This window comes from Tenrec ecaudatus, chromosome 3 (genome assembly GCF_050624435.1).
Source record: "Tenrec ecaudatus isolate mTenEca1 chromosome 3, mTenEca1.hap1, whole genome shotgun sequence".
Lineage (NCBI taxonomy): Eukaryota > Metazoa > Chordata > Mammalia > Afrosoricida > Tenrecidae > Tenrec > Tenrec ecaudatus.
In genome coordinates, this window is record NC_134532.1 from 181,434,694 (window position 1) to 181,723,051 (window position 288,358).

At 48.1% G+C, this 288,358-nt stretch overlaps 1 protein-coding gene and 1 pseudogene across 2 annotated transcripts; one reads left to right on the forward strand and one right to left on the reverse strand.

The window, feature by feature from the left end:
- The first annotated feature begins 57,558 nt into the window (after window positions 1-57,558).
- On the forward strand, window positions 57,559-220,885 carry RBM47 (RNA binding motif protein 47). Of its 2 annotated transcripts, XM_075544406.1 has the most exons (7): window positions 57,559-57,826; window positions 125,728-125,811; window positions 187,984-188,107; window positions 211,274-212,430; window positions 213,350-213,556; window positions 216,622-216,824; window positions 220,434-220,885. In XM_075544406.1, the coding sequence occupies exons 4-7, from the start codon at window positions 211,305-211,307 to the stop codon at window positions 220,674-220,676; spliced, it is 1,779 nt and encodes a 592-aa protein (XP_075400521.1). In that variant the 5' UTR covers window positions 57,559-57,826; window positions 125,728-125,811; window positions 187,984-188,107; window positions 211,274-211,304; the 3' UTR covers window positions 220,677-220,885. The 2 variants fall into 2 exon arrangements, with proteins under 2 accessions (XP_075400521.1, XP_075400522.1); XM_075544407.1 differs by lacking the exons at window positions 57,559-57,826; window positions 125,728-125,811 and adding an exon at window positions 146,090-146,219.
- Window positions 220,886-246,774: 25,889 nt separating this feature from the next.
- On the reverse strand, window positions 246,775-247,436 carry LOC142443701 (cofilin-1 pseudogene; annotated as a pseudogene).
- Window positions 247,437-288,358: the final 40,922 nt, after the last annotated feature.

The following is a 288,358-nucleotide window of genomic DNA, read 5'->3' on the forward strand; positions in this document are numbered from 1 at the left end:
TGACAGTCCCAGAATCCCACATGGGGCCATTCTCCCCTGTCCTCTAGGGTCCCCTGGAGTCAGATCAGACTCATGGTAGCGAGTTTGGTTCTGCTGTGATAAGCACCGTAGCATGTGAAATGGGTCACAGGGGCAACATTTCACATGCAACACCTGAGGTTACTCCGACTGTGAGCAATCCCGGGGTCTATTAGAGTAGACTTGTGCTCCAGGGGGTTTCCAACAGCTGCTCTTTCAGAAACACCTGCCCAGACTTTTCTTTTGAGGGGCCTCCGCATGGACTTGGACTTCCAACCCTTCAATTACTACCTGGACATCCGGTGCTTTGCATCCTCCAGGACGCCTGCTAAAACAATGCCTCTGTTCTTGCGCTGCTACGCTCCTGAACAGCTGTGAGAACCGCGCAGGGCCAGGGAGGGATGGTGCACAGGGTCGCTATGAGCCGCAACCCACTCGACGGCATCTGACAACAACCCCCTGAAGGTCTGCAGTTTGAAACCACCAGCCGCTCCGAGGGGGAAAGAGGAGGCTTTCTGCTCCCCCTGACAATGTGCAGCCACAGAAACCCAAAAGGGCGGCACTGCTCAGTCCTCTCGGGTGGTGATGAGTGAGAATCGACTCAACAGGTTCATGTTTGTTGTTATCAAGGGTCTCTTGTCGTGGCTGACATGAAAGTGAACGAGGACAGCGGGACTGCAGGAACAGAGTCACTAGGTAAGCGCCCCAAAGAGGGCCTTGCAGTGGTGTGCACGTACAACAGGAAGTACATTGTGGAGATTATGAATATATACAGACTGCACAGAACTGGCCAGGAATGTGCATTAGGGCTAAGCTGAATCTCGGCAGGAAAAAGTTCATGGGACCTCCTGTTTTCGAATGTTTTCTGAATTGGTCCAGTGAGGTCTTTCCAACTCCTTTCGTTTCCTGGAGTTTCCTTCCGCCGCAAGGTTGTAACTGTCTCTTCTCTGCATGTTCAGTGGGCCAGGTCCGGTCAGAACCAGTACTCACTTTTCAAGGAGGAAAAGGGTTTCAAAAGAGGCAGGTGACCGGGGAGGACGGTACAGGGTAACAATTGGCAATCGATGAGGAATATACTGTGATACCTCGGCCGGCGAAGGGCTCCAAGCTCCAACTTTCCAGCTCAAACAGCAGTTAAACAAAAAATCTGCACCGTGTTCGTAACTTTGCTCCACAGTCAAACCCAAAATCTGACTTGAAAAAAACCTGGATGGGCTGAGAGTGAGTCACATGTGTCTCTTCTTGGACGCAATGGGGTGACGTGACACTTCAGTCTAGCTATAGGCTTTGTAGTTTACACCAAATGACTTAACGCATATACTCGCGTATAAGTCCGCCCAAATATCAGCCAAGGCAACTAATGCACAAAAACTGCATTAAAAATGTGCTGAAAAAACTCAGCTTATACACAAGTATATAAGCTAGAGCTGGTGGAAATTCAGTTGGCAGAGATAAAAATAATCTGTAAGATTTTACTCAAGCAGGGCAGAGGCCAAGCGGGAAAGGGATTGAAAGAGATCAAGGACCAGAGACAGGGCTGCCTACAGGCATGGCTGAGAAGCGACTGGTCCGATTGAAGAACTGTATCCTTAGTCATTTCAGACCTGAGCTGTAACCTACACAACTCCATAACCTCCGGAAAGGTCTGTGAGCTCTGTGTGGCCACTGCAATGGCTTACTGCAGCCAGCAGAGAAGTAGAGAGTTCAGTGGGAGGGACTGTTGGCATCAGACTAGAGGTGCTGGCATGCCTGAACTTCACCTTGTAGGGATTAGCCCAATGTGGCTGATTCTCCTCCTTCCCTCTTGTGAAGTCAGAGGAGGTCAGATGGCCCCCCCCCATGCTATTTTTATAGCTCCTGTGATGTTTTCTACCAAACACATCAATATATGTAAAAAGCAGATTAAGATTACTATGTCTATCCATATCTACCTTATCTCTCACTGCCTAGCAAGCCACCCTTGGACTAAACATCCTAAAACCCTTTTTGAGCAAGGATTTGGGGCAAAGTTCCTCAGGTTTGGCTCTCCCCTGCCCAGTGTGAGGTTTCCTGGAGTGGTCTGACCGGGGCTGGAGGATCCAAGATACAGATACTACTCGGGTGCTGTTTTTTAACTGGTTCTCCACTCCATGACTCCTCAACCCCCAAGGTTTCAGCAGCAGGGAGAGCCTGGAAATCCATGAGGCATTGAGTTCTGAGAGAGAAAGCAGATGCACAGGCCTCTTGCTTGTACCTGACCTCTTCAGAGTGTTCAAAAGCAGAACGTCACTTTGGTGACACGGGTGTACCTGCCTAAGCCCTGCATGTGAAAGTTGGACGGTACATTCAATGTACCACAGGCAGTCAGAAGAATGAAGCCAGCCATGGTGAGGAAAGTACCACTAGGATGCTCCTGGGGGAGGCATGGCCTCCATGCTAAGGTGTTATCTCTTCCCCAGGCTCTGCCCTATCTTGAATTCTGTTTAGCTTGATGTGATACTGACCGATTAGCAGGATAAGGTTCAGAGGGTGGACTTCAAGGTGAGGCTTGAATTCCTGGCTCTAACATCTGTTGTCGGTGACCTTTGGTGAATTTTCACCCACTTTGTAGCTCAGTTTTCTTATCTGCAAAATGGGGACGGCAATAACATCTACGCCGTAGTGTTATGATTATTAAGGATTCGTGGTGGCACAGTGGGTTACAGTGGGCTATTAACCATGAGGTTAGCAGTTTGAAACCAGCCTCCACGCCTCATGAGGAAGATGAGGCTCTTTCTACACTCACACGGATTTAGTCCTGGGAATCCACTGGGGCAGTTCTACTATCTCCTATGAGTCAGTATTGACTCGGGGCAGTGAGGTTGGTTTTAGTTTGGTTCTGATTCTTGAAGGAGTACATGTGAGGGAGAGTAGCACCCAGGACCAGGGGCCTCCGTGCCTGTTCTTGTTGTTCAGTAAACAGGAAGGGGTGACTGGTAGGGAAGGGAATGTGGTCGTTGCTGTCCTTGTCATTGTTAGGGGCCATTGAGTCACTTCCAACTCCTAGCGAGCCTCTCTCTGTGAACCAGAACAAAACACCGCCTGCTCTGCACCGTGCTCACAGCGGTGGCTGTTTGAGCCCATGCTTGCGGCCAGCGTGTCAGTGCACCACGTTAAGGACCTTCCTCTTTTTCACCCATCTTCTTCCAGGCAGGATGTCCTTTTCCGGGGCCTCCAAGGGGGGATTGAGCCCTAAATAAGACATCACAGGTGCGTGCCCTTGCTTGCATTCACAGGTCAATTCTCACCTACATCTAAATCCCCGCTGACATGTAAGCCTCTTTCCTATTGTTCTGCCCACAGGAGACATGGAGGACGTCTCCCCAGAATAATCCTTTGAACCCCTGAAGACAGTGAGGAGGGTTTAGAGGTTTGCTGAGGCTAATCTGCACGTAGGTAGTCGAGTTGGTGATCTGTTCAGAGGAGGGCAAATCTGTGCTTGGGTCCGACGCGGATTGTATGGTGACCATACTCGCTTCTCTTCACCCGCTTAGGAAGCAGCGAGGCAGGTCTTGTCTTCTCTGAATGGCTTAAGGAAAGGCTCTTCCTTTCTGAGCAGAAGCCTGGAGAAGGCTTCCCAGGAAGAGAACAATGCAAACTGCGTGTTTGCCACTTGGCAGCCACCACGGGCATAATGAAGCCCAGGGACTCATTAGCACCTACCTACCGTAGATTAGACTTCTTTGTGCGTGTGTTTTTTTATTAATTAATCTTTTTATTTATTTAAATAAATCTTTTTATTGGGCTCATACAACTCTTATCACAATCCATACATACATCAATTGAGCAAAGCACCCTTATACATTCGTTGCCCTCGTCATTCTCAAAATTCGCCTTCCACTTGGGTTCCTGGAATCAGCTCGGTTTCCTTTTTTTTCCCCCCCCCTCCCTCCCCGCTCCCCCCTTCCCCCTGCACCCTTAATATTTTATAAATAATTATTTTATCTTATCTTACACTGCCCGGCATCTCCCCTCACCCACCTTCCCATTGCCCATCTCCCAGAGAGGAGGTTACACATAGATCTCCAAGATCGGTTCTCCCTTTCTACACCCCCTTCCCTCCGGGTGTCACCACTCTCACCGCTGGTCCTGAGGGGTTCGTCCGTCCTAGATTCCCTGTGTTTCCAGATCCCTACTGCACAGCTGTATATCCTCTGGTCTAACCAGGTCCGCCAGGTAGAATTGAGGTCATGATAATTGGGAGGGGAGGAAGTGTTCAAGAACTAGAGGAAGGTTTTGAGTTTCTTCAAGGGTTAGACAGCAAAGGTGTCACTTTGAGGACTCAGGTGTGCCTAATTCAAGTCCTGGTCTTTTCTTTCCAAAACATCTCACTGAGGGTCCACACAGACATCACCTCACTGCCCAGTTGAATCATAGGGAGCAGTCCTGCCTGGCTGCTATCCCGGTCCATTTCAAAAGGCTCCTGTCCTTGAACTCCTCCACCTCAGCTCCCTTCTGTTCAGCCACTTCAGAGGCAGGACGATGGAGAAGAATCGATGCCTTTCAACGGTGGTGTTGCCAAAGAAGGCGCCATGGGCTTTCTGACGAATGATCGCAGCTGTCTCAGAGGAAGGCAGGCTTCTAGAAGTGAGGATGACACGCCTTCCTCTCACCTCCTTCGGACATGCCATCCTGAGGGACCAGGCGCTGGAGAGCGACATGACGCTTGGTGAGGCGGGAGCCAACAGAAGGAAGAGAGGCCCTCGTGAGAGAAGCTGACACAGAGGCTCCAACAGAGGAATGATTTGGAGGACGGCCCAGGGCTGTGCGACACCTTATTCTGTGTATGACGTGTGGAAGGCCGCACTGCCCGTTATCCAGGTAGCTAGGCAAGCACAGGCTGACTGTGCTACCTTTCTTTTTCATTCTATTGTATTGGGGGCTCTTACAGCTCTTATCACAATCCATGCATATACCCCTTGTGTCAAACACATCTGTACATATGTTGTCATCATCTTTTACAAAATATTTTCTTTCTACTTGAGCCCCTGGGATCAGCTCCTCGGTTTTGTTTTTTCTTTCTTATCTCTAGGGAACAATTTTACATTTTTTTCACCACGTCAAAGATTCTGCTTCTGGGTGTGGCTCGCATCTGGTTCTAGGGGAGAAAACAAAACAACTAAATTCACTGCCATCAAATCAATGCTGACTCAGCGACCCTAGAGGGCAGGGCAGAGTTTCCAAGACTAGACTAACTTCACAGAAGTAGAAGGCCCTGCCGTTCTGAGGAGCAGCTGGTGGCCTTGCACTGCTAACCTTGCAGACCACAGCCCAACACTTAACCACTATACCCCCAGGGGCCCTTAAGCACCTAAATTCCAATGTAATTTATGGAGAGACATTTCTTAAATCTTAAACAGGTGAGACTAAAATTGGGAAAGAGACCTTGGTTGGGATAAGTGTAGACTATGCTAGATAGAACACCTGTCAGGGTCCCAGGGGCCTCCCGCCCTGGCAATCAGATATGACTCAGGCCTACACCAACGCAGTTCCACAATGTCCGTGCAGCACACGGCCAGGCAGGTCCCTCCCTGGGCGTGCTAGGGGAGTGGAAGTAAGCCGTTTCCAAACACACTGCCCTCAGGCAGCTCTTATCACCTGGTGTGTCAATGGTTAGAAAGAAACTATGTGGAGACTCAAGAAGGGCTGTGGGGCCCCAAGTTTACCATCTCTGATAGCAAGGAAGGACCCAGGAAGTAAGGCTACCACGTACTAAGCCCACACACGTGCGTGTGTTTACCTTACAGACTGACTAATTTGCCCCGTCATGGTTGCTGGGAAAGGGCCCTGGCTGGGCCTGGAAAGGTCAGCAGTTCCCATCTGGCAGCTGCTCCAAGGTTAAACAATGAGGTTCTCTCTTTCCAGAAAGAGCTACAGTCTCACTCATTCCATGATAAAAATGCCTTCCCTGGCTTTAATATTGATGGCGGTCTTTTCTTTCCTACTCACTATGTGTATTTTCATCTTTATATTATTATTATTTAATCCTTACCACTTGTGTTTTTTATTGTGTCTTTGGGTTTCTCCCAGTTGGTGAAGCACAGAAAAGGATGTCTCGTGCAAATAACTAATGCAAGGGTTGACAGGGGGTTTAAGGGTGACGGGATGGGAGATAGGGACAGTGAGGGGATTTGGGGAGCAACCAATAAATGCGAGAGTGGGGAGGAAGAACTAGAACTGATTGGAACTACACAACTCATTTTAAAGGAGATGTCACCCCAAAAAGGGCTGTACAATTATTTGTGGTAATGATCGTATTGCTCTTCTGAATATGATTTAACTATTGAGTTGCATGATTTGCGAATTAGATGCCAATAAAACTGTTTGTTTGTTTGTTTTTAAAAAAGAGTTACGGTCTTGGAAACCCACAGGGGTAGGCCTACCCTGTCCCGTGGGATCACCATGAGTCAGCATTGATAAGATAGCCATGAGAGGATTGCTAGGAATTCCTGTGGACTGAGCACGAACCAACAATAATGCTGTGTGTGCCTGGGTTTCTGCCACGTTCATCTGCTGCCGGCCGACTCCAGCAGGCACTGTCGAACCTCACCTTCTTGGGTCGCACGGAGCACTTGGCAGTCTTTCCTTCGTTGAAGTGGCACAGTTGTGGGGTTTTCGAGTTGAGGAGCCGGACTGCCTGGATCCAAGGACTGGCTCTTCCACCTCTTAGCCTCGTGGCTGGAGCATGGCCCATTGCTCAGCACTGCTTGTTCTCAGACTCGGGCTTAAGGTTAAGTGTGAGCTCAAAGCCCATGCATATATCTAACGTTGAGCTATCACCTCGCCTCAGACCTTGAGCAAGTGACTCTCAGTTACTTCATTTCCATCTGTAAAAGTGGAGTTCATTATAGTACTTTGTGTGTGCTGTTCAATTTTTTAAAATCATTTTATTAAGGGCCCATACAACTCCTGTCACAATCCATGCATACATCAATTGTGTAAAGCACATTTGTTCATTCATTGCCCTCATCATTCTCAAAACATTTGCTCTCCACCCAAGCCCCTGGCATCAGGTCCTCATTTTTTCCCTCCCTCCCTGCTCCCCACTACCTTATGAACTCTTGATAATTTATAAATTATTATTTTGTCATATTTTGCCCTGTCTGATGTCTCCCTTCACCCACTTTTCTGTTGTCCATCCACCAAGGAGGAAATCACATGTAGATCCTTGTAATTGTTGGGTCCCCCTTTCCAACCTACCCTCCCTCTACATTCCCAGTATCGTCACTCACACCACTGGTCCTGAAGGGATCATCAGCCCTGGATTCCCTGTTTCCAGTTCCTATCTGGTCTTGAAGGATCATCAGCCCTGGATTCCCTGTGTTTCCAGTTCCTATCGGTACCAGTGTACATCCCCTGGTCTAGCCAGACTTGAGAGGTAGAATTGGGATCATGATAGTGGGGGAGGAGGAAGCATTTAGGAACTAGAGGAAAGCTGTATTTTTCATTGTTGCTGCATCGCACCCTGTCTGGCTCGTCTCCTCCCCGAGACCCCTCTTTGAGGGGATCTCCAGTGGCCTACAAATGGGCTTTGGGTCTCCACTCCGCACTCCCCCACTCATTCACTATGGTAAGATTTTTTTGTTTTGATGATGCCTAATACCCGATCTCTTCAACACCTCGTGATCGCATAGGCTGGTGTGCTTCTTCCATGTGGGCTTTGTTGCTTCTGAGCTAGATGGCCACTAGTTTATCTTCAAGCCTTTAAGACCCCAGGTGCTATATCTTTTGATAGCCGGGCACCATCAGCTTTCTTCATTCACATTTGCTTATTTACCCACTTTGTCTTCAGCAGTTGTGTCGGGAGGGTGAGCATCATAGAATGCCAATTTAATAGAAGAAAATATTCTTGCATTAAGTGAGTACTTGAGTGGAGGCCCAATGTCCTTCTGCTATCTTAATACTAAACCTATAAATATATGCACATAGATCTATTTCCCCATCCTCATAAATAAATATATTTGCATATGTACATGTCTCTAGGCCTCTATAAATGCCCTTTGCCTCCCAGCTCTTTCCTCTATTTCCCTTGACTTTCCTCCTGTCCCACTATCATGCTCAGTACCCACCAGGGTTTCAGCAATTCTTCTTTGTTACATTACACTTGATCATGCCCTACCAGGCCTCCCACACCCTCCTCACCACCAATTTAGATAACTTGTTCCCTTGTCCCTGGGTTTGTTAACACCACTTCCTTCCCCCCCCCACTCCCCTTCTCCCATGTCCCCCCGGAACTGTCAGTCCCATTGTTTTCTCCTCCAGATCCAGCCTATCTTATTTAGACAGAACTGCGGAGATAATAACATGCACAAAAACAAGACAGAGCAAAACCAAGCAAACCAATGGCAAAAAAAGCTGTTCAATTTTTTTAATACTTGTCTTGGAGGGTGGGTGAATCCCTGAAATGATTGTCCCAAGAGAATTTTAAAACATACACACCCAAAACATCTTAGAGCAGTAGATGCACTCGTGAAAACAGAAGTCGGCCTTGAGCATCATGCTACGTTAAGATCTATATGTGATCAGAAGAGACCTGGTTGCACGTTGGGCTGCTAACTGCGAGGTTAGCGGTTCAAAACCACCAGCTGCTCCCAGGGAGAACAATGGGGCTTTTCAGTCAAGTAGAGCGTTGTGGTCTTGGAAACTCAGAGGAGCCGTTCTTCTCCGTGCTATCGGGCCACGATGAGTCAGAACTGACTTGATGGCAGTGAGGCTGGGTTTGTTGTGTTTGGTACATGGGATCAGGTGAGGTCGGAGCCTCATGATGGTGAAGGAGAGAGAACTCAGAAAGGAGGATGAACTTAGGATGCGGTCAGTGTCACTGGACTGATAGCTGAAGAAATGGTTGAATTGATGTATGCTTTGCTGGGTATATTCTCAACAACACCAAAAATAAAAGAAAATAATTTAAGGGGGAACAAACTGAGGGGAAGAAAAACTAAAAAGAATGTAGCTACTGGTTAAGGAAAAGCATGACTCAGCATTTGAAAGCCTTAGCCACACACACACACACACACACACACACACACACACGCACACAAGCTGTGATACATTCATATGGGCTAGTTCCCACCCCTGGGCCGGTAGAGGGAAGGGAAGAGAGGGTTCTGGGAAGGCAAAAAGAAACCTTCCAAGACAAGTATCTCCTCAAAACCATGCAGTGACTGAAGGCTGGGTTGGGGGATTGGGGTGTCTCTTTGCTGTGTTTTGTTTCTGGCCTCCAAAAATCAGAAATGTCTTTAGCAAGCTGCCAGTGACTTCAGAGAAGTCTCACCTCTGACACCAAGTTGATGCCAGCTCATAGGACACGCTAGAGACCAGGGTAGAACTTCCCTGGGTTACCGAGCTGGTAACTCTTTACAGGTGTAGAGAGCATCGTCATGCTCCCGGGAACCACTGGCTGTTTTGAACTGCTGACCTTGTGGTTAGCAGCCCAAGGTGTAACCATGAGTTACCTGGCTTCAGAAAGGATCTTGAACATTTCCTCACAGCGAAGAGTCTGAGCAACATGCTGATTTGGGTTGGCACAGCATATTCTGCAGCATGGTGATTGATGGTGTGTGGGCCTGAGAATTAAATACATTCTCAAGCGGCACCTGGGGGGTGCTTCTGCAAGAAATCACACTCCCAGCAGAAAATGCACCTGGAATGCAGCCTGAGTTTTAATGGTGGCACCTTGTGGTCAAGTTGCCACTTCCTACCTGTGTTCAATGGCTCCTGCAGAGTCTGGCCAGAGCATTGAATAGTCACAGAAGAGACACTAAGGTTTGTTTTTGTTTGTCTGTTTTTCTTTTGGAAAGAGAGGAACTGAATAGATAAGAAGGAAAGACAAACGGATGGACCTTTCTCAGGCTAGGACTCCATCCGACTGGGCATTGATTGGGCATCGATTGGGCATTCCAGCTAGATGGATCATTTCCACCTTTAGCCATGAAGTGCATACTTTAATATCATGTCAGAAAATAAAATCTTATTAGCAGAGATGTCTCTAGACTTAATCAGTTCAGATGGTTGGCCTTACATTTCTAAACTGGTTTCAGGTAGCAGTGACCTTTCAATGTTAGGGTCTCAGAGGGTGGGCTGTGTCCCGTCAGCACTTAGCAGAGTCTGTGGACTGTGGTAGCCTGAGGAGCATGTGACCTTGGTTAAGAAATATACTTCCTCAACCACTGGGTCTTCATATTTTCAAGTTCTAACTGAAAGAACTCTCTCCAATCCTAGAAGGCGATGAAAGGCTATCTGTTTTGGGGGCACTATTACCTGAAAAAAGCCATTTCCCCCAGTGGCCAAGAATCCTTCAATTGTTGGGATAGTTTGTCTGTTTGCTTTTTGAGAATTCAGACACCGCATGCTGGACTCGGGAGTTCTCCGTGCGGAGAGCTAGGCCCCCGGAAAACTTTGAGGAAGGAAAACCAGAGGCGAGAGAAGTTCTTCTTCAAAACAGACTTGGAAACTTTTCTGCCTTCGGAGCATGCCAACGCAAGGAGTCAGCCAGTTGGTGAGCGAGGACTAGTGTGGAATGAGGATGGCTTCTGCCTCCTATGAGTGGTTCGTAATGCTTCTGAGCCCAGGGAGTGTGTTTCTCTGACTCAGCCTGGGTCATGCTGCGGGCAGCTGAGGGGCGGGGAGTGGTGATGGTGGGGGTGGCATGGAGCTGGCTAGATCACAGGCTGAAAGCCTGGCTTGATCTGCTTCTGTGGAACCCTGGTGGTGTAGAGCAGCGAGCGGTTCTCAACCTGTGGGTCGCGACCCCTGGGGGGGGCGTGAAACGACCCTAACAGTAGCAACATGACAGTGATGAAGTAGCAACGAAAATAATCTTATGGTCGGGGATCACCACAATGTGAGGGACTGTGTGAGAGGGTCACGGCATCAGGAAGGTTGAGAACCACTGGCGTAGAGGGCTATGGGTTGGGCTGCTGACTGCAGTGGCTGCCTGGGAGGAAGAAGATGCTGTCTGCTCCCAGTGTCAGGAGAGACCCGCTCCTGGAGAAGGACATCCTGCTTGGTGAAGAGGAGGGGCAGTGAGAAGGAGGAAGGTCTTCAGGGAGACGGGCTGACACAGTGGCTGCGTCAATGGGCTCAGGCACGGGGACAACGGTGAAGATGGCGCAGGACCAGGCAGCGTTTCATTTTTAACTCGGGAACGAAACTGCTTGCATTTTAATTCTAGCTCTGGCCGTTCCTACCCGCTGCCGCCCACTTGGTTCCAATTCATAGCAACCCCCCCACAGGGTTTCTGAAGCGGAAATTCTTGGTGGGAGCAAATAGCCCCAACTCCCTCCCTTGAGGCAGCCGACCTTGCGGATAGCTTAGCAGTCTATGCTTACCTCACCACCCCACCAGGGATGTTTATTACACCCTGTGTCACTCTGGGTAGACTAGAGAGAGAAATTCATAGAGGCACTCGTATGTGTATAAGAAAGAGCTTGAATATTGGGGAAACATCCCAGCCCAATCCAGATCAAGTCCATGAGTTTGATATTAGCCCATGTGTCTGATACCGAGCTATAAATCCCTCTTTAGACTCATGCAGCACATGCACGGATGCCGAATGCAGGAAGCTCACAGGCCAGTGGGTGGAAGGTCATGTGGATCCAGTGGTGGTGGAAGCATCTCGGCGCTGGCAGGGGTCTCCACGTGGCTCCCCTGGCTCCAGAGCTCTGGTGTAACTCTATGTGTCTTGTCAATGGAAATGTCTCACAGGGAGTGAGCATGTGTCCTGCCTCCAGTGACTTATTTAACTCCTTAGTGCCTCCAAATGAGGTCATCAAGCTGCGACCTGATTGACAGGCTAACCTCCACCCCTTCACTCTTACTCCTCTCAAATTGACACCAGATCCTGTGACTACCACACCCTGGGGCACCAAGAGCAGTAGTCGGCTCTGAGGAAGAAGGCTGAGGCTCTCTGCGCCCATATTTGCCACCCTGGAAGCCCCAAAGGGCAGTTACACTCTGCCCTGTAGGGTTGGTTGTAGAGTCAGGCTCACCTCCACCACAGGTGAGTTTGAGTTGAGTGAGGAACACCTGAAGCAGCCCTGGAGAGTTTCCATCTCTTTTCTGTTTGTCCCAATCTTAACTACTAGGGCGGCCATGAGGATCCGGGTTTTCTTTCACTGCGTTGTGGGTGAACCTTAGGGGGTTCGTGTGAGCAGCGAGAGCAAGGGCCGCATTGCTTGTAGTCGGAAGATCTTCTTGCTCTTTGATGCATGTTTGTCCTGTCTCTGTCTTCAGAAAGCCTTGTCCATCTCGCATCGGCACCTAGCCTGTTAGAGCATGGGCCTGGCTCAGGATCATTGAGCCTTTTTCTTAGACCAGTGGTTCTCAACCTTCCTAATGCTGCGACCCTTTAATACAGTTCCTCATGTTGTGGTGACCCCCAAACCATAAAATAATTTTTGTTGCTATTTCATAACTGTCATTTTGCTACCGTTACGAATCGGGTGACCCCTGTGAAAGGGTGATTCGATCCCCAAAGGGGTCGCGACCCACAGGTTGAGAACCGCTGCCTTAGAAGAACCTGGTGTCTTCAGTGGCTGACTCCCCGGCATGATCATGAGTGATGTTATTAGGGGCCATCGGGGCGAATCCGACGCTTGGTGACCTTCTGTACCACAGAACGACACATGACTTTGACTATGAATAGGAACACCCGCCGTGATTTCTGTGCGTACATGTGCTAGTGTATGCGTCGTCTTTTTTGTTTAATCATTTTATTTGGGGGCTCATACAACTCTCATCACAATCCACTCATCTATCTGTTTATTGTATCAAGCACAATTGCACATACGTTGCCATCATCATTTTCAAAACATTTTCTTTCTACTTGAGCCCTTGGTATCAGCTCCTCATTTCACCCCCTCTGTGCCCCACCCTCATCAACACTTAATAATTTATAAATTATTATTATTTTTTCATGTCTTATACTGTCCAATGTCTCCCTTCACCCACTTTTCTGTTGTCCAATATGTAGATCATTGTGATCAATTTCTCCTTTCTCCCCCACCTTCCCCTTCCCTTCCTGGCATCACTACTCTCAGTATTGGTCCTGAGGGGTTTATCTGTCCTGGATTCCTTATGTTTCCAGCTCTGATCTGTACCCGAGTACATGCTCTGGTCTAGCTGGAGTTAGAAGGTAGAATTTTTTTTTTTAAATTGTTCTGTTGGCATATAATGAACATATAATGAAATGTCATCGTCCAATCTTATTTAAGAAGCATGGTCTTATGGGAAAGACCATCGGTGCTAGAACTGTAAGGGTTGGGATTCGAGGACCAAGAGCAAGGAGCTTCGAGGAGGATGTGGTACTGCAGACACACATGACACCAAGCAGCATTCTGATTTCAACCTTGTAAGACTGAGCAGAGGGCCCGCTTTACCCCCTCTGGGACTTCTGCACCGTGCAGCTGTGAGAGGGTAAGTGGGAGTTGGTTCCATCGCCCTGATGTGGGGTCCTTTGGTAGTCAGCGGCAGGGCACATCCACAGAGGAGGACACTGAGCCTCCAGGGAGCCATGTGAAAGGCACCCTGTGAGCTGGGAAGCGGGGGCAGCAGGTTCTGCGGGGCCATCGGCCTCACCAACCCCGAGGAGAGCAGAGCCACAGAGCGAAACCGGAATCAAGCCCTCGCGGACTCGGGACACGATGACTCGGTCTCTTAAGTATTTTTAGAAACCAACATGAAACTCTTGGCTGAACAATCGCTGGGCTTTCTGCTCTCGGGGAGTGCCCGCCCCCGCCTGCGCTTGGAGGAGAGGTGCTCCGGACTTCCTCCTTTCCCGTGAGCAGAGCTGAGTGGATGCAGCCAGGCGAGGTGCCAGCAGCAGCAGCAGGCAGCCAGGGGGCGGGCACCCAGTCTGCGGACTCGTCTTCACGGGTGGGACACGCTCCTCCCCGCACCGCCTTGCCCACCCCTGTTGCTAGCGTGGGGAGGCGCTGTCCGGCGCGTCTCCACTCGCAGCTGGCTCCGGCGACTTCAAGACGAGCCAGGTCAAGGGGAGGCGGTTTGCAGAGCAAGACGTGTCCTCATCCCGGGCTGACCTTTCTTCCTCTTTCCGCCTCCAGCCCCGCTGGCCCGGCCAAACCCACCCCGCCTCGGGCTGTCTCGCTCCGGGCTCCTGGCACAGAAGGTTCTTCCTCCACCTCCTGCCCTAATTCTCTCAGGTGGCACCTCACTAGGGTGCCTCACGGGGCCCTTCTTCCTTAAAGCCACACCGCTCTGTTTTCTTCTTGTCGCTAAAGGTATCTGTGCTTGTACCACCTGACACGCCTTGTCTAGGAAGAACCTATGCAGTTCTTCATCTGTTTATTGCCCATTTCCCACCCTACAAGGAAAACCTTTTTTTTTAACTTAAATCATTTTATTGGGGGCTCTTCCAGCTCTTATCACAATCCATACATCAGCCATGTGTCAAGCACATTTGTACATATTTCGCCAACATCCTTCTCAAAACATTTTTTTCTACTTGTCTTTGGTATCAGCTCATATTTCCCACTCCCCTCCCCTCCCTCCCTCATAAACCCTTGATAATTTATAAACTATTATTTTTTCTTGTCTTACACTGACTGCTGTCTCCCTTCACCTACTTTTCTGTTGTCTGTCCCCTGGGAGGGGGTTATGAGATCTGGTATCAGGCATCAAAGACCCAAAACAAAAAATCATATCGATATGAAGGGGGGGGTGGAGTGGAGACCCAAAGCCCATCTGTAGACAATTGGACACCCCTTACAGAAGGGTCACTGGAATGAAAACTTCATGAGAGCAGAGAGTGGGTCTGTTTTATTCACCTGCGTCCCCAGTATCCAGAACCCTCCACAACACATTGTAGGAGCTTGGTGCAGTGGGGGCGGGTGTGGGAGAGGGTAGTTTGTTCAGTGGTAGAATTCTTGGTTTCCAGGCAGAAGACCCAGGTTCAATTCCAGCTGATGCACCAGACCCACAGTCACCTCCTCGTCTGTCAGGGGAAGCTGTGTGATGCTGTGATACTCAACAGCCGAGCATCTAGACTACGACAGACGAGGAAGATAGGTGAAAACAGAAGACCTCCCCATAGGGAACAGAAAAAGAGAGCTTAAAGCTCAGAGGCTAGCAGGTGATCATTTAATATTGTCACTGTTTTGGGTGACATCGAGTCAGTTCCAACCCCGGCACAGACAGCCTAGCACAACCCTAGCCAACACTGACTGCATGGTCCCGAGCCTCCTCGCGATGATTCCTGTGCCTGAGCCCGTTATCGCTGCCGCTGTGTCAATCATCAATCCATCTCGGTGAGGGCCTTCCTCTCTTTGCTGCCCCCCACCCCCCAACCTTTACAAAGCATGTGTGCTTCTCCAGGAACTGGCCTCTCCTGAGAACATGCTCAAAGTATGTAAGATGGAATCTCACCATCCTTGCCTCTTAGGAGCAAGTTAGTATTTTTTCCTAGAAGTATTTGCTAGCATTTTTTCCAAAACAGGTTTGTCCTTTTTGCAGTCCACGGGCCTTTGAGTATTCCTCACCGGCACCCCCACGTTAATCTCACCTGCATGTGACGTAGCACGTCAGCGAGAACGTTGGCTCTTGTTGGAATGGCAATCATGATAGTGTAAAATAGGCTCGGGTATCTACATCCACTCCCACTGTAATATATGGAACCAGGGAGCCCAACGGATGTTATAGCTCAAACCATTCCTATCTGACCAAAGAGTTCTTTATCCCTGAATAATAGGTAACAATGTGAGAAAGAATCCCAAATCCTGGAAGAATAAGAATATAAACTTCAAGGTGACCATGGCATCAAAATAAGTGTAGATCAAGAATAGAGTCAGCGGCCACTGCTGGGTCAAAGACAGTGGTGCTGAGGGTTCAGTCGGCAGATAGAGAATCTTGTGATTCCTGTTGCTAGTCTGGTAAAGAGAGAAGTAATACTGCCCACCAGAACCAATCACCCAGAGAAGGGTCATTGGGATTGCAATATAACAAAGGGCTTCATGTTGATAAGGATCCCTGGTAGGATCATGGTTTTGAGTTGGACTGCTAACCACAAGGTCAGCAGTTTGAAGCCACCAGCCGATCCTAAGAAGAAAGATGAGGCTTTCTAGTCCCATAAAGAGTTACAGTCTCAGAAACTCAGAGGGGCAGTTCTACCCTGTCCTCTAGTGTCGCTGTGAATCAGAATCGACTCGATGGCTGTGAGTTTCACAACAATAGCATAAGCTCTCTGTCCCTGTGGGCAGAGAGGGGTCAGCCTGCGGTCCGGTGGGGAGGAGGGCCAAGTTTAAAGAGTGGACTCAGAAACTGAACTGTCTTCTGGGCTCCTGCTCCGAGCTCTGCACTGGAGACTCCACAAGAGCGTGACAAGCTAGGCCCCCGGCCTCTCAGAGTCTAGTGGTAGGAACAGATGAGAAACAAGTGAGTAGAACACAAATTTGATCTCCTTTTTGCTCCATTTTAAAGTTCTTGCAGTTTTTAATATTTTCTGCTTTCTCTTTGATTGAGAGTTTTCTGAAGTTTTGTCTAGCCACTGTTGTTGTTGTTAAATTTGTTTGTGTGTTTCGTGGATATTCTGTACAGAAACTCCAGGAGAGGTAGCTCGAGAGAGACAGTCACTGGATAGGGGCACTGCAGGGGAGGACGGGTGGAGACGGGGAGCTGACGGCTTGTGCTGGAGAGAAAATCTTCTGAAACTGACTGTGGGGATGGTTGTGCAAATCTCCTTAATATGATTGAACGATTAAATTGCATGACACGTGAAGTATATGCCAATAAAACTAAGTTATTTTTAAAAGAATATAAATGCAGACACTGGTTAAGTACTAGGAGGGAAACCACCTGAACACAGCCTTAATAGCAAAGTTTAAAAACAACAACAACAACAGAAAATAGCAAGTGCTGGAGGGAATTTGGAGAAATTGGAAGCCTCACACACTGCTGGCTGAAGCGTAAAACTGAATAACCCCCGAGGAGCAAAGCGGCCAGGCGCGTCCTCAAACAATGGGACTAGCAATCCCATCTGACCCAGTAATCCCATGGTTGGCATAGATCCTGTGTTAGTCTGGGGACTTTAGAGAAACAAATCCACAGAAACTCATGTATGAGAGAGAGTTTTATATAAAGGTTAAGTGTGCATCAAGAAAACATCCCAACCCAGTGCTGCCCAAGCCCACAAGTCCAACATTAACCCATATGTCCAACACCAGTCCACAAAGTCCTCTTCCATCTCACAAAACAGAGGCAACGATGCCCACTGCAGGAGGAAAGCTGAGTCAGTGAGTGTGTAAGCATCTCAGCGCTGGCAGGGGTCTCCACATGGCTGCTCTAGCACCCAGGGCTGCATCGGGGTAGGTCCATGTGGCTTCTCCTTGAGGATATCTGGCAGGAAGTCAGCCTTGCAAGCTGAAGCAGGGAACTGCTAAGGCAGTTGCACCCTGGTGCGACCATCACAAAGCAAGAGACCCGAGAACTAAAAAGGCGAGGCTCTTGAGTCATCTATCCCTCCACCCTTCAGGTAACCCCACATGTGGTTATCGGCCAGGTTGGCACAATAAACTCCCTCAGGCCCCAAGGAAACAAGAGACACAGCATGAGCAAATACCTGCCTGCCTCTGGTCAGCTCAGCGCTCTTCACAGCTGCAGAGAGACAGAAGCCACCCAAATGCTCGTAGGTGAAAGGACAGATCCATAAACTTGGGTGCATGCCCACAAAACGGAAGACCACACGTCAAAGAACAACACAGACCCTGCGAGACACGCCCTGTGATGGACGGGATTGGAGGACATCATGCGGAATGAAGTGCTCAAACTCACTGCCTTCCAGTCGATGCCGGCTCGTCGCGGCTCTTTCTCCCTGGGAGCTGCTGGGGCCTTGAACTGCTGACACTGTGGCTCACAGCCCAATTTAGTCCATCACAAACGGGCAAGTATTGTATGAGGTCACTTTGAGTTTTAAAAATCAAGAAGTACTCACACTCTAAGAAACTGACTTAAGGTTACATGGGGTTGGTGAGGAAGGGAGGGAAGGGGACGTCACAGGTTACTGACTGGTGAAAATGCCAACTCTGCCATTGAGTCCATTCCAACTCGTTGTGACCCTGTAGGATAGGGTGACACTGCCCCTGTGGGTTTCTCAGACTGTTTCGCGGGAGTAGAAAGTCTCATCTTTCTCCTGCGGAGCAGCTGGTGGTTTCAAACTGCTGACTTTGTCATTAGCAGCCCAATGGGTAACCCACTATGCCACCAGGGCTCCCTGAACTTGGGTGCAAGGGAAGACAATATCTAACAAGAGGGAGTTGGGCAAACAATGCTGGAAACAGGGCAAGCCCTTGGGAAGTTGTTGAATAAAAAAAAAAATGACCTGCTCAGTCTAAAAAAAAAAAAAGTGCTAGGAGACAAAGATTGTGGCAGGAGGTTGTAATACAGAACAGCAGAGAGCAGCTAAGGAGTTAACAAGTCGGGCCTCTCTGAAGCACTGACGTTGAGCCTGAAAGGTTGGGCAAATCCAGCCGGAAGAAGGGCGCTGGAGGAAAGGGACCGGCAAGGACTGCCAGCAAAGCCTTCGTGTCCTTGAGGACCAGTCGGCGGCCAGTGGGCTCGAGGGGTCAGGGCGTGCGGTGGCCTACTCGGTGTCCCTAGAACCGACCGGGTTTCCCCGGGATGTGGGACTTTCTGGGCTCCAATCAGGACTGCTCTGGGGAAAGAGATGGGGTGGCCCCTCCAGGTTTGGGAAGGAGCTGCTGGCTTTTTCTCTGGCTGCGGTCCAAGGGCACAGGTGAATGTCAAGCCAAGGAATGCTATGTGGTGACTTCTGTTTCCAAAGTCACCTAGGGCTTCCTGTGGCGAGGAGCAGGCTGGAAAGGGGGAAGGTGGATGGGCACACGCCTGCAAGCCCCCCCAGGGGGGCATGGAGAACCTTTTGCAGGCAGCGTGGATGAGGCATGGGTATGGGTGCCCTGACGGGAGTGGAGCAGGGAACAGGCGACCCCCAGGTTTCTGGCTTTAATCGATGGGTATGGTCATTGCTTTGGGCAATGGAGGGCATCCGAGAAGGACGGCGTGTGGAAGTCAGGAAGGTGGGGGCAGGCGCACCTAGAATGTCCTTTTAATGGTGCCCAGTCTCTTCCTAGCGAGAATTCCGGGAGACTGGCTACGCCACCGGGCCCCTGGAAATGGGGAGGAAAAATGCGACACTCTCGTTAAACATATTTTGTAAGCAACAACTAATTAGTCCTCATAACAGTTGTTCTGAGTTGTTAATTACCTGAACCCCATTTTACAGGTGCTGGGAAAGAGCATGTATCCGTAATTTGCCTTCGGCTGGAGAGTAAATTATAGAACTAACAGCGCTCCCATTCACTCCTTGTCCTTCTCAACGCTGCCTAGCTTTTCAGAGGCCGCTCTTCCAGTTACGATGAGGGAATCTCATGGATGTGCGAGTGAGCGAGGCATGGGCCGGGGGTCATCTGGCTTTGCCCCGGACTGTCGATGTCACAAAATGGAATGTTCCTGAGCCTCAGTTTCCTTGTGTGCAGATGAGCATCTCTCTCAGAGGGCTCAGTGCTGAGGCCGATCCTTCTCCACGCCACAGGCTCGCCCTGGACCTGCCCTTCCCCTAGATTGCCACTGTGGGCCAAGCAGAGAGGGTTGTTCTGACCCCCTCACTGAATGAACAGCATCCTGTCCAAAGCCATTCTTCGCCCCTCCCCACCTTTGTCCAGGTTTGCTTTCTATTTAGAATACTTTAGCACCCACCCAAAGGACCCTGGTTACACATCGGGCTGCTCCCTGAAAGGTCAGCAGTTCAAACCCACCGGCTGGCCCTCAGGAGAATGATGGGGAGTTCTATTTCTATAAAGAGTCAGCCTTGGACACTCCCAGAGGCGGTGCACGCCTATCCTATGGGGTCCACGCGAATTGGCATTAACTTGATGGCAGTGAGTTTGTTCGGTTTTCCTGGTGTCCCTCACCTGACTTATCATTTGTCCATTTTCCTAGGATCAGAGACTGCCTTTCTGTGTGCTTTCTTGGTTCTTCAAGATCGCCGTGCGTTAGGCAGTGGACTGCTAATCTCAAAGTCAGTGGTTCCAACCTGCGAGCAGCTCCCAGGGAGAAAAATGAGGTCATCTGGTCCTGGAAACCGTGTATAGGGTCTCTGTGGGTCAGAATGGCAAGGTGCCAGGTCTGGCAAGTACCATGCACTGTCCAAGACACCGACAGATCTGCATTGGAAGAAGTACCACCTGAATAACCCTTTGAGGCCAGGATGTCAGGACTTGCTCTCATGTACTTTGGACATGTTATCCGGAGAAGACAAGTCCCAGGGGAAAGACAGCATGCAGGTACAGTAGTGGGACAGCGCAAAAGACCCCTGACAAGATGGGTTGGCATGGTGGCTGCCATACAGGCTGGAACAAGGAACAGCTGGGAGGATGATGCGGGGATCAGCAGTGTTTCATTCTGTTTTTGGTAATGTATACTGGGATGAGTGAATAAAGAAATTAAATTATATAAATAAAATACCGCGCATAGTCTCAATACTGGTTCAACAAAAATAACAAACGCAGGCAATGACAAACCAGTTGCCATCGAGCTATTCTAGCTTGCGGTGACTCCAGGTGTGCAGAATAGAACTGGGCTCCGTAGAGCGTTCAAAGGTGTGACCTTTCGGAAGCAAGCCACCAGGCCATTAGACAAAGGGGTGGCTGGGCGGGTTTGAATGCTTAACTGCATCACGCAAACCAAATTCAGCTAAACTCACTGCCACTGAGTCGATTCCGACCCAAAATGACAGGTAGATCTGTTCTTGTCAGGTTCCAAGACTGTTAGTCTGGGTGGACTAGAGAAACAAATTCATAGACACTCAAATGTGTGTAAGAGAGAACTTTATATCAAAGAGCAATTGTACATTCCGAAAACATCTCAGCCCCATTCACAGCAAGTCCATAAGTCTGATATTACCCCATATGTCCACACTAGTCCATAAATTCCTCTTCAGACTCATGCAGCACATGCAATAATGCCAATGCAGGAAACTCTCAGGCCGGTGGGTGGCAAGTCTTGTGGATCCAGTGGCGGTGGAAGCATCTCTGTGCTGGCGTGGGTCTCCACGTGGCTCCTCCAGCTTCAGGGCTCTGGCTGCATCGGTGTAGCTCCATCAGTTTTGTCATCAGGAATGTCTCCCAGGGAAAGTGTCTGTATCCTGCCTCCACTGAGCTACTTATCTCGTTAGCGCCCCCCCAAATGAGGTCATCAAGCTGCAACCTGATTGACAGGCTAAACTCCACCCCTCCACTCTTTTAAGAGTCTCAAAATTGACACCAGATAATATAACTACCACAGAGACGAGAATATTTTTTTTCAGATTATCACTCTTATATGAGAGTAGAAACCCTCGTCTTTTCCCCCAAGAACTGGCTGGTGTTTTTGAACTGCTGACCTTGAGATTATTAGTCCACTCATAACCCACTATGTACGTCTCAAGGATTCAAGAATTTTTTTTTCTTTGATTCAAGAATTCTTAAGAACCAACCAACCAACCAACCAACCAACCAACCAACCAACCAAATAAATCCTTTGTCATCGAGCTGATTTCAATGCACAGGGCCTGTAGGATGGAGTCGGCTGCACCGAGGCTTTCCAAGGTGGTGCTTGTTATGGAAACAGACTGTCGCCTCTTTGTCTCAGAGAGAGGCTGGTGCGTAAGAACTGCTGACTTTTCCGTGAGATGCCCAGCGCTTTAACCGCGGCACCACCACGGTTCCTTCAATAAGCGTTTCCATTACTATAGTAGAATAAAGATAGGAGCACGTATTTAATTTTACATATGCCCTTGCCAAAGAAGCTATGTAGGCAGCTCTGTTGCTGAGCGCCATCCAGTTGGACACACTGCGTGCAACAAAATGAAACGCTGCTGGTCCGGCACCATCCTCACCGTGGTTGTGATGCCTGAGTCCATTGTTGGAGCCACTGTGCCCATCCACCATGCTAAAGGCCCTCCTCTTTTGCTACCCCCCATCCCCGACGACTGTACCCAGCACGATGGCTTTCTCCGGCCTCTAAAGAACATTCTGGTTGCACTTCTTCCAAGACAGATTGGTTTGTTCGTTAGGCCGCCCAGGACACTTTTAATATTCTTGGCCAGCATCATAATTCAAATGCATGGATTCTTCTTCAGTCTTCCTTATTCAATGTCCAACTTGCACATGCATAGGAGATGATTAAAAATACCATGCCACATGACAAAATAATAATAATTTATAAATTATCAAGGGGTCATGAGGGAAGGGGGAGCAGGGAGGGAGGGGAAAAATGAGGAGCTGATACCAAGGGCTCAAGTAGAAAGCAAAGGCTTTGAGAATGATGATGGTAACAAATGTACAAATGTGCTTGACCCAATGGATGGATGTATGGATTATGATAAGAGTTGTACGAGACCCCAATAAAATGATTTTTTAAAAATACCAGGGCTTGGGTCCAGCCTAGCTTAGTCCTTAAAGTAGCAGTTTTGCTTTTCAGCACTCGCAGGAGGTCGTTGGCAGTAGATTTACCCAATGCAATGCGCCATTCCATCTCTTGACTGACTGCTGCTTCCCTGAGCATTGCTTGTGGGTCCAAGCAAGACAAAATCCTTGACACCTTCCATCTTTTCTGTGCGTGTCAGGATGCTATCTCTTGGTCCAGTTGTGATTCTGGTTTTCTTTCCATTGAGTTGCCATCCATACTGAAGGCTGCCATTCTTGACCTTCAGCAACATGCGCTTCAAGTCTTCACTTTTCAGCAAGCAAGGTGTGTCAGCTGCATACCTGAGACTGTTAATAGGCCTTCCTCCAGTCCTGATGCCACATTCTTCTTCATCTGAGCCGGTTTCTCTGATGATTGGCTCAGCGTACAGACTAAGTGTGGTGAGAGGGTACAACCCTGACACACTCCTTTTCTGATTTTAACTCGCGTGCTGTATCAGTATACACGAGTTGTGTGCTCACAACTCGTGTAGAGGTTCTGTATTTAGCAGCTCTACTTTGTATATTTGTGCTAAAACACATCTTTTTGTTAGCCTTGAAAAAGGACATCCTAGGTTTGTACTGCCATTGATTCACAAACGGAAAGGCAAACTTGGCTATTCCTTGGTCATTCTCATTATGTAGATTATAGTTATGCGGCTGCTCTGGGATTGTTATAGAATTGTATCTCCAAAAATATGCATTGTAGATATCAATTTCTGTGCCGGTGGGTTGCGATGAGTTGGCATAGACTTGGTGACAGCAAATGAGTGAGTGAGTGAGGGAAGGAGGTAGCGTATACAATCCCACTTGGGAATGTGAGGTTGTTGTTGTGAGGCGAAGACAGAATGACTGTAGGGTGTGTTTCAAGAAGCTGTTGTTCAGTATCATCTATTCCGTTCTGACCCAAAGCAACGCTGTGCAGCTGATGGAGACGCTGCCTGGTGTCGCACCATCCTCACGATTGGTCTCATCTTTGGATCCCTTGTTGCAGCCACGGTGCCAATGTACCTTGTCGAGGGCAGTGACAGAATCTGTCAACTGGAGTGAAGCGGGGCAGTTTAGCCTGTCAATCAGGTCACAGGGTAACACCCACCAAGAGGATTCTGGGAACTTCCTCTTTTTCTCCTGGGAGAGGCTCACACACTCTCTCTGTGAGACATTCCTGTTGACAAGGCACATGGAGCCATGCTGATGAGAGCCAGAACCCTGGAGCTGAGGGGGCCACGTGGAGACCTGCATGATTACATGATGATGAGATGCTTCCACTGCCACAGGATCCACCACTGGCCTGTGATCTTCCTGCATTCAGCAACATTGCATGTGCTGGGTGAGTCTAAAGAGGAATTTATGGACTAGTATTGGACATATGGGAAATTGTATATTAAGAAACATCCCAGCTGAGTTAGCTTATTGCACCAATGCTTAACTTTTATATAAAACTCTCTCTTATACATGAGTTTCTGTGGATTTGTTTCTCTAAAGTACCCAGACTAACACACCAGCCCAATCCAGATCAAGCTCATAAGTCTGATATTAGTCCATAAATTCCTCTTTAGTATCATGCAGCCATGCAATAATGATGAAGGCAGGAAGATTATAAGCCAGTGGTTGGAAAGTCTTGTGGATCCAGTGGTGGTGGAAACATCTCAGCGCTGGCGTAGGTTTCCACCTGGCTCCTCCAGCTCTAGGGCTCTGGCTCCATCAGTGTGTCTCCATGTGGCTTGTCAACAGGAATGTGTAGCAGAGAGAGTGTGTGTCCCGCCTTCAGGGAGGAAGACAGGAGTTCCCAGAATCCTCAGAAGAAGGCCATGCCCACAGAGGCCTCATTTCCTGTGACCTGATTGGCAGGATCCATCTCTTCACAAGTTGACAGATTATGAATTGCCACACGTTCTGTCACTGAGAACACGCTCCTGCAGAGCAGAGGAGAGGACAGAGGGACCACAGCATCCAGCGAAGGAGTCAGAACCGGAATCCGCACTTGCACACTTCTCCCACAGACTTCTCTCTATGTCTTCTGCTCTGTTCAGAGTTTCCTCTCCTCCACCCTTTTACAAAAGCTAACCTGACTGATCTTCAAAATCCATGTGATGGATTTGAGGGCCATTTTTCATGATTGATGTGGCAGTTACATAATCACCTGTCAACCTGAGCGTCGGGTGGAGTCTAGCCTGTCAATCATGTCATAGCCAATGATGCCTCAGTGTGGGTGTGGCCTTGGCATAAGGATTCTGGGAGTTTTCCTCTTTTCCTCCCTGGAGGTGCGACAGTCTCTCTCTGCTTTACATTCTGTTGACAAGCCACATGAAGCTATGTGATGGCAGCCAGAGCCCTGGAGCTGAAGCTGGAGGAGCCATGTGGAGACCGACGCCAGCGCTGAGATGCTTCCACTGCCGCTGGATCCACAAGACTTTTCACCCACCGATGGGGATCCTCTTCCATTCAACATCATTACATGTGCTATGTGAGTCTGAAGAGGAACTTATGGACCAGTATCGGATTTATGGGCTAATATCAGACGTATGGACTTGATCTGAACTGGGCTGATTTCTTAATATACTATTGCTCTTTGATATCAAGCTCTCTCACACACACACGAGCGCTCCTGGATTTGTTTCTCTGGTCAACCTGGACTATCACAACCAGGTTGCACAATGCTGACACTTGAGACATCCCAGTCATAAGACTAATAAGGCTTTTTTGGTAATCACAGCTGCCAAGATGGGCGAGGTCTCGTCCGTGTTTTTGTTCTGGTCTTAGGGTGGTAACAGGAGGCTTCCTGGTGACATAGCTAAGCCTTCCTGTTTGAGGCTCATTGAAGAAGGGTAGCACTTGCCGGTCCTCTGGCATTTCAGTATCACCCTCTGGACTTAATCATTACTCAAAAAAAAAACAACAAACACAAAACCAAAACCAAACTCACTGCCATCAAGTTGACGCTGACTCATAGCAACCCTATGAGATAGTACAACTGCCCCCATGGATTTCCAAGTCTTTATGGGACTAGAAAGCCTCATCTTTCCCCCATGGAGCAGCTGGTGGTTTTTAACTGCTGACCTTGTGGTTGACAGCTCAACATGAAACACCAAAGCTCCTTTAACCATTTCTAAGAAGTGTGAAAAGTCACCTCTTCCAGGGATCCTCCCATGAGTCCCTTTCTTCCTTCCTCCTCCCCCTTCCTTCCTTCTTTCTTCCTTCTTTCCAAGCAAAGTGCTGCCCACCCTCATCTGGAGATTTTCCGAGGTCAGTTCTCTTTACACTTGAGCCTCTCACAGAGGCTTGCGCCTTCATTTCTCACGTAGCCCTGTGCCCCCGGGCACTCACAGTGCCCCACGGCCCTCAATGCCATCCTGTACCCAGGAGGAAGCTGCAATTGAGAGCACAGAATTTCTGGCTCGTGGAGAGAATCCTGGCGACTCTGAGCACATGCCCCTGATGCCCATCTTGGGTTTTGAGTTGTTTGGTGAGTTCTTTCAAAACTGTTCGCATAATTTGGACCCGTATTTCACTCCTAATGTGCTCCTTGCCAGTGGGGGGAGCCCTGGGCAAGTCATGTAATCACCCCGCACTTCTATTTCTCCGTATGCAAAATGGAAATAATAATAGCTGAAAGGACTAACAAATAAATGCCTGTCATGGAGCAAGAAACACACACACACACACTCTCTCTCTCTCTCTCTCTCTCTCTCTCTCTCTCTCTCTCTCTCTCTCTCTCTCTCCCTCTCTCTCTCTACTTGCCATTAGATAGATTCTGATCCATGGCCACTCCGTGTGTGTCAGAGTAGACTGCACTCCAGAGCCGTCTCAGTGGCTGACTTCTGGGAAACACATCACCAGACCTTTCTTCTGAGTGCCTGTGGGTGGACTTGAACGGCTAGCCTCTCAGTTAGCAGCCAAGGATCTTAAGCATTTGCCCCACCCAGGGAATCCCCAAGCCCCAAAGGAACAAAGCTGTGGTCTAGCAGGCTATGCACTGAGCTGGTTACCACAATGGCAGTGGTTCGAACCCGCCAGCTGCTCCCTGGGAGGAAGACAGGAATCGCAGTGTGGATGTGAGCATGCGATGTTCAGAAAGTGTGGTGGGAGGGCCAAAAATAAATTAGCATTGTGTTTTAGCTTTGTAGGGACATTGATAGATCTAAGTTGGGCTTATGAAATATGTTTGTGTTGTTCTGGGCAAGGTAGGACCCAACCTAATGCTGTGGAGTTGATTATGACGTCCCTGGGGGTTTCTGACAGTGTAACTGCTGCTTATGGGAGTAGAAAGCCAGTCCTTCTCCCTCGGAGCTACTGGTGGTGTCAAACTGCCCACCACGCCGATGGCAGTCCCACACGTAGCCCCTGCGCCATCAGGACAGAGTCAGCCTGATCCTTGGAGTTTCTGAGCCCGGGACTCCTTACAGGAGGGCAGCTGGGGGTTTTGAGCGGCTGACCTTGTCCTTAGCAGGACAATTCCTGAGCCACTGTGCCGTCAGGAGCCCTAGCTAACTGGTGGTCCATGCTGGGAAGGGGGTAGGTCCGCAGACCTGGCGGGGAGGGAAGGGAAGGCCGGGGGGCACCTGAGTTACCACATGAACTACAGGGATGTTTTTACTACAAAGCATCCGTTTATGCCACAACACTGTAAAAAAAAATTACAGATAGACATTTTTGGGGCCACGCCCACTGACGGTGTCACCTGGTGGGCTCCATCCCCTCCACCCCCCACTGCCACTGGACAGGTTTGCCTCCTGGTGCTCCTCAAGTCCCCCTTTGTCCTGTCCTGTTTCCTGCTACCGCCACGGGGGGACACGAGGTCAGGTTCTCTGCCAGCTCCCCGTCTCTCGCTCCAGGCTGTTGAATTCATTTCCATTTCTCCCCGCCAGGGAAAACCAACCCTCCTTCTCAAGGCCCTGGACTCGTGTTTGTGTTCATTTGTTTGAAGTCAAGCATTGCACGGGAGGCGGGGAGTGGTCTGAGCCTGCTCCTTAATTCCCATCAGTCCTGGGTCTTCCAAGGGAAACAGGCCCTTCCTGGGCTGCGAGATGTTGAAGCAACATGGCAGGCGGGGCAGAGTCAGCTGACACCAGCCTTCCGGCTCACCCAACAGATTTCCATGAATTGCATTTCCTTTGGCCTAATTATCCTCTGAGGAGCTGCCTTTCTCTGTCACTCTGTAATAATTATTATTAATAATAACAACCAGAAACCCGAGGAGTCAGCTAGGTGCACATGGAAGAAGCGCACCAGCCTGTGTGACCCAAGGAGGGAACTGGTACCAGAGCTCAGATTCTAAACACTGGGTTTTACATGATAGTGGAAGCCGAAAACCCATTTGCAGGATCCCAGAAAGAACACACACACACACACACACACACACACACACACACCACAAGGATAGCAGCTTTCTTTTCTTTTTTAAAATTATTTTATTAGGGGCTCATACAACTCTTATCATAATCCATACATACATCCATCCTTCGTACAATCATTGCCCTCATCTGCGGCTTTCTGGTGGGCCGGTGGCTGCTTCTCTATCTGTGGCTCTTCTCGTGCGGGCATTTAGCTGGTTTTACAACCCTTGGCACCAGCCTGCAGGCCTTGGCCATTCAGCTTCACACCCTTGGGTTGTGGTCCCTGGATTCATGATGGCCTGGACACCTAGGTTTGGATCCCTGTCCTGCGTTCAAAGGGAACCCCCCCTCTCCAGGGCGAGGCCCCTGGGAGGGCCAGGGAGAGGTTTCCTCACCTCCGTTCAAGGCTCCAGAAGAATTCCCCTTGCTGGGTCAAGAACATGGCTGCCAAGGTCTTGCTGTGTACACAAGGGTTCTATCTGGGAAACCACATTATTCATTCATCAGATAATTTTTGGACACCTCCTCTGTAGGAGGGAGACATTGAACCATGGCATTGGAGAGCAACTCTGAGCACATCGTGCCTTGCCAGCCCCTTCCCTTCCTCCCTTGGCCTCCTCTTCATGCCCACTACCAAGGGCTCTGCTCTCCCTCCAGCCAAGTGCCTGCCAGTCTCTTTCCCTCTCCATAGTTCGTGCTTCCTCCTGCCCCTACCTGGCACGGCCAGGAAACCGTGGCCCTTAAACTTGCTGCACTTGGGGGTCTGCACTCTCCTGTTGGGGTCATCGGAGGTTTGTCCTGAGAGCCTGGGTGCAGTGTCCAACACACAGGGTGCTCGCATCAATTCACTGTTTGTAAGGAGGGTACAAAGCAATTAGAATGTTCCTGGGAAGGGAAAATGATGAGAGACATCTTGCTTATCTGGACACATCACCAGGAACGACCTACTCATGGATAGCCAAGTGGAAGGTCAGTAAAAACTAGGGATGCTTTCTGTGAGATGGACTGACACAAGAACTGCAACAGTGGGCTTCAGCATACTAGGGAGCGTGAAGATGGCCCAAGAGCAGGCAGGGTTTCATTCTGGTGCATATACGGCTGCCGTGAGTCAGAGCCAACTCGATAGCACATAACAACGATGGCAACCCCTGTGAAGGCACTCTCCTAGGCCTCAGTTTCCAAAGTCAGCAACCCATAGATCCTAGTGGTCCAAGTCAACCAGGTCCACACATATGACGGGGTATGCCCCCAAAACAGGGAATTTTTTCTCCAAAACTATGTATTTAATTAAACAACAACATATCCCTATCAAAGTACTCTCCATCACACATAACACTTTTGTGAAATCTACGATTTCATGCTTTGAAGCAATTTTCAAAACTCGTCTGTTTGGAAGGCTGACAGCACCTCCCTCATTTTTTCCTTCACCTCTTCTAGATCATCAAATCACTGTCCTCTCATGCCCCTCTGCCCTCAGGAAACAAAAAGAAGTCTCATGGAGCAAGGTCAGGTAGTGTGAGGTGTGTGGGGCAAGAGAGGCATGCTGTTTTTTGCCTGAAACTAGTGCGTGAGCAGGTGCATGGTCGTGGTGGCAAAACCAGTCCCTTGTCTGCCACACATCAGGCCTTTTTAGTTGCACACTTTTACTGAACTGAGCTCCAAGACAGTCCAGGTAACTCCCCATCTCTTCACGGGTCCATCATCAGTCTTCAAGCACAAGTGTATGAACTTTGTCGACATTTTAATCCATTTGGGAAGCTGATGAATGTCCAGAATGAGGCTAGTCATCAATAGACATATCACCTTTTTTTGAAATGAAAAAAACACTCATACACTTGAGTTTTCCCTATAGCGCTGTCCATGTAACCGCTGTGAAACATCACAGCAGTTTCTGCGGCATGTTTTCCCGAGCAGGAAACAAAATTTCACAGCTGCATGCTGTGCTCTTAAATTGGCCATCACAAAAGAAAGGTTTGAGTGAAACGGCTTTTATGAAAAAATTCACGGTGACCACAGAGAACCTTCCCAGGCAATGCCACTGTGTGCACTAACTCCAAGCTAGTTGCTCGATGCTCCCCTAGTGGGGAAAATGTGTTCTACGAAAGCTCCACCCAGGGGAGCTTTTCCCTGCCTTTTTCCCCTTTTTTGCAGGGATACCCCTTGTCATTTCAACGGGTCACCAGAGTGGTCTGTGTAAAGTGCTGAGGAGCTTAGGGGAGGGAGGCCTTCACATTGGTGGCGGTGGTACACAACGGAGCTGGAGGAAGGAGGAGATCAACAAGCTGGAGGGTCACGGGGCGTGGGGGGGTGTTGGCGGGGAAGCTGAGGCTGAGGAAGGGGAGACTTTTGAAAGGCTACTTGTTTTGGACGCCTCCAGAAGTAGACCCAGAGCCAGAATTTTTTTTTTCCCCTTCAGAGCCAAGAATTTGAGTGCAAGTAGTTAATTTGGGAGACAACCCTGAGCAACAGTGGTGGTGGTTGTTAGGTGTCTGGGTCTGTTCCAACCCACAGCGACCTTAGGCACAACAGAAGGAATCCATCCTATAAAGGGTCAATCCATCTTGTAAAAGGTCTTCCTCTTTTTGTTGCCCAGAAATAGTGGTAGAGGGAGGGGTGGGAGGTGGGTGCAAAATACAACAGGGAAGGGAAGCAGAGTGGTTATCAAAACAGTGGCCATTGTGGGCAACTAGAACTCAGTCCTGCTGGGCAGCTCTGGGAATCTGTGTAGAGCTTGTTTATGGTTATCCCAACAGAAGAGCCAAGAAACTGAGTGTGGTGAAGTGAACGTCTTGGTTTGGCCCTTCTTTCATAGTCTTTGTAACGGCCGTCCAATGAATGGGCAGAAGCATGTATGGACGGTATAGAGGATGCTTCACTCTGGGACTGGCCAGTGTTTCCATTTTTCTGGGTGGAAGAGGGACCCAGCTCAGAAACAGGAAGAGAGAGGATTCTGTGATCATCATGAAGGAAGAGCCACCAGCAAAGCACGTGCCACATCCCTGTCTGAAGTGGCTCAGACACCAGAGGCCACAGCACCAGGATCACAAGACAAAGGAAGAGGGGGCAGTGCCAAGATCATGCGGTAGAACAGCAGGTGGGCTTCCTGGCCCATGGAATGAAGTCAAGGCCAAGGGACCACGTGGCTGTGAGTCTGAGGACCAGAGAAACGTGTCTGCCGGCATGGCTGAGAAGAGGTGTTGGACAATCAGAAGGCAGGGCCACAACCAGACAGTGCAAGACAATAGGTGGGTGAATTGGCAGCACTCACAGTGGCTCCCTCTTCTGTCCTCCCGGGGCCCTTGTGCCAGCATGCGGATCCTGGGTATGCAAGCAATGAACATCCTCAAGCTGCTCACCTAAACGTCGGAGGTTCAACCTCACCCAGAGGCACCTCAGAAGAAAAGTTTGGCCATGTACTTAAAAAAAAAAAATCAGCCATGGAAAACCATGTGAAGCACAGATCTCCTCTGACATATCCATCCACGGTCAGTGAAAGCCACTTGGTAGGGACCAGGGATGCTAGATGACGAGCCCTGGTAGCATAGTGGGTTACAAGTTGGGCTCCTAACCACAAGGTAGGCGGTTCAAATCCACCAGCGCTCCTGAGGTGGAGGTGGGGGTGGGAGGAAATGAAGCTTTCTACTTCCGTAAAGAGTCTCAGAAACTCACAGGGGCATTTCTACCATGTCCTGTAGGCTCACTGAGGGGCATCCACCTCCATGGAGTGAAGGTGGGAAACAGAAGGATTTCTCCCAAGTTGTCTACCCCAAATATATGCCAAACTTAGCTGCTTGCTACACGTGGCGAATGACTACACTTGGAGGTCAACAGAAGTAGGTCAGGGGTTATTCTCCCTAAGGGTTATCAGCCATCCAGGGCAAGCAGACACCACTGTTTATCCCACAACAAGTAGGGCCCACTCCCTTCTGATAAGGATAGTAGTAAATTGTTTCCCTGAAGGAGGGCCCAGGGAGGTCAAGCCCACTCAAGGGTGACCAAGGTTGGGCTGCCATCATGACTCTAGGGTCTGCCCATCTTGTCACATGTATACCCCTAGTCCCTCCCCTTCCTATCATGCATACACCCCTAGCTGATCCCCTTCTGTTACGCTTATACCCATTGTCTATCCCCGTCCTATTGCTTGTATTGCCTATTGTGCAACCCCTTCCTGTGATGTGTGTGGTTACCTGTAATCACGCCCCCGAAAGAGATAGATAAGCCTTGGTTAGCAATAAATCTCTCTCTCCTGCTCTCTCCCCTGCCCTATAGGCCCACGCTGTGCGCAGACCTGGCTGGTAAGATTGTGGCCATCCAGGAGGTGAGCATGCTACCATGAAATGGGTCTGACTTCTTTATTTCTTTTTTTTTTAAATTTTTTTTTATTTTTATTTTTTTTAAATTTTAACAATTTATTAGGGGCTCATACAATTCTTATCACAGTTCATACATATACATACATCAATTGTATAAAGCACATCTGTACAGTCTTTGCCCTAATCATTTTTTTCTCCTCTTTTCTTTTTTTACATTTTATTAGGGACCCATACAACTCTTATCACCATCCATACATATACATACATCAATTGTATAAAGCACATCCATACATTCCCTGCCCCAATCATTCTCAAGGCATTTGCTCTCCACTTAAGCCCCTTGCATCAGGTCCTCTTTTTTTTCCCTCTCCCTCCCCTTTCCCCCCTCCTGACTTCTTTATTTCACTCTCTCTCCTATCTCTCATGCTCTATGGCTTTATTGTAATCTTTATATATCTCAGCCATACTATTGTGCCTATCGAACCCGCTATTAGTTGTGGGGCTGGCCTTCCCCCCACAAGTGAGCTCGGTGTTGGGTTTGGGGAGTTCGTATCATCGTAAGCATGCCGCTATAATGAAGTAAGCGTGCACATCTATGCTTCCCAGAGTGAGCATTTGTGCTCTGATGGCTTGGATGTTGATTGACCTTCCTGAGCTCTGCACCTGGTGACGTGCCTGTCGTGAGGTGCCATTGAGTCAGTTCCACCCCGAGCAAGCCCACGCATGACAGACTGAAGCACTGCCCGGTCCGGCACTATCTCACAATTGATACTACTCTTGAGTCCCTGGCTGCAGTCGCCGGTGTCCACCCATCCCTGGAGGACCCTTCTCTTTCTCACTGCCCCCTCCTTTACCATCGTGCAGTCCTTCTCCAGGGACCGGTCTCTCCTAACCACATTCTTTTCTCGAAGAACCCTCTGGCAGTACTACCAAGACAAATTGGTGTGTCCTTGTAGCAGTCTATGGTACTTTCAATAGTCTTCTCCGGCACTGCAATTCAAATGCATCCATTCTCCTTCCATCTCCTTTAGCCAATGTCCGCCTTTCCCATGCATAGGAGGCAGTGGAAAATCCCATCGCTTGGGTCAGGGGCAGCTCAGTCCTTAAAGTAATATCCTTGCTTTTCAACACTCTAAGGAGGTCTCCTGAAGATTTACCCAATGCCACTTGTCTTTTCTATCTCTTGATTGGTGTTTCCATAAGCATTCATTGTGTATCCAAGCGGGTCAAAATCCTTGACAACTTCAGCCTTTTCTCCATTTATCGTGATGTTACCTACTGGTCCAGTTGTGAGGATTGTGGTCTTTACATTGAGTTGTCAGCCACACCGAAGGCTGCAACCCTTGATCTTCATCAGCAAGAGCCTCACATCCTTCCCACTTTCAGCAAGCAAGGTTGCTTCATCTGCATATTGGAGGCTATTAATAAGCCTTCCTCCAAATCTGATACCACATTCTTCTTCATCCAAGCCAGCTTTACTGATGATTTGCTCAGCATACAGACTGAACAAGTATGGTGAGAGGATCCAACCCTGATGCACACCGTTCCTGATGTGAAGCCACACACTATGTCCTTTGTTCTAATCCCGCAACTGCCCCTTGATCCAGGCTCAAGTTCAGCCCGGGCACAATGAAGTGCTTGGAATCCCATTCTTCGAAAGTGCCTGCTGTGGACTCAGGAAGTATTTAATGAATGGTGAATTACGAGGCTGGCTTAAAGCTTTGACTACTAGCCACAAGGTGGGTTGCTTGAACCCACTGGCAGAGGTGCTTGGGGCAAGAAGCTGGGCTACAGTCTTGACAGCCCTAGGGAGCCATTTTCTCTGACTCCATGGGGCCACCCTGAGTTAGAAGTGACCAGATGATCATCAATCACAATAACCAAGCTCTGCTCACACGGAGTCACTGTGCTTGTGGGGGAATTGTCACTGACCCGAAAGGATGAGAAATTACGGAAAGTATTGATGCGTTTTGGAGGTAGACCAGAAAGTCCCTGCTGACAAGAATGCTCAGAAGTCTTTGGAAATCCTTCCCTCTCCTTCAATAACGGGTCACAAGAAGATTCTATTCTCCTGCTGTCTTTGCTGCTTCTGTAAGCCCTCCATGGGGCTCTGGCCACGTCTCCACATTTGCTGCTGTCCTGATGGGATCAGGGCGCCTGGACTTTCCCTCTGGCCTTTGCCAAGACACAGCCTCCCTCCCGCCTCTGCCTAGTGGCTTCCTGCTGCCAACCAGAGAAAGAGGCCATCACTGTCCTTCAACAAGGGGACAGCTCTCTGAAGTGGCTGTGTGACCTTTTCAGAAAATCCCCATGGAGAAAGGAAATATCCTTATAGTAAACAAGAGAAAAATTTAGTGGCCCAAACCGTTTCTGGGCTGGGATTCCAGCCCCAGTGGTTCTGACACAGACAGAAATCAAGGTCACGTGTTGCCATGATGTCAGTTTTAACTGATAGCAACCCTACGGGACAAGGTAAAACTGCACACACACACACACACACACACATCCACAAAGGCTTCCAAGTCTGTAAGTCTATCTGGACGCAGACTGCCAATTCTGTCTGCTGTGGAGCAGCAGGTGGATTTGAACCTCTGATCTTTCAGTTGGCAGCCAAGCACTTAAGGCTCCATAGACATCAAGGTTGTTATTGTTGTTAGGTGCTGTCGAGTCAGTTTTGACTCACAGAGACCCTATGTTCAGCATAAGAACACACTGCCCAGGCCTGTGCTGTGTTAGGCCGGGTTGTCTAGACAAGCAAATCCAGGGGCACTGATCTATGTCCAAGAAAGAACTTTACATCAAGAAGGCATCCCAGTCAAGTCCAACTCAAGTTCATAAATCTGATGGTAATCCCTAGATCCTTCTCCAGACTCACGTAGGCACTTGCTGGTGAAGCAGAAAGGTGACGCAGAATGCACGGAGATCACAGGCTGGTGGGGCAGAGTCCTGTGGTCCTAAGGCCGGTGGAAACATAAGGGCATCAGAGCTCTCAAGGTGGGCGGTGGAGTCCCAGCAACCAGGAAGGTCAAGTGGCAGACAGAGAGGGAGGTTCCAGGTTTGTCCCCCAAGGAGGTCACACCCTCAGGAGGCATCAGCAGGCTTTGACCTGATTGACAGGTTGGATTCCACCCCTACACTTTCCTACATCTTCAAGTTGGCATAAAATCATCTAACGACACATGCGCCTTCCTCCCAATTGTTCTTCTGTTTCAGCCCATCGCTGCGGCCACTGTGCAACCATTGTGTGGACATTCTCCCTCCTTTTTGTAGCTCCACTACTTTCCTTAGCATGATGTCCTTCTCCAGGGACTGGTTTCTCCTCACAACATGTGCAGAGTATGTGAGACGAATGAAGTCTTGCCACCCTGGCCTTTGCAGAGCATTCTGGCTCTACTTCTTACACCCTGGTGAACCAAACCCAGCAGTTCACTGCTATGAAGTCGATTCTGACGCATCACAACCCTATAGGACAGCGTAGAACTGTCCCTGTGGATTTCCAAGAGCGTAAATTTTTATGGAACTACAAAACCTCACCTTTCTCCGGTGGAGTGCCTCGTGGTTTGGAACTGCAAACTGCGTGGTGAGCAACACTATGCATAAGCCACTGTGCCACCAGGTCCCTTTTCCATCCAAGTCGATAAAGCTTAATAGGCTCCTAGGGTGGCAATAATTTATTTTAGAAGAATCAATACCAGACTAGTCCCAAGGAGGTGGAGATTAAGGAGATCCCATATGTCCAACTTTTCCAAGATGTTATACCCCCTCCTCCACTTACTACATTCCTTCACATCCCAGGTAGAATAGTTACATAATCCAGTGTGAAGTTGAAGGCATAAAGAGTGAAGGTCACAGCCTGATGATGCCTCCTTGTGGGCATGGTCTTCTCATGAGGATTCTGGGAACTTCCTCTCTCTCTCTGCCTTCCACTTCCTGTTGACAAGCCATAGAACACTTGCTGAGACCTGCAAGAGCTCGCTCTCTGCATCACCTTCCAGTTGCAAAGCCATGTAGCTAAGACCGGCCAGGGCCTTGTGATGCTTGCTTGCATCACCAGTGGATCAGCAAGAAGCCACCAGCCTGTGATCTTCCTGCATTCTACATCATTGTCTAAGGCTGTGGGAGTGTGAAGAGGAACTTACAGGCTAGTACCAGGCTTATGGACTTGATCTGGATTGGGCTGGATGTTCTCTTGATATCAAGCTTTCTCTTGCATGTATATGCGTGTCTCTGGGTTTCTTTCTCTAGTCAATCTGGCCTGCCACACTTGGGTTCTGCAATTCACCACACATCTCACAGGAACTCTCCACCCTCGAAGGAAATGTCTCATGTGGTCGTGGTTGCTGTCAAGTTCCGAATATGAAGGTGAAGCAGAAGGGAGTCAAATGCACAATCTGAAGTCAGAAGCCAGCTATGTCCAAAAGTCTTGCTTCTACCAACACTTAGTCAGGAAACAGAGGTCACAAAAATAGGAAGGCTTTGATGGAGGTGTGGCTTTAATCTTTCAGCAGGCCACACCCCCAAGGAAAATCGAAGTCACACACCTTCTAGTGGGATAGAGACCAGGGATACACCCCACCTTCATCCTAAAACAGAACTCCCTTCAAATGGGATTATAATCAGAGGCATGTTATTGCTGTTGTCAGTTCCAGCCCATAGCGACCCTGAGCACACAGAATGAAGCACCGCCCCGGCCTCACCATTCTTCTTTCTTGCCTTCCTTGTTAAACAACTATTCTCACATTCGAGCCCATCGATGCAGCCGCAGCCACTTGCGTTTTGGAAGTCGTAGGCAGAGCTACTTGTCTGGCAGTTTGCCAGACTACGGTGGCCGTGTGTTGCCGTGATGCTTAGCAGCTATGTCACCGATACCTGAAATATTCGCAGGGTGACCCAGAGGGGACAGGTTTCAGCTGAGCTTCCAGACTAAGAACAGACTACCAAGAAGGAATAGACCATTTCTGAGGCGCTAGCCACTGAAAACCGCTGGGTAGGATCAAGATATTGTCAGACACTGAAAACCAAAAAATCTCTAAGAGCTCCCAATAAAATGATTAAAAAAAGAAGTAGCAACTATACATCAAGAAGGTGCCAGCCTCGTCCCGCGCAAGGCAACTAGCACACATATCTGCCTGATAAAGTTGATGGTCAGCAAAAGGAGGTCGACCCTCGATAAGCTAGACCGACACAGCAGCTGCAAGAACGGGCTGTCATAACAACAGTCGTGAGACTGACACAAGTCCAGGCAGTGTTTCGTTCTAGAGGGTCACTACAAGTCAGAGCCAACTGGGCAACCCCTAACGACATCGCCTGGTAGCCATGTGTACTACCAAGGCACCCCGACGGAAAACACCTAACACTTCGCTTTGCTACTGACTAAAAATCCTTTGCGGGCTGCCCTCTGCAGAACGCTGCATTGAGAGCCTCTCAGGCCTGTGTTTCTCAGGTCTCGAATGGTCTTCTCCCTCAATTAAGCTCTTCTTGCTTTCCCTTTAAGTAGACTATGTGGTAACCTCTATGACATGAGCCTCTCATATGCAGCTGTCCAGCAGGATAAATGCAAGTGTGGACATAGAGCTCTCGATTGATATGTATACCTCAGTTTGTCATCCCACAGTGGTTAGCTGGTTGCTGTACTCGTTATGCAGGAAGATATGTATCCATATTTGGAACCGCACAAGTACCAGCAGGATCACCCAAGCTTCCTTCCAGACTGGGGGGAAAAGGCCCAAGGACTTATTTCTGAAAATTCGATGTTTTTCTATAATGATCTCAAATCACATATGTCTACATCACTATTAAGCTTTCAAAATGCATATGTAGAGCACTCGTAATAGTAACTTAGAAATATGCCCTTTGGCAGTCTCTCTAACATTAAGTATATCATTCTTCAGGATCCCGTGTAAGTCATGAGAAGGCGATTTAGAAACTTTCCAAAGTTGGACACGGAAACGCAGAATTTCATGGCGAATGTGATCAACAGTCTTGAAGACATGCTGTGGTAAAGAACCCTAACAAAGCCAGTCTTGACACACACCTCTCGACAATAGCTGAGATCTTGAAGAAAATAATATTCCATTCGACCAGGGACCAGGGCTGGGGGAAGGCATAGGGTACAAGGTTTTGGTGTTATACCTCGGCATCTTTGGTCCTTGTCATGTGACCGAGGTGACACAGTCAGATATAAACCTTCAGTTTCCGCTGACTCACTGAGAGAAGGCAGAGCAAACACAAGGGACCCACTGAGACTCTGTCCACGGGCGCCAGCCTCAGCCCCTGGCTATGAAGAGACCTCCTTAGCATTTGAGCTATGGCTAAGCCTTCTTTCTGAGACCTGTCATCAAAGATGAAAGGCTGCCATTGGAAGATGTGGACTTTAACCATTGAACTAACCTTGTCATTGTCAATTCTGACTCCCTGGGTGGGAATGCATGTTGTGAAGCCTTACCTGTGGGCCTGCCATGACTCTCTGACGCTACACGAAATGAGTCCATTCATGACAAATCTTTTATTTTTTTTAATCATTTCATTGGTGGCTCATACAACTCTTATCACAGTCCATCCATCCATCCATTGTGTCAAGCACATTTGTACATTTGTTGCCATCATCATTCTCAAAACATTTGCTTTCTACTTGAGCCCTTGGTATCAGCTCATTTTCCCCTCCTTCCTCGCTCCCCCCTCACTCATGAACTCTTGATAATTAATACATTATTATTATTTTGTCATATCTTACACCGTCCGACATCTCCCTTCACCCACTTTTCTGTTGTCTGTCTCCCAGGGAGGAGGTTATATGTAGATCCTTGTAATCTGTTCCCCCTTTCTACTCCACCCTCTCAGTATTGCCACTCTCATCACTGGTCCTGAGGGGTTCACCCGCCCTGGATTCACTGTGTTTCTAGTTCCTATCTGTACCAGTGTACATCCTCTGGTCTAGCCAGATATGTAAGGTAGAATTGGGATCATGATGTGGTGGGGGAGGAAGCATTTAAGAACCAGAGGAAAGTGGTATGTTTCATCATTGCTACACTGCACCTTGATTGGCTCATTCCCTCCCCACGACCCTTCTGTAAGGGGATGTCCAGTTGCCTACAAATGGGCTTTGGGTCCCCACTCCGCACTGCAGACCATTCTCAATGATATGATTTTTTGTTCTTTGATGCCTGATACCTGAGTCCATCGACGCCTCGTGATCACGCAGCCTGGTGTGCTTCTTCCGTGTGGGTTTTGTTGCCTCGGCAAATCTTTTAAAGATAAAATCCTATCCAATAATTAGCTGATGCGAACTTAATGGCTCACAACAGAACACTGCCTGACCCGCTGGCCTTGGACTTGGCATGAGGAAGGACTTGCTGAAGGAGGACGTCCTGTTTGATACAGTCGAGGCCAGAAGACAGGCTGGGCAAGGTAGTTGTTGGCTTTCCCAGCCTCTGCAGGCTAAAATGGCACAGTGGGGGCTGAGTGGGCAGGTGAAATCCATAGGGATTGACTGACATAAGAGCCACAATGATGGCCTTGGTGATGCTGTTGGCCAAGAGGAGCGCACTGAGACCAGGGCGCTCCGACCTCTTTCAGACCTGGAGCTGAACCCCGCCCACAGCCTCACTCTTGGATCTAACTCCTGGCTGCACTGATACTTTCGACTTAGCTTTCGTAGGCTCCCCTCCTTTGTCAGACAGAGGTCAGGTTCTCAGGCCCCTTCTTCTGTCCCCGCACCAGGCTCAGTGACATCATGGCGTCCAGCCCCATCCTCTTGCTCCCAAGACCCTGAAGCTGTCTCTGCGTGTGGCGTTCTCCAACCTTCCATCCGCACTTGATGAACCAAGCACAAGCCTGTCGGCATGGATGTCCTCCAGGTGTCCCCTATTCCGCATGCTCAAAGCTTAACTCAGGTATAAACTTAACACTGGTCACCTGACTAGTCACCGTCTACAGTGTTCTGACCCCCTGAAGCCTTTCCCTAACAGCACTCAGGTGACCCCGTTCAAAGACAGTCTGGCTCAGTCTCCCCTTCCATCAGCGTGAAAGGCATGTGTTACACGGGCTGGAAGGCTGGTCACGGTCTGTCCCTGCTAGTGTCCCGCCTCATCGCCTGTCACTCTCTCCCCGTGTTCCTCCACTCCCGCCACATCCACCTTCTCGCTGTTCCCCCACATGTCATGCGCACTCTTGCTCTGCCTGAAGGACACTTCTGCCAGAGTCTGCATCGTCTGGCCCTCCCCTCCTGGAGTCCCTTGCAGTGACCTCTTGGAGAGGTCTTCTCTGACCACTTTGAAATCCTGCAACCCATGCCAGCACTTTCTATTTCCTCCCTGGCTTTATTTTCCTTCTTGCTACTTATCATCAAAATTCTCTACACCAGAGTAAGTCCCAACCCCTCGCTTCTAGGGTTCCAGTTCCTACATGCACAGCTTTATTCCAAACAAAACATGTTGAAACATATTTCTGTGATCAGTGAAAGTTCTCTCGGTAATTTCCTTGTCTTAGTCTTCTTAGGGTGCCTTTGAAAGACAGAAAACAGAACCAAAAGCCAACACATTACATGGCTATCAGGGCGCTCCAAGCGCTGACCTTTCCAACAGTCCCTTAGTCATCAAGGTGAAAGCTATGAAGATGGTTTCATGAAGGTGATTGTAACTGGGAATGAGCCTTGCATTGACCAATATGATCCAGAAAGCAAGCTCCAATCAAAACAGTGGCTTCTGGCAGGATCCGCTGGGCTAGCTCTTCTTCTTTTAATTAAATCATTTTATTGGGGGGCTCATACACAACCCATCCATGCATCCATCGAGTCAAGCACATTTGTACATATGTTGTCATCATCATTGTCAAAACATTTTCTTTCTACTTGAGCCCTTGGTATCGGCTCCTTTCCCACCCTCACCACACCCTCTCCCTCTCCCACCACACCCTCTCCCTCTGGGCTAGTTCTTTTTGGGGCTGAGAAGGTGACTGGTTTGGGGGATTCCAAAAGATCTGTCATCATCAACTTTCTCAGTGGACACAGGGCAATCACAGGTTTTTTTTTTAAGAAATGAAGAACTTTTAAGAAAATTGAAAACTGCATAAGTGAAAACAAATCACCAACTTTATACGGAAGAGAAAGAGATGCTGGATAAGCAAAAAACCAAAAACCAAACTCACTACCATCGAGTAGCTTCTGACTCAGGGTGCCCCTGGACTACAAAGTAGAAGTGGCCCCGAGGGTTTCCAAGACGGTAGCTCTTTCTGGAAAGCCACTGCTGATCTGGTGGTTAACAGCCTGGCGCATAATCACCACCCCGTCCGGGCTCTCAAGCAGGACTAGAGAACACGTTGGAAGCTCACACTAGCCAATCCCGAAACCTCCCCGACAGCCGCCTGGGATTGGCACAAGGACAGACACGAGGACCAGTGGCACAGGATTGAGAGCCCAGAAGTCAATCCACCGATGGACCACTGATCTTTGACAAAGGCCACAACCCTTCGATGGGGAAGGGGTCAGCTCTTCAACAAAGGGTGCGGGCAAATGAGATATCCTTTTGCCGAAGAATGAACGAAGACCCAGATCTCACACCACATGCAAAAACAAACTCACGGTGATTAGCAGAACAATTTCCTAAAGATCACCCATAAAAAAATAGGGGTGGGGGTCGAGGGGTTGGGAAAGGGGAGCTGATTTTAGGAGTTCAGGAAGGAAGAGAATGCTTTGAAACTGATGGTGGTAGCAACTGTATACTACTGCTTGATGTAATTGAACTACAGAATGACATGATCTCTGCACGAGCTCGTAATAAACTGGTTTTGGAAAAAAGCCAGGGACAAACTTAGGGGCTTAGTAAATGGCATAAATAGAGCGGCAAGGGTAGCTCTCAACACACAATCAGTAGAAGACAGACTAGGTGAGTAGGACCTCTTAGGAATTAGATGCTGGGGGAGGGAGAGGGGGTAAAAGGGGAGCCGATACCAAGGACTCAAGTAGAAAGAAGATGTTTTGAGGATGATGATGGCAACAAATGTACAAATACGTTTGATACAATGAATGCATGGAATGCTATAAGAGCTGTAGGAGCCCCAGTAAGATGACTTAAAAATAAACAAGAAGAAATTAGGTGCTTAGGTATATGAAGAGATTTCACCAAAAGAGTAAAAAGAGAACCCAAAGACTGGGGGGAAAAATGTCGGCAGTGACATGTACAAAAAGGGGCTAATCTTTTTTTCTTCTTTTAATCATTTTACTGGGGCTCTTACAGCTCTTATAACATTCCATACATCAATTGTATCAAGCATATTTGTACATATGTTGCCATCATCATTTCCAAAACATTTTCTACTTGAGCCCTTGATATAAACTTTTTTTTTTCAAAATCATTTTATAAAGGGACTAATCTTTAACATTTATAAAAACAATCACTTCCAAAAGAAAAATAGTTATGATCCTATTTAAAAATGGGCAGAGGACATGAATTGTCACTTCACCAAAAAGGACATTCAGGTACTGTGGTGGCTGGATGTTTGTCAGCTCCTGCCTAGGGGTGGAGTCAACCCTGTCAATCAAGGGGTAGCTGGATGACACCCTCTTGGGGGTGTGGCCTTGTGTTCAAGAGTGAGGGGACTCTGGGAACTGCCCCTCTCCCACTGCCTTCAGTTTCTTCCTCACTGGGACTTCACTGGGACTGTGTCTGCCTCCGAAGCTGCCGACCCTGAGAGTGGTGGGCGCCCTGCCATGCTTCCATCAACCTTGGATGCATGAGGCTCTGCACCCACCGGCCGGTGACCTCCCTGCTTCTCATTTCTTCTTTCTGCATCATCGGCCTACAGCTCCGAGAGTCTAGCATCGGCTCTAAGGACTTGAGTTGGACTGGGCTGGAATGCCTTCATGATAGACTGTTGCTTCTGATACAAAAGTCTGTCCTGTACATGGTTAAGTGTCACTGGTTTGTTTCTCTAGGGCAGTGGTTCTCAGTCTTCCTCATGCCATGACTCCTTCAAACAGTTCCGCATGTTGTGATGACACACACACCCCCAGTCATAAAATTATTTCCGTTGCTACTTCATCACTGTAATTTTGCTAATGTTATGAATCGGGAGACCCCTGTGAAAGGGTCAGTTTGACCCCCAAAGAGGTCGTGACCCACAGGTTGAGAACCGCTGCTCTAGAGGCAGCCAACAAGTATATGAAGAAATACTTGTAATCATTAGTCAAGTGAGAGATGAAAATCTAAACAATGAGACAGCATCACAGCATTATTCGTCCTGTTAAAACAAACAAACAGAAAACAAAAATGCTGTGAGGCTGGGACCCTCAGACACTGTTGGTGGGACTGAAATGGTGCGACCACAGGGACAGCAGTCTGGTGCCTCCTTAAAGAGCTCAACATCGAAATCCAATGGGATCTGGTCATCCTTCTACTTTATATATCCTAGAGACAGAGCCACAGCACGAGTGGGAAGATGAACGTCTGTGTTCATCACAGCCAGATAAACAACAGTGCAGAGAGGGAAACAACCTAATTGCCCATCAAGGGCAGAATGGAGGAGCAAACTCTGGTACACACACAACTTAATGCTCTGCAGTGTTGGAGAGTAACGCTCAGTCAGGGAAACACCTCCTACCACCAGCGAACCTGGAGGATATCAGCGGGAGTGAAATTAGTCCACCACAGAAGGACAAATGTGATGAGATCACTATGGTAAAAAGTCAAGGCCAGGTTTTCATTCTAAAGTACCATTCTCTGATGTTGCCAGGGGTGATAGAGAAACAGAAGGTAAATGACTGGCTGCAGGGTTGACCTGTATTAACCTGAGGAAAAGGGAAGGCGATATGCACTAACAGGGAGGTCAGCCACAAACGAGGGAGAGGCTGGGAGATCAGTGTTAAAGGCAGCAGAGGTCAATACCCCAGAGAGGTTAACATACACAATCTGTAATAATGTGGGTCTCAGGGTGGGTGCCTGACAGCTCACAGGCTGGATGGACATGGGTGGGGGGGAGAATGAGTACACCCACAGATATACACAGGCTTTATACACAGATAAAACACAGGCTTTCCAGAGGCGTTTGTGTACGGCATTTACATTTGTGTTTGGTGGCATATAACCAGGAATGTAGGGGAGAAAGTGGTTCAAACCTCTTCCACGTGAGCAAGCGGCCGGAGGGAATGAGCCCCTGGGTCTAGGTCAGAGGTTCTCAACCTTCCTAGTGCTGCAGTCCTTTCATACAGTTCCTCATGTGGTGGTGACCCCTCCCCCAACCATAGCATTATTTTCGTTGCTACTTCATAACTGTAATTTTGCTAGTTATGAATCATCATGTAAACATCTGATATGCAGGATGTATTTTCATTGTTACAAATTGAACATAATTAAAGCATAGTGATTAATCACAAAACAATATGTAATTATAGATTGTGAAATATTTATTTCTAATTACATATAAATGAAATGTCTTGAAGCATGGTGTAACATGGGTAATCGTTTTCACGCCGGGTACTCGTAGGTGGGCGTATCTGCATGTGGGTGGACCCGCCTGGAGACAGATAGAAGAGCAGTGTCTGGGTTTTTAAGACCTTCAGAAATATGTGTTTTCCGAGGTCTTAGGTGACCCCTGTGAAAGTGCTGTCCCACCCCCAAAGGGGTCAAGACCCACAGGTTGAGAACCCTGGGTTAGTAGGCTCCATACCTCCTACCCCCTCAACACATCCTCAATCCTCTCTTCTCTATCTTCTTTGACAGGACTCTGGATTCTAGCAGATATGCCGATTGGATCTTACCACTCCTTATTTAAAATTCCCTAAACTCCCAAGTGAGAAAGTTCCTGGTGGGAAACTCCTGGTGGGAGTTTAGTGGTTGGTTACACCTTGGGCTATGTGGCAGCTCTATCGTTTCATGTCAACTTGAGGATATATCAAATGTAGTGGTGTTATTCAAATTGTCAATCAGGCCACAGCCTGATGGTGACTCATTGTGGGCATGGCCTTCTCATAAGAAGGGCCCTGGGAATCTCCTTCTCTCTCTCTCTGCCTTCACCTCTGCTGGTGTGGCAGTTACATAATCTCCTGTCCACTTGTGGAGGGGTGGAGTCTAGCCTGTCAATCAGGTCGCAGCTTGATGATCTCCTTGGGAAGCGCTAAGGAGATCAATAGCTCACTGGAGGCGTTGCACACGCTCTCTGCTACACATTCCTCTTGACAAGCCACACGGAGCTACGCCGATGAAGCCAGAGCCCTGGAGCTGGAGGAGCCATGCGGAGACCCATACCAGCGCTGAGATACTTCCACCGTCACAGGATCCACAAGACTTTCCACCCACTGGCCTGTGATCTCTTGCATACAGCATCACTGCATGTGTTGCGTAAGTCTGAAGAGGAATTTATAGACTGGTATCCAATATATGGGCTTATATTGGACTTATGGATTTGATCTGGATTGGGCTGGATGTTTTCTTAATATACAATTGCTCTTTATATGAAGCTCCTTCTTATAAACATGAGTGTCTCTGGATTGGTTTCTCTAGTCAGCCCAGACTAACACAGCTGGCAAGTCACTCTGAGAGCTGCCAGAGCCACTGCCATTGGGCCTACATGACTGTACCCACCAACCGGTGACCTTCCTGCACTCTGCATCATTGCATGTGCCTGTGTGAATCGCAAGAGGGACTTATGGACTTGAGGTGGACTTTGAGATAGGTTTTCTGTGCCAACATGGCTCCCATGGGAACGTGTGGGCAGAGTTTAGCCTGACAGTCAGGTCACAGCTTGATTGGCAGTCAACGGAGATAAATGGCTCACTGGAGGTAGGCCACACTCTTTCTGCTTCACCTTCCTGTTGAAGAGCCACCTGGAGTCACTCTGATGGCAGCCAGAGCCCTAGAGATACGTCCACCGCCATTGGATCTACAAGACTTGGCACCCACTGGCCTGTGTTCTTCCTGCATTCTGCATCATTACATGTGGCTGCGTGAGTCTGAAGGGGAATTTATGGGCTAGTATCAGACTTGCGTAGTAATATCGGACTTGTGGACTTGATAAGGTCTCGGCTGGGATGTTTTCTTGATATATAATTATGTCTTGCTATAAAGTCCTTTCTTATACATATGTGAGTGATTCTGGATTGGTTTCTCTGGTCAACCTGGCCTAACACAGGCTGCTAATTGCAAAGTCAACAGTTTGGAAGTACCAGTTGCCCCATGGGAGAAAAACGGGCTTTCGACTCCTGTACAGACTTAGTTTTGGAAACCCACAGGGGCAATTCTACCCCGACTTACAGGGTGGCCATGAGTGAGAAGGGATGCCGTGGCAGGGAACCCACGCTCAGTTCCATTTCTCCACCGCTGTTTAACAACCCTCCAGCCACAGGGAACCCCGGGCTTCCTTGCTCCTTGGTAGTTTTCACCCACCTGAAATCCACTCTCTTCCTTAGCTGGCTAACTACCGGACACCCTCCATGCCTCCCCATCTGACGTCCTCTTCCACAGACTAAGGCCTTTCCTTGTGCACTCCCACCGCATCCTGGCCTTGCACAGCTGCGGCCAGTGGCCGACTGCTTCTCTGTCTCCATGAAAGGACGGGCTCCCAGAGGATGGGGACCATAGTGCGTCAGGTTGCCCATCTTCAGAACTTGACACATAGTAAGGGCTTTGTTAATGTTCCTTGGATGGGAGACTGGATGAATAATGGAACCACTCAACACTGAGAAGGGACCTAGGCTTGGTTTGGCGCTATTCTCGGTACCTTCTTGGGGTGAAGGTGACACATGGAATCTCCATACGCCCCTGTGAGGTGAGAGCTGCTGAGCTCCTCAACCCTCTGGTCATTTGTCCCCACTCACACTGTTAGTCAGTGGCACAGAGGCAGGTTCAGACATCGGGCTTCAATCTCTAGGACAAATAGATTTCTAGCCGAGAAATGATAGAAGCAAAGGTGAGACACTTTGTATTTATTTTTATGTGGCTTTCATGATCAGTAAATGTAACTATAAAATTACCTCTGCTGTGTTAATCACCTGCCTGCAAACCCCATGTCCCCTAGTTGATTCCGACTCATAGCAACCCAACGAGACAGAGGAGGCTGCAAATTGTTATAGAAGCAGAGACATCTTTCTACTGCAGAACAGCTGGTGGGATCGAACCACTCACCTTTCAGTTAGTAGCCGAGTGATTTAACCACTGTTTCACGAGGATGCCTACTCTCTCACTATAAACAAACAAAACCCTCACGCCTACTGTCATCAAGTTGACCCAGACTCATCAGGGCCGAGATGAGATGCTCCTGGGGGGTTTTGAGGCTGTATATCTTTACAGGGGCGTAGAAACGGGACTGTCCCCCACAGAGCAGCTGGGGCTGTCAAACTGCTGACTTAACAGCCCCACATGTAACCATGCTCCTTTACGAGTATGAAATTAAAACCTTACCCCTATGTTTGAAAAGACACTATTTATTCTCAAATGATCCTTCCTCATGCCCACGAGTCCCCTCACTGCCACTGAAACCAGCAGCTGCTGTTCAGGTTCCCCTTCAGCCAGGACGGAATCTGAATCAGAAAGTGTTCAGTTGATCTGGGCTAAACCTCCCCCCCCCCAGAAAGATCAAAGATCAAAGAAGCTTGTTGTCCCGAGGTCAGAAAACAAAAGGGTTTCAGCATCCTTCACTGCACTGTGCATTGCCTATTAGCACCTACATACCGATTTGGAGAATTCTGTTTTCTTAAGGGTGACCATGACAGCTTTCCAATTTAACAGAAGCTGAGGAGTTCTGGCGGTGCTGTGGTTATGTGTTGGGCTGCTAACCACAAGGTCAGCAGTTCGAAACCACCTGTGCAGGCTTTCTACTCCTGTTAAGAATTAGTCTTGAAAAACCCACCGAGGCAGTTCTATCTTCTCCTATGGGGTCACTATGAGTCGGCATCGACTCGAGGGTGGAGAGTGTGAAGACACTTTCATGTCTTCATCTGTAAAATGGGAATTAAAATACTGTGAGATGCCTTCGCAAGACAGAAAGACCTCACTAATAAGGGATGGTGACTTCCTTCTTCAAGAGCCGCATTGAATGGAGAGAAAAAGGCGAGGCCCTGATCAGTGACTGTTCTGGAGGAGCCGCGGTGGTGTCAGCCTTAGTGCTCAGCTGCTAACCTCAAGTTGAAAGCCACCAGCCATGCCTCTGAAGAAAGAGGTGCAGTCCAGGGCCATCAACATCACAGACTTGGGTTCCCGTCTTGTAGGGCCCTCTCAGGCAGAATCCATTCCACGGTGAATGGGACGTCCTCTTTAGTATCTCTGAGCTTTAAAGTGCTTCCCCCCCGCACTATTTCACAGTCTGTTATTTGTCCCGTCTTGGTCAACTCCAGTTCCTAGAAGAGCTAGAGCCCACTCCCTCGGCACCATCTCTAGACCAGGAAGACCACCATGTTTAAAGGCAGAGCCGCATCCACTCACCCATTCACCAGACATGTCTTGGATGCCTGCCATGGCTGCTATGCCTTCTTGACACTGGCAAGGCTGGACCTAGAATGCACAGATGCGTCTATGGTACAGCCAGAGACCCACCCTGAAACTGCCATGGGTTTCCTCTTGCTGGTATACACAGTCAGTGTTCACGGGAGCACTAATCAAGAGCTCAAGTGAAGCATTGCATTGGGTGAGTCTGCCGCACGAGACCTCTTTTTAAAGAGTGTGGAAAAGCACGTTTTCCTTGAGGACTCAGGTATGTCTGACCCAAGCCATAGTACTGTCATATGTATGCGAAAGCTGGACACCTGGCAAAGAATCTCCACAGCACCACACACTGCCAAAAGAAAAACAAAACAAACACCTGTCTTGGAAGAAGTACAACCAGAGTGGTCCTTAGAGTCAAGGATGGTGAGACGTGATCTCACGAACTCGCCGTGAAGGACATCATGCTTGGTAGTGTCGTTGGCCGTGAGACCAAGGAAGACCTTCGACAAGATGGATTGACACCGTGGCTGCGTTGCTGGGCTCAAACATCAGCACAGCGGTGAGCCAGGCACAGCACTGGGCAGTGTTTTGCTCTGTTGTGCATGGGGTTGGTTGCTCTGAGTCGACGGGACCATGGAGGGCACAGGCTCTGCCTGGGTTAAACCCCGACTCACTGCTGGCTAGTATCATTCCCAAAGGGCGTTCAAAAAGGTGGTGGAAAAATCCCCTCTTTTCACCTCATTTTCCCAGGAACATTTGGAGACCCCTCCTCCTTTCTCTGTGCCTTGGTCTCTTCATCCAGGCAGTGAGGGTCCCAACAGGATGCAACAGTTGAGACTCCTAAGGTGCTCCAGGGTCTTGGCTCCAGAAGGCACTTAATAAAACTTAGCAATTTTATGTTGGCAATCTTTTTTTGATAAGTTATTTCTGACTGAGCTTACTGATGCAAGGCGGCTTTCCATTATAAAAATTTTTAAATGTGCAAGTCTTCTCTGGTGGGGAATAAGTCTTAAAGGGATATAAAGGAATTAACAGCATTTGTTGCCATAACAAAACCATTCCTGGGTCTCTCGTGGGCCTTTAATTTACAGGGAGCGCGCCCTGCCTCTCTGCGGGTGGGTAGGGGCGGCTGCTGGGAGGCCGTCAGGGTAAGCAGGCGGGCTTTGAACACAGGTGCAAGAAGAACACAGGTCAAGGGATTCTGGGATTGAAGGGCTTTCTCAAAAGGAAGGATTTGGCTCCTGGAATTAATGTCCGACGCGAACCCCTGCTAGCCTTAATTCCCTTTTCTGTAAACTCAGTACATTTTTGAACTTCAGCGAGGGCCCTCCTATGGCGCGTACGGGGCTGGGTAAGCCCACAGCCACACACAGAGTTCTGAATGGGCCCCATCCTTCCACGCAAGACAGTGTTCTCAACCTTCCTCATGCTGACACCCCTTCATACAGTTCCTTATGTGGTGGTGACCCCCTCCCCAAACCATAAAATTATTTTCGTTGCTACTTTATAACTGTCATGTTGCTACTGTTATGAATGGGGTGACCCCTGTGACAGGGCGGCCCACAGGTTGAGAACCGCTGACGTAGCAGCTGGTGACTAGACTCTCAGTTGATGTGCTAAATAATGTGGAAGAGAGAGTGCCCTGGAGTGACACGTCTTCAATGTTGCCTCAGCATTCGGGGGCGGCAGTGGGCAGGGGTTCAGCAATACTTGTCTGGGCAGTTGTGCTTGTTAGTCATCGTCGTCGTCTGGTGGACACCAACTCACGGCGACCTTTGGTAGAGCAGATCCGGTACCATCTTTGTGATCTTGGTCAGGTTGGAACCCATGGTGGTGGTTCTGATGTTCATTTATCTCACGGAGGATTTAGCGGGTTTTCGCCCCCCCTGGACTTTACCAAACATGGCAGTCTTTGGAATGCCACTGGCCCAAGACCAGGGAGGAGTTGAAGTCTTGTCGTCCTCACTTCCAAAGGAGCCTTCAGGTTTGGATTTCTTCTAAGATGGACTCGCTCACTCTTCTGACAGACAGGCCATGATCTCTTCAGTATCCTTGGCCACAGGATGAGGGAGGGTCGGTCTCTGGAGATATGTGCTACAGATTAAAATATGGTGCTACCCCACGGTGAGCCTGAGAGGTGCTCAGAATCACGAACCTGGAGGGGGAGAATTAAGGCTGGGAGGCAAACAGGCTACTTGGGGAGGGAGACAGTGGATCATGGCTTCTCTTTCCCTCGCCTTAATCCCGGGGTAGAAGATACGTCCCATCCAGCAGTTGGAGAAGCCCCCCGGAGGCACCTGGCCCTCCCTGGCTCTCCCTCCAGTTGGGCTGGGTTGGGCTCCTGTCCTTTTCTCTGCTTCTCCGGCTTCCACTTCCCATGGGAAAGCTCACACTTAAGGTTTGGCTCCAAACCCTGCTCCCTGGAAAAACTCTTATTCCAAAGGAGCGGTGTGCTCACTAGGGAAGCTCCAGCCCACCAGTGCCTGAGTTCCCGGACCACCATCCTCCGGCTGCCAGTGCATTGCTTCCCACAATAACACCTGTTCTCAGGCGGTCACATCTGTGAGGATAACTCCTCTTGAATCCTTTGACCTGAGGTCTCTGTCTCTGAGGAGCTCTTGAGATCCAGAGATCTCTAGAAGATCCAGAGACTTCTAGAAGAGGCAGGTATTGGAGGGTTCAACAGAGAACCAAGTCTCAAACATCGCTTAAGGAGAACACGAGACAAAGAGAGCACCAAGCCACAGCATCTAGGTGAGGCAGACCATTAGCATGAAGCCATAATGGTGCCTGCGGATCCATCAGGCACGGAACAAAGGCGATTATCACAAATTCCCTATTGCATCACAGTGACAGGTGGGCCAACAGCAGGTGGCACAGGGCCATGACTGGGACACGTACATTATGTCAGAGAGAAGAGTTTACAAGAATAGTCCAGGGCCTTCCGACCAAGGCAGTCAGGGCATGACTCATGACAGTGTGATCCTCAGTATATAGATCTCTATCAAGGACACACCCCGGCAAGCCCTTATGAGAGACTGCCCCTCCCTGGGCTGGAGAAGGTAATCTACTTCTAGGGGGGGGAAAAATCCCTGAAAATCAAGCTCACTGCCATTGAGTCAATTCTGACTCACAGCGACTCCATGGGGCATAGTAAACTTGCCTTGTGGATTTCCAAGACTGTAACTCTTCATGGGAGGAGAAAGCCTCATCTTTCTCCCATGGAGTGGCTGGTGGTTTCAAACTGCTGGCCTTGTGTTAGCAGCCCAATGTGTCACTCAGACTAAAGCAAAGCTGGGAGTTTGAGGTTGTGGAGTCTTCTGCGTGGAGGTGGACTTCTGGCCCGTGAGCCCAGGGGCTCCTCCTACTTCGTGTGCACTTTGCTTTGGCTTTTGTGGAGCCAAGGAGTCAACCTGAAATCAGAAACTGTTTAGAACTGATCTGTGTTCAGTCTTTCAAATTTGATTATTTTTTGTTGTTGCCACACAGGAAAGGTAAAGAAGCAAAGAAGTTTCCTGTTTGGAGGACAGAAAGCTCAAGGGTTTTAAAAGAGGTCCTGGCTGCACGTCTTTCTAAGGACTAAGGGGTGCCAGACCCAAAGTGGGGTATTTTCACCCACCTAATCAGCAACCAAAAGGTGACAAAAATTCCCTGCCATGAGTCCTTTCTGACTTATAGAGAGGAGCCCGGGTGGGCCAGGGGTTAAGCACTGGTCTGTGATCTGCATGGTCGGCAGTTCAAAACCACCAGCAGCTCCTCGGAAGAAAGACTGGACTTTCCATTCCCATTAACTCTTCCAGTCTCAGTTTGTTCAAAGGGGTTTCTGACACACTAACTCTTTAGGGGAGCAGGAAGCCTCATCTTTCTCCCTTGGAACGGCCGGTGGTTTCAAACTGTTGACCTTGTGTCAGCCTAATGTGTAACGAACTATACCAGGGCTCCAAACAAAACGATGAAGCCTGAAAACGAACTCATTGAATTAGGGTGTGCGTGAAGAATACTGACTGACCCCGGACTCTGCCGGCAGCCACTATTCCAGGGCAGAGTTACCATCCAGGAAACTCACAGGGGCAGTGCTACCCTGTCCTGTAGGGTTGTTATGAGGTCAGCGTTGACTTGATGGCAATGAGTTTGAGTTTTTTTGGTGGTCAGAAGTAAAATCAATCTGTCTTGGAAGAAGCACAGGTCGAAGGCTCCTTAGAAGCAAAGACAGTGAGACCGCAGCTCCTTTGCCTTGGACATGCTATCAGGAGAGATCAGCTCCTGGAGAAAGGACATCATGATTGGTAAAGCAGGTCTGCAAACAAAGAGGAAGACCCCCAGGGAGACAGACTGACACTGTGGCTGCAACACTGAGCTTGAGGATCGCGTAGGACGAGGACTGGGGAGTGCTTTATTCAGTTCTACATAAACCCACTCCAATCCCAGTGCCTTCACACAGAGGGCCCCAATACAGGATACCTACTTAAAGGCACCTAACAATAAGGGCAAAAAGTGGCAAAGACTATTTGGGTTTCCCAGAAGCTGGAGCTAATCCTGTCCTCACCACTCACTCGCCTAGGAAACCTTGGAGAAATTGCTTAGCCATTGTGGGCCTCAGCTTCTTCATCTGTAAAATGGGAATAAAAGACCTCATAGGATCCAGTTGTTAAAGGCCTCATTAATGCGCGTGAATATGCCATCTTTCTTTAAAAGCTCAACCCACTGCCATCTAAACAGTTCTGATGGGACTCATGTTGTTAGGTGCTATCGAGTTGGCTCTGACCCATAGCGACCCAATGCACAGCAGAAGGAAACACTGCCCAGTCCTGCGCCCTCCTCACGATTGTTTCTATGCCTGAGACCATTGTTACAGCCACTGTGTCCATCCCTCTCATAGATGGCATTTCCTCTCTTTCATTGCCCCTCTGCTCTCCCAAGCATGATGTCCTTTCTCCCGGGAATGGTCTCTCCTGACAACATGTCCAAAGTATCTATGACGAAGCCTTGCCATCCTTGCCTCGAAGGAGCGTCCTGTTCCTACTTCTTCCAAGACAGATCAGTTTGTCCTCTTGGCAGTCATGTACTTTCAATACGCTTCTCCAGCACTACAATTCAAACGCATGGAATCTTTTCCAGTCTTCTTTATTCAATGCCCAACTTTCACTTTTTTTTAAAAATCTTTTTATTGGGGCTCATAAGGCTCTTATCACAATCTGTACATACATCAAATGAGCAAAGCACCCTTATACATTCGTTGCACTCGTCACTCTCATAATTCACCTTCCACTTGGGTTCCTGGAATCAGCTCGGTTTCCCTTTTTTTCCCCCATCCCCCTCCCTCCCCGATCCCACCCCTGGTCCCTTGATAGTTTATAAATAATTATTATATCTTATCTTACACTCCCCGGCGTCTCCCCTCACCCGCCTCCCCCTTGACAATCTCCCAGAGAGGAGGTTACACATAGATCTCCAAGATCGGTTCTCCCTTTCTACACCCCCTTCCCTCCTGGTGTCGCCACTCCCACCGCTGGGTTGAAGGGTTCGTCTGTCCTAGATTCCCTGTGCCTCCAGATCCCCACTGCACTGCTGTACATCCTCTGGTACAACCAGGTCCGCAAGGCAAGGTAGGATTGGGGTCATGATGGTTGGGAGGGGAGGAAGCGTTCAGGAACTAGAGGAAGGTTTTGAGTTTCATTGTTGTTACACTGAACCCTGTGTGGCCCATCTCCTCCTCACTACCCCTCTGGAAGGGGTGTTCAGCTCTCTACAGGTGGGCATTGGGCATTGGGTCCCCATCATGCACTCCCCCTCTTTCACGGTGACGTGATTCTCACCACCACCCCATCTTTGATGTTGGAGACCTGGTCTCCTCTGTCCTTCATGGTCACCTATGTTGGTGTGCTGCTTCCGTGTGGGCTCGGTTGCTTCTGGGCTAGATGGCCGCTTGTTTGCTTTCAAGCCTTTAAGTCCCCAGACGCTATATCTCTCAGTAGCCGGGCACCATCTGCCTTCTTCACCACACTTGCTTATGCACACTTTCGTCTTCAGCCATTATGTGAGGAAGGTGATCACACAATGATTGTTTTTGTTCCTTTGTATCTGCTACATGGTCCATTCAACACCTTGTGTTCGCTTAGGCCGTGTGCTTCTTCTCTGTGGGCTTTGTTGCATCTGAGCTAGATGGCCGCTTATTTGCCTTCAAGCCTTTAAGACCCCAGACGCTATATCATTTTTTGATAGCCGGGCACCATCAGCTTTCTTCACCACATTTGCTTACATACACGGCTGTCTTCAGTGATCATGTCGGGAAGATGGGTATCCTGCAATGGCTGTTTAGCAGGGCGAGGTGCTATTGTATTGGGGGATTATGCATGAGGAGGCCCAATGTCCATCTGCTACCCTACTACAACTTTCACTTTTATACGAGGCCATTGAAAATATCATGGGTTGGGTCATGCCCATCTTAATCCTTAGTAACCTCCTTGCTTTGGGGACTCATGGCAACCCCCTACAGGGTTTCTGAAGCCGTAAATCTTTAAGGCAGCAATAGCCTCGACTTCCCCCCTTAGGCCTGTGGTGGGTCTTGAAGTGAGCAGTCCAGTGATTGGCTGACAGCACTACCAGGGCCCTACTCTTTCTTTGAAAGTGAAGTTCCGTAGAAGAAAAAGAGCCCAGGCACTGACCACGTGTTAATATTCAACAGCCGTCTTTAATATTTATGAGTTTCAAATGATTTCCCCTTATTTCACACTGTTTTTCAAGTGGTGATGACCATGATTCACCCAGGCTTGACTTCTGACTGAACAGTCTAAGTAACTCTTTCAGGGCCAAGCTCCTAAACCCAACTCAGAATGGAGCATACGTGAACAGTTGACTGCTGAGCCCCCAATTTCTTTTGCATCAGCGACTAAGTCTTGGAATGTCCAGGCTTGTCAGTCCTGTCACTTTCAAGGGACACGAACATCGGTTGGACACTGCTTCAGTCACAAGGACTTTATTTCTCCATTATGAGTTGGCCTCGACTTGATGAAATTGAGTTCATTAAAAAATTTTTATTTCCCCAAGGAATGTAAATGGCAAAAAGTCACCATTTGAATCTTGCAGAAACTAAGGCCCTGGAGGGTGAAATGACATGTTCTTAGTTCTCCAGTTGTCGTTGTTCATTCAGACACCTAACTCCAACTCACAGGGACTCTGTGCTTTGTACAGCAAGACAAGATACAGCCGGTGTCCTGAGCCATCCTCACAAATATTGGTGTAGCTGAGCCCATAATCTTGGCCTCTGTGTGTCAATCCATCTCCTAGAGGGTCTTCCTGTCTAGCTCACACACTGGCATGGAGTTGGTTCTGACACTTGGTGACCTATAGGGCAGAGTAGAACTAGTCCTGGGTTTCTGAGACTGCAGCTCTTTCTGGTTGTAGAAAGTGGGCTTCATCTTTCACCAGCAGAGCACTGAGTGGTGCCACTATTGACCTTGAAGTAAGCAACCCAAGCTTAACCACTATGCCCTGGGGCTCCTCCATGCCTCTCCTAACTCTGACCACACCTTCTCATTTTCAGAGAAAAGAAGAAAGCAAAAGAAACGTCAACACCATAAATACAAACATAAGCTCCAACAGCAGCCGCAAACCCACCAGACTGCTCTCCGCTCTTTGCATCAGCTCCTTCAACCACCCAAACCCACGTTTCTGCATGAAAGTAGTTTAATGAGATGCAGTTTTTTTTGGTTTTCCGTTGAATGATATTGCAACCCGAAATCACAACTCCGTTTTGGGTTCCTGGTGGTGCCTGCTTCCTCTTCGAGTTTGTTTCGTCACCGAACGCGATTGCCAGGGACCGGTCGCGCGCCCACAAACAGGCTGAGCGCCCTACTGAAATGCGTGGGGCTTCGTAACCCACGTACAAACAGGTAAGGCGCGCGGGGAAGCGGGGTAGCGGGGTGGCGGTGGGCCCCTGGGTTCGGGCTAGGGTGGGGGTTTTCGCGGCAACTCCTCGGAGATCCGCCAAGGTTAAGGGAGGGCAGGGCTGCTGAGTCTGAACGCGGTGTTTTTCGTTCCCTTTCTAGAAACCAGCTGTAACCTCAGGTCAGTGCGCATAGAAAGGAGCCCCTTCGGAGAGCAGCGCCCAGGCCCCAGGCGCTGCCGCGGCCGCGAAGGCCCCGGGAAAGGTCAGGGCTTGGCCGCGGGACGCTCGCCCCTTCCTGCGCTGGCCCCCCGCAATGCTGGGCTTCAGGTGAGGGAGGGCGCGCTGGGAGGTGCCCCCTGCGCCCGGCCCGCGCCGGCCGCCTACCTGCTCCCACCGCTTCTTTCCCAGGAGGGCAGGGGGGTGGGGGTGGGGGGCTGATCGGCTTGTAGTTCAACACCAAGTTCCTTATTCCTCAAACTGGGGCCGGGATGCGGGGTGGGGGAGGGGAGAGAGCTGCGGCCTCGGTGGGACAGGTGCCGCCGCTGGGGTCTGAGATGGGGCTTTTTTAATCGCGGTGGGGGCGTGGGGGCGCGGGGGGGAGGCGTCTATCTGCTAAAGCCCCCCATCGAGCCCGACCTCTTTGGAGCCTTCAGCAAAGGTATCCGCGCTCCGAAAACAACAGGAATAGTGCACTGGCCTGCAGCCAGCGGAGGCTCAGCGAGCTGGATAAGATTTCAGGGCCGCTGTACGGGAAGTTGCCGGGGTTGGGAGTAAAAATCTGGTTTGGTGAGTTTCAGGGAAGGGAGTGCGCCAGAGACAACCTTGCTACTGTGAGGCGGACGGCCTCGGCGGGGGCAGGGCGCGGGAGGAGGGAGGGAGGAACCGGGAAGAGCTCGGGCAGCAGACGCCCGGCGCTCCGGGTGCGCAGCGCCGCTCCAGCCGGGCTCCCGAGCGCTCCGTCCGCGCGCGCGTGGACGCGGCGCCCCTCGGCCCGGGCCCCGCCGCGCTCCGTGGGCAGGGGCTCAGCCCCCCGCCCCGCCCCCCGAGAGCCGCCCTCTGGGGATCGCTCTCCGGGGAGAGGCCAGGGCTTGGGGAGTTCTCCCGGCGGGGAGCGTCTCTGCAGGTCTCCAAGGTTAAGGAATCCCGACGCACTGGAATTCCCAGAGGCCGAGAGCTGGCCCCGCAGCGATCTGTTGCTTTAAGCGGCGCGGTGGGGGAGTAGTTGGACACTCCCTAGTCTTTGGTTTTACATTAAAAAGAGGGAGGCTGGAGGCCAAGTTGTAGGTTACCTTCTGGCGGAGTCGGTGGCCAACTGGGCTGTGAATGGTGTTGATTTCCCAGGTGGGCGACTGCATGCAAATACCTAACGAAGGTAGGTGGCTTTCTCTAATCTACTTGTGGAAAACAACCACCCCGAACGGCCGTGCTGGAAATCGACCTTTACATTTGGGTCCCGATTTTAAAATCAGGTTGATCCCCTGCCACCTTTAATCATCCCCCCCCCCCGCCCCGTCCCCCCACCCCTTTCCTTCCTTCCTTCAGCGCTTTTCTTCCCGATTCACTGGCCCTCTTTCCGATTCTGGTATATTTCATGTGAAATAAATAGTTTATGAAAGTCTTTCTGAAACGTCAGTCTCTGGAAACTGCAGAAAATAAGACACCCAGACCCACGGTGTTTCCTGTGGCGATGGGTCCTTGTCCAGAAAGGGACCGACTTCGTCCCGCCCCTGGAAATCCCTGGATGGCCCGTCCAGCCGCCACCGTGACTTCAGGGACTGAGGTTGTGGAAGCCGGGTTGGGGAGACATTCCTGACGGGCTCCTCATTGAAATGCTCTCCGGGACTGGAGGGGGGTCTTCCTGTCGGCCTCCAGGCTGAGTGGAGGGCTTTAGTCGGTTAAAGTGAAAACTTCCATCTGGCTCCGGGGATAGGCCTGACCAGTTATGACAGCTGACAAGTCACCGGTACGTAAGTGGGCAGTTAACAAGTAAAATGGAAGTGGAAATTTTAAAATAAATGACTCAGTTCTTAATTAGGTAAAAGTTCATCTCCTCTCCTGGGTACTGCCCCAAGGCATTTGGGGATGTGGCTTCTTCGGCTTGGGAGGAAACGACTGTTTTTAAGGGTCCTTACCAATAGGCCATTACTGATGGGAGCTGAAGGTGATTTTAAAAATGCTTTTTTTCTAGTGGTCTTTTCCGGATTCAGCTTGCTTTAGTAGGGATGCAGATTAGAAGATACGCTTTAAAGGCACCAGTTGTGAAGGGGAGAAGGGAAGGGGTCCTATTGTTGGAGGACGCCACTCCACGTCGGGTGGCCATTTACACCCAAAGTGCTTGAGCCCCGCAGGTGCCTGCTCTGAAAGGGGAGAGGGTGTCCGCGCAGAAGCCGCCACACCCAGCGCACAGAACAAAGATAGCACTTGGTGGGAGTTGGTGTTGCTAATAGTTTGAGCCTTCATCTTTGTTAGATTGACAGTCTGAAATCTCGGGGCGGGGGCGGAAGGAGGGGGGGCGGCAAGACCCAGTTAAAAGAACAGAGAAGGGGGAGGTGGGCCAGTTTGCATTTTTTGGAATGCCTTGCTCCTTGCCTATCTAGACCCGCCACTGGCCTCTTTAACTTCCTGACTGCATCTTGGGGGAGCGGCAAGCACAACTTCCACAACTCATTAGTCGCTTTTTAGAATTTGTCAAATGAAGAAAGAAACTGACAAAAACAAAGCTGCTCTGCCGGCCTTTTACTGGACCCGGCTTTGTTACTGTGTTGAGTTCAACAGATCAGTGGGTTTCCTTGCTCTCTCCCTCTCTCCTTAATGTATTCTGAAGGAGAATCACCGTCTCAAGGTTATGTTCCTCGGGTTTTCAGACGCTCGTGGGAGTGAGACTTTAGCAGCACCAGTTTACTCTGATCTTTTTGAGCCCCCCTCCCCTTGGTTGGTGCTCTACTCGCCTGCTCAAGGCTGCATGTTGCTGAAATTCTGCAGTTGAGCGATACTGAGAGTGACATCAAGATAGAAAGCAAGGTAGCCTTGTGCTTTGGGACACGTGTCCTATCTACTGGCGTCCCCCCGCCCCTTCTACTGGCTTTAACTAGTGTTTGTGACTGCTCCTTTCCCTCACACGTGACACGAACTCTCAGACTGCTACGTCTCTTTTTTGGTGTGCGAGCAATGCAGCCCAACCTAGGCAATGGCTTTCTTTCCCGTTCTCTTCTTTAAAAGGCTCAGCACTTAAAAGTGGGCGAAATTATTTTCTCACAAAACAACTGAATTTGCTTTTTCTAAATTCTGCTCTTGAGCTGAAGATTGAAAGTAGATTGTGTCCCAGATGCCTGTGCTTTCGCGGCTGTAGAAAAGGATTTGCTTATTTCAGAGGAGTGTCTAGTTCCTTTTAAGTTCTTAACTTTTAGGAAAGGGGAGGGGCGGGGAGGGGAGTGCAAAGGGGCTATGTAAGTCTAAGGGGGAGGTTGCTTCTAGATTGGACCCTGGTTAGTTAGGTAAACCCAGGGGATATTTAATCCGAGAAAACATTCCTTGTGAACAAGGCTTAAGTTGGGGGTTCAGAAGACACTAGAAAGGGGCACGTACTGTCTGAATGTAAAGTTTGCTGGCCACACTGTTACCCGGTAACCATGAAGACATACATCAATGCGACTTGATGTTGTCAGGTTGATTCCAAGTTAAAGATGCTGTTGGCAGCTTTCACTTGCTGGACTGAAGAGAAAAGTTTTTCCTCTTGGGAGAAGTCTGCGTCTTAACGATGATGTTACTTCTAGAAGGTTTAATAGCGTAAGGTGTGTGTTAATCCTCACAACCACCTATTCAAAGTAATGGTTTCCAAAAAGAAATCTGAAGAAAGGTTTCCAACAGTTGGCAAATCAGGGACAACTTGGAATGTTCTGAAAAGAACTGCCTTAGAAATGATAAAGGACTAACCTTCAAGGTCAGTGGTTCGAACTCACCAGCTTGCTCCTTGGGAGAAAGATGAGGCAGTCCAATTCTGCAAAGGGTTGTAGCATTGGAAACTCAAAAGATGGTTCTTGCTCCACCTTATAAGGTTACAGTGATGGCAGTGGGCTTGATTTTGGTTCTGGGTAATTGTTAAATTGCTACCTGAGGTTGATAAAAAACATTTCACTCTGGAGGGAGCCAAGGGGCTTGCGGAGGTGGGAGCGGGGAGGCAATGGCATCAGCCAGTTTGGGTGCTTGGTCCTGATTCCAGAAACCCCCCAAGAGAGAGGATCTGAGCTTGATGCCTGGTTGTTTATGTTTCTTGGGGGTCTTCCCCATATATGGCAGGAGGGATGAGGAGATGGAGATGTGGGGTGGGTGCTTTCTTCTTTTAGATGATGCGCACCTGCTTTTAAGGATCTCTTCTGTTTTCTCTTACAAAGAGTGCAGGGAAGGAATTTTCCAGTGAAAGTAGACTGGAGAGAAGAGGGGATGTGGGGAGGCCAGTCAGAGCTTGCTTATTGGCCCACTTACTCCAGGTGACCACTCCCTCCCTCCCTGTTATCAAGTCCATTCAACTCATAGAGACTGTGGGACAGTAGAACTGCCCCTGTGGGTTTCTAAGGCTATAAATCTTTACAAGATTAGAAAACAAAACAAAAGTCCACATCAGTTGGTGAGATCTGCACGAATAGAAATCTTTAAGGTACACATATTCAACAGACTTTACCATTATACTCAATTAAGTTTTGTAAAACAAAACCCCAAACTGAAAAACCCAAACTCACTGCCATTGAGGCGATGTTAACGTCTAGCTACAACCCTGTAGGGCAGGGTGAATTTACTGCCCCTGTGAGCTTTCCAGACTGCAGCTCTTGACGGTAGAAAGCCATTCTGTCCAGCCTGTTGGCAGTGGCATTTAGTGTGGAGGCTAGCAGTGCCCTCAAGACTATTCGAGGCGAACTGGCCAAGCGTGGGCATTTTTGACACCCCTCCCCACCCCCATTTTGTAATTGAGATGCTCCCAGTGCTGGCTTGGATGAGTTGAAAATACCATCCCGGTGCAACCCCAAATCAATTCAGTACAATCGGCCCAGCCCTTCAGCCTTGGCTCCTACTTCTCCATGCCTTTGCCTTCTGTATTTGTTTAAGGTTTTCTGAGGGGGCGGGGGCAGGGGCGTCACAGCGTAGTTTATGTAATGTACATAAATGCTATGAGCATGTTTTGGGTTTTTTTTTTTTTGAGGGATGGGGGTGATGGAGTTCTGAATCCTTAGTTTTTATAATCCTGAGACCTTAATTTATGCCAAAGTGATTTTGTGGGTATGCTTAGGTAATGTTTACAATTCATACTTAATGAAACACAAACTAACAATATAGTAGAAAGGTGACCTACTGCCTCCATTCCAACATATGGCATCCCTATATCTAGGTCAGAGGATTCCCAAGACTGCAAATCTCTACAAGAGCAACTCCAAGCACCCCCTCCCCCCAAAACCCCCCAAATGCACTGCCATCGAGTAGATGCCAACTCATAGCTACCTTATAGGACGGGGTAGAACTGCCCCTGTGAGCTCCCGAGACTAATCCAGGAGCAAGACAGCCTCATCTACATCCCATGGGGACGACACCTAGTAGGCTCGAACTGCTGACCTTGTGGGTAACAAGCCCAGCGCTTAACGCCCTACCCCACCAGGAGTCGCGAGTATAATCTCTACCTTTCCGGAGGGCCATTTGACAGGTGACGTCCAGAGAAGATAAAGTGCTAGAGTCACCCTGAAAGCGCTTTGTGATTTTGGGGGTGGACAGCAATCTTGGTCTGAGATCATGCAAAATGGACGCATTCATATGTTCCAGCGGAGCAGGAACATCGTCCTGGCCTCCTCAAAGCGCCGTCTTTGTCTTTGGGGCTGGCCTGTGTTTGCGCTCTTGTGTTTCTCTCTGAACACTGGGTGCCCTCTAGGTAGCTTGGCCTCCGGTGGTGATGTCTTCCGCCAATGATAGGATGGTGCCCACAGCTACGGGCAGTCCCCACCTGGCTGAGCGCAGTCAGCTACCTATGGGCAGCGAGGTGTGTGCGATGAATACAGGGCATTGTGCAGCTGAAATGAACTGGCCGCCGCCTGTACCCGACCAAGGAAATGCCAACCTACAAAAATTATCATCAAAAGCAACTACCTTCCAGAGACCTGGCTCAACCGCTTTTCTGAAGAAAGCAGAGAGAGAGAGAGAGGAGAGAGAGAACGAACGAGAACAAGCACTTTCACAAAATGAAGAGGATATTTTTTTCAGGTGTTTTAATTTTCTCAGATTAGTTTGGTTCAGACGTGTCCCTCAGCCTTTAAACAATTTTTTTTAGCTCAGATAAATGCATCATGCTTCCAACAGGGGGCGGCCAAATGAATGGTGATAAGGGAGTGGGACTTTTGAAAAAAAAAAAAAAAGATGGCTTCAATCACTTTCTTTTTTGTCTGTTGTCATTTTCTTTTATTAAAAAAAATAATGACATGGTTCTCGGTACACCAAGCCCTTGCCAAGATTAGGCCCCATCTTCTCAGTAGCCTTCTCATGACAAAGTCGCCTTTGTGTGCGACGTCTGGGAGGATTGGTGACACAGAAAGCTCAACGGGACACAGCAACTTATTATTTTTTTTAATGTTGCTGCTTGTATTTTATTGGCTAATATCTGCAAGCACTTTCTCCACGTGGCTGAGCTTAACAGTCTTAGATTGTCCTGGGAGGAGCCGGGAATGTTCCTCTGGGTTTGATTAGCCTTTGAAAGGTAAAAGCTGCCGCTTGCTGTGGAGGAGAAGATGGTCCATGGCCTCCTTTGTTTTCATGGTCGGCCTCAAAATTTGGCCACCTGTGGAGAGAAAGGAAAAGGGTTTAGCTAGAGTAAAAGTCGTGATTTGGAAGTGGGGGGGCCGGACTGTCCTTGTAAATACAGTGCGGAGCCTCAGCACATAAAACTGGTTCAGCGCAGTCCTGGGAGCTGCACTGTGACTTCACCGCCCTCCCCTCGCCCCACCAATCCCCGTTGTCAGCCGCCTGCCACACCACAAATAGCACCTCCAAACGCACAAACCAACCACACCAGTGCCCGCGGAGTTGGTTCCGACCCAAAGCGACCCCACGAGTTGCAGAAAAGAACAAAGGGTCTCCTGGTTGTGGCCTTTCCGGAAGCAGATCACCAGGCCTCGGGATGGATTTGAACCATCCAACTTCTGGCTGCTCGCTTATCTGTTGCTGCCACCCAGATTGGCCTACCTGCTACCGGGTTGGTTCTAAGGGTGAAAGGGCTTAATCTGAGTTGTAAAGATTTTAGAGCAGTGCCTGGCTCAGATCCACCAGCTCCATAGGGGCATGCTGGAGAGCACCTTTTCTCTGAGTTCTTGTTCGGCCTCCCCATGCCGTTTTGAGGTGGGTTTTTGGGTGTGTGTGGCCACTTCTGCTGGGAAAGAAGCGCTGGGTTGCAGATGCCATGAGCTGCTCCGCTTCTGTAAAGATGGACGGCCTCAGAAAACCCCGTAGGAGGCAGTTCTAGTCTGCCCTGTGGAGTCTCCACAGCTGGGCTTGACGGCACAGCAGTGAGTAAGGAGGTCTTGGGGTACAACGATCCAGGACCCTCATCCTGACGTCATTCCAGGCCATTGAGCAAATGATCCTAGCTGTGGTAAGCAGACCCTATTTTACTAAAACTTCTTTTTGACTTCTGTTTCTTCATGGTATTGCTTAGATGAAAAATCACCCTAAATGTCTTCCCGCCCACCCTCCTCCAGGAAACTCCCAAGGTGTTGATTAGAAATAACAAGAAAGGTTCACTGTACCCAGGGACACGCTGGCAGGGTCCTGCTGAAATGGGACACAGATTGTCCAAGTGAACTATGGGTAGGCATTGCTGACATCACACCAAGGCACTTCTTATGATGACTCTACTGGTTGATATAAACTAGTTCGTCAAGCATCCTGGGGGGGTGCAAGCAGTTAACCTACTTGACTGTTAACCAAACGTGCTGGAAAGTTCCTTATGCAGTAGAACCCCGGTACTCGACCACCTCAGTACTTGACATAATGAGATTTCGACACAAAATGTTGAGAAAACTTTGCATCAGAACTCGAACAAACATTGGGATCCAACCCGATGCATGTGATTTTTGTCAAGAGCAGTTCGTGTTTCGGTCACTCAGTGTTAGATGGCGTTGTTAGTATGCATTGTCTTAGTCTGAGTAGACTAGAGAAACATTCTTAGACACGTGTACAAGAAAGAGCTTTATATAAAAGAGCAGTTGAATATTGAGGTAACAGCCCAGGTCAGATCAAGTCCATAGGTCTGGTATTAGCCCATATGCCCCATACCAACCTATAAATTCCTCTTCAGACTCATGAAACACATGCAATGATGCAGGATGATCAGAGGCTAGTGGGTGGAAAGTCTTGTGGATCAAGTGGCGTAAGCATCTCAGTGCTGGCAGGGTTCTTCCAGCTCCGAGTCTTTGGCTGCCATCAGCCATTCTCCAAATGACTTGTCAACTGCAATGTCTCCCATAGAGTGAGAATGTGGTCTGCCTCCATGAAGCTATTTAGCTCCTTAGTGCCTCCAAACAAGATCATCAAGATGCCACCTGATTGACAGGCTAATCTCCACCCCTTTACTCTTAATCCTCAAATTGACAGATTATGTAACCACCACATGTTTAAACCTCTTGTGGCTGTGTTCCAAGTGTTTTGCTATAATTTTCTTAGTTTTTGTGGCTCTTTGTACAGTTTGATATTTTAAAAATGTGTCTTAAAGAGTTTTTGGAAAGAATCATGATAAGGAACTGGTTAACCATGTTATTGATATTGCTGATTATAATTTTGGTAACCCTTTTAGTAAACAGCTAAGGAAACACCAACAGTAGACTACATTAGACAGATTTTTTTTTTTTTTTTTTAGAAAGCCAGCCAGGTCCTAGTGGAAACAGGCTAAGAAGGGGGAAAAATACTCCTGAAAAGCGCTACCAGTTGATTTTTATGGAAGGGGATTCGCCTTCCAAACTGACTCTCCACATCCTTGCCCAGAGATTCAGATCCTCATCCATCTCGAAGTAGGGGCCATATGGTAGTTGTTAAAAACTTTTTGAATGTTGTGTTTCCTATTTAACTTATATTACTTAACTCTGAAATTATTTACTTTGAAATTTCTGTGTAATGTTTTGTATGAAAAGGCAAGGTAAGGCAATAACTTGGTGGTCACAGACGGATTAATGCTCTGGAGAGCAGCTGTGGGTGTTTTACTAGCTTATTAGCCATCATTAGAATGTGGGACTTTCTCAGAATCGCTACAGTGCTTTTGTTGTGTGCATCTCCTTTATATCTTATTTCTGTACACGGGCTTTTTGTTGTTGTTCCCCCACCAAACAGAAACTGTTTCTTGGAGGCAGCATTGCCTTTTTAAAAAAAGATCATTTTATGGGGGCTCTTAGAACAATCCGTACATCAATTGTGTCAAGCATATTTGTACATATGTTGCCAACATCATTTTCTAAACATTCCAGTTCCCCCTTCCTCCCCTACTTCCCCCTAGACCCACTGGTATCCCTACTCCCATTTCTGTTCCTGAGGGCTTTATCTGACCTGGATTCCGTGTGTTGTGAGCTCTTATCTGTACCAGTGCACATGCTCTAGTCCAGCCAGAACTGAAAGGCAGGATTGGGGTCATGATAGTGGGGGGTGAGAAACCTTTAAAGAACCAGAGGAATATTGTGTGTCTCATCAATGCTATACTGTTCATCCCTTCCTTGTGACCCTTCTGTGAGGGGATGTCCCATTGCCTACAGATGGGTTTGGGGTCTCTGCTCTGACTGCCCTCATTCTCAACAATAGGTTCTTTTTGTTCTGGGTCTTTTGGTGCCTGTTACTTGATCCCATCAACACCTCATGATCGCTCAGGGTGGTGTGCTTCTTCCATGTGGGATTTGTTGCTTCTCTGCTAGATGTCCGCTTATTTACCTTCAAGCCTTTAAGACCCCAGATGCTATATTTTTTGATAGCAGGGCACCATCAGCTTTCTTCACCACATTTGCTTATGCACCCGTTTTGTCTTGAGCGATTGTGCCGTGAGCATCACGGAATGCCAGGTTGTTAGAACAAAGTGTTCTTGCATTGAGGGAGGGCATGAGCAGAGGCCCGAAGTCTGTCCACTACCTCAGTGTATTGCCTTATTAGGTCAATAACTCTGTTTTTATGAATTAATATATTTACACATGTACACACCTCTGTTTATTATACCTCTATCCTTAGCTTTGCTTCCTTTTACCTTCCTCGTAGGCAGCCTTTTTGCCTGGCTCATATTTTCATCCTCCAGGCGCCTCCTATGTGCCTGGCTTTGAGTGATGCTTAATAAGTAAACGAAGACACACAGATACTTGACCCTCTAAAACAGGGCTGGGGAGCATCTAACCCATAGGACTTCTACCAAACCAAGTCACAGTTCCTGCCATGGGGTGAATTCCTGCTCACAGTACCCCTGGAGACAGGGTAGACCAGCCTCTGTGGGTATCTGAGGCTCGCACTTGCTCTTTCTCCCAAGGAGTGGCCGGTGGGTTCAAACCGCCGACTTTGCGGTTAGCAGCTTAACCCCCTCCGCCACCAGGACTCCCTGTGACTAGAAGAAGGCAGCGCGTTATTGTTGCTTGTTTTTGAAAAAAGCTTTGTGACAGTAAGAAGGCGGGAAAAAAAAAAGCTTTTCCTCTGGATCAGAAGGAAATGAGTGGATAATGATTAGAAGGGAGAGGGCTTTCCCTGAAAATGAGGGTGCAGGAACCAAGAAAGCGGGGTGAGCAGAGAGCAATGGCCTTTCCCCGGGAGGGAGTGAGGACAGGTGGCCCGAGAGGGGCAGGTTGCAGAATGGCCTGCAGCGAGAGCCTATTTGCAGAGCTGAGGAGGGAGTTAGCTCTTCCCTTTTGGTGCAAACAATAGTTTGGCTCAGAGATCTCTTGTTACTGGTGAGGTAGAACCAGGATCCACCTGGCGCTGCGGGTGGATTTGCCAATGAGTAAACAGAAGTGGCCAGTGGGGGTATAGGATGAATGAGCCCTGGGGTTGGTGCCTTTCATCACCAGCGACTCCCAGCCCCCAGCCCAAGTCTGGGAAAGCAGGGCACTCAAAGTCTCCCACGGCCATTAACAGAGAGGGACCCAGGAGCCCTGTCCTGGGGCCGGTGAAGGGTGGGGTGGGGGAGGGACTGTAAGAGGCACCCAGGAGCCAAAAGCCCACGGCATCACCTGTCTTCTCTCAGGCATGCCAGTGTGGTGTGGAGGGTGGCCCCTCCGATCAGGGTGAGATGCCTCACCCCGCTCCCTTTGGCCACACGTAGATTATTGGTCCACGAAGCTGCCTACCCGCCTGCTGATCTCCCTGGGCCAGCTCTCCTCCTGCCTGCTGCTCTGCCCCCTCTGTTGTCCACACCATGCCATCCTGTCAAGCTTTAGCTGAAAAGCTCTCAATGGCTCATCCATCGAGTTGCTACTGAAAGGGTGTCAAGTGTGGGTGCTCTGTACCCACCCTCCCCCCTTCCCCCTTCCGCTGCAGGCAGCTGCTTCCTTGTGTTTCTGCAGCCCTGCCAGGCGTGCTCCTGCCCTGGGGCCTTAGCACTGAGCTGTTTTCTTTCCCCAGCCACCATCCCCAAGTGACCCCACTCCTAGCCTTAGTGCAGCGGCTCTCAACCTGTGGGGGTCGAACGACCCTTTCACGGGGTCGCCGGGTCCATAATAGCAGCAAGGAAAATGATTTTATGGTTGGGGGAATCACCACCACATGAGGAACTGTATGAAAGGGTCTCGGCATGAGGAAGGTTGAGCACCACTGCCTTAGTGGTTCCACATTGGGCTGCCAACTGCGAGGCCAGCAGTTTGAGACCACCAGCCGCTCCGGGGGAGAAAGCAGCCTTTTCCGCCTGAAAGTTACAGCCTCAGACTCAAGGGGCAAGTCTACCCTGTCCTGTAGTAGTCGGCACTGACTCGATGGGTTTGTGTCCACTTCCAGTCTCTTTTCTGCCCTCCCCACCTCCCCCCCCCCAAGACTTTCTGTTTGACGTGTGCGCTGGCTCTCCCTGCTGCGCTGTTTTCAGATGCCATCTGGTTGACTTTGATTCACTGTGACCCAACAGGACTGAGTGAGGGGCCCCCAGAGGGCTGCCTTGCCTGGAGTCTTGATGGAAACAGATAGTTTGCCAGGTCTTTCTCCTGCAAAGCTGCTGCGTAGGTCCCCGACTCACTGCCATTGAGTCGATGCCCACACTAGGGACCCTGTAGGACAGGGTAGAACTGCCCCTGCGGGTTTCCCAGGCTGAAGCCTTTACTGGAGCAGAAAACCTCATCTTTGTCCTGTAGATTGGCTGTTGGTTTCGTACTGTCAACCTTGCTGTTAGCAGCCCAATTATCTGTTACACCACCGTTCTCCTTTACAATCCCCCCCCCAAAAAAAAGCCCCACCAAACTCACTTGCCACCAAGTTGAGTTTGACTTACAATGACCTCGTAGGACAGGGTAGAACTGCCCCAGACTGTAACTCTTTACGTGAGTAGAAAGCCTCATTTTTCTCCCATGGAATGGCTGGTGGTTTTGAACTGCTGGCTTTGGGGTTAGCAGCCCAATAGGTAACCACTGTGCCACCGGGGCTCCTCCGGGGCCTCTTTAAGTCGGTTCTACGTGCCAGCCTCTGACTGGCATGTGCTTAACTGCTTGTGCCCCTGGGGCTCCTCTCCTCACCCTGCTGTGTTTTTCCATGGAGTACTTCTGCTTTCTTGGAGGCCCTGCCTAGCACGGACAGCTAAGTGCTTGACGACCTAATTGAAAGGCTGCTGATTCAGATCCGTCCAGAGGCACCTTGAAGGGAAGGCTGGCATCCTGTTTCATAACCCATGAAGCCCTGCAGGTGGGGTGACGCTGCTCAGATATTTGTAGGGTCACCAGGAGTCAGTTGATTTGAAGACGCGTCAATCACTGCTTTTTGGCATAGTTTATAACCGCATGGCTTCTGTCTGTCCGAGCCCCACCCCTCTATAATGGCGATCACTTCTTAGGCCTCTCAAATGCTAAGAGACATGCCAGCCACAGAGCTGGTGTTCAATATATATTTGCCGAAGGAATGAATGAAGTCTGCAAGTTTTGATGGTCTAGGACGATTGGACACATGGTATGGCTTACGTGGGTTTCTGAAAGACAAACATCTCTTGTCTTTTTAGGTCATTTATTTTACTTTTTTTATGTGGGTGAGAATCTCACGGCAGAGCATACCATACACTGACCAGCAGTTTCTGTTTTGATAACTTGCCTGCATTGATTAAATCCTGTAAGCAGCCTTCCTCTCTTTTTTAAAAATCATTTTATTGGGGCTCATACAACTCTTAATCACACTACATCCATCCATCCATTGTGTCAAGCACATTTGTATATTTGTTGCCCTTATCATTCTTAAAACATTTGCTTTCTACTTCAGCCCTTGGTATCAGCTCCTCATTTCCCACCTCCCTCTCTGTGCCCCCTTCTCTCACGAACCCTTGATACTTTATAAATTATTATTATTTTGTCATGTCTTACACTGTCCAATGTCTCCCTCCACCAACTTTTCTGTTGTCCGTCCCCCAGGGAGGAGGTTATATGTAGATCCTTATAATCGGTTCCCCCTTTCTACCCCACCTTCCCCCTACCCTCCAGGCAATGGGACAGCCCCTCCCTCCTTTTCTGTACCCACAGGTGCATCTTGCCCAGTGCCAGTGTGCAGGGCACTTTCTCTCCTTAACTCTTGGCTATCATAGGTCCTTGATGGAGGCCATATGACTGGGGGGTGTCCCAATCCCTTTAGCATTTCCCTGTTCCAAATCAAAGCCTTATCTTTGGCAATCTTTGTGTGATCTGCATCTCAGCCTGCCAGCGCTCTGTTCTTATCCAGTCTTGTGAATTGTATGCCTTACTTTATTTCTTACCTTTCCCCTCTTGTCATTGAATGATAGTGAATGATTGTTGGGAAGCAACTGTCAAGACATGATTTCTTCATCCCTTTTGACTCCTTGAGGTTTGTCCAAGAGCCAGCTGGAGCAACAGGCTTCTGCCTAGATTTTTCTCTCTGGTAGAGCTCAGTGGGGTCTGTTTGCCTGACCTGGCATGAAATAGGAATACAGGTGTCCTTGAGGCTTTTAAACATTGTCCCAGAAGCTTGGTACACAACCTGAGAGCCGAGTGGAGAAGCTGTGTTCTGCCAGGGACCATTTAGATATTGATGACAGCGTCCGCAGAGTTCTCAGTTCACAAATTAGCCAGCTGTGTTGGGTCTAACATTTAATTAACCACGGATGGCCGGTGCCCTGATGGCATCGTGGGAGAAAGAGGAGGCTGTCTAATCCTGTCAAGTGATCAAGGCTTTCTTGCGCCGAGGGGCTGGTGGTTTCAAACTGCTGACCTTGTGGTTAGCACCCCAAGTCATCATCCAGTGAAGAAGGCCTTTCCCAAGACGGGTGACGCAGTGGCTGCCCCAATGGGCTCAAACACAAGAAGTGTTTCCTCCTTAGGTTTGCTCTGGCCTGGAACTGACTCGGCGGCCCCTAACAGCATTTCTTGTGTCTTCTGCTGCACTTTGGCATCTAGCTTGTTGTCAGCTGCCTTTGAGGTACTGCGGCTCTTAGCGGCCCTTTGCACGACAGAACGAGACCCTGCTGGCTCCCGTGCCACCCTCACAGCGACCTGTGAGCCCACTGTTGCAGCTGCTTGGGTAGCCATCACCTTGAGTGTCTATTAGATGGAAGGGACTGGCGTTTGCTTAGACACACTGAAACCACTCTTTGAAAGACTAGTTTATATTTCTAGGAAACCCCCGCCCTTTTTTTTAGCTTCTGAAGAAAGCACTGAGACTCATGGCCGAGGACTCATCTGCCCGGGCTTACTGTAGCGTTTATTTCTAAGACCACTCCTGTCCCCCGACTGCTGCCTCCCCCATGTTTATCCTAACATACGCATGTACATATATATTCAAATTCTTAGGCACAAAATACCTTTTTTGACCTGAAGCCATGGAAGACTTCAGTTCAAAGAAGCGTTGTTATAAAAACGTCAGGACCCATGAGGAGAGCTTACCATGGATAATGGTTTACAGCTGTCCACAGCTGCAGCGCTTTATTCTGCTGCGTCATCGTAGTGGGGTCCCCGTGAGATTTAATCAATCAAATTATTATTGCTTAATTGGGCCAAATGGCCTGGTTGGGGTTTTGCATACTAGCCTCCATTTCCAAGGGGATATGTGGTCCCTGAAGCTTTCCTGTTTATTGAAATTCCATGTTGAGTAAGAAAACCTCATCAGCCAGGAGCCTGGAAACACAGCCCACCATGGTCCCCGGAGAAAGGGGAGGGTGAGAAAGCGAATACTCCTTGGGAATCCCCTGCTGCCGCAAATGGCGGAGCACTTGCCTCCTAGTAGGAAGATTCGGCAGCTTGGCAGTTCCTAGTCTGCTCAGGTACGTCGCAAGCAAGGCCTGGCTGTCCACACCTGAAAGATCACCGCTGTTTGAAAGCCCTCAGGAGCGAGCTAGAACGGAGGTGCTGTCAACTCCTTTCGTTTTGCTTCCTAACATTTCTCGAACACCTCTTGCATGCCAGGCCTTGCTTCACCAGCCAAATGACCCATAGAAGGAGGCCCTTCCACAGCCCTCCCTCGACCGATGTATACAGTGAGACCCGGGGGGGGGGGGCTAGCAACCTGCCCAGGGTCCGTGGTGAAGTCAGGATTCGAATTTAGTCAGTGAAGGCAGGTTTGGAAAGACGAAAGCCCAAGCGCATCACCTAGATTCAGTGAACTTGTGTCCCCTCAGACAGATGGCCGCGGGCATGGTACTTCACTGGCTTTCTGTTTCCTTTCCTGTAAGATAGGGTCAAAGGGCAGTGCAGTTGGGGACTAATCTTTGGGTGGTAGGTGCACTAGCGGGCGCTGATGCCTCGTGACCCTGTGGATTGTTCTGTTTGAGCCCATGGTTACGCCCTCTGTGAGCCTGCCTAGCTGAGCGCCCTCCGTGTTTCTCACTGTCCCACTGCCTGCATTACCACGGATGCTGTCCTTCCCCAGCCACACGTGGCTCCCCTCACAGGAGCCTGGTGGGGTAGTGGGTATGCTTTGGGCTGCTCATGGTAAGACTAGCTGGCAGTTCAAAGTCACAGGTTGATCTCTCCTCCCTTCATCCCAAGAAGAAGCTCTTTGTTCCTGAACGATTCACAGTCTCTGAGACGCACAGGGCAGTTCTACGCTGTCCCATGGGCTCACCGTGAATCAATCGACTTAGTGGCGGTGGGTTTGGTTTTGTGCGTTTTTCATCCCTCCTCCTGTCAGGTTCAGAGTATCTGAACCTTCTCAGTCAGTTTCTAAGGAGCGCGCTTGCCGGGCTTCGTCCAAGATAGCTTTGCTCGTTCTTCAGGCAATCCTTGGCCCTTAGAGTTATTTCTACACCAACACTTTTAATTCAGATGCATCTCTAAAACCTAGACTCATTGCCATTGAGCCACTTCTGACCTGTGGTGACCCCACAGGCCGGGTAGAACTGTCCCTGTGGGTCTGCAAGGCTGGGAGTCCTTAGCCTTTACAGAGTTGAAAGCCTCATCTTTCTCCCTTGGAACAGCTAGTGGTTTCAAACGGCTGGCTTTGGTTAAAAACGCTCCCAGGCACAGCCCTGCAACCCTGACTTGCTTTACTTGGTTGCTGGTCCTAGGGAACATTGCTGTGGGGTCGGGGGGACACTCGCTTTGTAATTGTCATCAGAAGAGAATGCTAGGTTAGAGCTACACGATTGTAGTCCTGATCCCCAAATCCCATCGGACAGGGAATGTCACTTGTGGATTTGGCCTCCCAGGGGGCATTGGGCAAAGTTGGGGGCCACATTTGGCTGTCACAACTTGAGACTGGTGGTGGGGGGCACTGGCCTTGAGTGAATGGAAGCCAGGAATGCTGTTAAACATGCTACAATGTACAGGCACCCCCACATACAGGGAATTAGCTCTAGGCCCCGGATGTCGGACGAAGGTGGGGTGATCCCACTGTGCCGAAGCTTGGCTCTCGGCGACCCGGCTGTCAGGTGTAACGTAAACCGTGCCCCTTCCCTTGGTTTCTGGTGCAGACCTCTCTCCTGAAGACTGAGGGTTAAGGAGGGGCGGGGAGAGATGGGGCCATCAGGAGGGTGTGTGGTGAGACAGTTGAGCTGAACGCCTCCCTTCTGCCCAGCAGCAGCCTGGTGTGAAAGCCCCCATTCACAGGGTATTTTCGCCTTTGCAGCAGAGTCAGGACTTCTGAACTGCTTTTCACCTGCTACCAACGGCAGTGACCTCACTTGTCTTCCCAGCTTCTGAGAAACTTTCCTTGGCCCAGCGAGCTACCGATGCACGTGAACTTTAGGTTAGGTTAGCAAGAAGTGGTCCCAAGCTTTCCCAGACTCGCCACACAGAGTCCACTCTTACTCAGTGACCCGATGGGGCAGAGAACTGTCCCCTTTTGGTTTCTGAGGCTGTAACTCTTCTCGGGAATAGACACCCTCATCTTTCTCTGTCAGAGAGGCTGGTGGGTTTGAACTGCCAGCTCTGCAGTCAGCCCCCAATACATCACCTACTGTGCTACCAGGACTCCTTGATGCCAGTGAAACACTTCCAGAGTGGATCTCTACTTTTTCTTTTTAAAGGGGCATTTTGTATTTACACTTTCTGACCACTGGACGATGAGAAGTCCGCCAGTAGACTGTCTTCACACCTCAGGTTGTCTTAGGTTGTGAGCTTCAGGTTAAAAGAACTCAGCTCCCTGCCATCGAGTCAGTGCTGACTCACAGCAAGCCTATGGGTTTCCGTGACAGCAACTGTTGACGGGAGTAGAAAGCCCAGCCGGTTTCCACGGAGCTGCTGGTGGTTTTGAACTGCCGACCCTGAGGATCTCAGTCCGATACGTAACCACCACTCCACCAGTGCCCCTCTGGAGCTTTGGGTCAGGTCCCAAACATTGGTCCCATGCTTTACTAAGTCTGGGTCTTGAACTTCTTTTGAAGGAGAAAGTCTTTGAACAGTGCTTTGAAGCAAAAGGAAGACAAGTACTCAGTGCCATCTAGCTGACTCTGACCGACTGCAGAGGAGAATTGCCCTCTGGGCTTCTCACCTGGAACTGGGAGGAGAAAGCTTCCTCTTACTCCTGCAGAAGGGTTTTTGGTTTCGAACGGCTGACCTTCGGGTTAGCAGCTCGATGTGTAATCCACCGCACGGCCAGGTCTCCAGAAAGAAGGAAGATCGATGGCACCGGGAAAATTTCTGGTTCACAGCTGCTCTGTTGTCAGTCAGCCACAAAACAGTCAACATGCAAGTGTGGCTTAGCAGTGATCCCTGGACTAAGCTGACGTTTTCCTCTGAAGGAATTGTTTGGCCAATAGTGGATGTTCTGTAGATTTGGGGAAGAAAGATCAATGCATTTGGGTTTGCAGAGGTTCCTGGCTGGGGGCAGGTGAACCGCAATAAAAGTCCAGGGCCTAGAGATCACAGGTGAATGAGGCTCCCTCTCCAAACGGACACGGGTCTCTGTGTGACTGACATTTAGTGGAAGTACGGTGCAGCTGAATGAGAGTTCAGCTTTGTTATTTTGGGACAAACTGCCCTCTGCTGTGCTGAGTGAGTGGGTGGTGAAGTGGTACACACTGGGAAGTTCTCTGATGACTTCCTGTGTGATGCCAGAGCCTTGTGGTGGAGTGCGTTACGAGGTGGACGGCCATCTGACGGTCAGCATTTCGAAGCCACCAGCTGCTCCGAGGGAGGGAGCCTGAGCTCTCTGCTCCTGTAAAGATTTCCAGTCTCGGAAATTCATAAGGGCAGTTCTACTCTTGTCTTACAGAGCCTCAGGAGTCAGTATTGACTAGCCTGCAGCAAGTTTGGTTGTGGTGTGTGCGTGCGCGCGCGCGCACGCTTGGTAAAGCAAAGATGTAAGAACTGTTTTAAAGGAACCAGTGATCGAGACCACATTAAAATGGAAAAACTGCATACCATAAAATGTTCTTGATGCTGTGATAAGAGATAGAAAACACAAAAAATCTCAGTGCCATTGAGTCAATGCTGACTGATGGAGATCCTATGGGACAGGGTGGAACTGGCCCGTGTATAACTGCCTACAGCAGTGGTTCTCAACCTTCCTCATGCCGAAACCCTTTTATACAGTTCATGTTGTGGTGACCCCCAATCATGACATTATTTTTGTTGCTGTAATTTTGCTACTGTTATGAATCGGCGACACCTAGGAAACGGTCGTTCATCCCCAAAGGAGTTGCAACCTACAGGTTGAGAACCACTGGCTTGCAGGAATTGAAAGCCTTATCTTTCTCCTGAGAACAACTGGTGGTTTTGAACTGCTGACCTTGAGATTAACAGCCCAATGGGCAACTACTACGCCAGGAAATGGAAGGGGCTAAGAAATGGAAGGATCACTTTATCCGGAGGAGACATGGTAGAGATGATGAGAGAACTCTTCCTAAGGATCAGACGTGATGTAAGGTTTCCATAGCAAGCTATCTATTTAACACGGGGACTAGGGAACTCTGCCCTTGGAAGAAGCACAGTCAGAATGCTCCTTTAGAAGCAAGGGTGGTGAGCCTTCGGCCCTGTACTTGAGCCATGTTTTGGGGAGGCCTCAGTGCTTGGAGAAGGTGGGCATCAGCTTGGGTAAGTAGAAAGGACCGCCCCAAAGTAGAAGGCTCACACGAGATGCACCGACACAGTGTCTGCAACAAGGGGCTCCCACATGAGAACAAGGTGGACCATCTGCCCTCAAAGCAAAGTGGCCTCAAGAGAACTTTCTAAAAGTGGGGTCTACCTGTACATTGAGGCTCTGCAAGGTCATTCATTGACTTCGTGGAATTTACATTCTAACCCTTGGCACCAAGGGTGAAGTGCGCAGGCCGAGACATTGTGAAGGTTGGCAGTGCACACCTACCCAGAGGCCCCTGGGGAGAAAGGCTTGGAGATCTAATTTTAAAAATACCCCCCAAAACAAAACGGTTTTGCAAGGAGTTGAAATAGACTCTACAACAGTTGGTTTGCTGGTTCAGAATTGGAGTCCTGTTCTCCTTCACTTCCCACCTGTCTCCCCAGCCGCAGGGGATCTTAAAGGGGGCCTTTATGGAAATACAGCAAACACTGCAGCTCGCCCCCCTGTCTCCTGATTCTTCCCAAATCTGCGAAGACTGCTGGATGAGGGAACCCACTCTAAGGAAAGCGCCTGTAAGACATTCGGAGAAGCGATGCCATGTTTCTGGGATTTTGCTGCACGTATTTATTTACCTCTTTACGCACGCGTGCTCTCCTGAATGTGGCTTCCAGGCCAGGGTCTGGGAAGTTCACCAGCCTTCCTGGTAGCACAATGATGTCAGCGTGAGACTGCCTTGGTCCCAGCCGTCTCTGCATTTGGGAGCTGCAGGTTTGCTCGGTACAAACAAGCATAGTTTACAGGAAAGAGAAAGAAATCCAAGTCTACACTGGTTTTGGTCCCAATAGCAAAGAAAGAGCTCTCGATGCTGTTTTGTGCACAGGTCTCAATGCTCAACAGGGCCTGGCCTCTGTGAAGGGCCATGGGAGACCGTTTAGCGCTGCCTTGAGAGTTTAAGGAGCCATGGTGGTGCAGTGGGTTAAGCAGGGCTTTATCGACTGGAAGGCTGGCAGTTCAAACCTACCAGCCCCTCCAAGGGAGACAGAGGTGGCATTCGGCTTCAGTGATGACTTACAGCTTCAGAAGCCTGAGGGTGCAGCCCTACTCTGCCCTAAAGGGTTGCTACGAATGGGAATCAATTCAGAGCAACGCTTTTCCGATGGTAGAGCGCTTGCACGTTTGAAATAGCTTAGTCTCTCTACCTGCTCTTCCTTAAAAGGTGGATGCTTACTTTGTTAGAGCGACAAGTAGTTACGGAAACAACTAGGAGCTGGCCTTCCACGGCTGCTGCTGTTAATTGCTAGGTGCCCTCTAGTCAGGACGACAGAAGGATACACTGCAGAGTCCTGTGCCACGCTCCCAGTGGCTCCTGTGCCTGAGCCCACTGTCGCAGCCACTGTGTCCAGCCCGTCGCATCGAGGGCCTTCCTCTTTTTCCCCATCCGTCCACTTTACCGAACACGATGTCCCTCAATGAAATCTTGCCATTCTTGCTTCTCAGGAGCACTCTGACCTTACTTCTTCCGACACGGATCGGTTTGTCCTTTTACCAGTCCGTGGACTTTCAACATTCTCCCCCAGCGCCCCAATTCAAATGTACCTGTTCATCCACAGTCTTCATGATGCACTGTTTAAGCCAACCAAAGGCTAGTCGTTGGTCCTCAAGTCTCCCTCACATTCAGCGAGCACGGTCGTGTCATCTGCATACTGAAGGTCGTTACTCTGCCTTCCTCCTAGCTGGTGCCATACTCTTCTTCACATAATCCAGCTTCTCTGATGATTTGCTCCACATATCGATTGAACAAGTGATGGTGAGAGGATACAACCCTAATACACACTTTCCTGATTTCAAACCTTGCCGTTTTCCCTTGTTCGCACAGTTGCCTCGGTCCGTGTACAAGTTTAGAACGAGCACCATGAAGTGTGTGCATTTCTCATCCTCAAGATCATCCCTAGTTTATTGGGCCCACCCGTCAAATGCCTTGGCATAGCCAATGAAACACAGGTACACATCCTTCTGGTGGTCTCTGTGCAGAATCCAGCCCCAACCTATGGTTGTCCCTAGTGCCCTGTCAATGTACTGCTGTCTTTGGTTGATCTTAAGCAAAATTTTACTTGCATTCGGTGTCAATGATGATTGTTCTGTAGTTTGAGCATTTTGTTCGGTCACCTTTCTTTGGGATGGGCACGAATATGTAGCCAGGTAGCTGTTTAGCTTTTTTCTAAATTCCCTGCTATAGATGAGTGAGTTCTTCCAGTGCTTCTTTAGCATCCTGAAACATTACACTGTGTCCTCTGTCAATTCCTGGAGCCTTGTTTTGGGCGAATGCATTCAGTGCAGTTTGAACTTCTTCCCCGTCTGTACTATTTGTTCTTGCTCGTGTGTTGCTACCTTTTGAAATGGTAGGACTGTCGCCTGGTTCTTTCTGGTACAGTGACTGTACTTTTTCCATCTTCTCGATACTTTCTGCATCATTTCATATTTTGCCTCTAGAATCATTCAGAATGGCAACTCGAGGCTTGGCTCTGTGCTTGTTCTTTCAGGTTCAGATGTGCTGAGTAGGCTCTTCCCTTGTTCCTAATTCTGGGTCCTTGCACCTTTCCTTATAATCCGTGGCTTTGTCTTCTCAAGCTGCCCTCTGAGCATTTGTGTCCAGTTCTTTGAGGTCGTCCCTTCTCCCATTTGCTTCAGTTATTCTACTCTTAAGAAAGAGCAGGTTTCCGTCTCTTCTGACATCATCAACGTTGATCTTTTTCTTTGTCTTTTTAATGACCTGTTGCTTTCTTCATGAACGATGGTCTTGGTGTCCTCCCACAGCTCACCAGGGCCTCTGTCATTAGCATTCATTGCATCAAATCTGTTTTGAAATTCGCCCGGGATAGACTCAAGGTCATATACTGGCTCCTGTGGACGTGCTTCATTTTTCTTCAGCGTTATCCTAAACTCACATACGAGCAGTTGATGAGCTGCTCCACAGCCGGTCCCTGGTCTGTTTTCAGTTGCTGACACGGAGCTGCTCCAGCCTTCCATCCCACAGATGTGGTCAATTTGATTTTGGGTGAAATGGCTCATCGGCAATGACTTTGGGTTTTTGGTTTGATGCTTTACCAAGAGGAGCCCTGACGGTGTAGTGGTTTTTCTTCGGGCTGTTAACAGAAAGGTCAGCAGTTTGAAACCACCAGTCAACTCTGAGGGAGAAAGATGGGGGCTTTTTACTCCCTTAAAGAGTTATATTGTCTGAAACGTATAGGACCAGTTCTGACTTGTCCTATAGGGTCGCTGTGGGTTGGCATCAATTTGATGGCAGAGTTTGGTTTTTGATTTGGTGCGTTACCAAGCAGGATGCCCTTCTCCCAGGTTTGGTCTCTTCTGATACCATGTTCTAAGTACACGAGACCAAGTCTCACCATCCTTGCTTCTAAGGAGCATTCTGGCTGTACCTCTTCCCAGACCAATGTGTTTGTCTTCTGGCAGACCATGGGACTTTCAGTGTTCTTTGCCTCCACCACCATTCAGATGCATTCATTTTTCTGTTGCCTTTCTTATTCACTGTCCAATTTCCACATGCACATGAAGCAACTCGATGTCTTCAAAGCGATATCTTTGGTTTTGAACTCTGTGAAGAGTTCTTCAAAGGCAGATTTACCTGATGATTTCTTGACTGCCGCTTCTATGAATATTGATCAAGATCTAAGACTATACCCTTCAGTGTGGATGATAACTCCACGTAATGAAAACAAAACTCTTCACAACTGGAATAAACCAGTACTGAGGAGACCTCTTGGTGCTGTGGGTTATGTCTTGTGTTGCTAACTACGAGGTCAGCAGTTCAAAGCCATGAGCCACTCCATGAGCGAAGTAGGAGGCTGCCTGCGCCTGTAAAGATTGATAGCCCGGAAACCCACAGGCAGTGGTCCTCTGGGTGATACTTGGTGCTGTGAGTTGAGGTGGAATCGATGGCAGTGGGGTTGGCTTTTAATACACTGAAATCTGCTCACAGCTCACAACAGTTTCTCAGCAAGAGAAGCCAGGCCCATCCGAATGGATATTGTGCGACTGTTTAAAGTTTTCCAACAGACCAAGTGATAGGTAGCAGGTCGGCGGCCAGCCTTGGGTGGGAGGTGACCAGAAGTGGAATGAGCAGGGCCAGGGCGACTGCTGGTTACACAGGTGTGCTCAGCGTGTGAAAACGTCACAAGACTACTCTTGTAAACATGTGTTTTTCTTTGGACAAGTGTTTCATTTCAATGAAATGTTTCGATAGGAAAACCAGAGCCATTAGCCCAAGGAAAATGAAAAATAATAATGCCAGGCAGAATTAAACAGCTGACTTAGTGAACAGTAGACAGAGAAACTATGGATAGTCTAAGATCTCATCTCAGTTGCTGTTTGCCCCAATTATCTGGGGATTGAAAATTTGGCATATTTTTGCTATAAAACAGAACTAACAGTTACCTGTTGTTTCATATCATTCAAAACGTAGTCATTTCATTTTTTCTCTAGCACATCCCTGGGAGAATTCCAGATTTTCCCCCTTCTCCAGACAAAGCAACTGAGGCACCAAGGGATTTCTTCCTTTGCACTCAGCACTTCCCTTGCGTTGAGTTCAGTCACTGGGGCTCATTTCCTCATATACCAAGTTGTTGCTTCTTTTAAAGATGACTTCATGGGATACAAGTTCTTTCCAGGCAATAGATTTGGGAAGTTGTCCTTCTAATAGTACTGTGATCATCAGTAAGTCTGATTTCCAGTAAGAATGTGGAACTCTGTTTTGCAATTTTCCTCCTTTTGATCAAATACATGGGTTCCTAGAATAGACTAAAACGATCAAAATTCAAAAATGGTAGCTGTGAGCCATTTCTTCTGATCGCATCTCCCTCCCTCACGCACTCACTGACATCAAGTCAAAGTTGACTCATAGCGACCCTTGTGGGTTTTCAAGACTGTCATTGTCTACAGGAGAGGCTAGTCCTCCCGAGTAGATGCCCGTGGATTTAGGTTTTAATGAAAAGATCATTTTTATGGGGGCTCTTAGATCTCTTAGAACAATCCGTACATCCTTTGTATCAAGCAGGTTGGCACATACGCTGGTCTAGAAGCATGTTTGTTAGCGTGCTGGTGGTGTTTGAACTGTCGACGACGCAGCTCGCAGCCCAACGCTTAACCATCTCACCACCAGGGCTCCATTCGGATCTTCTCGCAGGTCTCAATTATGTCTTGCTGTACAACACATTAAGACGAATCTTAGCGGATCAAATATCCACATTTTTATTATATTTTATCATTTGGTTGGACAATTATCTGGACAGGGCTCAGCTGGGAGAGTTTTCTGCCTTAGTGCTAATTTAGCTCAGGGGCCCAAGATTTCACTCGCATGGCAGGTACCTTTGCAGGAGCAACTGGAAAGTTATCCATGCTGTATCAGGGCCTATGCATAATGTGTTTCTAGTTTGATAGTTGGACTTATCCTGATATGTTGGCTAAGCATTACAAGAGATAGACTTTTGAAGGTGCCAGTTTCTTCCATCTTGGGCTTGGAAGCTGTAAGAGTGGTACTTCCACCCTTTTGATCAAAGCAGGAATGGAATAAACCACTGTTTCCCAAAGTGGTGATGTCACTCTCTGGAGGGTGCTGAGATGACCTAGGGGGCTGCTAAAGCAGATACCTATACTTTATCTTGGATTTGGGGCTACAGTACCAAAGATTTTCATCGCCAGGGGGTGCTGAGTATTAGTATCCTTTTTCTGACAAGGGGGTGGAAGGCCAGTACATTTGGGAACTGGTGACATAAGCCCAAAATCATGGGGAAGAGACAGACCCAATCTGAATGGGAAGAGTGAGAGATTTTGTAGTCATTTTTAATTTGCCTCAGCACGGATCAGCCTAAATGAATATATTTTTTTCTTTTGACCTGAAGGGGGTAAAAATCTATCTGAATTTCAGTGTTCTTCTGCCGATTCCATTTCTCTTGTCTGTGGCCGTTTGCGCGATGAGATTTCCTTTTCTAACGATTACTTTCACCATAGAGCCAATCTTAAAAAAAAGAAAAAGAAAACACTTTTACCAGGATATAATTCATTCCCCACACAGTCCACCTATTAAAGTGCACAACTCACTGAGTTCTAGTATGTTCACACGTGCACACCATCACTGCAGCCAACACAGGGCAGTTTGATAACCCGAGGAGCCCTGGGTAGTGAGCCCTCGTGGCATCGTGGTTACATGTTGGGCTGCTAACCATACAGTCAGCAGTTCGAACCGCCAGTCAGCTCTTTTGTAGAAAGATGGAGCTTTTTACTTCTGCATAGAGTTACAGTCTCAGAAACCCACAGGTGCAGTTCTTCCTGTCCCGTAGGGTCGCTCTGAGTCAGAACTGACTTGATGACAGTGTGTTTGGTTTTATGTACGACATGCTTGTTAGAGTTGTGTAAGGACAGATTCTACTTTTGACTGAAGGACACAGAGCTTTCTGATATTTCTCTTTAGGTGAAGCCCAGAGGGACAGAGAGATTGAGCCGGGGTGGGATGGGGTGGGGCAGGGGGCGGGGGATGGAACCCCAGATCACAGGGTTTTTATAAGGAGCTTAATTTGTACTCCGCATACGGTGTGATCATGAATTTTTCCAGTACATGGGGCAAAGCAACTGTGTCATTTTGTTCCTTTAAAACGACACTCACATTTGGGCAGTCATGTCTCCAGTGTGCGCGCTTTAATTGCTAGTAGGAACAGGTGGCAAAACCCAGTGGTCGTCTCTCTACCGATATTAGTAGAAGGAGCTGAGTGGAATGGTTTCTAATCTTCTGATCCATGTCACATTGCTATGCAATAATACACTAAAGAATTTTCAGGAAGCAAATGTCGGGGACTTTGTGTAGCTCCTTGCCTTACAAAGAGTCCATTCTGGGAGTTATGCTGGCGGCCAGCGTGCAAACTTAACCACAAGGTGGTTTGGACAGGGGAGACGGATGTCCTGCTGCCCAGAGGTGCCGGGCGCCTCATTACTTGAGATCCTGCTGAAACTCTTCTGCTGAGATCCAACAGTTGAAATAGGTTTTTCATGGAGGGTGTTGTTGCTTGTTTATTATTACTAATTAGCTGGCGTCATCCTACCAGCAACGATCTTGTACTTTTCCCTTGGATTGAAGTGTTTCCCATCCACTGAACGCGGAAAAGTGCAGGGAGTCTGGCTCAACACACAGCCCTGTAGACATGACCTGGAATAGAAATACAAAGATAGAGTCGAAAAGACTCTCACTGGCCAGAGCTGATTCCCATTCACAACGACCCTGTTAGGACAGGGGGGAACTGCTTCAGTGGTGTTTCAAGATTGTAACTCGTTATGGGAATAGAAAGCCTCTTCTTTCTCCTGATGGTTTCCAACTGCTGATGTGGTGGTGCCCACAATCCACTGCTCCACCGGAGAGCGAGATCATGGATGTCTGGTAGGAACCCTGCGGGACAGGGTGGAACTGCCCTGTGAGTGTCTGAGGCTGTTGACATGGTGAGTTGGAAGCCTCATCTTTCAACAGCATAGCAGCTGGTGGTTCCGAACTGCTGACCTTGGAGTTAGCAGCCCAACCTGTAACCACTCCTGTGCCTTGGCCAGAAGAGGCTAAGATGGACAAAGGTCTCTAGGGGAACTTTTTACCTCTTTAACCTCAGGAATGTTCCTTTCCCTTTTTCTGTCTTCAGGGGACCAGTCACAGCTGGCATCCCAGTGCGTACCCCCTGGAATGGGCATTCCTTGACTCGGAGCCTCTACATCTCTGCCTCTCTGTAACCACGAGGGTGGTTAAAGAGTGGGTGCCCACGAGCCCAGCAAATGCCATCTGTCCTGTGGCGGAAAGAGTGGCTCCAAAGGGAACTAGCTCCCTCCTCTCTCCCAGAGGTCTCGGCGTACCCGTGCGCTGAACCTGGGTCTGACTTGATGTGCTCCGATCATTCCCGTGCGCATCCTCCTTGTCCTCCGCTCCAGTCCCCACTGGCCGTCAGGAGACCTAAGGTCATCCCAGAGCAAATGATGTTCTTAACATAAGCTCTAGAAAGAGCTGGTAGTCTAGTGGGTTATGGCTGAGCTGCTAGCCACAAGGTCGGCAGCTTGAAACCACCAGCTGCTCCATGGAGAAAGAGGAGGCTTTCTACTCCCATAAAGAGTTAGACTCTTGGAACCTCAGAGGAGTAGTCCTAAAGGGCTGCTAGGAATTGAAATAAACTCAACAGCAGTGAATATAAAGAATTGATGTGGGCACTTCAAACTCCTTAAAAAAAAATACTGAGCCCTGATGGTGCTTTGGGCCAATCTAAGCTCAAGGCTGTATTTCAAAGCCACCCGTCATTCTGACTCAAAGCAGCATTCCAGGGCGCCCAAGGCTGTCTCTCTGTATGGGAGCAGACAGCCTCGATGTCCCGAAGCTGCTGCTGACAGTCCAGTACTTAACTGACACTGCTCCAATGGGCGCCCTCGAAGACCCTGTGTAGGCTCACTGAGCCTGAGTGGACCCCTTACTAGCAAGGCCTTATTTTCCCCCTTTTTCTTTAAGAAGCATAGTGAGGCTGTGGACTAGGCATTGGGCTGTGAACTGCAAGGTCACTTGTTCAAACCCACTAGTTGCTCTGCAGGAGAAAGATGACGTTCCCATAAAGATTTACCATCTCAGATATGAGTTGGCATTGATTCGATAGCAGTCCCCCTGGTCCCCCTCCCGGCCCCCTTATTTCTTTAATGTTGGATCCTAATGCTAAAGGTTCAGGGGTGAGGTTCATGGTCTCTGAGTCCAGGCTGTGAGCGATGAGACCTTTGGCAAAGAAGTGGAGAGGGCTCTGGCAAAGGCCACCTACAGTGTCTGCCCAGGAGATTAACAGCACTCCTTTGACCTTGGCGATTTCAAGTGAGTAAGTGAGCCAGAACAATCCAGCACAGAAAATGACAAATTCAGGATCAAAAACAACATTAGCGAGAGATAACAAGGCCACCAGAGGGGCACAGGAAGGGTTTGGGTAGAAAGGAGAACAGCGAGCAAGCTGGGAGCCCTGCTGAAGGCAGCAACAGGGAAAGAGAACACAGACTTGAGCCAATGCAAGTTAGAGCAAGAACATTCTGGGCTCAGATGAAGCAGTAGGCTGGAGGGTTGACAGGCCTTCACTAGGGAGAAAGGAAGATCATAATCTACAAGCAGAAATCAAAGTCAAAGTTGTTGGAGTTTTGATAAATAGTTAAAACCGTTGAATACAAAATGGATGCTCTGCATTGTAAAGAACTCCACGCCAAACTCACTGCCATTGAGTCGATTCTGACTCAGGGGACCTTAAAAGACCGGGTAGAACGGCCCTGGTGGGTTTCCAAGACTGTAACTATTGACCAGAGTAGAAAGCCCCATCTTTCTCTAGAGGAGCTGGCTCTTTTCGAATTGCTGACCTTGCATTAGCAGCCCGACTTGTCACCTACCATGTGTCCCTGCCCCTCGTCCCACCCCGTGCCCCAGGAATAACTAACTGCACCAACTGGGCTGACCCCAGGGCTCCCGAGGAGTGGCTGGTGGGTTTGGTGGATTTGAACTGCTGACCTTGTGGATAGCAGCCCACGTAACCCACTAAAGTGCCCCCCACCTAATTCATAATTAAACATTTTTTTTAAAGATCTAGGCTACCAGGACAGCGTGACCGTGGGTACAGGAGAGCGCTGTCTCAGCTTGCATAGATGGAGTCTCCTTCAGGCACCATCAAGCTCAATTTGGCTCCTGGCGACCCCGAGCGTGTGAGTGTCACTGCAGGATGATTTTATGAAGGGGTGAAAGGATACACAATGTCCCTCCACCCGTTTTTACACGGACAAATGTCCCTCCACCCGTTTTTACACGGACAAATGTCCCTCCACCCGTTTTTACACGGACAAATGTCCCTCCACCCGTTTTTACACGGACAAATGTCCCTCCACCCGTTTTTACACGGACAAATGTCCCTCCACCCGTTTTTACACGGACAAATGTCCCTCCACCCGTTTTTACACGGACAAATGTCCCTCCACCCGTTTTTACATGGACAGCTCCGTCGTGTCGATTCCATTCTTCAAGTTGCACAGCCCTTCTCTGATGCTGCCTCCCCCCAACCTGTACCTCTTAAGCCAAAGCTCCCCTGGAGCCCCTCCCTCTGACCCTTGGCAACCACTCTGGTTTCTTGTGAGTTCGTACTGTATCGGCCTCTTGGGACGGCCTCACTGTCCTCAGCATGTTGCCTCGGGGGGTGGCATGTGCCAAAACTTTGTCTCTCTGGACCTGGGTGCAGTCGGAAGGTGTTTGCTCATCTCGTCAATGGTTGAAGGGCGGTTGGGCTGTTCAGACAGGTATTGCAATGCCTATAGGGGGTCAGTGGTTGAGTTTGTATTTGGGAAGTTGATGATCAAGTCTGTCTTCTGAGTCACCTGAATGCACTTGAACTTCCAACTCTCCAGTTAGTAGCCAGGTGTGTTACCGCGGGAAATAACCCCCCCCTTCCAGGGACCCCAGATTGCACAAATGGAGATACAGAGCCCTCAGACCACACAGAGAATAGAGTGTAGAAGGGTTGGGGTGCTCCGCAGAGGGGTTTGGTAGTTAGGGTAGTTTAAATAGTCCTACCGCCTACCCACCCACCCACCTACTGCCTATCGAGTCAGTCAACCCCATGACCAGATAGGGCTGAGTAGAACTGGCCTTTGGGTTTCCGAGTCTGTACCTCTTTATGGGGGCAGTGGAGCAGGCTGGTGGGTTTGAACTGCTGGCCCTGAGGTTAGCAGTCCATCTGGTAACCTGCGCCACCAGGGTACCTTCCTGTCAGCCCGTCACACGTGGAACCATTGAACTGCAGCTTTAGCGTGTGCACTCAGCCTCGGGGCTAGGAAAGGCTGCAGGCCGAGGCTCGGGCTTCTCCTGTGTGGGCGCAGTCTCTCCATGTCGAATCCAGTACAAGAGACGTGAATGACACAGGAACCTGCTGCTTTTTCACAAAACAGCGCCGAAAGAAGCGATCCGGGACGCGTCATCCTCAGCCCTCATCTGTCCACTATCACCGTCCATCAGGAGTGGAATCCCTGACCCCAGCAGATTGCACTGTCTGTGTTGTGCCCCTTACCCGTATGCAGTTCTGGCCAGAGAAAGAGGCCAGAGTGGAAATTTTCACATTGGAAGCAAGCAGGGGATCGGAGAAGTAAGGGCGGTCAGGGAGGGGGCTATTATTTTCTTTTAAAATCATTTTATTGGGGGCTCATATAACTCTCACCACAATCCATACATCCATCCATTGTATAAAGCACATATGTGCATTCGTTACCCTCATCGTTCTCAAAGCATTTGCTCTCCACGTAAGCCCCTGGAGTCGGTTGCTGTTGGCTTGGCATTGCCTGGAGGCGGTGGGTGCCCTTAGGTTTAACGGGTCTTTGCAGGGTCCTGGCCCTGCCACACGGTGGTCTGAGTCCATTGTTTGAGCTATGGTGTTGGTCGTTCTTGAGGCTTGCCCTCCTGGGTTGGTGGTGATTGCTGGGCTCCGCGCGTCGATGCCATGGACTGTAGGAGTAGAACTGCCCTGGGCTGCCTCTTTATGGGAGCAGATCCAGTCTGGTGAGTTCAAGCCCACCAGAACGGCTGGTGGGGCCAAACCGCTAACTTCAGTTCATAGCGGAGCACTGAACCATCGTCCCACCAGGGCAATGGGCTCCTTTGAAGGGGCTTAAAAAACAGTCAAGGCATCAAGTCGACTTTGAGAGGTGCCTGTTGGACAAGGTAGAATTGAACTGCCCATGGGGTTTCCAAGGCTGCAAATCTTTCTGAAAGTGACAGCCTCCTCTTTCCCCCCTGGAGCAGCTAGTAGGTTCCATCTGCTGCAAAGAGTTCACAGTTGCTGAAGAAACCATCAGAAAAAAGACATCCAGGTGGCAGTCTGACTGTGCATTGCCAGGTCGTTACTCAAACGTACGTGTCGTCCAGAGCAGAAGCGAATAAGAGGAAGTTACCCCTTTGCCTGTGCTCTACGACTGTGCTTTCTTTCTTTCTTTCTTTCGTAGTGCTTGTAACTGAAATCTACTCAGTCCTAGGGGGACAGCAAGAAAAAGATGAAAGGTGAAGGGCAGCAGGGAGAAGTCGAAGATTCTGCATGTGACATCTGGACAGGAAATCGTGGAATTGTGGAAAGTGTTAGAATTCTGGACACCAGGAAGCTGTGCGCGTTGGGGAGACCTGGTGTATGTAGGAATGGACTGAGCATAGGACTGGACTCAATGGCTGTGGTTTCTGGTACAGGTCGCAGACCAGAGCCTTCAGTACGCAGTATACCTCAATGTAAAGAAAACAAGCCTCACTGTCGGGCCAGTAAGCCACATCACGATAAAAGATAGAAGCTGTGTCCATGGAAGCCGCAGCAGGAAATCCATTAATGCATTGCATTGGCAAACTTACTGTAAAAGATCTTTTTTAGTGTTAAAGGCTTAGGTGCCACTTTAAAGACCAACGTGGACCTGACCTCATCTTGGTGCCTTTTCAATCTGCTGATAGGCACGCTGGAGAAGGGACGAGCGAGACCCAGAGTTAGCTCTCTTTGAGTTACGGTGTCGGTGAGAAGGTGGAAAGTACCTTGTACTGCCAGCAGAACAAACAGATCCGTCATGAAAACAGAATGAACAGGTAGAATGCTTCTTAGAAGCGATCATGGTAAAACTTCACCAGTCTTCTCACTCACATTTACTTTGGACGTGTTATTTATCAGGAGAGACCCGCCAGGCTTGGTAGAGTCGAGGAAGAGGAAGACCCACAGTGACAGCAACAATGGGCTCAACTACAGCAAGGATTGTGAGCAAGGCACAGGGTCAGGCAGTGTTTCGGGCTACCGCACGTGGGGTCACCTTGAGCCGGGAACTAGCTAACCACAGTCACACGCCCCAACGAACCGCCACGAGCGTGGCACCATTTAATGTGTGAGCATGCAGTGGACTCGTGAATATGCAGAGCTCCAAAACCTACATTTGGGAGTGAATCACTCTGGGACCACTTTGGTGGATCCCTCCCGACATCTGAAATATCTTTAAAGTGTGGAAGGTTCCGTTTCCATACAGGTTTACCTCTGACCCTCATTCCTACCGGTTTCTGAATGTTCCCCACACATTAAGGTGTAACCCAAATCTCGGTGTTTCCTGTGTCCTCTTTTCCAGCTGGAGAACCCCACTCCTGGGCCTGCGCCCCTCTCTGGGAGGCCCTTCTCTGGTGCCTCAGTAGCGACCTCAGGTAAGCACTGGGCTGCTAACCGTAAGATCGTTAGTTCAAACCCACCAGCCACTCCATGGGAGATAGATGAGGCTGTGTGGTGCTGTAAAGGAAACCTTATGTTGGGTCACTAGGAATCAGAACATTTATGTTCTTGCTCCCACATGCTTTTGCTTTCTTAGTCACAGCAAAGCACGGATCTCTCTGGTCGACAAAGAAAGCCTTTCACCGTGTGAGGCAGTGGGGCTAAGGTTGGAGACCAGCACCCTTGCACAGGGCAGAGGAATGCTACATGATGTGCTTGGAGACCCCAGGTTAGAGGTCGCCCCCCAGCAGCTCCCAAGCAGGACAAAGCCACACCCAACCATTCCAAGTGGAACCAGTTAGCCACATTGAAAATCTAAGACACACACACACACACACACACACCCCCTATATTTCTGTGTTGTCAGTACCTGGCCACAGCAGCCTGTGCTGGGGGGAGGGGGCTGCTTCTGCGGCTGGGGTTAGTCCTTTCCATCCCTTCGCAGGGTTTGGCTCAGTGAGGACAAGGGCCTGGAGCCAGCTGGCGATAATACAGCTCAGAGGAGGAGGCGAGGCTTCGTGGGTGCATGTCTCTATCATAAGCAAGAAAAGAGATCTCTCAGAGTGGTTGCTTCTCTCCTGCCCACTCCCTCCCCTGCCCCAGTTGACAAGATTCCTCAGTGTCTCTGGGCTCCTCCTCAGCCAGGAACAAACCCCAAAACTTTTTAGACAGCGAGCATTACGGAGATCCGACTCCCATCCCATTTATGGGCTCTAATTCAATAGGCACAGGCGTGTGACCATCACCACCTCCACCTTAGAACATGCTGACCACTGCAGAAAGAGCCAGCACCCGTTAGCTCCATGCCCGAGAAGTGCCAGCGTTGGATGTTACACCAGAAGAGAGAGAAACCAAACCGCCACGCAAAAGTGCCAGCCAACATCCTGAAGTCCTCATTAATGGGTGATGCTGCCCCCACTGAGAGATTGTGCACCGAGTCTAATTCTTCTCCGGTCGCCCTTTAGCCGACTTTCAGCCCTTCCCACTCTCTCAAAAGCCCCGTGACGAAATCCCCTCCTGGGAGCTGAGAAGGAAGTGCAGGAGATTTCTTTGGAGTGTAACTGTTGCAAAATGATGGATCGAAGCAAGGAGCTTGTTGCTACATCCTGAGGGAGATGATGGGCAGCAGAGAGAATGGAGACAGTGAGCTGTGGCAGAAACCTATTTACTCCTTAATTGAAGTCTAGCTTCCACCACACCTGGGAAACTTCTAGGCTCCTGTCTCTGATGGGAGCTCCACCATCTCTCTTCCTTGGTGTTATTAAGGGAGTGCCCCTGGCTTCCTTCCCTCTAACACTTCCTGTGGACAAGAGTAAGGCCATTCTTTGAGAAGCCTCTGTGGTTCAAGCCCGCCAGGAGGCCAGTGGGAGAAAGACGAGGCTGTCTGCTTCCGTCAAGGTGCCAGCCCACTGTACACACTGAAAGACATGGACAAACCCTGAGAATGTTACTTAGCAAATTAGTCAATCTTTGGTGTAAGATAAGACAAAATAATAATTTATAAAATTATAAGGGTTCATGGGGAGCAGAGAAGGAGGGGAAGAAACGAGGATCACATACCAGGGGCTCAAGTGGAAAGCAGATGCTTTGAGAATCTTGAGGGACACAAATGTATAGGAGTGCTTGACACAATGGATGTATGTGTGGATTGTGATTAAAGTTGTACAGTCCCCAATAAAATAATTTAATAAAGAAAAAGTCAATCTTATAAAAACATTTAATGATAACATTTTTTAAAAAGGAAAAATAGTTTTCACACCAAACAATAAGACTTTGTAGACTACAAGAAGGCCAGGGACAGGTGGTTTGGGGCTGGGGGTGTAGCGGAGCAATTATGGAGGGAGGGAGGAAGGGAGTTGGGGGTAAGATTCCAATCCAAAAATCTAACCAAATCCACTGGCATTGAGTAGATTCCAACTGAGTACACAAGGCCGGAAGCCTGTATGGGAATGAGAGCACCATCTTTTCGCCATGGAGCAGCTGATGGTGGGTTTGACTCTCCAACCTTGTGGAAGTTCTTCTCCATTCTGTAGGTGTGCTCAGAGTTGGCATTGAGAGAGAAAGACAGGCTTTCTAGCAAAGAGCTATAGTCTCGGGAACCCATGGACAGTTCTCCCTTGCACTGTAGGGTCACAGTGAGTTGGAATTGACTATCTGGCAATGGGTTTTGGTTTTAAGAACCTGACTCACTGCCATTGAGTTGATTCTAACTCGAAGTGACAGGAGCCCTGGTAGCATAGTGGTGATGCACTGGGCTGCTAACCTCAAGGTCAGCAGTTCGATACCATCAGCCCCATCTTGGGAGAAAGATGAGACTTTCCTCTCCCATGAAGAGTTACAGCCTCAAAAACTCACAAGGCAGTTTTACCCTGTCCTAGTGTCTGTGATTTACAAGCCTGGTCCCTTGGTCTTCAGACTGTTAAGGCTCTTGCCTGGTAACCAAATGTTTGGCCGGGGGGGAAAAGGGGGGGACGGGACGTTCAAGGCCATCCAAAGGCTCCTGCAAATGTAGCCATTGGAAGCCCCGTGGAGCAGTCTTCCCAGACACAGGGTCGCCCTGAGTCCAAATCCATGGCACCTGGGACCAAAGACCTTCCAGGTTTTGTCTTATTCCTGGTATTCAACTGTAACACTTTGAGACTGAAAAATTAATTGCTCCAAGAAAAAATGTGTGTGTGTGTGTGTAACTTTTAAATGAGAAAGCTTCTGGGAAGGTGCGTTCCCCCCATGGTGTCATTGGGCAACACTACACTGACAGCCCAGAGTTCTCCTCTGGTCTCATTCAAGCCAAACTAGCTGCATCGATTCTGACTCGCACTGGCCCCACAAGACCTAGTACAACGATTCCTGTGGGTTTCCAAGACTGTCACTCTTTACGAGAGTAGAAAGCCTGTCTTTGGGGGTTTTGAACTGCCGACCTTGCGGTTAGCAGCCCAGCTTGTCACCACGCTGCCACCGGGGTGCTTTTTGTCGCCTCCACACATTTTAGTGGAGTGGAGCTTGGGTTTGGTCATAGAACTGTTCACGAGCGGGTTCTCTCAGTAAATTGCCAATTCTTCCTTGCGACCGCCTTTGGAGAAAGAACAGCATGCTTGGTAAGGTAGAGGGGTGTAGAGGAAGAACTCACCAACCAGATGGGTTGACACAGTGGCTGCAAACACACCAAATGACTGAGGATGGGACAGCCTGGTGGTGGTCTATTCCGCTTTCAGAGTCCTCATGAGTTAGGACCGGCCCGATGGCACGTCACAGCCGCAAGTAGGGCCACGATGGGTCAGAACCGACTCAAGAAAACCAAGTCACAAGCAACAACACGCACAGTGCAGTCTCTCAAAACGGACAACTCACTGCCACGGAGTCGATTCTGACTCGGGGCTACCCCTCATGGGCAGAGTAGAACCGGTTTCAAAGGGTGTGAATCTTTAGGGGAGCAGGAAGCCTCGTCTTTATCCTGCAGTGTGGCTGGTAGGGTCGAACTGCTGACCTGGTGGTGAGCAGCTTGATGTGTAAGCTCAGATAACACTGGGGCTCCTTATCACTTCTCCAACTTGTGTAATATCCTTGGCTGTCCAGTAGACTCGACTCCGGGCCTGTTCTCCGTGGGATTTTCGATGGCTGATGACAGCCTCTCTGCTTGCCAGGAGCCACGAGGGCCAAGCACTCAGCTGCTAACTGAAACGTTGGGGAAAAGATATTGCCGTCTGCTTTCATAAAGATAAACTCACTGCCATCGAGTCTGCTAGCCGCCTTATAGGGCAGGGTAGAAGTGCCCTGAGTTTCTGAGACTTAACTGTTTACGGCAGTAGAAAGCCCCGTCTTTCTCCCGTGGTTTCGAACTGCTGACCTTTCGGATGGTAGCCCAATGGGTAACCGCCACGGCACCAGCACCCCTCATAATAAAGACAGCGGTCCAGGAAACCTAGTCTGGTAGCTCTATGCTGTCACACCAGGCCATGATGAGTTGAAATCAAAGCTTGGTGTCCCACAACTTGGTGCTTCACGGGGATCCCCACCATGTAGTCTTCAGCAACGTGCCGGCCACTGGGGGAACGAGTTGGATACTGAGTGGATCTGACACTGTACATGTACTCCGGCAGGGAGCTTGGGCTGGGCAGAAGAAGCCATGGGACCTGGAGGCCCATGCCGTCTAGTGCCTCTCCACAATCCATCCCTTTGCTCCGTCGACTAGTATTTCGAGAGCACCGCTTCTTGAGCAGGGATCACCAGTGGGGTTGGGGGTTGGTAACACACGGAACAGATCCTGTGTCTGCGCTGTGAGGCTTACACCCTCTGTGCCGCCCAGGGTGGCTGACTTACCTGGGTCTCATTAGGAACAGTCGGGGTGTACACAAAGAGGCGCGGAGACACCTAGCTTTGTGGTGCTGCCATATGGGTATTTGCTCTTGCCCAGTGTGGGTGCAGGGAGGGGTTCTGTCCTGCAAAGTGCCCCCACCTCCTCCCACCACTGTGATGACTCTGCTTAACCCAGATCGCGAGGCCGAGGCAAGATGATACCAGACCGTTGTGTCGTAGGTGTGCTTTTTCTTTACTTAAGACTTTAAAAAGTTGGTTTTTTAGAGCCTAATGTCACAACAAGAAACACACACGGGTGGACTTAGCTGCTTTCTTACCTGCACAATAAAAGCATTCATTCTTGTTGGTCGCACTCTTGACTGGTGCTTGGAAATGGAGAGATTATACCAGAGGTTCTCAGTAGAAACCCTGCCCCCACTTCATTCTCATTTGGTGCATGAATTTTTTTTCTTCCCCTCTCTTCTGGTGTACAGCAGAGTTTAGACACGAACAGCGGAGTCTCTGTTCTCCTACTTTAACTAACATGGAAACATCTAATCCTCTTAGTTTTCTTCATTTTGCAAACAAGGATTTGTTGTGGGTGGAATCTGTACTGTAATCAGTCACGTGGACTAGGCATTCAGGTAGGACACCCCCTTCCTGTCCCTCTAACCCCCCCATTAAACCTGCTAGTGGAAACAGAGCCAAGTGGATTAAGAGTGCCCCACCAATCATTTTCTCTGCCTTAGTTTTCAACCACAAGATTGTGCCTCTGTCATGGCAGGGACGGACGCAGAGCCAATTCCCACCGTGTTAGGGAGAATTCAGTCCGGTCTGGCCTTTCCATTGTGTGTGTTGGCCACAAACTATCCATAACAGCCACGAACCACTTGTGGCTTAGAAATGTGACTCAAAACCAGACCCACTGATCAAGTCAGTACACACTCAAAGGGACCCCAGAGGACAGGGTAGAACTGTCCCTGTGGGTTTCCGAGGCTGCAGAGAGCCTCATCTTTGTGCCGCAGAGCATCTGGTGACCGTGCAGTTAGCAGCCCAAAGTGTAGCTGACCGTGCAGTTAGCAGCCCAAAGTGTAGCTCGCTGCACTGCCAGGGCTCCTTAGAAATAGGCCTAGTGGCACAGGCCTGATTGGAAACAAGGGAAAACTGCCTTTTGGGGCTTGTAATGAACCAAACTCACTGCCATCCAGTCAATCCTGACTCACAGTGACCCTGGAGGACAAGGAAGAACTGTCTCTGTGGGTTTCTGACAGTGTGACTCTTTCCGGGAGTAGAAAGCCCCATTTTTCCCGAGGAGCGGCTGGTGGTTTTGAACTGTGGGCCTTGTGGGTTGCAGCCCAAGCGTGACCACAACTCCACCAGCGCTCCTTTTGGTTGTAAGAAGTACCTTTATTTTCCACACCACAAAGGTTGTGTGTGTGTGTGTGTGTGTGTGTGTGTGAAAAATACAAGCGCCATTGATTGTAATATCTCAGTTAAATGAACAAGGTGTGAGGGGAGAAAAAATGTGATTCTTGGATCATTGGTAAACTCTGAACCTCTGGCCAGGCCCAGCCAGTCTTGGCAGGAGTCCTGGTGGGCTTCCGGGAAGCCGGAGTTCACATGAGCACACCCTGACACAGCTTCCTCCAACCCTTTTCTCAGTGACCCAGTGCCTTGTCTCAGTGACCCAGTGCCACAGGCACAGAAGGGACCGCACGTGTGTGGTTTTGACAAACGAGACTTAGGTTCTCACTGTTCAGGAGGATGGGAATCCAAATTCAGCGTCTGCCTCTAGGGGAAAGCTTTCTTTCCGTGTGGGCCCAGGGGAAGGTTGTTTCCAGCTTCTGCATCTTGGCTCCTTGGGCATTTCCATTGGCATTGGTACCTCCATTCCCCATTCTTGCTTCTCTGCTGTTTGCTCTTTCATGTCTCCAAGAAGATGGTGCGAAGACATGCCCTGCATTTGTATGGTGCTGTCAGGGAGCCTTGGTGGCGTCATGGTGAAATGGTGGGCTATGAACAGCAAGATCAAGAGTTCAAAACCACCAGCCGCTCCGTGGGAGAAAGGCGTTCCACTCCCACAAGTCACCGTCTCAGAAACCCACAGGGACAGAATGCTCTGCCCGACGGGGCTGCTGTGAGTGCGTGTTGACTTGATGGCAGGGAGTTGGGTTGGGTTGGGTATGGAGACTGGGGAATGCATATCTGGACTTTGTCTCCTCCTGCCGCCTTCTCATCTCAGGAGAAACTAGGCTCTCTGCTCCCATAAAGATTCAATGTCTCAGGAATCCAAAGAGGAAATCTCGAGTGTCATGACTTGGACTCGACTCAGTAGTAATGTGTTTCCATGTGGTCCTCTCTCCCCTTCTGGGCGCACACCCCCCATTGGCAGAGGCCGACCATCGGTGCTCAGGCCTCGGCCGCCTGCAGGGGGCGCCACGTGGCGGCGAGGAACAAGTGGTTGACAAATGTGGGAACATGGCACCTGGTTGAATGATACGTGAAGCCTTGCTGTGCGATCGTCTTTTGGTGAATCCTCAGTCATTCTAAGGACCATGACAGTTGACCCTGCGTAACAGCACTCACATCGTAAGCCCAGTGCCTGGTGTGCAAGAACTAATACAGTTGTGCGCCCCTTCTTTGCCTTTGTGTGTGTTGATTTGGTTGTTTTTAATGGGTCATTTAATGGCCACAATCACGCAACTTTTATTTTCTTCTCACGTGAGACAACGTTCTGTGTACGGAAGCCGAGATTTGATCAATCTTAGATGGTAGGCATCTCAGATATTTTTCTTCTATAAGACTGATTATGACTAAAAAGCTTAGTAATTAATTGACTGTCTTGTCAAGTAATGTATTTTATGAGCGGAAAAAAAGAGCTATTTAATTTGGTGCTTAGAGAGTGATGTGGAATTCTCACTCTGCCCCCTCTCACTTGTGGGACGGTCATGATGTAAAGTCACCAAGTCATTGACAACTCATAGCGACCCTCTAGGGCAGGATCGAACTGTGGATTTCTATGGATTTTTGAGTCGAAAGCCTCCTCTTTCTCCCGTGGAGCTCCTGCCTGGTGGTTTTCAGCTAATGACCTTGCAGTGAGCAGCCTAGCGGCGGGTAAGCACTATGTCACCAGGACGCCTGGTGTCGACCAGAAGTTCCAAAATGTCATGAAACGGAATAGCTGTCTCTTTTGTCTTCCTACTGTGTACCAAGTACTGGAGCTACCCAGTGCTTGGCGACTTCATGTGTTGGATGCTGCTGTTCTTGTTCCGACTCATAACAGCTCTCTCCCCACAGCCGAAGGAAACGGTGCCTGGTCCTCACGATTGTTCTTAGGGTTGAGCCCCTTGTTGCAGCCACCGCGCATTATTGTCCCAGCGTGATGGTGGAGGTAATCGCGGATTCAGTCCCACCTCTGCTTGCCATGCCACCCCTGGCAGGGACTCCCGTTTGAAGCCTGCAGTGGGTGAGCGAGGGTTTGTGGAGCCGGCAGTCCAGGTGGGCAGGACCAAGGACAGTTAGGGATCACTCCTGCTTTGTGTGCCCTGGGAAGCAAGCTATTTATGAGGAGACAAGAGGAGATCACCACCAGTCAACTTGTTGGGGACCCTGGCAACCGCAATTTTGGGTCTTTCCTTCCCTCCAACCTCATAGATGCCCTGTAGCCATGTTCATGGTCATAGGACAAACAAACCCACCATCAACAACCAAACTCACTGCCATCGAGTTGGTTCCGACTCAGAGTGACCCTGTCGGGCAGGGTAGAACTGTCCCTATGAGTTCCTGAGATTAGCGCTTTATGACAGCAGAGAGCCTCATCTTTCTCCTGAGTAGCAGCTGGTGGTTTTGAACTGCTGACCCTCTACCGCTTCCCTCCAGTTATCTACATTTCGAGTGTGCCTGAGATACCTTGATTTGAGGTCCACAAGATTATCCTTCTAGAGTTCGGGGGAATTCTGTCAGCCTGGAAACACGAGGTGCTTACAGTCACCCATTGTTCCCTGTGAGCAGGGGGAGGATTTCTCCACACAAAGAGGGTTTTCGAAACCCAGAGGCGGAAAATGAGGAAGAGGGAAGCTTCCAAGCACAGAGGGAAGTCATTTGGAAGGCTTAAGGGGGGTGAGGGCGATTTAGAAGATGTTCATAAATTGGACTCATTTGATTTTGCTACCAACACAAGGTCTCCCCAGAGGCAAGGGTCCCTGGACCCAGAGGCCTCCGGTGTTTGGGGTGCTGGAGCGGAGATTGAGTTGGGATCGGGAAATACACAGTACTACTGCGTTCAGAAGATTCTTAGCGTTTGCATGGGGTTTTCTGTCTAAGATTGGCCAGCTCTGGACAAAACGCTCTGTGCTTTTGCTGGTCTGCTTTCACCTCTTCCTGCATATTGTAGTTCCGAGGGCAGAATCCTGGCCGGGCCGTGGGCTTAAAGAGCTGGGTGGCTAACTGGGGGTTGGGGCTTTGGGTGTGCCCGCCGCTCCTCAGGAGAAAGATGGCACTGTCTTCCCGGTATACAGTCTGGGAACCCCAAAGGGGTAGTTCCACTCGGCCCCCGTGGGGTTTCTCCTTGTTGGAATCATTGCCAGGGCCACGGGTAACGTGCGTGGAGACCATGAAGCACAGAATGGTTTCCAGGGACGTGGACTTCAGCGGTGTCGCCACAAGCCCTTAAATCTGAATAGCTACCACGGACCCAAACAACAACAACAACCCCAAACTCACTGCCACCCAGCCAATTCCTAGTGCCCCTGTAGAGCAGGGAGAACTGCCCCTGTGGGTTTTCGAGACTAAAACTCTTCAGAGGAGCAGAAAGCCGCCTCTTTCTCCAGCTACAGACAGGGCCCAGTGAATTCTCGTCAGGGCAATTCCATAAAGTCACCCAGATCTAAAAAAAACCTTGTTGATTGTGGTGGGTATATGAGGGGCTTCAAAAAGTTCATGGGAAAATTCCATTATCTTTAAATTCAGATTTCCATGAGTGTTTTTTAGGCTTGCTCTCATGTAACAGACATGTGAGTCTTTTAACATTTTCCTCATGGACAACTCACTGGTCTCATGTTTACCAGGTTGTGTAACCGTCACCACGCTATTAGCCCCAAATTTCCATCAGCGATCGCAGAGGCTCCCTGCCTTGCTCACTCCCTGCCCCCTCTAGCCCACCTCCAGCAACAACTCCCTCTGGGCCTCTCTTCCTTCGTCATGAACAGTAAGTAGGCTCTGGTAATCTGTTCACAAAAAAGGCATCTAAGTGGAAATCTTATTTCTTATGATCACTTTTAAAAGTTGTAAAAAGAATTCTACCTGTGTTAGATGCTGTCGAGCCCACCATGTACAAGGGAGGGAAACATTGCCCAGCCCGCCCCATCCTCAAAACCTTTGTTATGTTGCTGGAAGACCTTCCTCTTTGTGGCTTTACCAGCTTTACCAAGCATGACGTTCTTCTCCAGGGACTGGTCTCCTGTGGGAGTTTGTTCACTGATGTTAGCCATTGTGTTTGGAGCTATTATGTTAACTATTGTGTTTCGAGAGCACTTACTAAGCACTGGGCTTTGTTCCAGGCTTTTTGAATGCATTTTCTTGGTCAATCAATCCTGATAGGGGGTCCTATTACAATGCCATTTCAGATGGAGGAATTGAGGCCTACAGAAGTTATGTCTTGCTCTTTTGACTCCCCAAGTCCTATTGTAACTCAGAAAGTTCCACTGAAAGAGCAGACCCAACGAGACAAATTCTCATATAGAAAAACCAAAGCCAGACTCCCTGCCTTCAAATCCATGCCAACTCGTAGCAACCTTAGAGAACAGAGTGGAGCTGCCCGGCAGTCTTCCAAGACTGTCAATGTTTGCAGGGGTAGAAAGTCTCATTTTTCTCCTCAAGCAATAGGACAAGTGGGGTTTAAATAGGTTCTGCTCTGGATATGATTGGCTACAGAAGACCAGTAAGAAAACAGGGATAGCGAATCAGAGAAGGAAAATGAAGCCAGATCGAGACTGTACATTCACCAGACAGCTCTGGTGGCATCGAAACCACCAGCTGCTCTGCGGAAGGATGAAGCTTTCTACTCCCATGAAGACTTACAGTCTCAGAAATCCAAAGGGGCTGTCCAACCCTGTTCTAAAGGGTCTCTGAGCCGGAATCGACTTGATGGCAACGAGTTTTGTTTTGTTTGGGGGGTTAGGTGGCAAAGTCTTCCCTAATCTTGAGCTTTGTGCCCAAGTAGGAAAAGGTATCCCCAAGTTAGAAACTGTCTGATGTGGCAACAATATAGCTTTTGGTTTCAGCTTTGGCTGGCATGCCTGTGCCTTTGTGACGGTAACATTGTTCTTTGGAGTGTGACAAGCTGTCAGGCCAGGGAAGGGAAAATAAGATATTTTTTGGGGGGTGGGAGGGTGGGGAGAAGGAGGGAATAGAAAAATCCAGGTGGAAGGAGGTAGGAATTGTAGAAGAAAGAACACGGTTATTTTCCCACAATGCTACTGGGTTTGCTTGGGTTGCCACCGGAGCCGTTTCCGGACTGTCTTGGTGTAACTCTGGACTCCCTGATCTTTCTGGGGCTGCCTCCTGCGCAGGCATTTCCCGCAGCATTGACGAGATGGGGCTTAGCCTCTTTCTCAGAACTGAAACTGGTCCCAGTCTTTCTGTTGGCTCAGCGCTGGAAGGCTGTTTCAGCAAGCCCCCGGGGACCGGAGGGCACAGTCATGTGTCCACTGGTGACTCACCCAGGGCTTCTCCAGCACGGGACCCTGAGGGTAGGTGGAAAGTTGACCATTCCCCTTTCTCCTGGAAAGACTTGGCTAACCCGGGAGCCAGTCTGCTTAAGGCTGTTCTCTACCCCACTAGACGCGGAAGCTTCACTTTCTCCATCTACAAAACGGGCACAATCACACTCAATCCCCCCCACCCCCCTCCTCCATAGGATCCTCACCGGGGTGACACGGGACCAACACAGACAAAGCAGTGCCCGCCACATGGCGATCAGGGTTAGCAAGAAAACGGAACAGCTACCAGTTGCTCAAAGACCGGAATTGTTTCCCATGGTCAGGTTCATGACGCAGCACGTGGGCGGGGCATTTTACAGGCTGTGGGCTGCTGCTTTCTGTAAACCCCCACGCTGAACGCACTGCCACCCAGTTGGTTCCAATTCCTGGCCACCCTGTAGCACAGAGTAGACTTGCCTCTGTGAGTTTCCAGGCTGCGATTCTTGATCTTTCTTTACTCTCTCCTTCGGAGCGGCTGGGAGGTTCGAACCGCTAACAGCCCCGTGCACAGCCCACTTCGCCATTGTATACTCTGTGTGCTGTGCGTCCTATCAGTAAGTCAGAGGACACAGTCAGAATGCTTCACTTGGTAGGAAATCGACTAATTAGGGAGTATCAGCCGGGGCAGATAAGAGGGAAAAACAGAAAGTCCTTCTCAGGCAAACATACGTGGACGCAACCGCCTGGGGTGTGGCCTGGAAGGGGGTTACGGCAGGTGAGCTGCTGAAGTGGTAGGACCGCTCTTCCTAGGAGCCTGCAGGTCAGTGCCGTTCACCCCCCCCCCCCCCCAGCGCTGTCAGGAGAACAGTGACCCCTGTCCTGGGTGAGGGTTGAACAGTAGACAAGCCAGGGGCACCGCCAGCCCCTCCCCTGGCCTCCCCTCCCGCCTCACCTTTCCCCTCAACGCTCAGACACCTGGAAGAAACCTTTCACATCCAGGAGGCTGCCTGCTGGAGGCTCTGGGCTTTAAAGCCCTTTCACGAGGAGTGGGGTAAAGGTTTTCAGAGGCAGAGCAAACCCGCCAAGAAACCAGACTTTCTCTTCTCATGAGCACAGGCTGCCGGTGCCCACGTGGTCGCCCCTTCTGTGCTGTGAGGTCTCTGCGGACAATGTGGACCCGCTTGTCCTTTCAGCACTCGAACCAGGTCGGAGCCCCCACTGCCAGCCCAGAAAGCCCTTTCAAAGTGCTCGAGGGGGATTAAGAACAAAGCCATTTCAACAGTCAAATCTAAGCCCACTAACTTGGTGGCATTTTCTTTCGTGGCCACTCTAATTAATACTAGTTGGCCCTGGTGGTGCAGAGCGCTAAAGCAAGTCATTGAAGTCCACGCAGAGGTCTTAAGAAAAACAAAACATGGAAGATATGTTTACTAAATTGAGTTTCTTTTGTAATTCCCCCCCCCAAACCAACCAACCAACCAACCACCCACCAACTGTAACAGCCACTGAGAACGCTGTAGCTCTCTGACATGCACCTGATTTTCTTTTAAAAAGCCGTTCTCTCAGGACTCAGCATTCCTTCCGTATAGGTGGCTGTGGTACCGACTAGTGAATTACCATCTTTGTTTCTGTTGGGACCCTGGGGCATAGTAGTTTATGTGTTGGGCTGCTAACCACAAGGTCAGCAGTTCAAACCCTTCAGCCACTCCATGGGAAAATAACGAGGCATTCTACTCCCGTACACAGTTAGAGCCTTGGAAATCATAGGAGCACGTCTACCCTGCCCTATGGGGTCACTGTGAGTCGGAATCAACTCCATGGCAGTGAGTTCCGTTTTGGTTTGGGATGACATCATGGGCTGTCTACCGTTGGGCTGCTATGTGAAGTGCTGGCAGGTCAAACCCACAAGCCATTCGGTCCCGGGGGAGATGTGGAGCCTTGGGAACCCAGAGGGCCAGTTCTGTTCTGTTCTGCAGGGCTGCCAGGAGTTGGAACCGACTGCAGGAGGGTGAGTTCGGTTTTGAGCATTCCTGGCCTCTACCCAGAAGACGCCAGCCACATCCTTTCCCCCCTTTTTCTGAAAACCAAGAACATCCTCTGGGGTGGAGCTGAGCAGAAGTGCCTCCAATTAAGAAGAATGGCACAGCTCTGAAGTCCACAGCAGCTTCCTGACAGTAGATTTTTTTTTTTTATGACACAATGTACCTCACAAGTCTGAAAAAAACCAAAAAAAACCTTGCAGTGCTTTTTTTTTTTTTTTTTGTTAAGTCTGTGGAAATTCTTGTCTCAGTCAGGTGTCCCTGAAGGTTCACTGTCATCAAGCAAATAAAAACTCTCAAGATTTCTTAGAAAAACCAAAATCAGACTTAACCCACTGAACTAGAAACCCGTTTCCCCTCACACAGTGAGGAGGAGCTTTGCCCAGACGATGCTGAAGGAAGGCAACCTTGAACGGACGCGAGGCTGTGTGCACAGCTTCCTCTGACTTTCTGTGGGAAAAACATTTTTTTAACCTCAAAAGTTCAGCAACCCTAGGCAAAGGCTGCAACATCTAAGATGACACTTTCGAGGGGGTGCCTCCAAAAACAACCCCCCCCTCATAAAGGCTTGCCGGCAGAGCATTCATACTACACATTCTTTCCCCCAGGGCGAGCATCGAGCACCTCACTCTGAGTTAGTGCACCCAGTGGCGTCACCTGGGAAGGTTCTCAGGTCACAGCGAATTTTTTTGTGAAAGCTTTTTCACTCAAACCTCGTTTTCTGTGACGGCCATTTACTAGAACGGTGTGTGGCTGTGAAATTCTGTTTCCTGCTCTAGAAAAATCGCCAAGAAGCTGTTGTGATGTTGACCCTGCTTACAGGGACAGCGCTGTGGGGGAAACGCAAGTGTGCCAGCGGTTTTCTCTTTTCAAAGGTGACATGTCGATTGATGACAGAGCTCGTTCTGGACGTCAGTCAACTTGGAAAAATCGACTTAAACAGTGCATTTGAAAATATCGACCAGTGCATTTGAAAATATTGACCCGTAGTGCGTTTGGTGTTTGTTCCACTGGGTCAGACTGTTAATTAGGCTTTCTATTTAGAGGTTCTGAAACAATGTGTGACATAAAAAGGCCTGATTTGTGGCAGGCAGAGCTCTGGTTTTGCCGCCACAACAGTGCACCTGCTTATGCAGCCACCTCAGTGAGCCAGTTTTGGGCAAAAACAGCATGCCCCTCTTGTCCCATGCACCTGGCTAACCTGACCTCTCTCCTCATCACTTCTTTTTGCTACTGTGAATGAAGAGGGACATGAAAGGATAGCAACTTGACGATGTAGAAGAGGTGAAGAAAAAAAAAAAACAAAACCAAGGGAGGTATCAGGCATCCAAACAGATGAGTTTGAAAAATGTTTTCAAGGATGGAATCTCAGATTAGACAAATGTATTAGGTGTACTGGAGAGTGCTTTGAGTCAATAAGGTGGTTTTTTTGGGGAAAATTTTTCTTTCTTTTTTTTTTTTTTTTGTGGGGAGGTGAACTCCCCCATACTCTGGTGACACAGCGGGTTAAGGATTGGGCTGCTCACTGCCCGGTTGACAGCTCAAACCCCACCACGTTCTGAGGGTCCTCGGAGGAGACCGGCTGCACCTGTTAACAAGTGCAGACTCAGAGACTCCCGGGAGCAGCTCCCCTTTGTCAGAATTGACTCGATGGCAGTGGGGTTTGTCCACCCCGAGTCCCAGTCCCGGGGCAGTCAGGGACCCATCCTTCACAGTCACTTGAATGAGAAGCAGGTGCCAAGGCAGCTTGGGGGTCAAGGGCCATCTGAGCCACGTCTTAAATTTCGGACAGGTGAATATTTAAATCAGATGTACCATGCTATTTTGATAAGGTTTGGCAGAAAGGGAAATTACAGTCACCTTTCTCAGTAACCCTGGTTCCAGAATTTAATGACCCATAGCCTCCTCTGGTGTCTCCCCTTTCCTGCACCACAGAAAGCCGTTTCCTTTTGCACTGGCTTGTTTTATTAGCAACACATCTTCCTCTAATGATGCAAAAGAAGATGGGTTGCTCGAGAAACACTGGAGGGCATTAACGAGAAAGAGAACTTTATCTCCCCCAGGAAGGGCTGCCTGACCGGCGGGTCTTTGAGAGCCACATGGAAGACGAGGTTTGTCACGTTACGGTCTTGTCAGTTCACTTCTGGGGAGGTTGGGGCAGGACAGTTGTGAGGTATTTGCACTTGTAAACCATGAAGCAAGGAGTCTCAGGAGAATGCCAGCAAACAGAAGGATGAAGACACTTCTTTGTTAACTGTTGGTGGTCTGATTCAAATCAGCTAGCCTTGGCTACCAATTCTTATGTCTTACACATCTTTAAAAAGAAAATCACTGTATGGGGACTCTCACAGCCCTTACCACAATCCATCCATCACTGGTATCAACCACATTCGTGCATATGTTGTCGTCATCATTTTCAAAGCATTTTCTTTCTACTTGAGCCCTTGGTATCAGCTCCTCATTTTTTTCTCTCCCTCTCTCACCCTTCCACCCTCGTGAACCCTTGATAAATTATACATTATTGTCATTTTCCTATCTTACACCGTCCACATTCTCCCTTCAACAGAAACCCCTCAGGGGTGTGTGTGTGTGTGTGTGTGTGTGTGTGTGTGTGTGTGGTCTTATACATTGATCATTGCAATCAGTTCCCCCCTTCTCTCCCACCTTCCTCCTACCCCCATGGTATTGCTACTCCCGCTCCTGTTCCCGCGGAATTTCTCTGTCTTACACATCTTTTGAGAGTTTATGCTTCTGTTAAACAAGCAAATGTAGAGGAACTCTGGTGGTCCAGTGGCTTATGCATTGGGTTGCTAACCACAAGGCCAGAAGTTTGACTCTACCAGCTGTTCCATGGGAGAAAGATGAAGTGGCCTGCGCCCATATGGTTGCAGCCTATGAAACAGTTCTGGTTTGCTCTGTAGGGCAGCTGTGAGTCCGATGTGACTTGACGGCAGTGGGTTTGGTTTGAGATTGGCCTATTCCCCACTCTTTCCCAACAAAATAGAAGGAGATTACATGAATTATTTTGCAACTTGTTATTCTTCACTTAATAATATATCTTGGAAATCTCTTCAGATCAGTACATGGGGAACTCTGCTTATTTTTTTTAAATAACACAGTGTTCCATTGTATAGATGTACCATAATTTATGTAAGAGGTCCCTTGTTGATAGACACTTGGTTGGTTTCCAATGTTGCTATGATAGGCAATGCTGTAATTAATTACCCTGTAATTTCGAAAGCACAAAATATATCTGTAGGATAAATTACCCAAAACAGATGGTTAGGTCAAAGCATATATATTAGTACTTAGATTAGATATTGCCAAAGTGCTGGAGTTGGAGCAATGTATTTTCCCATAAGAAATGTGTGACACCAGTTTCTCCATAACCTTGCCAACATCGTATGTTATCAACTTTTGGATTTTTTCCAATCTGATAGTTTTGAAATATTTCAGTGCAATTTCATTTATATATTTTCATAAAGTTAGAGGTCATTGCCTTTCTTTTTATAGCAACCATTTATTTCTTCTGGCCATTTTTCTGTTGATCTATTACTGCTATTTCCTTAAGGATCTGTGTAGACTTTTTATATACTTTAGGGATTGGCTTCTTGTGATTTGAAGAGGCTTTTCTGTTTATTGCTCTTCTTGAATTTGTTTGTAGCATGCCTTGAACCTTGGCTTTTCAAAAGTTTGTGTGTGGCTGAATTAATCAAGCTTTTATTATGGCGTTGAGAATATGAGTTTTGGGAGAAAAGTCTTTCTCATTTCAGATTTATAAAAGAATTCTCCCATGTACACATTTTTGCATACCTAGGCATCTGCTTCATATGGGCTTTATCCTGGCATGAGAAATTTTTGTAGGTGAATATTTAGATGCCTGGGCACCGTGTATTGAAGAGTCCATTTCTCGACTAGCATGAGGTGCTTTCTTCATCGTCTTCAAAAGTTTCACAGGCACTGGGCTCTCCTAGATTTTCCCCTCCGTGCATCGCTCTGAATATTGTTTTTTGCTTGGGTGCATTTTTTCATCCCATTTTTCCTCCGGCAGTTTTAAAGTCTGTCTTTTAGAAGAAATACTTTTAATATCTACCCTAAAATTGACATTCTTCTGAAACCCTGCATCTCTCTTGTTTTCACGAAAACTGTATTGCAGCCAGCCCTTCCTTCTGATCCATTTGTGCTGTCACCGTTTTCTGTGACCCCCAACCAGCAGGCTTGCAAGGTCTTGATGGAATTGTAGGGTTAGAGACAGCCCGTGTCTGACTGAACTGCCTGGTGGATCCCACCCTCGATTTGTGATCTAGAGGTAGATTAAAGGACACAGTCTCCACCCCCGGTTAATGGACACAATCCTGGAATCGTGCAGAAATATCCAGTGGAAGTACTACTTCTAAACTATTGTGAAATGGCTGCCTATTAAATGAAGGAATGCACAGTGCGCACACCATTGGGCTCGTAGACGTGTTCAGTGAATACGAGGTGTAGTCCCACCCCTTCACCTTGTCCATAACTCGAGGTTCACTCCTTCAATAGCTTTCCGAACATCTCGAACTTGTCAGGAAATCACTTAGACTCCAAGGCTCATTGCATGAAGCCACCGATCAGTAATGTAATCTAGAATATTACATTATTCTAGACCAGCGCTTCTTAGCCTGTGAGTCAGGACCCCTTTCCCTCTCACAGGGGTCACCCAACTCATAGCAGTAGCAAAATGACAGTTATGAAGTAGCAATGAAGGTAATGTTATGGTTGCGGGGGAGGAACTGTATGAAAGGGTTGTGGCATCAGGAAGGTTAAGAACCGCTGTTCTAGACTATTCTAGACTGGATGGTGCAGGGGATAAGACAGTGGGCTATGGACTTAAAGATGTGATGTTGGAATCTCTTCAGAGGCACCTGGAAAGAGGTCTGGAAATCTATTTCTGAAAAAAAAAAACAAAAAACCAACCAGCCAGTGAACCCCCCCTTCTCCCATCATGACACACACATCTCTTCGGACACTCTGGGATCACTACAGGTCCAGACCGACCTGATGCCAACTTGTTTAGTCTGTGTGTGGTCCGTGCTAGGCAAGGCATTCTACCTACAATCCCTCAGCCGATCCGTAGGCCCTAGGAGGCAGGAGGCACCCAGAAGTTAGAGGGCTCACCGGCTAGGCCCAGCTAGAACTCAACAGAACTGGGATTTGATGGTTGGGCTTGTACGTAGTACACCCACCGCCTTTCTCATCCTGAGAATCAGTGGATGATCTTGGCCTCAGAACTGGCTCCCTCAGTCCAGTTTCCAACAGAGCTTCTGGCAGGTAACTGGTGGCAACAGGCGGCCTCAAACAGAAAAATCAAATCAATGTGAATAGTGGGGAGCATGGAGTGGAGACCCAAAACCCATCTGTAGACAACTGGACATCCCCTTACAGAAGGGTCACGGGGAGGAGAAGAGTCAGTCAAAGGATTCAATATAGTACCGAGGAAACATATAATTTTCCTCTAGTTCTTAATGCTTCCTCCCCCAACTATTATGATCTCAATTTTACCTTGAAAATCCGGGTAGACCAGAGGATGTACACTGGTACAGATAAACCCCTTGGGACAATAATAAGAGTAGCGATACTAGGAGAGGAAGGGGAAGGTGGGGGAGAAAGGGGGAACCGATCACAATGAGCTACATATAACCCCCATCCTGGGAGACAGACAACAGAAAAATGGGTGAAGGGAGACATCTGTCAGTGTAAGACATGAAAAAATAATAATTTATAAGTTATCAAGGGTTGATCAGGGAGGGAGGGAAAAGAGCTGATACCAAGGGCTCAAGTAGAAAGAAAATGTTTTTGAAAACGATGATGGCAACAAGTGTGCTTGACACAGTGGATGGATGGATTGTTAAGAGCAGAATGAGCCCCCAGTAAAATGATTTTAAAATTCGAAAAACAGTGAGCACCCACCCAGCTAGACGGAAACCCCAAGGTCTATCTTCCCAGGGTGGGTCCTGCCACCCGGGCTGCTGGCTTCCTCCGAAGGAATTCTCCAGACTGGGGAGGGGGGTGTGGCACTTTGTTTGTTGTGTTCTCCTGCTGCCCCTTCCTGGGCTACTCGCATCACTCCACGCCCTGATCATTTCTTCTTTGCCCTGCTGCCTTTGGGTTCCCGCTCCAGGGCAGTGAGTTTGTTCTTTTTCCGTTTGGTGGCCTGAGTTGGCTCTGAGTTTACTGTCTGGAGACCAGCACTGGCTAAGCCCTGACGACACGGGGGGCAGTCCAGCAGGTGCTTCCCAGGTGAAGAAACTGAGGCTCAGAGAATTGAAGTGATACATTCCTGAAGCTGGTGCAGGCGAGTAGTCACAGAATGAAGATTGATGGCAACTCTGTTTCCAAAGCTTTCATCATGAGCTCAGCAAACCAAACCTACTGCCATCGAGTCAATTGTGACTCTCAGCCACCCTAGAAGACAAGGCGGAAGTTGCCCTTTGGGCTTCTGAGGCTGTAACTTTTAGACTCATCATTCTCCCTTGGAGCAGCTGGTGGTTTTGAACTGCTGACCTTGCGGTTAGCAGCGTAGCCCTATTCCACTCGGGCTCCTTTGGTGGATAGTAGCAGCCATAAATCTCCCAGGTGACCCCAACACTACCAGTCTGGCTTCTTCCCACGACAGTACTTACCCAGGATCTTCTGAACCTGCCCAGCAATGAAAGAGTTACTGTTCTTCCCAGAGGGGGCACCTCTGGGGCCCCTGTTCCTGGTCACGTTTTTGTGTCAGTGCCTTCCGGTAGCCCTGTAGACCCAGCCGCGGCATGCTGAGGACGGCTTAGCATCAGTGAGGGAGCTCAGGATGAATGAGAACACGGCCTTACCGCTCATTAATGAAAATGCCATCTGGGATCAGGTCAAGCACAGCAGAAGGATACGGAACTCGTTGCCTGACTTAGAAACTAGGGAACGAAGAGTCCACTTCTAATGGGCGAATAGAGGATTTCGCGTTCTCACCAAATGGTTGCTGCTGGAGCGTCTCTTGCCCCAGCCTATTTAGCCCTTCTGTCACTTCATGCCTGGCGATAAGCCAACAGATGGCTTACCTGTGTTGTTTGTGTGGCCTATGCGAAAGTCACACTCCTCCTTCACGGTGACTTATGATGGAAGAAATGGCCCTCACATTGCTGTTGTGAGGTGTCACCAAGTCGGTTCCTTATTTATGTACAACCAGACAAAACACTGCCCTGTCCTGTGCCGTCTTCATAGCCGCTAAGTGTCAATCGATCACTTGGAGAATCTTCCTCATTTCCACCGACCTTCTATTTTGCTGGGCACGATGTCCTTTTCCAAGGACGAGTCTCTCCTGATACGTCCAAAGTACGTCAGACAAAGTCTTACCATCCTTGATTCTAAGAAGCATTCTGGCTTGACTTCTTCCCAAACAAATGTTTGTTCTGGCAGACCATGCTACTTGGAATATTATTTGACCGGCACCGTCACTTGAATGCACCGATTGTTCTCTGGTGTCCCTCCTTTATTGTCCAGCTCCCGGACATACGAGTACAGTCACACAGAGAGCTCCGGAGTTCATTCAGGTCAGTAACGTACCCAGTAGAGTTGTATTTCTCCATTAGGTAGAGGTGTAGAGCGTATCTGCTGATAGATGTCTGTTTGGTCTATAATTCCAATTTACAGCAATCTTGTACAACAGAGTAGAACTGCCCTGTAGGAGTTCCTCGGCTGTAAACTGTATGCCCATGGGTGAGTTTGAACCACCAACCCTTTGGTTCCCAGCCTGTTGCACCAGAGAGCATCTTGTATGCAGATGGGCGGGTATCTTTGCGAGATCTAGACCGACTTCATCTGACGATTCAGAGTGCAGCTTTGCCATTTCCTACGAAGGACATCTAGGGTTACTTGGGAGCAGGACCCCAGCCAGCCTTGTGGGGAAACAGTCCAGAGCGTATTGGGTGAGACGTTTTTGTGGGCCAGGCCCATCAAAGTCCTCTCCATCCACCGGCCAGGCCTCAACTCAAGTGACCGCCCTTCCCCAAACTCTTCAACCAAACCAGACTTACTGCCAAAGTGTGATCCAACTCCTAGAGACCCCATGGAGAGGGGAACTGCCCCTTGGGTTTCCAAGGCAGTAAACCTTTACAGGAGCCAAAAGCCAAAGTCGCTGGAATGTAACTTGGTAGTTAGCAAGACCAGCGCTTAATTCACTGTGCCACCAGGGCCTCGTCATCCAGAACGACAACGTGAAAAATGCCCTTAGAAGGGACATATTCTTTAAAAAATTTTTTGACAGCTTCATTAGTACATAATTTACAATAGCATACACACAGAGGGGACATTCCTCCTGTGGACCTCTTCCAGGACAAGAGGCAGTGTAGTGACAGCAGTAAATGTGCCCCCTGGTGGATATACGAGGGGATATTTGAGAAGCAATTTTCTTAACAGTCTCCGAAAGGCAAGCCCAGGGAGTGAACCAGCTGGGACCTCAGTGTGACTGCCTTCCCCCTGCCCGCCCCCAAACCCCCCGCCCTGCTTGGTGGGAGAGGCCTCCGCTATGGCCACCGTTGGCCACTGACTAGGCAAGTCACAGTGGGTCTTCTTATCCAAAGGGGACGAACAGAACTCTTAGGTGACTTCACGGCTCTCAAACGTCACAATCGTAGGATGTCGGCCCATGGGAAATCTTGCGGGGAGCCCTGCACACGCTCTCAAAGTCTTCGGCCATTGGCCTTTCCTGTCCTGGTGGTGTGGTGGGTTACGTATTGGGCTGCTAGCCAGAAGATCAGCAGTTCGGACTCACGAGATGCTCTGGGGGAGAAGGCTGTTGCTGTGAGTTTTCACAGCCTCGCCAACCCACAGTGGCAGCTCCACTCGGTCCGGGGGGGGGGGGGGGGACAGAGGAGGAGTCCGAATGGACTCCATGAAAGCAGATATTTTGTTTTACTGCATTTCATAATCGATTTATTGTTAAGGCCACTGCAGTGCATGTCTGAATGCCTTTGGAGAAGCCAGCAGACTAACTTGATTCCAGCTCCACAGAGGGGCACAGAGCTCAGAGGTCAGGCATCAGATGGCTCTGTGCTTTTGACATTAGCAAGGGGGGGGGGGCTCAGTCGGATCTCACACGTGGATCCATTCATTTTGAGTAATTTTCAACTGTGTATTCTGCCTTGCCAGTGGACTTGACCTTGGGGCTAGGGCACTTGGGACGTCATCAAGCTCCACTGAATACAACTCTCCCCTTGCTGATGACGCAACTACAGAGAAGCACTGCCTCTGGGCAGCCTGTGCCTGGAAACCATTAATCAGGGGTCCTCAAACTTTTTAAACAGGGGCCAGTTCACTGTCCCTCAGGCCTGTTGGAGGGCCCCGGACTATAATTAAAAAACAAAACAAAACTATGAACAAATTCCTATGCACACTGCACATACCTTATTTTGAAGTAAAAAATAAACGGAGCAAAAACACCCGGCGGGCCGGATAAATGTCCTCGGCGGGCTGCATGTGGCCCGCGGGCCGCAGTTTGAGGGCCCCTGCCATTAATGCTCAATATTGAAAAATGTATTGTCAGTGAAAAGGCACATTTGCTCCTAGTGAGTGGCCATTGATGGGCTGGGGTGTGTGTGAGTGTGTGTGTGTGTGGGGTGTGTGTGTGGGGGTGTGTGTGTGTGGGGGTGGGGTGTGTGTGTGGGGGTGTGTGTGGTGTGTGTGTATGTGTGTGTGGGGGTGTGTGTATGTGGTGTGTGTGTGTGGTGTATGTACATACTGTCTCCCATAAGCAGTGATGCAGTGTAACCATAAAGATGTTTCTCAAGCTTTGGCCTGCAAAGAGCCAGGGCAGCCTTCCCAATGGAGCATTGAATGCCAACCACTCACAGCGCTGGGCTAAAAGTTGTGTCAACATTTCAGTATGTTTGTGCTTGTTGGGTTGGCTAGCATTCGCTTAGCTTCTGCGCACCATGCCCCGCTAGAGGTTCTTGTGAATTTACTTTGACAGAATAAAGTCATGCTAGCCTTTCTCCAAAACCTCAAAACAAACAAACATACAAACTCCCCCTAGTGTATCATGTTGCATTTACCATATTGTCTCTAATTGGGCCCTCACTCAAAGCCAAACTGGACCCACTGCCATCGAGTGGATTCTGACCCTTCGCTACAAACACAACAGACTAGGACGGTGCCCTTGGGGTTCCGAGGTGCTAAATCTTTACTGGGGCAGACAGCCCCATCTTTCTACCACGGAGTGGCTGGTGGGTTTTCACCCCGACCTTGCGGTTAGCTTAGCAGGCCGATGCTTAGCGCGCGCGCGCGCACACACACACATGCACACACACACATACACACACACACACACACAGTGTCCTTACCCCCAAGGGGATAGGAAAATCCCTGATGATAAGAATCACTGGTGCTGTTCAAAAAGATCCCTTCTTTGGCAGTCCAGGTGAGGCCCAGGGATCGGGTGTTTCTCACTCTCAGGCTCAGCTGAGAAACACTGCTGTCATGTCCTGGTCAGGAGGGGTGCTTTGCTGCCACGGCGGGGTGCTGCAGGGGGTGGGTGGGGGTGGTCAGTGATAGGTTGCCTTCTACGGGGTTGGAAGGAGTCTTGGTTACAAGTTGGACTCCTACAAGGTCAGCAGTTTGAAACTACCAGCTGCTCCCCGGGAGAAAGATGGGGACGTTTTCCTCCTGTAAAGAGTTATAGTCTCGGGAACTCACTGAGGTCGCTCTCCCGTCCTGCAGGGCCTCTGTGAGTCGCACTGACTCAGTGGCCATGGGCTGAGTTACAGGGCTTGATTCCTTGCCAGGGCACCGCAGACAGTCACTGGAGGCTTGTGTGGAGCTATGAGGCTGAGCAGGTTTCAGCAGAGCTTCCGGACAAAGGTGGGGTCGGGAGAAAGGCCTGGCAGTGGACTTCCAACGCCAGCCACTGAAAACGGAGTGACTCACACCTGTCTTGATGGGCAGGCATTATGGGGTTGAGGTCGCCCTGGTGGTTGGAGGCCTGTGTGATAAGGGCAGCTAATGGCCACTGGGAGAGGCAGCGGGAGGAAGGGGGGGGGGTGTCATGTCACTAGGGAACAGAAGACGAACCAGGGGAATGGTTAGCACACAGCTGGCCCTCAATTAATAGGAGGCGCTTCTTTAAAAAGTGCGTGGAAAAATAGAAATGAAAAGGTAGTGACATTTTTCCGTGAACTTTCTGAAATTCCCTCTTAGTTGGCCACAGTGGTTGGCCGTTAACTACAAGGAGAGTAGTTCACATGCACCTTGTGGGGTTTGGGTCATGTGTTGGGCCGCTCACTGCAAAGGCCACGGTTTGAGCCCCCCAGCTGCTCCGAGGAAGAAAAATGAGGCTGTCCGTTCCTGGAAGATTAAGAGCCTTGGGAACCCTAGGGGCAGTTCTGTTCCACCTGAGAGGGCCGAGATGGGCTGGCATGGCCTCTGTAGCGGCGAGCCTGGTTTGGTTTTTGACTGGTTCCCCAGGAGAAAGACCTGGAAAACCCAGCAGCCCATGGAATTCCGTCTCTCCGAGGTTTCACTCCCCAGAAACTCAGCGGGGCTGCCTTGTATTTCCAGGTCTGTAAAAGCTCATCATGGGTGAGGATGGCATAGGACCCTGAGTATTGTATCATCCTGTGTTGCTATGGGTCAAAACTGACTGGGTGACACCTAATACCACCACCACCACCACCCTACCCCCACCCCCACCCTCCCACCCCCACCCCCACCCCCACTGTGCTGTGCCAACACACAACCTGCCACTGTGTCAATACTTGTCTTTAAGGTGACCCCTCGTGCCCATTGGTTTGAGAAAGGTTAAGAATGGATCATTGAGTGCATTATAGATGGGAGGAGCAGGTTTCCAGGTCCCCAAGGGTGCAGTGCGTTAACCAGGCTGGTTAGGTGTCACTGGCTGGGTGCCAGATTCCTTGCCTTCACAAAGATTCCTTAACTCCAGGACAGTGGGCTTAAGGCCCAGCAGCATCCTTTAATCAGATGACCAGTCTCCATTTCCTTGAAGCCAGGGCGTGAGTTTTACAGTTTGGACTTTGCTTGTTTATTGGGAGGGCTTGAACCGGGCAGGGTTATCACCACGTCTGGCACGTACTACCAGCCAACCAGCCCACAGCAGGCGCCCTTGCACCTGTGCTAACTGGGACACCGCGAGGAGTGTTGTCCAGTAGAACTCCCACTCCGTAGGGTTCTGATGGCTGTGACTCGCCAGAGGGGCTGGCCAAGCCTTGGTGCTGAGGCATCTCTGGGGGGTCTGACCGCTCGTAGTAGTGAGTCTTTAATCAGTTTTACCACTCAGGGACTCCCATCTGACACATCCACCTGCCACCCACCCTCTGTCTATTTTAACTCATTGCAACACATTCACAGTTTGGAGTCCCAGCTCTGTAGTGCTACCCATTAGGCTGCGAAGCTCAGAGCCAGCAGTTTGGAAACTCCGAGGTTTTCTACTGCTGTAAGCAGTTCCGTCTTGGAAACTCACAGGGACCTTCCGCACTGTCCTGTAGAGTGGTCACTACGAGTCGGGATGGTACTGAATTTGGTTCGGTTTGGAAATCTTTACTGGACCAGACAGCCTCCTTTTCTCCCTCCGAGCAGCTGGTGGTTTTGAGCCTCTGGTCTGGCCGTTAGAAGTGCAGCGCTTTCCCTCCAGCCCATAGCCAGTGCTCGCAACTTGGCAAATAATAAAAGAAAAAGGGGCCAGGATTTAGGTGTAAGTTGGTGTGGTCCGCAATGAGGACACAGACAGATGGTCACTGCGTGGAGTTGATAATGATTAGCAGCGACCCTGCACGACAGGGCATAACCGTTCCACAGGGCTTCCAAAACTGTGAGTCTGTTTGGGAGCAGATGGCCTCATCCTTGTTCCACAGAGTGGCGGGTGGATTTGAACCACTGACTTTTTGAGGTAAGCTGGTCTGATGCTTACCTGACACCAGGGCTCCTTAGAGAAACAGCCAAAAAAGAACAGCAGAAAGAAACAAACAACAGAACATTGGAAGTCATCCAATTTTACATGGAGGGGCACCTGAGAGTCTGGCTGAACGGTGCAGGCCTATGGCGGCCACACGGAAAGGAGCAGGGAGGAGGTGGTGGCACTTTTAAGTTCCAATCCATCTGAGTATTTTGTTTGCTTGCTTTTTACTTTAGCTTGGCAAGCACCCTCTGTGCTCGGTTGGTTATTTGAGAGCCGGAAGAAAGTCCTGGCCATCTGAAACCACACTCCTGACTCACCTAGACTTGGGAAAGGGCTGGCGGCTTGAGACAGAATCCCCTGGCCAGCTCTCTCTGCATCTCATCTTCAGTCAGCTCTAGGACTTGTCTGCCCATTTTCCATCGCTGCGTTCCAATTCCACAGGAGGCACAGTGGGGAAACGAATCCCTGGCCCTGTTAGGAAAATGGCTGAAACTTGTGGAAACTCTGAGTGGTTCGGGTGTGTTTTGACAACAGTGTTCTTCTGTGGGGCCCTCAGTGAACTGCTAACCATCGAGCCAGCAGTTCAAATCCACCAGCCGCTCTATGGGAGAAAGATGAGGTTTTCAGCTCCCAGAAAGATTTACAGCCTCGGAAACCCACAGTAGTTCTGCTCTGTCCTGATGGGCCAATAGGAGTCTGAGTAAGGTCTGGTTTTTACTGTGAGGCTGGCAACTTGACAAGAGGTAGGGGCAGGGGTGGGGGTGGCGGTGGCAGCGGGAATGAGACCAGTGAATGTGGAGTTAGGAGTGAATGATTCACAGACCTCCATGCTAATCAGCCTGACTGTCCTAAGGAATTTGATCTTCTCCCCAAATGAGATCAAACAAAGGAGACCACCGTAGGTATCAGTCTCACAGGGATCACGAACAGTTTGACTACCTCCCCGCAACAACACAGAGTAAGTGGAATCATTAAAACCGCTTTAGATCCTGCTTTGCGGGAACACGGTGCTCTTTCTTAATGGGGTGCTTGTGTGCCGGGAGTCAGGCGGACGGTCTGCCTTGTGCCACCGGCAGGAAAGAGGAATTGAGAAATCAGGAAGGAGTGTGCTTGCTACCCTCAACTAAAGGGCCTGACTCAGCAAGACAACAGCCCCCCCACTTGCGCTAACTAGTCTTCCCGACTCGGGCGGGGCCTTGAGGGCAGTGGAGGGTGGGCTCCGTAAAACGGAAAAGAACTGTGCTGCACCAGGACATGCTCCGAGAGCTGGCTGGCTGCCCGTCTGTCTGTGCAGGCTGAAACACCCCTCAGCCTGCCTGCCTGGATGCTGGTCCCGCGTCAACATTCTGAAGCCCTCCTGTAGGCCAGGTGCTCTGGGGGGCGGTGGGTCAGCCGTGGGCACGCCCAACTGCAAGGTTGGCACGCACAGTCCTGCTCGGCGCGAGGAGGAGGCTGGCTGCTTCTAGGAAAGACGGACAGGCTCAGACACCCTCTGTGGGGTCGCTCTGAGGGTTTGGACTCAGTGGGGTTTTTCTTTTTTTCTTAATCTGTTTTTTTCTCCAGTGTTGGCTTCCGATCTGCTTATTCGTCACTGCCCGCTCTTCAGGGCTTTGGGCAGAAATGCAGTTGATTTGCATAGTTAGTGAAGTGATGACTCACCAACTCACATCCTGGGAGGCTTGGTTGGGTTCTCATAGAAGGAATAGCGGCCTTGTGTTAGTCTGGGTAGACTAGAGAAACAAATTCACAGACACTCGTGTGTGTATAGGAAAGAGCTTTATTTTTAAGAGCAATTGAATGTTGAGAAAACACCCCAGCCCAGATCAAGTCCATAAGTCCAATGTTAGCCCATATGTTCAAGACCAATCTATAAAGTCCTCTTCAGATTCAAGAAACACATGCGATGATGCTGAATGTAGGAAGATCACAGGCCAGTGGGTGGGAAGTCTTGGAGCTCCAGTGGCATTGTAAGCATCTCAGCACTGGCAGGGGTCTCCATGTGGCTTTTCCAGGACCAGGGTTCTGGCTGCATCAGGGTAGGTCCATGTGGCTTCTCCTCAAGGATGTCTTGCAGGGAGTCAGCTTTGTCTACTAGTAGAGAGTCTCCAAGGACCTGAGCAGAGAGAGAGGTGTCTCCTACCTCCAAGGAGGAAATGCAGCAAGTCCCAGAATTCTGAGGAGAAAGCTACGCCCACACAGAGGCCTCATAGGCTGTGACCCGATTGACAGAGTAGACTCCATCCCTTCACTCAGAATCCTCTCAAGTTGACACCAGATGATGTAACTACCATGGGCCTCAAGAGCTCATCCTGTGCTACTGTTGGCCTTAGGGGCCACGGAGCAGGCTCAGCCCCATAGCAGCCCTACACATGACAGAAGGGAACAATGCCCAGTCCGGCGCCATGTTCACAGTCCTTCCGGTACGTGAGCCCACTGCTGCAGCCACCACGTCCATCGATGGATGGCGCTCGAGGGCCTTCCTCTTTTTCGCCACCCCTCTCCTGTACCAAGTATGGTCCTTCTCCAGCCACTGGGCTCTCCAGACAACATGTCTCAAGTATGTGACGGTCTCCCTGCCCTTGCCTCTGAGGAGCACTCTGGCCGTGCTTCTTCCAAGGACAACCTGGTTAACTGCTACCTTGAGTTGAGTACCTGCTAACTGGAAGATGGGACAACTGGCACCGAACTAGAGGTGCCTCAGAAGAAAGTGCTGGTGATCTGCTTCTGAGAAGAACCAGCCATCGCAGGCTCCACGGAGGCCAGTCTACTCTGACACGTGGACCCCATGAGAATCAGAATTGGCTCTGCAGCGGCTGCTTCCTGCTTATAAGCCAGGCCCATGAACGAGGCAGGCAAAGACCCTACCTTCTCCTAGTGTCTAGTCTAGCTTGGCCTGGTAAGGCTCTGAAGAAACAGCCAGCAGTCAGAGTGAGACACAATCAATGTAATGAAAATAAATAAAACAAAGTAGCTTTATTTTTGGGGTGGGGGTTGGGTGAGGATTGTAAAACATGTTCAACATGTTCATGTAGGCAAATGACATTTAGATACTTAAATGATTATGTTGAAGTAACAACGGTTATTTATTAAGACTAATATAAAATAAAAGGTATCAGAAAAATTTTTCTGTCATGGTAACCTATTAAATTCATGTAATATGCTTGACAGTATGTTATACTCTTTTAACATGGGTACAACAGAGTCCTGGTTTGTGTCTGGGTTGGACTGAAGTGCAAGGTTGGTGGTTAAACCCAGCAGCTGCTCCAGTGGAGCAAGATGAGGCTGTCTGCTTTCATAAAGATTTACAACTCCCGGGACTCTTATCTAGGTCACAATGAATCAGAATTGACTTGATGGTAATGGGTTTCTTTTTTTTAACGGTTTAACCTAGTCAAAGCCAAGTCAAAGTCAGCCCTATTATCCAATGAGTCTAGCAGGGAGTCGGGCACTCACCCAACTGCCTGACTAAATGTGGACCGGTCAGGGTAGAGCCAAATGAAATGGAAGAACCGTTGGACATGGTTGCTGAACCTGTTTCAATGCGGCGGCGCCATCCGCAGGGGAGAATGGCAGACTCGGGGGTCAGGAGAGTCAGGGGTCTGATCCGAGCCTCAGTCTTACCAAGGGGAGGGAAAAAAACCCAAACCTGGATGGAGAACGAACTGAAGCCACAGAGTCAACAGATAGGCCCCGAACAGCACCAGTGCAAACTCCAGGCAGTTTCATTTACTGCATTTGTAGTCTGGAGAGGAAGGAAAGAAACTTATCCCACAGGTTAAAAGTCAGCAGATGCCACGTCCCTGAGCAGCGTGTGATGAAATGCCCGGCGGCGGAGGAGCTCAGGTAATGAGCGGCTTTCACAAGCCAGAGGCAGAAGGCTCTGTGTCTGAGGGCCAAGCCCTGGCTCTCTTGAGAAATTCAAGACTCACTCATTCGTGGCACACAGGCACTGAAGTATAAGTACAAACACACCAGACAAAGCACCTGCCACGATGAAAGTAACTAGGGAACTCACTTAGGGAGGTGTGGCTACGTCAAGGGGGATAGGCCTTCACTCACTCACTCACTGCTGTGGAGTCTGTAGTGGTTACTGTAAGGTCAGCAGTTTGAACCCGCTGGCCACTTTGCAGGAGCAATTTGAGGCTTTTCACTGCTGTAGAGTTAGTCTTGGAAACCCAGAGGCAGGTCTACTCTGTCCTATAGGGTGGCTGTGAGAGAATACACCAGGAGAGGCATAGGCGGAGGAGGAGGTTTGTTTTGGGGGGCTTGGAGGAAGGCTTCCCTAAGGAAGTGATGATGGGACTTAGAGCTCGAAATGAAGTCAACCTCCAGCATACTTGGTGAGATTAGAACGCTGATGGCCAAATGGAGCGGTGTCTAGTAATCTGTTTAGAACATAGAAACAAAAGTGCTGACACACTTTAAAACGCCTTTGGACCTTCTCACCCCAACTCATGGCCATTGAGTTGATTCTGACTCATAGAGACCCTACAGGACAGAGCAGAACTGCTTCTTTGAGTTTCTGAAGTTGTAAATCTTTACGGGAACCCAAATCATTTTTCTCCTACAGAGTGGCTGGTGGGTTTGAACTGCTGACTTTGTGGTTCGCATCCCAAGTCTTAATCCATTATGCCACAAGGACTCTATTTTTTAAACTTTTTTTGGGTAAATTGGGAGTTAATACACGCATCATATTCCATATAGTTCAGTCACATCAAGCAGCTTTGTACAATTGCTACCATGAGCATCTTCAAACGTTTCTTTTCTGCCCTGGACTGTGCTTTCCTACACGTATCTAGACACACACTGGCCCACCCAGCTCTAGACTCGGCACACCCCAGGCCTCCCAGCCTGCCTCGCTGCGGGCGGCTGGTGTGTCCGATCGTTTTTTCTGCAATGCCCTTCCAGGGCGTCTCCAACCAGCTCATTCACTGATGGCCCCGCCCAGGGGCTTGCACCTCCTGTGAATCTGAGGAAAAGGTTCTGCTTTGACCGTGGTGCCGGGGAAGACTGCTTGGAGCAGGGACCAGTGAGCAGAGAGAGCCACCCGAGGAGGGCTGGGAAAGAAAAACCCAGGCACACCGAGTGCTAAAACCAGGAGAGGTTCCGTTCAGGGTGAGCATTGGGTGCCCACTGCAAGGTCAGCGGTTCAAATCCACTGACTGCTACATGGGAGAAAGATCAGGCTGTCAGTCCCCATAGGATGTAGTAGCACTGGTTCTCAACCTTCCTAAAGCCCTGATACTTTAATAGTTCCTCATGTTGTGGTGACCCCCCAACCATAAAATTATTTTCATTGCTTCCTCATTACTGTCATTTTGCTATATTTTATGAATCAGTCGACCCCTGTGAAAGCGTCACTTGATCCCCCAAAGGGGTCGCGACCCATAGGTTGAGAACCACTGTTCTATAGGGTGGCTGTGAGTGGGGAGGACCTTGCTGGCAGTGGGTGTGGTGAAAGGGCCTGACAGAGGTTTGGGGGTGGGGGAGAGGTGGGTAACGAAATCAGAGAGGAAACCCAAGCCAAGTCATGAGTGTGAGACCCGAGAGGCGCCGTGGGGAAGACGCTAGATTTTACTTCAGTTGTGAGGAGAAACCACCAGAGACTTAAAAAATGACAAAATTCGCTCTTCTAGATGACGGCTCAGAGGCCATTTGTGAGGCGGTGGGGGGTGTTCGCCCAGCCTGGTACTGCAGGGTCCGAGCAACATGAATTGAAACGAAAGGCAACGATCCATCTCCACAGCAGAAACACAGCTTTTAAAAAGGTGTGTCCTATGGTTTAGAGCCGCCCCCTCTTGTGTAAGGACCGGTGGCCACGGGGAGACTTGCCGGTGCGCTGTGCCACTGCTTCGTTGCGTAATCGTCTTATCTTCTCTTTCTGGTGCAACTTCTGAAAGATGTGCAATCTGAACCTTGTAGGCAGGCACCTCGTCCCTCCCGCCCGCCCCCAAGTGCTCCCTGACCCGCCCCTCCTCTTCTGTGTGGCCTGTCGGCACTAAAACCCGAGGGAAGGGCCGTCTTTGCTCGTGTGTGTGTGTGTGTGTGTGTGTGTGTGTGTGTCTCTTTCGTTGAGTCCTATTCTGAGATGGTGGCGTTGGCACCGTCATTTGCACAGATCTGATTTGATACATCGTGGGGGTGGGGATGGGGGTGAGGGGGTGTTGCGCCCCAGAAAACTTGTGGAACAATGGAGGCCATGGATAATGGAGTGTTGTCCCATCCAAACTTCCTGAAGCTCCCTCGGACTAGCTGCTAATGGACGCTGGTCCTGTGGGCAGCAGGAGTCCCTTCACATCGAGCCAGCCATGGAAACCATCCCATCAGACATCCTTATTTCGTGACAACTCAAGTTTCTCAAATCCTGCAAACCCAGCTTGTGGCCGGGTTTACAGTGTGCCGCCCTCCCCCGTCCGTGGAGACCGGCTGGCACTCCCACGCATCCCGACTTTGGGAAATCTGGGCGACCTTGGGAAATCCGGGCGCACAGGCGTGAGGTGCCTGCCGTCTGACTTGGAGCGTGGATAAAATATCTCCGCAGCCCACCAGAGGGCGGCTGTCCAGTCACCTGCAGCAGGACAGTGTTTGTCCTGCACATGTGTCCTGAGGGCCCAGGCTGCTGCATTACCAACAAAATTTTTTTTCCCTGCATTCCTAGCCTGCTTTTTCCCATTTAAAGAGGATATTTTGGAAAGAAAGGTTTTAAGGCACGTTCTTTCAGGAAAATGAATTTTTTCCCTTGGAGTAGTTGGAATAGAAAGCTCTAGTTTCCCTTCAGATTCCTCTCCACACAGCCCTTCCTGTCTTCATTTGGCTTTTATTGAGGTCAAATTTAAATGTACTGGGTGTGTTTAAAGTGATGATTTTTAATGAATGTATGAGGCATTCAACTCCCCATGAACACACTCAACTCACTCGATGCTGACTCCTAGCGACCCTATAGGCTAGGTTAGAACTGCCCCTGTGGGTTTCTGAGACCCAACACTTTACGGGAAGAGAAAGCTTCCTCTTTCTTCTGAGGAGCAGCTGGTGGTTTCGAACCACTGATCTTGTGGTTAGCAGCCCAATTGAGTAGCCACTGTGCCACACAACCCTAGTCAAAATACCCACCTCCCACCTGTTTAACCACTCTCTTCCGAGCTCCCTTTGCAGAAGAGTACTGGACTAGGGAAAGGGGGTGGGCGAGGTTAAAGGTGTCGTTACAGGTTAGGTGTTGGGGTGTTAACCACAGGACAGTGGTTCATACACACTAGCTGTTCCACGGGGGTGTGGGAGCTGTTTGCTCCCGTAAAGATTTACCATCTTCAAAGCCCTTTGTAGGATCAATGTGAGTGTAAGTTGACTTGGGTCTTTGCGACAGACCCAGAGGTGCGGCACGGACCGAGGCGATTGAAGGGCTACGCTGATTCCTGAGAGAGGGAGGGTAGGAAGGAAAGCCCACAAACCATTTCAGTCTCTCATGTCCACATCTACAGCATCTGATTTCCTCGTCAGCATGGCTGCCTGGACTTTGTTTCATGGTGTGGCGACGGTTCACGTGTCAAAGGGACAGAGGATCATGATTGGTGACAAAGAACAAGTAAATGTCTTTAGATAATCCCTTAGGCTAAATGAGAAAAAAAGAATGTATGGATCTAAAGATGGCAAATAACAAGATCCAAACCCAGAAAAAGGAATGGTATCAGTGCCCAAATCCTCAACTCCCAAATTGTGGAAAACTAACCCAGGTGGTGTCGTGGTTTCGAGTTGGGCTGCGATGCCTGTCGTCAGCAGTTTAACGCCGCCTGCTGCTCTTCCATTTCCAAGGGCAGAGAAAGACGGGGCTTTCCATTCCTGGAAAGACTTACAGTCTTGGAAACGCACAGGGGCAGCTCAATCCTGCCCTTACACAGTTTCTGTGAGTCAGTATAGACTCGGTGGCAGTGGTTTTTGGGTTATGGATGACAGTGTTGGCCTAAAATAGCTTTTTAGGGTCATTGCATGGAATGAGCCTCCCCCATTAGAAATGACGGCCCCCAAATCCGATGGTGAGCAGAATAAGGGGGATTATAACTACTGGCCAGGAGTCAGAATCCACCCAACGGACTAGTCAAAAGAACTTTAAAAGCAGAAGACTGAGACAGGAGTTTAGACATAAGGTAGGGGGTTTGGAGTGGGGAAGAGATCAGAACTTTCAAGTACTGGGGCTTCCTCCTGTGGCGGGTCCTATGGTGAGTCACTACAACACTCAAAAACTCACTAAATCATCACTACCCACAGGCCAGGGCAGAGCTGCCCCTGTGGCTTTCTGTGACTGTAATTCTTTACTGGAGCAAAAAGCCCCGTCGGTCCTCTTGTGGAGCTCCTGGTGTTTTCAAACTGCTGACCTTGTGGGTCGTAGCCACTGCGCCACCTGGGCTCCTCTCTAAGCCAATACAGGGACAGCTGAAGCCCATGTGACAGAGCCAGTGGCTCACCAGGCAGGATCTGGACGGATCTGTGCATGCACCCGCTGCACACGTGATCTGCACTTCGCTCTGGGGGCGACATTCACCTTTAACAACAAACGCCAGGTAGGGTGGAGGTGAAATGGATACCCTTTGATTCTTGTCCAGTCCTCAAACGGACTTGTGGGCTGCAGACGTTTTTGCCCAGACGCTGGAGGACAGCAGGTCCCAGCCGGCAGAATGACACAGCACTGCCTCCGTTTGCTGTAAGCAAACAGGCCCAGGCCTTTATTACCCTTGAAACCGACCCTCGTGACACAGGTTAGAATTAAGAGGCAAGTATGATGCCAAGTTGCTGTGGGTCGAAGTTCCCTCAAGCACTGTGCATGTTAATCAGCAGCTCAGCCTGAGTAACTAGGCCAGTGAGCTGAGGGGAACTTTGGAACTAGCGATTGCCGCGTTGGGTTGTGGGAGTTAGCAGAGTTCCCAGCACCTGTCTGTGCTTGAAAGTCGGGCTTTTCTTACCTGGTGTGAGATTGAGTGCTTGGTGTGGTCCTTCTTGGGAGGGGCAGAGAGCAAGGGTCTTACATATGACCTGTCATCTGTAGATGGGAAGCAACAGAGGGCCACTAATAGCATGTGCTTAATCTGCTTTTGTAAAAAAAAAAAAAATGTCCTTCTTAGTTGCGCTTGGGTTGGCCCTATCTCATGGCGACCCCAGAGGGGCAGGAAACAGCTGTGTGGCTTTCAGACGCGGCGTGCCATTCTTGTCTTCCGGGGAGCCTGGGTGTGGGTATGCAGAACCACCAACTTTACGCAAGTAGTTGAGCGCGTCACCACTTCTGCTCTGTACCACGAGGGATCGTTATAAGTCAGAAGCGACTTGACCTCCAGCAGGCTCGGCTGGTGTTTCTTTTGGGGAAGAAAAGCCAACCAGGCAGGGGAGAACAGAGCAAACATTTAAAACGAAAATCACACACTGCTTTAAACCATTTTGTGCTGCTTTAAACTCTTTAATGTGCCTCTTTAGAAAGATTCTCAAATGAACGCAGGGCTCACCCGTCCTGCAGTGAGTATCTTCTCTGTGTGAGGCCCCCAGGCCTCCATATCTGTCATCTTGGTTTGTTGTCACACTGCCCTTCACGGCCATTGAGTCAATTCCAGCTTTTAGTGACTATAGGACTGAGCAGAACTGTCCCCAGGAGCCGAAAGCCTCATCTCCACTCAGAGCAATTCTGTAAGACAAAACAGAACTGTCCTTGTGGACTAATGAGACTGTAACTCTTCATGGGAGTTGAAAGCACTATTTTTCTCTGTTGGGAGCGACTGGTGGTTTTGAACTGCTGACCTTGCATTTAGCAGCCCAATGTGTAGCCCACTATGCCACCAGGGCTCCTTCCATCCCTAAGACGCAAGTAATGTTAGGCCCATATCAGATAAGGAAGAGGAGGCTCAGAGAGGTTGATCAACATCCCCCAGGTAGCAAGTGAGAGAACTGAGCCCGTAGCACCTGTCCAAACCTGGACTGTAGACTCATCCACCTTCTGCCCCTTGTCAGTGAGACCGCTCACCCCATTCCCCCACCCCATCCTAAATGTGCTCAAGCTAATGTAAAAGGGAGCACGGCTGCTCCCCCAAAGTGTCTCACAGGGACAGTTCTATCCTGTCCTATAGGGTCCCTATGAGTCAATCGACTCCATGGTCCATTTTGAAAATTTTCAGTCCTGCAGAATAGACTGCAGGAAGTGGCCGGCTGTCTCTGTGTATATGCAGGCCAGTGGGAATGTCACATCCCGTCCGGTTATCTAGCTTTCCCGTGCCCCTGAGCACGAATGGTGGGTGATGAGAGCCACGCGCTGTGTATGCCTCCGGCTCCTCCATTCCATTGAGTGCCGTTGAGTACATGCTCCTCCTGTGCTCTCTCAGAGCCTCAACCGTGTTATCTTTGCTGTTTCACAGTCCAGGGAGCAGAGGTCTTAGCAGGACGCCGAGCCCCAGCTCACCCCACGGACCAGCGGTTCCTCGACTCCCTGCGGAGGCCTGGTAAGTGGAGCTGCTTCAGCGTCACCGTGCCTGAAGGATCGCAGTCTAGGGGTGGATCACCACCTGGAGGGTAGCCCACAGCCGATTCTAACTCATGGGGACACTATGGGACAGACTAGAACGGCCTCTCCTGGGTTGTGCATTGGGCAGCTAGTCAGAGGCCAGCCGTTTGAGAACCACCAGCCACGCTTCAGGAGAAGTGCAAACGCTTTCTAAACCCGTAAAATGCCACCGATTTGGAACCCCCATCGGGGTTCCCTGCCCTTCAGGGTCACTGTGAGTCAGAAACGACTTGAGCATGCTGGTTGACAAATGCTAACCACCACCTCCACACACTGCGCTCCCCCCACCTCCCCCTTCATATCAACATATATTGTATTCGCTTCTGAGTGTTTGATTAATTTGGGGGACCGGATAGCTAGGTGTATCTGTAGCCGTGAATGTACCCTGAAAAGTCTGATGGTGAAGTGATTGGCAAAAGCTGTATTTGGATGATTTCGTGTAGATTCTTTTACTGTGAATTGTTTTTTCCCCCCACAGTGTTTGTATCACCCAGGGACCCTGACAGAGTTAAACCAAAAGCAAACCAAACTCCTTGCCATCGAGTTGCTGCTGACCCACAGGGACTCTGTAGGACAGGGTCGAACTGCCCCTGTGACTTTTATGGGAGTAGAAAGCTTTATCTTTCTCCTGGGAGCAGCTTGTGGTTCCAAACTGCTGGCCTTGCAGTTGGCAGCCCCGTTGGGTAACCACTATGCCACCAGGGCTCCTACCTGAAAGGAGCCAGGAGAGGTTAAAACCAAGGTGCCTAACCTAATCTCAGGCAAGGGAATTTCATGCTGTGAGTCTTGAAGGAGGAGGGATGGTTTATTAGACAACGGAATTGGAGGTGTGTTTAAACCAGCGGTTCTCAACCTGTGAGTCGAGACCCCTTTGGGGGTCGAATGAACCAGGGGTCGTCCCAATCGTAACAGTAGCAAAATTGCAGTTACGAAGTAGCAACAAAAATAGCTTTATGGTTGGGGGTCCCCACAACATGAGGAACTGTATGAAAGGGTTGTGGCCTTAGGAAGGTGGAGAACCACTGGTTTAAAGGAAGAGCAGCCTATGGGAGGGTCTCAGGCTGAAAGAAAGTACCACGTTCACGGAACCTAAGGGAGAAGAGGGAGTCACTCAGATGAACAAGCGCCTTCAGTAAAGAAAGGGTCTCATCGCATTTCTAGAAGGATCTGTAAAACCATGTCAAACTAAACCCACTGCCATCAAGTTGCTTCAGATCATGGCAACCTTCTGTAGGGTTTTCTAAGCCTGTCAAGTTTGACGGGAACAGACAGCCTCATTTTTTCCGTCGCACTGACTGCTGGCTTTGAACCACTGACCTCCCTGTTAGCAGCCCAACGCTTACGCGGCAGCACCACCGGGTGCTTGATGGGAGAGACGTCGCTTCTCGATCAGTGTTACTTTCCAGAGCAGGGTCCCAAGTCCTGTTTTCCTGCTGGTTATTTCAAGGTCCCTCAAATCTAGATTCCATTTCCCCACGGTGACGCTTCACCCCCCCCCCCCTACAGACCCTGAAATTGCTGCTGCACATCTAAAACACAATCTAGACAACTTCAAAATGAGCGTTAGTTTCCACTCTCTAATGTGTCCATTGTGGGTTGTATTGTGTCCTTCTAGAAAAGGCTGCATTGGGGGAGGGGAGGTTGCGGTGTAGCCGAAGTGGAAGGGACAGAGGCCAGGTAATTGAATCAGCTACTTGACCCTGCGGCCCTGCTGCCACCTTTAGATTCATCTGAGAGTCTCAGATGTCAAGCCGTAGCGCCCTGTGTTGACGTTTTCTCTCCGGGAACCCGCCGAGCTGAAGCACTCCACCAGCTGCCTGAGCAATGTGCACACGCTCGGTTACGGGTACGTGCACTGTGCACACGCACGGCCCGATTCCACGGAATTGGCCATTTCCAGCTTGCCAGTTTTTATTCTTGAATGGATCTCTTATGCTTATTGCATGATGGGTTAGGTATTAGACTACTAACCACAAGGCCAGCAGTTCTAAACCACTAGCCAGGCCACGAGAGAGACACAAGGCTTTCTACTCCCGTAAAGAATCACTGTCTCAGAAACGCTCAGGGCAGCTCCACCCTGGGCAGTAGGATCTCTAGGAAGCCGAATCGATGGGCTCTTAACTCCATGACACTGAATTTGGTGTTGTTTTGAGGATTCTATCCCAAATCAGTCAGTACGTTAATACATTGTTTAACCCTCGGGCTAAAAATGCAAGTTGCATTTGAAAAGGTGGGAAAATGGGCTGGTTGAGACGGCTTCTTGGGGTAAAACGGCTCTTGGTATTTTGGAATTACAGCTCCCATGTGAAATAAGGAGCCCTGGTGGCGTAGTGGTTATGCATTTGGCTGTGACTCAGAAGGCCAGCGGTTCAAAACCACTAGTGGCTCGAAGAGACTAAAAAGGGTTTTTTTAGGCCTGTAAAGAATTACAGTTTCTAAAACTCCCAAGGGGCAGTTTGTTTTGTGGTGAAATCACAGGTTTCTTAGTCACGGACTAAGAAACCAGCAAGGTAGGGATGGCCGGGGCTCTTAGATGGATGATACTCCCCCTTCCCCAGTGCTCTACAATCTACCAGGAAGAACTCCTTTTATAAGGTGACCAGATTTTAACATTGGTAAAGCGAGACACCATTGATAAAACTCATATCCTGGCGAAATAGCCACATGGCAGCTGAAAACCGTATACCCTAGCTTGTCGTGCATTCTTTCCCAAAATTGGAACTTTTTAAAAAACGCTGCAGGATGCGGGAAAAATTGTTAAAAATTGGGACGTCTGGTCACCTTACTTTAGGAACAAGATCTTCCTTATTGTTTTGTTGTACAAAGATGCATTGCAACCCAGGTGGGACGTAAGGTGAGCTCAGGAGAGCTGCATAACTCAGGTGGCCCCCTGAAGCACCCGTGCTCAAGAACCGATCAACAAACACGGGGGTCAAACGCCCGATTGGAACGGACGCTCTGTGGTTTAGTCCAAGACGACTAGGGACCCATCACAGTAAGGCCTCAGGCAGCTCAAGACAGTCTTTGCTGGCAGATTCTGGGCTCCTTCTTCACTTGGAAAAGGAGGACATGTTACCCCTTTAGCCTCTCACTCAAATGTACTGCCCTCCAGTCAGTTCTGCCTCATAGGGACCCCGTGGACAGGCTAGATAAGCTGCTGTGGGCTTCTGAGACTATAACCCTCTATGAAGATAGAAAGCCTCATCTTTCTCCGGAGTGGCTGCTAATTTCCAATTGTTGACCTTAGGGTTAGGAACCTAACTGGTAATCCACCATGGTACCAAGGGCCCTTCCTTTATTACCTCTCATTAGTTACTCCATATGGTGTAACTTAATGACTACATATAATGATTCCATTTGAGCCCCATAAACAAACCCACCTGGCGACTGTTGAACTGGCTCTGACTCTTGGGGACCTCACACACTATACCTTAGAGAGAGACATTTCACAGTCCTATGGGTTCCCAATGTACTAGCGGCTTTTGTGGGCATTGTGCCAGCCCATCTCACCCACCCCAGACGCGATGTCCTCCTTCAGCCAGGCATCGTCCCTCCTGATGATACATCTGAAACAAGTGAGCTGGCCCATGTCGTGCTTAGACCCACAAGGAGTTCATTGGCTAATTTTCAGATGTAGAGGGCCAAGCCTTTCTTCCTAGTCTGTCTTAGTCTGGAAGCGCCACTAAAACCTGTCCACAGTAGGAGAACCTATTGTCATTTGAAATACCGGCGACATAACATCTTAAAATCATAGCAACAGGCAAGCCAACACAGTGTGCTGAGCTGACAGAGAGATGATATGGTAGGATACAGCTACACCCCGCCAAGAATCAACCTCAGTCATTGCTATTGAGTCAGTGCTGACTCATAGTGACCCTACAGCACATGGTAGAACTGCTCCTGTGAGTTTCTGAGACTGTAACTTCTCCTAAGAGTAGAAAACCTCATCTTTCTCCATTGAGTGGCTGCTGGTTTCAAACTGCTGACGCTGTGGTTAGTAGCCCAACTTACAACCCACAATGCCACCAGGGCTTCTATGAAGCTACATTGGGCCCCCAGTTGAAAGATACATGTTCGTGAGGGGTGCAGAGAGGACTCAGGCATGGTCTTTGGTCCAGAAGCGTTAAAGGATGAGAACATAACTATTTAAATAAGAAGTAGTAAGCATTCACTTAAGAAACACAGGACAAGCAATAAAAAAACTAAAGTCACTGCCATCGAGTCAGTGCCGACTCATAGTGACCCTGTAGGACAGGAGTTCCGTGACTGAACTGTCTGTCAGCACCTGTAATGCTGTATGCACACCAGTCCAGGGGGATTTGCGTGGTAGGACTGACATCATAATAGTGGTTGGAGGAAGAGTTAAAGAGCTAGAGGAGTGTTGTGTGTGTTCTTGGTGTTAAACTTAGGAACAGATAGCCACAAGTTTTCTCCGGAGGAGTGGCTGGTGGGTTTGAACTGCCGTCCTTTGGTTAGATGTACAACCTTTACCTGAGAGCACGGCCAGGGCTCCTTCCTCAGAAGAAAGGCCTGCCTAGTCACGTCCCCCAAAACCAACCATTGGGAACCTTATCGGGAAAAAACAAACTAAACAACCGATGGAGACAGAGTTTTACATGGGCGCATCTGGGGTCTCCACAGTCACAGTCTGCTCCTGGGCGGCTGGTGTGGTCCTTATGCGAGAAGAGGCAGTGAAGGCCTGGATTCGCCATTGCCCTTTGAGTTAAGGTTACACCGTATCGAAATGGTGTGTCTCAATCCAAAGCCTGGGTTCCAAGTCATGAACTCACATTCATGGCCGTTGAGTGGATGCCGACTCATAGTGGCCTTGTTCTGACTCATATCAACCCTGTTGGGTTTCTGAAAGGCTGTACATCTTGACAAGAGCAAATAACTTCATCTTCTCCTGAGGACTGGCGGTGGGTTTGAACCATTGACTTGGAGGTTAGCGGTCTAGCTCTAATGGTGTTGTGAGTCACTAGTTGGGCTGCTAATGGCAAGGCCAGCTGTTCAAACCCACCAGATGCGCCTCGGGAGACAGACCAGGCTGCCTGCTCCCACACGGAGATACAGCCTCGGGGAAACCCACAGTGGCAATTCTACCCCATCCTAAGGGATCGACTAGATGGCTGTGCATTTGTTTTTTTGGTTTAAAGAGGTTGATCTAGATTGTTGCTTGAGCCATATGCGACTTTTCCAGGACGTACATGTGGCTCTGAAGTAAACCTGAACATAAAATGATCATAATTACATTTATACAGATTGTAAAAGATATTATGCAGAAAATGATTTCATTTGTTTGCAAAAATATATATTTATGGTTCTCTAATAACTTTTAAATTGCGAGGGACAGGATTGGCTCCTCTGTCTCAATTTCCTGGCCCCTGACCTAGACAAATGCCTTGATTCTGAGATGAGGAAACCCGCCTGAAGGGTGAGAGGGGGAAGGACCCACGAAACAGCTACGTCGCAAACACAGGTCTCTTTATTTATTTATTTTTTTTCTTCTTTTACATTTTATTAGGGACTCATACAACTCTTACCACAATCCATACATATACATACATCAATTGTATAAAGCACATCCATACATTCCCTGCCCCAATCATTCTCAAGGCATTTGCTCTCCACTTAAGCCCCTTGCATCAGGTCCTCTTTTTTTTCCCCTCTTCCCTCCCCATTCCCCCCTCCCTCATATGCCCTTGGTAATTTATACATCGTTGTTTTGTCATATCTTGCCCTATCCGGAGTCTCCCTTCCCCCCTTCTCTGCTGTCCCTCTCCCAGGGAAGAGGTCACATGTGGATCCTTGTAATCAGTTCCCCCTTTCCAACCCACTCACCCTCCACTCTCCCAGCATCGTCCCTCACACCCTTGGTCCTGAAGGTATCATCCACCCTGGATTCCCTGTACCTCCAACCCTCATATGCACCAGTGTACAGCCTCTGTCCTATCCAGCCCTGCAAGGTAGAATTCAGATCATGGTAGTTGGGGGGAGGAAGCATCCAGGATCCGGGGGAAAGCTGTGTTCTTCATCGATACTACCTCACACCCTAATTAACCCATCTCCTCTCCTAAACCCCTCTATGAGGGGATCTCCATTGGTCGACACTTGGGCCTTGGGTCTCCACTCTGCACTTCCCCCTTCATTTAATGTGATATATATATACATATATATACATACATATATACATATACACATATATACACATACATACACACACTTATATCTTTTTTTTTTTTTGCATGATGCCTTATACCTGGTCCCTTGGGCACCTCGTGATCGCACTGGCCGGTGTGCTTCTTCCATGTGGGCTTATTTGCTTCTGAGCTAGATGGCCGCTTGTTCACCTTCAAGCCTTTAAGACCCCAGACACTATCTCTTTTGATAGCCGGGCACCATCAGCTTTCTTCACCACATTTGCTTATGCACCCATTTGTCTTCAGCGATCCTATCATGGAGGTGTGCAGTCAATGATATGATTTTTTGTTCTTTGATGCCTGGTAACTGATCCCTTTGGGACCACTCGCTCACTCAGGCTGGTGTGTTCTTCCATGTGGACTTTGTTGCTTCTGAGCTAGATGGCCGCTTGTTTATCTTCAAGCCTTTAAGACCCCAGTCATTATCTCTTTTGATAGCCGGGCACCATCAGCTTTCTTCACCACATTTACTTGTTCACACACTTTGGCTCCAGCCGTTGTGTCGGGAGAGTGAGCATCATAGAGTTCCAATTTAATAAAAGAAGGTATTCATGCATTGAGGGAGTGTTTGAGTAGAGGCCCAAGGTCCTTCTGCCACCTTAATACTTGACCTATAAATATAGACACATAGATCTATTTCCCCATCCTCCTATATATATTTGCATGTACATGTCTTTGTCTAGACCTCCATGAATGCCCACACAGGTCTCTTTATTTTCTAGTTTTTTAAAAGTTATTGGTTTACAAATCACATATCAAACAATTCATTCAAAGCCAGGTCTGTTGAATCTTAATCTTTTTTTTTTTGACTCAACAATCTTTCCTCGGCTTTAGAGATTTCTTTAGTACCTTCCCTGCGTGTCCACAGCCCCACCTCCCAGTCCAAGTCCCAAGTTCAATTTTGAATCACTGCAACAGCCATGGGGGGTGGGGCCGGGAGAGGGAAGGCAAAGAAATGACTTTAAAAGCCAACCATGACTGGGTTTGGATGGTTCACTGCTGATCCGAATTTTCCCCCTATATCTGCTGATTTATGATTTCGAGGCTTTAAAAAATATTTAATTGGATTTTTGGTGAAAATACACACAGCCAAGCAGGTTTCCATTTTACCAATCTCTATACCTCCTGTTGAGTGGCGTGGGTGACATTTTCCGCAGTCTGTCAACATCCTCGTTACTTCTGCTCCAGCTCTTCCACCCCATTTATTTAGATGCAGCCCCCCTAACCGTGGCATCTACGCTAAAGCGTGACTGCTGTCATTTTGGGATCCTAAACTCACTGCCTTAAGTCAATGCTGGGACCTGGGCGGCGTAGTGGTTACCCACCGGGCTGTGGCACTTTGAAACCGCCAGCTGCTCCTCAGGAGAAAGATGGGGCTTCTTACTCCTGTAAAACTCGCAGGGGCAGCTCTACTCTGTCCTATAGGCTCTCCCTTAGAGGGCATCCAAGATCGCTTACAGGGGTGAGTGAGGCGCACACGCAGGGCAGGGCAGTACTTACGGAGGACATTCTTTCCTTTTTGAGCTAAAACAGGTTTTTGTTAGTTTGTTTAGAGATGGCTTCCAGGCTCTCTACTCCCCCTAAAGAGGTACAGTCTCAGAAACTCACAGCGACTGTTCTACCCTGTCTTACAGGGTCGCCATGAGTTGGCATTGACTCAACGTCAGTGAGTTCTTTTTCTTGCAGGGGGTGGGTGGGGCGTGGTTGGGGGATAGTTTCATTCCAAGGTTCTTTCTTTATATTTTTTTTATTTTGGCTTCAAGAAACAAGTCTCACTTTCCTACAGCGAAAATAAACACCATTGCTACCAGAGCCTTCTCACTGAGACCAGTGCATGTCCTCTTAGCAACCCATTCTAGCCATCAGACTCACCTTCCTAAAACTTGCTTTCAGTTTGGCCCTTACTCAGCTCAAAGTCTTCAGGGGCACCTCTTGCACCAGGGCAAAGTCCAAGCACCTGCACCTCAAAGATCTTAATCTAGCCCCACCCCTTGCCTACCTGTCCTGTTCCCTTTATCACCCCGTCCTTCCGGACCAGTGTCTCTGCCCAGAACCAGGTGAGCTTCATCAGTTCCGGGCTTGGAGAGCCCCATATGATGGCTGGCCTTTCCTCGTGAGCTGCCCAGCTCCTCCCCTCTAAGCTCAGCCCAAGTACTTCCTTCCACCTTCTGCTCCCCTGAGTCGGCTTTACCACTACGTGTCTCAAAGCTGGGAGCTAGGTGTCGTCACAGACTCCAAGTGCAGGCAATTGAAAGGGACTGCAATTTTCCAACTAGGCAAGATGACTCTTTGCGAGTTCAATTCCCTACCAGGTTTGCTGCTAACTCTCTTTAGAAGACAATCACAGTGCCACAGATTAGATCACATGTTGAAGAAGGCCATGATTGGGTGCCTGTCAGACTTTATAAGGACAGGCAGCGGGCCAGTTGGCCATGGTTTGCCAAACCCCGTTCTAAATGACAACGTTCTTGAGTATAGACATAACTTCTTAACTGTTTATGTATTTCCTGAAAAGTCTCTTGTATATTTTCTGAGCTGGATATATGATCAATGAAAGTATATTGTATAAGACATTACCTAACTAAAACAGACTATTATTCCATTCTCCCTCAGAAAGGACCCCGGGTTGTGCAGTTTGCACTCTACTGTTAACTTATAGGTTGGTGGTTCAGACCCATCCAGTGGCACCTCGAAAGCAAGGTCTGGCTACTTGCTTCTGTGAAGATTGCAGCATGGAAACCCTACAGGTCCCTGAACAATTTCTCCGTGGCTGCTGTTGTGGCCAGGTGCTCACCCGATCACGGCCATGGCCACCTGTGTACAAGAGAACGAAACACTGTGGGCCTGCGCCAGTCTTATGCTCATTGCTATTTTGAGGCCATGGACGCCACCAGAATGCCATTCCATCCCCTTGAGGGCCCTCTCTCTTTCACGGACCCCTCCTTTGCCCAGCATGACGGGTGGCATGCTAATTGGCAGACCCTTCAGTGACTGGTCCCTCCTCATAACATGTCCAAAGTACTTGAATCTTGCGACCCCAACTTCTAAAGAGCATTCTGGGTGGACTTCATCTAAGATTTGTTTGTGTGGTTGGAAGTCCCTGGTATATTTCGTATTGGGTGTGATATTCATGTTGGACCTTATGTTAGGCAGGGTTCTCTAGAGAAACAAAACCAGGATGCCAATAATTTTATATATATTTATACAGATAGATGGATGGATAACATAAGATATAAGCAGTTAATCTATAAAGTAGTGTAAATGGCTCAGTGCAACTCACTTCCATGACATAGCTAATACACTGGCAGTCCTTCAAGTCTTGAGGGCCGCCAGGAAGTCCTCTGTAGAGCAATTTAGGCTCGCCAGCCACAGGCAGCTAACAGCAAGGCAGGTCACCAACAGTCAGCCAGATGGCAGGGTCTGACAGTCCCCAGCTCAAGAGATGTATATTCCAGTAACCTGGTGAAGCAGGCCTTGAAGGAACCTCAAGTTACAGCGACACAGTCCACGGGTTAGGTGTCCCACAGGTAGTGTAGCTAGCAAACGGAGGCACAGAACAAGCAAGGCAGCCGCACATTGATCCAATGATCCAAATGAGCAAGAGAGAGAAAGGCGAGGCTCGCGGAGCCATTGATCCCTCCGCCCTTCAATTAATCTCACATGTGTTCATTGGCCATATTGACAGAACAAACCTACCTATCACAAATCTTCTCTGCTTTCTGTGGGGCCACCTTTTCTTTGGAATGAGCACAAGTACCACTCTCTTTCAGGTGGTTGATCAGGTAGCTTTCTTCTAAATTTCTTAGCATAGATGAGCGAGCGGCTTCAGTATTGCAGCAGTTTGTGGAAACATTTCAATTGGTGTCCTGGCAATCCCTGGAGCCTTGTTTTTAACCAGTGTCTTCAATGAAGCGTGGGCTTTCTTCCATAGCATTGGTTCTCGATCAGATACTACCTCTCGAAATGGGTAAATGTCATTTTTTTTTTACATAGCAACTCTTTCTACCTTCACTTGATGTTTCCTGCACTATTCAACATTTTCCCAATATAATCCTTCAGTCTTTCAACTTGGATTTTTCCATCAGTTTAAAATTTTTCAGCTTCAACTTGAACTTGCATGTGAGCACTTGGTGGTCTGTTCCACAGCCAACTCTGGCCTTCCTTTGGACGATGATCTTGAGCTTCTCTGCCATCTCTTTCTACAGATTTGATCCCTGTATATGTCCATCAGACAGGTCCACAATTATAGTTGCTGTTTATGATGCTGGAAAACGTATTTTCTACAAATACCGGTAAATCAAATAGGAACCTAATTTACTATGTAAACGTTTACTCACAAGGCCATAAAATAGAACTACTGTTTTTTAAAAACATGACAAGAAGATCATGGAACCAATGAGGTGACTCCCAAGTGTAGAGTATGTCAGTCAAGGGGCCCTTTGGAGAGTCTGTTCATCTGAAGCTGATGCTCACCTCACAAGTTGATGCTCCTCGTACTTTGTCTTTGTTCTAAGTCAGGGATCAGCCAGCAACTAGTAGGCACTATTCAGTCGATGGTCCACTCGTGGCCACCCGACCAGGTTTTCTAAGCTGTGCTCACTTAAACAGAAGCCGCTCTAGCTGAGTGACTGGGAGGTTCACCCCCCCCCCCCTCGAAGGTTTAATTAGCAGACCATTCTTTAACCATTCCTCCGCCAGGGTGCCGGGAGGGGAAGAGGGAGGCACAGCCAGAGCGATACCTGCTTCCGTGTGATCTGCTGACTTCAGAATGATTTTTACCTTTCTAGAAGGTTGTCCCTGCCCCCCTGCTCCCCCTTCTCCAAACCACAACAAAAAAAGCAAACTTAGAATATTTACTATCTTGCCCTTGACGGACCAGCCCCCTGTTTGCCTCAAAAAAAAAAAAAAAAAAACCACCTGGGCCGGATATGAAGGTCACTTATATTTGTGGAAGATAATGACGCGAATGGTCCAAGCCTCGTGGCAGAAAGCTCGCCTGCTCTGTGTGCTTTAAAGGCTGGTGGGCAGTGGGCCAGCACTTGGCTTTCATCAATAATCATCCCTGTATCTGAAGAAGGTAGGACTGGACCTTCCTCTGTATACTGCAGGTGCCAACCTTGTCCTTGGAGTCAGCTTTGGTCACGAGAAGGTGATGCATCACTATTTCTGTCCATCCAGTCCCCCCCCCACCCACCCCCACACACACCTGCAACAGTTAGCAGGCACAAGAGTAAGTCCTAAAGGAATGCTTTGGGATCCTTGGTCTTCTAAGGAAGGCACATGTGCTTTTATTAGCAATTTGTCCTTTCCCCTTTCCCTCCTGCTGCCACTCCTTTCGGTGCCGGAGGGGTTGAGATGCAGTGGGCAGATAAAGGGCCCGGAATGGAGAGGCAAGACCAGGCCTTCAGAGCCTAAGGCAGAGCTGGTGACTATCTCAGCTAGAACATCACGCTGCTAGGGCGGCCCTGAGGCGTGATCACTCTGCCCTTTCCTTCTGATTCCGCAGCCCCAGGTGTCCAGGGCCCTCTGGCTTTGGCACACCCTCATTCTAGCTAGGCCCTTTCTGCAGGCTTCCACGCAGTCTTGGTTTCTAAAGATCACCTCTTCTTCATTCCCCATTGACATCTTTCCTTTTTCTGAGCTACCCTCCTTTCTCTTCACTCACTTCTTTCCTCTCGATTAATTCCCGAGCTCTGGCTGCTGTCGCTCTGTTCGCAACGGTTGGTGTCAAGCCAGCAGAATCCTGGTGGCCCCGGGTCGAGCAGAACTGAATGTTGCCCCGCATCATCCTCATGCTTGGGGGGAATCAGACACTGTTGTTCTTTGTGACTCGAAGGGTTTTCATTGGGATCTTTTTAGAAGGAGATTTGCATGCCTCCCTCATAGGTTGGAGCCCTGGTGGCATAGTGTGGGCTATGTACACCTTAAGCTGCTAATTGAAAGGTCAGCAGTTCCAACCCACCAGCTACTCCGAGGGAGAAAGATGAGGCTTTCTGTTCCCAAAAAGATTTACAGCCTTGGAAACCAAAGTGGGAGTACCAATCTGCTCTACAAGGTTGCTATATAGCAGAATTGACTCAATAATAGTGGAGTTTTGTTCTATACACAGGGAGAAAGACGGGCATTATACTTTCTCTCTCTCTCTCTTTCTGTGTGTAAGAGAGAACTTTATATGAAAGAGCAATTGTACATTAAGGAAACATCCCAGCCCAGTCCAGATGAAGTTCATAAGTCCGATATTAGCCCATATTTCCTTAAATTCCTCGTTGGACTCATACATCCATGCAATGACCCTGGATGCAGGAAGCTCACAGGCTGGGAAGTAGAAAGTGTGGTCCAGTGGCGGCGGAAGCATCTCGGTGCTGGTGTACGTCTCCACTTAGCTCTACCAGCTCCTGGGCTTTGGCTTCCATCAGGCATTGGCTGCACTTTCATAATCAGTCAGTCTTGGAAACTTGCAGGGACAGTTCTACCCAGCCCCACAGGGCCGCGATGAGTCAGCATTCACTCATGGAGTTTGGAATTTTTTTAGATAGATATACCACTACCCTGAGTATAATACAGTGTAGCTTATGTATAATAAAAATCCAAATGTACAAATTCTAAAGACTTGGGAGGTCAATCTTCGCTTCTGTAATCTTTCCATAGGGAAAGACCAGCATATCTCTTGCAGTTAATAATGCTTATCACATTTTATACAGCATCATAACAATTTGGAAATTGAGGGGTGGGGGACCTCCCTCCCCCTGTGGCTGTGTGTCGATTAATAGTGATATCTGAAGCTCCTTGCACAGTGCTGTGCATATCCTTGTCCCCAAACTGGATCCGAAAAGGCAGAGCCCTCCCGGTATACTTTGCTTATTGCTGAGACTGAGCTCATTAAATCTGCCCATTGACCTGAGTAGTGTTATGGAAAACACAGGGGCTTGGCTGATTTATGCAGTGGTTGCATCTGCTTCAGTGGGTACGGATTCATTTGGAGAAATTCCCAACTTGTTCTCAAGGATGATTCTAACCCAGCACTAGGCTCCCGGTGGCTTCCAATTAACAATAACGAGAAGGGCCTGGCACTGATGCCCGTTCTCGAATTCCCATTGGGATTTTCTGCTCCAAGTCTAAATGCCGAAGGCCAGTTCTGGATCGGCTCCCCCACCCCGTCACCCACTCTCCTTCCAGCCTTGGCTTGTAACCGTGGTGCAGCTGTGAGAGGAGAAAAGGAAGGATCCGTAGTGGGAACTGATTTGCTAAACTTTGAGGTGAGAAAACCAATCATCCCCTTGGGAAGCTGCCACCATGGGAAGCTAAGAGTTGTAAGCTGGGACTTGGGAGGCAGGGTAAGTGGATTCTGGTCTTTTTCTCCACTAATACTTAGCTTCATCCAACTACTTTGAGCTTGTAGTTTATCATTTGTAAGATTGTTCGGTGCTGGCAAGTCGGTTCCGACTCCTGGCGACTTCCCGTCCAGTGGACGGGAACTGACCAGCCCTGCCCTGGCCTCACAGTCATAGCTGGGTTTGACCCCATCAGTGCGTCCATTGGTGGCGTAGGCATAGCACATAGGATCGAGGGAGCGATTGGAAAGGTTCAAATGCAAAAAAATCACTCCACCGCGGAGTCGGTGTTGACTCACAGCCACCCTGTGAGGCAGAGCAGAACTGCTTCTTTGGGCTTCTGAGGCTGTCAATCTTGGTGGGAGCAGAAAGCTTGATCTGCTTCGGAGTGGCTGGTGGGTTGCATCCCAACATGTAATCCAAGATGCCGGCTGGGCTCCCCCGAAGACTTACTCTATGTCTGAATCAGCATTGTGTCTGATCAGTGCATGCTCTAGTGCACTATTTCCCTGACGTTTCAGTCTCAGAAACAATTAACAAGATTTTCGAATAACATGCAAAACACCCAGTTGACATATGAACTTCAGCTAATCAGCACATAAGATTTATATGTATATAAGTATGTCTCAAATGCTGTGTGGAACATGCTTATACTAAAATAATCATTATTTTTGAAACTCAAATTTAAAGGGGTATTTGGTCATTTTTATTTTTGAAATCTTTACCTTTATGTTTTTTAGCTTAGTTTTTTAGGAACACAGGAGTTTTGTTTATGTGGGTTATCTATTAATATTTACTGCACTGGAAATGAAAACAAGAAAGTTAAAACGAAGTCTTTATTAGAGGAGCAATAGTAAACATCTATGTTGGCATAGTTAACTGGTAAACACAAATAATATGCTATGTTGACAAAATAGCACTTTAATGAAAAATAACTCTTCGAAATATAGAAGAGCACACTGTTTACATTTTTGCATTTCTCTGTAATGACAGCCTTGACCAGCTATATTCGTACATCTGCCCCTGTCATTTGTTGAGATGCATGGTTTGGGGGTGAAGTTTGTTTTAAAAATAAAAATCAGCTTCAAAATGTTATGTAGTTTGAAAATGGAGGAGCATTGTTGTAGCCTTTTCAGACAATTGTCACTATTCTTTGATACGATAACCAAAGTCAATAGGTGTTAGTTCTTAAAACTTGGCTGCACTGTAGAACCTGAAACCACATCAGTGAATATTTCATACTCTTAAATTAAAACTCATTCTTCTATATGGTACTTTGAGTGGATCTTGCACTGCTGAGTGATTTCATAGCATCCTGTATTGGTTATTTGGAAAATATTGGCACGCTGAGTTATGCTGATGTTCTGAATGTTGACAGATTTCATTGTACTATGTCAAGAAATCACATTTGGCAAATGTCACAACTTATCCCATCATAAAAGTCCTTATTTATTGGCAAGGTGTTAAGCCCATAGTGTCTGCGGTTGGTGCCCTTGGCTGCTAACTGAAGTCGGGAGGTTTGAGTCGACCCACAGGCACCTGCAAAGAAAGGCCTGGCAATTTGGTGGAACTGAGCCTTCGGAACTCCAGTGGATCATGGGGTCGCAACAAGTCTGAAATGACTTGGCAGTAATTAGCTTAGGGAAAACTCATGGTGTTGTTAGATGCGAGCTTTTGAAAATTGTAAAGTTTGCTTGAACGCTACATTTTCTGTCAGAAAAGAAAAAACTATCAATTGCTCTAAGTGACAGGCTCCTGGCATTCATTTTTTAGAAATGTGTCTGCCAAATAAGAAGTCTGGTTAACCACGGTTTGTTTTTCAAGTGACAGCATATTCTGTGACTAAGGTGGCTAGTTTAGCTTGTAACCCAGCCACACAAGCACTTTTTCTTTAAACAGCCACAGCAATTCGATTTGCAACAGAAGTTCTTACTGTGCAGTTCTCACTTCATCGCCCTGAAGATTGAAAAGATGCATACCCAGGAGCTGAGCTTTAATGAAATGATTTTTTACTGCTCCATCAAAGACAACCTTAACAAAATAGTCTTAAATTTTTTTTGAGTGACTGCGCTCCCCCCTTTGATATGAGTGCTTACTGATGGTCAATATGTGATCACTAAGTACACTTTAGTACCACTGTTAATTTGTAATTTGTACTAACTCAGTGCCACTGCGTCTATGCGGACTCTTAACGACCCTCTAGGACTGGTTAGAACTGCCTGTGTGAGTTACCAGACTAACTCTTACAGGAGTAGGAAGAAACATCTTTCAGCCTCAGAGTGGATGGTGGTTTCACACTGTCAACCATGTGGATCGCACCCCAGTGCATAACTACTACACCACAAGGGCTCCTTGTTGCCTTTTCATTATGAGTGAGTTCAAATGTCAATACAGTGAAACAGACAGCTAATACTATTGTGATGGTCGTCTTCCCCCCTTCTCCCCAAGCTATTTTATTGGGAGTTGATATCATATTCTGTAGTTCAATCACATCAAGCTTATTGTACAATTGCTACCACAGTCATTTTCAAAACACACTTTTCCTTCTTGATCTCCTTGATATCAGCTCCCCTTTACACACACACCCCATCACTGTACCCCCCCCTCAAAGAAAACCCCCACAAACCCTTATTCTACTTGGCTGCCCTTATAGATTCATCAATCCTGGATTTCATGTACTGAAAAACAGACAGACATATAACACAGATTCAAGAGGGCCGGCCCCAATGAAGAACACATCGGACCCAGTATGAACAAACAAGAAAACAAATAGCAGAAGAGATGGGAAACCAGAGAGGGCCTAATGTGGATCAGGGGGGAGGGAATCCACTGACAAGGTTTTGTAACCATTCAAGTCAAGTGTATCGTTTTGATCTTCTATAGTCATCTCTCCTATGCACTCTGGTAACCAGCTGCTATGGGAAGGTAGTCTTGACCTTGCCATGTTCTGAAAGAGTCCTCCAAGGGTCTGAAGACGTCCCTTTGGGTAACCCTGAACTAGTTGATGGTGTCCCAGTCACTGACGGTGCTGGCAGGTGTAGAGCCTGCACTTGCTCCCCTTGTTTGTTCAGCCTTCCCTTCCTTGGGCTACTGGGAACTGGGAAGCATCACTGGGTTTAGAGTCAGCCAATGATGAGTGAAGAGCCGTTTCTGAGGTACCACTTGGAGCATTCTGAGGCCTTCCCCAGGCAACAAAAGAGTAATTGAATGGAATTCCCACGTCTGTCAGAGACCTTGTCTCTCCTGCTCGGGTTCTTCCTTTCCCATTGTGCCTCTGAAGAAAGTTGAGGATTTCCACTAACTGTCGTTGAGTCCCTGTCACTTGGTAACCACCCTGGATATGCCAGTATGAAATGCTGCTCAGCCCTGTGCTGTCCTCATAACTACCAATTGCTCAAGTCCACCCTTGCAGTGATTGTCTTAGTCTGTTTCACCCAGGGAGCTCCCTTGCTAAACATGGTGTCCTCTTCCAGAGATTGACCCCTCCCTGTGTCCCACAAGGTGTTAATTGACTAATTTTATAAATAGGTCACTAGGCTGTCCCCTGCTATTCTGCCTTAGTCGCATTTGTGGGTTTCACCCACTATGCCCGCAAGGTCAGCAGTTTGAAACCACCAGCCGCTCTGAGGGAGAAACATGAGGCTTTCTACTCCTGTAAAGGGTTGCGGTCTCAGAAACTCACTAGGGACAGTTCCAACCCCATCCTCTCGGGTCGCTTAGGGTCGGAAGGAACTGGATGGCAGTGCATTTTGTCTTACTCTGGAAGCTCATGCTGCTTGGTAATTGTTTTCAGCGCGTTAGTTTCTGGGTGAATGCTGCTGCTATTTGAACTACTGGTGGCTTAACTTTCAGCATCCCAGCAACATGCAAGGGACCAGAGGATGACAAGCTGACAGCTAGGTGGGAGATTGTATAACCGAAGGTGGCGAGATGCAATTAAGAAACATTTATATTGTACCAAACCAGAAGCAAACTCACTGCTATCGAGTTAATTCATGGGGATCAGAATTTTGTGAGCAGAATGAGATTTCCCCGCCCCCCTCCCCCTCCCCCTCCCACTCCTCCCCAATACACTATTGGCTGGCTGCGTGTTGTCCAGGAAGTTTGCCTATGGAGCTTAACACCAACTATCAAATTTGTGATCACGGGGAAAATGAACACTCTCAAAGAGCTCGTGGGAAAGTGGCTCTCAAAGTGAGTGGGATTTTCCCACAAACTTCTTGCAACCTCCTTATACCAGGCTTACATGGAGTGGGAGAAGCCATAGAATCTGTTTGGGTTGGTGGTCAAACAGCATGCTGGTAGATTTCCAAAGGAACAGGACAGATTGTTTTAGGGATAAGAGAAGGAAAGGACGTGGAGTAGAGACCAAGGCGGACTGGCTCGGAGAGTACAGCGGCAGAAAAACTACACAGGTGGTCGTTGGTTCAGGCAACACACTCTCTTCTTTTGGATAAGGTTATTGAGCGGGTTAGCCTGGCCTGGGCCAGAGCAATCTCAGGGCTGAGGCACGATCCTGCTCGGGGCCCTTGGGCAGCCCCTCGGAATTTGCGCTCTCACCTCCCCAATGACATCCAACAAGACCCCAGATATCAAGGACCTGGCAATTGTAGGCTCTCTTATCTGTAGTTCTTGTTGCATGATGGCAGTTGATGGTCAGCTTATTTTCTGCCGTACCTTGATAATCCACTTTTCTCATCCTCGTTCAGATCAATAAATTTAGCACCCAAACCCTGACCCCGGGCCTCCCCTTAAACCTGGAATTCACTCCAGTCAGGCTCAGCTTTGGGTTCAGTAATTCAGAGCGTTTACCTCACCCATCACCTAGACTCGGTGCTGAGGGATGCAGAGTGCACAGCACCTGCGGTCCGGAAAGTCTGCCGGAGTGTGTGTGTGTGTGTGTGTGTGTGTGTGTGCGTGCCCGCGCGCGCGCGTGCGCACCCGCGTGCGCACCCTCAACCGTCCATACACGTGGAAAGAGATGCCTGGCTGATAAACAGAAGTGAACAAAGCCCCCACCCCCACTCCCACCCCTGGCCTATCAGGCTTGTTGATCTGGGTTTTGTTCCTTTGGGGTTTGCCTACAGGTGGACACACAAGGGGTGTGGGAATTGAGTGCAACAAGCTTGAACCCCACTGCTGTCAAGGTGGTGGAGACTCCCAGAGGCCTACAGGACTGAGTTGGCAGGCTTGGAAATATCCTGCCTCCCTGTTTGATTCATAGTGGGTGACTCCAGGGCGCCCTCACCACACCCTGAACAGGCTGATAATGGGGGCCATTTACTGCAAGTAGATTAGACTGCCAGGGAGGCGAAGGCGATTGCCTTTAGTGACAGAACTAACCCGGGCATCTGTAACGTGACGAATTGAAAGTAAGAGAGAGGGTGGGGTGCCGCCATGTTCTAGTCTTCCAGAGAACCGGGAGTGGCATTATCAGACTAAAAGAAAAGTCCCAAACACTGTCCTCAAGTCGGACAGGGTAGAACTGGGCCCTTTGAATTTAGGAGACCTTCCTGTGAAAGCCCCGTCTGTGTGCGCACCCCCACTCCCACCCCGGCGGCTGGTGGTTTCGAACCCCCGACTCTACGATGCAGATCGCAGTCCGACTAGTAACCACTCTGTGCGCTACCAGGGCTCCAGGCAGTGGCCTTGGCTCTGGGAAGATCAGGAACCTGCCCAAGGTCACACTACTGGTTCTCAGTTCAAGCCACCAGACAGACGCGCCAGCGGAAAGGGCACAGAGTGCCGGACTCTGGGTACTCCTGGGCACCGGGGTGTGGGAGAAGTGGGCGTATGACAATGGGCCGGCCTGGCCCACAGACGCGATTCCAAAACCCGAGCCGGAACCAGAAGTGAGTGGGATGAGAGAGCTTGATCTTGCTTCCTCTCTGGACAGCCTGGGTCTCCTGGGAGTCTGAGCTGGCTGGACGGTGCTAAATTCACCGTCTGCCTTCATCCCGCCGACCTACCAGGAGCAGCCCGAGCTGGGGGGGGGGGTGGGTGTGTGCCTGCATCTAACCCAGCAGGTGGTCTCCAGGTACCCTCCTTTTGATCTTGTGAATCCCTGAGAGCCCCCACGACCATCTTGCTTACGCGAGTCGTTGGGTGCCTGCCAGGCTCTGCTCTCCTCTGGCCCGGATCGGTCAGTCGAATGGAATGCAACACGTCTGGTTTGCAGCGGAGCCGGCTTGTCACTGGGGTTGCTTTGCGGGTATGGGACGCGGGGAGTACATTTCTGGGTGGAAGCCTGGCTTCTGCAGAGCCTTTCGGGTCCCGGAAATGCGTCCGCTAGAGGCAGCGGGTTCCGCGCCCTCACCTCCCCTATGGCTCCCGGGCCAGCTCGGCCCCCCTGCGCCCTTGCCTTTGACACCTTTTCAGTGCTGCAAGCCGAGGCTTGCCTGCGGATTAGAACAATGCGTTTATCATCGCTCTGCCTGTCTGAAAAAAGGGGAGAGGGGGAAAAAAGAAAGGAAAAGAAACCCCAAACTCCAACACGTCGCCTCTCCGGTTTTGTTTTCTGGGAATCCTTCTTGCTAGACCCAGCACATTTAGGATTTTTCAGTTCCCTAAGGTGGAGGAAGTGTGGAAATGGAGCCCTGCGCGTCCATTTACATTACTGTACACGACACGGTATCGTTGGGGCCATTCGATTGTGCTCTCTCAGTGGTGTTTGCTCTGAGGGTGGGACGCGAGGCTGTTCAGCGTCTCGTAAAACATTGACCAAAAGCACTGAGCCGTGGTTCTGAAGGGCATTCCGCTGCCGGGCTGGGAGGAGAGCCGGCTGGCTGCGGGAGCGCGCACCAGGTGCCTGGCAGGTACTGGCTTCGGACTTGGGTATTTGGAAAGGCTTAACTGTTCTGCTGTCCCCAGGGGGTCCCGCCGAGGGGGTGGGGTGCGGGGGGGGGAGCGTGAGGAGGAAGGAGGGGAAAAAGTCACTTCTGGGCAAACTGGACTCTTCCGCGTCTCCCCGAGCCTTCAGGGGGTTGTGGGCGCCTGGTGTGGAGCCCGCGATTGTGTGCGGCCGCCCCAGGGGGGCTACGACGGAGATCCAGGTACGCCCCACCTGCGGCGGGAGGGCTTGCTGCGGGCGGGCTGCTTGGAGGGCAGCGCCGCGGAGCCGGGGACCAGGGCCAGCTTGCCCCAGTTCTGGGAGACGACGTGTAGCCTTGTGATTTGCACCCGGGCTGAGCGCGCCGGGTGACTCACGCTCCCTGACAAGGTTTCGCCGGATCGTGGCCGCTCTGGTTTCATGAAAAGCCTGCAAACTTTCCGTAACCCCGCACTGCGGCCGGGATCACCCCGGAATCTGAAAGGTCAGCTTGAACCAGTGCTGTTTTCGCCTTTCGTCCCTAGAAGCCCAAGGGCTTTTTTTTTTTTTTTTTTTTTCATTTAAGAAGGCTCAGGACTTCTGCCTGGGCAGACCAACTTCAGGAATAAAGGTTTCCGAAGTATATTCTAGGAGCTATTTCTTGTTGCTGGCTTTTGTTTGCTTTAGGTTCGGGCTTAGTGAAAACACGAGAAGGCTATGTTCGTTAAATGTTTATATTTGATCAGCTCTAACGTTGGCATGCCGGACACAGACATCCGCCTGCCAATGGTTAAGACCCAAACGGTAAATAAGACAAATCTAGAAGCAAAAGAACAGCCAGTCCACAGGGGAAGGACTCCAGGTGTCCCGCAGCGGATAGATGCGGCCCCTGGCCTGGGTGTTGTCCATCCCGTGGGAGAAGATAACCAGGTGCAAAGATGGCGCTGCGGTTTTAAGACCCCACCAGTTGGGGAAGAAGGCGATTTGAGTTCATTTTCACCCTGTGATCCTGGTTGTGAGAAGTCAGAGGCTTGTCTTCTGGGAGATTCTTCTAGTCCTTGCAAAATGGCTGGGAGAAGCCATTGTTTGCAGAATGAGAGAAGACTTCCTCCAGGTGGGGAGGCGTCCCCGGGGTTGGTGTATTTAGCCAAATAGCCCTGCACCTGACCTCTGTGGCGGGTCAGTGACGCAGGCTCTCCAGGGAAGGCAGGCTCGGTTGGGTTTTGTGTCTGTAGGAAAACTGGGCTCACTAGCCTGTCACAGTCGCACTCCGTCCTGTACCGCTTCACGCAGCCTTGGGCGAGCGGGGCTCACGTTTGCTTCCCTCCCTATTCGGATGTTGGAACTGCAGGAAGGACTCATGTGCTTTACTCGCCGGCTGTCTACGCACCTTAATAGCCTAAGCAGCTGGCCAGCTTTAGCTCTTCTGGAATGGCACTCCAAAAACACGACCCAACTCACAGCCAGCGAGTCCATGCCAACTCAGTGAACCTATAGGACAGGGTAGAACTGCGCCTTTGGGTTTCCGGGACTAACTCTGTATGGTAGTAGAAAGCCTCATCTTTTTTTTTTTTTTTTGAGGAGGGCTGGTGGTTTAGAACCGCTGACGTTACAGTTAGCACCCCAACGGGTAACCACTATGCCACCAAGGCTCCACTGGATTCCCCATGAACCCCCAATACAGACCCTGGCTAGTGAGGGAGGCCAGGTAGTTAATAGTCTCTGAAGTCGCCAGAAGCCGTTTCAAAGCCTATATTTTATCAGGAACAGGAAGACCAGGAAACGATTCCAGATAGCCATCATTCCTTGTGTTCTTTTATTCCACCGGAAAGTCCTCTTGTTTAGCTCTCTCCCAAAACCTCCAAGAGCCATCTATCTAGAAACCTTACCAAGAAGGCGGCTTTCCGGTTTATGCACTGGATTGCTAACTGCAAGGTCAGCAGTTTGGAACCCACCAGCCTCGCCCTGGGAGAACGATGAAACTTTCTGTTCTCTTAAAACTTTATGGCCCCGGAAACTCAAAGGGCCAGTTCTCCTCGGTTCTGCAGGGCGGCTGTCAGTAGAAAGAGGAGCCCCGGTGGTGGTGTGGGTTACACGTTGGACTGCTAACAGCAGTTCAAAACCACCAGCAGTTCTTTGGGACAAAGATGAGGCTTTATGCTCTGGTAGAGATTTACAGTCTCGGAAATCTACACAGGCAGTGCTACCCTGCTCCATAGGGTCACTCTGAATTAGAATTGACTCGGTGGTAGTGAGTTCGCTTCCATATCAGTAGAAATTAACACGATGGCAGTGAGGTTTTTATCCTTCCTTTTTTCAGTAAGATTACCAAATATTATATTTATACCTCTTTTAAGGTGTCATTACAATTACATAAAGGGCACCCAGGTGGTCCATACTCTGAGCTGCTAACCACAAGGTCAGTGGTTTGAACTCACCAGATGCTCCTAAGGAGGAAGATGAGGCTGTCTACTCCTGTAAAGATTGAAAATCTAGGAAAACCTTAAGGGGCAGTTCTCGGTCCTCTGGGATTACTGTGAGTTGGAATCGACTGGACGGCACTGAGTTACAGTGACATCATAGCTGGTTGATGGATCAAGTTGTGCATCCAATTAAGCCCTGAATAGCCTAGCCTGGCTGCTATTAAACGCAGTATGACAACAATGCGCCCATGCCAGCTTGGCATCTATCAGGCACAATTGAGTAAAGTGTCTGTGCAAAGGGTTCTTATCTACTCCTTTGGTCCATGAGACTGCAAGTTCTTGATCTGTCAGGGCCAATCATGCCCTCTGAATCAGAGGGCAGTTTTCAACATGGGGTAAGGCCCACGGAATCAAGGTGGTCTGAGCTTTCTTGGACAGTGCTGCCATACAGAGGCATGTGTGGGCGACAAACTTTCAAGGTGATGCTGGTTCCCTTCCTGAAGTTACTTTCATGGGAGCTTGGTGGGTGGATGAGTAGGGGCGTACGCAGGCAACCTGCGTACTGTCAGAGACCTGGGCCACTTGTGACCAGCTTTGTTTTAGTTTGGGAAATGAGGTTTAAATAAGCCAACCGAGTAGACTAAAGATCCTTCTCCTAACCAGCTTCAAGCTCGTAAATAAAATCGGCAGTCTTCATGACAGGTAACATTAGTGCCGTAAAGCCCACCAGGCCTTCATTCAGTGCCTCGTGACTTGTCCCATTGAGAGATCATCCATACCAATTCATCATGAAGCCCCCAATCAATCGGAAGTGTTTCTTCTCTGCTTTGTACTGTTGGGTAAGAAGTGTTGGTTCAAGCTCACCAGCCACTTGCGGGGAGTAAGGGGGGGCCCCTATCTACTTGTCTAAGGTTTACAATGCTCCCAAAACGCAATGCAGTGGCCCTTGTGAGTATGGACTGACTCGATGGCAGTCAGTTTGGAGTCATGGCTGCTCATTCATTCATTCATTCACTCATTCAATAAAAACTCATTAAGGGCGCACTCTAGACCAGCTTTTATTTTCAGTTCTTAAGTGTCACCTCAGGGACCTCCCCATTCGAGATGTTCATTTTGCACATTTGACAATTGCCCCACCACTAAAGCATATGTTCCCTTAGGTCATGGGCCCTGAGTGTTTTATTCACACTGTGTCTCCAGCACCTAGCGCACATTGTGGTCACTAGGTGCCAGCCAGTCCATTTTTGAATGGTCATGACCCGCACCCCGCCCCTTGCCAATCAGGTTTTCTAGGCTGGTTGTGAAAGCAAATGCGAATGAAAATGAAAGCAAATTGTGAAGCCAGGCATGGACGCAGGCGTGCAGGGGTAAGGAGTGTTTGTGGGAGCGGTGGCCCCCGAGGTTCTCGTATCTCAGCCCCGTACAGCCATGAAGCTCCTAAGGATTGCCTGTTTCACCAAAAAAATGTGTCTATGTCCAATGATTGTAAAAAGTAGAAGTCATTCTTGAAAGGTTCTCCCCCCCCCCCAGTTTTATTGGCATATGACTCACAGCATGCCATTTAATAGTTGAGTCACATCCAGAAGAGCTAGGCAATCACCACAGCCCATTGTGGAGTATTTTCTTCATCCTTGTGCTCACTGTCTTTAGTTCCCCATGTCTCCCCAGCCCTGGCCATCCCCACGGAACCATCAATCCAGTTACCCTCTATAGATGACATAGACTAGACTCCACATACAGAACACGCTACCAAACAACAAAAGCAAAACCAGCGACAAGAATAAAGTAAACCAGATAAAAGCCTCAGTCCAAACGAACATTTTGGAAAGAATTTCATGTGGGAAGATGATTGTTTCCTTGCTTTAAATGAGCAAAGGCAATGATTTGCAAAATTTCATAGATGAGCCACATTTTGTGCCTGCAGTTATCACCATTGAATACATCTGTCAGTCATATAAATATGTCAGTGCAAAAGAAGTCTGGAATAGAACACCTCGTCAGAGGAAATCAAGGGCTTTGGAAGACAATGTTTTAAAAGCATTATTTTTTGAGGTGTAATATAAAGGAGGCATAAGATATACAACTCCTCACTGTCTAGCACGAGGGGTTTTAATATAAACGCACGAGGGGAAAAGTTGGTGGAAAAATGGAATAAAGAAATTATATAGACTTTCCACCAGGTCTTGGAAGCACCTCTCATCTATGCACCTATGCAGTCATCACCCAAGGAGCCCTGGTGACATTGGGAGCTTCGCGTTGGGCAGTTCGAAACCACCAGCCGCGTCAAGGGGAAGACCTGAGGCTTTCTATTCCTGTGAAGAGTAGAGCTCTCCAGGAGCAGTTCTGTTGTTGCCGGGTGCAGTCAGGTCAATCACGACCCCACACAACACAATAGAACAGAACGCCGCTGTTACCGCTTGAAGCCACTGTTGCAGACACTGTCAGCCCATGTCATCCAGGGCGGCCTGAAGGTCTTCTCGCGGCCTTTCTTCCTCTTTTACCAAGCAGCATGCCCTTTCCCGGGGCCTGGTCTCTGCTGACAGCACGTCCAAGGTATGTGAGACCAAGGCTTGCCACAACCGGCTGCCCGTCTTCCCAGACAGATCTGCTTGATCTTTTCACAGCCCACAGTTCGTTTCATTTCTTTCGCTAGCAACCTAATTGAAATGCCATCAATCTCTCTGTTCTACACTGCCTTAAATAGGGTAGAGTTGGAGAGCCACCACCTAGCTTAAGAGGAAGGCCATTTTCAGCATCCCAGGTGCTCCCTTAGGCCTCTTCTCCCTCTCAAGCTCTGCTCCCGTAGAAAGGTCGCCTACATTCAAAGTCTAGCACCCTCCACAGCAGTGGATGTTCTTGAACTTGGTAAGAATATAGTCGTACCGTATGCGTTTTTTTGGTCTGGCTTCTCCCCTGAAAGACTCCCCATCTTTCCTTTAGACATTGTGTTACTGCCAAGGACTGCTAATGTCTAATGGGTCTATCCACAGCTGAATTGCATTCTGTGGTGTGAATGGACCACACCTTGGCGGGAGGGGCATATTGTCTCCTGTATACGTCAGCTTTAGAGTGGAGTGACCTCCTAGTGGAAATGGTGTCTTTGAAAGGATGGAAGGACAAGACCCTGCCTGAAGCGGGGGTGGTGGTGATGGCAGTGATGAGGGGTCTGGGTACCTGGACTCTTGTCTCTTGCTGCCCCTGTTTATGGGTGAAGAAACTGAATCAGCATCCTCTCAAGGAGGAGGCCACGCTACCACCTCTTTCGAAGACTTGTTTTTTATAGGCTCCTGTTCCACCATTGCCGTAGGGTTGACTCCCTCCCACCGAGACCCCGTAGATCAGAGCGAACTGCCCAGCAGGGTGTGCAAGGCCTGCCACACTCTTCTCCCAAGCAATCTTCAGGTTAGCAGCCGAGCCTTAGCCACTGGGCACCGGGTCTCTCAGCTTGTGCAGACGTGTCTATTTCCTGTTGGAAGCCAGCATCCACCTGACCTTTCCGAGGCTTTTTCTTGTCCTCATCTCGTCTTCGTTTGTTTTGCTTTGTAAGTAAGTTTCCTGATTTTTTTTTAATTTTAACAATTTATTAGGGGCTCATACAATTCTTATCACAGTTCATACATATACATACATCAATTGTATAAAACACATCTGTACAGTCTTTGCCCTAATCATTTTTTTCTCCTCTTTTCTTTTTTTACATTTTATTAGGGACCCATACAACTCTTATCACCATCCATACATATACATACATCAATTGTATAAAGCACATCCATACATTCCCTGCCCCAATCATTCTCAAGGCATTTGCTCTCCACTTAAGCCCCTTGCATCAGGTCCTCTTTTTTTTCCCTCCCTCCCCTTTCCCCCCTCCCTCATCCTGATTTTTTTTTTTAAGGAGCCCTGGTGGCACTGTGGGTTAGGTGTTGGGCTAACCAACAACAAGGTCAGTGGTTCAAATCCACCAGGTTGCTTCCTGGGAGAAAGATGAAGCTGCCTGCCCCCGGATAGATTTATAGTCTCAAATCCTATTACGGTGGGAGCTTTTAAAAGTCGTCTTTTTACGATAATCCTCATCTTGGCTTATGCCTGTTTTTCATTTTCAGGTATACATGGCGGGTGTGTATTCTAACATCTGCAGGTTTGCTTTATTGACAGTGAACAGCTTTTGAGGAGTTTTGTTTGCTGGTTTGTTTGTTAGAAAGCTAGGTGATTCAAGGCCGATCAAGCTTAGAAATGTTTCATGGGAATCAGAGGCCTTGTGCTTTAATAGAATTTCCAGGCGGCTCTGCAGATTGACCATCAGCTGGCAAAGTTTGGTCACATTGCTCGGACATGCGGCCACCGTTCTCTCCAACATCCCTGTGTGTCAGAAAGTAACTTCAATCCTTTGAGGCCATGTGTTTTAACTGTGTGTTGGTACTATACCGAGTGCTAAGCCTCCAGTGCTTGCTGACGGGACCAGAGGCCAGCCTTTGCAGCTTCCTGACTCCCCCATGTTTTGGGAGCCCCTCTTTCCCTTCTGGACTGCAGCTCACCCTTTCTGGGGTGGCGCCGGGACCTTAGCAGCAGTTGGTGTAGGGGAGGGGACACAGCTAAGGCTTTACATCCCCGTGTCCTCATGTAAACCTGTTGCCTTTGACTTTGATTCATGGTGGTCACATTGGTGTTGGAGTAGAACTGTAGCCCCTAGGCTTTCCCATGGTGGCTGGTTTGCAGGGTAGGAAGAAGGGGAAATAGCCAGGCCTTTCTTCAAGATACCTTTGGGTGGATTTGAGCCTCCAGCTGTTTGGTGCACAGCTAAACACAGCCACAAAGATTTCATGCTCTCTGACGAAAAGTTGGCAGAGATTTGTTCAGGACGTCCTTCTTTCGGAAGAGCCAAAGGTAGCTTATACACGGTAGTTGTCCCCCCCCTTCCCCCAGTTGTGAAGAGGTCATGTTTTTAACTAGGCTAGTACTATAAAGAATGTATGTTGTGTGGGTGGTCAGGTTGATTCTGACTCAGCAACCCCATAGGACAGGGTAGAACTGCCCTATAGGAGTTCCCAAGCTCCAGTCTATGGGCAGACTTCCGTGTTTTCCCCCTGTGAAGTTTCAGGTGGGTTTGAACTGCCATCCTTTTGGTTAGCAGCCAGGTGTTTTAACCATTGCACCACCAGCGTGCCCCATAAAGTACGCATAATCTATTTCATCAAGGCTACGGATGAACAGATTAGCCTATCGGGAAACACACCAATGGATTGTGAAGTAAACATTTTAAAGTCACTTCTAGAAAGAGCAAGCAAAGCCCAGATGGTTGACTTCAAAGGCTTTGTTAGTAGACAGCCCCCTTCCGAGCAGATGCTTAAAAGAGGTCGCCAACAGCTGTTTTTTTTAATCATTCATCATTTAATTTGGAGTGCTTACAGATAAATCAATCCATAATTCAATTAGAACAAACATAATTGTACAAATACTGTGACCATCAGTTTCAAAATATATTTTTTCTTCTTGAACTCTCTGCTATCAGCTCCTCTTTATTCCCCCTCCCCCCAGGAATCATTATATATAATATATATTTCCTTTGCTATATCTTACGTGATCCAATGAATCCGCTCACCTACATTTCTATTACCCCTACCCCGCCCTGCTCTTCAGGGAGCTGCTACTCCCGACACTGTCTCCAAGGGGCCAGCCATCCTGGCTCTGATGGGTTTAACAATCCCAATTAGACACATGAACACACGCAAGTCCAACAAGATTCATGGCGTAAAACTAAGACCATGATAGTAAGGGGAGGAAATACTAAAGAATCAGAGGATAGTTATGTGTTTAATCAGTGCTATATCATCCCATCTGTGTGGCCCTTCCTTGAGGGACTGTCCATTTATCTTACAGGTGGATATTGGGTCTCCACTTTGTCCAGGCCTCTTCACACCAATTTGATTGCTTGGTTTTGAACTTGGGATACCCATTCCCATTGATACCTCATGATCACACAGGCTGGTGTGCTTCTTCCATGTGGACTTCGTTGCTTCTCAGCTAAATGGCTGCTTGTTTAACTTCAGGCTTTTAAGGCTCCAGATGCTATATCTTTTAATAGTCAGGCACCGTCAGCTTTCTTCACATTAACTTATGCACCCATTTTGTTTTCAGTGATCATGTCGGGAAGGTGTGTATCACAGTCCCACACTATTAGAACAGACTGTTCTTGTACTGAGGTAAGAATTAAGTAGAGGCCCAAAGTCCATCTGTTTCCTTGATGTGTTATGTATATACATGTAATATATATATATATATATACATACACCCACTTAGTCAAATACGCAAATCTTTTTTTCTTCTTCTTTCCTCTATTTCATCAAAGGCTATTTTGATTGAATTCTTTTTTTCCCAACAGATTTATTTCTTTTATGTATTTTTAACAAATACAGATTTATTTTGTTGTTGACAGTCCAAAAATAAAAATCGACCCCAACTCAGCAATCCTAAACGACAGTGTAGAACTCCCCCTGTGGAAGTCCTTCTCCTGTGAAGAGGTGGAAGGGTTTGAACCAACAGCTTCGACATTTGAAGACATTGGTTACATTCCTTGGGATGTATAACCATTCTTATTCCCGATTTCTAAGTTGTTCCTACCTCATTAACATAAATTCAGTGTTCTCCAAGTTCTTCTCTTTTGGATTACTGTTACCAATTTTATCTTTTGATATTCTTGCAGGCAAGGGAAATTACTTTAGCCATAGTCTTTGTGACTCCCACTCATTGATTGACTGGGTGAGAACATAAAAATTAGGTGTCAAGAACGCTGAGGGGATTGGCCAGTCTGGTCACTCCTCTGGGCATGAGTGAGCCGCCATCAGGAAAGTAGAGTGTGCCGGTGGGGACAGAGTGGGAAAAGAAGGGTGGAGAGTGGAGGCATGAAGTGTGCTGGGCAGATGTGGAGTTGCAGTCTCCTACTCTCGTGTGGCAGGAGGTGGTCAGATGTGGCTCTCATGTTATTTCCTCATGTGTGTTTTGTTACATATATGTATATATGTAAATTTAATATAAATTGTGATATATAGGTAACAAGGAACCTTGTTAGCCCTGTTAGCTGGTGTTAAGCTGCTAACTGCAAGTTTGGCGATTCAAATCTAATATCCACTCCATGGGAGAAAAAAAACGAAGAAGTCAATTTGATGGCAGTAGGTGGTGATTTTTTAATGGGTAACAAGACATTTGCTTCAATAACATTAAAATTGTCTCAGTTCTCTTTATACTTTCTAAAATTATTTTCATGGTTGTCAAGATTTAAATTTAAAATTAAAAAACAACAGGGCTCATATTTGTATGAGAAAGCTGAACTAGAGAAGCTAGGGCACACATTCCTTGCCTACAGACCCAGGGTGCCCAGCTGTGCTCACCTACCCACCCTGTTACTCCCTCACATTTCTCAAATCACACCCCCTTTTCGGCATTACTGGGGGTCAAGCACTGCCCCAGGCGCTTTAAGTAAAAGATCCCTGAATTCCCACAATAATTCTACCAGCTGGGAATCATTAACCCCCTCTTTTGACAAACAGGGAAACGGAGGCCCTGGGCAGTCAAGGGCCCACGCTGGTTAATGAATACTGGAACCCAAACTTTCCCCAGGTAAGTTAGTTTGACCTCCAAGTTGGCTGAGGTGCCACCATGCCATCTGCCTCCCTTCAGAAAATACCTTTTAATTATTTTCTAAATTCTAACTGAGATAGGCGCCGGAGCACGAGGGCAAACCGCTGACGCACCCTGACTTTGCTCAGCACACCCTCCTGATAAATGACCTTTTGTTCAGAACAGGACCAGAGACGTGCTTGGGGTTGAGTTCACTTAAAAAGTCAGGAGTGTTCAGAAAAACAGGTGCGGTGCTCACAGGGTCATGTGTGTATCCAGAGGGTCCCCCAGTCACCAACCGGGGTGATCACCCCTTGAGGTTGTTGGGCAGGGATTGGTCCAGGTCGACCCCCAGGTCCCATACTTCCAACATGATTGTGATTCGAAATAAATAATCCCACAGGAGACTTGGAAGGGAGAGTTGAAGGTATTGCTTCTTTGATTCCATGTAAGCCCTGTCCCTTCGCCCATGTCTTCAGGTAGCAGAAAAGGGGGCGGGGAGACCAACCGAGTGGTTTTCCAACCCCCAAGATTCACTACAAAGACGACTGGCAGCTAGCGTGGTCTCAAATACCCTGAGTAAGTCCCGCCAGCAAGGCGCGTTGGTGGCCAGTTTGCGCAAACCACATCATCATGGGGTTGCCCTGAAATAGAACGAACCAGCACCTGGGCCTTTTGCCTGAGCTGCGGCTTTCCCTGCCCGGCACTGGAATATCCCCACTGTGAGTGGTTTTTACTGGGATTAAACGGGATAACGTGCAGGGCGTGAAAGGACCTGGCACATCCTGCGTGGGTGTCTGACAATTGTGGGTTTGTCTTCCCTGCAAACTCGGATTGCCTAGAGGGAAGATTGCACAGGAACGGAACTCTTACTTCATAGTGGAGGCGATAGACTGAAGGTTATCACATGCAACGCCCTACACCTGAGGCTTATGGCCATTTACATTCGTGTCACCTGTGTGCCAATCACAGGCGCAAACTCAGGCTCTTGGATACAAGTGGCTTCTGATTGGGAGCCCTTGGGGAAGGCCCATGATTTCAGTGTACAATCTGAACAACAGTTCATGTGCACTCTCGCGGTGGTGGTTTGACAACAGTGTGTCAGAGAGCGAAGATGCTGAACCTGCGTGCCCCTGGCCTCCCACCAGTGACTGAGCGTTACCCTTCTCTCTCCTCACACCAGCACGTAGTCAACTAGAATTTTCAGCTTGAACCTATCAGTAATTACATATGGAAAGGTAGCAGTCTCTGAGCAAACGAGGAGGAACTAGCTCACGTGGTGGTGGATGCTCTTCCGTCCGAAATCCAAGGATCAAGCAGAGCTGAGCCAAGTGCAGGGTCCACAGCTAGAAGCCAGAGGTGTCCCCAGGCCCAAGTCTTGCTACTCCTGAAGCTCAGTCAGGAAAATAGAGGTCCAGTTTTCCAGGAGAGGTGGCGTGTGTAGAACGGTCAGGTGGTCTCACTGAACACTCAAAAATACAGGGTCACACCTGGTACTAAGGAAGGGGGTGTCTAAAGGATGCCCCAGTATGTGGCTTCACCCACGCCCATGCCTGCCCATCAGCATAGGAGACCGTGGTGTTGTTTGGTGCCCGTCCTGGCTCAGAGCGAGCCTGGGTGCCACAGAGCAAACACTGCCCAGTCCTGCCCCATCCTCACAGCGGCTCTTCGGTGTGAGCCCACCGCTGCAGCACGGGGGCAGTCCATCTTTGGGGGCTCAGCCTCTCTTTTGCTGCCCCGATTGCTTTATAGGACGTTCTTCTCCAGGGACTGGTCTCTCGACAACATGTGCCAATTACATGCGATGGTCTTGCCATCCATGCTTCTGTGGCGCGTTGTGGCTGTACTTCTTCTAAGAAGAATCTGTTTGTTTCGCCAGGCCGTGGGATTTTCGGTAGAAGCGTGGGGTATTTTCATGATTCTTGGCCAGCCCCACAATTCAAATGCATCGATTTGTATTTTGTCTTTGCTGCTCAATGTCCAGCGTTCACATGCACACGGGGGATTTGGACATACTCTGGTACAGGTCAGGCCACGTTAGTCCTCAAACATCTTGCTTTTCAACAATTTAAAGAGGTCTTGTGCAACAGATTTACCCAGTTCCATGTGTCCTTTGAAATGGCCCCGTAAACACAGGTGGATAAGTTTAGAGCCTCCATACATAGGAAACCATGGCTCGACGGGCCACATTAATGACCGTGACTCAGACATTTGTTTTTATTCAGAAGAACAAAAATGAAAACCAAACACCAACCTTATTTATTTTTTACAATTTTCATTCCCACCAAGCACTCCCTTGATAAAGGAATCTGCGATTGGCAATTATTTCACAAATGTTCTCTTGCTGGCCTATTTGAAAGTTGTGAACATAACAAGGAATTTTGAATAGAGAATCAGAAACGTATCTCCCATCCCTGATGGAAGGGTTTAGACTTTCCAGACTCACAGTTCCTTGTCGCCACAGCCTGCATCGTGACCCCCCCCCACACACACACACACTATGCCCTGGAGCACTCATCTCAAGGTTGGTGATTGGAAACCGTGCAGAGACCTGAAGCCAACAGATGAGGAAGTTTCCCACCCAGAGGGACAGGCCTGGCGATCTGCTTCTAGAAGGTGCACATAAGAGTATTCCTCGAAGTGACCCGAAACAATTCCAGGTGTCCTGCTGGCACATCTATAAGACGGTGGCAACACAGACGTCCCAGGCGAAGGGCGGCAGGGAGCAGTGACCCTGGGAACACTTGACTTTGCAATTGCGGCCTCCGGGTTATTGGTTGGACGGCACTGATTCAGTCCCAACTCCTCGCCGCGCATTAGGGCAGAGTCTCACTGCCCGGAGGGGTTCTTAGCCTGTCATCTCGGGGATCAGATGGCCAGGTTGTCACTTCTGGGGGAGTGACTGCTGGGTGTGAACTGCCCACTTTATAGTTAGCAGGGACACCCTGAACCATTGGTTCACCAGACTTTACTCCCAAACAAACAAAACCCCCAATTCCCCAGCCTACCTCTATCAAGTTGATTCTGACTCAGCAGCTTGCACAGGGTTTCAACACGGCACTTCGTCACGGATGTAGACTCTACATCCTCACAGCTGGCTGCCCGACGCCTAACCCAAAGCGCCACCAGATCTTAAGTACTAAGCGTCTTAGGAATGCCCAGGAATTGGGGTGCCTGGGATCACTGCCACCTCCCCTAGCCCCACTCCCCAAATCAAGTTGGAAAAAGTAGTTCTCCTCGATTTGAAGTTCACCGCCTCCAAATTCCTGTCCCTCTTACCCCAGCCACTGTGGTGCAAACCGATTGGGATTGGCTGCTAATTGGCCTGCGGAGGCAGCTACGAGAACTACGGGGGATCCATTTCATGTAGATTCTCACCGAGAGAACTCTGGAGCTTCCCTACTCTGTCACACACAAGGCTGCCATGCGCCCGAGACTCTCCAAGACAGCCAGCAACAGCAACTCTGGCAGGGGGTCCCACCAAAAGATCCCCCCACATCTCGCCTCCTCCCTGTTTCCTTCTGCCTTGAACGCACCTTTCAGGAGGCTGCCCTTGGCCAGGGCAGATCAGGGTGCTGCTGTTATTACCTTGGCCAGGGCAGATCAGGGTGCTGCTGTTATTACCTTTGTCCTGCCCGTCCGACTGACTGAATCTTGAAGAGGGAAGCACAGAAATGGGAAAGACACTGCCTTCATAGGGGCAGACAGTTCCCAACTGCTCTGGGGCCCAGCCTCACTTCCCCTCCGTGCAGAGTTCATGGAAGGACTCGCCCTTCGCGCCCTTTTCTGAGCTCAGCCACGGGGACTCGCAAACAAAGCTGCAGGCATGACGACAGCCCGGCAGGTGATGTGCCCACATGGCGGGCCCACCCATGTAACCCACGACGCAGGGTCCTCAGACCCGCTTTAAGCCCCTGTCAAAAGCTGGTCCACGCGGCCAGCTGAGCTGGGTGGGATTCGTGGGGCCGAGTTGGCTGGACCGAACTCCGGCGTTTGCCGTCCATCGGGCTGTCGGTGTTTGAGGCTAAGCGTTTCTGAGCTAGGTGAAGCATAAGAGAACAGGTGCTTGGGCGGGTTAAGGACTGGCTGGTGGGAGGTTTGGGCGCGGGGCGTGTCTGTAGTTGTTGGGCAATCCGTGTTGGTGTCAGGAAGGGAATTGTGCCCCAGGGAGGGGGAAGAACTCAAAAGTCCAACAAGAGGTCACTTGAATTCTCAAGCGTCACCTGACTCCCCGGAGTTGACGTTGATGCTGATCAAAATAGACACAGCAGCACATACACCACCTCAGCCATCCCTCCCTCCTTGTACACTTCAGTGAGGTTGGCGGTATTCTGTAAAGTCGTACAACCATTAGGAGAATAGACAACAAGCGTTGAGTGACACGGTCATGCCATTATAAAATAAAACACCTGTAAAACATTCTTATAAAGGCTATTTGTAGATAAAAGGTTTTATTCCTCATGGATAAATCCCTGGTAGTAAAAGTGCTTTTTCCCCCTCTTGGTGGGGGTAGACTAAAAGAACTAGGGTTTTCTAATTAGGATATTATTATTATTATTATTTTATATTTAGGATATTATTTTACAGAACAGTTCATTACCAGTCCTCATTATTACGGTGTTTCAGGACTTCGCTGAACTGGAAACACTAAACAACCATCAGCTACCTACAAACAGGACACCCCTCTCCCCCCGGAAAACGTAGTACTAACCACTATATTAGAGCGTGGCAGTTGCTCCCAAGACATCTGTGGATGGTGACGCTAAAAGGACATAACTGCCGTAGTACTCACTTGAGTGTGGCGTGATTGGGAGTCACTCAAAAAAGGAATTTTAGATAAGTGTTGGGCAGTGATAAAGGGAATCCAGCCATTTCCCGAGCCCTGCTACGAGTTAGTGGTTCCAGCACCAGAGAAATAGCCACCTTTCCTCAGGGAAATGAGGGGTGGAGTTGGATGATCTCTAAGGTGAATTTAAAAAAAAATCATTTTATTGGGGCTCATGCAACTCTTAGCACAATCCATACATCCATCCATTGTGTCAGACACATTTGTACATTTGTTGCCCTCATCATTCTCAAAACATTTGCTTTCTACTTGAGCCCTTGGTATCAGCTCCTTATTTTTCCCCACACCCCCTCCCTCCCTCCCTCCCTCACAAACCCTTGATAATTTATAAATTATTATTATTTTTTCATGTCTTACACTGTCCGACGTTTCCCTTCACCCACTTTTCTGTTGTTCGTCTCCCAGGGAGCGGGTTCTATATAGATCCTTGTAATCGGTTCCCCCTTTTTACCTCACCTTCCCTCCACCTTCCTGGTATCCCAAGGTGCATTTTAATCCATGAAACATTTCTCAAAGATTGTGGAGGCCACAGGCAGGCATAAGGTATTTCTTGATCTTCAAGATGTCCTCAGGTGAGGATCCTAGTTGGTAGGCCCCAGCTGTGAGAGCGTGTTATATCGTTAGATTCGTTTGCATTTCTAACTGAGCGAGGAACAAGATAGTCGTTGAGTGAACTGAACTTGTGAAGGGTGGGACACTGCAGCTGTGGTTTCCGACAGGTCTGGAAGAGGCTGTAATGTACGCATCAGAGGCTACCTGCTGCCATAAAAGTTCAGCTGGGATGTTAATCTGAAGCTGTAACTGCTCCACTTTACCTCTCCAGGAAGAAATGCGCCAGAATAACCAGCCAAGTCACTTTCTGATGGAGGAAAGCGACATCTCTTCTTTTTCTTTCCCCAAGAGCTTCCTTGTTATTGTGTCAGATCCAGTGTGCTTTGCATCTTAAATCTCAGTTTGTTTGAAATTTTCTCAAAATGACTCTTGGAAGTGGCTTTTCAGCCCCAACCTCTGAATAGTCTTTTCTGATCCCCAGCAAGTAGTTATTGTCCCTTCTAGGAATGGATCCTGACCTCCCGGTTATGGTCAAGAGCAAAAATGAAGGCCTATGCAAAGCAGCGATAAGGTTTAAGAGGCTAAATTCCAGAGAGCTGTCGATGCCACGTGGATGAGACTTACCTGAGGCAGGCAGATTTTCTTAGTGGATAACAGAACTCAGTTGCAGTTTCATGGCCACAGAACAGTCTACATTTTCAGACTGGGGTGGGGTGTGTGGTTGCCATTGAGCCGCTCCCAGTTCATGACTGCCTCATGTATGTCGGAGTGGAGCTGTGCAGATCATCACCTGGTCTTCCTCTTAGGCGTCTCTCTCTGAGTGTTGCTGCTGGGTAAGCACCAAACCGCCCACCGCCAGGTCAGTGGGTCAAGACCACCAGAACTTTTTCGAAAGTTCCAGTTAACTGCTTCCACAACGATGCACAGCTTTGGAACCCCCACCCCCCCGCCCCCCCATAGGGTCGCTGTGATTTGAAATTGACTCGAGGACAATTGGTTTTGGTAGTGTTTTGACTGGTGGCTTTGACCCTCCAGTTGTTCAGTCAGCAGCTGCCCACATTAACCCATTGCACCCCCAGGCCCTCCTGTCTGTGTACACATGGACTTGGCTACTGGCTGAAAGACCAGCAGCTTGAACCCCTTACTCTGCAGGGGAGAAAATCTTCCACAACAGATCGACAGTTTCGGAAACCCTGTGGGCCAGCTCTACTCTGTCCTATAAAGTCACCGTGAGTTGGAATAGACTGGATGGAACACAATAACAAAATACATATATGTGTGCTCACACATGCACAAACATGTATGTATATTTGTATCAGACAACAAACGCCCCACACACAGTTTATGTTCTTTCCCAAGTACTTACATGGTATTATGCCAACTATCTTTCATAATCTTTAATAGAATGCTTATATGATAGTTTGCTTTTGGGGGTTTCTACAGGGAATTCCTAGATTTACCAGTGATAGCAATATCTTCACGAAAGAGATTAAGTACATGGCTCGCTGAGCTATAACCTAGAAAGTTCACCACAGATTATATGGCCCAAACATTTGAGGTGTACCACACTGTGGACAACCAGCTTGTTGAATGAATGACATAAAGTTTTCATATAAATGGATGCTTCCGTTCTGAAGGTCGGCTGGCACAGCTCCTGGCATTTCTCTTTGCTTTCCAGAATTAAAACAAAAACAGATTCTACACTTTTGGTTTGCATGTAAATGGAGGGACATGTGTTGTGAATGTGTTGTGTATTTTCTGAATTGTCACTAATCATTAAGTAAACAGTCTTGCACGCTTTATGAAAGTACATTTTTTCGTGGTGTTGTCAGGTAAGTGTTGGGCTGCTAACCACAAGGTCAGTGGTTCAAACCCACCAGCTGCTCTGTGGGAGAAAGCTGAGACTCTCTGCTCCTGTAAAGATGTATAGTCTCTGCAACCCCATGGAGGGTCGATGAGTCACCATCTACTTGATGGCAGTGGGGTTGGATCAACTAAAAACACTTAGGATTATGTAAAAAATCAGGCCTGGAGTAAAGGTCTCAGAAGTGCAGAGAGCCCTTTTAGATTTGAATCCTGCTGTGCTATGGGAGTCCTGGTGTGCCTGGAAGTAACTATTGGGTTACTAACCTCATGGTTCAAAACCACCAGCTGCTGCAAAGGAAAACGATGAGGTTTTCTAGAAATCCTGTGAAGATTTACAGCCTCATTTAGTGGCAGTGAGCTTTGAGCTGAGCCTTGCTAGCTGTCTCCCACCACCGACTGCCATTGATTCTTATGTGGACCCCACAGTATAGAGTGGAACTGCTTGCTCTTTGGGTTTCTGAGACTACACAAACTTTGTGTGCGGATCATTTGAACCACGGACCTTCAGGATAACAGCTTACCCCTTAATCCACTCCACCACCAAGGGCTCCTTTGGTAGTTGGATATGCTTGAGCAAATTATGTAACCTCTTTTAACGATTTCTAACACTGAAATTGGAAATGGTACCGACTGGTGTTTAGAATCATCCCGGTGTGGGGCAAACAGTGGAACATTTATCTACTCGCCCAAAGCTTGGTGATTCGGAGTCCACCCAGAGACGTATAAAGACTAAATGCCATTTTCAGTCAGGTTCCATTTGAGGCCTGGAAATGAGGTTGGATCATGACACTTTCATGGGAAAGCAGGAGGGAGGGAGTCAGGGAAAGTTCTCTTACTCTGTCCTCTCATCCCATGCTTTACAGTGAGACCCTTTTTAATTAGCGATGTTTTTGTTCCATCTGTCAGAAAACCAATCCCAAGCAGTCTAAGGAGCAAGCACATACCTAAGGCAACATAGAAACAAATATATTTTCCCAACTTGGAATTCCAAAGGATGGAACACGGTTACATCCAAGGATTCAGGATAGGTCAGTTTCCCTCCGGCCTCCAAAGTCTCTTGTCATCTGACCTCTGAAAATCCCAAAGGTGGAAATGTGGTTGGAATCAAGGCCTCAAAAGAGGTCTGTACTCCCCACCCAATTGACTGACTCTCTCTCTCTCTCTCTCTCTCTCTCATCATCTGACCTCTGGAAATTCCAAAGGGTGGAATATGGTTAAATCCAAGAATTCCAAAGAGGTCAAACCCCATCCCACCCCCACCCCCAAGTTCTCATATCATCTGACTTCTTACTGATTGTAATTTTAGGCACCTACAGGCTTACATTGTCCTTTCAACTAGTATTCTCATCTCAAGAAAAGCCTCATAGCTTTTTCATCCTCCTACAGGATAGGTAGGTAGATAGATAGATAGATAGATAGATAGATAGATAGATAGATAGATAGATAGATAGATAGATGAGAGAGAGAGAGCTGCTGACAAGTCAACTCCAGCTCATGGCAACCATGTGCACAACATTGCTGCCAGCCCACCCGCCCAACGGTTGGCATGTTTGAGTCCACACAGCACGGGGTCAGTAGGTCTGTGCTGAGTCACTGAAGGAAGATGCAAGGTATTTATGGCCATTCGACTGGTGGTTCTGATTTGGCCAAGTAAGAATGACACCTTGAAAGTCACAATACCAGTGCCAAGGCACCCCGCATTTCTTATTGTGAGATACGCTCAGTCAGACGCCTGCCTTTCTAGCCTCTTTACTGGATTCAGTCCTTAATGATGCTCTGGCCCACGGCTGTGAACAGCCTTTTCCAGTTTCCTCACCTCTCACACCAAAACAGAGAAGACTTTTTTTCCTCCTCTACATTCCTAGGGCCCTTGGTGTGGGGGGGGGGCAGGGGGGGAGGAGGGGGGAGAACTCTTCACACTCTTGTGGACAGTCTTAGTTCAGTCCGTCGGTGTACTCTAGAGCCTTCTTCCTCTCCCCTCCTCCGACGGCAGGCTTTATGCTACTGGGCTATACTGCTGTGCTTCCTTTCTGTGCCCCAGCCTTGACGATGAATGAATTTCTCATCTGCACAGCCTGTGTCTTCGTCATTCACGCCTCCCGAGTGCCTGGTGCCTAGTGGCACTCAGTCAACATTTCCTAACAAATTAGGTATTGCAGACTTCATTTCTCAGCTTTGGTAATCTGAGGTTGACTCAAGGTTTCTACGTGGGAACGTCAAAGGGTTAGAATCTGAGCTTCGACCCCCTACACCCCAAAGCCTCTTTTCTTTTTGAGAAACCGTCCTCCCTTCTTGATATTCGTTTAGATTGCTTGTGGTTCATTGCTCAGCTGCTAACCGCAAGGTTTGAGGTTCAAACCCACCCCGCGGCACCCAGGGAGAAAAGCTCTGGTGAATCCGCTCCCATAGTTTATATCCTAGGAAACCCTGTGAGATAATTCGATGCCATCATTAGCATGAATCCAAGTCAATGAAGAGACCTGTAGCAACATCCTGTGCTGTGCAGCTGTGCTTTTTGCAACGCAGTGGGGCCTGAGGCCACGAGGGTGTCTGGGAAAGAGGTGGAAGGGGAAGAAGGAGAGAACCTTTTGCTATGGGGCTAATGCAGAGACCTGGAACACTTGGTCACCGGGCCATTGTCACAGTGGGACCTTCTGAATGAGGTTTTCACCGCAACAATGTAAACGAGGAGAGTTTGTAACTCGAACATCATCGCTCTTCCAGCTGTGTATCTAAGTTCGACTCCTTGGAAGCAGTGGTTGGACTAGGAAAGATTTACAACCAGCCTTTGAACTTTATCCTTCTGAAATAAACTCTTCTCAGACCTCACGTGCTGGGTCTTCTCCCTCCCCCAGGGGCCCCATAAGTTTTATCGGGATGTTATTCATATGCCATACGATAGAGGTTTCAGTGTATACATACATTCTCAGAATTTTGTGAGCAGCACATTCAGAACATTCCCCCCGCTCCGTCCTCGTCCCAAATCATGCCCCTTAGTAGTTACTCTTTCCTCAACATCTTCCCAACCCCCCTGCCCCCCCCCCGCCAACCCCTCTACCCCCAAATTCCCTGGCAATAACCAATCTACTTTCTATTGTCCCTACATATTTGCTTCTTCTGGAGATTTCATAGAAGTAACACCACATTCTCGCCCTCCCCGCTACACCTCCCCCAACACACTCACCCACCCCAGTGACTGATTTTTTTCACTTAAATCACATTGTAGCATCTGCCAGCCCTACTTTCCTGCCCCTACCCCCTTTGGGCCTCATTTTTCTGTGTGTGTGTGTGTGTGTGTGTTCACATTTATTCATCAGTTGCCAGACATTCGAACGTTGCGTGCTTTTTAGCTGTTGACATTTGTGTACACGTCTTTAAGGGGCTATGCGTTTTCCCCTCTTGGGAGCGAGTCTCTGTCTAGGAGAAATGCCGAGTCAATGGCCTTCTATCTTTAAACCTTTTGAGGAGCTGCCAGGAAGATCTGCATTTTACATCCTTATCGGCAGTGTAGGCATTGCATCAGGGTTCCAGTCTCTCCATATCCTCACCTTTTTATTACAGCCCACCTTAGTGATTGTGACTTGGTTTTGACTTGTATTTTCCTAATTGCGAATGATAGCGAATACCTTCTTGTGCTTATTGACCATTTGTGTACCTCCTGTGGAGAGATGTCTTATTTGCCCATTTTAAGACTTGAGTCGTTACATTGTATATGCGCTTTCTTAAATGCGTTCTTGATACATAATAGCTCACATGTGTAATTTACAAGTGCTACCTTCCACACGGGGTGCCCTTGGTCGCACACATGTTTTAAAATATGATGGTATATGGTGTGAGGCAAGGATCCACCTTGATCTCTAGCGTCTGGATTCCTAGCTGCCCTGTTGTTGGAGTGCTATTTTTTGAATAAACTGTTCCTTCTTGGTGTAATTTTCAGGACATCTTTGTTGAAAATCAATTGATGATAAGCATAAAGGTTTTCTTGTAGACTTGGTTCTTTCTACATCTGTCTCTCAAGTCTGTGTGTCTCTCTTTAAGCCAGTTTGTGAATTTCATCGTTGTTTCTTTCCCCCAAATGACCAGCTTTCATTTTTGTTGATCTCTGTTTCACTCATTTCCTCTGCACTCTTTATTATTTTCTTCCTCAACATGTTTTAGGGTAAGTTTGTTCTTGTCCTAGTTTTCTTAGAGTAAACGAGTACAACCAGCCATTCTGAGAGCGAAAGAAAGATAGAGCTTTCTACTCCTGTAAAGAGTAGCAAACCTACAGGAATACTTCTTCCCTGCCGGATGGGGTCGCTGTGAGTCGGCATCAACGTACTACTTTCAGTGAGTTGGACTCATTGAAAGTTAACTCACGTAACTCAGTAGAGTATCTGGTTTTCGCCATCCCTTTAATGCTGAGGACGTTGATAATTACAAATTGGTCATGCTGAAACGGAATCGGCATGGGATACCTTTCTCCTTTGGGAACAGAGTGGCAGGGTAGCCGAGTCCATCCAGTGGGAACCGGCAAACACGTGCCCCGGCACCGCTGCTCCCTGTGGTGGAGTTCATGACATGGTGGATCTGGCTGCCTGGTGTGGGTCCCGGACAAGTAGCTTCAGGTCTATAAACCTTGGTTTCCCCATCTGTAACCAGAAATACAGTTACTGCCTCACTGGCTTACAGGGAGGATCAACTAGCAAGTGCGGTGCTTGTCTTTGAGCTGGTATATGGAAAAGTGCAATCGGGCTTAGCTATTTGATACAAAGATCCTAACCACCTATGTGGGAGGCGTGGCTTTGACTCACAGCCAAGGCACTTCCATGCACAACCCCCCTGTCTGTCAGTACAGGCTTGTGTGTTGCTGTGATGGTGAACAGGTTTCCGCAGAGCTTCTGGACTAAGATGGAATCAGCATGTAAGCCCTATAGATCAGTCACACTGGTAAGAACCACAGAACCATGAGTTGGGGTCAACTTGAAGGCAACCGACAACAAATATGTTGCTGTTTTATGGGCGATGGGCCTGAGCAAACTCCACAAAAGCTTCCATTAATTAGTTCTTTGCTGGGCAGCGTTTGCTGCTAGGTGCTAAGACACATTTTCTATGTGGCTTGGATATAACTTTTGAAGAAGAGGCCTCCCTTTGCACACCTCCCTTATTTGGCCATCCAGCCGTATTGTAATGGTGACAGGAGACCAAAGACCGGGGATGTATTTTCCTACTCAAATTTGACACGGGCTCAAGGTAGGCGTGCCAGAAATTATGAAAATGGCACTCACCAAAAATTCTAATTAACCTTTCGCCATACCTCAGCTCTGCTCTTGGGAGGCATCAAAATGCCCTTCTGTGAACTCAGCCAAAGGAGCCAAGTGCCTATTGGGTCACAAGATCATTAGATCAAATCTTCCTGTTGCCCTCAGGCGGAAGATGAGGCTCTCTGCCTCTGTAAAGATTTATAGCCTTGGAAACTCACAGGGGCAATTTTGCCCTGCCCTGTAAAGTCTGTATGCATTAGAACGGATCGATGGCAGTGCATGGTGGTGTGGTGAGCTCAGCCGAGGAGCTAACATTAATAATCTTGCGATCTGAGGTGGCATGGTTGAAACCTGTTCTCCTATTACAGCTTGAAGGAACTCGGTGCCTTCTTCGGTGCCTCACTGCCATTTATAGGGAATGAAATGCATGTATGCTGTTGTCATATTTTAGCCAAAAATCAGTATTCATTTTAAAAGCAGGAAAAAATAGTATGGGCCCCTCCTCCTTCTGAAAATTCCAGTTAACTCAGTCGGTGCCTCTGAGCCCATTCTAATTCACCGAATCCCTATGTAGAATTTCCAAGACTGTACGTCTTTACAGAAGCAGACAGGCGCATTTTCTCCCTCGGGGAAGCTGGTGGGTTTGAACTGCCAACGTTGGGGTTAGTGACCCAAATCTTAACCCACAGTGCTACTTTAGAAAATTTCGTAGCCCGCCTTAAGATGAAAACATAGCCAACCTCAGTTACTCATCAATGATATTACCTAAGTAGAGAGGCAACGACAAAGTGGGAGATCCTGAACAACATGGATTGACCTAGTAGCTGCAACCATGCGCTCAAACACGAGAAGCAGTGAGGATGGCGCAGACCAGGGGGTGTTAACTTCTTTTGGATAGAGGCCCAAGGACGATCCCCAAACCTTCAAGCAGAGTAGTAATTTAATCAGAAAACAACTTTAAGGACCATCGCTAGAGAAGTGTATTGTCAGTGACTCTACCAATAGTGGCCATTGTAATGGTGATGATGTTGCTGCCAGTTGACATCCAGTCAGCTCTGCTCAGACTCCAGACGACCTTGTGCATCAGAGAACGAAGCCTTGCCTGCTTCTGTGCATCCTCCGCAATTATCCGCATGGGTAGAGCCCCATCGTCTTCGCTCTGGTGTCTGCCTATTCTGTGGAGAGTTTTCAACTTGTGTTTGTTAATTGTTTACCAACAAGGTACCTTGTTTTAGTGCCTGGCCTTCCCTGAGGATGTTGTCCAGAGAAAGCAGGGGGGAGTCGGGAGTAGTCCATCCCCAGAGCATTTTGACTGTTCTTCCTGCACCAGGTTTGCCAGTCTCCTGTACCTTCGGTGTGCTCTCACCACCACCACCACCACAGCTCAGTGTGTCCGTTCTTCTTTGAACCTCCCTTTTTATTTTCCAGGAGCCCTGGTGGCATAGTGGTTAAGCCTTGGGCTGCTAACTAAAAGGGTAGTTGTTCGAAACCATCCACTCGGAGGGAGGAAGATGAGGCTTTATACTCGAACGAGTGACAGCCGCAGAAACCCAGTTCTGTAGTCTCTGTGAGTGAGAAATGGCTCCAGGGCAGTGAGTTTCTGATTGTATCGAATACACCTGTAAATTTTGATGGACTGTTAATTATTCTGTAATCGGACCTAAGGCGTGGAACAAAGTGGACTTTCTGAATTCTACAAACACATGTCGGAACATACTTCTCTTTGAATGAAACTGAAACTAAAATTGGTCTTTCATGGAAAGTAGATAATACTTTGTTTCACAAAATTTTGAGCCTTTTTAGTGTGTGTTCATTGTTACAAAGCTAGGCATTTCTAAGGATGCGGGCAGAAAAGCTTTTGATCTGCATCTTTGGGCAGATGAGAGCACTTTACCTGTTCTCATCACAAGTACCCATCCTCCAGCCTTCAGCAACACTGAGTACCAGGAAATGTTAAAATTCTCACTATTCCAAGGGAATTCTTGTTTCGATTTCTACTTACCATATATATTCAAGTATAAGCTGACCTGAATATCAGCCAAGGTTCCTAATTTTACCACAAAAACAGAATTAAAAATGTGCTGGAAAACTCGGCTTATAATGGGTATATACGGTATTTAATTGATCCAAGTCCACCTTAACTAGAGTTGCGAAGATTTTCATGTTTATAGGACATGGGTATTTCTATTTCTACGAACTATCTTTTATGCGCCCTGGCTCCATCCACTGGCTTGTGCGTTTCTTATTGATTTGTCAGCACTCTGGCCTTTTAAGGGAATTCAACTCTGTTGTATGTATTACAACTCCCCTCCACTTGTCGTTTGTCTCTGGGTTAGTTTTAATAAGTATTTCTAAATATCATTTCATGCTCATATTTTTGTTAAAAAAAGAAAAGTAATGATTGGGACCAATTTCTAGTTCAGTGAAAAGTTTTGGTGGAATTTCTTAGCTGTATATTTAGCTGTTTAATTCTCTATGCTAAGTGCTTGTAGTCTTTTGTACAGTTTTGTTTTTCTTAAGTTCACAGATTGTGAACCTTTACTTGTGACATTACAATTCTTTTTTTTTGACATTATAATTCTCAATAGAATTTTTTTCTGGCTGTACTATGAATGTAATTTTAACAGCCAATGCTCCACCATTTATTAGTTCTCCTAAAGTTGAGCATCTGGTCTCTTTCTAGATTGGCTTACATGTTGGACTGCTAACTGCAAGATCAGCAGTTCAAAACCACCAGCCGCTCCTAAGGAGAAAGAGTTACAGCGGTATAGTGCTTACGCTTTGGGCTGTGATGGGCAAGGTCAGGCGTTTGCAAGCATCTCTTTGAGTCAGCATCGACTCGATGACAGTGACATTGAGCTTGGGCTTGATAGAGTCTCCAGGAGTCCGACTGACACCCCCCCCTCCCCGGGCAGAGAGTTGGAGCTTGATAGGTCCTCTAATATCAGAACTGACTCAATGCCAGTGGGTGAGCGTGGCAGAGTGTTCCGCTGAGATCTGGCAGCGTTTTCTGAGTGTGGTTCTTCCTGTACTTGCCATGTGTCTGTCTTTCAAGTGTATGTCTTAGGGGTTTTTTAACAACGTAGGTCAGTCACTGTGACTACATTTTGTTTCTTTGTGGGCATTGCTTCTTGGTTCTGAAGTCGGTTTCCCATGGGGTAAATATTCCCCGTGAAGCAAATGAAACCGCAGGCTCATTGCTACTGAGTCGAGTCTGACTCACAGCGACTCATGGTGACCCTACAGGACAGGGCACAACTGTCCTTTTGGTTTTCAGAAGCTATAACTCTTTCTGGGAAGCAGACCGTTGCTTCGTTCTCTGTGGAGAGTGGCTGGTGGGCTTGAACCGCCAGTCTTGGGGTTAGCGGCCCAGTGGCAATTCCTGATGCCACTGGGGCTCCTGTGTGAAATGCAGGTACCTTAAAAGCACCAGAGAACACCAGAAACAGAGTATGGAGCGCCCACGCCAAGATGCTGATTGGCTAAAACCGCGATTTTAATAAACATACCATTCCGACTGTAGTCATTGTCCCGGGGTTGTACATGTAGGAATGGTTGGATTGGTGTTCTGCTGTGTATGTTGTCAGTGTTAACAAAAGTCAGTTTACAATTTTCCCCAATAACATCCCAGTTTGGGGCCCAGTGGCCGACAGCCCTCACATTATACATTTGTGTTTTAATGCTGCCGACTGCGATGCCATCGGATCGATTCCAACTCGCAGCAGTCCTGTGCGCAATACAACCAAACGCTGCCCTGTCCTGCACGGTCCTCGCCATTGTTCTTAGGTCTGGGCCCATTGTTGCAGCCACCGTGTCAGCACATCGTTGAGCGCCTGCCTCTTTTTCTCTGCCCCTTGACTTTACCAAGCGCAATGTCCCTCTCGGGGACTGGTCTTTCCTGATACCGTGCCCGAAGTAGGTGCGTCTGAAGTATGAAGTCTGGCCGTCCTTGCCTCTAAGGAGCACTCTGGCTGCACTTCTTCCAAGACAGTTTTGTTTGCTCTTTTGGCAGCCCATGGTATTTTCCATACTCTTTGTGAGCAACACAATGTAAAAGCATCGACTTCCGCAGCCTGCCTTTCCCTGTGCCCGTCGTTCACACGCCTATGAGGCCTCTGAGATGCCATGGCTTGGGTCAGGCGTGCCTTAGTTTTCAAATAACCTCCTTGCTTCTGTGTTACTGTCCCTCTTAACCATCCCAGCAGTACCACTCCACTGCAGGCCACTGCCGGGTCCCCCGCTTTCTCTCGTCTGTGTCTTGTTCTTTGTGCTTTACAACACCCAGCTCTTAAAAACAAGCAAACGAACCAGAGGCGGCTGTGGTTGAGTGGACTCCACCTGGAGTGACCACAGAGTGACAGAGGAGAGGAGCGCCATCGGACTTTCTTAGCTGATCGCTGGGTCTGCCTCTCCCAGCACTGTTGAGTGGAGTCGAACTGCCAACCTTCAAGTTAGTAGCCAAGGTCAACTCTCATAAGAAGAATATCAAATCAGATCATTGCTCAACAGGTAGGACCATCCATCCTTGCCTGGGCATATAAATGAGACCTCTTACCTGATCCTGGCCTGCCTTGCTCCTCCTTCATTTCATTCATGCCCAGCCCCTTACAAGACTCCTGCTGCTTTTACTTCAGACAGTCCGAGCCGACACCTCCACACTGCTTTCCAGGTGCGGTGCTCCCTCTACGGATCTTCAAACTGCTTGCTCCTTCGATTCATTGAGTCTCTGTGCTCAAACGGGTAGACTGCCTTGGCCACCCCACCCCTAATAGTCCCCGGGAGTCCCTCCGAGACCAGTGGCCGTCAGATGGATCTGACTCAAGGAGGGCCCGTCTGTGTCAGTGTGGAACTGCCTGCGCCCCAGAGGGTTTTTCAGGGGCCGTGACTCACCAGGCCTTTCTTCCTAGGCACTTTGGGGTAGAATCAGCTGCTTGCAGTTCACTTGAGTAGCGAAGCGCTTAACCTCGGTACCACCAGGGACCACTGTCCCTCACCTGATTGCTTTATTTTTTCTTCCTATTCTGTATCCCCAACTCCTTCCTCTCCCCAAATGATTTTTTCCCCCCTTTGTCTTAGCTACCACTCTGTCTGCAGGGGCCAGATCAAAGCCAGTTGTTGAATGAATGATATGAATGATCCAAAATGCACTGCTTTGCAGAGTTACCATTTATGCATAGAAAATGAGGTCATAGTGTCTTAGCTATTTGCCTCGTGAGGATTTCCTATTGTTCTTTTCCTTGAAGTATACACTCCTCACTCATTGAAACGACTCATAGCGACCCTGTAGGACAGGGTAGAACTGCCCCTGTGCATTTCCGAAACTGGTTATTGTGGGGAGTAGAAAGCCCTGCCATTCTCCCTGTGAGTGGCTGGTGGTTTCAAACTGCTGACCTGTTGGGTCACAGCCTAGTGAGTAACCACTACACCACCAGGACTCCCTTACTCGTTTAGCACCTGCCTCAAACTAATGGACCTGACAATTGAGACTTCAAAAAAGTCTTCACGTTTTGAATTTAATCTGCTAAGTTTTCTGTCGCTTGTTCTCCATCTGTCTGTATTCTTTTCAAATTTTTGTAATCTACTTTTTGTCCTCGGGAATGAAGTCCCCTTTCAAACACTGCTAAAAGAATATTCTTGAACAAGAACACACTGTAAGACAAACAAAGACTGTAAGACAGAAGTTTAGAAACAGCACGATGGACTCAATCACTTGCCAGCTCGTTGAGTCCCTGGCAAGATACAGTGTCCCGTGTGATCAAGGTGTCATTGGTTTATGTATGGTTAATTTCAGGAGCCATAATTCCCAGTGAGGGAAGCAAGATCATTCTTTGGGATGGATTTTTTTCCCCTTTAACTTTGAGTAAGCAGACAGGTGCCTTTTTAAAGGTTGTGGCTTTTTGATTGCCAGCCTTGCTGGGCTCTGTCAAATTGGTTTTGCCTCATACAGGCAGAATTTAGTCCATCTGCCCCAAGGGTTTGCCTGGGCTGCGGCCAGCCAGTTGTCTGTCTGTCTGTCTATCTATCTATCTAGGGTGGGGAACGGGGGGAGCAGATAACCAGATCTTTCTCCCTCAGATCTCGGGATGAGTTTTAATCAGTGGTGGGATTCAGCCGGTTTGCACTAGTTCAGCAGAACCTATGAGTTTGGTGAGCCGGTTCTTAAAATGGCACATGTAATCAGGGCTCTCTCTTAAGTGGTTGGCTGGACAAATATTATTTAATATTTCCTCTTTAAGATTTTAAAACCCGTAACAATTTAGTTTTCTACACCTCTTGTTCTTTGTCAGCTGTGAAATCTTAAACTGTCTTTTGGCATAACGTGTTTTGACACTTACAGCAGTCGTTAGGGCAGCAGACCGGGTAAATTATTTCAATCCCCCTCCCCCTGGTTTAAGCCACCAATCATGGGATCAGGCTCTAAGGGCCTAACCAGAACACCATTAGGGCTCCTTTGATGGCCTCTGGTCTGTGACGTAACAAGGCTGTAAAGCGTAAATGTGAGCCCTGGGAGTGCAGTTAATGCCTTACACATTGGGCTGCCAACTGCAAGGTCAGCAGTTCAAACCATCCATGGGAGAGAGACAGGGTTTCTCTTCCAGTCCAGGACTAGCAGGGGCAGTTCTCCCCCATCCTATGGGACCACTGTGACTCCGAATAGCAGTTGAAATCCTAGTAAATCAGAGAAGGGGGTCTGGAGGCACTGTGGGGTAAACTAAATGTTGGTGTGTTCACCTCGAGGTCAGGCATTCGTACCCACCAGCTGCTCCGCGGGAGGGAGAGGAGGTTTTGTGCTCTTGTAAAGATGTACGCAGATAGGAAGCCCAGGCTTGACGAGCCTGTGGGGACAGCAAGTAGAACAAGGGGTTCTGTGGGAGAGCGGTGCAGGGATGGTGGTGGGGTACAGGGAGAGGATGTCAAGGAGTCCATGTAGAAAAGAATGTTTAGAAGTTGATTGATAGCAATAGTACAATTCTACTTGACATGATTGAAATATGGAATGATCTGATATATGTATTAAATACCAACTTAATAACAGCAGCAACAGACCATAAAGGGGGGGGGGGGTTGCTCAGAAACCGTATCTGAGGTACCTGTGATTCGGAGTGACTCTATAACAGTGGGTTTATTATTTTTGGTACATCAGATGCTGCTTAATGCACCCTGTGAACTCAGGTGTAAGCCACCATGTTCATGTTCTCTACCATGCTCCCTACCTGGCTCCCCGGGCATTCGCTACTTGCTCGTCACTCAGTCTGTGCCGGTCTTTTACATTTAATTGTCAATCTTTTACATTCAGTGGTGACATATGGTTCCCAGGAGCCAGGGTGGCACAGTGGGCTAACTGCACATTTGGCTGTTCACCACAAGGTCCAGTGTTCAAATCCAGTAGCCATTCCTTGAGAGAAAGATGAGGCTGCCTGCTCCCGTATCACACAGTCCCTTAAACTCTAGGGAATGATTCTACTCTTTTTGTTTTGTTTATGCACCCATTTTGTCTTCAGCAATCGTGCTGGGAGGGTGAGCACCACAGAGTGCCAGGTTGTTAGAACAAAGTGTTCCTGTAATGAGGGAGGGTATGAGCAGAGACTCGAAGTCCATGTACTACTTCAGCGTATTGCCGCATAGATATATGTACATGGGCCAATACCTCTATTCTTATGGATTAATGTATTTACATATGTACACACCTAGGCTTATACCTCTATCCATAGCTTTGCTTCCTAGAGCTTCCCTCTGTTTCCTTTTACCTTTTCCTGCCCCACCATCACATTCCCCTTCTTGTACTTCTCTCAGCTAGATTGCTGTTTCTTGCTCCAGCAGCCCCAGGACCTCTACATCCTCCTTGTTGTTGATTTTAATTCCCTAATTGTTCCCCTGTCTATGGCATTGTTTGCTGACTGCACCCTTTCCTCCCACCACTTTCTCCTCCCAAGTCCCTCTGGGACTGTCGGTCCCATTGCTTTCTCCTCGAGCTTGCTTCCCTGCCTGTCTTACATAAGTAGGCAGACCAACAATGACATAGACCAAACAAAAAGAAAACAAAAGATTGAAAAAAGAGAAGGAAAAAACATACATAACCACCATTTGGCATTTTTTAGGGGTGCACAGTACCCGATTGTATCTGTGAGCCTGAGTTTATGCAGCCATTCATTCTTCCACAGACGAGCATCCTTGTTGTTAGCATCTGGTTGGACATTTTCACAAACGTGTACACACACCTGTTTGCGCTTTGTTCTCTGTCTTTAGGTTATGTACCGAGTCGTGTTTGCTGGGTCATATGGTATTTCTATTTGCATTCGGTTTAAGAAAGCATCATAGGGGTTTCTATGGTGGCTGTATAATTCTGCAACCCCACCAGCAGAGGGTGAGGGTTCTAATCTCACCACATCCCTTCCAGCATTTGTTACTTTCTGGGCTTTTGTTTTGCTTTGTTTTTAATGTTGCCATCCGTGCTGGTGTGAACTGATGTGCTTTGAGGCCCAGTTGGGCAATGCCTTCTTAATCCAGTACTGCTGTAACAGGAATACCACAAAAGGGGTATTGTTAACAGAAACCTACTTCCTCATAGTCAAACCAACCAACCAAAAAACCAAACACATTGCTGCTGACGCTTACTGCACTATAGGACAGTGTAGAATTGCTCAGTGGATTCCCAAGGCTGGCACTCTTTCTGGAAGCGCACGGCCCCACTTGTCTCCCATGGAATGTCGGTGGCCGCAGAGGGTGACTAACCACTGCACAGCCGGGCCTCCTCTGCACAGAGGTCGGGTCTAGAAGGCCAAATTCAAAGTGCTGGCTCTAGAGGAAGTATCCCTGGTGGCATAGGGGGCTGCTCACTGGGCCACTGAGCACAAGACGAGCAGTTCTAAACCAGCAGTGGAGTTACTTCTCTTCTTGTGAAACATAAGAAACCCACAGGGACAGTTCTGCCTCTGTCCTATAAGGCCCTTGAGCGAAAGTCACTGGATCGCGGTGATGTTGAGGCTCTAGGGCAGAGTTGGGGACTGTCAGATTTGCAGACTGTAGCTCACTGCCATCAAATCCGTTCTGACTCATAGTGATCCTACAGGACAGAGACCTGCTGTCCCTGTGGGTTTCTGAGACTGTCACTCTTTTTGGATGTAGAAAGCCGTCCCCTCTTCCCCCTCAGAGCAGCTGGTGGTTTTGAACTGCTGATCTTGCAGCGAGCAGCCCAATGCGTTACACTATGCTGCCAGCAGGGCTGCTTCGTGGGATGTATAAGGCCTGCCAGATCATCAATACCAACTACCATCATGTGCCTGCCCGCCAGTAGCACGTCCAGTCATCAAATTAAAACAAACAGAACACCCAGAAGACCAAGCTTACCGCCATCGAGTCCATAGTGACCCCCAGCAAGCCACCAGGACAGACTAGAACTGGCCCCTGTGGGACCGAGACTGTTAACTTTTTAGGAGAGTAGAAAACCTGGTCTTTCTCCCGAGGAGAAGCTGGTGGTTTCGAACTGCTGGCTTTTGCAGTTCGCAGTTCAGTGCATCACCGCGACACCACCAGGTCTCCTGTGCCATGGCATCAAAGGTGAGTGAGTTCAATGTGTGAGCAGTGATGTTAGGAACATGCGCATGGCCCCTGGCAGAAAACAGGTTCCCACTCCTGCGTTGGCTGGAGGGGAAGGCCTTGTCCCTTTTTCTTCCCCCACCTCCGCCTCCTGCTTGTTTCTTTACTCTCCCAGGTGGCCTAGTGCTTATGAGGTGGGGCTGCCTGCCATGAGGTCAGCAGTTTGAAGCCACCAGCTGCTCCTTGAAGAAAGATGGGGCTTTCTCCTCCTGTGAAGAATTCCAGTCTCGGGAATCCATAGGGGCAGCTCCGCCTCGCCCTATCAGGTCTCTCTCTGTGAGTAGACTTGACTGTGAGCCTCTGTATATCCCCAGAGAGACTGTCTTAAGACACAGACCCTACGCAAGGATGCTCTCTGGAACATGGCAAAGACAACCTTCCCAAATGGGACTGTCACCACACGTGTAGATTGTCCTGTAGGGTTCCCATGGGAACCAGTTTGAGGGCAGTGAACTTTTGGCTGTTGTTTCGTTTTGCTTTGTGTTTAACTTGTCTCTTTATATTCTGCGAAGGTCCTTGAGGCCTGGCTCTGAAGGTTTTTGTTCTGCCCCTGGGGAACCTCGGTCCTGGTTCTTGGTGGGCTGTGATCCCACCCTCTAGCCGCTCCTCGGGAGAAAGACGAGGCTTTCTGTTCCCGTAAAGAGTCACAGTCTCGGGATCCCACAAGGGCAGTTCTAGCCTGTCCTACAGGGTCGTCAGGAGTTGGATCTCCCCCACTTCCCCCCCCCCCCCGGCCCCGTGGCAGGGAGTTTGAGGTTTGGACCCACATCTCCTTGGGAAACACGTGTGGCGTCCATCTCCTCCGCTCTCTTGCTTGTCTGAACTGACAAACGCAACCTCTAGAGCAGCGGTCGAGTGCCCTCTCACAGGGGTCGCCCGATTCCTAACAGTAGCAGAATGACAGGGATGAAGTAGCAACGAAAATAGTGTTATGGCTGGGGGTGGGGTGGGGGGGTCCCCCCAGCATGAGGAGCTGTGTGAGGAATGTTGAGGAGCACTGTCCTAGAAAGAGACCGCTGAGGTTCCTGTCTGCAAGGAGCTTCCTGAAGCCAGCCGTGCAGACGTTGTTGATGATCCCGAATCCCGGCTTTCCCTACTGCACTCCACTCTGCCAGCAAATTCATTCCCGGCTCCAAATGCACAATCCCAAGAAAACGACAGCCTAGTTCCTGTGTCAGCATTATATACAGTACCTTCTGTATGGAAGGTATTTATAGACGCAGTATTTTCTATATACGTGCATTGGATTATATTATTTTTATACAGACCTTTCTATATGCAAGGTATTCTCTATATAGTACATTCCATATATGTGTGTCATATTATTTATCTAGATAGTATTTTCTATATGCAAGGTATTTTTCTAAGCATGGTGCGTCCATTCGTGATCCTCAGGGCACCTTCCATGAGCTAAGACTCGTTTGTCTTAGCTGGGCCAGTCAACAGAAGATATTAGACACCCTTCTGGCCAGGGAGCTGGATTTTAAAAGCATTCGTTTCCCAAGTGACACAGTGGTTCAGGTACTGGGCTGAGCAGAAGTGGCCTCAGTAGGGCCCCCTGGTGGCTCCTGTAAAGACTCCCTGGGGGGGTGGGGAGTCCTGCTGTCAGGTGCTTGGCCCGGCAGCTGAAATGGACTTTCCACATCTTAACCTCTGAAGTCAACATGCTAACAACAATCACATCTTCCAGTCCCTGGGACTGATCTGAGCGCTTGTCTTCCCACCCCTTCCTCAAACCCATTTCTCCCGGGAGGCCTTTCATGCACTGTCCCAGTTTGGCACCTGGCAGTTCTGGCCCCACCCTCTTTTTCTACCTCTCCCCGGAGCTCATTCCAGGTGCCCTTAGCAAATGACTCCCGAGGTATTTAAGTGGCCAAAGCTCAATGACCAATGAGGAAGGTGTGGCCCCGTGTGACAAGAGTTACCCACAGTCCCCGTGACCAGGAAGGAAGGTTGCTTAAGCAAAGCTGTTGTTTCTATTAGCCCGTTGTATCCAGATTTCAAGACTCCAAAGGTAGGGGAAACCTTATTTGTTTCTTTCGGGTGTGTGGAAGAGAAGGTCCTGTTTGGGTTTAGGATGTTTGGGTCAGGTTGAATAAACAAATGATACGTTTCATTTGCTTTTTAATCGGACACCCCCACCCCAAATAAGTTAGGTGTGTAAGAATTTCAAATGCTGCATAGTTTGTCTTTTGAACATATTTAAATTACTGTGTGAGTATTTTGGGGGTGGAGGCCGGTGGGAATTGAGTTTGTCTCGCAGCTGTCCGCCATGCATACGCTGGAAAAAGCGGGGCCTCCCTCCCCTGAAATCAGCGCATTTTGGGGCGTCGCTTGCTATGCCTTCCGCTGTGGCACAGGAAGCAGGGTTTTATCACGAATGTCTAGATTTGCCCTCCAAAGCCCTTCCAGAGCCAGCCCGCAGAGAGGGCTTGTGACTTTCTTAGAGAAGGACCAACAATGAGGCCGCTACTCTGGGATTATCAGACATGTTGTGGAATGATAGAAAATCATTCTTGGGGGGGGGGCATTATACTTGCTGTTGGTGGACCATCGAATCCACTGGGACTCGCAGCGAACCGGGGCTAGAGTCATAAAACCCCTTCCAGGCTGTTCCAGGCCAGAATCTTGCCAGTCACTGGGCCTTTCCCCGGTGCAGCCACTGGGGAAGTTTGATCAGCCCCACTTTGGGGTTAGCAGCCAAGTGCTTAGCCATCCCCCTGTGTGACGTTTGTTGTAGTACTAACTCGGAGAAACCAGAGAAATGAAATCTAGACTCCCACCACGGATTTTGCCCAGAGATGGCTTTTATAGTATACATTACATGGTACGTTTTTTTTTTTCCAGAGCATGGAAAAGGGGAGATGGTACTGTTTTACTTCCTTTTAAATGAATTTTTAAAAATTTGAGTTTAATTCAGAGATTAGGTTTTCAAAGACACACCATAAAGTATTCAGTGCCCAACGTTTTTCATGTATCTCAAATTTCCCTATTATTTTTCAAACGGATGTAAGACACTGGCACTCAGAAATGTTCTCCTTTCATTAGATTTGGTGTGGCCTTTTGTGGGGAGTCCTTTCATGAGAGCTTCGCCAGACAACTCTACCTCTGGTTGGCTCTTTCTTGGGGTGGGGGCGTTCAGGATTCTTGCTCAGTGTCTCCTGCAGCACACGGCAGTGCTGGTTCTTCATTCCCAGTCTCGGTTCAAAGGTTTCCCCGAACTCTACAGATCAGAGGTCAGGCTCAAATTGCTGCAATTTGCTGTCGTTGTGTTCTGCAGATGGGCCAGGCTCTCACAGCGATGGTGATTGCTTTTTTTCCACTTCTGCACACAGGCAGTTAACAGTGTAATTTGTACAAGTCCGCCCTTGGCACCATGTTTAATGAGTAACTAGCTGGAGCCTTAGGTTTCACCGGTACAAGGTGCATGTTATAAAAAGGGTCAAATATCGGTTGGAAAAGACCGAGCGCCATCTCAGAGCCACCCCTGTGAATCATATGTCAAAGCACCAGTCATCTGAAAACCCTGTTCCCATGGTGTGTGAGCGCTCTCAGGTTTGGGTTCAGTTTCTCTGCTGCTAAGAGGCGGGTCATTTTGTGACCTGTGTGTGAGCTGTTGAAGCCACCCCAGCCTGCCTGGGAAGGAACGTGTGGCAGCCCACTTCCGGAAAGGTTCCAGCCTTGGAAAACCCGTGGGCAGTGCTCCTGTTGTCCTCTGGTGCCACTGCTGTTGGCCTGACGGCCCTGGACTCTCTGGGTTGGCCAGAAAGAACTGTCGGCTTACAGATAAGTGATTACAGATAAGGTGAAAATGAAATGGTTTTCTCAGAAACCATCGAAAATGCGTCCGCTTTGGAAGCATCGGAACAGGCAGGGACGTACTTCTGGGCCCAGGGTGGACTCCTGCTGGCCTCGTGAGTGGGCTGTTCCCTGCAGGATCAGCACGTCCAAACCACCAGCCCCTCCTTGGGAGAAAGACAGGGCTTTCTGCTTGGGGGAAGAGTTTCAGGCTCATAAATTCACAGGGGGCAGCTCTACCCTGGCCTATCAGGTCGTTGGAGTCCACAGTGACCCGAGGGCAGTGAGTTTGAGTTTTCTATGCCCCGGGGGTATCTTCACTCACAACAAGGTGAGCTCCTGCCTTTGTTCCTCCAGCCTCAGGAAACTGCCTTGGACAGTTGAGTCTGGGGCTCCCGAAAACAGAGTCATATCCATAGCTTTTTAAACCAGCGTGGACTCTGTACAGTATTGACTCTCAAGTTGAGTACCTCTCTGCCTGTCACATCGTTATAGCGAAAATGTGGCCTTTCTATCGCCCAGGGCTACAGTACAGGAAGAGACCAGTGGGTTCTTTCATGATGCAGCGGGAGGAAGCGTCTGGACACTGGGTTTAGGCCCATGGGTTCAAATCCCTTACAACTCCGTCACTCGAGCCTACAGAACCTTAGCCGGGGGTGGGGAGGTGGGGACACCCCCAAACCCATAGCGACCCTCTGGCGCAGAGTAGGACTGCCTCAGAGGCTCACCTGCGCCCTAGTCCTCATGGGGGAGCCCTGGTGACTCGTGGTTAAAGGACTCCCTTGTGAGCTGAGAGATGGAGGCTCCAGGGTGAGGCGTGGCCATCCGATGCCATAAAGATTTACAGCCACGGAAACCCTAAAGGGCAGTTCTGGCTGCTCATCTTCAGGCCAGTAGCTCGAATCCACCCGTTGCTCTGCAGGAGAGAGAGGAGTTTTCCACTCCTGTAAAGGTGGACCGCCTCAGACATGCACAGGCTCAGGTCTAGCCTATCCGCTGGGGCTAATATGCCTTGGAATGGACTTGATGTCAGTGAGTTTGAATTTTTTACTCCGTCCTATCAACTGCCGACCCCTTTTGCTAGTAGTACTTAATCCCTGTGCCACAGGGGGGGGGGCTCCTTATCAAAGGGCTATCTTGTTGTGTATCATAAACTTTATCCCACAGGGGTTTTTTGGGCGGAATCACACCGCTGTAAGGACTGAATAAGGTAATGTATGTAGAATGGTCAGCCAGTGCCTAATGTATAATAAGCAGTCAGCACCTGCCGCTGATAGGACCGTCCTTCATAGTACGTGACCACGCCAGGCCTTCCCTGGGTACCCTCTCACTTTGAGTTAGCCCTTTGGCCTTGGCTCGTTTCCAGAGGCAAAGTTCGAAAAAGTGATTGAGTAAGGCTTCATGATGCATCATTCTTTTTGAAGGTCATGGTCAAGGGCGTTCAAAAAATCTTCATTTTCAAGTCCAGCACTATTTCCCCCACTGAGCCTTGAAGAGGCCAGTGATTTTTTTCTTTTTTGGCCTAGCCGATTTGTTAAAGCAAAATTAGTTAAAGGATGTGAATCGATATTGTCTGACTCTGAGATTACTTTTCATTCTGCCCATTCATGAAGACCCTTATGAGATGTACCAGAAGAAGAAAAAAATTCCTTTCAGTGGACTAAAAATCTATTCCTAACAAAACAAACTAACAGCAACCAAAACAAGCAAACAAATAAGCAAACAGCTCAGGACCTATGCATGCCCCAGATGCCAGAAATCATAATACTGAGATTTTTTCCATTCAATTTCTTAATTTCATTTCTGTGAAGCAAAGAAGTGACATTTGAAGACCACAACATGGTTTCAGTCATCCATATAATCTAAAAAGTATGTACCGTTATACTCGAGTATAAGCCGACCTGAATATCAGCTGAGGCACCTAATTTTACCACAAAATTGCATTAAAAATGTGCTGAAAAACTCAGCTTCTACGTGAGTATATTCGGTACTTAATAATAAAAAAAGGTCGTCCCACCACTTCACATAATTTTCAGCCCGTGTCCCGTATAACTTGATGGCAGTGGTTCTGTGTGCTTTGCAAGGAGTGGGTGCGGAGCACGGGGTTACATATTGGGCTGTTGTCCACAAGGTCCGAAGTTCAAAGCCACCCGCCACTCCACGAGAAAAAGGTGGAGTCTTCATCTCCTGTAAAGCCCACAGAGCAATTCTCCCTGCCCTTGAGCGTCCCTATCAGTTGGTATCGGTGGCTGGCGGAACAGGATGCCTTTATGTGTAACATCTTCTCCTTAAAACAACTCTCATGTGACGTGTTCATAGCAGCTTCAGTTTACAAGTGAGGCTCAGTGAGGTGAGTGGTATGCACATGGTCACACAGCGCTGGTGACAGGGACCATTAGGACCCTGTCATCTGACCCTTGCTTCAGGGGCCACATGGCAGTTTTAAGCTCCTCTGCCAAGGAGCTTTGGTAGTGTAGTAGTTATGTGTTGGGCTTTGAACTACAAGGTCAGCAGTTTGAAACGAACATCTGATCCTCGGGAGAAAGATGAGGCTTTCTACTCCCATAAATGCTTTGGAAATGGAATTATACACTGTGGGTCACAGCCTAGGCAACCCACAGGGGAGTTCCACTCTGCCCTATAGAGTGGCCCTGCTTTATAATCAACCCAGTAGCAGTGAGTTTGGAGGGGTGTTTTGGTACCAGTACCCAAGGAGCCTTGGTGACGTAGTGCGTTACCTGTTTTGCTGCTAACTTCTAGGCCAGCAGTTTGAATCTACCAGCTGTTCCGTGGGAGAAAGATAAGGCTTTCTACTCCCATGAAGTGTTATAGTCTCAGAAACCCACAGGAACAATTCTACGTTCTCCTGTATGACCTGTCTGAGTTGGAATTACTCGATGGCAGTGGTTTTTATTTTACTTGAGTGGTCACGTCCATGTGTACCATGAAAGGTTTGCACTTGGTTTCAACCGAGATTGGGGTTCAAACTCACCCATTGTTAGCCAAGAGAAGGACCCACCACCTCTTCCTTAAGGACCACAACCAGGAAAACCCCTCGCAGCTCCGTTCTGCTCTGTAGCACAAAGGGTTTTTATGAGCTAGAATCGACCTGGTGACAGTGAGTTTGGTTTGGATGGAGTTTTATTGATTTTTGACCAGCATCCCTGGGTGTGGGCAATTGGCTTATCACAGGCGAAGGTTTGTTTTTTAAAAAAGAATTCCAAATATTCTATTCTGGTGGAAGGGGCAAAGTGATGATTAGCCTAGGTGAGCTGAGAGTAGAACATGACATGGAACTTGAAGTTAAGCTGGTATATCTTTTGAAAAGTCGAGGGTAAGGGGATAGAGCAACTTCATGTGCTTAGTTAGCCGTGTCACCAGAACAGAGGGGAACTGCATGGTTTGAGACCAGGAAAGATTGTATCCTCTCACCATCCCTACTGAATCTTTCTGCCAAACGATAACCTGGGAGACCAGGCTCTACGAAGAAGAACGCGGCATCGGAACTGGAGGAAGGCTCGTCGACAGCAACCTCCCGCGACCTGTGCGACTCATTTGCTCGCTGAACGTGAAGAGGGCCGTGAACCCCTTACTGACGAAGTTCAAAGTCTGCAGCCTTCAGGATGGCTTATCCTGTAACATAAGGAAAACACAAACCCTCATATCTAGACCAATACACATCGTGATCAGAGAGAAGAGCTCGAAATGGTCAGGATTTCATTTTATTTGGGTCCAAGATTTCATTTTATTTGGGTCCAAGATTTCATTTTATTTGGGTCCACAATCAACGCCCATGGAAGCAGCAGCCAAGAAATAAAAAAAAAAAAAACAGATGGCATCCAGCAAATTTGTGCTTCTTCAGAGTGACGTAGAGCAGAGAGAGCGCTTTGAGAACTAAGGTGCCCCTGCTCCAGTCAGCGTTTTCAGTCGCCTGTCGCATGCCACCGCGGGGCGCCGAGGGGAGCCTTTCTGTAACCCAGGCTGTCAGAGGAAGACACTGCGCGGCAAGGAGAGCGAGGGGGTGCACACAAGCTCGTGGGACAAAATGAATTTAAGACATGATGGCATTTCCCACACATTGTTGGAAGCCTCTGTATGTCCACATCCAGGATGCTCTTTAGAAGCCAGGGTGGTCCGACGCGGCCTCTTGTATGTTGGACAGGTAATTGGTAGGGACAAGTCCCTGAAGAAGGACATGATGCTTAGTGAAGTCCAAGAAATGTTTTTACCTTTCTAGAGAGGGACCATTCACAATTGTGCCTCACCATATGTGCCAGGCGTGGTGATCTATGAAGTTTTCTGTTTTCCACCCGATCCCTGCAAGGTAGGGATGCACTTTATAGATGTGCAGACGGGGGCTCTGGAAAGTTACATACTTCCCCCGGCTCCCTTAGCTAGGAAGTGAGCTCTACCGGATTCCAAGAATCATTCTGCTGCTTAGACCGTGTGCAATGAATTCCAAGACATGCCCTCCTGTAATCGGTACATTGACTTTTGTGGTTTATATATCAAACACGGGGATGTTGATTATTAGGTATTACCCACGATGCAGCACTAAGGAAGCCATCTTTCAGGCTTAAGTGAGGACTATACGTTTTGAATGGTAAATAGTTTTAAAAGCCATTGAGCTATGGTTTATTTGAGGGAGTGGCACTTTTTAGTACACCATTGACAACCAGATTTAAAACTAGGTCCCAGTTGAGCTATCTTAGGGATCCATCGAATTCCCTGCTGCCAGGTATTCAGATGTGAACGTGCCATTCTGTGATGCTGTCCAAATGATGGTGACTGATGTACAACAGCGCGAACTGTGGCCTGGTCCTGTGCCATTTGGGGGTCCGTGGTGTCAAGGGACACGTGGAACGTACCCGGAGCCTCAGGTCCCGGAGGAGGGTTCTCGGGGCTTGGGGAAGAATAATCTTACAGCCTGGCAGATTCTTCCCCAGATGTGAACTATCAGTGTCTTGTGCTGTGGCAGCATTTTAAGGTCTGAAAGACACGATCTGAAATACCTTTAGCGTGAGTATGTCCTCTTTGTTCCACTTTTGGTCGTATGCCGACTTCTCAGATTCTCCTTGGACCCTGAATCTCATTTTCATAGGACTCTCCGGGCAGGGTCGCAGGAGCTTAGGTCGCTGTGTCCATCCATGGTGAAGGCGGGGAGTGTGCTTCATGCTTGTTGAGATGCCTGTGAGCGGGAAGGAGTGTTTGATCCATGACCCAGTGATCCACGAGTGAAGAGTCACACTTGCCCCCAAGCAGAGAGGGCAGGTCATGAGCCAGATGCCCCTGTCACTTCCATAAAGAGCACGGTCTAGTCCTTTTGTCTCTGTGAGCATAAGGCGGCAACAGCCTACCCCTACGTCATGTCCGTTTTGAAGTCAGAGGCACGATCAAGAAAGCTTTTAGAAAAAGGCAGCAAATGAAAGAAAGTGGGCTTTAAAACTTTTTTTTATTGTGGTTCCTTATTTCTTCAACGTCACTTCATGGCTTCTAGGGTGCGCAAGAAACCCAAACCACCTCACTGCCATTGAGTCGATGCCAACTCATAGCGGCGCTCAGGGACAGGTCAGAACTAGGTGGGTTTGTTTCCAGGATTGTAACTCTATAGAAAGCCCTGTCTTTCTCCCTCGGAGTGACTGATTTTGAACTTCTGGTCCCGTGGTTAGCAGTCCTGTGTGTAATCTACTATGCCACAAGGCTTCTTGGGTGCGTGATAGAAAAATGGTTATTTATTTTTTCAGAAAAAAAAAAAGGCCCCGGATTTCTAATACACACAATGTAAGTTATGTTGAAATAGAAAACATTTAAAACATTTTTTAATCCCCTTAGGATTTGCCTCAAGTGGAGCTCCCAACACTGAACTGAGAACTCTCAAGTGAGCTGCCTGAATTTCCCAGCATTCTCGGGCTCTCCATCCTGCAAAGGCTCAGACACGTCAAATTGTTGGGTTTGGGTGAGTACACTTCCTGCAGTCGTCTGCGCCTCCCTCTCTTGAGCCCCTGACAGCCCCTCAAGCAGACACCTGCCTGCTGCTCGAGCAGTGTGTACCCAGAGTATGCGAACATGCTAACATAGTTGGGCACGCAGGGCGTCATTTTGAACCCATTCCATCAGCCCTAATTCCTTTGTTCAGTTTATATCTTAGGGGTCCTCAAGGAGCAAACACCACCGCAGGCCTGGGTGGGTGTTTGGGGTTTCAGAGATTGAGGAGTAATACTTTCTGTATTCTTATCCACCTGTCCCCTCTCCCCACTCTACCTCTCCCCTCCCTCCTTGAAAAAAAAATTCAATTCCTTTCGGTCGGCCTTCTCTTTCATGTGTATTGGGAAACAGGTCCTATGTATTAGCCAGGCCAGGATTCAAGGTGGTATTTTGTTTGCACATTAATGAAGAACTGATAACAGATCCTCAAGTTGTTGCTGTTGATACGTGCCATAGAATCTATTCCAACCCTTAGTGACCCCATGCACAACAGAACCAAAGGCTGCCTGGTCCGGCGCCATCCGCACAGTAGTTCCTGGGCTTGCTCCCAGTGTTGCAGCCACTGTGCCCACCCTCTTGTTGAGAACTGTGTTAGGCTGGGTTGACGAGAGACAAACACAGTGATACTGATATATGTGTACGAAAGAGCTTGATCTCAAGAAGTAGTTACATCGCAAAAGTGTCCCAGCCCAATCCAACTCAAGTTCATAAGTCCAATTCTAGCCCATAAGTCTCTCTTAAGACCCACGGAGCCATAAGCAATGACGCCAAATGCAGCAATATCACCAGCCGGTGGGTGCAAAGTCTGTGGATTCAGTGGCGGTAGATGCATCTCTAGGGCTCTGGAAGGTCTCTTAGTAGCTCATCGGCAGGAAGGTGAAGGCAGAGAGATCGAGGAGAGGTTCACAGGCCCTCCTTATGAGGAGGCCATGCCCATAGGGAGACACCATCAGACTGTGACCTGTTTGATGGGCTAGACTCTGCCTCTCTCTATATATGTTTTTTTTTAACCTCTATATTTTTATTGTATCTTCACGTTGACATGAAATTATGTTACTACCACGACCGCCCCGCGCCCCCCCCCCACCCCGAACATGATGCCCTCCCCAGGGATTGGTCTCTCCATCCTCAGACGTTCTTTCAATTCCGTCTCCTTTCTTGTACTATCGGGATAAAAATACCTTCCAGGTGACTCCTAGTTGCTACCATTCTGTGAATTTCGACATGACTCACAGCCTCTGGACCCCGATGTGATTGTCTACACTCGATTTTATTCTGTGGGTGGCAGCCCCCTATGCTTGTTCTGGCAGGGGGAGGGGAGAGATGCCAGAGCTAGTTAGCCACCAGCCTTTCCCTCATACCCACAGTCCTCAGATAGCTCGACAGTGGGCACAACCGATCCTGTGTGACAGAGCTGAGCTGCTGGTGACACGAATGTGCCCCACAGTCCCTTATTCTCTAGGCTGGGTTCTGGCTTCTCTTATTTGTTTGTTTGTTATGGGTAATTGAATTCAGACACTTGGTGATTGAAAAAAAAAATTGTCATTTTCCCCCTTTTAACAAAAATATACTCATTGAAGGAAATATACAAGTTATAGAAAGATAATGGTGATTGATAATAAAAGATTTTTACTCTTGAGGTTTTAAAAAATGCTACACACACATACACGCCGCAAGGCTAATCAAGTTGAGATTATGACATAAACAGTCCAGCCGTTGGCTGTGCCGTCATTCACTTAGCCATTGTCATGCTCCTGAGCATGCCTGGATCATTGCACTATGTTACAGAAACCTCCCGCGTGAGCCTGTATCATTGCACTATGTTACAGACACCTCCCATGTGAGCCTGTATCATTGCACTGTTACAAACACCTCCCGCGTGAGCCTGTATCATTGCACTATGTTACAGACACCTCCAGAGTGAGCCTGGATCATTGCACTGTTACAAACACCTCCCGCGTGAGCCTGTATCATTGCACTATGTTACAGACACCTCCAGAGTGAGCCTGGATCATTGCACTATGTTACAGACACCTCCCGCGTGAGCCTGTATCATTGCACTGTTTCAGACACCTCCAGAGTGAGCCTGGATCATTGCACTGTTACAGACACCTCCAGAGTGAGCCTGGATCATTGCACTGTTACAAACACCTCCCGCGTGAGCCTGTATCATTGCACTATGTTACAGACACCTCCAGAGTGAGCCTGGATCATTGCACTATGTTACAGACACCTCCCGCGTGAGCCTGTATCGTTGCACTGTTTCAGACACCTCCAGAGTGAGCCTGGATCATTGCACTGTTACAGACACCTCCAGAGTGAGCCTGGATCATTGCACTGTTACAGACACCTCCAGAGTGAGCCTGGATCATTGCACTATGTTACAGACACCTCTCGAGTAAATAGGCTGGTTTGTAGACCTTCCCTTGGGTTTCGCCTTTGTTTCTTAGGGGTGAATGTAGTCATTGGGCTAATGAGAATGCACTGTTGAATGATCCCTGTCAAAATGTACTAATTATACTTAGCTCCCATCCAGCCCCACCCATCACGTATGGCTGTGTTCATTACACTGCATACAAGTGAACGAAAGTACTACCGATTTAAAATGTTAACCATAGGTAGTCTATGTAGTAGCTCAGGAAATAAAAGTTTATCCCACCCAACTCTCCACCCTGCCTGCCCCTAACCAATACTATGCCCCTAAAGCAGAAGCCCATGTCTGATCTGCTCTACGGAATGTGACAGTTCAGCCCAAGGGGAAGCCACACTGGAGCTCTGCGTTCATTCACTTGGTATTCACTCTCACTTCTGTGTGTTCCTGGGCCATGTGTTTCTAAGGGACCAAAGAAGACCTTTCACTGTCTATGAGAAGCTTAATTAAAATCTAGTTGCTGAGTCAAGAGACACAGCAAACTGAACAAAAATCCACAGGCTACTTGACACTGATTTTTTTCTTTTAAGTAAAAGACTCAATGAGAACCATGCCCATAACCAAAGGAAGTCTTAGGGATGGCAAACGGTTGCAGCAGGTGCAACTTGGATTCAGCAGAGGACATGGACCGAGGGATGTCATTGCTGATATCGGATGGGTCTTGGCTGAAAGCAGAAAATGCCAGAAAGATGTTGTATCTCATTGACCATGCCAGGGCATTCAACTGTGTGGATCATAACAAACTATGGACAGCCTTGAGACGAATGGGAATTCCAGAACACTCCGTTGTCCTCATTTTGGAATCTGTACATGGAGTAGGAGGCAGTTGTGCACTTGGAACAAGGGGACACTGCATGGTTTACAGTCCAGAAAGGTGTGCTTCAGGGTTGTATCCTCTCATTGTTCTTACTCAACCTGTACGCTGAACAAATCAACAGAGAAGCTGGACTAGATGAAGAAGAATGTAGCATCGGGATTGGATAAAGGGTTATTAGCGACCTTTCATATGCAGGTGACACAGCCTTGCTTGCTGAAAGTGAGGAGGCCTTGAGCAGTTGCTGATGAAGGTCAAGGATGGCAGCCTGCAGTGTGGATTACAGCTCAGTGTCAAGTAGGGCAGAATCTTCAAACTAGACCTACAGATGACAACATGACAATGGAATCAAAGGTTGAGGTGGTCAAGGACTTTGTCTTGCTTGGATCCACTGCCAATGTTTATGGAAGCAGTAGTCAAGAGCTCAAAAGTGACATTAGGCAAATCTACTGACAAGACCTCTTTACAGTATTGAAAAGCAAGACGGAGGTTACTTTGAGGACGAAGGTGTGCCTAACCCAAGCCAAGATATTTTCCATCACTTCATATGCATATGAAAGTTGGACATTGAATGAAGAAGACCACAGAAAGGCCAGTGCTTTTGAATTGTGGCGCTGGAGAACAGCGTTGGGAGTACCGTGGACTGCCAAAAGGACAGACATCTGTCTCGGAAGAAGTACGGCCAGAGTGCTCCTTGGAGGCAAGGATGGGGAGGTTCCGTCTTAAATACTTGGGACATATTTCCAGGAGCGATCAGTCCCTGGAAAAGGACCTCACGCTTGGTCAAGCAGCAGACAAGGGGGAGGCCCTCCAGGGAGTGGGTCAACACAGTGGGTGGAACAGTGGGCTCAGGCATAGGAGCCATTGTGAGGCGGGCGCAGGACAGTGCCTGCTTGGTTCGGCGGTGCGCAGGGTGACTGCGGGCGACAGAGATAACAGCAACAAGCAGCCTTCATGGTTTGGCAGTGAAATTATGCCAGCTCTTTAGAAGTTCTCCGCCCTTGAAAACGTGGGGAAATGCTCAAGTGGAGCTTCTTTTAAATGAGAGGTTGTTACCAGGTGCCATCTAGTCGGTCTGACTCTAGCGACCCTTTTACAGAAGCGTGCCCACGACCCAGCCTGGGGCCTGCTCACACTTGTTGCTGAAAACCCCCAACCACCCCATGGGAGAAAGAGGAGGCTTTCTGCTCCCATCCAGGGTTACAGTCTTGGGCCCACAGGGGCAGTTCTGCCCTGTCTCCTGGGGTCACTGTACGTTGGCATTGACTCGGTAGCAGTGAGCTTAAATAGGACCAGAAGAATTTCCTTCAGGACGGGTTGTCTCAATTCTATTCCATAATTCACAAGGCACAGAGAAAATAACCCAGTGCTGAGGGGACCCCGAAGCAGGAGAAGGATCAGTGGACTCCCTGGAAAGCGTGCGGAATCTTGATGAAATTGACTCTAGGGTCTGAATCTAAGTTCCCCCTCACCTTGACACCCTTAACCTCCAAATCACGCGCACACACACACACACACACACACACACACACACACACACACACACAGTCGTACTAGTCATGAAATTTTCCTGCCAGGTTTTCAAACTTTGAGGCAGGTTTAAAGAGTAAATACTTACCCATCTTTGATAATAAACATCTGCCTCTACAAGAAATGTTTCTGTTGTGTGCTGCAGCTTCTGCATTCGACCGAGCGTCCTCTGGCAATGGGGCTAAGTTCGCAGCAGGAGTGACTGAGTGCTCTTCCTCCCTGGGGCGGTAGATTGCCCCTTGCCTGTTTGCACAGAGCAGATGCTTCAGAAACACTTGCAGGGTCTCTCTCTGCTCACAGGTTGTCCCACTAAGTAGTCTATTTTGTATTTTTATAAAAATATTTGCATATGTTTTAGAAAACTCCCCAAGAGCCAAAAACCTAAAGCAATTGGAACAGTGGCTCCGGTTGGCTCTGACTTAGTCTTGGACTAATGAGGACACTTTTTAGCTAATATCTCATACAGCGGTGGTGTAATGGTTATGCACTGGGTTGCTGACTATAAGGTCAGCAGTTCAAAACCACCAGCTATCCCGTGGGACAAAGACGAGGCTTTCTATGTCAAGAGTTACAGTCTCAGAAACCAACAGGGACAACTATTGAAAATACAGGACCATACATTACCTTATCCTCTGGGGGGGGGGGTCACTGTGAGTCGGCATTGTCCCAATGGCAGTGAGTTTTGGTTTTACACACAGCTATTAAAACATCTCATTTGCTAGCGTATTAATCCTGTACCTGTCTCCCCCCATCTCTTACCACAAAAGTGCATGAAGATCAAAAGCTGCATAAGATTTTCCAATTAACTAACTGTAATTGCCTCTTAAATTACAACTTCCGACATAGTTAAGAAGAACCACACGTGACTTTTTTTTGCGGGGGGGGGGGGGGGGACTACATCTTATCTGTAGTAATAGATACTGCATCGCTCCCTATAATGTCAATGAGCAATTTGCTGATGTTATCAGATGTTCCTGCACAGATGTTCAAAGATCAGATGCATAGATATTGATAATAAAAACGATAATAAAGTTTTAAAAAAAAGAAAAGAAGAAAGTCACTCAAGTGGTATCAGGGCCAGTTGACCTCTGTCTTTAGAGACTAAGAAAACTGGCATCCCCTGCCCCCGCTTCTCCCTCTTCCTCCTCCTCCTTTTGATAAATATATTTGCTCAGAAGTAAACAGAACAGCTTCATTCATTCCAAATGCCTGAAAACCCTACCTCCCAAAACATTTGTAAATTTAGCATTTAAATCATGCTCGATGGAATCTCTTCCCTGATTTCCCACCATGCATTATTATGTTTTGTTCAAACGATACCCGTGCGTCTGTAATGCACACATATGTATTTCGGTTTAAATGAGGCATTACAACCAGCAGTTAACTAGGTAGTAGCGTCTCCAGCCCTCCACATGACTTGGTCAAGTGGAGAGGCAGTGAGAAAGAGGGAGGCCCTCGAGGACATGGGTTGACCGTGGAACTGTTGTGCGGACGGCGCAGGACCGGCAGTGGTCTTTCTGTCACACATGGAGTCGCTGTGAGTCCGCAGCGATTCCGCGGCCCCTGACCACAACAACACCTATGAATCAGTTATTCATTGAAGCCACCTGGGCTCAGTGGGGTTCCCAGTCCTATGGTGCGCGTGGTGCACCAAAACAGTGTTGGAGAGGAAGAATTACAGCACCGCAGGCATACCTTTATTAGAAAATAACAATCTAAAAGCTATCTAAGAACAAGATCCATAAAAGAAAATCAATACTGTAAACGGGAAACTCGAGAAAGACGCGCAGATAGGGTCGAGATCTGATACACTTAAAAACAGGAAATCGAGAGAGGGAAAATCAAGGAAGCCCACAGGTAGTTTCTTAGTTTCTGGATAAGATCAATAAACTTGGTAAATGGAGCTGGAGTACGGAGAATTTCAGGTGAGAGAAAGTAAAAAAAAAAGTGAAGACCTTCCGGTCGGTGTTCATTCATGGTCATAATTTTGTGGAACTGTCTCATGTTGGGCTGCTAACTGCAAGGACAGCAGTTCAATTGCACCCCCAGAACCCACCAGCTGCTCCTCGGGAGCAAGACGGGGCTGTCCACTCCCCTAGAGTGAGCGTCTCAGAACTAACCTGCCCCGACATCAGCTTGATGGCAGTGCGTTTGGTTTTTATTACCATTATCTTTTCCCAACGGATTTCACCACCCACAACAAAAATGTGCTGTCTGATAAGCAGTGAGTCTCCACTTCGCTCTCTGCCCCACTTCTGGGAAGCACTAAGGACTTTGCTCTGTGTCCGTTTGTCCTGCTGCGTAAGTGGGATCACGTGGCTCTTGTCCTTTTTCAGCTGCCTGCTTGTACTCAGTGTATTGTGCGCTGGCCTCATCCATGCTGTGCCCAGAGTTACTTTTGTTTTGCCCACTTTGCATTGGAGGCAACTGAGGCCCAGGAAACATGCCACCTGTCTGAAGTGCGTGGCTTTAGTGAGAGCTGAACTCAGCCTGGCTGTAGTGCGTGTTAGGCCACCTCTGTCTTGTCTGCCCTCTGAAAATATCTTCCAGTGGAGTATTTGACCTGCCTTCATGCTTACATCCCTATCTCCCTTGAGGCCTAAAATATCTACCTAACTCCCGCGACTGCACTGAAGCGAAGGACACCAGCTGGTTCATATGATTGTTTTATTTATTTTCGCGATTCCAAGTTGTTGTTGTTAGTTGCCATCGAGTTCATGTACCAGGCAGAGCACAGCCCTGCCCGGGCCTGCACCTCCCTCACAAGTGTCCCTGTGTCAGAGCCTGCTATTGAAGCCCCTGTGTAAGTCCATCTCGTGGAGGCCCAGCCTCCTCTTCACAGCCACCCGCATTACCAAACACGTCGCCGCTGGCTGGTCTCTCCTGACGCCCTGTCCTAATCACAGGAGACAACGGCTCGCCATCCTGCACTCTCAGGTGCATTCTGGCCGCCCTTCTTCCACGGCAGGTTTCTTTGTTCTTTTGGAAGCCCACGGTGCTTTGAATATCTTCGTCAGCACCAGCCTTCCCATGGCACCAGTACTGCTGTGGTCTTCCGGACTCACGGTCCCACTGTCACGTGCATCGGAGGCCATGGGAAATAACACTATGACTTGGTCAGGTGCACCGTCCTCCTCAAAGTGACCCCTTGCGTTTCAACCCTTTAAAGAGATCTCATGCAGCAGATCGCTACAACCCAGTGCTTCCTTTGATCTCTTTGCAGCTGTTTCCAGGATCCATTGTGGATCCATGCAAGATGAATTAATTCCTTGACAACTTCGACCTTTTCTCCACGTATCATGATGTTGCCTGTTGGTCCGGTTGTGAGGATTGCTCTTTTCTTTACATTGAGTTGTCATCCGTGCTGAAGGCTAGTCCTTGGTCTTCATCAGCAAGTGCTTCGACCCTCCTCTCTTTCAGCAAGCAAGGCTGCGTCACCTTCACATCACCATAGGCTGTTAGTAAGCCTGTGTCACCTGCACATCGCAGGTTGTGGCAACCCTGATGCCACGTTCTTTCAGATCACAGCAACACAGAAAGCCACCACAGTACCACACTGGCAGACAGGTGGTACTCTTTAAAGGAGGAAGGCAAAAATGAAAATGCAAGAGAAACTAAGAGAACCAAAAGTTTCACATTCACATCTGGCAAATTTGCCATGATCTGAAATGGTTGTGTTTATTATCAAAGGGGGAAAATTACCCCAGAAATGTATCAGAGGTGGCTCAGCCCTGGTGGGGTAGTGAGTTACAGGTGGGGCTTCTCACTGCAAGCAAGGCACCCAGTTCAAAACCATCAGCTGCTCTGAGGGAGAAAGATGAGGCTTTGTACTCCTGGGAAGAGCTTCCGTCTTGGAAACCCACAAGGGCGGTTCTCCCCTGTCCTCCAGGGTCTGTCTGAGTGGCAGGGAGTGAGGTGAGTTCAGATATGCAGACATCCCCTCAGACAAGAGTTGCTTGTGACTCTGTGTGCAGGCAGACTAAAAGGGGGACAAGATCATAAATAGATAAATGGAGAGAATTTCCAAGATAATTTCTTGATAGTTTCGGGTGATGATAAGATATCTTTTGGAGCTTTGTGACTGTCATGTTTCCTATGGAAGCTTTGATTCATCCATTTATGTATTCCTTTATGCAAATGGGCTCTCATTCAAGGATGGGCTCTGGGAATGCTTTAATAAACGATGGGGTCCTGCCATGGGGATGCTCCATTTACAGTAATGAAGTCAGGAAATTCATCGCATTCGCATTTTAAATGTTCTCAAGTCCCTCCTGTTAGACAGGGTAGCGCTGCCCTGGGGGCTTCTGCGGCTGTGCGTCTTTACAGAAAGCCTCGCCTTTCCCCCATGAAGTGGCCGATGGGTTTTGAACTGCTGACCTTTCCGTGAGCAGCCCAGCAAGTAACCCACTATGCCATTAGGGCTTAGCCAGGATGGCAGCGAGGAATTCTTTGGTTTGTTTGAAGTTTCTACTATATTTTAAACCGTGCTGGAGGAAGTGGGCATACTCTAAAAAACACCCAGGTGACTTTATAACAGAACATGCACCTTTACTTCTCTGTAGTTTAGAAACCTCCCTTAGGGAGTCCCCTTTCTAACAGAGTCCTTGTCTCAGGCCAATGACTGAGAAACAAGGGAAGCTGATCAGATGGACCACAGGAGCCCCAAGTGGCCACCCTAGGGTGACCCAAGCTGCTTCTCATACCAGTGAACTAGCTCAGGGCGCCGCTTCCTTGAGGGAAGAGAGACACTCCTGGGTATCAGCCTTAACATTGGCTGAGTTGGTCGGGTTGGAACGAGGGCAACCCCATGAGTGTGGGGTTGAAGAACAGCTCTGGGAGGGCTGGGGGCAGGGTGTCCTAAGGCTGTGACCACAGACCTGTCTTCCACAGTGCCACCACCAACCCTCAGGTCACCACCCAGGGACACCTCGACACGAAAGACCTGTTCATGATGCTACTATTCTATTTCTCAGCATATGCAAAGCAGCAAAAGGGACACACCCCCCCCCGAAATCCCATACTCATGCCATGGAGTGCATTTTGACTCATAGGATCCCTATAGGACAGGGTAGAACTGTTCCCCCCCCCCCCCAGGGGTTTCTGAGACTAATTCCGTATGAGAGCAGAACACTTCATTTTTCACAAAGAGCCCGCTAGAGTCATTGCTGTTGAAAATACTGCTGTGTGTGAAGATAATATTTTCAGCCTGAAAAATAGTCCCCCCCTTCACTGAGCCCAAACAAATCTTGATTTGCACCTGGTTGAACCAATCCCTCCTGCCCCAAGCGGGTTCACTGTAAGTGCCGCCTTGACCTGCTGGTCCACGGCCGACAAGAACACTGCTTGAAGCAGGATCTGGTTTTACCTTTGGCGGCAGGTCGTATTTGGTCGTTGCAACAAAAGTGACTAATGTTAACCAAATAGACACAGAAGGTCACACCTAAAAGCGAGGCTAATGTTTGACCACATCACTGTATGTCAAGACAGGCAATTTGTCACTTTTCTCACAAAGGGGCCTGTGATACGCCTGCACCACTCCTTGACCCACTGCCAGGCGGTAATAATCGAGCACCGATGCAGGTGCGCTCTGATGGTAGTGAGGTGCCATGCCGGTGTCACAGGCCTCCCCTTAGAAACGCCCGAGACAGCGCGAGATGCGGCGGGACATCATTGCTTTCATGTAACAGCATAAAATCTACATTAAGTCGATCTCTGGGAAAGCCCAATTTCTAAGCCTTCTGTTTTGACAGGAATTCAAAGACACTAAAATGAAAATATGCTCATTGCATACATGCAACAAATGTTTTAAAACTTTGTGCTGTGAATTGGTTCACAGAGCAAATTTTCATTTCTCTGGAAACCGCATGTCCCTGGACCCCCGCCCGATTTAGATTGGGTGGGTTGTGTTTGTTGTATAAACAGACAGTAATGCCAAGGAGATTTTAACCTAGCGACAGTCACCCCAAACACCAGACAGGCTTAAATTATGACCCCTAATTTTTTTTTTGCCGGGGAGGGGGGGGGGCTTACCATCATTTTTTATTATGGAAATGCAAATCAAACCCCTAATGAGATACTACTTCACCCCCCCCCAAAATGACAATAATCACCTCCACGAAGTAGTAATTCCTACTCACAGGTACCCGAGGCTAAGTAAAAAGAGTACTGGTACAAAATCAGAGAGCCTTTTATGCACCAAAAGATCAAAAGGTGAAGCTATTGTTTGGCTTCTTCGTCTAGGTTGATACACTTCTCCAGCAGTGTTTTTATTTCCCTAACTCTTCTCCATCTACTTCCATACTCTTTGGTTTATTCTGTGTCAAAATAGCAGCTTGTCATCCTGTGGGACTCGCATTGTGCTCCTCTTGAATGCGCATCCAGTTTGGGGCAGTGGGAAAGAAATCCGAAGGGGCAACAGGAGGGCGGAGGGTGGATGTGGTGTAAGGTTTCCCAACAAGATTCGTTCAGGTCAGCCCTTGCTCCCCTCTGAAAAAGGGCAGGTTCCTGTGAAGAGTTACGTCTTGAAGATCTACAGGGGCATTTCTGCTCTGTCCTACAGGATCTCGGGAGTCGACTTCAACGTAATGGCAGTCAGTTTTGTTCTGGTTTAATCTCAATGAAAGCAGGGTGGCTGGGTGAATGCATGTTGTCAGCCTTTTCACTAGCAACCCGGCACTTGGCCTTCAGCCACAAGACTCCTTGCACGAATACTAAGTGGTTAGGAAAAGAAGGTACCACTTCTGTGATCAGACACATAAAAAACAGAGCCCAGTGCTTGCTCTTTGCACAATCAAGATGCATTATAACCATGCATTTCGTGTGGACAATGTCTTGTCGCTCTTTCTCATGTAAATACCAGTTCCAATTCACAAAAAATTGTGAAGTAAATTCTTTCAGATTCTTTAATTTGTCATTTTTTAAAAGGTATACAAATTACAAGGTGGAAAATTTGTGATTTGAAGCTATGACATGCAGTTCTTTACAAAGCAAACCAAATTCACTGCCATTGGGTCGATGGTGACTCCTAGTGACTCTATACGACAGGGTAGAACTGCCCCGGTGGGTTGGTGGGACTAACTGTTAAGGGAATAGAAAGCCCCGTCTGTCTGCCTTACACAGAGAAGGTCCTGGAAAGTGTACACTGCAGTGACGAACAGCAACAAGAATAGTAGTAATAATTATGATAGACGTATCTGCAGCATTCGCTGTCGTCAGGTCTCAGTGCTTTCCATGGATTGTCTCCTTTAACTCCGTACCATGAGCTATAGTAGCACCCTATCACCATTTTACAGTTGGTGAAACTGGGCCTCAGGGAGATTCGCAGCCCGGGCCATAGGACTTGTTTCCACGAGGTGGGGCCAGGGTATGCAGTCAGTGCCTGGGCGTGTCGCCCCCATTCACACTGCCTGGGCGTAATGTTGTAGTCTCACTCCCGGAGAAGGACAGGGCCTCCGCCCTCCAGTCGATGCCGGGCCCTTAGCGGCCCTGTAGGACTGGGCAGCATCGGTCCGGTGCGTTTCTGAGACTGTAACTTGACGGGAGTAGAAAGTCCTGTCGTCCTCCCAAGGAGCAGCTGGTGGTTTTGAACCGCTGACTTGCTGTTCGCACCCCGTTGAACACGTCACCACTGCGCTCCCAGGGCTTCTTCCCAGGCAAACTCGACGGGGCGGCTCCACTCTGGCCCCGTGTCACTCTGGGTTAGAATGGAACCAGACAGCACCATCAGCACTGCTGCTGTCACCCTGTGGATTACGCATTTGGATGCTGTGACTTGTAGTTCTGAAGCACACCCATGAGATAATTCCACGAATAGACTCGGAAACACGAACGTGTACTGGAAGCAGGCTGTCTCCTCCAAAGGGGGCCGGCCTAGGACGGGAGCTCTTGGCAGTGCGCCCGTGGGATACTGCAGGAAGGAGTGCACTCCACGAGCTTTCCTGTCGGTCGGTGCTCTACTTCCCTTCGAGGGCTTCCACCGTGCCCGCCTCTCAGCTGGGGCTCTCGCCTAGCAGAGCGGGCCATTGCTCCGCCTGCTCAAAAGGGTAAGGAAGCAGCCAAGCATCCTGGGGGAAAGCGCTGCAAGTCTGTCATCCGATGGAAGTGCGTTTGAAATCTCTGCCAGGATCTTGGCAAGTTAGGTCGCTTTTCCGTGACACAAGCCTCTCATCTTTAAAAGGGGGCAACGGTGGCTAACTTTTGTCAAAACCTTGCTCTCAGAGGGGCTGCAGCGAGTTCGTGGGGGCCAATTCTACCACGTTTTAATTCCACTTTCCCACCCACTCTGAAGCCTCCTTGGCGGCTCGGTGTTGTCCTCAGAACCTGGCATGTGGTCTTTACAGCAGTGGATCTCAGCCTTCCTAATGTTGCGACCCTTTCATATAGTTCCTCATGTTGTGGTGACCCCCCACCATACAATTATTTTCGTTACTACTTTATAGCTGTCATTTTGCTACTGTTATGACTCAGGCGACCCCTGTGAAAGGGTCATTTGAACCCCAAGGGGTCTCGACCCACAGATTGAGAACTGCTGCATATAGGAACAAGGTAGAACTGCCCCTGTGGGTTTCTGAGATTGGAACTATTTATGGGAATTGGAACCTCATCTTTTGCCCACGGAGCAGCTGGCAGTTTTCGAACTGCTCACCTTGTGGTTGGGGCAGCCCGTGTGTAACCCAGTGCATCACCAGAGCTGCCCTTGCGGTTCTAAGTAAAGCCCTTCATTTTAGCCCCTCCTCACCTGAGAGGGGCGGTGTGTGTGAACAAAAATCAGTTGGCATGGAGAGTAGATGAATACATATAAAACTAAAGATTTCAGAGGTGTCCATGCACATGGTGAAGTAATTGAGAATGGCAGCTGTCTCTCAACACACCTGGCCTCACCCCTGAGTCGAGATAGGATCGAGGCAGCTGGCCGGTTCTTGCCATTAAAGCCCCTGTGCGGGCAGGGGGGATGCAGACGGACAATTCTTCTCTTCTATGCCGGGGACCCAGGTTCAATTTCTGGCCCACACGTACCCATGTGCAGCGACGCCCGTCTGTAGAGGCGTGGGGGGTATGCATCTTGTAGTCATGCCAACCAGCTGGCAGTGGCGCTTCCCAGACAACAATGGAATTAGGAAGAAATCCACTTCCCCTACGTCAGCGGTTGAAAACTCCACGTCCCAGGTCCCATCCCGGGCCTGGAGCAGGACCAGCTACGGTCTGGACAGTGGCTCCCTGACATACTCCCCGAGGCTGCAAGTTCACAGAGGGCTGCGGTGCCGGGAGATCCTGTGGTGAGAGAATGTTGCGCAGGGCAAGGCCCTGCGTGCTATTGGTCCCCGATCGCTGCTGTTACTTTGCCTTCACCTGTCCGGGACGGCCCGGCACTCTTCTCGTCCTTGTTAGATCCCTCCGAGGTACAGGTCAAAGGAGCAGAGATACCACAGAAAACTAGAAGTCCCTCCTGCTTTTTTATTTCCTAAGCGATTTGTGTTTTGTGAGTTAGGTTGGGGAGGGGTTATATCGCAGACCACCAACTCTACATGCAACAGTTCAGAGTCTTCATCCATCCTGCTCCCCCACCCCATTCTTTCCCACCCCTTGCCTGATTTCTCTTTTCCCTCTGAAGGAACTGGATCCTCCCTCGGCCCATTGTCCACACCTGCCAACCTTCTAGCCCGCTGCCTCAGCCCCCTTTGTCTTGGTTTTCATCCGGATAGCAGTGGGGTCATCGCTCTCCACCGCTGGGCTAAGATCAAGTGTCGTAGGGGCTCACACACTCATTTCACTCAGCATAATGTTCCCTAGGTCCAAGAAGAATATATACGCTAAATTTATAGATTTCTTTTCCCCCGGCATTATTTCATCAGCCTGCTCTGTTAAGCACAATGACTGTTTAAAGGGAAAGCGTAAGGCCAATTCCTGAGAGGTATTTGCGTGCTGCCGGAAGCCCATAGGAAACCGCCCCCCCCGCCCCGCCCCTTTGGGCCGAGGTTTTACCTCCCTTGTAGTATAAAGTCAGTATCGACGGGAACACACAGCAAAATGCTTTTGAGCTCTGTTGAGAGAAATGCCCGAGAAAACGGAGCCCCTTGGCTTTTGGTGTCTGTTTAGCAAACCCTGCAGGCTGTGCTTTGCCATTTTGCCATAACAGAGTGGGTCCCAGCATCAGCCTGGTGGAAGGTTGATGTACCCCTCTCAGGTGAGCCAGATTGGGCCCCGAAGCAAGAAGGCTAAGCCTATAGCCACAGGAGTGAGTCCACCTCGTCAGTGACCCCATCAGACCGAGTCGAACTGCCCCATCGTGTTTCCAACGCTGGGCATCTTGACGGAAGAAGCCCCTTTCTCCTGCAGAGTGGCTGGTGGGCTGTAGCTGCGGGCAGCAAGTGAGCGCTTAACCACTGCACCAGCGGGGCTCCGCAGGCCCGGCCCGCCCCAAAGACCACCCCTTAACACAACCGGATCAGAGTGCCACCACCGTCACTACAGAAGAGATGGAAGTTGTCTGGGATGTCCCCCCGGAATCCACAATCTACACCCAGGGGAACAGCCAACAGGAAATCAAAGGAGGTCTATTGCATCGAGCAAATAAATCCGCCACAGAAGATACCTTCTCTTTAAAATGTTATGAATGTTATGAAGCAGAGATAGCACTGAGGGGTGAGGTGCCTGGAGCCAAGCTTGGTCTTTTCAGTCATCATATAAATATATATGAAAGCTGGACAGGGGCTAAGGAGGGCTGAAGAAGAGTGAATGATGTCTTTGAGTTAGGGGGCCAGCTAAGAGTCTTAAATGTGCCACGGGACCACCAGAAGAGCAAACAAATCCGTCTCAGAAGAAGCATACAGCCAGAATGCTGCAGAGAAGCGGGCCTAGTGCGGCCTCATCGCTAGTGCTTTTGCACATGTTACGGGGAGGGACCAGCCCCTGGAGGAGGACACCCTGCTTGCTCGAATAGAGGCCAGCAAGGAGCCCCTCAGCGAGGTGGATTGGAAGAGTGGGCTTAAACACGCCAGCGACTGAGGATGGCGCAGGGCCGGGGAGGGCGTGCGCTCTGTTGTGCAGAGGGTGGCCGGGAGTCGATGGCACCTAACAACCACAACAGAGCACCAGTACCCTGCTGTCCCCATAGCCTTGCTGTAAAATCCTGTTGAAAATAATGATTTTAGCCGACCAAAATAATTTTATGCGTCTTGAAGGCCAGGCCTTCAGATACCATAAGGTCAGATAGGAAAAAAGTCTCAGCTTCAGAGTCTTCAGCCTATTGTCCGGGCCACCTCCGTGATGAATGAGTCTCCTTTCGCACTTCCAGAATCAGAGGGACAGAGGTGCCCCGGTGCCAGAGGCCTGCCCGCCGCCGGTGGGAGTGTCCTTTCTGTTTGCTCTAGTGGGTGGGCATAGCATGGCCCAGGGAGGTAAGATAAACTCAGGGTAAGACCAGATCTTAAGAAACTTCTTCCAGAAGTTAGTGTTTGACGACTTGTGGAAAAGTCTACACACACACACACACACACCATGTTTTAGAACCATTACCGTCTACTCTCGAGTATAAGCCCACTGAATATCGCCCGAGGCACCTAATTTTACCACAAAAACTCAAAAAATGTGCTGAAAAAACGGCTTATACGTGATTAAATATGGTAGGTTATTCTAATTCCCTCTGTCAAAGCTTACCTATTTACATAAATTAGTTAATTATCAGTGGTTAGTGTGTTGTTGTTGTTTTTATTATGTAGCATGTGCCGGGCCAGGCCAAGCACTTGTATTTACGTCATTTAAGCCCGGAGCCCTGGCTCTCGGGGAGGGGCTGGGAGAAGACCCGTTGGAGTGATGAGGAGACCTAAGCTGGCCTCAGACAGCAGATTTTGTGAAAAGCCGGACCCGGCATGGTTTAAACTCGCAATTTGACCCCAAAGTTGTTGCTCTTCACCACCCGGTCAGTGGCCTTTTTATGTTGGTGCATTCTGGGTTAGGTCATATTTGCGAAGTGACAAACGCATTAGGGTGTCAATAAGGAACATTAAACCAGAAATTCAACTGCAAGCAGACGACCGACTGGCCTGGTGGAGAAACCCTGTGGTGGATTACAGTTCCGGAGCCCGGTGGTGTAGGGATTAAACGTCAACCACAGAGTCGGTGGAGATGGGAGCCACCGTGTCCTGCTAGGAAAGGTGTGGCAATCTGCCCCCGTGACCACAGACAGTTTTGGAAACCTGTTTGGACAACTGTTGTGAGGATGGTGCCAGGACCATTGGTGCCTGCGTACTGTCGAGCAGAGAGGGTCCCTGTGAGTCGGAACTGACCCACTGCCCTGTGGGGTCGTCATGAGTCTCTGTAGGCTAGATGCAAGGGGATTGTTCATGAGTGTGAAAGCCCCCCCCCCCCACCCCTTACATCCTCAAAATGCGGTTTGTCAGACGGTCAGCCAATAGTGCGCATCCAAGGAGTCCACATGGCGTGTTCATCTCCCGTGTGCACACATGCACAGACACACCCAAACGCTGGGAACTGGAGGTCACCCGGCAATCTAAACAGTTTTGAACTCTCTCCCCGTGGTGGTGCCGGGTACGTCCAGGTCTGCTGTTCAAAGCCACCAGCTGCTCCACAGGAGAAAGGCGAGGCTGTCAGCTCCTGCGAAGATTGACAGCACCGGAACCCCTACGCGTGGTTACAATGAATCAGAGTAGGCTCAGCCAGTTCTGAGCCAAGATAACCCAGAAAAGTTTTAACCTAACTTTTCTCCAACGCAACTGAAAATGGGAAAGAAAGAAAAAAACATCCAAAATCCAGCCCGATAGTTCACGCTGATTGCTTTATTTCAAACTTTGGGGGAACAGAGAGTGAAAGATACTGGAATTTTTCCATGAACTCTTCAGAGTGTGTAATCTCTCTGCTTGTTTTATATATTCCAAGCTGTGAATAAATTACTTGTGCCCAATAAATTGTTAACCACAGTGTGTTTAAAGTTTCCAGCCTTCTGCAAAAACGAAAGTGTGGTTCTTCTCTCTCCCCACGCCCCTTTCTTGTTATGTTTTAGTTTGTAGGTGTGGATGGCTGTATTGGGAGGGTCCTGCCGCAGGGAATTTGGCTTCTAACTGGGGTGATGGGACCTTCTGTATCCAATGCAACAAGTCTCTTCAGGCTCTTTCTGGAAGAATTTCTGCCTACTGAAATGGCCAAGGTTTAGGTGAGAACAGGCCAAACCACACCAGTAGACGCCCACTGCTTTACCTAGGATGAATGGAATCTAGGAGATTCTAGCGCACTGGCCTCTACCAGGACTCCTGGGCTTATCAAACGGAGTAGTGCCGAGTAGGCTGGGATGACCTCTTGCCTGATTTCCTGCGAATGTTTGAGTCTTAGAGCTGGTCCAAGGTTCTCTCCTTAAGTTCGGACGGTTTGCATTGCTGTCTGTTCTTGAGTGGTTGGTGCTGTGTGATTTCAATTTACTCCTCACCGCAGCCCTATGAGCAGAATCATTTGGGGCCGGCGATGGGGAAGCGTTATGGGGTCAGTAACTGCAAGGTCAGGAGTTCAAAACCACCAGCTGCTCTGAGGGAGAAAAGATGAGGCTTTCTACTTCCTGGGTTTACAGCCCCAGATTTAGTCTCAGAAACCCACAGGGGTGGAGCTACTCTGTCCTCTGGAGTTTCTTTAAGTCAGAATCGACTTGGTGGCAGTGATTTTGAATTTCTGGTTTGTGGGGAAGCCTTGGCTGCTAACCAGAAAGTACGTTGTCCTAACTCACCAGGCTCTCCGCAGGAAGAAAGATGGGACAGTCGGTTTCCAGAAAGATTAGCCTTGAACACCCTCCAGGGCATTGTGTTGTGCAGGATCTCCATGAGTCAGAACAGATGAGATGGCTGTGGTGTGCGTACACTTATCGTTTGGATTCTGATTCTGAGGAAGACTGTCGGGGTACCCACTGTGCCATTGGTGGTGTTGCCCGGTTGATGTCGACTCAGACCAACCCTGTACACAGCTACACCAACACAGCCCGGGGCCCGCAGCAGCCTCAAGTGTTGTGCTTGAGCCCAGTGTGACAGGCACGCTGTCCGTCCATGTCACAGAGAGTCTTTCTCTGTCTTGGGGACCCTCTACTCTCCTGAGCATGATGTCCTTCAAGGACTGCCGCGCCCCTCCCCCAACATATCCAAAATCTGGGCTACCTCGCTGCTAAAGAACATGCTGGCTATTTATGCTGTTGGAAAATGGTATTTGAAATAAATCTACCATTGTTCTTGCAAAATTCCCTCAGAAGATCTGTGTTGGTGCTGTCACCAAGGCCACTGTTTGCCAATGGTCGATCCTTATTTGTTTCCAGCTCTGCCATGTGTCACCAGTGATTACCAATGCGTCCTGATGGCATGTGTTATTCAATTTCAGGCTGCAGAAATTGGTTTTAAAAAATGATCATTGTCTTCATCTTTGCCCTTTGTGGTTGGGTGCATGATTTTTTTCTGTTGGTGTCTGGACGGTATTCTACCTCTGGAAATGTTGTGCTTTAGGGTAGATCTTCCAGTAGTCTTTGTGAGGATGAGTGTGACACCGTGCCTCTTCAGTCTCTCATCCCTGCCTTAAGTGGTCAATGCCAGGTCACCATAGCTAATGCATAGGATGCTGTTCTAGTGGCAAGGTGGGTTAAGCAAGAGGCCACTAATCGCAAGGTTGGTGGTTCAGACCCCCGATTGCATTGCAGGGCAAGAGTGAAGCTCTCTGCTCCCGTAAGATTCAGTCTCAGAAACCACAAAGAACGTAGTTACTCTCTCCGTACATGGTCACTATGCATCTAAATCAGCTCAGTGCCAGTGAGTTTTGATTGCTTTTGGTTAATGCATGGGACATGAGTTTTTGTGGTTTCTGTTTTATTTTTGAGGACTTCCAATTTTTTTCTAAATGCATACCTTACACATTTCAATTGTTAATGGAGGTTTATAGCCGTCTCTCCCAAGTGTGAGCTGTGCCCCACCAGCAAAAGGAGGTCCCAAACGTTGTCCTCGGATGCAGCTCTTTTCCAGTCATCGTGAGTGCCTTCAACCGCGGGCTGGGCTCGTCTTCCAGCACGACATCACACAATGCTCCACAAGATGTCCTTGAGTGTGCAAATTCAGTGCAGCATTTTTAATGGTCTCTAATATAATCTTGATTTTACGGATCCTTTTTTTTTTTTTTTACCTTTTTGCATCTCATACGCCATGTTTACTTCTTTTTGGACCAATGTTTGTAGTCATGTAAAAGATAGCATACTTGAACAGATGCAAGATACAGAGTATGGTGTGTGTGTGTGTGTGTGTGTGTGTGTGTGTGCGCGCGCGTGTTTTCAGGTCTTAGCTGAAATTTTTTGGAGATGTCTCCAAAGAACATTTAAGCAATAAGATGAACAATGTAAACGGCTAAATCTACAGCACGGGATATAAGAGTAAAATAAAATTGCCAAAATTAGATGAAAATGGAAGTGTGATGTCATGTCCTATAAAAGACTCACTGGACTCTTTATGAGAGCAGAAAGCCCCATCTTTCTCCCACAGAGGAGCCAGTGGTTTTGAACTGATGCAGTTAGCAGCCCAATGTATAACCCACTATACTACCAGGGCTCATGAGTGTCTTCTAGACTTAGTAAAATTGAAGTGAAAAATTAACGCCTAAACTCCTTACTGGCCAAAGAAAAAAGATCCAGTAGCTTAGCTTGATTGTGTCCTGATGATGAAAGCTTTGGGGCGGGGCGGCATTTTTCTTGTAAAAAAATAATCTATAGCTATTTTGGAATCTTTCATAGAGTGATTTTAGTTTGAAAGTGTGATAGCTAGGATTATTGTGCCAACCTGGCCAATAAACACATGGGGCTAATAAGGTTGCAGTTTAATTGAAGGGCAAAGAGCTAAATGGCTCAGCGAGCCTCACTGATGTGTCTCATGCCCTCTGATGACCGGCCAGTGTGCTAGTTCTCTGCTTCAACTTATGAGCTACACTACCTGTGGGATACCCAACCCTTGGACCGTGTCGCTATATTTTGAGGTTCCTTCGAGACCTGCTTTGCCACACTGCTGGTGTATATATCACTTGAGCTGGGGACTGTTGGACCCTGTCATCTGGCTGACTGTTGGTGACCTGCCCTGCTGTTTGCTGCCTGTGGCCAGAGTGCCGGTATTGCTCTATGGAAGACTCAGCTTCCTTGACATACCCAGCAGCCCTCGTGAGTTGAAGCACTGCTAGGGTTGCAACTGCCTCATGGAAGCAAGTGAGTTGAACTGAGCCATTTGTACTGCTCTGGGACTAATGAGCTGTTTATTTCTTATGTTGTATCTATCTATCAGATATCTATCTATCTATCTAAAATCGTAAGCATCCTGGTTTTGTTTCTCTAGAGAACCCTAACAGAAAGCAAACAGACATTTTGATGAAATGGAAAATTTGGAAATGGAATTGACTCTCATAGCCTGACACTGTATAAAATTGTATCTTCAAAGCACAATTATGAGAACCGAGTTAATTTCACATTTGTTCAGCTAATTTCAGATTTCAAAGCCGAGTATTCAGTAAGCTTCAGTCATTTGGAAAGTAGTCAATATTTTATTTAGTACGATGTATGAAACCTTGAATTTTCTGTGGGCTCCTTTCCAGGTCACAGATAGAAAACCCCCTGAATGTTGTGTTAAATGGTGAAATCTTAAGCAGTTACAAGTCATGAGGTTTTTAACCAGGAATTAGAAGAACCTTGAGGAGGAATACTTACAAAAGATGAATGTATATTTGCAGAAAGCCTGGTTTCACCTTCTCCCAGCCACCTACCTCACCACACAAAACCAAGAACATAACCTGGCGGGGGGCGGGGGGAGACAAACATTTAATTGTTCTCTTGTTCCGAAGAATTTGGAATAGTTTCCTGTTGACAGATTTTTTCCTTAAAATGTACTTGACTTTATTTATAGCCTTGCCCCCTCAACATGAAATCTATTTCACTATTTTTTTAAAAAATCAGCCAAATCCTTTCATTAAAAAGCAGAGTGTATAAAGTAGCTCTTGCTGATAATGGTATGATTTAGAATAATTTCTAGAAAGTTCTGTGTCAGATGTGTGCAGGTAGTAGCCTTTAGGCCTGTACTGCCCACTCCATGGCTACCAGGTGTGTTGCTACTTAGATCCCTGTTGGATAAAATTTTAAAAAGCCTCTTGGCATTCTAGACCACATTTCAGGTGTTCAGTAGCCACGGTATGAGACAGCTCAAACGAACATGTCCTTCATCACGGAAAACTGAAGGAACATGGAATGTGAAGCGGGATGCCTGAGAATCAAGCTCTAGAGTGAACTGATTCTTGTGTGAATGCCTCCCTAAAAATTGGGAACCACGATACTGTTTACCCCAGGCCGAGGTTAGTTAAGATTGAGTGAGATAAACGCAGGTGCCTGCTGGGTCCTCTGAAATTTCAGTGTGGTTTAGCCATGAAGTTAAATGTTTCTCAAATCTCACTGCTCGAAGGTAATCTCTGTGGGCTGATTCCAACTCTATGATAATCTTAGTTAGTGTTCATAACAAGAATTTTTACCTGAACAACATCATAAAGTTAGACGAACCGGTTCCTAAGCTACGTCCTCCGCAAGGTGTTGTCCCATATTTTCTTTATAGCTGTTGCCTTGGGTCGGCAAACTGGGTGTTATTTAGCACATACAAGGGGCTCTGAAGTAAAACTGAAAAAAATCTAAAGACTTATTCAGATAATGGTGATTATGTATGTAAAAGTATATTCGTGGCTCTCAAATTTCTAAATTGTGAGGGATAGCATTAGCATTAACTTGACCGGCTCAAGAGTTTGCGGACCCCTGCTAGACCTACTGTGTGTGTGTGTGTGTGTGTGTGTGTGTGTGTGTGTGTGTGTGTGTGTGTGAGTGATTGCTCTGATGTGGGAACATCGTGTGTGTGTGTGTGTGTGTGTGTGTGTGTGAGAGAGAGAGAGAGAGAGAGAGATTGCTCTGATGTGGGTACATCTCCGAGTTTCTATTCAAAGTCGTTCCTAATGCATTCTAATATTTCATCTAGTAAAAAAGGACAAGGAAAGTGTTGCCTTCGCCCCACAAATACAGGGGGCCGCAAGGACCTCCATCTAAGTTTAAGGTGCGGGAATGCAGGCGCCAGGTTCCCGCGGCTTGCAGCATCTTCTCTGAGCTGTCGGGGTGACTGGCGAAGCGGAAGTACTGGCGCACGGATTCCCCCCCTCTTTCCGTCCCGCCGCCACGTCTAGTTTTTCCTGCAAGGCAACGTGGTTCTTGGGGAGCCGCCGCGCTTGCAGAGCCAGCCTGCGCCGTGTTTCTCCCTCGCACCCGGGATGGCGCAGCGCCCTCGGGCCCCACCGCTCACCGCCGCCTGCCCTTGTGTCTCCCGCAGGTGTCTGCGAGCCCTGGATGCCTTTGACATTATGACCGCAGAGGACTCCCCCGCAGCCATGAGCGACTCGGCCGCAGCGTCCCCGGCCAAGGTGCCCGAGGGCGTGGCGGGCGCGCCCAACGAGGCGGCGCTGCTGGCGCTGATGGAGCGCACGGGCTACAGCATGGTGCAGGAGAACGGGCAGCGCAAGTACGGCGGCCCGCCGCCCGGCTGGGACGGGCCGCACCCGCAGCGCGGCTGCGAGGTCTTCGTGGGCAAGATCCCGCGCGACGTGTACGAGGACGAGCTGGTGCCCGTGTTCGAGACCGTGGGCCGCATCTACGAGCTGCGCCTCATGATGGACTTCGACGGCAAGAACCGCGGCTACGCCTTCGTCATGTACTGCCACAAGCACGAGGCCAAGCGCGCCGTGCGCGAACTCAACAACTACGAGATCCGCCCGGGCCGCCTGCTCGGCGTGTGCTGCAGCGTGGACAACTGCCGCCTCTTCATCGGCGGCATCCCCAAGATGAAGAAGCGCGAGGAGATCCTGGAGGAGATCGCCAAGGTCACGGAGGGCGTGCTCGACGTGATCGTCTACGCCAGCGCGGCGGACAAGATGAAGAACCGCGGCTTCGCCTTCGTCGAGTACGAGAGCCACCGCGCCGCGGCCATGGCGCGCCGCAAGCTCATGCCGGGCCGCATCCAGCTCTGGGGCCACCAGATCGCCGTGGACTGGGCCGAGCCCGAGATCGACGTGGACGAGGACGTGATGGAGACGGTGAAGATCCTCTACGTGCGCAACCTGATGATCGAGACCACGGAGGACACCATCAAGAAGAGCTTCGGCCAGTTCAACCCGGGCTGCGTGGAGCGCGTCAAGAAGATCCGCGACTACGCCTTCGTGCACTTCACCAGCCGCGAGGACGCCGTGCACGCCATGAGCAACCTCAACGGCACCGAGCTGGAGGGCTCCTGCCTGGAGGTGACGCTGGCCAAGCCCGTGGACAAGGAGCAGTACTCCCGCTACCAGAAGGCGGCCAAGGGCGGCGGCGGCGTGGCCGAGGCGGCGGTGCAGTCCCCCAGCTACGTGTACTCCTGCGACCCCTACGCGCTGGCCTACTACGGCTACCCTTACAACGCGCTCATCGGGCCCAACAGGGAGTACTTCGTGAAAGGTTAGTGGGGCTCCGACGCTGGCGGCCCTCGGGATGTTTCACTTTGAGTTAATTCAGGAGGCACGCCAGAGCTCCTCCCTTGGGGTCCTGGGCTCCCTCCGGTGCCCACCTGTGAGGATTTAGAGAAATAGCATTCCTTTCTAAAGGCTGAGCAGTAAAATCCTGCAGGTACATGCAAACTCTTCTCGCCTCCCTTCGTCACCCCTTCCTCCCCCTCCCCAGGACCCCCCTGATTTGGGGCTAGCCTGCCAATCTCTTGGTACTTTTGATTATAAAACCTGATTTGGAAAATTAAGTCTTTATAATGCCAAAGGTGGAGGGCAATGTTTGTGGTTATTTGGTGAGAAGAACATTGACAAAGGTACCGTGGTGGAGCCCTTGTGGCCTAGGGGGTTTGGAGTTGGGCTGCTGACCTCAAGTTGAGCAGTTCTAACCCACCAGCAGCTCCTCCGAAGAAAGAAGAGGCTTTCCACCCTGGAAAGATGTACAGCCTCAGAAGCCCACAAGGGGAAGTTCTACTCTGCCCTCGGGTGGCTAGGAGTCTAGGTGGGAGGATGTAACGACCGGAGGCATTACGGGTGGAGGTGCTGGGTTCTGGCTTTAGCCGTGTCCCTGTCACCTGGATGTGCTTCCTCCAGCATCAGATGCAGGAGGTGGAGTCACAGGTTCCCATCTAACTTCTGGAGTCTCTGAAATGTTTTCCTCTGCTGAAGTCAGAGTTACAACCACCCCCACGCGCCACGGTCACTGTTTGCACCGAGCACACGAGGCCCCTTCCCCTAGCTCCTGGGAGGGCAGCTGTAGCCACTGCAGCTTGGACTCAGGCAAGCCACTGGAAACGCCAGGGACCTTGAGTTGAGCTCTGCCTCCTGTACTGTCTCCGTGGGTCGCTCATCATTGTTTGTGTTGTTGTTATAAGCAGGCAGCATAAGAGGCCGAGGGCGAGGTGCAGCTGGCAACAGAGCCCCAGGGCCCAGGGGTTCTTACCTCGGGGGCTATTCTGCTGGCCGTGGTATCTATAGCCGATATCACGAAGGGAAAGGAAAGCAGCAAGAAAAAGGACATGAGCTTGTGCCACATTTGGAGCTCTCTGCCGTCAATCCCGTTGCCATTAAGCCTGGTGCAGGTCAGTATGAACCAGGAGAGTGCCTCTGTCCAGCCTCAACCCCACCCTCTCTCTGCAGTCAGTCCAAGCCTTCCTTGGGCATGTGGGTTCCTCTTGCCATGGGCTTTCAGAGACTGGGCAATGAAGGGGGACCACCTGGATGGTCTACCTGGAACTTAAGGAGGATTGGTCTAGTTCGAACAGTGCGGGCGGCAAACTTTCCAGGAGTTTTTCCAGTGAGCCGCTCTTTGTCAGACTTGCTCTTCTGTGATGGAGTGAGGCCAGGTTGATGGGGGCTGGGGTTGGGGGGAATTGAAGAATAGACAGTTTTCCTTGTTGATGCCATAGAATAAATTCGGACACACAGTGACAGAGTAGAGCTGCCCACCCCCCTCCCAGACTTCTAGGCTATAATTTTTTAAGGGAGCAGGCCGCCAGGTGTTCCTCCTTGGGTTGAACCTTAGCAGCCGAACACCGAATCACTTGCCCCACCAAGGCTCCTCAGCCTTTCCTTACTTGGGCCTGTTTCTTACTCCCGTATCTTCTTGCCCGCTCTGCAGTGTTGGGAAACGCCCTGGTTTCCCCCAAGGAGTAAATCACACGAGTGTGATGGGAGCCAGTGAAAAGGCTTGGGATCCTGATTTCTGTTGCAGGGCTGCAGATACGGGATTGAAGCTGTAGGCCTTGAACCTCCAGGCCACAGCAATTAGCTTCAATGTCGTGGGGGCCTATGTAAATCAGGCTAACGTGCCAGGACTAGAATGGAGCTCCACGAATGAGTTCGGCACAGACTGGGTAAATACACACACACACACGTCTGAGCACACAGACCAGCTGGTCAGTGGGTCGTTGGGGTTACAGCCCTCCACCCATCTTCCTGGTTGCCCCAACAATAGTTTGAAGAGCTTTCGGAACCAACTCTCGCCTCAAAGTTCAGCTAGTCTGCTCTTCTCCTGATTGAGGGGTGCACACCCCTTCTGCTAGAATAGGCGCCCTAGTGGCGGAGTCGTTAAGAGTTGGGCTGCTAATCACAAGGTCGGCAATTCAAAGCCACTGGCCAGAGAGATGAGGCTTTCCACGCCCATAAAGACTTAGTCTCAAAAAGGGTTCTAACTCCACAATGCAAACTCGCTGTCATCGAGTCCGGTCCGACTCATAGAAAACGAGGTAGAGACCCTGTCGCTTGGAACATAGGTTGGCATTGGCCTCCTAAGACTCACAGCCATTGTCTTAGTGCGACATCCTTCAAGAAAAATCCAGCAAAAATATTTTCTGCCCCTGGAGTTCTTTCTGTTAAAGTGGCGCCATAAGCTGACTTTTCGGCACCAGCACCTCTGGCAGTCTAAGCAATGGGAATGTGATTCCTCTATTCAGCCTCCCTTTTTGTAAATCCAGTCGGGAGAGATGGGAGTTGGAACTTTGATTTGTTGGGAAAGACTCCGATTGGCAAATTGCTACAACTTAAGGTTTAACTAGAGAAAAAAGAAAACCATTGGACAATCTTTAGCCATGTTAAGTTCTGCCCTGGGGCCTGGAAGGAGAAATTCCAATGGGCAGGTAGCCAGAACAATCCAGAGTTTACTAAGTACCACAACTCCCACCCGTCTTGGCAGGTAGTTCCAATCATCCAGAACATTAGACCAGGATCTGTTAGGAGAAGACAGCAGGACAAGTCATGAAGCAGCTACAGCACAAAGACCACGGAATTCTTTGTTGGAAAGGCCAGTAAAAGCTTTAGTTACGGTTTTCTATTGAATGGCTCCTCCGTTGCTTCTAGCCGGTTGTCTCTATCTTAGATCAAGTCAGGTGTGATTAGGTGAGCGCTCCCACAGTTTGGAGAGAACGTAGCTGGAAGAATTCTTGGGTCTACATTTCATCTTCTTGCTTCTCTGTTCAACACACGCACTGCAAACACCCCCAAATCCGGAAGACTGTCATCATTTTTCCCCTCGCTCTTTCTCTCTGCGGTACTTTGACTTCGAATAACTACTATCTGCTCCAATCTCGGGTTGAAATCGATCCTCTGGACTTTCCTCTGAAAATGTCTTTGAATTGGCAAGCCCCGCCCCAAGCCTCTCCCACCGCTTCCCTCGTAGACGTTAGACGTCAGGAAATTGGGGACTTTTTCATTTTCAATGCTGTATTTTGTAAGTTTGAAATCTGGGCTGGGGGTGGGGAGAAAAGCCGGAAGTGTGCACAAACCTCCATCCTTCTCGCAGTGGCACCTGCTTCTGCTGAAGCGGCGGAGACAGAAAAGGCAACCCGGCGGAGTGGGGTGACTCGGGGAGAAGAGGCGGGCTCGCCGCCATACTTACGGCCCTCATGCCCCTGATCAGACTTAAAACTTAGCCTGTTACACTTGGTCAAACATTTGATTAATCCGCCCCTAACACGATGGCTCATTAGCTCTGAAATGGTGGTTCCCCTCTGGGCTGCTAACCACAAGGTCTGCGGTTTGAAAGCACCAGGCGAGGAGCTGTCTACACCCATAGTAGTTGCACCCTGTTCCAGGCCACTAGGAACCAGCATCTGCTCGGTGGCAGAGAGCTTTTCTTTTAATGCGATGGCTGGAGCTGCATCTATTTGGTGAGGCACGTGATAGCAGCAGATATTGATGATTTTGCAGACCTTACACGGATCCCTGGTGGCTGGCCACGGGTCAGCAGTTCAAAGTCACCAGGCGTTCCTCCGGGAAAAAGATGGGGCTTTCTACTCCCAGAAAGAGTCATAGTCGCAGAAACTCACGGGGGCAGTTCTGGCTACCCTGCCCTATAGAGCTGCTACGAGTCAGTATCGACTCAATGAAAGTGGGTTGGTTTGGGTTTTAAGACACGATCCAAGGGCTGGTCATTCCCCAGCCCCGTTCCAGGACACCTCACCCCACACCCCCCTTTCATGCCACCCAGGTGGTACCTCTTAAAAATCAGAGCGAGTTCCCATGCTCCCTCTCCTCCAAGCCTGCTGTGGTTAGCACCCGGTTACGAGGCTTGTACATGCAGAGCGTTTAATTACGTGGAGGGGCGATGGCCTTGGTCGATGGCTGACCTGGTTTTGTTTGGCTGTGTTCCCTCTCGCTTCTCTCCCAGTGGCCATCCCTGCCATCGGGGCCCAGTATTCCATGTTCCAGGCCGCTCCTGCGCCTAAAATGATGGAGGATGGCAAAATCCACACCATGGAGCACATGATCAGCCCCATCGCCGTGCAGCCCGACCCAGCAGCTGCTGCCGCCGCCGCTGCTGCTGCCGCCGCCGCCGTCATTCCTACTGTGTCAACACCACCACCTTTCCAGGTAAGGCTCCTCCCACCGCCTGTGGCATCATGGATGTAGGAGGCACAGCCTCTGCTTGGCCTGGCATCAGTCACTAAGTGTGCAGCAAAATCTGTATACCCCCTGTTGGCAAGAACTGAAGTGTTGGGCTTTTTAAAACAATACAAGCACAATGGAAGAGAGAGAACATCTTCAATACTGCCACTGCCTTAGGACCCCCGGGGTGCAATGGCTTACGCATTGGGTTGCTAACCCCAAGGTCGGCTGTTTGAAACCACAAGTTGCTCCTTTGGGGAAAGACATGGCTTCCGACTCCCAGAAAGAATTCCTGTCTCCAAAACCCACAGGAGCAGTATGGATATACTCTGATCTATAAGGTCGCTATCAGTGAGAAACCACTCCAAGCAGCGAGGTTTTTTTAAATTTAATCTTTTTTAGTCACAGTATTAAAGTGGGGGAGTAATATGCAAAAAAAAAGCACGTAGGTGTTCACAGTGGCGTGATATTATGCTCGCCTTTTAAAAATAGATAACTACTGGATCATATTCAGGAACCTGCGTGGCACAGTGGGTTCACCCAAGGCCAGGGGTTCAAGCCCACTAACTGCTCCCCGGGAGAAAGATGAGGCAGTGTGTGCCCATGAAGACTGACAGTTTCAGAGATGCTACCGAGCAGTCCTGCTCTGTCCTATAGGGCTGCCAGGAGTTGGAATAGACTCTGACACGATAGGGGACCCAGGCGGTATAACTGGTCTGTGCCTGACAGTCTACTTCCATAAATCACACCCAGAAAAACCCTAAGGAGTTCTGTGTGGTACATAGAGTAGCCAAGATTCTTACCGTATAAACTTGAGTATAAGCCAAGTCTTTCTGCACGTTTTTAGTGCCGTTTTTGTGGTAAGATTAGGTGCCTCGGCTGATATTCGGGTCGGCTTATATTGGAGTACATACGGTAATTGACTAGACGGTGGTGACTTGGTGTTTTCATTGATTCTTCTAATCATTCAAGGTCCACATCCAAAACCCAGGGAGATAGTTTAATTCTCCAGTTACAATCCCACTAGAATGTTTTCAAAACATCTCCACCTCTTAGACACATAGGTCTGTATGTACATGGAGCCTTCAAACATTTGGTGGAAAAAAAATCCATTATCTTTTAATCCCATTTTGACGCAAGATATCAATCTCTTCCCAAGCTAATCTTACCATTATGGCCTCCTTCCCCATTCTTGCTCATCATCTTCTGTTTATCTGCAGTTCTTCAGTCCCGGCTTGTCCATGGAATCTCTCTCAGCACCTAAGACTGGGGGAATCCTCTCCTAACTTCTCATCACCTCTGTGATTTGGCCTTGTCCTTCTCCTGTGCTCTTCCCCTGGTTAAAGTTCCTCCACATTGAGGCCTGCCCTTCATATCTGCCTGTGTCATCAGTGCACAGGAGACAAAACCCAAGCCAAACTAACCCCTTGTTGTCGAGTTGATTTCCCATCATACTGACCCTGCGGGACAGATGAGAGCTGCCCATAGAGTTTCCAAGGCTGAAGATCATCATGGACGCCGACCACTGGGGGGTTCAAACCAGCAACCTTGCAGTGAGCAGCTGAGCACCTAAACTTTGCGCACGCAGGCTCCTTGGCCATGGTAGAGAGAGGTTCAAGGGTGGAGTGCAGCTAGCTGCAGAAGCAGATACCTACACTTTATCCTCGATTATGGGCTATGGTACAAAAGTTTGACATTGCCAGGGAGGCACTGAATAATATTTTTTTCCTGATAAAGGGGCGAAAGGCCAAGTAAGTTTGGGAATCTATGCTACAATCTTCTTGGAAGCAGATAGTCTTCTTTCTCCCAGGGAGTGGCTGGTGGCTTTGAACTGTTAACCTTGGTACCAGCAATCCCAGTGCTTACTCAACAGCTCCATGAGGGCTCATTCAAGTCCCGGAAGAATGAACTATTTCCATGTGGATTCTCTCTCCATTTAGAGATGCCGAGCTGTGTATTTTGAAGCTTCATTAAATGACAGCACGGATAGAGCTTTCCCTCGGGAGTCTTCTGTGGCATGCAAGGCGCACCAGAGTGTATTAAATGTATGTCTTGATTGACCAAAAATACCCTCTGCTGGGAAGCAGCTCGCTGAACTTGCTCCTCAGCAGACACTTCAGGAAATGCCGAACCACCATAGTCTTCCCGCCCCTGCTCCCGTTGCTTCTGACAACAGAATCTTGAGTGTTGGGGAAAGAAGGAAGCGGCACGGATTTCCATAGAGCTCATGGCGGCCACCTGGGCTTTAATATCACTTCTCCATCCTCCGCTCTTCCTGTCCTCTGAAACCCCGCCCTAATGCCCCCACGTGTGAGACCCTCTTTCTGGCCCTGCAGGTGAGTGGGTTCCTTCTATAACCTTCCACAGTGACTCCCATCTCGTGTGTGGGGCCTGCTCTCCATCGGGAGCCCTGGAGGCAGAGTGAGTTACACACTGCACTGCTACCCTTGGAGAAAGACGAGACTCTGCCCCCATCAAGATGTACAGCCCAGAAACCCACGGAGGCAGTCCTACCCTGCCCGCTTGGGTCCGCTCTGGGTTAGAATGAACTTGGTAGCAATGAGTGTTTGGGCCTTTAAAAATCTTAACAGTGGAGATGGCTTCAACAGTCACACGGGGTGGGGGGGGCACCAAAAAATATGTTATTAGAAAGCCCCCCTACAGCACTTCCCCTCTGTGTTGTTAGGAGCCATCCAATCACTTGCGACCCATAGCAACCCTTGGCACCACAGAACAGTACCCTGCGCCAGCCTGTGCCATCCTCACAATGTTCTCAGGCCTGCTCCCTTTGTTGGAGCCGCCGTGTTAATCCATTCCTCCTCTGTTCACTGCGCCTCTGCTTTCCCAAGCATGGTGTCCTTCGCCAGAGAGTGGGCTCTCCTGACAACATGTCCAAAGTACGTGAGAACAAGTCTCCCCTTCCTTGCCTCCAAGGAACCCTGGCCATTCTGGTGCCACTAAGTTAGCACTGCCCGCTTGGCCCCCGGCTTTGAAGCGCGTCACGGCTCCTTCAGTGGAGTCTGAGTTCATGCCACTGGCCTGTGTGGAGGGTCTGTGTCCACGCCTGTGAGATCCACAGAGCGGAATGCTGGGGAGAAGATTCCAGAGTGTGTCAGTGCTCCCTCAGCATCCAGTTCTCACACTCACCGCGGCCTCCTCATTGGATTCAAGTAGGTTTTGAATGTCTCGAAGGTAACAATTCCTCACAACCCTTTACTGCGCTGGGGACCTCAGGGGCCCTGGGTCAGACCCTGCCCTTCCGTGCAGACCCTCAGGTCCAGCTCGCAGCTAGCGCACCTCTCGAGCAGCCGTGTTCGTGGTGGCTTGCAGTTCACTCTGACGCCCCCGGCCCAGGGATGGGCTGCTGAGAGCAGACCGGCCACCCACTTGGAAAACACAAGCCAGTGGAGAAAAGCCCACGCATTGCAGCAGTCTGGTTCCAGGTGGCTGTCCTGAAGCAGCCGGCTGTCCATGCGCCCATCAGAAGCCGGTGTTTTGTCCTTTTGAAAGGACGGCTGATGAGTGTGCATTCACTTCTCTCTCTCTCTCTCTCTCTCTCTCTCTCTCTCTCTCTCTCTCTCTCTCTCTCTTCAGGGCCGCCCCATAACGCCAGTATACACGGTGGCCCCAAACGTTCAGAGAATTCCCACGGCCGGGATCTACGGTGCCAGTTATGTCCCATTTGCTGCTGCCCCGGCCACAGCCACCATCGCCACACTACAGAAGAACGCGGCGGCCACGGCGGCCGTCTACGGAGGCTACGCGGGCTACATACCTCAGGCTTTCCCCGCTGCTGCGATTCAGGTTCCCATTCACGACGTCTACCAGACATACTGAGCCTGGTGACCAGGGCGAGGACAAGCCGCCACGCCGCCGCTGAAGGAATGCCTTACTATTTATGAAGAAAGACCGCGCCTGCTGGATCGGCACGCATCCGAAACCTGCTGAAAGTGAAGAATGTGATCAGATGTCTTACTGAGATGTTTTATATACATGAAGTTTGTTTTTTTTTTTTTGTTTTTCTCTTTTTGGTTTTTGTTTTTAAAGACCATTTGAAAAGTAGCAGGTCTGTGTTCATACATTTCTAAGAGACTTGCGTGGTTTGTGCCTTAAATACCATCTCTTAAAAAAAAAGTTTATATACTGTAGTACATTTATATAGAGGTTTGTTGTTGTTCCGAGGATATATTTTCAGTATGAAGGTTATTTTCTTAAACTTCTGCACTCCAGAGATTTCTATTTTGTAGTACCTTGGATAATATATCAACTTTATATGATAAAGCACACTTGAGGAGGAATACATTCCATATTTAAAGATGCAAACCAATAGTGCTTACAACAACTACATAGAGAGTTATTTTAAAAGTTATACTGGAAAGTGCAATTTTGAAAAGGAGTCTGAAACTGCATTTCTGCTGGTATTCAGGGAGGATGGGGGTAACCACGGGGCCCTGGCTGTTCACAGTGGTTCTTTTTGTTCTAAAGAGCGTCAACACTCAATCTCTCCTTAAGTCAAGATTTGAAGAAAAAGACTTGTCAGATCCTCTGAGTTCAAACACTGGAAGACCCTTACCTGCCACCACTCCCCCGGGCCCCTTGCTGTTTGTCCTTGTCACCCACCTCCCTTCACCCCTTGAGCCAACGCTGATGTTTGACAAGCCTAGGAAGGGGGAAATACTCTGATAGAGAAACAAGAGATGACTTTTATACTTCTTCCTGGGGTTTGGGTTGGGGTGTCGCGGGTTTTTGTTTCATTGTGTTTTGCTTAGCAAGGAATTCTCTGCGACAGGTGCCAGCACAGGGCTTGAATAGCTGGCACCAGACTCTGCTTAGCTATTTCATGGCCTGATAGGAGGAGACTTTGCCTATATTTTATTTTGTTGCTAAAATATGAGTTGTAGGACAGTGAATGTATGTTGTTGTCAAGACCTCCCCCCAGGCGGAACCAGCACGTTCGGCTGAGAGTTGCCTAAGCAACGTATCTCTGGGCCCCAGTGCTGCTGGCAACAGAATGGCCCTTTGAGCCGGCTCCGCTCTGTGGCTGTACACCTGGCCTGTGTGCCGCCCAAAGGGAGGAGAATCCTGCGGGAGGTAAAGGGTCGTTTGTAAATACCTTTCCCATGCCATGTTTGTTTTTTTTGTTTTTCTGTCACTGGCGTTCAAAGCCTGTGGTTCAACCCAAATATCATGAAACCATTTTCTTTGCTGTCTTTTTTTTTTTTAAAGGAAAAAAAAAAAAGCTTTGCTTTATTAGGAAGTCAATGCGCAGCAGTGTGTCAAAGCCTGTTTTAAAGGCTTGTGTGTAGCGGCGTGAATGTAAAATACAGTAACGTTAAAAGTGGCCATCTACTTTCAGAAATGCAGCATCTTGGATGTTTTTGGTTTTTGTTGTTGTTGTTTATTTTAAGGCCCTGTCAAGGAAATGAGTTGTGCAATAGGCAGTGACTGTACAACTGTGTTTTATGTCAGAGAGTTTGTCTTCTTGTTTGGGGAGGGCTGATGGCTGCAGTTCTTATTTGTGGATCACTAAGGGTCATGCCCGTAGCCAATATTTTAGTTTTGTTTTACAATTTAAATGAAGAGATACCCAAATGTCTTACCACTCCCACCCCACCCGCCCATCTTGGGGTGGGATGAATTTTTTTATATCTATAAATAAGCAATATTTATGTAACTATTTTATAAGATGTATTGAGTGCCTGGTGAGGCCTTTAAGCATTCCTAACATTCCTTCCCCTCATTCTTCCACGACATTAAAAAAAAAAATCACGTGCAAATGTTCCAGCGCTGCTTCAACCCTCAGCGGAGTTGGAATGAGTCACCCAACAGAATGCACGCAGACCTGCCCTCCCAGGGGGATGACCAGACACGAGAGCCCAGCCCACTCTTTCTTCTTACTGTATTTTACATGTGCTTGTCAACTATTTTCCCAAAAAAAAAAAAAAAAGGAGAAATAGGTGGGGGTGGGGGGTGACTCCGAAGTAACATGGCATCTACCTTAGCGACAAAGGATGTTGGGGACCTAGCCAGTTACACGTGGTCGGTGAGCCTCCCACCTGGTTCTGCCTGCTCTGATTGTTTCAGGACCATTTCACATACACACTACGGAGGTAAGTTCATAACTTGAAATGTGAACCTTTTTGTTTTAGGGTTAAGACCAAACTTTCAATCTTAAGAGAAGTTGTAGTGTTCTCGGTTTTCCAGCCAGTTCATAGTGCTTATCTTTTACATGCTTTGTGTTGGAAGAGCTTTTACGTTCGTGTAGGCCTTGCCTCCATTTACAGCGCATTCTTAGGATGTAGTCAATAAAGCATTCTTTAAAGCACGCCCGAGTCCTTGATTTTGTCCTGCTTTGGCTTTGGGGGGATGTTTACAGGGAAGATTTGTTGTGAAGCCCATTTTGTGTCTTCGAGGTGCCTTGCAGCCCCTCCTTGGGACAGCGCCCTTCCCCTCCCTCCCTGGGCTGCTTCCCGCCCTGGGGAAATGCTGCCTGCCGGCACTCCGTGGTTGGTCACACCAAGAAACCCAGTGCTCCCTGCTGTCTGCCTAGTGTTTGGCTGAATATTGATCTCTGAGAGTGGGTTCCAGTTTAAGCTTCGGGGTTGCCAGGGGTTGGGGGATGAGGGTTCCACCTGTCTCAGATCATGATCTCTGCTCAAAGCCTTATTTCAAGTTTTCCTATGTGGAGTTTCTTTTCTAGCCACACAAGGAAACCTGAATGGAGAGGACCGATCCAGGGTATTTAGTAGTAGAATCTGACAAGGGACCATTGGGTCTTGGGAATCACCACTGGAGATTGGGTACTTGGGTACCTCGCTGGAATGATAAATTGCCGCCTTCTAAACTTTTCTGTTCAGATCGCACCCTTGTTCAGCATCCTGATTGGGTGTGTCTCATGTTCCCCGGGGGCTGCTCTCCTCGACTCTGGGCGGAGGTAGTGGTGTGGCATTGATGGCCTTGGGGAAGTGCTGGGTGGCGGTGCTGTTGGTCACTGCCTCTGAAACCCCCCTGAGCCGCTTCTCTTTTCCACAGGACATACACAGTCAGTAAATCATTTCCCCTTTTCTCTTAACGATCACCCCAACTTTTGAAGCAAACCGTATACACTGCCAAGCCAAGCAATGAATTTCAAGAAAGAAAAGGGATAGGGGGTCTCACTAGAATGACTTCGAAAGCTTGTCTTGGCCGGTGAGTAAGGTGACAACTTTACCTGCTTCCTCGCCAGCCTGAGCGAGGACCTCCCAGCCAGCATTCCTTGGAATTTTAACTTCCTGCTTCCTCTTAGAAACATAAAGGCCCTTTTTAGAAGCAGAACAGGCCAGGAAGGCTTTCCAAGACAACAGATCACCGGGCAGTGTTTTTAAGGCAGCGAGATGAGCTGGTTCCTTCCTGTTCAGAAACAGATACTGAAAGGGTGGACAGACGTGCTCTAAGTTCTAGGGTCCCGTGCTAAGTTAGGCAGCACACGAGGAAAAGAACTCACCACCATGCAGTACATGTGCGCTTCTGCTAGGTGCCATACCTCATCGCTGAAACGAACGAGTTCTGTGCATGTGGACTTGCGTTCACCCAGAACACAGACTTGGGTAACTAGTCGGCCCGGTGGGGACATGGGCTCCAAGTGCTCTGATTCTGTGGTTCATTAGGCACTGCCTTCCAAATAACACCTTTTCTTCCAACACCACCACTGCCCTTGGAAAGGGAAGGTGGGTCATGCTGAAGGCCCAGTGGCAGATAGTAAGCATGGTAAGTGTGGACGCACTTGTGCTTACTGTACCAATCTCTAGTGAACATTTTGCACACACCCTCTGCATCGCCCCTCCCCCCAAATCAGTCTCTTCTAAGTGTGAGCAGCATCTGTCTTTCTCCAAACCTCATCAAGTAGCCCCTCCATACAGGATCAAAGCCTCTTTTCCAGCCACACCACCACCACTACCAAAACACACACACACACATACACACACACAGTGCCCGGGAAGCAAGTAGGCTTGGGCTTACTTAGAAACCCATATGAAACTTTCCAACAGACTAGTAAGGAAACAAGCAAACCCTTGCTTACCTTGTTTGGTGGGTAAGCACAAGGCCCAATGTCAAGGCTCAAAACAGAAAGAGGCCAAGCTTTTAAACCAGGCACTTCCTTCTTTGAGGTAACTTTCAGTGTGTATTGTCCTCCGGGATAGGAACTGAAAAACTGGACATGCCACTCAGCCAGGAAAACGGGCAGCAGCTCCCAGTAGGACAGATGGAAGCGTAAGGAATTCCATCTGCAAGGCTGTCCCAAAGGTGGTATGGGAAAGTCTGAATTATCCTAGAAGGTCAGCTATTCCTTTCGGATTCTCCACTAGAATAGGTGCCCCATTGTGTTTTTAATCCTGGAAGTAGACTGGAAGTGCATTATTGAGTTGAAAGTCAGAAAACGAGTGGGTGGCCGCAGAGCAGCACAATTGGAACGCAGTGTTCTGTTTTTTCTTTCTCCTGAAGGGTAACCCTAGGTGTGTTCTTAGGTGCCTGTGGGTCAGTTCTGACACAGCGACCGTATGTACAGCAGGACAAAACCGGGAGGGTCTGTGCCATCCTCGCTGTCTTCCCTGTTGGATCCCATTTTGCAGTCAAACCATCTCGAGGCTCTCCTTTCTCATTCTGTTATTTTTTTAAATCACTTTATTGGGGGCTCATACAACTCATCCATCCATCCATCCATCGTGTCAAGCACATTTGTACATTTGTTGCCATCACCATTCTCAAAGCCTTTGCTTTCCCCTTGAGCCCTTGTTATCAGCTCATTTTTCTCCTCCCTCCCCACTTCCTCCTCCCTCATAATCCCTTGGTAATTTATAAATTATTATTTTGTCATATCTTGCACTGCCCAAAGTCTCCTTTCACCCATTTTTCTGTTGTCTGTCCCCCAGGGAGGAGGTTATATGTAGAGCCTTATCATCGGTTCTCCCTTTCTACCCCACCTCTCCTCCACCCTCCCGGTATTGCCACTCTCACCACTGGTTCTGAAGGGATCATCTGTTCTGGGTTCCCTGTGTTTCCAGTTCCTATCTGTACCGGTGTACATCCACTGGTCTTGCCAGATTTGTAAGGTAGAATTGGGATCATGGTAGATGGCGGGTGGGGAGCATTTAAGAATTAGAGCAAAGTTGTATGTTTCATTGTTGCTACACTGCACCCTGACTGGCTGGTCTCTTCCCCCACGACCCTTCTGTAAAGTGATGTCCAATTACCTACAGATGGGCTTTGGGTCTCCACTCTCCACTCCCCCTCATTCACAATGATACGATTTTTTTCTTCTTTGAAGCCTAATACCTGATCCCTTCAACACTTTGTGATCACACAAGCTGGTGTGCTGCTTCCATGTGGGCTTTGTTGTTTCTGAGCTAGATGGCCGCTTGTTTACCTTCATTTCTTTAAGACCCCAGATGCTATATCTTTTGATAGCCGGGCACCATCAGCTTTCTTCACCACGTGTGCTTACATACACGTCTGTCTTCAGTAATCATGTTGGGAAGGTGAACATCATGGAATGCAAGTTTAATAGAACAAAGTGTTCTTGCATTGAGGGAGTACTTGAGTGGAGGCCTAATGTCTATCTGCTACCTTAATACTAAACCTATAAATATATGCACATAGATGTATTTCCCCATCATAAGTGTATTTACATATGTACATGCCTGTCTTTAGACCTCTATAAATGCCCTTTGCCTCCTAGTTCTTTCCGATATTTTCTTTTGCTTTCCTCCTGTCCCACTGTCATGCTCAGCCTTCTTTTGGGTTTCAGTCATTCCTCTGGGTTACATTTTCCTTGATCAGGCCCTACCAGGCCTCTTACACCCTCCTTGTCCCTGGGTTGGTTGACACCACTTCCTTTCCCCCACCTCCCCCTTACCCGTATCTCCACAGAACCATGGGTGCTGTTTCCTCCTCCAGATTGTTTATCCAGCCTATCTTATCTAGATAGACCTGCAGAGATAATAATATGCACAAAAAAACAAGACAAAGCAACAAAAGCAAGCAAAACAATGACCAAAGAAAAACCTGTAAATAGTTCAAGGTCTGTTTGTTGACCTCTAGGAGTGTTTTCTGATTGAGTCTGATGGGGTGCCATGCCCTGGCCCTAAAGTCTATTTTTGGTATTCCCTCAGGGCTTCCTTGCCCTTAGTGTTTTGCCTCGGTGTGGTGGGGTCAGATCAGATGCAATTCCCACACTGTGTCTCCAGTGTTGTCCCCTGTAGGGCTATGGGTCATGAGGGATGTTGTGTTTCATAGTGGGGCCAGCTCTATGGTACATTGGCTGCTCTGAGCATGGATATCCTTCTGAAGGCTTGATGGGCCAGGATGTTGCTCCAATCTCCATCCCATTTCATTTGCTCATGTGTGCTCTGATCAGACATGCCCCTCTTCCCTGAGCTGTAGCTTCAGTGCTGGCCTCTGAAGTAAATTCTTCTGGAGGGAGGGACAGCCATCCACAGAGTTGGGATTGGGGTCGGTCCCTCCCCACCTTTTTCATTCCCACTGAGCCTCTATGGCAGTGGTTCTCAGCTTCTCCAATGCCGCAGCCCTTCCAAACAGTTCCTCATGTGGTGGTGACCCCAACCATAAAATTATTTGAGTTGCTACTTCATAACTATGATTTTGCTACTGTTAGGAATTGGCAGCCCCTGTGAAAGGGTCATTCCACCCCTCAAGGTATTGTGACCCACAGTTTGAGAACCGCTGATCTATTATGCCCTCTAGGGATGGGTCCCTCCAAATGGCAGGCCGGAAGTTAGGGAGAAAAGGTATCGGCCCTGTTTGCTTCTAAGGAACCTCTAGCTGTACTTCTTCCCAGACAGATTAGTGCATTCTTCCGGCAGTCTGTATGACACGCAATACTCTTCCCCCACACCATCGTTCAACTGTGTCCAGTCCCTGGTCTTCGGTATTCATTGTCCACCTTCCATGTGCATGTGAGGCAAAAGAAAATACCATGGCTTAGGACAGGTGACACCTTAGGGCTACCTTTTCCCTTTGACAGGTCTTTTGCAGCAGATTTGCCCAAAGAAATGACGTCATTTGATATTATGGCTGCTGCCTCCACGACCATTGATTGTGGATCCAAGTAAAATAAAAGCCCCCAAACACCTCATTCTCGCCTCCGTTCATGGTGATGTTGCTTCCAGTGGGAGGATTTTTGTTCCCTTCTATTGAGGCATACTCCACATTGCAGGCTGTGGCCTTTGCTCTTTGTCAGTTAAGTGCTATAAATCTCGGCTTTCAGCGAGCTTGAGTTGTGTCATCTGTATGTGTTAGTTGGGAGTGACTCAAGAAGTGAATTCATTGATACTCGTGTAAGAGAGAACTTTATATCAAAGAGCAATTGAATATTGAGAAAACATCCCAACCTAGTCCAGGTCAAGTCCATAAATCCAATATTATCCCATATGTCCAATACCAATCTAAATTCCTCTTTGGATTCACACACCACGTGCAATGATGCCAAATGCAGGGAGATCACTGGCCAGTGGGTGGAAAGTCTTGTGGAAACATCTCAGTGCTGTCATGGGTCTCCACGTGGCTCCTCCAGCTCCAGGGTTCTGGCTCCATCTGCGTAGCTCCATGTGGCTTGTCAACAGGAATGTGTAGCAAAGACTCTGTGCCCTACCTCGAGTGAGCTATTTATCTCTGTAGCACCTCTAAAGTGAACGTGTCATCTAGCTGTGACCTGGTTGACAGGCTAAACCCCACCCTTCACTCTTAAAGCCTCAAGTTGACACCAGGCTATGTAACTACCACACTGTATATCGAAGGTAAAGGAGCCTTCCACCAACCCTGATGCACACCTTTCCTGATTTTGAACACATAGCATCTTTGTGTGTGCATGATTGCCTCTGCTTCTATGTACAGGTTAAGCACAAGGAAGTGCTCAGGAATTCTGATTCTTCACATTATTACCCATAACTTGTTAAAAACCACAAAGTCAACAATGCCTTTGCAGTCCCACATTTATGGGATGCGGATAAAGATAGTGGCCCACAGGTTTATCAGCTGATTCAAGGGTGTCAGGGCACTGGTTTTCCAAGGGAATGCAAGTGATATTATCTAACGTAGCATGACATGATTATCTCAGCATAAGGTTGCCTTACATCTTCCTGACACATCCCCAACCCCTGAGCTCCCAAGGACAAGGTGAGATTGGGTTTAAATATTAGATGAGACTCGGGAAAAATGTTCACAGAGCAGCTGGGACGATATATTTTGCTTCAATTACGAATTGAAGCTGCTAGACTAGATGGGGTTCGGGCTTTTTCTTGCTCCGCTTTCCCTCATCCATGCTCTTTAGTGCTGTGACGTTGGAGGGCTGTCCACCTTGGCTGCGCGCGGGTGTTCAGAGTCCAAGTACTACAGGCTGCTGGGAGGAGGTAGCGTCTGAGCAGAGATGAACAAGCTAGATAGGAGTTCGGTGGAGGGCAGGCGGTAAAAGCAGGAACAAGTATGCTGGTGCACCTGCTGCCTGAGTTACTGGTGCCACTTCAGCCCTGTTGGTGACGCTGTAGCACAGGGTAGAACTGCCCTGTTGGTTTCCAAGACTGTACCTCATCTTTTTCCTGCAGAGGGGTGGGTGGCTTTGAACTGCCAGACCTTGTGGATCACAGCTCAGTGTTTAAGCACTGCGCCCCTGGGGTGTCTGGGTGACAGTAAAGTTGAGCTATCACCATGGTGGCACTGTGGGATAAGCGGACTGCAATTCTGGGGAGAACGATGAAGGTATCTTCTCCCATGAAAACATATAGTCTTGCTTTCGTTATGATTAAAAGATCATTTTATTGGGGGCTCTGACAACTCCTCACAACCCCAGATTTGTACAATCTTGGAAACCCTATACAAGAACACTATGAAAGGATGATTTGTTGTTAAAGCCATCCACTTGTATTTGTTATTTAAAATACAAAGCCCACGTCCACTGCCATGGAGTTGATTCGGACTCATAGTGCTCTGAATTCAGAGCTCTGGTTCTAGGGTGCCAGTTCTCAACCTGCGGGTCACGACCCCTTGGGGGATCGAACAACCCTTTCACAAGGGTCACCTGATTCATATAGCAAAATGACAGTGATGAAGTAGCAATAAAAAATAATTTTATGATTGGGGGGGGGGTCACCACAACATGGAAAGGTCACGGCACGAGGAAGGTTGAGAACCACTGCTCCAGGGGAAGACTCACACCTTCTGTGCTGGCTTTGGAGGAAGATCCTTGTTTCCTGTCTGCATCTGTGAGTCCCTTTGTCCTTGGGGATCTCTGTGTCTTGACATTAATTGGGTCTAGAAGGTTCTCAGCACAAAGGCCCATGGTCTTCTTTCTTGGTAGTACTGGGGCCTGTCCCTCTACATCTCTCTTTTTTTATCTAAATTGTAAGACAAAATGGAATACGGGCCACACCCCGGGAGAAGTCCACTTACACTGCCTCAGCTGTGACTGGGAGTAAGGGTGTGACATCTTACCCTAATCCTCTTAAAACTCATTGCTGATCACATCAGGTCATCTCACACAGGATGGTTACATCATTGCATAACTGCCAAGCCCCTAAGAGTCATGGCCCAGTCAAGCTGACACATACTGGGGGAGGGGGGGGAGGGAGTGGTTAACTCATTCTATGACAAGGCACAATTCAAGGACCCAACAGAAGTTCAACGTGGCTGCCTCATAGGAGAAGGATGACGTGTGCAAAGAAAAGAAGCTCAATCTTTGTCCTGTGGTAACTGAGAAAGGAAGGAATTTGGTCCCTGTAACAAGAACTTTGGGAGCAAACTATCAAGTGGAGAGAGAACCTTAAATCTTTCCTCCTTAGGGCTTGGGGTTCAAACCCCAAGCTATCTAAGCTAGTGAAGGCGAGGGATTGTCTCACCCATCAGTTGTATCTGAGAGCTCCCCCTAGTGGGTAGTCCCTCCCTGTGTCTTTGCTGGTGCCAAGGAATGCCTGCCCACCCTGATCTTGGTGTCCAGAGCTCTGAGGACAGCTTGACCCTGTCACAGCTCTAGACGTCAACCTCTGGAAACTTCCATCCTTCCTTCCTGGGTCATACAACCTCTGTAAGTACCTCCAGGAGCGTCCCTACTCTGCCGGGGTAAACACCCTCCAGGGGACAGGAATGCAGGGTCTCCCAAAGGTGATGGTGGCCTGCACTCACCAGAGGACTGTGAGCTCCGACCAGGGTCCCCACTAAAATCATCATAGAGACACTTGCTCTCAGCACGGTTTAACTGCAGGCAACTCTTCTGGGCTCCAATACCCTCCCCCCACCCCACCCCCCAAAAGCAACAGCAAACCCTACATAAGCAAGAACGATGACCTTTCTGGAGCTAATTTTTAGCCACTCTTATTTCTTGGCATGCTGTACTTTGTTTGTCAAAAATCTTGGTTAATGATTGACCGCCCACGGGGTTTAAATAGGCCTTAGTCATTGTGAGGTAGGTAAGACGTGTCACTGAAGCCCAATTGTTTCTGAGATGACCTTCCTGGGGGGCGGGGTACTGGGTCAAGACATTTGAGCTTCGGGTATTATGATAACATAGTGCCAGGCCAGTTCCGTTTTACTGGGACTTTTCCCTTCCCTTTTCAGAAGTTTTTATTCCAAACTCTGGTAGCAGCAGGGGACACAGTATGGTCTCCACCAGCCTTGTCATCTTTATCACCATCCCCATTCAAACGCGGCCATTTGACTCTCAGTATCCAGTGCTCTGCCGACTCAGCTTCTGGAGAGACCCCTAGTCTCCCTTTTCCCTAAGATGCTCTTCCTGGAAAGGGAAATGCTAGAAACGCAACTGATTCTCAAAGTTCTCAAGCCATTGCTGTTGGTTACCGTTGAGTAGAGGCCGACTCACGGTGACCCCACGTGTCCAGAGTGGAACTGCTTGGTCGAGTCTCTGAGACGGTGACCTTTTGGAGGCAGATCTCCAGACTCATCTTCTGAGATGCCTCTGACTGCTTGAACGTCCAGCCTTCCAGTCAAGGTCTTAACTGTGGGTGCCACCCCTTGCCTTGGTAGAAGGAACCTTTTTGAGCCTAAGAAACAATAGCAAAAAGCATTCCGCATCATTTCCCAACGCTCAAGGATAAAGGTCCAACTCGTCGAGGGCCCAGTCAAGACTTGCCTTCAGTGAGCATGTCTTCTTCCTGCATCTCCCTCCGCTTGTGCTTGGGAACGTCAGTTCACCTGAGAGGCTGCCCATTCGGCATGAGAGGAGAGTGATGGTTGGCCTATAGCCATCAGCCAATTGACTCAATGGCAGTGAGTTTGGTGTGGTTTGGGGCCATGTCAATTAGATACTGAATGAAATACACCAAGTACTTTGCATAGATGGATTTTACAAATAGTTTACTTATTTGTTGTTGTTTCATCGAGAATGGACACGGGGTAGAACATATACCAATTCAGCCCCTTCTCCCCGTACAGGTCACTGACCTGGGTTACATTCTTCAAGTCGTGTGACCCTTCTCGGTTGGCCCCACCTCTCCCTTCCTCTTGACCTGACCTCCCTGCCGGCAAGGTTTCTATCTCAACTTTTGAGTTGTTACCAATCTGACCTCGTATAGGTGGTTCTTAAAAAGAATGTAGTTTGAGGGAGGCATTTTTTTTTTTTTACTAAATGGGCCAAACTAATGTTTTAAGATTTCCGAGATGGATTTTTTTTTTTGTTTAAAAGCTATCTCAGAGCAATCATCCAGGCGCCATGACTCTAGAAAGCATTGAGACCATGAGAATATGGAATTCTGTGCTGCACTTTCCCACCTACGATCGGGATTCTTCTGTAGAATCATTGATCAAAGTGTTTAGCGATGGTAGCAAGACACCAGCCAGATCTTCAGTTGTCACGGTGCTGTGAAATGGCTCGGGCTGACCTCCTGTGGCTTCCCTACTGCCATGAGGACATGCCTTCAAACTCCTCAAGGTCATGACTGAATCCCTCAGTCTGGGAGCTCAGGACCATAGTCTCAGGGGCCTCCAACGTCAAATTCACACAACATAGCCCACAAAGAGAGTGTTCTTTAAAAAAAAAAATCATTTTATTGGGGCTCATACAACTCATCACAATCCATATATCCTACTTGATCCTACTTGGAGCAGTAGTGACTGAGATCTTAAATGCTTGTGAGGGACAGAAGGAAGAGTCCCGGATATTTTGTAGCCAAGATCAAGGGCCAGCTGTTCTGCAGGCTACCCAGGAAAACCAGAAAAAGATGCAAAGTGCTGCAGAGAGCCAGCTTTGGTTGTAAGCAAGTCTGTTTCTGGTTCCGTGATTAGGGAGGACCAGGTCCCCTCACCTCCTGAGGCTTCCTCCTGTAGGTAGGGAGGTCAATGGATCTCTCGGGCCCCTTTCTCTTTTCCTTCCTGAAGTGACAGATTTCACACCACATCAGTCTGTTTTGTGGATGGAACCCCGTCCGTCCATCGAGTCGATTCTGACACACAGTGACACCCTACATCAGTGGTTCTCTACCTTCCTCATGCCGTGACGCTTTCATACAGTTCCTCATGTGGTGGTGACCCCCCCCATAACATTATTTTCGTTGCAACTTCATTACTGTCATTTTGCTACTGTTATGAATCGGTGACTCCTGTGAAAGGGCCATTTGCTCCCAAAGGGGTCGCGACCCACAGGTTGAGAATCGCTGCCCTACACAGGGTTTCTGGCACTCTTGCAGCGCAGAGAAATTCCTCTTAGCCCAAGGCATGGCTGGTTGGCGTTTAGAGTGCCGGCTTTGGGGTTAACATTCCAATGCCTAATCCACCCTGACCCCAGGGTACCTCCTCTTGGGAAATAGAGGGGTGCTCCTAGCTAAGGAGTGTCTGTACACCACACCCACAGTTTGTGCGTGGCTACAGAAAGACCTGCTGGAGTTGCTGTTCCTGCTTCTTGCAAGAAAAGCTTTGGAGTTGCAGAAAGGATGTAGAAGCCTGACTTCCATACCTCCCTCTGAGAAAAGCAAACAGTTGCCAAATAGGTAGAATCTGACAAAAAGAACCCTCTTCCCCTCTCTGGGCCATCAACTCCACTCCCCCTAATCCAGGAGAGGCTGAGTGGGGCCTTGGCCAGGACACATGGTCTCTGGGACTGGGGGGTGGGGGGGGGGTGGGGCTCGACTGACTCATTGTACACCAGCCAGATTGGGGAGACTTGAGTATGCAGTGAAGTGGCCCCCCAGCATCTGGCTGGAGCTCTTGGGGTTTGGCTCTGGGGGCAGAATTTCCCTGGAGGCCATTTCATCTGCAAGGGGGTACCAAATCAAGAGGGCACGTACCAGGGGAGATGGTCAGCTCTGTCGTGAGTGAGCATTTCTCCTTGGGCCCAGAACTTAAAGACCTGCCTGCCCCAAAGCCCAGGCCCCAATACCAATTAGAACCCACACTGGCATATAGGCCCCGCAGGACATGGTTTTGGTGAACGCTAATCTAGTCACGTCTCTCCTTTAACACACTGGTTAATTACCAGGGTACCCCCTGGGAGCTTGTGAGCCAACCTCAGAACCAGGGCTTTGATGGAGTCCATATTATAGTTTGCTGACTTCAGCCCCAGTTGAGGCTAGGCTGGGGTGAATTGCCTGGCTACCCAGTTTCTGAAGCTGGTGGAGGGGAAAGCTCTGTATTCAGAAACAACATAAAAACCACATTAACTAATAATAGCACTGTCTCAGAAGCCGCAGTCCATCTCCGCACAATTGCAGCATCGGGAGAAACAGCACCATGAACTACACTACACACAGAGGTGGGCCTGGAGGAGGAGAGGACAGTCAGTCTTCCCAAGCAGAGACACAGTGCTGGTCCCGTTACTTTATGCGACTGGAGGGGGGGGGGGGGCGGTGCGGTATAGAGAGAGAAGAAGCAGAAGCCAAAATTCAGGAACCCGGGAGTGCCTTGAAGGAACACGCTGACAAAATGAGTGAAACGTTAAAAAGAATACAATTTCAAGCAGAAAAAAAAGAGCAAACACCAAAATATTACAACTGTATGACACTGTGAGAGAATGAAACAGCAAGATAGGAACATTGGAGTCAAGAATCCGTGATCTTGAAGATGAATCTCTCAAGAACAAAACACAAGAAGACCATTATAAAAATGACCAAAATCACCCCAAAACATGAAGATAATCTAAGAATACGATGGGACACAACCAAAAGGAACAACATGCCTGATAAATGCCCCAGAACCAAAAAAAGAAATAATAGCTACTGAGGAAATAGGACTATTAATGGAGAACTTTTCTAACATCATAACAGAACATAAAATGATTATGTAGGAAGTTCATTAAACTTCAAACAGAATTGTAAATCATCTCAACATATAATAAGCAAGCTTTCTAACATTAAACAAAAGGAAACAATCCTGAGAGCAGCAGGGAAAAAGAAACAATTACATGTAAAGGCACAGACGATCAGGATAAGTTCAGATTTCCTACCGAAACCAGTCAGGCAAGAAGGCAGTGGCATGATACATTCAAAATTCTGAAAGAAAAATATTGCCTACCAAATCCAGTATAATTATCCCTCAACTATGAGGGAGAAATAAGACTATTGAAAGATAAGGAAAAGCAGCAAATTTATAAAAAACATGACCACGTTAACCAAAAATATTTAAAGGAATCCTATGGACAGAAAATCTATAACAACAGACAGCTAACTAAAAATGTTGCAAAAGAAATTACTATGGATAAATCATTTTATTTAAGTTAGAACAAGGAATCATGGACAATATTCTAGCATGAAGATAAAAATAAATCAATAAAGAAGAGCAGAGAGAAGAGGACAATCATACATGAACAGAGAAGTTATTAAACCATTCACAAAATGAAGCAAGGTGTTTTGAAACTGGAAAGAAAACCACAAGAAAAGTTACAAAGGAAAAAAAAAACTTCCACAAAACAAACAAGATGAAAACCTTAAAAGCGAGACAAACAGTAAGATTAAAAGAAAGAAAAAAAAACACACACAAGGAGAGTATCAAGAAGATAACCAAAAATCAAAAGGAACACAGCCCGGAAAAAAATCATCATGAAAACTGAGACCAGTAACACCATAAAACTATATAACAAATTGACATCGACACACCCATGTTTACCAGTAACAATCCTGAATGTAAACAGACGGAATTCACCAGTTAAAAGACAAAGACTAATAGACTGGATAAGAAAACATGAACCTTAAATATGCTGCTTACAAGAAATGCACCTTGGAGATGAAGACGAATAGACTGAAAATCAAAGGATGAAAAAAATATATCAAGCTAACAGCAGTCAAAAGAAAGCTGGAATATCAATCTCAGAAAAGTAGACATAAAAGTTAATGACATAATGAGAGACAAAGATAGTCAATAGTTCTGAAAGCTTTAATTAAACCATAACCACAATTAACATATATCCACCAAATGAAAAGCCATTGTGTTAGTCTGGGTAGACTAGAGATGCAAATTCATAAACACACATATGTGTATAAGAAAGAGGTTTATATACAAGAGCAATTGAACATGGAGAAAACATCCCAACCCAGTCTAGGCCAAGGCCATAAGTTTGATATTAGCTCATATGTCCAATACCAATCTATAAAGTCCTCTTCAGACTCACGGAACACATGCAATGATGCCACATGCAGGCTGATCACAAGCCAGGGGGTAGAAAGTCTTTGGGTCCAGTGGCATTGTAAGCATCTCCGTGCTGTCAGGGGTCTCTCTGTGGCTTCTCCGGCTTCCAAGGTCTGGTTGCATCCATGTGGCTTGTCTTCTATAGTGTCTCCCAGGGAGTAGCAAAGAGAGGTGTCTTCCGCCTCCAAGGAGGAAATACCAGATTTCCCAGAATTCCCAGGAGAAGGCCATGCCCACAGAGGTCTCATTGGCTATCTCCAGATTGACAGCCTAGACTCCACCCCTTACACTTTTAATCCTTAATTTGACACCAGATTAGGTGACTACCACAACCATCAAAATACATTAATCAAATTCTTATAGAAATGAAGAGACAAATTATAACAATACTAGGGCCCTTCAATACATCACTTTCTTTTAAAAAATAATTTTATTGGGAACTCTTACAGATATTATAACAATCCATAATTCAATTAGATCAAGCATAATTGTAAAATTTCTGCCACCATCAGTTTCAAAACATTGTCTTTCTTCCTCAACTCTTTGATATCAACTCCCCTTTATCCCCTCCTTTCCCCACCTGACCCTCTCCCCGGAACCATTATGATATTATATATTTATTTATTTTGGCGTATCTTACACCATCCAATGTAACCATTCACCTACAGTTCTGTTACCTGTTTCCCTCCAGTGGGGTTAGACAATCATTATTGCTATTTGTTACCCCTTCCCTCCCTTTCTTCCCATACTCTCAGGGAATCATTACTCTCGTTACGATTTCCGCAGGATTTATCTATCTTGGATTTCATTCATCAAACCATCTTAATTATACAAATGAACATGCACAGGTCTAACAAGATTAATTAGGTAAAACTATAATAGTAAGGGGAGGACATATTAAAGAACTAGAGGATAGTTACGGGTTTCATCAGTGCTATACTGCACCCTGAATAAGTCATCCCCTCCACGAGGGACTGTCCAATTAGCTTACATGTGGGTTGGGGGTCTTCACTTTGTCTACACTCCTTCACATCAATTTGATTGCTTGGCTTTGAACTTTTGATTCCTATTCCGATCAACACCTCATGATCACACAGGCTGGTGTGCTTCTTCCCAAGGAAGCTTTGTTGCTTCCCTGCTAGATGGCCACTTGTTTAACTTCAAGCCTTTAAGACTCCAAACACTAGGTCTTTTAATAGCTGGGCACCATCAGCTTTCTTCATCATATTTGCTTATGCACCCATTTTGTCTTCAGCAATCGTGTTGGGAAGGTGAGTATCATACCTTGCCACATTATTAGAACAAGAACTCAATTTTATTGAGTTAAGATTTAAGTAGAGGCCCAACGTCTACCTGATTCCTTGTTATATTTACATATAAATACACCTATATTTATGTATTTAGATATATGCATATCTATATTTATACCTATATAATTTTTACTTTCTTGTTCTTTTTTCTTTCCTCCTGCCCCACTATCATGTTTACCCATCATTCACTTCTCAGTAATTCCTCTTGGATACATTTCAATTGAACAAACAGGACCAGGAACACTATACACTCCTCACCATCAATTTTAGATCCCTTATGATTCCCCTGCCCCTGTCATTATTGACTCCTCTCTCTCCTCACCCCAACTTTAGACTTTCAGTGGCCCCTTGTGAATATATCCCAACCAGTTTAGACCAGGTGCCAAGTGCTGCCCCCTGAATCAGAAGTCTACAATCGGGATTCCTCAAGGACTTTGTGGCTTTGCTCCCACTGCTGGTCTGTTATACTCCCCTCTTGACTTGCCTCCTTGTGGGAAGGTCAGACAAGCTGCACTTCCTGAACTCTATCTTCAGTGCTTGTCCTCTGTAGGTGAAGGGACGTCGTGCCTCAAGCTGATGTCCTCTGTCATGTCTCAAGCTGCAGTCTTTCTGTGAACTAGTTGCTCTGAACAGGAACGCCACCCTCAAGACTTAGTGCACTGGAATGAGGGCTAGTCTCACTCCCTTTCCCACGGAGACATAAACAATACCCTCTCCTTGGATGGATCAGTGCCCTGTTCTCCCACTGCCATCTTTTCTTGATCTCATCGATAGATAGAACACTTCACCCAACAAAAATTCATTTCACTTTCTTTTCTAGCTCCCACAGTAGCTATTCTAGACTAGATCATATGGTGGGTCATAAAGCAAGCATCGACAAATTTAAAAACATCGAGATAATACAAACAATCTTTTCAGATCATAATACTATATAGCATTAGAAATCAATCATAGAACAATCAACCCCACAAAATCAAATACATTGAAATTGAACAACACTTGACTTAAGAAACACTGGGTAATTGAAGAAAGAAAGATCACAATGCAGAGTCCTTGAAACAAGTAGAATGAAAATACAACATTTCAAAGCCTTTGGGACACAGCAAATGAAGTGTGCAGAAGGCAGTTTATAGCATTAACTGCACACATCAATCAAGCGGGAAGAATTAAAACAAACACATTAACAGCAACAACTGGGAAAAGTCCAGCAAAACAAACCATCAGAAACTGAAAAAAAAAAAAAAAAGGAATTTTAAAGATGTGAGCAGAAATAAATGAAACAGAAAGTTTAAAAGAAAGCAGTATAGGAAAATTCAATAAGAAAGAAGTTAGTTCTTTGAAAAGATTAATGAAATGGATAAACCACTGCCAACCCTAACAAATGAAAAAATGGAGAAAAAGAATAAATAGATATGACAACAGACCAAGATGAGATAAAAAATACAATCACACAGTGTTACAAAATATTTCAGTTCAACAAACTGGAAATGAATGGAAGCAGAGCATTGTCAGCGATCATGCTGGAGCATAAGCCCTGGGATTGGAGGGCACTTAAAGTGTGTCTCAGAAGGAACTGATTTCTCAGAATGGAGTCAACCCAGATCAGGTGAGTCAGGTAAAGCGCGGGGAATGGAGCCTTCGGAATCTTCATTTGCTGAAGGCACCCAACTTAAGGTCAAGAGAAACAGCTGCAAAATTCTGCTAATGATTGGAACTTGGAATATGCCGAGTATGAATTTCAGAAAATTGGAAGTCAAAATGGAAATCGAACGCATAAAGATGTGGCATTAGTGAGCGGAAATGGACTGGTTTGAGCCACTTGGAATCAGGAAATCATGTAATTTCCATTGTTGGGAACAACACCATTAAGAGGAATGAGTTGGCACTCATCGTCAAAAAGGCCATTGCAAAATCCATCATGAAGTACAATGCTGTCCATGTTAGGAACTATTATTCAAATGTATCCACCAAGCACAGAAGGCAGTGATGAAGACATTGAAGGATTCTACCAATGACACCAGTCAGAAATCGATGAAGCTTGAAATCAAGATGCATTTATAAAAATTGGTGATTGGCAGCCATCTAACTGAGAAGCAACAAAGCCCACATAGAAGAAGCACACCAGTCTGTGTGATCATGAGGTGTCGATGGGATCAGGTATCAGGCATCAAAGACCCAGAACAAAAAAATCATATCTATGTGAATGAGGGGAAGTACAGAGTGGAGACCCAAAGCCCATCTGTAGACAACTGGACATCCCCTTACAGAAGGGTTACAAGGAAGAGACGAGTCAGTCAGAGTGCACTGTAGCACCAATGAAACCCACAATGTTCCTCTAGCTCTTTAATGCTTCCTCCCCACCCTCCACTATCTGGCTAGAATGGAGCATGTACACGGGTACAGAGAAGAGCTGGCAACAGGGAATCCAGGACAGATAAACCCCTCAGGACCAATAATGAGAGTAGCAATACCAGGAGGGGAAGTGGAAGGTAGGGGAAGAAAGGAGGAACCAATCACAATGATCTATGTATAACCCCACCCCCGGGGGGATAAACAACGGAAAAGTGGGTGAAGGGAGGCAAAGCAGAAGTCAAGAGATCAAAAGACGTGTAGCTTTAAGTAAATCTGTTTCATAAGACCTCTTCAGAGTACTGAAAAGCCAGGATGTTACTTTTGAGGACTAAGGTGTGCCTGACCCCAGGCATGGTCTTTTCCCTGGCCTCGTATGTGTGTGAAAGTTGGACCTTGAATAAACAACATCCATGCCTTTGAATCACGGTGCGGCAGTAGACTATTGGAAGCACTGGTGGACTGCTCAAAGGACAAGCCGATCTGTCTTGGAAGAACTATGTTTAGAGTGTTCCCTAGAGGCAAGCATGGCGAGACTTTATCACATGTACTTTGGACACGTTGTCAGGAGAGACCAGTCTCTGGAGAAGGACTTCATGCTGAGTAAAGTGGAGGGGCAGCAATAAAACGGTAGGCTGTGACACAGGGCTTCCCCCAAGGGCGGCAGCACAGGGGCAATCTCGGGGACGGCGCAGGACCAGGCGGTGTTTCCTTCTGTTTGCGCAGGGTCGCAGTGGCTCAGCCTGGATTTTGCTGACACCCCAAAACAACAAAAACAAATCTAAAGAATGATCTGAATGGCTTCCAAAGAATATGAGGAGGGAAAGTAAAATAGAAATGGATTTGCAGTCTTTAGTGACAAACAAGTTTGTCACAAACAAACAATAAAAGATTGTAGCCTCAGACACTCTCGGGGCCGTTCAACCCTCTGGTCGATAGGAATTGGGATTTATTCAAAGGCAGGGAGTTTGAGTTTGGGTGGTTGGTTTACTGTCCCCCAAATGTGTCTAGGGCTACTCATCTAGAAGTTAGTAGTTAGAATCCTCCTAACAGTGCCACAGCAGAAAGACCTGGCAATCTGTGCAGAGCTTCCACTCGGCTCCATGGGAGGTAGCGCTGGGTAGGACTTGACTTCATGGCAGCCAGTATTGGCTAAGCAGTGTCCCTCTTCCTGTTGGTAGGCAACCCATCAGCAGGTGGCTTTCCTCCCTTCCTGCTCGCCTACTTCCTCCTGGGGCTACATGGGGGACATCTACCAAATTTGGGGTCACATACCGCAATTTATTTTCACTTTCATGCCAAACAAAGTCCTCTGACATCTAGTTCAGCCTATTTAATTTATTTAGTTAAAAATTTTTTTTTCAGCCACTGTTTTTCAGCCTGAAGTAAAATTTTGCATAATATAAAATTCACCATTGTAACCATTCCAAAGTGGACTTTCCATGGTATTTGCCATATTCAAAATGTTATGTAACCATCACCACCGTCTACTTCCAGAACATTTTCATCACCTCCCCCAAATCCTTTACCTAGTTTTCCCATCTCTCCACATCGCCCTTTCTTCCCTTCGCCTGGAAACCACCCACCTGCTTCCTGCCTCTATGATTTGCCTATTTTGTGCACTGCATACACACAAACGTATACCATCTGTGGCCCTTTGTGTCTGGCTTCTTTAGTTTGGTGTGTTTTCAAGGTCTGTCCAAGCTCTTGTTGTTCTTAGATGCCCTCCAGCTGGCTTCACCTCACAGCGACCTCACAGACAACAGAATAGAACCTGGCCGGTCCTGCGTCTTCCTCACAACCTCTGCTACACTTAAACCGTTGTTGCAGCCGCTGAGTCAGTCCCTCCCTCTGAGGGCTGGCTTCTCTTTCCCTGTCCACTACTTTAGCAAGCATGATGTAAGGGATTAGTCCCGCCTAAAACCTGCCCAAAGTACAGGAGACAGCGTTTTTGAAGGGTTCTGGCTATCGTTGTTCTAAGAGAGATTTATTTGTTCTTGGGGCAGGCCATGTATATCCAGTGTTCTTCACAACCCTGGGAGACAAATGCATCAGTTCTGCTTTGGTTTTCCTTCTTCTACTCGGAAGCATTGTCCTCAAGGCCTGGTGGGCCAGGATGTGCTCCACTCTCTCTTCCTCCCCCTTCATCTGCTCCCGTGTGCTCCGATCAGATATGTCCCTTTCCCAGAGCTGCAGATTCAATGAAGGTATGTCCTTTGAAATAAATTCTTCTGGGGGGTGGTTTTCCTTCTTAATTGTCCTGCTTGGACATACCTGCGAACTGATTGAAAAGACCTTGGCTTGGGTCAGGCTTACGCCAGTCCTGTTCTTGCTTCTGAACATTTTTAAAGATTTGTGCAGTTGGCTTCCCAAGTCAGTACAACATTTTCCTTGTATCACATTGGGCAGATCTGCTGCAAAGGTCCTTTTGGAATTGACTGTGGATCCAAGGAACATTAAATGCTTAACTTCAGTCTTTTCTCTGTTTATCATGATTTTGCATATTAACCCTGTTGTGGGCAATTCCACCCCACTATATGTTGAGGTGTACTCCATTCTGAAGGCTGTAGTCTATGATCGTCATCAGTGAATGCATCACGTCTTCTTGGCCTCTAGCAAATACAGTTGTGTCATCTGCTTATGGCCGGTTGTTCATGAGCCTCCTACCAATCCTCATGGTACCTTGTTCTTTCTACAGTCCAGCTTCTCTGATTATTAGTTTAGCATGCAGACTGGATAAGTATGGTGAAAAGATTCAATGCGAACGCACACCTTTCTTGATTTTCAACTATGCAGCATTCCCTTGCTCAGTTTAAACAACTGCCTCTTGGTCTGTGTACAGGTGGCACGCGAGCATCATCAAATGTTCTAGAATTTCCATGATTTGCCATGTCATCCATAGTTTGTTATGATGCACTCAGCGGAGTGCCTTTACATGGTCAATAAAAGATGGATAGATGTCTTTCTCGATATCCTCTGCTTTCAGCCAAGTTCCAGCTGATATCTGCAATGATAGCTTCATTCCATGTCCTGTCCTAAATCCACCTTCAGTTCCTGGCATCTCCTTGTATTGCTGCACCTATTTTAAAATTATTTTCCCCAAACTCTTTTGTGTGTGTTATATTAATGATATTACTTGATAATCTTGGCATTCTCCTCTATCACCTCTTTGGAAGGGGCACACATTCTGCTGGGAAGGTGGCTGTCCTCCAAATCCCTTGCCACAGGTGCATGGACACTGCCAGCGTGCCATCCATTCCGGTTCAAGCTGCAAGCTTCAGTCAAAGCTGGAAACAAACCAAACAACGGCCCAAAGGATGGCCTTGAGCATAGCCCATTTGAACTTAGAGACCGTCTCAAGAATAGAGCTGACGTATTGAACACTAAGGATCAAACGCCGGGCAAGTTAAGGAATGACGTCAAGAAGAAATCAAGAAATACATGAAGAAGTATGTCAAGAAGAAATCAAAGTCATGAAAAAGACAAGAAAGACAGAAAAATCGTTTCACAGGAGGCTCTGAAACTTGCTCTTCCATGTGGAATAGTTAAAACAGATCTGAAGAACTAGTCAAATGAAAGCTAAAGAGAAGGTGTCAAAGGGTGGCTTAAGAATAAGATATTATATTGAAATATGCAAAAGGAATATAAACACATCTGGTCTATCTCAAGCCGAAGGAACTGGCGTAAGCATTCGAACCTTGAACTGGAGTACTGAAGGATTCTGTGGGCAAAATACTGCACAACACCAAAGGTGGAAGGAATACAGAGTCACTGTACCAAAAAGAATTGTTTGGCATGCAACTTTGTCATACGCTCGAGAACGGATGGTGCTGAAGGAAGAAGTCTAAGCTACACTAAAGGTGTTGACAAAGGACTCTAGGAACTGATGCAATAATAGTGAAAAATCTGTCCAGAGCCACGAGGCCCGGCCATTACTTGGAATTTATTAGGACCTGCCCGGAGCCGTGAGGCCCAGCCATTACTTGGAATTTATTAGCCTGAGCTCTGGGTAATCTTCTACCCCAGCCTACGTGACAGAGCACTGCAGCTGTAAAGCTTGAACAAACAACGTGCATTGCTCTTTAGATAAGCACCGTGTCCTGCTTCCCCTTGATTGGGCAAAAGATCGTCCTCCCCATTGCTTGATTTGCATATACATGCCACTCCTCGGTGGCGTACCTAATTGAAGACTGTAAGCCCTTACTGACTCACTCCCTGATTGGCCTGTTACCAAAGTAGCCTAATTTGCATGTGCAGCGGATGCTTCCCCCCCTTGCTGGCTGATATAAGCTGTAACTCTTTGTTCATTAAAACGGGACTTGATCAGGATATTGTCTTGTCTCCATTTTCCATGTCTCTTGTCCTCCCTCTCTCTTCCAGGATCCACGTTGAATGTCCCGCGGGACGGGACAAAATCCACATTATAACCGGTGTTAGTATTTCATTCCCTTTTATGGCTGAGTAATATGACTGTTGGGGTCCTAGATGGGCTTTCTACTCCTGTAAATACTTACAGTCTTGGAAACCCACAGCGGCAGTTCTACCCTGTCCCAATGGCAGTGAGTTTTTTTGGTTTTAATATGACTCAGTACTATATCCCATTTTGTTTATCACTCACAACTTGATGAACATCTAAATTGCTCCCCCTTTCGACTATTATAACCAATGTCCCTACGTACATTATTTTGTGTGTGCACAGTTTTCACTAAGGGGTAGAATTGCAGGATTATGGGATAGTCATGTTTAACTTTTTGAGTTTACAGTAAATCACTTCCAGAGCGGCTGTGCCGTTTAACACCCTCTAGGAAGTGTAGAAGTTCCAGTTTTTCCATTTCCCTGCCAACACTTGCTCTTTTCTTTTTAAATGAAACATTATCGCCATCCTAGTGGAGTCCCTCTGTTTGGCTGCTAACAGAAAGAACGTAGGTTTGAATCCACCCAGAGGCCCCTGGTGATCTATTAGGTTCTACTGAGTTGGTTCCCACTCAGAGCGACACGATGCAAAACAGAATGAAACGCTGCCTGGTCCTGTGTCACCCTCACTGCTGTTCCTGTGCCTGAGCCCATTGCTGCAGCCACTGCGTCCGTCCATCTCCTGGGGGGCCCTCCTCTTTTTTTGCCACCCCTTAGCTTCACCAAACATGATGTCCTCCAGGAACTGGTCTCTCCCGACATGTCCAAAACACGTGAGATGCACTTTGATCTACTTGCCAAAAATGAATCCCTGAAGCCCTAGGCGTACACATGAATCACCATGTGGTAGAACCAACTATACAGCAACTGGTTTGGATCGTGGGTGTGAAGTGCTATTGTGGTTTTGACTTGTATTTCTCGAATGACTAATGATATTGACCATCTCTTTGGGTACTTACTAGTCATTTGTAGATATATCTTCTCTGGAGATGGGTTAGTGTCCTTTGTGTGTTGTGAACTTGGGCTGTCTATCTTTTTGTTGTTGAGTTGTAAGAGTTCTTTACATACGAAGAGGCTTTAGAAATTCTTGGGAAAATTCCATGATGTTTTTCTTCTATCTTAGAATGAACATTTGAAGCCCCTTTGAACTCTGAATACTAGGAGATGTGTGTGGGTTATCGTTTTACTTTCTGGACAGTGTCCTTTGATGCATAAACATTTTCCATTTTGAAGATACCCAACTTACACATTTTTAATTTTGTTGCTTGTACTTTTGGTGTCATAGAAAGGAATCTGTTGCTATGCCCAAGACTATAAAGGTTTGATGTTATGCTTTCTTCAAAGAATTTTAGCTTTTACATATAGGTCAATGGCCCATTGCGGTTAATTTTTTATTTGGTGTGAGGTAAGGGTTCAATTTTGTTCTTTTGTATGTGGTTATCTAGTTTCTCCAGCACTATTTGTTGAAGAAATTATTCTTTTCACAGATTGACTTATTCTTTGGGCATCTTGGTTGAAAATCAATGGATTATAAACATAGGGGATTATAAGTGGACTCTCAAGTTCTATTCCATTCATTTATTGCCCTTCCTTATGCCAATACCACACTGGTTTGTTTACTGTGGCTTTGCTACAACAAAACTTACAGTAAGTAATTTTAAAAATTGAGACCTGTGAACCCTTCAACTTTGCTCTTCTTTTCTAAAATCAGTTTGGTCATTTGGTATCCCTTGCCATTCTGCATGAACTTTAGCCTCAGCTGGCACATTTCTGCAAAAGAAAAAGTAGTTGGAATGTTGAAAGAGCTTGCATTTAGTCTGTAAAGCAATTTGGGGTGTGCTTGCATCTTAGCAATATTTCTTTTATTTTTTTAGCCTTTTTATTGTCTTCTCTTTTTTTTTTTAATTGAAGGTTTCTCGTAGGCCCAAACAAGTGGCTGTCCGTGACTGGAGGGGAGGGGGGCGGGGGGAGCAGCCTGAGCGGGGCGGGTCATCTTAATTTTCCACTCACACACAGTGCTAAATGAACAAGCACGGACTCACTACTGCAGTTAGAAGTTGGCAGCCTGGAAAAGGGGGGATGGGGAGTGGACGTTAATAAAAAAAATACAACCCCCTTCCCCAACTGGGGGGACGGAGAGGGAACTTGGTCTGCTTCAACAAAGGAATCAAAGATCAGAAGCCATTTGGGAAGGCCAGAGCCCTCGGGGCGGAGGGAGGTGGGCTGGTCCAGGGGCTGGGGGGGGGGGCTGTCTGGCAACTGGGGCGAAGGGATTGCCCTCCCCCTGCTGGGGTCCCCCCAGCCTCTCCGGTCTGGCAGGAAGGGGGCAGCCTGCAGCCCCCGCAGGCAGGTCTGGGGCTGCCGGGTGCTCCTGGCAGGGGTGGAGGGGGCTCACAAGGGCTTGCCCTCCAGGGAGATGACAGCGCTGACCCCAGCTTCTCGGCCAGGGGGCAGCGGTCCTTAACCTCCTCGGAGCAGTTTGCTTGTAATTCGTGTTTGATTGCCGTCAGCTTCTTCTTGATGGCATCCTTGGAGCTGGCGTAGATAATTTTGCTCTTAAGGGGTGCACACTCGGGGGCCCACAAGATGAACACCAGGTCCTCCTTCTTGCTCTCCTTGGTCTCATAGGTAGCATCGTACAGAGCGTAGCGGCAGTCCTTGTCAGGCAGGCAGCATCTTGACAAAGGTGGCATAGGGGTCGTCCACTGTCTGGCCCACGTCCCCAACCAGGATCTCCTTGCCCTCCTCCAGGATGATGTTCTTCTTGTCCTCGCTCAGGCAGAAGAGCACGGCCTTCCTGCGCTTCTTGACCTCCTCCGGTGTCGAGGACTTGCGCACCTTCGTGTCATTGAACACCTTGATAACTCCGTCGGAGACAGCCACACCAGAGGCCATGTTTCTGGAAGCGGGAAGAGTCTGGCAGAGAGAGGCAGAGAAGATGGGAGCCGCTGCAGCCGCTGCCGGACCCGACTTGCATCTTAGCAATATTCACTCTCCATTCTCTGGACATAGGCTATCTTTCTATTTGTTTCGGTTTTCCGTACATTTTTTCAACAATGTTCTGCAGTTTTCAGTGTTCCGGTCTTGTTGGCTTAACATTTCAGAGTGCTTTATTCTTTCTGATATCATTGTAAATGAACTATTGGCTGGTGGGTTAAATGAGCTGCGGCCTGTGCTGTGCAGCGCAGTGAGTAGGCCCCTCTGCTGGCAGGGCTGGGAATCCCGCTCCCTCCGCTGAGCAGGGATGAACTGGACGGCGAGGGGCTTGGTTTTCCGGCTGTTTAACAATTGGCTTGCCAGATTCCTGAAAATTAAACACGAGGCTAAAGGTACACTTTCAACTAAGGGGGTCACACACAGGCCCTTAACAAAGGAAAGGCTTTGACAATGAGCTCAATCAGACCTCTGTAAAAATGTTATTCCACCTCTTTACCTCAGTTTCTCCCTCAACAGAGTGGGATCATCATACCAAACTCTTGTCGTTGTTTGAGTCTGATTGAGGATTTGAAATAAAGAATCTGACCCAGCATAGGCGTTGAAAAGTTTAGATTTACTTTCCACCCTGCCCTCTGCCCCCCCCCCCCCATACACACAGCTTTCAACATAGCTTCAGTCTTCCCAGGGACAGGCAAAGGGAAGGCATCTGGGAGGTGTGCAGTCAGTCCACCATTATGTAGAGCATTGCAGGAACCGGACATTGGGACCCTTGTCCCGGGGCATGTGGGATGAGGAGAAGCAGAGACTTGGGGCCACCTTAGAAACTGAGGCATAGGGTTGTGGATTGTGGGACCTCTGTGAGCTGCTCCGCTTCCCCAAATATGCCCTTAGCAGACTGCTAAGAAATGTGACACGTTTTCCCTTTAGATGTTAAAGGTGCTGTGTACAGGATGCAAGTCCGTCACGTGGATCCGCTTTTTCAGAGAGCCCGCAGGGCAGAGAGCAGGGCCCCACAGCACGGGCACCTCAGTCTGTGTGGGGCCCAGCGAGGGGGCCCTGGGGCAAAGGTTCTGGCCCAGAGTAGATCTTTGCAGGTGGGTGAGGGCCCAAAGGAAGGAAGGAAGGGGTGTCAAGCAGTAAAGAGAGAGAGAGATGGGGCAAGCGTGGCCACCAAACCAGCTCTACCCCTTCAGCCAGGACGACGCGGAGCTTCTTAATACACACGAGCCCGTGAGAAAGCTAACATCCTCATTGCCTTTCTGTGTCCCCAGCCTCAAGGACCAGGGCACAATGAATCCGGAAGCAAATGCACAGTGGCTGGCACTTGATCCAACGGCAACTCGTTTGTCCACATTTTGCAGCCTCTTTGGAGAGGCCTGTGGAAAGATGAGCTGAGAGGGATAATCCTTTCACCTGGGCCGGCCAGGTGTTTCCACCCCCACCCCCACCCCCACCCCTGACACCCAACGTACGGGTCACTTATGAAACAGCAGCTATAACCTGTCCAGCATATTTTCACGACGGAAACCCAGCCGCCTAACCGCTCTGCGAACACACTCTGCCTTCGTGAGGCGTGGCCAAGAGTGCGTCCCCCAACTGGCTATCTGCTCCACGAGGGACCCCGTGCAAGTCACCTGGTTTCCCATTTCTTCTCGGGAAGTCAGGGACACGAGCACTGGCTTGGCAAGGCTGTCGTAGGGAGGCCAGCCCAAGCCCGCTGCCATCACGTGCGGTCTGACTAGGGCAGCCCCATCCGACACAGTAGAGATGTGTGTGGGTCTCTGAAGTTGTAAATCTTTACAGCACAGAGAGCTTCATCTTTCTCCTAAGGAGTTGCTGGTAGTTTTGAACTGTTAACCTTGGAGTTAGTATCATAATGCATAACCCACTAAGCCATAGGGCTCCTTTTTTTTGGGGAAACATTAAAAAAAAACAAACCAAACTCACTGCCTTCAAGCTCAAGTGGACTCATAATGACCCTAGAAGACAGAGTAGAACTCCCCCTGTGGGTTTCCCAAAGTGGAACACCTCATCTTTCTCCCTCAGAGAGGCTGGTGGTTTCAAACTGCTGACCTCGTAGCATAGCAGTCGAATGAATATTTTACTAAGCCACCGGGGCACACACAAGCAAAATGCTTTGCCCCACAGTAGGCAGACATACCCACTGCCATCAGGTAGATGCGGACTCAAAGTGACCCCATCCTGGGTGTCTCAGCTGTATAACTTTTTGGGAGCGGAGAACCTCATCTTTTTCCCCAAGGAGTGGCAGGTGGGTTTGAACTGCTGAGCTTGCTGTTAGCAATCCAGCTCTTGCCAAACCAGTTGCTGTTAAGTGGATTCTGACAAGTGATGGCCCAATGTGTTTCAAAGTAGAAATGTGTCCATAGGAGTTTTATTCTGTTTTCTTTTTTGACAATGGTCTTTCTTTTTAAAAAAGCATTTTATTGACATATACTTCATGTACAATACAATGCAATGGTTTAAATATATTTTTAAAAGTTGTGCAGGTATCACCACAATCTATTTTAGACTATTTTCTTAATTCTGTGTCTATTGTTATTACTTCCCCCATTTCCCCCCAACCTCCCCTGTCCTAATGCTAAAGGGAAATTAATCTAGTGACTATTTCTATTGATTTACCTAGCCTGGAATCATGTAAAAAATTATGTAAAACAAAACCCTAAAACCCATCAGCAACACAATAAACAGTCCCATACGGTTTTCTGAGGCCTTGATTTCTGCAAGTAGATTTGCCAAATTTTTTTCTGAGACACCTCTGGGTGGATTCGACCTACCTACCTTTTGATGAGTGTTCAATCATTTGTGTCAGCCAGGGCGTCCACAGTGAACACAGTAGGTGCTCAGCATATTGAGAGAGAGTACTGTCGTAATCACAGCCTGTGTGACCGTGGGAAAGCTAGCTCATCTTTCTGGTCTTTTTCCCTCATTTGCTTTCTGTGGGCCAGGTGATCTGGGAGATGTCTACCAGTTATTTCTAGGCTTCTATTTCTCCATGACAGACAGCGTTCTCTGCCTCGTGCTGGCCCTGCCTGCCTGAAGCGAGGCCCCTTGCCTTGGCTGTTGGAATGCTCAGGTGGCAGCGACCTTTGACAGCTGAGAAGGCTTGCTCACTCCCTCCCCTTGAGCCAAGGTCCAAGGCCGTGGGACAAGGGGCCACTGGAATATCCCGCTCACCGCAGGACTCAGAAGGGGACAGGAAGCTCTCCACAGTGTTGAAAGCAACCACTTTGGAACTGGGGACAAGACGAGAGGAATGGCCTGGGGGTCTTAGGACCATGGTTGGCACCCCAGTCTTCACTTGGGAGACCAGCAGCAGTGCCAGGACCTCTCCTGATGAACAGGCTGGAACTTCCAGAAGTAACTGCCCATCTGGACTCCAGTTGAGGGAGGTGAATTGCTTTTCTTCCCAAATGAGGCCCTGTCCATGACCAGAAGAAGGCCAGAGAGAGAATGGGCGGGTTGGATAAAGCCGGAGCCCTGGTGGGGTAGGAGCTATGTGATGGCTCACTGACTGCAAGGTCAGCATTTTTAAACCACCAGCTGTGCAGCGGGAGAAAGATAGGGTTTTCCACTCCTGTCAAGAGTTACAATCTCAGAAACTCTCAGGATCAGGCTGACACTGTCCTGTAGGGTCACTGTGAGTCCACGTTGCTTCAACGGCAGGGAGGGGCTTTAAATTTTTTTTTTTTGTTTATGCTTCTTGGTTAAAGAGGAAGGAGGCTAGACTGAAGGCAGGTTAAACAACAACAAAAACAATAAATTAGTTGCTGCCATGTTGATTCTGTCTCAGAGCAGGACTGCACTCTGGGCTTTCCAATGTCTGTGTCATGAGTTCTTTCTATCAAAGCACTCATGGTAGATTTGAACTGCCAACCACTCCGTAAATAGCCGAGCACTTAAACATTTGTTCTGCTCAGGGACTCTCTGAGGGAGAAAACTGCACCCCCGCCCCCACCAAAGAAACCCACCCCAAATCTCAAACTCAATGTCATTGAGTCGATTCTCACTCAAAGAGGCCCCACAGGACCAAGTAGAACTGCCCCGTGGGTTTCTGAGACCGTAAACTCTTACGGGGGTAGAAAGTCTCATCTTTCTCCTACGGAGCATCTGGTGGCTTTGAACTGCTAACCTTGCAGTTAGTAGCCCAATGTGTAACTCCCTGAAGGGATATAGAAAAGACTTATGCTCTTAAGCCTTGCCCATTATTTCTAGTTATCTTAATATCCTTCAACCAGGCACACCGTGGCAGAAATGCTCAACTATTAGCTGAGAGACTGGTTGCTTGCGTCCACCCAGAGGCTCCTGGGGACGCCGGTGTGGCGATGAGTTTCGGAGTGGTCACAGTTGAAAATCTTTCGGAACACTGGGCCTGCGCACGAGGCGTCGCTGAGAGACGGCCTTGCCTGGACGGTAACGAGCAACACCACCTCCCACCAGAGTGGAAAAGGCACCAGAACAAAGGGACCCGTTCTGGTCCCCTCTCCTCCTTTCCCAAATCGAAGGATTTTTCCAACCAGGGGGGAGAAGGTCAGCCTATTGGAAAACAAAGAAGAAAAGCCCATAAATCCTCTTAATTATTCTCCTATTACAATAGGTTTCTTTGAAAAAGCCTGGTGAAATATGTATAGGGAAATATTGGCCAACACATCCAGCCATTTCCCCATGCATATTCAGCTAACGTGAATTATGCCCTCCTGTGGTGTAACCTCACTGTGATCGTTTTCCAGAATTTAGACTGTGGCTCTAAAGGGGTGAAAGACAATGCAATCCAGAATGGGTTTAGAGAGAAGCTATTTTGGATTGAATTGTGTGTCTCCCTCCTCCATCCCTACATATATATATATATATATATATATATATATATATATATATATATATATATATATATATATATATATATATATCATGGCCTCTGTGAAGGTGATCTTGTTTGGAAACAGGGTCTTTGGAGCGGTTACCAGATAACCTGAGGTCATGCCAAAATAGGATAGGTCCTAATTCTATTGGGGCAGTGTCTTTACTAAAGAGGAAAAGAGCTGTGACAGCCAGCGTGAGGACAGGACCCAAGTGAAGCTGGAGGCAGAGATGCGGTTACGCTGTGGCTGCGCTCCCAGGCCTGGCTGAGGACCCTGGAGGTGGACAGCGTATTTGGTGAACTGGAAGGACAGTGGAGGAGAGGCAGGCCCTCGCTGAGGTGGGCGGACACAGTGGCTGCAATAAAAGCAAAAACAGAACAGCGATGATGAGGATGGTGCAGGACGAAGCACTGTTTCACTCTGTTGTGCTATGAATTAGAACCGACTCAATATTTCCACGGCTCCTAACAACAACAACTTGAAACGCCAAGAGCCAAGAAAGGCTGTCTCCTAAGAGATTTCAGACGGAGCACAGCCAGACCGACTGACATATGGGCTTGGACTCCTAGTCTCTGGGCTGTGGGATAATACATGGCTGTGGTTGAAAGCCACCCATTTTGAGGTACTTTGAGCTACCCTCGGAAACTAAGACAGAAGCCAAGAACCCAAAAAGTCCAGCTGAGGGGGTGGAAGAAAGACACTCAAGTTCAAATGAAGCTCTGTGATTGGGCAGCTCCCCACAGCCACCCCGCCCTGCATTCCAGTAGGAGCAGAGCACCGGGGCTCACAAAGGCACGTCCTCCGTGAACCAACGGCGTCTCCTGGCTTCTGCCTCGTGCTCTTGTCATATCCAGGGCTCAGAGAGAAGAGCCAAGAAGAGGGGGAGGGGGACCGGGGAGGTCGTTGCTATCCAAGTCCCCAGATCTCTGATTGGTTTAGCTGGCAGCATAAAGCTTCATGAAAGGACACTTGACTCATGAAGGGCAGCCAGGAGAAGGCTCTGGGGATGGAGACCCAATGTTAAAACAACAAGAGGTGGGAGGTGAGCAGTGGATGGCAGGACTCCAGGCCTCCGAAGGGAGCAAGTGCACCTGCTTAGGTACTGAAGCATGACAGGATGTGGGCAGGCCGGATCCCAGCAGGAGGGGGCCAGAGCAAAGGGCTTGGCTGAAAAATCACTTTAGAGTGCTGTCGTATTTCCAGCATCTTGGTGGACAATTCCCCTCCCCCCTTACCTACCCAGCGTCTGACCCAGCTTCCTATGTTTGAAGGTTCAGAGCCTCAAGAGTGAGCCTGCGTGAACCCTGGGTAACTATACTGTATCTCTTGGTTGTTAACCAGCCACCGTGCAGAGCTGGAAGGCAGGGCCTGTGCACTTCTTGTTCTCCGTTGCCAAAGGGCGCGCACACACAGGCTCTAGGATACAACCACTCTTAACCCAGCAAAGACACAGACACTGTGATATTGGACTGTGGGTGGTGGCCAAGGCAGAGCAGCACCACAGTGACTGGAAGTGGTGACTGTGGTTGGGCATGGTGATGGACTCCTGGCCACTTTCTGTTGACCTGGCCTCCCTGGTTACACATAGTTTTGTTTACCTTCTAACCATTCTTAGCCAGCGCCAACAGCACATATGGAACCAACTGAGTCAAGTAGGCTTGGTGGGTTGGTCTGGGTTAACTAGAGAAACAAATCCAGAGACACTCATATGTGTGTAAGAGAGAACGTCATATCAAAGAGCAACCATTCATTAAAGAAACATCCCAGGCCAATTCAGGTCAAGTCCATAAATCTCATATTAGCCCACACGTCCGTTACCAGTCTATTGCTTCTTCTTCAGACTCACACAGCACATGCAATGGCGCCAAATGCAGGAAGAAAGATCACAGGCCACGTGGCTCCTCCAGCTCCAGGGCTCTTGTTCTCTCAGCCTCGCCCCATGAGGCTTGTCATCAGGAAGACGAAGCAGAGTCTGTGTCCTGCCTCCAGTGAGCTATTTATCTCCATCATGCCTCCAAATGAGGTCATAAAGCTGCGACCTGATTGACAGGCTAGATTCCACCCCTTAGCAAGTTGACAGTAGATTAGGTAACTGCCACACGGGTTCAAAAGCCAGGACTCCCCTGAGTCGTGAGTTTTGAGAACTCACAGGACAAAAGAAGAACCGCTTACTCCCTAGTACAGGTTGGGGTGTGCCTGTGAACGAGTCTGTCGTGCTAGCTGAAGCCACTCATATGAAGTGCGATGATTGACTGTCCACCCACAGCGTCATGGCGGCAGTCCTGCCATTGGTACTTTCCATTAGTGACAGAGCTTGCTCAAACCCGAGGCATTGTCTTGTGGCGAGGTTTCAATTCCGCTTTAAAATGTCAGGAAGAAAAAGACTTGGGTTCCTATAAAAACAAAAAAAGAAGCTAGAATTCTGGCCTGGATTATAAAACTCCCTTCTGGTTTCATAAACAATGAAGCATTGAGTGAAAGAAAGAGGCATTTGAGGGCTGTTTCCTTATGGGAATAAAGAAGGTAAAGTGGAGGAGGAGCTGATACCAAGGGCTCAAGTAGAAAGAAAATGTTTTGAAAATGATGATGGCAACATATGTACAAATGTGCTTGACACAATGGATGGATGGATGGATGGATGGATGGATGGATGGTTGGATGGATTGTGATAAGAGCTGTAAGAGCCCCTAATAAAGTGATTTATAAAAAAAAGAACAAGAAGGCAACACTGGGATGCTAAGCCACATTGTGAAGGTTACACAACCCTGCTTTCCCATGCTGATCACAAAAGAGAAGGAAGGGAGTGTGGGTGGTGGATTTCTCCCCTGTTTTCCTGGTTGACCTTTGTATCATAGGGCCAGGCCCTTTACTTGTTTATAACAAACACCCATTTCCTTTCTTCCTTTCTGCTCCCACCTCTGTCCCACCCCAAATGATGATAGAGCAAGGTCTTACCCAGATGTCCACAAAGACAAATAAATATAAGCCCTTATTCTTTAAGCTCAATCATTAGGAAAGAACATTGTTGTTGTTGTTGTTAGATACCATCAAGCCAGTTCTGACTCCTAGGGACCCCAACAGAAGGAAACATTGCCCAGTCCTGTGCCTGCCTCAGAACTGTTGCTATGGTCAAGCCCATTGTTGCTGCCATTATGTCAGTCCATTTTGTTCAATGTCTTCCTCTTTTCTGCTGCCCTTCCTCTTTACCCAGCATGATGTCCTTTGCCAGGGACTGGTCTTTCTTGACAACATGTCCAAAGTAAGTGAGACATTTTACTATCCTCGTCTTTAAGGAGCATTTTGGCTCTTCTTCCAAGACAGATTTGTTTGTTCATTTGGCAGTTTGCAATCCTTTCAGTATTCTTCACCAACATCATAGTTCAAATGCATCATTTCTCCGGTCTTTCTGAATCAATGCCCAACTTTCACATGCATATGAGGCAACTGGAAATCCCATGGCTTGCATCAGGCACACCTTAGTCCTCAAAGTAATCCTTGCTTTTCAACTCTAAAGAGGTCTTGTGCAGCAGATTCACCCAATGCTCTTGAGGGAAGAACATTAGGCTTGGTAAAGTTTCACGACACTAAGGGAAACCCTCCAAGGGATGACTGACATAACAGCTGCAGCAATAGACTCAGATGTACCAACAAACATGGAGATGGCGCTACACTGGTCAACACTTTATTCCCTGACCCTTAAGGTCACCATGAGTCAGACCTGACTCAATGGGAATCAACAAAGCCACCAACTCTTTCAAAGACTTTCCCTTCCTAAGAATTTAAGACAAACAAGCCAGGGGACAATTATGTGAGCAAAGGGTAGTGCCAAAGTTTAAGGAGCTTATACGGTTCTGGTGTGCCATGTGGGAACAATACCAAAGATGGCTAACACTCAGCAGGCACATAGCATTGCACCAGGTGTGGGGCCGTGAGTTTCAGCAGGTGTTAGCATCCTTGATATTCCCAACAGCTCTATCAGTTTTGTGATATAGAACCGAACTCAGTGAGATTGCCTAACTTTTCCAAGATCATATGGCTACTTAGCTACAGAAATGGAATTTGCACCCAAGTCTATTTGGATCCATCTGGCATTCTTGTAGTTTTTGTTTGACAATATTCATTTCCTCCTAATCTGCATTTCTCCTTCTCTAAAAGAGGACACTTTCTAGTTCACTTTTCTAGTATTTATTTTTTTGTAAGTACACAAACAGAGGGAGGGCAAGAGGAAAGCTGAGTACATGAGTGAGTGAATGAGTGAGTGATAAGTAAATAAGTGAGTGAGTGAGTGATGAGTAAATGAGTGAGTGAATGAGCGAGTGATGAGTGAGTGAATGAGTGAATGAGTGAGTGAGTGAGTGAGCTAGTGATGAGTAAATGAGTGAGTGAGTGAGTAAATGAACAAGTGAGTAAATGAGTGAGTGAGTGAGTGAATGAGTGAGTGAGTGAGAGAAGCTAGTCCTCTTTATATCCTGCCCAGTTAACACCGACTCTGGTTTTTTTAAATAAAAATTTAATTTAACCCAAAGGGAATAGTGTTCCGAAGTCTAACAACTGGGCATTTGTAAACTACAGATGTCAATTTAGATCGTGTAAAACCAACACATAAGGGCTTTTCAACCTTGTGTTTGAAGTGACTAATAATATTAGTGTGTGGTCAGGAGATGGAGAGAGGACCAGACTTCAACCCGGTGTGCCAAGACGTGAATGCAACATACTGGCACGAAGCAGGGAATCAACAGAGAGGTCTGTGGGGACGGCCCCAATCCGAACTGCGTGGACATCCCACCCCACCACCCCACCCCGCCCCCAGAAGAATGCACTTCAGAGTAGAGCACTGAAACTGCAGCTCAGGGAGAGGGACACGTCTGATCAGAGCACACGGGAGCAAACGAAGAGGGAAGGAGAGTGGGACACATCCTGGCCCACCAAGCCCCAAGGATGATATTCCTGCTTAGAGCAGCCAATGCAGAGAGGACAATAGGGCTGGCCCCAACACTAGACTCGATGTCCCTCACTGACCTATAGCACTACAAGGGACAGCACTGGAGCTACAGTGCAGGAATTGTGCCCAGTATGACTCTACCACCCTGGGGTGAAACATTAAGGGTGTGCAACAGAGTAACAATGAGAGCAAAGCAATGAAATCCCCAGGGAATTTCAAAATTAGACTTTGGGGCCAGGGTATAGCACACCATCAGACTTGACTGAAAAACACACCTAAAGGTCAACAAACAGACTTGGAACTATTATAGACTTTTCTTTTTTTGGTCATTTTTGTTTGTGGTGGTGTTGGTGTTTTATTTTTTGGTTTTCTTTTGTTGTTTGGTTTTGCTTTGTCTGGTTTTTGTACTTATTATTGTCTCTGCATGTGTATCTAGATAAGATAGGCAGGATAAACAATCTGGAGGAGAAAACAATAGGACTGATGGTTCCAGAGGGAACACGGAAGAGGGGGAGGTGGGGGAAAGGAAGTGAGTGTTAACAAACCAGAGACAAGGGAACAAAAAGTGATCTAAAATTGATGGTGAGGAGGGCGTAGGATGCCTGGTAGGGCTTGATCAAGGGCAATGTAACCGAGAAGAATTACTGAAACCCAAATGAAGGCTGAACATGATAGTGGGACAAGAGGAAAGTAAAAGGAAATAGAGGAAGAACTAGAATGCAAAGGGCATTTATAGAGGTCTACATACAGGCACATATGTATGTAAACATATTTATATATGGGGATGAGGAAATAGATCTATGTGCACATATACATAGATTTAGTATCAAGGCAGCAGATGGACATTGGGTTTCCACTCAAGCCCTCCCTCAACACAATAACACTTTGTTCTATTTACCTGGCATTCTATGGTGCTCACCTTCCTGACATGATCACTGAAGATAAAGCAGGTGAATAAGTAAATGTGGTGAAGAAAGCTGCTGGTGCCCAGCTATCAAAAGATATAGCATCTGGGGTCTTAAAGGCTTGAAGATAAACAAGAGGCCATCTAGCTGAGAAGCAACAAAGCCCACATGGAAGAAGTACACCAGCCTGTGTGATCATGAGGTGTTGATGGGATCAGGTATCAGGCATCAAAGACCCAGAACAAAAAAAAAAGATCAATTGTAATGAGGGGGAGTGCGGAGTGAAGACCTAAAGCCCGTCTGTAGACAATTGGATATCCCCTTACAGAAGGGTTGTGGGGAGGAGATGAGCCAGTTAAGTTGCAGTATAGCACTAAGGAAACTTTTCTCTGGTTCTTTAATGCTTCTCCCCATGCCCCCCCCTGCCCCAACTATCATTACCCCAATTCTACCTTACAAATCTGGCTAGACCAGAGAATGTACATGGGTACAGATCAGAGCTGGAAACACAGGGCATCCAGGACAGATAAACACTCAGGACCAATAATGAGACTAGTGATACCAGAAGGGGAAGGTGGGAGGAGAAAGGGGGAACCGATCACAATGATCTACATATAACCCCCTCCTAAGGGTATGGACAAAGTTGGTGAAGGGAGATATTGGTTAGTGTAAGACATGAAAAAAAATTTTTAATAGGTTATCAAGGGTTCAGGAGGGAGGGAGGGTGGAGGAGGGAAGGGAAAAAATGAGGAGATGATACCAAGGGTTCAAGTAGAAAGAAAATGTTTTGAGAATGATGATGGCAACAGATATACAAATGTGCTTCACACAATGGATAGATGTATGGATTGTGATAAGAGCTGTTCAAGCCCCCCAAAAATGAATTAAAAAAGATTAATGTGGTATCAGAAACAGAAGCATGGACAAGTTAGAAGTCTCCCTAAAACAAAATGGTCATCACATCACGCTCTAGTGAAAAGCCAAGAGCCTTTGTGGCCAAGTCTGAATACATCACAAAAAAGGAAGACATTCCTCAAACCCAAACCCAACCCAACAGAATTTCAACCTCTACTCCAATTACTCAAAGAACATCAGCAGAAATCCAGTGGGTAGGCCCCAGCAACGTTCTTGTGTTCTCTCCACTTCCGCCATTTCCCCTCATATTTGCACACCTCTCAACTTCTATTTGTTCAAAGATCTCTCCAATACTCAGCCCATGAGGCCGCCCTTGATTTTATCCGTTTCTTTCTCCCCTAGTTCTTTATTATCTAGTTCAACTGAGATTCTCTTATTCGGCCATTCTCCCTTTGTTCTCGCTCATTGGACCTTATGTATTTCTACCTTATTTCTTCCTGGTCACAAAAGATGTAGGCACCCAAGCAATGATTCTTCTTTAGTGGACAGGATGCAGCAGAACAGGGTGCTAAAGCTACTCCCTACAGAAAGCTACCCAGTCACTCAGCACGGAAAGCAGTCAGTTAACGGAGAAAGGCAACAAGAAAGTCTCCAGCAAATAGAGAGAACCTCCACAGGTTATTCGCATAGGGAAACCCTAATATAAAGAATGATTAACTAGTGAAAGGCGGATAACACTGTGAACAAAGGGAACTCCAGAACACTTCATTGTGTTCACGCAAAACCTGTGCTTAGACCAAGAGGCAATCGTTTGAACAGAATGAGTGTACGCTGCATGGCTTAAAGTTGGGGACGATGTTTGACAGCGTGGGGCGCTCTGACCAGGCTCCTTCAATCTGTATGCCGAGCAAATCACCTGAGAAGCCGGCCTGTCTGAGGAAGGATGTGGCATGGGATTGGAGGAAGACTCACCAACGACATGTACTAAGCACAATGTTGTTCGCGAAAAGCCCAGAGGACTTGAGTCACTTACTGATGGAGATAAAAGATAACAGCCTTTAGTTGATTATATCTCAATGTAAAGAAAACAAAAATCCTCACAACTGGACCAATAAGAAGCATAATGATAAATGAAGAAAAGGGTGTAGTCGTCAAGGAGTTCATCTTACTTGTATCTACAATCACCCTCATAGAAATCCAACAATGTCTTGCAAATCTGTTGTAAAAGATCTCGTTAAATGGGTAAAAGGCAGATGTCACTTGGAGGACCAATGCGGAAGTGAGCCAAGTCATGGCATCTTCCCTCGCCTCATGTGCACGTGTAACTGGACAGTGAATACGGACAGCCAGAACGAGCAAGCATGTTGAAGGAAGTACAACCAGGATGCTCTTTGTAAACAAGTATGATCAGACTTGGTCTCATGTTCCATGGATAAGTTATCAGGAAGGACCAGTCCCTGAGAAGGACGTCATGATTGGTAAAGTACAGCATAAGTGCAAAAGGGAATGACCCCCATCGAGATGGACGGACGTAACGTAATGGCTGAACAATGGACTCATACATAGCTGCAATTGTGAGGATGGGGCAGGCCCAAACAGTCCAGTCCTCTGTTCTGTTGTATTTCACCCAAGGTTTCAGAAACAACTTGATAACATCTAGCAATGGCAACCAGAAGAAGGGACAAATTTGTTCTAAAGAAGACAGCTAGAATGTTCCTTAGACGTGAAGATGGGTTACATGGAGAGCACATGTTTTGAGAATGAGGGTAACAAATGTGCTTTATAAAACTGATGTATGTGTGGATTGTGATAAGAGTTGTATGAGCCCCCAATAAAATGATTTTAAAAAAGAAAATGAAAATAAACATATGTACACATACACACACACAAAAGAACTATATACATCCCCCCTCCCCCACAAAAAAGGAACCATATACACCTAGTCCAATTGACCTACAAATTCTTACAGACATAGAATGTGGTTCAGGGACTGCTTGTCTTTATATTTAATTTTAAAATTATCTTTATAAAAGTATTGTTGACTTTCTAAAAAAAAAAAAAAAAGAGGTGAAGATGGTGAGGTGTCATCTTGCTTAATTTGCATGTTACCAGGAGGGCCCAGTCCCTGGAGAAGGACATCACGTTTGGTAAAGTGGTTGTTGGAGTTATTGTTGGTAGATGCTGTCGCGTTGATTCCAGCCCATAGACACCCTATGAACAAGAGAACACTGCCTGGTCCTGCACCATCTGAACAGTAGTTGCTATACTTGAATGCACGATTGTGCATTCATTCAAGCAATGGTTTCCATCCATTTCATTGAAGGCCTTCTTTTTCTCTCCTCCTCCACCAAACATAATGTCCTTTTCCACGGACTGCTCCTCCCGATAGCATGTCCAATGTTCCTGAGATCAAGTCTTGCCATCTTGCCTCTAAGGAGCATTCTGGTTAGACTTTGTCCGAGATGGATTTGTTTGTTCTTCTGGCAGTCCGTGGTCTAGTCAGTGGGGTTTGCCAACACCATCATTCAAATGTATCAGCTCCTCTGTGTCTTCCTTATTCACCGTCCAGCTTTCACATGCATTGGAGGCCATTGAAAACATCACAGCTGGGTCAGGTGCACCTTAGGCTTCAAAGTGACATCTTTGCTCTTTAACACTTTAAAGAGGTCTTTTGTAGTAGAATTAACCAGCGTAATGCATCACTTGATTTCTTGACTGCTGCTTCCCTGATCGAGAGCAGGTCCAAGCAAAACGAAATCCTTGACAACTTCAACCCTTTCTCAGTTTATCAAGATGTTCTCTAGTAGGCCAGCTGTGAAGATTTTGGCTTTCGATATGTTGAGGTATAATTCCTATTGAGGTGTAAACTCACATTGATCTTCATGAATAAGTGCTTTAAGTTATCTTGGCTTTCAGCAAGCATGATTGTGTTATCTGCATATTGCAAGTTGCTAACGAACCTTCCTTAGTGCAACACACTAATGAAGCACGAAAGCACTCACTCATCTATGCCAGGAAAACTGGATGACAGCTACTTGGCCTACTGATTGGAAGAGATCCAAGTTTGTAACCATTCCAAAGAAAGGTGACCCTACAGCTTGCTTAAACTATAGAACAATATCATTGATAGTATGTGGAAGCAAAATTTTGCTGAAGATCATCCAACAATTGTAGCCAGTACATTGACAGGGAACTGCCAGAGGTTCAGGCCATTTAAAAAATGACATGGAACAAGGGGTATCATTGCTGATGTCAGATGGATCTTGGCTGAAGGCAGAGAATACCAGAAAGTTGTTTACTTATGTTTTATTGACTATGCCAAGATATTTGACTGTGTGAACCATAATAAACTATGGATAACTTTGAGAAGAATGGGAATTCCAGAAGACGTCACAACACTCCTGCGGAACTTGTATATATGGATCAAAAGGCAGTTGTGAAAGCAGAACAAGAGAATACTGCATGAAAGGTTTGTGTTAAGGTTGTTTAATCTTACCATACTCGTTCAATATGTATACTTAGCGAAAAGAAGAATGTAGCATCAGGATCGGAGGAAGGTTTATTAACCTGTGATATGCAGATGGCACAACCTTGCTTATTCAAAGTGAGGGGGACTTGAGGCACTTGTTGATGAAGATCAAGAATTTCAGTGTTCAGTATGGAACGTGCCTCAATGTAAAGAAGACCCAAAGCTGAAGAATAACAAGAAGACCCACATCCTCACAACTGGACCAATAAATAACATTATGATAAATGGAGAAAACGTTGAAGTTGTCAAAGACTTTGTCTTGCTTGGATCCATAACCAAAGCTCATGGAAGCCACAGTCAAGAGGTCAAAAGATGTGTTGCATTAGGTCAATCTGTTGCACAGGACCTCTTTAGGGTATTGAAAACAAGGATGTTACTTTGAGGACTAAGGTATGCCTGACCCAAGCCATGGTATTTTCCATGGCTTCATATGCACGTGAAAGTTGGACACTGAATAAGGAAGACAGAAGATTAGATGGCTTTGAATTGTGGTGCCGGAGAAGAATATTGCAGTACCATGGTTGCTAGGCAGACAAACAAATCTGTCTTGGAAGAAGTACAGCCAGAGTGCTCCTTAACAGCACGGATGGCAAGACATCATCTTGTATACTTTGGACATATGGTTAGGAAGGCCCAGTCCCTGAAGAAGGACATTGTGCTTGGTGAAGTGGAGGGGCAGGGAAAAGGATTGACACAGTGGCTTCCACAATGGGCTTCAGGCATGGGAATGATTGTGAGGGTGACGCAGGACCGTGCGGTGTTTTTGCTGTTGTGCACAGGGTCCCCATGCGTCGGCACGGACTTGATGGCATCTAATAACAGGAACAACAATGAGCCTTCCTTCCATCCTGATGCTGCGCTCTTCTCCACATAGTTCAACTCCCAGACGATTTGTTCATCCTGCAGACTGAGTAAGTATGATGAAAAGATATAACCTCGATGCATACCTTTCCTGATTTCAAATATTTCTCTGTTCTGTTTGAGCAATCGCCTCTGGGCCTCTATAAATTTAACATGAGTCCAATTAAGTATTCTGGAATGCTTATTCTTTTCAATGTTATAACAAACTATTATGATCAAATACCATCTTCAGAAGTGTGTAGACCTAAATGGTGATCGGTTGAGAAACAATAGCTTCACATGTTGGCGCTTTTGTCTAAGAAAGATTTCTACAATTCTTAAGTAATACTTATTGAAAGCTTATAGTGATCCTAGGAAGCTGATGTCACTGCTGATTTTCAGGTGGGAACAGTCGGCGTCACAGAGGTTATAGAACTTAATGAAGGCACCGAAGTAGCAAGAGAGGAAAAAAGGCACATGAGCCCATCTCAACATGACCATCACCAAAGCCTGCTGAAACGGTTTCTTAATAGCGAGATAAATACCTGTCTCTCTTCTAAGAAGTAAGCTGTTACTTTATCCCTGATGGAAACTTCTTCGTTGTTGTTGTTTGGTGCCATTGAGTCGGTTTCCACTCACAGCGACGCTGTGCACACTGTACAGAAGGGAACCCTGCCCAGTCCTGCTCCATCCTCACAGTTGTTCCTGTGCTTGAGCCATTGTTGCAGCCACTGTGTCCGTCCATCTCCGTGAGGACCCGCCTCTTTATCTCCAGGGACTGATCTCTCCTGATATTATCTCCAAAGTATGTAAGACAAAATCTGACCATCCTTGTCTCTAGGAAGCACTCTGGCTGTACTTCTTCCAAGACATATTTGGATGTCATTTGGCAGTCCGTGGCACTTTTAATGTTCTTCCCCAGCACCACAATTGCAACATATCAATTCTTCTTTCAGCTTACTTTATTCAATTTTTCATCTTACATTCTATTTATTTGTTAATTAAATTACCACTTTGACTGTATTTTGGTTCATTTTTGTCTTGTTGGTATTTTTTTCAAACCTTGGTTCCAATCTTCCCATACACTTTTGTTTTAATTATGACTCTTACAGACATAGAGTCTGTATTAGTTAGCATCAGGAAGGATGTTGTGTTATTGTTGACATTGAAAAAAATCTGATCTGCGAGTTTCTGTCTTTTCCTCTTTGATTCTAAAGTCTGTACACTTTGCTATATTAAGTACAATACTGTTTCCTTTCAGGACCAGCTCGTGGGTCGTTAGGAACATTCAGAAGCAGGGGGAGGGGGTATCAAGGTATGAGACCAGATGTTTGCGTCAGATAAGAAGGCCTGCTGGTGTAGTGAGTTATGTGTTGGGCTGCTATCCACAAGGTCAGCAGTTTGAAATCACCAGCCACTCACAAGGAGGAAAGATGAGGCTTTCTACTCTCATTAAGGTTTCTCTTTGTTCTTCTCTCTTCTGTAGGACCAATATGAGTAAGAATTGACTCCGTGGCAGTGAGTTTGAATCTGTGTTAGGAACCTGTGGTAGTTACATAATCTGTTGTCAACTTGAGACTACTTAGAGTGAAGGGGTAGAGGTTAGCCTGTCAATCAGGTCGTAGCTTGATGACTTCATTTGGAGGCAAGAAGGAGATAAATTGCTTGCTGGAGGTGGGACACATACTCTCGGTGAGACATTCCTGGTGACAAGACACATGAAGCTATGTGCAGCCAGAGCCCTGGGGCTGGAGGAGCCACGTGGAGACCCACACCAGTGCTGAGATGCTTCCACCACCACTGGATCCACAAGACTTTCCACCCACTGAACTGTGATCTTCCTGCATCCAGCATCATTGCATGTGCTTGTGCTGTGTGAGTCTGAAGAGGAATTTATAGACTGGTATCAGGCATATGGGTTAATATTGGACTTATGGACTTGATCTGGACTAGGTTGGGATGTTTTCTCAATATACAATTGCTTTTTGATATAAAGTTCTCTTTTACACACATATGAGTATCTGTGGATTTGTTTCTCTAGTCACTCTGGACTAACACAGGACTCAAACCTTTCAAGGACTGTGGGGAGAGGACCAAGATAGGGCCTTAATTTTCAGAGAAATGGGGTACTAGACAGGGAAGTCACATAGAGCCAGAGGGACCCTTCTTAACTGAAATGTGCAAGCTGGCAATCTGACTGGGGCGACACAAGGTTAAAGTTACCGGAGTCAGAGAAGGAAGTCAAATGAAATAACGGATGTGAAAGAATATGGCGCTCTCCAAATATTCAAATGTTTATGGTGCTGACTCCTAATGTCATTGGGCTGCACTAGCAAGGGTGCTGACTGACTTCTCTCAGCAACCCGTCCCAAACAACCACTTCTTTGCGCTAGTGTTTGCCTTCCCTCCCTCTCTGTGTTCTTGGTGGTTGTATTCGAGAATAAATCCAACTCTTTGAAAGCAATGGAACAAAATCTCTTCCAGCACTTGATAATTCTAGCCATTCCTCTTCTACTCAAGATCGAATCACTTAGTCACCTTCTTCCCCCCACTTTTTATGCCCCCCCACCGCCCCCACTCTCAGAGCCACCCCTCTCATCGGAAGAAGAGCATGAAATTCTCAAACACCAAACTGTTCACCACCGGAGAAGAGCTGGGAAGACCGCCAACAGGGCACTCCCAGAGTCAACACCTTAGCTGACGTTCTGTTTTCCCTTGATCGCGTCTTCGTTTCTTCAATGGCCCAGAGATGGACAGTGCGGAGTTCTGTTGACGCTCACTTTGGTCACTAACCATGGGAAGGTTCTTTTACATCCTTTGGCCCCATGGGTGTAATCCTATGCATCACTCACTGCCACCAAGTCATAGTGGTTTTATAGGATGGGGTAGGACTGCCCCTGTGGTTTCTGAAACTCTAACTTTTTACCAGAGTAGAAAGCCTCGTCTTCCTCACAGAGAGTGACCGGGGGGTTGAACCACTGGCCTCTTAGTTATCAGCCCAGCCCATCACTGTGTCCCAGCAGGGCTCCTCAATACTTTGCACAGAGGAAAGCAAATTTTCCAGGCTAGAAAACACTTGCACATATATTATGCTGTTTATGGTATACCATTTAAACCCTCCCAGTACCCACTGCCCTGGCATTTTGCAGTTTGGAAAATGGAGGTGTAAAATGTGACAGAATGTTGTTTTTTTTTAAGGTTGCCCAGATAGTGACTGAATTAAGACAAACTCAGGATTTCTGATTCCAAGTTCACTGTCTTCATTTTCCATCCCTCTTCTCCTTCAATGACTTTGTCGATGATGCTCCCTGGCATATTGTAGCACTTACCACCCCAGCCACCCCTTTATAAACGTAGTTTCCAGTCTCTCACTACACTCATTTTCTCTTTCTAGATCATTGCTTCCTTAGCCTGAACTTCGTTGTTCTTTGAGCCCACCAGATCCTGTATTCATTAGTTCTACCACGCTTCCTGCATCCCCTCTCTTTCCTAGCCCAGATTTCTTAGTGCATCATTGTTGTTCTTTATTGCAAATTCGTGCCCCCATTGTCTTCTTGGCCAGCTTTGTGCTATTTTCTATTTGATAAATAGAGTTTTCTTTCAGTTTGCACTATTGATTCTCATTCCCAGTGGAACCAGCTCCCACGGGGCAGAGTGGTTTCCTGGCTGTGTTCTTAGCTGTATTCCTTGACACAGAAGAGACTAATGAATAGCAGCGAGTTCACATGAAGGAATCTCTCCTGTGCAAAAGTATCAGCATAACAGCACTGCTGTCCTTGGTCTAAAAGACTAAACAGGTCATCATCAGCCGGAATATAGCCAATTGAGGATACCAGGCGTAATAGTTAAATTATTTTATGCCAACTTGAAGATGGATAAAAGTATAGAGGTTGAATCCAACTTGTCGAGCCTGATGTTGTCTCCCGTAAGGGTATGGCCTTCTATAAGGAGGACCCTGGGGCCCCTCCTGCAACCTTGCCTCCCTGCCTGCTAGGACCCTACCGGGCCCTGCCGTGTTGCCATTGACCTTGGATCCACTTGACCCTTGCATCCACTGACTTGTGGTCTTCCCTCATCTGCAACCCTACATGTAGATGCAGTTTGGCATCAATCTGAAGAGGGACTTAGGGCCTAGTACCAGGCTGATGGACTTGAGTTGGATTAGGCAGGGACACTTTCTTGATATATTGGTTCTTCTTGATAGAAGCTCCTTCTCATACATATCCGAGTGCCGCTGCGTTCATTTCTCCGACACCTCTTTGACATGCTAAAGACAACCCCGCATGGAGGGCTGCAGATGCATTCAATGGAGAAGTCTTGTTCAATACTTACTGACATTTGTTAAGTTTGCTTCTCTCTCACTTTTTCTTCTGATTTTCATGTTAGCATATTTCCTTCACTTTCTTTTCAAAAATTACTTTATTGGGGGCTCTTACAGCTCTTATAACATTCCATACAGCATATCTGTACAGATGTTGCCATCATCATTTTCAGAACGTTTACTTTCTATTTAAGCCGCTTTCCCCCTCCCTACCCCCACACCCTCATGACCCTTTGATAAGTTATGAATTATTATTGTTTTCATATCTTACACTGGCTGCTGTCTCCCTTCACCCTGTGGGGAGGGGTCAGATTACACGTCCCTCATGTCCATCTCCTTCCCTTTCAAAGTTGTTCTATTCCCTTGGATGTTCTTCTGCAATTTGCCAACCCAGGCACTTTCTGGGGAAAAATTACTAAAGGTTCAAATTTCAGACTTTTAGCTGATCCTAGGAAGCAGCTGGTTGCTACTGTAACTTGATTAGTCAGAGTCAGTGACGGATCTATAGTTGCAACATATATGTATCAGAGCCGGAGAGCTTGGAGCTTGTATGCAGGTTGAGAGAGGCCTTTATGCTCTGCACCCATGGCTAAGATAGGAACACATTTCTCTTTTTCTTCTTAAGTAGAGAGTGATGTATGGGCATTGGGATCAATTCGTGTCTTATTTACTTTTGTCCAATGAGATTGTGGTCTGTGCTGTTGGCTTCCTGACCCAAATCTTCCTTGTCAACAGAGTCCTGATGTGACTTGGTCCCGGGAGGGTAGCAATGTGGTGGGGAATGTGGAACCACTCTTTAGCTCTGGGTGGGACAAGGTGTGCTCCATGGCTGTCCCAAACTTGGACAGTTCTAATCCACCCTCTGGCACCTCAGAAGAAGTTGCCTAGTAATCTACTCCATAAGATTAAAAAAAAAAAAGCCAAACTAAACTCATTGCCATTAAGTTGATTCTGTGCCACGGTGACCACTTATGTGACTGGGTAGAATATTCCATAAGGTTTTGTGACTATGATCTTTATGCAATCAGGTGGCCAGACTTTTCTTCCATGGCATCAGTGGGTGGTTTTGAACAGCCAACCTTAATTTTAGGTTAGTTCTTGAGCACAAACAGTACCCCCTAAGGACCTCTCCATGAAATTATGGAGACCATATGGAGCATAACTCTATCATGAAACACGTGGGATGGAGATGCGCCAGAATCGACTCGACAGCAACAGCTTTGGTTTGTGTTTCCCTAGCACCAGGAAATAAATCCGACCCTTCTAAATCCAGTCTCACTAGTCCACACCTCTTGGCCATGATTGGCTGAGGACTACCTGCAAGCAAGCTCAGGACAATGAGATTTACAAGCAGAACTTCTGGGGCTCTGGGCAAGGTTTGGTTTGTTGGGAAAAGTAAGGAAAGCAGCTTCACTTCTTCTTCTGTGTCATCTCAGAGTTTCCTCATAGCACTGTTCCAGTTACAGAACCTGACTCAATACAGTGTGCGTCTCTGCCTAATCTCTTAGGAAGGATTGCACCGAATGGCAGCACAGGGCTCCAGGAGAAGACGGAATGTCTGGTCTACCTCTGCCTGGATAGCATTGGTCCCAGGGGTCGGGACTTGAAATGCTCACAGCCCACTCCTGGGACAAGAAACACCTGGATGCCAGCCATCTCTCTGCCATTAGCCAGTCTCTGGACCTTGGCCCAGTTATCAGATGTGAGAATCTCAATTGCTGTATGTTTTACAGCTATATTACATATGAAGGCTCAGATTTTCTTACAGGTTAAATTACTTCCCATGAAAGGAATCAGTAAGAATGCAATGTAGTTGGGGCTGAAAAAGACAAATCCTTTCTGTAGGCAGATTTTCTGCATGACAGGGACACCTAGGGGCCATATCTGGGTTCTTACAAATGCTCACATACAGTCACTGGTGTGTACCATTTATTAATCAAATGAACTAAGAAAGCAAAGGTTATTCCATCAACTTTAGCACGGAATTCACTTAATCTGATTGAGACTCTCGGAGGGTGGGGGGTGGGGTGGAGGTGGAAGCAGACCCGAGCTTTAAATCTGCCAGATCTTGAAGCAAGGCCATTCACTTGCTCTTGATTCATTAACTTTCTAACCTTGGGCACCTTCAAGTAGAGAATTCTGTAAATGATTGAAGAGAGAAGGCTCCCACCACAGCCTTTAGGATGAGAGACAGGGTGAAGACACCCCTTCCTTGGCTTATAGCTAGAAAGAAAGGACCCCCCCTCCCCAAACCCCGACTCCCACCCCAGACAGAAATGGTCAAATTCTTGCTTTCAAGACCCAAAAGGAGAATCAGACTTTCGTGGTCTCCATGAAAATACTGAGTCATTGTACAGTTTATGCTACTAAATTCCACCTTTGCTTCTTCTTGCCTAGTGTCTTTATTATTATTATTATTATTAAAGGAAGAACACTGGGGTCTTGTAGCAGGCACGCCCCCAGAAACAAATGCTGAGAATTAAAAGGGTGTAAGTGCTGTTAGCGCACAGGCCCTGGGATGTGGATCCCTTATAGAAAAGGGATTGGACAGGTGGATTACGACAGGGCCTGCTCGCTATTTAACAGAGGGATATGCATCTACTTGGGGCCAGGTCAGCAATTAGAATTGGAACTACTTGTATGGTCACTCCCCCCCCCCCCCCACCCACATACACACACCTCCCTTTGGTGTTTATCTCTACAAGATAGGCAGGATAAGCAATCCCAGGGAGACAGTAATGGGACTGATGGTTCCAGGGGGTTATGGGAGAGGAGGTGGTGGTGGGGCACGAGGTGAGCATTCCTGGTCATGTTTGATCAAGTGAAATGCATCTGAGAGTAATTGCTGGGAGGTGAACAATCAGTAAATATGATAATGGGGAGGAGGAAAGAAAACATAAAAAGAAAAAAACAGTAAAAATTTTATATAGGTATAAATATAGATATGTATATATAAATATATGAAGATAGGTATATATGTATATACATGTAATAAATATGCACATATGTGCACGCACACACACACACACACAACAAGGAAGCAGATGAACTTTATTTGGGCCTCTACTTAAATCTTACCTCAGTACAAGAATGGGTTGTTCTAAAATATAATTCATGGTACTCACCTTCCCGACAGGTCGCTGAAGACAAAATGTGTGCATAAGAAAATGTGGTGAAGAAGGCTGATGGTACCCAACTATTGAAAGATATAACATTTGGCGTCTTAAAGGCTTGAAGTCAAACAAGTGGCCATCTAGCAGGGAAGCAACAAAGCTCACATGGAAGAAGCACACCAGCCTGTGTGATCATGAGATGTCAATGGGACTAGGTATCAGAAGTTCAAAAACAAGCAATCAAATTGATGTGAAGGAGCATAGACAGGGTGGAGAACAAAACCCACCTGTAAGATAGATAATTGGACAGTCCCTCACAGAGGGCCACAAGGAAGGCATGATATATATCCAGGGTGTATAATAGCACTGATGGAACATAACTATCCTCTGATTCTTTAATTTTTTATATTACCTATATACTCGAGTATAAGCCAACCCAAATATCAGTCGAGGCGCCTAATTTTACCACAAAAACTTCATTAAAATATGTGCTGAACAACTTGGCTTATACATGAGTTTATATGGTACGACTTTTTTAAACGTTTTATTAGGGGCTCATACAACTCTTATCACAATCCATACATATACATACTATGGTACGATTTTTATTTTATTTATTTTCATCTTACCATTTAAAAATATTTTCCCTTAAAATTCTGTTCGTAGTTTGACCTCATTAATTCTGTCACACCTGCATAAGTTCATTTGGATAATTAAGATAGTTTGATGCTTGAAATCCAAGATAGAGAAACCCTTCAGAAATAGTAATGGTAGGAATGATTCCCTGAGGGAGGAAACGGGGAACTGATAGCAATGATGATTTGAGGAGAATGAATAACACAATTTTAGGTGAACAGATACATTGGATGGGTAACATAAATAAATAAGGATTCCTGGGGGGTAGGGTCAGGGAGGGAGGGGATAAAGGGGAGTCGATATCAAAGAATTCAGAAGAAAGAAAATGTTTTGCACTTTGTTCTATTAAACTGGCATTCTATGACACTCACTTTGCCGACACAATCGCTGAAGACAAAGTGGGTGCATAAGCAAATGTGGAAAAGAAAGCTGATGGTGCCTGGCTATCAAAAGATATAGTGTTTAGGGTCTTAAAGGCTTGAAGATAAACAAGTGGCCATCTAGCTGAGAAGCAACAAAGCCCACATGGAAGAAGCACACCAGCTTGTGTGATCATGAGGTGTCGATGGAATCAGGTAGGTATCAGGCATCTAAGAACAAAAAGAATATCATTGTGAATGAGGGGGAGTGTGGAGTGGGCACCCAAAGCCCATCTGTAGGCACCTGGACATCCCCCTACAGAAGGGTTGGGGGGAGGAGACGAGCCAGTCAGGGTGCGGTGTAGCAATGATGAAACATGCAACTTTCCTTTAGTTCTTTAATGCTTCCTCACCCCCACTCTCATGATCCCAATTCTGCGTTACAAATCTGGCTAGACCAGAGGATGCACACTGGTGCAGATAGGAACTGGAAACACAGGGAATCTGGGACAAATGAACCCCTCAGGACCAGTGGTGAGAGTGGGGATGCTGGGAGGGTGGAGGGAAGGTGGGGGAGAAAGGGGGTACCAATGATAAGAATCTACATGTAACTGCCTCCCTGGGGGATGGATGACAGAAAAGTGGGTGAAGGGAGACGTCAGACAGTGTAAGACATGGCAACATAATTATAAATTATCAAGGGTTTGGGAGGGAGAGGGGAGAAGAAGGGTGGGGGGGAAGAGGAGCTGATACCAAGGGCTCAAGTAGAAAGCAAATGTTTTGAGAATGATGATGGCAACAAATGTACAAATGTGCTTGACACAATGGATGGAAGTCTGGATTGTGATAAGAGTTGTATGAGACCACAATAAAATGATTTAAAAAAAACTATGATCAAGAAAAAAAATGTTTTGAAAATGATGGTGGCAGTAATTGTCCAATTATGGTTGATCTTATTGAATTATGGGATGTTATAATGTCTGTAAAGCTCCCAATAGGGTGACTTTTTAATTTAAATCATTCTCCCTTCAAAGTTTTCCCTGCTGAATTCTAACTATGAACCAATAATTAATTAGCTTTGCTTTTCTAGGTTGAGTAATAACAACAATAGCTTTGTGGAATCTTCTTCTTCTTTTTTTTTTAACCAGAAACACTTTCTATTGGGTCCCTTGGAGATAAAGGTCCTTGCTTCATTTAAAGACATGTGTTCTAATCCTAGATAATCCTAAATTCTTGCACTTCCACCCTGTGGTGAGTCAGCTACGTGTAATTGTGATTAAGGGACACGCCAAAAAGCTCAAGACATAAAGTAGAACTTTTATTCACTTATATTTCTGTGACCTGGATATGGAAAAATGTAAAAGGGAGAGAGATATTTTTATTACATCTCCCATAAACCCCAAATCCATCTTCTTGTTTGTTTCTGACCGGTTAGCTGTGACTTGAAACGACTTGTTGTGTAACAGATGAGACACTGCCTGATCCTGTGTCATCTTCATGGTCGTCACTACGCCTGACCCCACTCTTGAGGCTGTTGGGTAATCCATCTACGCCTGACCCCGCTCTTGAGGCTGTTGGGTAATCCATCCAGCTGAAGGCTCCCTTCATCCTGTTGTTGCTGTTGAACCTCCACTCTTACAGATGAAGCCCTTTTCTAGCTATCGGTCTTTCTAATGACCTAAGTGAGCTGAAGTCTAGCTTCAAAGAGCTTTTAAAGAGCATTCTAAGACTAATTTGTCCATTCATTTGGAAGCCCACAATATATTTTATATTCTTTTTCCACACCATGATTCAAATACACCAATTTTTCTGAGCCGTCTGTTTACTTCTCTCTAAACGTCTTTCTGTATTATTACCTCCCGCCTCCTGCTGTCAAGTCAGTTCCTCCTTAGAGACACTTTCCCAGGCTTTGCAAATCTGCATGGATGTGGAAAACTTCGCCTGGTTCCTGAGGAGTGGCTGATGGGTTTGAACTTTGTGGTGAGCTGTCCGGGGCTCACTCCACAGTGCCACCAGCGCTTCACTATTAGGAGCGCTCCTCTTCACCCCCCGCAAAAAGTCTTGTTGTTGCCAATTCGGACTTGAGTGACCTTCAAGGACAGAGTAGAGCTACTATCACCCAGAGGATTTCCTGCGCTATCCTCTTTATGGAAGCAGATAGATGCGCCAAATAAGCCAGAGGTTTGAACTGCTGACCTTATGACCAGTAGTCAACCATTTAGCCAGGGCTCATTCTTCACTACCCCATCTGACATTAACTACTGGCTACATATTAGTGCACGTTAGCTTTTGTTACTCTTTCCCTTGGAGTTCTAACATTTTTTGCTTGCTGGAAGTTACAGTAATTTTTCTTTTAACATGACGGTCGTATGACTTTAATTCAACTAAAATTTATTTTATCAAGTATCTATTGTATGCTTAACCTGGGAATGGGGAAGTTAAGATAAATAAGATACAATTCCTGTACTCAAGAATTTACAATCTGGAGGGGATACAGTTGTGTATATTTTAAGATTATATTGTCATTGTTCAATATACAGAAATGTCATAATACATCATTTCTCAATAAAACCTATAGAAACCCCTCCATTTCAATCAATATAGCTCTAAGTAATTATCTTTATTGACTGCATATTCTATAAGGTCTACCAGAGTTGATTCCATTATTTCCCCCATCGATGGATGTGCATTTTGTTTACAGATTCAGACCAGTATAAATAATGTTCCTTCAACATTTTTGGACGTGTAATGTGTTACACTAACCATAATATGTTAGTCTAGGTAAACTAGGGAAACAAATCCACAGAAACACATATGTAAAAGAGAGCATTTTATATAAAGGATAAGTGTACATTAAGAAAGCATCCCAACCCAGTGCTGCCCAAGCCCATAAGTCCAACATCGATCCACAAAGTCCTCCTCCACCCCAAAAAACATATGCAATGATGCCGACTGCAGGAAGAAAGATGAATCAATGGGTGTGTAAGCATCTCAGTGCTGGCAGGGATCTCCACATGGCTGCTCCAGCACCCAGGCCTGCATCGGGGTAGGTCCATGTGGCTTCTCCTCAGGGATGTCTTGCAGGAAGTGAGCCTTGTAAGCTGAAGCAGGAAACTGGCTAAGGCAGCTGCACCCTGGTCTGACCATCAGAAAGCAAGAGGTCCAAGAACTAGAAAGGCGAGGCTCACTGAGCCATTTCTCTCTGCACTTCAATTAATCCACGTGTTTATTGGCCAGGTTGGCACAATAAACCTTAACTATCTTAATCTACCCCTTGCCAACTTGGCACCTGTACACAATTCTTTAGCCTAACAATTGCAGTTAAGTAACACCTACATCTTAATGCTATAATCCTATGAATATATTCTCCCACCTATGAAAGTTTGTAAGCCAACCACTTCATGCCTTTATTCCCCAATGTTGGGTATCCAATTTCTATACTGCCCACTTACATCAACCCAGTGCTCTGAGAAGACAATCATATTTTTTGACATGAAGAATCTTCATTCCAGTTGGAACCTTGTGAAGTCTGAATCCATAAACAAAGTCAAATTCGGACAGACCATCCATGAAGTCAGCAACAATATGCATCAGTTCACAGGCTCAAAAATCTCCATCTGGTCAGGTTCTGGTCAGGTGGGCTGCCTCACTCAGCCTCCACAGGGTGCCCATTGGTCACCTTGCCTTTAGACCATGGGCTATCACCAATACTCAACAAGCCTGGCCCCTTGTACTGGTCATGGACTTTAGACCAGTCAACCTGCTCTTGTCTTCTCGTTTTGCCCCCTGTAAACCAGGCCCATAGGTGTCAGTGGCCAAACTCAACCCATCTCTTTATTGCTGCACTTCTTCCATTTGTACTCAACAAGTAGATCCAGGTGGCCACCTAGCAAGCATTTCAGCCTGCCCACATGCTCCCTTTAATGTTCAGTCCTAAAGAGGAGTTTTCTTCATGGTTCCAGATTTTTTCCCAGCTTCTGACAAGGACTATTGGCTCCTGAGTACTCCAAAGCACTGAGTGGGGCATATTTTTTCAAAGCTCTCTTTGCAGGTATGGCCTAAACCCATCTAAAGATTAAATTTTAATGGCTGAAATCAAGTGGGCTTACAAGCTTTCTATTTTCATATTTTTCATATCCTTTCCAGAAAACAACTTAATAAGCGTGTGGCTTTATCTGTCCTCTGGCTAGCCAAAGAAGAAAAACTACCACGAGGGAGAGGTCAAGCAAACATCTCCTCCCCAGTTTATGCTTTGATAAGGAAAGATTCCAGAGGACGATCTGACTTCTTGCCCGAGGGATGGAATTGATGATGGCGGGGAGCTAATGGCAGAACGCATGCAGAAGGAGGAGTAGATTTAGGCAGCAATGTGGGAAATTAGCTTAGTTTGGGTCACGCAGCGTTTAAAGGTTGATGAGCTATTTCAGTTGAGCTAGCACATTGACATGAAGACTAAATTGAGTTTGAGGTTCAGGGGAGATCAAGACATGGTTTTGAGAATCTTCCAGATATTTTAAAACTAAACCAAACCAACCACCCAAACAAACAGCAGTTGCTGCTGTGTTGATTCCACCTCGGGAGGGCCCCCGGGTGCCTCCGAGTAGCACTGTGCTCCCTAAGGTTTTCAGTGGCTGCTTTTTTTGAAATTGACCATGAGGCTTTTCTTCAGAGCGAGAAGAGATTTGCTGTCATGTACACCCACTATGTGGACTTGAACTCCTGACCTGTCCGTTATCAGAGAAGCACTTACTCCCATGCACCATTGTCAGGATCTGTGCATGGGGAAGGAGAGTTGAGGATGGAGCTCTGGGGAGCACCTGCCTTCAACAGGTGGGGAGGCATCAGAGGCAGCCAGAGGTCCTGAAAAGGGACCATTTCAGAAACAGAAAGTGGTAGCACAGAAGACAAGAGAGCAATGTTTCAAAGAAGAGGAAGTGCTCAGTGATGGGGGCGGCAGCAGGGAGATCTCCCCCCTCCCCCCGAGACATCCTGTGGGTCTGGCAACCAGCAAAGCCATGGTGCACTTGCTGAGAGCAGTTTCAGGTCAGTATGGAGGACAGAAGGCGGTTTTAAACGGAAAGTGAAGGCAAAGTGGAAGAGAGCTTGCCAGGTGTCCTCCCTCTGTCTCTCTACCCTTCGCCACCCTGCTCTCCACACTGGGTATGTGGGAACCATCAAAAAATTCCCCCAGATTCCATTTCATTTGGCCTCTGGCAAGCCAGGAACGAAGCTAGGTGGGAAGAAGGGGAATGAGATGTGGGCCTTGTTTCTCCTACATCCTCCTTGTAGGTCTGTTGTATTCATTCAAGCAACAACCCTACGGCTCTCTGCCTCCTCTCTGGCCTGGGAATGCCAATTGTTCTGCTTTGCTAGATCTGGGGTTCTCCACCATGCACTGAATTTTTTTCTTCTTCTTTTTTTTAACGTTTTATTAAGGGCACTGAACTTTTCTACATCCTGCCCACACCTTTGTAAATAATCCTTTATTAAACCCTCCTCCAATTATTGTAACTTGAGCACACCAGCTGGGTCCTGCTGGCACCCTGAATGATGCAGAAGGAACCTTGGCTGAGAGGACAAGAGAGAGATCATTACACAAAGGCAGGGGAGGTGATGGCATGAGGCTTATGTTGTGAGAGTTGGAGAGGCTTGGATATGCTGACAAACTCATGAAGCTTTAATAGCCAGGGCCTGTTTCAAAGATGTGATCTGAGAGGAAGGAAGAAATAGGCATACGTGGTGTTCTTTGCTAATCTCCGGCATTGGTGATGTGGCCTCACCACGATTGCTCAAGAGTGGGCTGGAACCTGTGTTTCCAGTTTGTCCAAGATTGTCCAGTAGCTGAGTTTGCGTAGGACTGCTTTGGCAACTTGACATCTGAATCATGAGCTGACCGAGACGCTAAAGGAGGAGAAAAAGCAGAGGTCAAGACCTCAAAAAATCCAGACACACCTCAGTCTATGAAGTCAGTCAAAGAGTAAGCAGCGGAGCTGGTGTTTTCTGTAACTTTGTAAGATCCCGCCGCGTGCATCTGCGCCCCCAACCACCTTTCACCTGGGCCCCTGAGTAGAGCGGATCTGGTTCATGGGTCTCCTGTCTCGCTCTTAAACATAAGTCTGTTCGATTCTGGGGCCCGAGGTCTGACCTTTTGTGGCTTGGAGCCTCGTGGGTATCTCCCCTCAGCTCTACTGCAGCTGACTTCTCGGCTTCAGACGTCATCCTCCATGCAGCAGGCCCCATCAGACGGGCTGGTGAGCAAAGGGGAGCCCATCCCCTTTGTTTCTCTCCTTCCGGGAGCCCAGATCCTGTCATCGCAGCCACCACATTTTCACATCGGTTGAGAAACTTGTTCAGAAAGCCTCCTCGATCTTCCAAGCCTTCGGTGGTTTTTCTTTCTTTCTACCTGTCATTCCTCAGTCCATCTGAAAAGAAAAGTTTCCTTTGTTCATGTAAAGAGAACATTTATTACATCTTAAACAGGACAAGGTCATGATAACTAGAGAGACATATCAGTTGGGTGAGACAGACCAGGAGCCTGAGATCATAATGGTGTCCAAGTTTGCTGAGCTGTTCTCTACCATCGAGTCAATACCGACTCACAGGGACCTATCAGATGGGGAAGAACTGCCCCAGGGGGTCCGGAGACTTCCTGTATACAGGAGTAGAAAGCCCGGCCTTTTCTCCTGAGCAGCTGCTGGGGGTTTCAAACGGCGGGCCTTGCCAACTGCAGCCCAACTCGTAACCACCAAGCCTCCCGGGCCCCTGCGCCGAGACGCAGAGCTTTAAAACAGACATGGGAGGTCAAAGAAAATTGTCATAAAAAACATGGTTGGTGGCAGATCAATACATCACAGTCACCAGTGGGGCTCCTGAAGCCGGCTCTGATTGGGACAAGTGCATTATATGTTAGAGGATCCTACCTTATTGGTTCAAGGCCGGCTTCCCTGAGGCAGTCAGGACATGATTCATGACTATGCGATCCCCAGTACAGAGATCTCCATATTTTTGTTTATCATATAAAATGGGGGCCCTTTCACGACCTGGACACTCACTCGTTCACTTATCCATCCAACAGGTTTTGAATGAGCACATCCTAGGCCCTGTCTTGGGCACAAAGAATAAAAACAGCAACCGCAGCAGTGCTGCTGGGCCCTCAGCCTGGGGGCAATCTCAATCCACCCATGAAAGCGGCCCTGTGACTGGAGACGTGGCATGGTCACCAAGCATGGTGATCCTCCGCTTCTGGAAGGCCAGGGATTCACTTCAGTGTGGGGGCCGAGTGCCTCGCACAGTGTGTGCCCATTGAAATGCTGTTATAAATACCTCAACAGGAACCTGAGTATAGAACTCTGTGCTTTTCTCCAGAGTACTAAACTTATGGTCACCTACTGGTATGGGTCTCTGAAAAGATGCTGAAGTCCTAACTCTGGTGCCTGGAGATGTGACCTTTGTTTGGAATGGGCTGTTTGGGGATGAAATCAAGCTCAGATGGCCAAGGATTAGATGAGAAGAGACACAGACACAGAACCACCCAGGGAGAAAGCCATGTGCAGATTGTAGTGAATCATCTCCAAGCCAAGGGGTGCCCGGGATTGCCAGTCATCACCTGCAATGAGGAGAGGGTCACGGAAACCGTTCTCCCTCTGCCCTAAGAAGGAACAGGCCCTGCTCACACCTAGGTTTTTTTTATTTCTAGACTCCCAAACTGGTAGAGAATAAATTCCTCTGCTTTCAAGCCCCACATGTTGTCTTGCTTTGTTAGGGCATTGCTAGGCAAGAAACACAACTATTTACTAAATACCTCCTCCGAGATGTTCTGTAAGCAATGCCAAGACAAGATGCAAGCAAAATTATTTCCTCCAACTCATGTCCTCCTCTGAGCTTCAGCTCAATGATCTGAGACAGAAAACCTCAAAATCACTCCCGAACACTCCCTTTCCCTTACCCTCTGTGGCAGTTCGCTTTTATGTCAACCTGCATCTGTGTGAAAGTGTAGGCGTGGGGTCCAACCTACCAATCAGGTCACAGCCTGATGATGCCTCTTTGGGGGTGTGGACTTTTTATGAGAGAAACTGGGAACTGCTGCTCTCCTCTGGTCCTTCCCTTTCCTGCTTGCTGGGGCTCGGTGCCGGCCTCCAGAGGTAGCCCTGTGCGGGTGCTGACCCTGGAAGTGAACCTCTGACTGTATGCACCTGCCATGTTCTCACAGACCTTGGATCCATGCGACTCTGCACGAACTGACTTGTGTTCCCCCTGCATCCCACTTCACCTTTCTGTTTCATTGGCCTGCAGCCACGTGAATCTGAAGAGGGGTCCAGCTGTCATCGGACCCATAGACACGAATTTCTTTCTTATACAGATACGATATTGTTTCTCTGGAATATATGACTTTACACATATAATCTTGTTTCTCAGCCTAACATCACCCCCACATATAAACAGGTACTAAATCTGGTCAATTCTGGGCTATAAATATTTTGTGATTCATGGTCTGGCCCATGGTTTTTATTCAGACTATTTTAGATCAAGCCTTCATGATCACTTTGCCCAATTAAAAAAAAATCCAGGATATTTCCTTGCCTTTATTTCCCTAAAAGTTTCTAATCTCTGCCACACTCTTATTTTAGAATTCAAATCTGATGGTCTCATTCACTTAAAATCCTCTTGTGCTTCCTGGTGCTTCGAGGATCAAGTTTAAGCATTTGAGCATCGTTCAACAGGCCTTTTTCATCTTGCCCATGGACAATCTCTCCCAACCAAATCATCCAGAGCTGCGGGGAAAAGTTATGTACACAGAGCTTCTCACTGTTGTTAACTAGTTTCTTGTTGCTGCCATCACACACACTTGGTGGCCTAAACCAACACAAATTTATCATTTTACAGTTCTGAAACTCCAGAGTCTGAAATGGGCCTCACAGAGCCAAAATCAACATAGTATAAGGGTTGATTTCTTCTGGTGGCTTTCAGGGAGAATCTGTTTGCTTGCCTTTTTAGCTTCTAGAGGCTGGCTGCCCACATTCCTTGGCATCTGGTCTCCTTTCTTAGTCTGCAAAGTCAGCAGTGAGTCTTGCTCACCATGCCATCTCTTGGCTTCCCACTCTTCTGCTTTCTTCTACTAAGGCAATTCCATGATTCTATTTGGACCACCTGGATGATAATCCAGGATAATCCCCCCAATTTAAGATCAGTTGATTTATCAACCTTAGCTGCTCCGTCCCATGTAGTTTAATACATTCACTAATTTTCTTTGGGGAGGTAAAAATACACACTTTCCAAGACTGTCTTGCAGGAGAAGTGGACTGGTTCAATTCTAGCTAATGAACGGTACGAGCAAGTCATCAATACATCGCTAGAACCCCCTTCTTGAGAGATTGGTGAGACTCTTGTCCCTTACTCCTCTCCTTTGAAATATAGCTGTGAAAATGGGGTGCTACAACATTTTTTGGTTTATTTGTTTTTTGTATCAAGCCCACCCTAAGAAAACTAGAAAGGATAGCCCTGGAGTTTCTAGCCCTGATTGAGTTTTGTGTGAGATAAATAACTCCTTAGATGTTTACATCTGTTGGGCTTTCGGTCAATTTGCAGCCAACACAACTCAATTATAACTATTTCTAGAATCAAATTAAAAATTTTTTTTAAAAGGTTAGATTTTACAAGTGACATATCCTTGGATTTTGATCAGTCCTTTCCATGAAGAGACCAAGGTCTCTGCTTTCCTAAGTCTGCTCAGATTCTTTGCTTTGCTCTAATGTCTTTTGGATCTTATCCCACTTATTTTTCTGCTTAGTAAACAGCTTCAAACCACAGCTCAAATGTTACATTCCTTGCAAAGTCTTTCTCAAGCTTTTCTTCCTTTCTTTAAAAAAAATTATTTTATGGGGGTTCATATAACTCTCATCACAATCCATACATACATCAATTATGTAAAGCACCTTTTTACATTCATTGCCCTCATCATTCTCAAAACATTTGCTCTCCACCTAAGCCCCTGACATCAGCTCCTCCTTTGCCCCCTCCCTCCCTGCCCCCCATGAACCCTTGATAATTTATAAATTATTTTTGTCATATCTTACACTGTCTGACGTCTCCCTTTACCCATTTTTCTGTTGTCCGTCCTCAAGGGAGGAGGTTATATGTAGATCCTTGTAATCAGTTCCCCACTTCCACTCCATCCTCCCTCCACCCTCCCGGTATCGCCACTCTCCACAACTGGTCCTGAAGGGATCATCCTCCCTGGATTCCCTGTGTTTCCAGTTCCTATCTGTACCAGTGTACATCCTCTGGTCTAGCCAGATTAGTAAGGTAGAATTGGGATCATGATACTGTGGGGGGAGGAGGGAGGGAAAGCATTTAGGAACTAGAGGAAAGTTGTATGTTTCATCGTTGCTACATCACACCCTGACTGGCTGTCTCCTCCCTGAGACCCTTCCCTAAGGGGATATCCAATTGCCTACAGACGGGCTTTGGGTTTCCACTCCGCACTCCCCTTCATTCACAATGATATGATTTTTTTGTTTTGAGGATGCCTGATAGCTAATCCCTTTAACACCTTATGATCACACAGACTGGTGTGCTTCTTCCATGTGAACTTAGTTGCTTCTCAGCTAGATGGCTGATTATTTACCTTCAAGCCTTGAAGACCCCAGACGCAATACCTTTTGGCAGCCGGGCACCATCAGCTTCCTTCACCCCATTTGCTTATGCACCCATTTGTCTTCAGCTATTGTCCCGGGGAGGTAAGCACACAATGATATGATTTTTTTTGTTCTTTGATGCCTGATAACTGATCTCTTTGACACCTTGTGGTCACACAGGCTGGTGTGCTTCTTCCATGTGGGCTTTGTTGTTTCTCAGCTGGATGGCCGCTTGTTTACCTTCCAGCCTTTAAGACCCCAGACGCTATAATCTCAAGCTTTTCTTTGAAAAGATTTATCCTTGTTTTCTCCTATGGAATTTTGTGCATGCTTCTGTGAGAACACATTTTTCAATATACTGTATTTGACTCCTTTCTTTACTATCTCTTCCACTGAACTATGATCACTTGAATGGAAGAAACTATGTTTTGTCTTTGTTCTCCCTCTGATTGCTTACCATTCAGTATATACTTGTTGTTGTTTTTAGGTGCCATCAAGTTGGCTCCAACCCATAGTGACCCTATGCATAACAGAATGAAACACAGTAGGTCCTGCATAGAGCAAGATATGACAAAATAATTGTAAATTATCAAGGGTTCATGAGGGAGGGGGGTGGGGAGAGAGGCGAAAAAATGAGGACCTAATGCTAGATGGCTAGGGGCTTGGGTGGAGAGCAAATGTTTTGAGGATGATGAGGGCAACGAATGTACAAATGTGCTTTACACAATTGGTGTTTGTATGGATTGTTTATGATCCCCTAAAAATGATTTTAAAAAGACAAATTAAACAGAGGGTATCAATAAACCCATGGTTGTCTACCAAACTGTACTGCATTTAGAATTTAAATTTAAGTACACCCTGTATATTCATAGTTTTATAGAGTAGTGGTATATACACTTTTTTCTACATTAACCTTCAAATATATTCCTATTTTATAACCCAACAGCACCTATTCAATTTGGATATGTGTGCATATGTGTCTATAGACACCCATATATGTATATATACAAAAAATATTCCTATGCCTGAGCCCATTGATGTGGTCGTGTCAATCCAGCTTGTCAAGGCCTTCCGCTTTTTTGCCGTCCCTCCACTGTACCAGATATGAGGTCCCTCTCCACGGACTGGCCTCTCCTGACAATGTGTCCAAAGTATGTAAGACAAAGTCTGGTCATCCTCACCTCTAAGAAGCATTCTGACTGTACTTCCAGTACAGAATGGTTTGTCATTTTAGCAGTCCATGGTACTTTCAATATTCTTGTCCAGCACCAAATTCAAATGCATCGATGCTTCAACGGCGTTCTTTATTCACGGTCCAACTTTTTTTTTGTTTACTTCTTTTTTTTTTATTTTAACAATTTATTGGGGCTGATACAATTCTTTTCACAGTTCATACATATACATACATCAATTGTATAAAGCCATCTGTACAGTCTTTGCCCTAATCATTTTTTTCTCTTTTCTTCTTTTACATTTTATTAGGGACTCAAACAACTCTTACCACAATCCATACATATACATACATCAATTGTATAAAGCACATCCATACATTCCCTGCCCCAATCATTCTCAAGGCATTTGCTCTCCACTTAAGCCCCTTGCATCAGGTCCTCTTTCCCCCCCCCCTCCCTCCCCATTCCCCCCTCCCTCATATGCCCTTGGTAATTTATACCTCGTTATTTTGTCATATCTTGCCCTATCCGGAGTCTCCCTTCCCCCCTTCTCTGCTGTCCCTCTCCCAGGGAAGAGGTCACATGTGGATCCTTGTAATCAGTTCCCCCTTTCCAACCCACTCACCCTCCACTCTCCCAGCATCGTCCCTCACACCCTTGGTCCTGAAGGTATCATCCACCCTGGATTCCCTGTACCTCCAACCCTCATATGTACCAGTGTACAGCCTCTGTCCTATCCAGCCCTGCAAGGTAGAATTCGGATCATGGTAGTTGGGGGGAGGAAGCATCCAGGATCTGGGGGAAAGCTGTGTTCTTCATTGATACTACCTCACACCCTAATTAACCCATCTCCTCTCCTAAACCCCTCTATGAGGGGATCTCCATTGGCCGACACTTGGGCCTTGGGTCTCCACTCTGCACTTCCCCCTTCATTTAATATGATATATATATACATATATACACATACATATATACATATATACACATACATACACACACTTATATCTTTTTTTTTTGCATGATGGCTTATACCTGGTCCCTTGGGCACCTCGTGATCACACTGGCCGGTATGCTTCTTCCATGTGGGCTTATTTGCTTCTGAGCTAGATGGCCACTTGTTCACCTTCAAGCCTTTAAGACCCCAGACACTATCTCTTTTGATAGCCGGGCACCATCAGCTTTCTTCACCACATTTGCTTATGCACCCATTTGTCTTCAGCGATCCTATCATGGAGGTGTGCAGTCAATGATATGATTTTTTGTTCTTTGATGCCTGGTAACTGATCCCTTTGGGACCACTCGATCACACAGGCTGGTGTGTTCTTCCATGTGGACTTTGTTGCTTCTGAGCTAGATGGCCTCTTGTTTATCTTCCATGGTCCAACTTTCACACGCATAGGAGGTGACTGAAAATACTCTGGCTCGGGTCAGGCACACCTTAGTCCTCAAAGCCACATCCCTGCTCTTTCAATACTCCAAAGAAGTCCTGTGCAGCAGGCTTACCTAATGCAGCACATCTTTTTATCTCTTGACTGCTGCTTCCATAAGCATTGATTGTGGTTCCACCTTCAACCGTTTCTCCATTTATCATGATGTTACCTAGTGGTCCTGCTGTGAGGACTTTGCTCTTTCTCATATTGAGTTGTGGTCCATCCTGAAGGCTGCAATCAGGATCTTCATCAGCAAATGCTTCAAGTCCTCCTCACTTTCAGCAAGCAAGATAGGGTTACCTGCATACCGTGGGGCCAATCCTGATGCCACGCTCTTTCTCCGGATAATTCCGCTTCTCTGATGATTTGCTCAGCATATAGATTGAACAAGTGCGGTGAGAGTTTACCGCTCTGACACAGACCCTTCCTGACTTTAAACCATGCAGCATTCCCTCATTCTGTTCACACAACTGCTTCTTGATTCACACGCAAGTCCAGAATAAGCACAATGAAGTGTACATAGTAGGTGTACTATATATATATATATGCATCTGTATATTAACAGCAAACCTCAGCACAAAAACAAACACGATGCTTAAATCTGACAGCCTCCTCTCTTTCATTGCACTTCCTGTCTTCCCACCTCTCTTACTTTCATTGTCTGTTTCTTTTTCATGACAGGAATAGTTCAGGAGTTGGAAGTTAGGAAACTTGGGTCATTTCAATCAAGTACCTCAGGGCACTTGGGTGAGGAGAAAGTTGAAGACACATTTAACTGAAAGCAAGAAGGTGGTTGAGAAACCTAAGAAGTGAATTAGTAGTAGGAGACTCAGAACAAAAGGCACGAGTCAGTCTCTCATCGCCTCCTATCCCAAACTATGCTCTGTCACAGTCGAAGCCGTGCTGTTTTAGCAGACATGGTCCAAACGTGGTGTCACAAAGCAGAGCATTGAATCCCAGATCCACCACATATGCTCAACTGCAGCTGAGGAGGTGGGTCACTTCTGTCCACCTCTCTAAGCCACAGTTTCTTCCTCTGAGAAATGGGAACCTTCATGCCTGCCTGCCTTAGCTCACAGGATTGTTGTGAAGATCAAAAGTGATCAGGCTGATGAGTAAGATTTGCTAAGAGGCCACTCAATGCCAGTGTGCCTCTCGTAGCTTTATTGTAGGCAGGAGAAACTCACCAAATGTTTGGTGAATTGGGTGAATGAGCGAGCCTAGTTAGTGGATGAGCTTATCTGTAACAAACACGAAATGCAGCAACCACCGCATGTTTCGGGTTTGCGTGAATGCGACGCTGTTGTTGTCAGCTGCTGTCAAGTCAGCCTCATGTGACCCGTGGGGTTACCCTGCACGGAAGCCAAGCACTGCCTGCTTCTTCTCCATCCCTGCGATTGGTTGCAATCTGTGGGACATTCACTGCTGATTATGAAAAGTGGATCTCCATGCTCTTCTTCCTGGTTCATCCAAGTCTGGAAAGCTGGCCAGGATCATAGCAGCACACTAGCCCTCTCTTACAGGTGGGTGGTGGCTGCACTCGGGGTCCGTTGTCTGGGGAATCAATCCTTGTCGACCACATAGCCAACCTGTCAACTCACTGCCATTGAGTCCATTACAGGTCACCGCGACCATGCAGGACAAGAGAAAACTGCCTCTCTGAGTTTCCAAGACTGTAACTCTTCATGGGAGTACAAAGCCCCATCTTTCTTTTCTTCTTAAAAAAATCATTTTATTGGGGGCTCTTCCAGCTCTTACAACATTCCATATATCAATAGTCTAAAGCATATTTGTACGTATGTTGCCATCATCAGGAGAACAACTAGGGAAATAAAATCAACAATGAGGAGGACATAGAGGTCCTGGGGGTACTGGAGGAGGACATAGAGGTCCTGGGGGTACTGGAGTAACAGCAGTCTAGCTAAGGGGAATTACTAAGGCAGAAGAAGGGCGAGCATGACAGTGGGGCAGGAGGCAGGTAAAAGGAAAGGGAGGAAAGATCTAGGAAGCAAAGCTATGGATAGAGGTATAAATATAGGTGTGCATATATGTAAATACATGAATTCATAAAAATAGAGGTATTGGCATATGTACATATATTTACATGGCAATCCATTGAGGAAGTGGATGGACTTTGGGCCTCAGCTCAAGCTCTCCTCAATGCAAGAACACTTAGTTCTAACAACCTGGCATTCTGTGATGCTTACCCTTCAGACACGACCACTGAAGACAAAATGGGTGCATCAGCAAATGTAGTGAAGAAAGAGATAGCATCTGGAATCTTAAGGCTTGAAGTTAAACAAGCGGCCATCTAGCAGAGAAGCAACAAGCCCACATAGAAGACGCACACAAACCTGTGCGATCATCAGATGTTGATGGGATCAAGTAATAAGCATCAGAAGACCCAAGAACACAACAAAAAACAAATTGTTGAGAATGAGGGGGATTGGAACAGAGACCCACTGGCATTTCTACACCTTCTTCGTTTTTTTTAATTTCCCTAGTTATTCCCCTGTCTATGGCGTTGTTTTCTCACCACTCCCTTCCCCGGCCTCCTCCTCCACGCTCACCCAGGTCCCTCCAGAACCATCGACCCTGTTGCTTTCTCCTAGGGCTTGCTTCCCATGACTATCTTATATAGGTAGGCAAAACAACAATTGCAGAGACAAAGAAAAAGAAAGCAACATATTGAATGAAAAGAGAAAAAAAACTAGCAAAAAACTAAAACAAACAAAAAGCACACATATCCCAGGTCTGTCCACTGACCTTTTCGACTATCTCCTTGCCGGTCCTGGGGGGATTCTGGGAAATGCCCCTCCTTAGCTTGAAGTCTATCTTGGGAGCTCCTTAGGTGTTTTGTGGCTTTGCTTTGCTCCCATTGCTGACCTGTTAGTTTCCCTTCTTGGTTCGCCCACTGTGGGGGTTTCTGAGTGGATTCACTCCCGGCTGTGTGTCCCTAGTATTGTCCTCTGTCGCGGTGTGCTCCAGCGAGGGGACATCATGTCTCGAGCTGTTGTTGGCCCGACAGTCCCCTCTGTACCTTAGAAGCTCTGTGCAGGGATGTCATCTTCAGGACTTGGTGTGCCAGTACGGGGTCTAGTCCCTCGCTCTCTCTCTTTTTCCTTCTTGGTTTGCTTGTGGGTGGGTGTGGCAGGCTGGCCCCACTCCCCAACCTGTAGGTTTAGTGTTGTCCTCTGTTGCACATCCTTCTATGGGGTGGGGGTAGGGGAGTGTCAGTTTAAAGACCCATCTTTCTCCTGTGGAGCGGCTGGTAGTTTTGAAC

Excerpts from the sequence above, each read along its gene's own strand:
- RBM47 (XM_075544406.1), top strand. The coding sequence starts at position 211,305 with ATGACCGCAGAGGACTCCCCCGCAGCCATGAGCGACTCGGCCGCAGCG. Across the intron at positions 212,431-213,349 it reads CAGGGAGTACTTCGTGAAAG|CAGGCAGCATAAGAGGCCGA; the intron begins GTTAGTGGGGCT and ends TGTTGTTATAAG. Across the intron at positions 216,825-220,433 it reads CAACACCACCACCTTTCCAG|GGCCGCCCCATAACGCCAGT; the intron begins GTAAGGCTCCTC and ends CTCTCTCTTCAG.